At 38.5% G+C, this 288,358-nt stretch overlaps 1 protein-coding gene across 2 annotated transcripts; it reads left to right on the forward strand.

Annotated features, from left to right (window-relative positions):
- The first annotated feature begins 37,350 nt into the window (after positions 1-37,350).
- NECTIN3 (nectin cell adhesion molecule 3) lies at positions 37,351-176,064 on the forward strand. 2 transcript variants are annotated; one of them, XM_054504164.2, is made up of 10 exons: positions 37,351-37,847; positions 79,764-80,105; positions 87,207-87,503; positions 90,281-90,398; positions 96,981-97,132; positions 114,475-114,613; positions 116,829-116,910; positions 155,196-155,258; positions 156,020-156,215; positions 172,758-176,064. In XM_054504164.2, exons 1-9 carry the CDS (start codon positions 37,688-37,690, stop codon positions 156,197-156,199), a joined length of 1,533 nt encoding a protein of 510 aa, XP_054360139.1. In that variant the 5' UTR covers positions 37,351-37,687; the 3' UTR covers positions 156,200-156,215; positions 172,758-176,064. The 2 variants fall into 2 exon arrangements, with proteins under 2 accessions (XP_054360139.1, XP_054360138.1); XM_054504163.2 differs by lacking the exon at positions 172,758-176,064 and adding an exon at positions 160,629-163,661.
- The last annotated feature ends 112,294 nt before the right edge of the window (positions 176,065-288,358 follow it).

Below are 288,358 nucleotides of genomic sequence, written 5' to 3' on the forward strand. Positions count from 1 at the left end.
GGCATTTTAAACATCTGAAACCTGTCTTTTCATATGATTTTATCAATAACATATATATACATATACAGCTATAAACATAGATCAGATTTCTATGTGATTTTTACTTTTGATATTTCTTATGCAAGCTACTTGTGATTTTCTACAAGCAGATGTATAGTCGACCAAGCCTCATTTGAACCAGGTATGCGCTAAGATGTAGTACATCTTTATATGTAAAGTATACATAGTGCATGCTGTAAATGGTATTTTAAATCACTACAAATATGGTGAAAGAGAGATAAGAGGATTTTCATACCATATCTAGGAATATAAACACCTCTTCTCTGAATATAAAATATCAACTGTCAGTGAGAGCTGATGATTATTTATATAATAAAAAAGATGCATTTTGGCTTTTGTGATATACACAGCTATTTTTCTCAATTATTCTTGCCATGTCACCCATCATACCAAGAACTACCTCAGAGATAAGAAACAATGACCATTTTCTTCTAGGAACAAAGTGAGAATTACTTTGTTTCATGATGTGATTTTTCTTTCACAGTTCTGAAAGCCTTGTTGGTGTGGAGGAGTTATTTCTTAAAATCTTCTTCACACCAAAGATAGAGTAAAAAAAGAGAGAGAAAGAAGCACCAATATAGTGCTATTTTCATATTTTAAAGGAGCACTGAAGCGAAATTACAATCTAAATGTTCAGGACCAGTTTTAAGATTTTAATGATGGAGACCTAAATGGAAAGCTAAGTTTTGGGTTTAATTCACTTGGATAAGAAAAAGTGAACCCCATGAATTCAGTGAGTGACCATCAATGATTCAATATAAAGTGTTGCTCTTTAGAGCAAACTTACGACAATTAGAAACCCCAGTATATTAAGAACAGCTGCTTATGTGTTTTCCTGGATGATATACTGGTGAGCTTGTCATTGTGTAAAGTAAAATAGAACTATTTTTACAAAATCTATAATTAACCCAAGGGACTTTGCTCCACATTTATAGCTTAGCAAGGATTCTAAATGGATTTAAACAGTAGGAAAATGTCGCTGTTGCTTTTCCATGAATAACTCTCGAGGGCTATAATGGACATGAAATAAGGATATCCCTTCTCCTTTCTGAATACTAGCACTGCTTCCAAGATGTGGCAAGATTTTCAGTGAGATAAAAGGACACGCTTCCTTGAATGAAAGACACTTGAAACATGATCTCCATTATAGTAGGGAGCCTGTTGGTCTTGTTCATCACTATATCCTCAGCACCTATCACAGTGTCTGGCACATAATAGGAGCTCCATGAAGATATTCAATACATGATTGAACCTATTTGGGAAAACTGTACATGTTAGCATGGCTGCTAATGCAAGATGTATGACAATGTTAATCCCTAATATATGGGAGTGAGCTGAAAGGGAAGATTATCTGGAAGTGTTGCAGTAATTCTGTCCAGGGCCAATTAAAGAACTTCCTGGGATCTCATTAGAAAGGTAAAATTAATTACAGGAAAAGGAGTCTACAGTTTAAATCTTGATTTAAATCTTAAAAGCATTGGTTTACATCTTAAAAGCATCCCACCCCTGATCTCCCCTTGGGCTTTACCACTGTGATTCACTCTAGGCGACCAGCATCTTCATCTCTTTGCCAGAGGGCTCAACTGGCTGGCAAATCAGGGCTGGCTTCTTCAGTGTATGAGCACTGCAGTCTTACGGGTTCCTGTCCTCAAGGGAGTGCCATGCTTGGGGTTTCATTCTTCACAGTTGCTCTATTGCAATTCTTAGTAAGCATGTCTGAACTCTTGGGTTCTGTTAGTGAAGTCCTGTGGGACAATAGAACATCTACAGGAGGCTCAGAGCCTTCACTGAGTATGAGTGAGTCCCCTACCCTGACCCAGTGTTGCTCACTGTCTGCTCATGGCAGGGGCCTGGGCACAAGCTGAGGTGAGTTCTCCCCCAGGATTCAGCTCCTGTTTGCCTGAGGGAACTTGCTTGATAGGTTTCCTTCTCTGTCTCACTTCCTTACTTCCCCACTGGTGCATCCTAACGTCATCTTTCACATCAACCACTTGGATTTGAATTCTTGAGTCTGTTTTTGGAGAAATCCAAAGTAAGATAGATTCATAAGCCAACATTTGAGAGATGTCTAATATCCTTGACTAATTGAAAAATAAGTATCTCCAATAGAGTAGAGTCCTTTCTTCCACAGGCTTTTCTCAATTCAGAGGCTTTGGGGTTTGTGTTTCTGTTTACCCTTTACTATTTAGGATGCATAACCAAACTTAATCATTTCCCTGTTGTTAATTTCCTCCTTCGCTGATTTGTATGCAAAAGGTTTGAGCTCCCCAGGGGTCCCTCCCCACTCTATAATTCTAGGAATCTCTTGGCCTCTTTCGAAAGAAAAGAAAACCTTGTTCTATACCTATTACCACAAGGTACAATAATTTTCTGTGGATTTCTGAATTCTGCTGTGGAGGTATTTGTTTTTGTTAAATATGACCTTCAAATTACAAAGAAACTACACATGTCTCTCTGATCAGTTAGTCTGGAAAACAGATATTTTCAACTAAATCTGAAAATGTGACTTCAACATTCCTTTCTGAATTTGGGAAAGAAATTGGAAATACTGGAATGGTATATGAAGTATGAGATTTATTTTAAGAACAAATACGTTTTGGGGCACCTGGGTGGCTCAGTCAGTTAAGCATCTGCTTTCGGCTCAGGTCATGATCCCAGGGTCCTGGGATCAAGTCCCACGTTGGGCTCCCTGATTTGCAGGGAGTCTACTTCTCTCTCTGCCCCTCCTCTCACTCATTCTCTCGTTCTCTCAATATCTCTCTCCCTCTCTCTCTCTCTCTCTCAAAAAAATTTTTTTAAAAAAGAACAAAATATGTTTTATGCTTCACTATTTCTAAGTTTTAAATCTTTATTTTAGAATTTTATTTTTTGTACCATGAAACTTGATATTATTATTATTATTATTATTATATGTCCTCAGGCACTACTGCTTTATTCTGACATGAAAGCAAGAGAGTTTGGAGAAGGAGCTCTCAGGGTTTTGGTCAAATCTCCCATTTTGGGAATACCTTGGAGGAAAAAAAATATGATGCTAAAAATTAGTAGTTAATTTCCGCGTGCTCCTTGTTCCCTCCAGTGATTCTTGGAGTCTTGGATAAAAATAGTTGCAATCATTGACAGAAAAAGTTTCCCTCCCTTGCCATGTCTGAGACCTAGTAGATGCAACATAGATGAAACTAAATTAGGGCTGCTAAGGGAAATTCCAGATCATTCCCGAGATCATTCCCAGACGTAAGTACTTTATGCGGACCTTATCTTCTCTATGTATAACCTTGATTACTAAGCCTCTTGACTTGGAGCTATCTGCTTGACCTATCTCCCCTGATTCTTCACTTTTAACTATCTTTTGTATCTATATCTCAAAAATCCTCTATATCCATCCACTTCCCTGTCCCAACCCCTTGTCCTGGTGAAAAGTTCACTCATTCATTCATTTGTTCATTCTTTGAACAAGTATTAATTAGTAAGCTACAGTGCGATTCAGTGAACTATAATTCAAGTACATCTGTGGTCTGCAGAACAGCAATATCAACATCACCTAAGGATTCTGTTAGAAATGGAAATTCAGGGTGCCTGGGTGGCTCAGTCAGTTAATCCTCTGACTCTTGATCTCAGCTCAGGTCTTGATCTCAGGGTTGTGAGTTCAAGCCCCATGTTGGGCTCCACACTGGGTGTGGAGCCTACTTAAAAAAAAAAAAAATGCAAATTCTTGGTCCCCATCCCAGACCAACTGAATGAGAACGCCTGGTGGGAATCTGTTCAGGTGCATCTAAAAAGCTTAAGATGCACACTGGTCTTGGTCTAGATTGGAACCTATAAATTGCATTTCTAATAAGTTTTCAGGTAATATTGATGCTATTAATCCAGGGGCCACACTTTGAGAACCACTGATGTAGAAGTTCAAATTATTATTCCCGCTACCTAACAAAAGTCTAAATCTCCCCAAATTATTTTTCATCTTTAACCTCTTCTTTGATCACACCAAACCCAATTTTACTGTGAATGTTTCAGGCCCAACTTGCCAACTCACAGCTTTTCAAATTCGGTGGCAATTTGAGATGCCACCACTGTATCCTATTCATATGATCACTTTCATTGTCTTCATTTTTGTTTCATGTGCTTTAACTGAAAATTGCACAACATGTTGGACTGGGCACAAATTAGATTCCATGAGTTTAAACTATAAATTTGATCACATTACCTGTGTAATTTTCAACAAGTCACTTACCACTTCTGAAACTTATTTCCCTACCTGCACAATGGAGATGAGATGGATTGAAAGATATTATATATTTGAAAGAAGTTAGCAAAATGGTCTGGCACATAGCAGGTGCTCAATAAATGTTATTTAGGGGCGCCTGGGTGGCTCAGTCCTTAAGTGTCTGCCTTCGGCTCAGGTCATGATCCCAGGGTCCTGGGATCGAGCCCCGCATCAGGCTCTCTACTCGGAGGGAAGCCTGCTTCTCCCTCTCCCCCTCCCTCTGCTTATGTTCCCTCTCTCGCTGTGTCTCTCTCTGTCAAATAAATAAAATCTTTAAAAATAAAAATAAATAAATAAATGTTATTTAAATTGTATATCTTTTTTAAATGCCATCTAATGCCAGGTAATGACATGAGATATGTTAAAATAATCTTTTAATCTTGTATATGTCTTCAAAGTGCATTTAGTTTCATTTAAAAATTGATTTAACCTTATTATCTATACTTTCTTCCTTCTTCATTTTGGTGACCTCTAAGTAGTATAAAAATTCTATTTTCCTTTGATTTGTAAAAATACCTGGAGTTTTTAAAGCAAAGCACACTATTATAGAATGTTACAGTGGTAGTTCTAATGTTCAGTTTCCTATATTTCTTTGTCATTTGATGTCAAATAAAAGTCATAGCTAAATGTACCCTAAAATTTCTCATTAGAAAAAAATAGTTCCAGCATTGACTAAGCCTTTCATCTAAGCACATGAAACCCCTTTATAGGCATTAGCAAATTAAGTTTAAAACACCTCCATCGGGAAAGTCAGAATTAGAACACATGGACTAGAACGACATAGGCTAGCTTAAGAAATAGGAGCTCATACTAGATCTACCAGAGTGCCTGAAAAGATTACAACCCAGCCAGTCTGCTAATTCCCATCATTTTAATGACTGACACAGAACTCCAACTTTGAAATGGGTTTTTGTTTTAAATATCATATTTACATAAAAGTAATGCATGCGTATGCTTACAGAAATCAAATAGGACTGAAAGGGTTATAACAAATATCGGTAACATCTTTCTCCAACCTTCCCCAACCCCAGGTTCCCTAGAGACAACCTCTTCCTAACTACTAGCTTGTGTATTTATAAATAGTAAGCTTATATCGCTACCCTTGATTTGCCAATTTAGATAGATACTTTTTATACCCTTCTGTGATCAATGAGGAGTCAGCTATTAAGACACAACCACCACGGCACCTCCCCCATTCCTTTCTCTGTGACTATATTGTTGTAATTAAATCACGTAGCAATAGAGTATTTTGAGTATATATAAAATTTCCCTGCAGAGTCAAGTAGGTGTTCTATCAAACAGTTGCGCTATGGTTCCATTTCCTTTCATACACAGCCTTTTGGTTTTGCTCCTGGAATTCCTGATTATTTTACTTTGTTCTTGCAACTTCTTCTTACAGCCATCTTTTTTTTTTTTTCTGAAGTCCCATCATATCAGGTTCTTATCAAATGAGTCCCTCCTCTCTGTCCTGCCCCAACTACAGAAAGTTTCCACATCAACCTTCTGCTTCATTTGGGGTTGCGGCTCTCCAGCATTGCTATCTTGGGACCACCCTCGACTCCTGTCCTGGGTTTGCAACACCATTTCCTGAATTTTATGTCTTTCTATTTCTTAGTATTGCTGGAGGCCCATTCTCTGAGTCTTTGCTGGTTGAAAATGTTTTTCTTCTACTCTCTACCCCACACTTAAAAATATACATATATTTTATTTCTTTATTTGAGAAAGAGAAAGAGAGATCGCATGAGCGGGAGGAAGTACAGAGGGAGAGGGAGGAGCAGACTCCCCACGGAGCAGGAGTCCAAATTGGGGCTCCATCTCAGGACCCTATCTCAGGACCCCAGGGACCATGACCTGAGTCGAAGGCAGACACTTAACTGACAGCCACCCAGGCACCCCTCTACCCTACATTTGATAGGTAATTTACATAGGCATAGAATTCTAGGTAGAAAATCATTTCCCATCAGGATTTTGAAAGGATTTTTTGTTGTCTTCTAAAGACAGTAAATGAGTGATTATGAATAAACTGACAGATCATGGATTAAACATGCCATGGTCTAGTTTGGTGTTCCCAGGTACAAGCATCTTAAGAATTCTTAGAAAAAGGAAGAAGAGTCTCGATCACATGGTAAGATTTTGGTTTAATTCACTACATAATTTGAGGGACCCAGTACAAAATGAAAATGTGGGGCCCTTTGTTAACAAATTATTAAAAATTTCAAAGCAATGCCACCAGAGCACTAAACCAAGCACAAGGGCCTTTTAAGTTCAGGGTCCTCTGCACCTGCAACAGGTGACACACCTGTGAGGCTGGCCCTGGTCTCAGATCTGGCTCCGAAGACCATCTCCTAATCTTCAGTCTCTCATGGAACTTCCCTGAGCCATAGAGTCACATTTATAAAATAAGAATGACAATGGCTATCCTTCTAACCATCCAGGGTTGTGGTGAGTCATATAGAACATGGTAAAAATAATACGTGTGTGAGCACTATGTAAATCATAGAAGTGTAAAGAAGAGTAAGCCTTTATGGAATATTTTCCTTTATAATTCATCAATAAAAAGTATTAGGTTGGTGTGTGCGTCATTGCATCCTCTTTTATGGCTGGATAACTGATATATAGACATTTCATGGCTTCAAATATATATTTTAGAGCCACTCCAACTAGAGTTTTTACAAGAAAAGCTATAACTCATTGTTGACCAGCACATTGTAATCTAAAGCTCTAAGACTTTTTTACTAAAATTTCCTACTAATTTCACCTTACAAATAGCATTTTAGAGTCAGCACTTAAGTTGTGAAACACGGTGGTAACTGTGAGCATGATTTACTGTTATTCTGCCCCGAGTTTTAGCTGGTGACCCTAGGAGTGGGGGAGGGTGGGAGGGATGGGGTGGCTGGGTGATGGACACTGGGGAGGGCGTGTGCTATGGTGAGCGCTGTGAATTGTGTAAGACGGATGAATCACAGACCTGTACCTCTGAAACAAATAATACATTATATGTTAATAAAAAAATTAAAAAAATAATAATAGACCTTTACCCAATCTTAAGCTATATTCATCGGTATGTGTGCCGATGGCTCTGTTTTGCTGTTTGAATCTTGGATTAGTTACTAACCAGCTAAATTACGGAATTTTTTGAGCCTCATAGGTTTTCTGTGGGGATTAGCTAAAGTATGAAGATTTCAGACACATAGTAGGTGCTCAGCAAATGGTTACCATTATAGCTATCTATCTTATGAAGAAGAATAGGAATAATAATTCTACTTTTCAAATGACCAAGCATACCGATTTTTGTACAAGAACATTTTTTTAAAAATAGTCCAATTCAAATATACTAATTTTTCATTTCGTGAACAGAAATGAGTACTCAGCTTCTCACTAGATCAGCACTGAGCCTCTAGACCAAGGGCCCACAAACTACAGCCCACTGCCTGTTTTTTCTACAGCTTATGAGCCCAAAATTATTTCTACACGTTTATCTTTCTTTTCTTGAGATATATTTGACACACAACATGGTGTAAGTTTAGGGTTGATTTGATACACTTACATTGCAATATGACTGTCACTGGAGCATTAGCTAACTCCTCTCGCGTGTCACACTATCACACCCTGTAGAGTTGGGAACAGTTAAGATCTCGTCTCTCAGCAAGTGCAATGTGTATAATACAGACTTGCTGTCTATAATACACTCTCAAATGGTTGAAAAAATGAAATCACATTTTGTGACATGTGAAATCATATAAAATTTAAATTTCAGCGTCCCGAGTTTTGTTGTAACAAGCCACATTCATGCATTGACACAAGGTCTGTGGCAGCTTTCATGCTACAACAGCAGTTGAGTAATGGAGCAGTAGCTGCCCCATGGCCTGCAAAGCCTAAAATAGTTCCCGTCTAGATCTTAAAAGTTTGCTGACCCCCAGACCATGAGTCTCCCCACATAGACACAGCCTAGTGAGACCATCCTAGGACGCTTGCATTGCCACGTCTCCATCTGGAAATAGTCCCGCTGTAGCACCTAGTGTTCCACCAGTCAAACCATCCTGAGTCCTCCGCTCCTCCTCCCTCTCCCATGTCCTCATTGCTCCTGCTCTGGTGGCTCTCACCTCAGTTGCTTGTCTTAACCACAATTCACACCGACCTCTGACGTGATAGCCCCTCCTGCTAATCCGAGAGGAGACCAGCAGATCCCATTCAGATGCAGAAGTCCACCCCAGCAGCTAATCCAGCAAGAATCTTCAAGTGTTTTCTGGATGCAATTTTGGAAAATGTAGTGGATTTTTTTCGCAGTGCGTATTTTCACTCTTGGCCACTATGGATATGAAGTATCCGCTATATACCTAGCGCTCTACTATGGAAGAGGTGGGGGGCTAGAAGATGGAAAGAAAGCTGAGTTAGGGAAGAAGGAAGAGGCCAAGAAAGGTGGTAAGACAATCAAGAAAATGAACCAGTTTGGTGACAGACTATAAGGCACAGAATGACTGACTGACTGAATGAATGAATGAGTGAGGGATTAATGGGAGTGATTAAGAAAGACTTTGCTGAGAGGCTAGGATCTTAATTAGTTGGGCCTTAAAGGATGGGATGGATTTGAAGAATGCCTACTGGAGGGGAGTAGGAAAAATAAATAGGTCGGTGAAATGGGTTCTGCATCTGAACAGCCTCCGACAGGGGTCAGGGGTTGTAGAGGCGGCTCTCTTCTCCAATCTCCCACCCTCCATCACAGCAGTCCCGTCACCCAGTCCACACAGCAATAAATTGCAAAAAGGCACCTTCAAGGAATAGACTATAAAATGGTGACTCTCTCTGGCTGGACCAGTTAGGTAGAGGCGCTCTCTCCTCCAGGGAGACAGCCAGGCCTGCACCAGGGCAGGAATAGGTGGACAAGGTGGCTGTCAGTCTCCACTTGCACCCCTAGGGCCAGACACCCTCTTTCACAGCACAAACCGACTAATATACTGCAGATCTGGAATGGGTCGATCCCCAGCTGCATCTTATGTTTAGATATGTTCTGTTGGAATTTTCCAGCATATTAAAATGGTTTAAATGAACATTTGATAATATGCTCTGTTTGGTGAGGCTGTGGCTATGCAGGTGCTCTCGTTGTTGGCAGGAAAGCAAAAATCAGACAATCCCCACAGGGAGGAATTTGAAAAAATCCAGTGCAATCACATATGCATTTACTCCTTTGACACAGCAGTTCCAGTTGTAGGCATCTGTTATAAAGACATACTGGCAAAAATACAAAATGATTTATGTTCGAAGCTGCTTTTTAAGGCATCATTTAGAAGAGCAGTAAAGGGGTGCCTGGGTGGCTCAGTTGGTTAATCATCTGCCTTCTGCTCAGGTCATGATCCCAGGGTCCTGGGATCGAGCCCCGCATCAGGTTCCCTGCTCTGTGGGGAGACTGCTTCTCCTTCTCCCCCGCTTGTGCTCTCTAGCTCTCTCTCTCTCCAATAAATAAATAAAATCTTTTTTTAAAAAAATAGAATAGCAGTAAATTGGAAACAACCAAAACTATCTCTTACTAGAAGAATGACGAAACAAACCAGGCAAAAATTTTCCTATAAATGGCCAAATAGTAAATATTTTAGGCTTTGTGGTTATATGGCCTCTATTGCAATACTCAGCTCTATCATCTGACTATAAAAGCAGCCATAAAACATCAACAAATGTGTGTGGCTGTGTTTCAATAAAACTTCATTTGTGAACACTGAAGTTTGAGTTCTATATAACTTCCATGTCACAAAATATTCTTCTTCTTTTGATTTTGTTTTCAACCATTTAAAACCATAAAATTCATTCTTAGCTTGAAGTACATACAAAAACAGATCACAGACTGGATTTGGCTCTTGGGCTGTACTCTTGTTAATCTCTGGAATAAACTATGGTACATCCAGACAATGGAACCCTATATAATTGCATAAAGAAGCGAGGAAGATATCTATTTACTGGTATGGATCCAGAATTTAGTAAGTGAGAAAAAAAAAACAAGGGGCAGAACTATGTTTATAGCATGCTATCGTTTGCATAAGAAATTGAAGTAAATAATATATATGTAAAATATTTATGTTTTCAAAAAGAATGATGGAAGGATAAATCAACAACAACTTAAAGCAGTTACTTACAAGGGAAGAGCTAAAACAGGGTGTAATGGACAGGAGTGGAAACAAGATTTCTTTGACTGTAACTTATAATATTATTTTGACTTTGGAATATATTTTTGACATAATTAACACATAAAATGAAATCACAAGGAAAAATAATTGATTTAGTTGTCAACATTTAAAACTTGGGATATTTTGTAAAGAAATCTAAATTTCCTTTCTTTTGAAATATTGAAAGATCTGGCTGGCATCACTGAGTCTACTTGCCCATTTGGCAGCTGTCTGAGGAAGGCACATTTCAGCAATTTCCTTTTTAGTAAGACATGTGTTCTTGGATTTTGCTATAGGACCCACTCCAGTGGCTTCACTTTCCCTTGCCTGCCTGGCCTGTGTGGGCATTAAGTTTGTAACTTCTGCCCTAGGAGAGGCAAATGAATGAATACTGATGCTTCATAGGGCAGTAATAGGAAACTATGCAGTATTTTGAGCACAAGTATGCAATGATAAAAGTAGTATTTCAGGGAGGTTAACCTGCCAGTGTAAATGAGTAATGATCTAGAGTGGGGAAGAGCCTGGTCCCAGAGAGACTAATCTAGATTTGGTCATGCTAACATAGGCATGAGATAAATTGACCTGCATGGGTGATGGCTGCAGGATGGAGAGAAAGTAAAGAAAAAGTCATCGGGACCAGGAATCAAAAAGAATGAGGAATTACATCAGAGCTGGAAAGGACCTGAGAGATCATCTAATCTCATACCTCTCTTTTATAGGGAACTGAAGCCCAGGGTGGTAAAAGGCTATATTTGGAATTTCACATCTGGTTAACATCAAGGTTAAGATCACCATCTAGGTTTTTCAAGTCTTGATGTATGTAATGTAATTGCCATGAAATTTTACTATTTTGAGGTTGCCACTGACAGGGAAAGACAAAACTAGTTAAAGAACTTTATAACACTAGGGCACCTGGGTGGCTCAGTTGGTTAAGCGACTGCCTTCGGCTCAGGTCATGATCCTGGAATCCTGGAGTCCCAGGATCGAGTCCCGCATTGGGCTCCCTGCTTGACAGGGAGTCTGCTTCTCCCTCAGACCCTCCCCCCTCTCATGTGCTCTCTTTCTCATTCTCTCTCTCAAATAAATAAATAAAATCTTTAAAAAAAAAAAAAAAGAACTTTATAACACTTATAACCATATAAGTACTAATTGCACCGTGGTGTTCCCGGCTTATAAAGCAGCTGCTATTCTGGCTGATGGCACAGTTGTACCACTGACAGAAGTAAAGACACGCAGAGGATTTTCCTTGGGGAGAAGATAGCAAATTTGAGTTTTAAACATGGTGGATAAAGCGAAACATGTAATTGGTGATTCTAGTAGGCAAATGAAAATCTTTACAAATAGGCAATCTTATATAAGATATTTCTCTGGTTATTGCTACTATAAATTAATGTCAATTTACTTAGGGTACCGGATCTGTTATAACAGAAAAGAGAATTGTCACTATACATTTGTCAAAACACATAGATTATACAATGCAAAGTAAATAATAATGTATCAATATTCGCTCATCAACTGTAACAAATGTACCACACTAAAGCAGTATGTTAATAGTAGAGGAAAATTACCGGGGTTTTGAGGGGACACATGGGAATTCTCCATACTTTCTACTCAACTTTTCTGTAAGCTACTCAAAACAATAAAGTCTATTAATTTTTAAAATTACATTGATGGAAAGATCCACCAGTAACCTATTGTGAGGCCACAAAATCAAAATTGCAAATTTTTTCCCTCAGTAGCTCTCCATTGGCAGAAAAGACACAAATGACTAAATGCCAACCCAGATTTAAAGTGAATATTACTTTCTGCTTCTGAAAAAAAATTGTGAGGATGTTTTAAAGATCAATTTAAAAATCAGTAAATGAAATGGAAAAAAATAGTTTTAAAAAGGGAATTGTTTGAAACCCATACACAGTTTTTCTGGCATTTTTTTTTCTGCTGAAATTTGACTTGTTGGTCATTGAGATTATCAGTGAGATTGGTCTTTGTACCTGACAGAGGTTTTGTATTATAATGTAGATTGCAATACATACTCACTGATTCTATGGCAAATGGCTGGAAAATATACATACCAAACTGCCAAAATGGACCACAGCATCACTGACCTAAATGTGTCAACCCCCTAGGAAGTAACTACTGATCTCTAAAGCTATACTGATTATACAGTGGTCCACTTGGGTCATTATCATCAAAGTAATTAAATCAACCCAGGTTGTTCACATAATAATGTAATCATATTTTAATGACTTTAAAACAGGTAAAGAGTGACTTGTCATTCGTGTTTGCTCTCCAAGAACACAAGGAGATTCTAAAAGTTCACTTTTCCTTCTCTTTTTTTGTTATTATATTTTTGATATAAGTTACTGTATAACGTCAAGGAAATGAATGAGAACATATAGAGACACTGGCTTTGTTATGCCATTGATTAGAATATTGTAGTGTTATAGTTTCAAGGGATTGACTTATTTTATTCACATGGGTCTCAACTGGGAAGCTTATACCCACCTATGCCCCAAGAGCCATTACTGCAATTCAAACTCTTTATTTTAAACTTTCTGTTGTTTTGTTTTTTTTTTCAGATGTATTTATTTGAGAGAGAGAGCGCGCGCACACACTCAAGCAAGTGAGTGGGGGGAGGGGCAGAGGGAGAGAATCCCCAAGCAGACTCTCCACGGAGCAGGGAGCCCGACATGGGGCTCGATCTCAGGATCTTCAGATCATGACCTGAGCTGAACCCAAGAGTTAGACACTTAACCGACTGAGCCACCTAGGTGCCCCCAAACTCTTCATTTTAAGGAGAAGAAACTAAGGTTCCAAGACATTGGTTGATTTGTCCAAGCTCTTTAGTGATAGGTCCTGGACTTGAATCTATTTGTCCTTTCCTGTACAGCATCCTTCCTTTCACATCACATTACCGTAGGTCAGTTGATTCAGTTCTGTGTACCTCTCGTGTATATCAAGAAAAAACAAGTATGTTAAGATGGGATGATCTCTACAGTCCCTTACAGTTCTATGATTCTATCAGTTACCAAGCTGTGGGTACATAGGAGTGGGTGTGGGGAGGAGGTAATAGTATTTAGCTTTGATTCCTTTCCCCTCCTCTCCCTTAACTGTAAAGCAAAAAAGAAAAGTAAATATATTTAATCCAGCATACGTATGGAAGTTAGACTGTAGCTGGTCTGCAAAGTGACTTCTAGGGTCAACCTGTATATCACCGCAGACACCAGGAGGCTCTGACGAGGTCTTATCTTTTGCAGGTAGACTAACCTTCCACTTTTCACATTCCACCCAACTACTGCTCTCGAAGTAGGGTCTTATTGCACAAAATACACACACTGGCATAACCACTCGGTCTTAAATTTCTACATGTTTCCAGAGCATTCAAGCTATAAATAGCTGTTAAGCCATCATTCCTCTTTCACGTGAATTTAGTTATACATAATTACCTTCTTTATGGCTGCCTTACATTTCTCAATTGGAATAAGATCTCATCTTCCTTTCTGCTTAGGAGAGGTTTGAGAGAAGCTTTAAAACCTAGTAAATTACTCTTTCTTTTGTCCTTCTTCAATTCTATGGCTTAAATTCTCCTTCAAGCAAGGAAGACGTCTTTTCAATATACCCTTCAATTCTGAGAAAAACAAACTACCAGGAGCTGAATTGCTGTCCTGTGACCAACAGGCAGTTCCTGGCTTCTGGCTCTAACTTCTCTGTGTACCTCTCTGAATTGTGAAAATTAGTGACACAGTAGGTCACTGTGGGCTGTCTTGCCTTGTGAGAAGACCTTTGGATACATGCACCTTCCTATATATGCCCTGAGCCAAAGACTACATACAGGAGGAATTCTTAAGAACAAAGGTATGTTTCAAATACCAAGCATTATAATCTTTGTATAGTGTAACAGGAAATCCAGTCTCCTGGGGAAAGAATAAAATTAGAGGTACAACGCTTGAATCTCTAGAAGCCATTCTTTAAACAGGATCCCATCACAATTAACACATCTGAGATTGTCTCTTTCACAAACCTAAGGGAGAAGCTCAGAGTTGTGGTTCATGCAATTAGAAATCACATTTGCAAAAATATTGCTAATTCTTCTTACTCTACAATGTTCAATATACCCACACACACATGCACATTTTTAAGAGAAAAAAAATCCAGAAAATATTGCTTCAAATACACTTAATTTTTTTTATATTTGAAGATAATAATCACAGCTACCAAGACAGGCTGCATGGGAGCTTCAAGAGCATCAGTCAATCTCATAGTGAGCAGCATCGCCTTTCTTTGGGGAACACTTTGTATAAGGGAGAATGTGCCCCTGTTCTTGCGAGGGCAGACAAAGGGAGCTGAATCTAAAGGGTAAGAACAAGCCTGCCTGTTCCCCATGAAGGGCAGGGAAGGGGAGAATTACTCAGCAGCACTCACTCTTCCACCTGCTTCCCAGATGCCTCTTACTGTTTTTGCCTTGTCTTTTTCCTTTAAATTTGGACTGTTCTCAAAGATAGGTAAACCTTGCCACAAATACTGGACAATCAGACTGGGCTTTCAAGAACTGCCTGATATTACTTCCTCTAGCCCGGATTTTTGGGTTTGGGATCTGAAATGAAAATAAAAGAAAATCTCAGGGTGCCTGGGTGGCTCAGTTGGTTAGGCATCTGCCTTTAGGTCAGGTCATGATCACAGGGTCCTGGGATTGAGCCCCACATTGGGCTCCCTGCTCCGCGGGAAGCCTGCTTCTCCCTCTCCCATTCCCCCTACTTGTGTTCCCTCTCTCGCTGTGACTATTGCTGTCAAATAAATAAAATCTTAAAAAAAAAAAGGAAAATCTCAGTGCACGAATGCCTTTTAAATCATTCTTTCCCCTCACTTTTTGGTCTTTTCTCCCTACCTATTTTCTACCTCCCAATTTATGGAAGGAGTAAATATGTGAATAAATATGGAATATATTCATTAAAAAACATCTGTTATTTGTTTTTATTCATTTGTTCATTTAACAAATATTCTTTGAATGCACCTAAGTGTTAGCTAAGTGCTGGGTATGTATGTAGTAGTCAGTAAAATAGACAAGGTCTTAATGAAGCTTATACTCTTCTGAGTTAGACATTAAACCAAATAACTATTTGCTAAGTGAAGAAATAACCTGGGGTGGTCCCTAATTTAGACTGGGGGACCAGAGAAGGCTTCTCTGAGGGGGTAACACATATGAACATCTGAAAGATATTTGATTGTTCTCTTAAGTCTTCTGGTATAAAAATCTCTGAGCATATCTACATACGTGCAAAATAAATGTAACAGAAAGGTGTGAACATTTATCTGTAAGTGGAGGTCTCTTCATTTTTCCAGAAGTGAAACCGGTTTCATCCAGCAATCTTGCATCTTCTAGAACTATGAGAGAAAACGCCAGATAAAAATACTTCATTATTTGACGTCAATGGGGCTTACTAAATAAAGTGACAGAGTTAAGACAAAAGCGGTGGGGCGCCTGGGTGGCTCAGTTGGTTGAGCGACTGCCTTTGGCTCAGGTCATGATCCTGGAGTCCCGGGATCGAGTCCCACATCGGGTTCCCTGCTCGGCAGGGAGTCTGCTTCTCCCTCTGACCCTCCCCCCTCTCATGTGCTCTCTCTCTCTCTCTCTCAAATAAATAACTAAAATCTTAAAAAAAAAAAAAAAAGACAAAAGCGGTGGACCAGATACACTGTCCTTTAAATGTGTTAGGATTTAAAAGCTCAGTGAGAAGGAGGAAAGGAGTCTGCTTAATACTCTGAACACATTCAAACCCTTTTTTGATTACTCCTTTGTTGTTATTGCAAGAATGCAAAGAGGACAAAGAACACACAAACATGAAGGAAAAAGTTTTCTAGACCCGACCTTGTTTAGATTTTAGAACTTTGTTATAAATCCATGAGGTACTGTGTACCCCAATGAAATTACTGACTTAACAAGATGATACATTTGTGACTTGCTTTCTCATTTATAAAATGCTTAACATCCCACTTGATTCTCTGCTATATCACACTGCTAAGCCTTATTGTAAGTCAGATACCCTGAGCCTGTCCCAAGTGGAGTGACAGATTCCACAGAGCAAAATGTCAGTTGGACAATCATGCTTTCTGCTGTGTCACTTCATGGAGAACAAGGGGTCACAGCCTCATCTCATTCTAGTTTCCTTCAGAGACTCATTATAGGATCTCACATCCAAAAGCACTAGGGCAGATAAATCTTAACTTTTCGTGTGGTTTTGAAGCATCTTGTGACTAGCACCTGCGGAAGCAAACATGGCTTAGGTGAGACTCAGTCTCATAGCCCATTTCTGCCATGAGTGTCTTTCATAAAGAAAAATGAATAAGTAAGAGGTATGGAGGTTCCTGACTTAGGTGAGAATTTGTAAGCATGCTGAGACCATCTCCTCCTAGAAAAATATTCAGTGGAGAGGGTTCTTCACAAGCCTGATTTGCTCTTTAAAGGGGACATAAAATCCTTCTGAAAAGAGATGTGTGTGTCCCAATAATTCTGATGTTTAAAGAAAAGCAAGTTCCTGGCCTCAAGTAAGATGATGATAATAGTAGTAGTAACAATAATGATGATGATGATGATGATGATGATGGTAGTGTAGACAATGGGACACATTTACTAATTCTGTCTCCATTATTCTGAATAATTATACTTCAGGCAACTTAGGCATTCTGGAATTATTTTCCATCTCAGAGTATTTAGAATATGGCTGATTTCTAATTATAAGGAAAATCATTTTCTAAAATCACAATAGCTGTGCATGATTGACTTAGTCAGTTAGTCAATCCTGCAATCATTCCTAAAATGATTCTTGCAAAAGGCTAGAAAGGCCCATGCTAGGCATAGCCATGTGAACTAGTCCTAGCCAAAAAAAAACACGAGGGAGGTCTCTTAAAAGTTTCTGGGGCGGGGAGTGGGGGGTTACTATTGTTGAAAAGATGTTATTGACTTCCAATCCTCTCTTCTTTTTGCCTTTAACTTGGCCATAATGCCTGGAGCTGTTGCAGCCCTTTTGTGACCATGAGCATTGAAGATAATGAAGGCAGAGAGTCAAAAATCTATAGAGACCATGGCAGAAAGACTGAAATTGCCAAAATGTTATTAATCAGCTGAACTAACACAAGCATTTGGTTCCTTTTAGCCTTTCCATCATACAAGAAAGTAAATCTCTCTTTGTTTAAACTACTATTCCTGAGATTATTTGTAATGTACAGCTGAAGGAATTCAGTTGATAACACTGTGTAGTTTTGAGCTAGTTACTTAAAAGGCTTGAACCTAAGTTTCCTTGTGTATGAAATAAAAGAAGGTTGAACTCTTTTAAATCTAAGAATTCTCTGATTCAAAAAGGACATTGGCCCCATTGTAATCAGAAACAATTCTTTTAAAAGATACTGTACACACTTCTTTCAATTTTATAAGTAGCCTTACATTTTAGTACCATGGGAATATGAAATAGTACCTATTTTCAACATGTTTTGTTATTATTTGTTTACTATTGAAATGGGTATATCACTTATAACCCTTCAATCTCCTGTCACCAAATCGATGCTACTCTTCCCTCTTTCTTTCTGGCCCATAAAAATGGAGGAAATCATTATTCAATGCAAAGTATTTTGTGTATTCATAATTCTTCACAAGTGTGGGTTCTAATCAATGCAATGGGAATATTCCACTGGATTTATACAGAAAGCCAAATGTACAATTTATATTTTCCCATACAAATACAGAACTATTGGCCTAACACTGAAGAGTATCTATTTTAAGAGGACTAAGACTTAGTCACAAAAGGCCTGTCAATCCAGTCTTTACTCTGAGCCTAGCACAAGGAAAATACTTTTTCCAATGACAACTTCAAAGAAAACATCTTTTTATTGCTGCTATTTAAAGATCACTATGGGAGGTAATGTTTGATCATAGAAAAGGAACTATCTCCATAGGCAAAAGAATGAAAGTAAGGGATTTTTAAAGCACTCCCTAAGTAGATTTGCAACAACAGACTTACAGGGAATGAATATTACCTGCATTTTCAATAGGATACTATCCTATCATAACAAAAACTATTGTGTCTTCTCACATATAATTTTAAGAATCTTAAATGAGAGAATGGTCTTAGCTACATCTGAAGATTAAATTCCTGGGAAAATACATTTATTTTCAATCTGAAAAATTAGGATTTTAAAAAAGCAATTCTAGTGAGCAGACTCTTTCAGAGAATAATATTTGCAGTGAAAAGCCTGAGAAAATAACAATGTTATTACTTTTTTATGCCTCAATTTTTTTAAAAAAAGATTTTATTTATTTATTTGAGAGAGAGAATGAGATAGAGAGAGGGAGCATGAGATGGGGGAAGGTCAGAGGGAGAAGTAGACTCCCTGCTGAGCAGGGAGCCCCATGCGGGACTCCATCCTGGGACTCCAGGATCATGACCTGAGCCGAAGGCAGTCGCTTAACCAACTGAGCCACCCAGGCGTCCCTGTGCCTCAATTTTTTAATGGCTAGGTTAATATGTCAGAAATAGGTGATGCACATCAGTTTTCTGCTCTTCACATTTTAATAGTTATAGATCAGCACGATTCAGGATATAGTTCTACTTCTAAGTTTGGTTTAAATGGTGGAATATTTTAAAAATTCAGCTTAGTACACTTTTCTAAGTTCCTTTTAAAAACCTCTCAAAACAGATTCTTATTATCCTGGATTTAACATGAGTAATAAATCAGTAAAAAAAAAAAAAAGTTTACACTAAGCTGACAACTTGTTTATAGTTTTAGAGATGGAGCTTAAACTAGTTCAAATCTCACCAAATTTCTGAGAATTTAAGAAATTCAAATTGAATTCGTGTTGCTTCTGTGTAAACAAATCCTTGTAAATTTGTTCTTGTCGCTATGTGACAGATGATGGCCAAGAGTAAAAATTAGGCATTTTTCCTAATGGGGTGGCATTTCCAGGCAGCTTAATCACCCGTTCTTATGCTGTCCTCCAACTCAGAGACCATCTCTTCCTCAGTTTTCCTATTAGCAAGAACACAAAAGTGAAAAACATCTCACTTTCATTAACCTCTTCCTCCAACCAGCTAAGAGTTGCAGTCAAATTGGACAACTGAGCAGCAAGGAACCAGTTTGGCTCTCTAATAACCAACATGGAGCTGGCCTTCAATACAGCCTTGTGAATTGACCACATTCCCATGGTCAGCTCCTTCTCCTATTCTCCACAACAATTACTTCCAAGCTCTATCTTCTATGATCCCATTCCCTCTGTACTCCTAATATTCTCACGACATTGCATTCTCCTTTAAAAAAAATAAAAACTTAAAAAAAAAAAAAGCCTCAAACAGAAAATGTCTTCAACCCTTCAATCTGCTGTCACCAAATCAATGCTACTCTTCCCTCTCTTCTTTCTGGCCTGTAAAAATGGAGGAAATCATTATTCAAAGCCAATCTCTCCACACATTCTGTGGATTATGTTTCCTTCTGTATTTCCACAAAATTCATAGGCTTTTTGTGCTCCCAGTGTCACTGTTTTGATTGGGCAATATATATAAATGGTTCAAGGTTCAAAAATGATAAAAGGGAATATGATGAAAAGTCTCCTTTTCATTCCTAGTGCCAGGTACCTGTCTTCTCCTTGGGGCAAGTGTTCTGCCAGAGATATCCTATGTACACATGAGAAAATGTATGCAAACGTCAGGGAGGAAGAATTTCCTCTGCCCTTCAAGGGCTTCTACCTGGATGAGGAATCAAACTGACATGAGACAGATTAACAGGAGAAAATCAAATTTAATTTTGTACATTCAGGGAATCTACATAGATATGAAATTACCAAGACAGCCAGGCAACATGAAGCTCCTAGGAGCTAAGGAGAGCAGTGGGGTCTGGGGATACAAAGGGGAGGAAGAGCACTAGCAGAAAGATGAGAGGAGATGTTTGGAGAATGAAGATTGCCCTGTTATACGGAAAAGTGTCTTAGGAAGAGGAGTCTCTGTTAATGGCTCCCTCCCTGATACAGGCAAGCAGTTGAGGGGGAGGTAAAGAGCTTTTCCTGAATCGGCTGCACTCTGATTGCTTTTAACTCAAAATAATGTTCATGCCAAAGTGGCTCATCTTGGGGCAGTTCACCCTTGGCCCTCACACAAGCATATACTTTCTAAGGTCTTAAAAAAAAAAAAAAAAGGAATATTCTGTACACATTGTTACATATCTTGCTTTTTTCACTAAAGAAATGCATCTTGGAGACAATGTTAAATCACAAGGTAAAGTCAGTGTCCATCTCATCAATTCAGGTAGAAGAAAGAACACTAGAGGTCATGTCACCCCAGGCACAGCTGGACCGACAAAGAAGCACATGGGCCTAGGCTCAAGGGATAGGAATGCTTGTTTATCACTCACAGGAACCTGTAGGACAAGTAGTTAGCCTGCAGTAATCTAGAGATAGAACCACCAGATATGCCTAACGAATTTTCTAACATAAAAAATAAATATATTTGTTCAGATTCCAAGTCTCTTGAGAAGGAAAATGTCCCCAGGGGAACAGATGAAGTGACAGCAGAACATCTGCTAACATGACCTCATGGGCCTACACTCACCAGCATCCACCTTCTCAGGAGACCCCTGCCACTAATTTTGCCCTAAAAACCCCTCCCTTGCAAGCCATAGGGGAGTTTGGGACTTTTGAGCATTAATTCCTTGTTCTCCTGGGTGGTACCTCACCGATAAATTGCCTATCTTTCTTCACTGTGAAGTTTCAGTATCAGTTTTGGTTGACTTGCTGCACATCAGGTGAAGAAGTCTTATTTGGGTCAGTTACAAAAGTACTGGCTCATTCTTTTTTAACTACATAACATTAATTATGAAGGACCCTTACATTATTGAATCCGACCTCATTGGCAAACATTTAGCTTGTCTCCAAACTTTTATTATTATAAACAATGTGGCAACAGATAATTTTGTACATTGAAAATATACCTATAGGTTATATAAATTCCTATTAGGGGGATTGCAGGGTGAAAGGGAAAACACAATTGAAATTTTGACAGATGTTGCCAAATTATCTTCCACAGATGTCAAGTCAAACTACAGTTCCACCAAAAATGCATGAGACTGATAATTTTCACCCAACGAAAGGGCATCACAAAGTTGTTTTTTACTGATCTCATAATATAAATGAGCATTTTGCTTATTATGAGAAAGATTGACAATCTTTTCCAATAATTAGAAGCCATTTTTAATTCCTCTTCTTTTTTTTTTAAAGATTTTATTTATTTATTTGAGGGGGGGGAGAGAAAGAGAGAGAGAGAGAGAGAGATAGCACAAGCAGGGGGAGGGGCATAGGAAGAGGGAAAAACAGGCTCTCCGATGAGCAGGGAGCCCGATGCGGGGCTCAATTCTAGGACCCCTGGGATCGTGACCTGAGCTGAAGGCAGCCACTCAACTGACTGAGCCACCCAGGTGCCCCTTAATTCCTTAGAACTGCTTATATCCTTTATTTTTCCATGGCATTGTGTTTTTAAAATATTGATTTGTAGAAGTTATTTATATGTAAAGACAGCTTTTGTAATATGAGTTGCAATTTTTTTTTTGGGCCATCAAAATATTTTTATAGTCAGATTTATTAGTTTTACTTTTATGGCTTCTGGCTTTTGTGATATATTTAAAGAGCCCTTCCCTAATCTAGGTTTATGGGGAAAAAATTCTTATGGTTTCCTCTACAACTTTCATGATTTCTGTTTTAAACTTTTCTTCATTCAAATTTTACAGATTTGTTGTTAAAATCATTTCCAGATATTTTACCTTTTTATTGACATTGTAAATGGATCCTATCTTTTATTAGATCTCCTAACTCATTTTAATATATGAAGGGTACTAACTTCTGTATGTTAATTTTGTAATCAGTCACTTCATTGAATTCTTAAATTGTAATAGGTTTTCAGTTAATTGTCTTGGGATTTTCAGGTATACAATTATATTACCTGCAAACAGTGATAATTCAACTTTTCCCTTTCTAATGTTTAAATCTCAAATTTCTTTTTTGCATTTTCTCCATGTAGTACCCCCAGAATAATGTTAGACCATAGTGTCTAATAAGCGTAATATTCTTATCTCCTTACTTGGGTAATCCTTCACTGTAGATTATCTTCTAATGCCTAATATCATCAGCTTCTCCCCATCTCTTAGATGTATTCCAGTCTGGAAAAACTCTATGGATACCACATTGCACTCCTGTTCCTGCTCCCTTACTCCTCTTTCCCAGCCATATGACTTGGAAAAGTTCCCTATACTTGTTCTTCTCACGTCCTCCTCTTGCATTCCTTCCTGTTAGTTTCAGTCTAGCTTCTGCTTCTACAGCTGGGCAGATCGGGTTCATGGCCAATGAAGCACATGGTGCTCGAGAAACTCTCTTTGGTGGTCGTGATGGTGGCAGGAAGACTGTGTACCTCAGACGGTGGCAGCAGTGTAAGAGATGGTGTCTGACCGGGTTCAGAACACAGCTATCCCAAAACATGGCACCTGACATATTGAATATTTTAAGCTAGAGAAGTTTGAGATAATGGCAGAAGGCCACGCTGACCGTCCCCCTGCCCTTCTCCCTGAAAGCCGGTCGTAGGACCCTCTTGTGAGAAGGTGCCTTTCCTGTACCCGGAGGAGAGGAGCATCCTTATCTCTGAAGACAAGGGCCGCTGAGAAGAATCAAACAGGCCGAGTTGTTGCCCCCAGTTTGCTACACTTACGTTAACCTCTTGGCCCTTATCACATTTCTCTGTGACAGTCCACTCTTCACGGAGACTAGGACAAGAAGTACTCAGGTTTAACAGTTTCTTTGGGTTTTTATTTCCTTATGAAGGCTCCCGTGTCACATAAAACTTACATTAGGTAAATTGGTAGGTTTTTCTCTGTTAATCTGTCTTTGTCAGTTTAATTTTCAGACCCCACCGGGGATGCTAAGAGGATTAAGGAAAACTGTTTCCTCCTCTACATGTCTAATATTCAGTTCAAGCCTTCTTAGTGCCAGATGTAGCATCTAGTGCCCAGGGCCTGCAGCCACAGGAGCCTCTCCTGACCGGCCCTGCAGTGTGACTTGGGGCATTGTTTCTGGCTGCTGGTCTCCAGTCTTATTTATCAAACCTCCTGGAGATTTAATGAACTACCCAACATACTTTTAATAAATTCTGTTATTGTATTAATACATAAATGAGCACTGAGTAGGTGGAGATGCTGTTCACTAAGAAAAGACAATTTTAGGGGCAAACATTATAATCTTGAATTGGAGGCACACGTGAGACCTCCACGCAGATATAATTATACTGTTAGCCAGATATAGAACTCATAACGTTGGTCTATTCTGGGGAAGTAAATTTAGAGATAATCAGCAAATTAATCGTATTTCAAGCCATGTAAATATATGAGTTCACTTAGGACATGATATAGAATAAGCACATAAGCCCTAATCCTGAGAAGCAGGAATATTTAATGACATGTTGAAGAAAAGGCAGCTCTAGCAAAAGGGACTGAGGAATTGCCAGACAGGAAAAAGGGAAACTAAAAATGTGGTGTCATAAAAACTGAAGGATAAGAATGTTTCTAGAAAGAGGGAATAATCAATTAGGTTGAACATTATGATTAAAATGAGGACATTGGTAATCTCAGGTAAAGCAAGTAACAGAAACCAACTATGGCTAATTTAAGCAGAATTTATTATATTATTAATAATATTGATATAATTAGGGCCACCTAGGTGGTTCAGTCGGGTAAGCGTCTGCTTTCGGCTCAGGTCATGATCCTAGGGTCCTGGGATCCAGCCCCACATCGGGCTCCCTGCTCAGCGGGAGTCTGCTTCTCCCTCTCCCTCTGTCCCTCCTCCTCCCCCCAACTCATGCTCTCTCTCTCTGTCTCTGTCTCAAATAAATAAAATCTTTAAAAAATAATATTGACATCATTGATATAACTAATTATATAATTATTGTCTTTTCTCAGTGAACGGCATCAGTACCTACTCAGTGCTCAGGTCAGAAACTTCAGAATCATCCTTGACTTTGTTCTTCTTACCATCAAAATCCAACCAATCCTCAAGTCCTACCAATTCCTTTTTAACTCTGTCAATTTCTCTATTTTCATCATTTTGGCTCTATCATCACTTGTTGCTTGGTTTCCTATATATACTTAACTTGAATTTGCTTTTATTCTTACCAATCCATTCTCTCTGTGGTAGTCAGATTGCTTTTTAAAAATGGGAAGTTGATCATGTCACTTCTCTATTGAGAATCTTTCAATGGCTTGCCATTACTATTAGAAGAAGTCCAAAGTACTTAGCATGACCTATAACAATCTCCTTTACCTGGACCTTTCTACCTCTCTGGTCTCTTATGAGACAGAATACAGCCAGAAAAAACGAACTAGGGGCGCCTGGGTGGCTCAGTTGTTAAGCGTCTGCCTTCGGCTCAGGTCATGATCCTAGGGTCCTGGGACCCAGCCCCGCATCGGGCTCCCTGCTCCCCGGGGAAGCCTACTTCTCCCTCTCCCACTCCCGCTGCTTGTGTTCCCTCTCTCGCTGTCTCTCTCGCTGTCAAATAAATAAAATCTTTAAAAAAAAAAAAAAGAAAAAGAAAAAGAAAAAGAAAAAACGAACTAAAGGACCATTTCAATGAGTGGGATTTTACCTGAAGATCAGGACGCTGCTTCCCACCCTGGGCTAGAGTCCACTAGCCTTCGCTTCTCTTTCATATGCTGGAGACATAGTACACATTCTTACTGCTGTTGGAACCAGATAGGCACTTGTTCTGTGAATGCTGTTAAAAATCATTACTGACTTCTGGAGCCCAGAGTCTTCTACCCCTTCTGTGGCTCTACCAGAGGCTCCATCAAAAGCAGAAAAAAATGGCCTCTTCATTTCTCTTACTCTATCCCACCAGTGCTGCGTAGTGGCAGAAATGAACAGGAAACGTGCTGACAAAGGAGTCTGCAAAATGTAGTTTGTGAGCTCCCAGCCCTGTGATTTGGAGAACATGGAAGGTCGGGATGGAGTCAAGTCAAAAGCTACACACATGTGACTGGCACATGCTCCCACTCTAACTTTTCAAAACTGACCAACGGTGGCCTTTATACTGGACCCTTGTAAGACACACAGGCAGACACACATGCACCCACGCAGTTTTCATGGGGTTGATACCAATTTGTGTTCTAGGTCTTAGCTTAAATAACAGTTACTCAATGAAGTGACTTATTTTAATTCCAGTGTAGTTAACATAGTGTTATATTAGCTTCAGGTGTATCATATAGTGATTCAACAATTCCATGTATCACCCGGTGCTCATCACAACAAGTGCCCTCCTTAATCCCCATCACCTATTTAACCCACCCTCCCCCTGCACCACCTTCCCTCTGATAACCCTCAGTTTGTTCTCAGTTAAGAGTCTGTTTCTTGGCTTGTTTCTCCCTCTCTCATTGTTTTCCTTTGCTCGTTTGTTTTGTTTCCAAAATTCTACATATAAGTGAAATCGTATGGTGTTTGTCTCTCTCCACTTGACTTATGTCGCTTAGCATTATACTTTTAGCTCCATCCACATTGAGCAAATGGCAAGGTTTCATTCCTTTTAGTGGTTGAATAATATTCCATTATATATATATATATATATATATACACACACACACACACACACACACACACACACACACACACCACATGTTCTTTATCCATTCTTCTATCGATGGACACTTGGACTGCTTCCACAGTTTGACTATTGTTGATACTCCTGCTATAGACATCGAGATGCATATATCCCTTTGAATCAGTGTTTTTATATTTTGGGGGTAAATACCCAGGAGCACAATTACTGGATCATGAGGTAATTCTATCCTTAACTTTTTGGGGAACCTCCATACTGTTTTCCAGAGTGGCTGCACCAGCTTGCATTTCCACCAACAGTGGAGGAGGGTTCCCCTTTCTCTGCATCCTCGCCAACATCTGTCCTTTCCTGACTTGTTAATTTTAGTCATTCTGACAGGGGTGAGGAGATATCTCATTGTAGTTTTGATTTGCATTTCCCTGATGATCAGTCATGTTGAGCATCTTTTCATGTGTCTGTTGGCCATTTGGATGTCTTCTTTGCAGAAATGTCTGTTCATATTTTCTGCCCATTTTTTATTGGATTATTTTTGAGTGTTGAGTTGTATAGTTCTTTATTTTGGATACTTCAGTGGAGTTATTTTTTACTGCATGTATGAATTCAGAATGCTTAATATATACTCTCTGGCACCCTGTGCCTTTCCTCGCACCATTAATAAAATTATGACTAAAAAAAATGCACAATTATTCATTTAATATCTGCTTCCCCTGCTAAACTGAAAAGTCATCAAAGAGAAGGATCTCTGTCTTTTTATTGCTATATCTCCACTCCACGGAGCATGGACGATCTGGAATATTTATTGAATAAATGAAATGTGTCTTCTATCATAGCATTCAAAAGCATAGTTCATTTATTGTCAATAATCCCTACAAGGACAAAATATGTAATAGTTCTGAAAGGTTATTTTATCATTAGGCAAAAGGGTTAGTTCCCCAGGAATTTCTTTCATGCTGTTATAAACACAGAGATTGGCAGAAATGACATATTAGTTTCTCCAGGTGAGTTGTATTGGAAATATGAATGCCTAGATCTTTTTCAATAATATAGTGTATTTCATAGTAATCTAAGTAACCATAGAGATAGTTATGGAAATATATAGGAAAAGAAATTCAAGGAATTAAACAGATAGAATTCTTATGAAATGTGTAAAGGGCAGAGTAAAAAGGACAAGGAAAATTAGAAAGCAAAGATTCCCTCCAATCCTGAGGCTCTAGCCACCTAGTCATAGAATCACATATGAAAACAATAACAAAACCTGTTTATTTACCCAAATACTCACCAACATTTGTAGCAAAATGATATTTTCAAACAGTGAATGGCAACAGCTAAGCATTAAAATTTTTTATCATGAAAGGGACAGAACGGATTCCCTGGCAAACTGGCTTGTAGCTCCCTGATTTAGTTCTATGCATTAGGGCAACTCCTTTGTTTGGCTTTTCATTTCCATCAGAGAAAGTGTGTAGGGTACCAGAGGGCAGGAAAGCTATCAGCAGAGTGTTATCTTTAAAGCTGAGTTCCTGATTCCGAAGTTGGATTTTAAGAATTCTAATACTAAAAGTGTTTGATCTGTTTCTAAGAGGCAAGTATATCTATGCTCTTCCATCCTTAGCTGCTTAGAGTATAACAACCCACAGGTTCTGATTTGTGGGGGAGGGTGGAGATGAGGTTATGGTCAACAAGCTTTTAAATTAAAGGTAAGGGAGAGGAAAGGGCAATAAGGTAAGTTAAATGAGAAGGCAACGGATGTAATTTATCTAGGAGAGAGCTTTACTTTTTTTCAGGGAAATAAGAAACAATGTTACTCAATGAGAGCGCATGGACTGAGGAAAGGGATGGAGACCTGAAGAGAAAGAAAAAATTTGGGAGCAATCCCAGTAAAGGTTTCAGTAAGGATGATTTGAAGGGCTGTGGAGTAACTGAGAACCTGAGGGGAAACTTGATACCATGAAATTTCAGGAATTAGAACTGGTGTCTTTGTTGAGATTTCTATCTGGCAGCTCTCAATCTGTGGCCGGAATGCTGTTGTAAGTGAGGGTCAGCAAAGCAGTCAAGGGCCAATCAGTGCATTATTGAAATGGAGCCTGGTCTGGATATGAAGGCAGAAAAGCCAGGATGGGAATAATGGATTTGGAGATAAGTGTTAGGAGACAAAAACAGGAAGATGGGGCGCCTGGGTGGCTCAGTCGGTTAAGCGTCTGCCTTCGGCTCAGGTCATGATCCCAGGGTCCTGGGATCGAGTCCCGCATCGGGCTCCCTGCTCTGTGGGGAGCCCGCTTCTCCCTCTCCTCCCCATTTGTGCTCTCTACCTCACTATCTCTGTCTCTCTCTCTCAAATAAATAAAATCTAAAAAAAGAATTAAAAAACAGGAAGATGAAGAGTACATTCAACAGTGATGGTAAACTGGTAGGAAACAGGAGGCTAGGCTAGAAAAGCTTTTCAGTGAGAATTTCCCACTGAGACCGAAAATCTGCAGGAGGTTGGAAATAACATTGTCAAGGACTTCAAGTAGAAGTAGAATAAAAAAGTGTATGTGGCTGGGTTGTTGAACGAAGGCTGCAGAATAATGATCAGGAAGGAGATACCCCCAGTCCTGCTTTAGGCGGCATGGGTTGAAGTGGAAAAAAACAGAAGCTTTCTGTAGAAGATAATGCAAAAGATAATAAATGTTAAGAGAAAATCCATTTTTTTCCATTTAGTTTGAGAAGGCAGGAATGTTAAAAGCAAGGATATGGGGATGTTTGCTCATGGTGGAACAGAGGTCTTAAGGAATCTCATGAAGACAACAAAAAGAATGGTAAGTAATGGAGTTGGCCCACAGTGGTGCTAAGGGAAGGTAGATGGGGTGGATTAGAAATAGTGCTGAGTTTTATGTTAAGGTCCTTGAGTGTTGGTCAAAGAAAGTAGGGCGCTTGGGAGGTGTACTAGTAAAAGAAAACTCAGGTTTCCTCTCTACTCACACCAACTTCTGCACTGAATGTGGGGAGGGGTGTTCCCAACTCTATATCAACTGGGTATCCTACAGTTCAATTTTGACACTAACTACCTGGAGTTAGCACAGACCCAACAGGCTAAAGCACTTCAGACGTCAAGCACAAGTCCCAAATTGTCACCTGTAGTTCTGACCACTGGCAAAATATCGAGGGTTTCTGTGACTCTCCCTCAGGTTTAGTAATTTGCTAGAATGGTTCTCAGAACTGAGGGAAACACATTTACTGGTTTATTATGACACAGCTCAGGAACCGCCAAAGGAAAGAGATGCACAGAGCAATGTCTGTGGAAGGGGAGCAGAACTTTCATGCCTTCCCTGAGTGCACCCCCTTCCCAGCCTGTCCATGTATTCACCAGCCTGGAAGCTCTCCAAATCACTTTGGTTAGAATTTTTAATGGAGGCTTCATTAAGTAGGCATGATTGACTAAATCATTGACCACTGACGATTAAGTCTATCTTTAGCCCTCTCCACACTCTGGAGGTTGAGCGGGATAGTGAGGCTGCAAGTTCCAACCCTGGAATCACGCGGTTGGTTTCTCCAGCAACTAGGCCCCCATCCTCCAAGAGTCACCTTGTTAGCATAAATGCAGATCTGGTTGAAAGGGGCTTATTAAATAACAAAGCACACTCTTCTCACTCCTCTCCTTCAGGAAATTACAAGACTTCTGGGAGCTCTGTGCCAGGAACCTGAGACACAAAGATTCAGTATATATTTCTCACTACATCATAATTAGTTTTCTACTGTTGCTGTAACAAATTGCCACAGACTCAATGGCTTACAACAACACAAATTTATTACCTTACAGTTCTGTAGGTTAGGAGTCTCACAGGGGTCTCATCTGGCTAAAATCAAGGCAAGGGCAGAGCTGCATTCCTTTCGGGAGTCTACCTCCAGGAGAGAATTCAGGTCATGGCCTTTTCCATCTTCCAAACCTTGACATATTCCTTGGGTTATTGTCCCTTTTCTCTATCTTTGAAGCCAGTAATGTTGCATCCCTCGGCCATTTGCCATAGTCACATCTCCCTCTGACTCTTCTGCCTTCTCCCATTTTGACTTTTAATAAGGATCCTTGTGACTGATTTCATTGGGCCCACCTGAATAATCCAGGATACTCTCCCTACTTTCAAAGTCAGCTAATTAGCAACCACAACCATTTGCAAACCTAATTTGCCTTAGCCATGCAACCTAACACATGCACAGGTTTTGGGGATTAGAATGTGGGCATCTTTGGGAGACCGTTTTTCTGCCTGCCGCAGAAGGTGCAGGGCAGAATGTAAATGGTACATGGTGAAGAAGAATGCTGAATTAGCACAATCTGGTTAACGGTAGGCAGAGTTCATCGGAACTGGTTTCAAGATTTCAATTACACTTGGGGAAAGTAAACCTGCTCAAAATTCCACTCCCAGGTTGCTGATGATTGATAATGTGATTCCTGAATCTGTATTTAAACATACTAACACTACTACCAATAACAACAACAAAAACTAACACCTCTTGGGCTTTGTATATCAGACCTGTTCTAAAATCATCGTATGAGCTTATTTTATCCTTAAACAATACTGTGAAGAAGGCATCAATGTTTCCTCTGGACAGAATTAGTAACTTGCCCAAGCAGAGGATTGGAACTGAAACTTGGGCAGTAAAGCTTCAGGGCTTTTAACCTTACATTACAAAGCCTCCTCAGGGTCAGGAGCCATGGAGTGGCTGATCAGTATCTGTTGTGGGTTAGATACCAAAGGGTACAAGTTAGAACTACAGCTTCAGGCAACTAATTAGGGCAGGATTTGTTGAAACACCCATGACGGGGAAAGTGGCTCTTCGTTGTACTGAACCTACATGGACACCAGATTTCTTTTGTACGGACAATCGAAATATGAAGCCATCCACAAAACTCTTCTTTCTTTTCTCTCCTTTCCATCCAACAGTTATTTATTAACGATAATATAAAGGAAAATGTACAGGCCATTACATGAATCTGAGTTATGCCCATAAGAATTAAAGGAATAATATAAAGTGGAAGTAAATTATAAAATTTGCCCAGTAAGTTATTAACCATCAATTATATATATTATTTCAACCTCTGTCATTTGATCCCCTGACCTCATTTTCTTCTCCACATTCTTTCTTCTTTCAATGTCCCTCTGCCTCTACCTCCATGTTCATTACCTTCTTTTGAGTGCCTCTCCTTTCATCCTTTTTTGTCCTTTTGCTCATGTGCCTTTTGCCTCCAAAGTTGCCTCCATTACTACCTGTTAGCTAGCCACGTATACTCAGGCCACTGCAGGAATAGACAATTTTGTCTTAAAATAGTAAAATTCTCCTGAATTCATTTTCTCCTTTCCATCCACTTACTGCTGCTTGAGTTCAGACTTTAATTTGCTCTGCTCCTCACAACAACTTCCTTCTGGAATTTCTACTTATTTTTCCCAAGCCCCCTGAGAATCCATCCATCCGGCCTCACTTTCATACACCTGATTTTTCTAGAAAACCTAATGCTGTCATTGCCCTACTCAAAGTTCTTCGATTGTTCCTGTGATCTACCAGATACAATCTAAACTTCTTTATAAGACCTCAAAACTCCCTGCCTATCTAACTTCATTTTTTACTCTTCCAATTCCCCTTTTCAGGTTACCCTCTAGCAGCACAGTAATACTTGTGGTTTCTAAAACACATCATACCCTGTTATGCCTCCATATCCTTCCATCTCCTATTCCCTCTGCTGCTTTTATGCCATCTGTATGGAGAATTCCTAGTCATTCTTTAGGACTATTCAGATGAGATTGAGCACGTTCAGGGTGGTGTGGCCATAAACCTATAGGACTATTCAAATGTGATCTTTGCTTTTAGGGCTTTCCAGTCTCTTGCAGGCAGACCTGGGACTTCCCTGCTCTCTCTTATGGTGTATATCCCTCCATTGCTTGTAAGAACACTGTTACTGGTATTTGGGGTCAGGACTTGGTTTTCATCCCCAATACCTAACACATTGTAGTTCAATCATCTTTGCTAAATTAGCCTACCCTTTCACCTGACCTTCCATAATGCAATGGCATAGCTCTTCTTTTCTGCCTCAATACCAGTTCCTTGAACTGTATTCTTTGGAACTCTGGTGATTCTACAGAAGAGTTGTATATTATAGAAGTAGGCTTTAGATAGCTATGTGAAATGTATGTTTGCTTTTACTGTAGGTTTAGGAGAGAAGTCCATTTCTTCTTTTCCCAAATAATCCTCTTATCTTTTAGTTCCATAATGATTCTCAAGTGCAAGCAAGTTCTGTGAAAGAAATAAATCACCTAAACCACCTAAAATTGGAAATTTCTATTTGTTTTCACCATAATCTAAAGAACACCACCAACGACAAAAGCAAGTCATATGTATATATGACTAAAACTCCAACGTAATTACCACCAAATTTACTTTTACTCAAACCCACCCCACTTAACCTGGATTATTGCCAATGAAATAGAACAAATTTTGTCCATTACCTTATTGTTTTTATTTACATTAATTAACAGATTGACATTGGCTCTGTTATTTTAAACAGTTTGACTTAGAGAAAAGTAACTGTTACAAGGGAAGGTTTTGGGAAATAGTCACTGAAGAAACAGACCACCGATTAAGGCCCAATCAGGAACACAGGAAGCATACTATAGTACTGAGGGAATTTAATAATAGGGTATTGTTACACAGGGGTTTGGAGGGAGTCTCCACACCAAAAAGAGGAACACTGAGGTAATCCAGCAATGTAAACTAGAAGGAGCCATTATCATCTTTAGAGTGGGGTAAACAAAGAGAAAAGTTTGGGTTATTAGAGCTCAGAAGCTCAGAGGTTAGGGTCCCTGCTGAGCGAGGGCTCAAACCTCTGAGAAGTGGGCACAGCCTGGCCAGTGCTGGTACCTCTGCGGAGATAGGAGGAGTCTGGTTCTTAGAATGTAAAAGTGGGAGGCTGGAGCCAACTGCTGTTGACAATGGAAAGGGCTGTTACTGCTGATGGGATGCTGGTAGGAAGCAGGAAGCAAACAGAAAGGATCAAGTCTCTTTGCCGCTACTCCTGCCTTCCACCATCCCTCCAGGGACTTCTATTGATAGAACCCACCAGGAAGCCAGCTGGTAAAGGAAAGAGAGTTTGCAGAGCCCCAAACCCAGTATTACAAACATGGAGTGTGGAAATGTCAATACGGATTAGAGAGAGGAGAGCTTAATAAACAGCACTAGGAGTAATTAGAGTGTTTTTTTTTTAATTATTTGAGAGAGAGAGAGAGAGAAAAAGAGAGAACAAGCAGGGGGTGGAGGAGGGGAAGAGGGAGAAGTAGACTCCTTGCTGAGCAGGGAGCCCAACACAGGGCTCAATCCCAGGACCCTGGGATCATGACCTGAGCCGAAGGCAGACGTTTAACCAACTGAGCCACCCAGGTCCCCCTAAATAGAAAGTCTTAAGCAATGGTCAGCTAATCATCTTCCAGCTTAAATAACTCAATATGATCATATGCTCAAGGCCTTAAAAAATTAATAAATTAATATTCTTCTGTTGACTTCATGATTAGACACACACTTGAGTATGCTATGTCACTATAGTTATCATTTAGTCATCCGGTCTGGGACTTACATGGCAGATACTGTTCTGGGCGGTTGGGTTTCAACAGTGAAAAAATAGATAGGTCCCCGCCCACCCTCATGGAACTTTCATTCTAGTGAAGGGAAAACAGACAATAAGTAAAAACATAACGTGTCAGATGGTGAGTACAATTAATAAAGCCAAGTCAAGGGGGATAGGAATTGGGGGTAGGGGAGCTCTTTATATGGGGTGGTGATATAAGACCTCAATAATAGAGTGAAACTTGAGCAAAGATCCAAAGGAAAAATGAGGGAGAAATCAGTATGAATATATAGGGGGAATCTTTTTAGTAGAAAATGGTTGCATTTGATAAATGTGAGACTGGTGAAGATTTTGCAAGTGGGTGGACTTTTTTGTGGGTTTGCAGTTTGATTTTAACTATTTGCGTACTTCTGCTTTAGAAGACTGTGATTCTAGTAGAGTGACATCAACTTATTATCAAATATAGTACCAAGTTCAAACATTCCACAAAGCATTGCTCATCTCTTCCACTGAGGGAAAAGCTATACTTCTTCACGCAGCAGGTTATAAAAAATTCGCTGATGGTAAGGGGAATGAGCTGAGTACATAATGGCCCACCTTCACTATAAAGTACTTTCTTTGTTTCAGAGTCAGCTATGAAATTATTATAATAGTCTCAAACCTTTAATTTGGATTATTTGAGTAAATGTAAAATGCCCAGTAATGTACATAATTACTTCTTTGTTAAGATGTCAACCTTTGTTTTTTAGTTAAGAGTTAATGAACCTCGATAATTAGCCAACAGTCTTTGAGGCAGAAAGTGGGATGGACACCATCAGTACTCTTAACCCAAAACAATGAAATCATTGTTGGCAGTAGGATCTGTTGCCTTTTGTTCAGATAATTTTCTTCTTGGAAAATACACGCATATTTTGGATTTAATGGTGCCAGAAATATTAATAAGTTAGCTATAATTATTCCTGAACCCGTTTGTCACTCAAACAATAAAAGTGAACTTATCTATAAAGTTAGACAACTAAAATGGTATAAAACACAGTAATACTTTCATGATAAAGGTTTTTTTCTTAAGTCAACAGTAATTCTGGCCCTTGAAAGAAAATGAACTGTATCATATAAAATCTCATTCTGTAGCTAGTAATACTTTCCAACAGGAAGGCTTGGGGTGAGTATGTCTTCATTTGAGAACAATGTAATGTAAGACTGGACACTTAGAAAGTAGAAATTTGAGTTACCTCAGTAAATTTGTTTTTAACGTTAAAAGGAATCTTGGGAGGTCAGTGGTGCCCAGTGGAAGGCAAGAACTTGGATCAGGCAGGAAAACCACCCACATGTGGCTTGTAGTATTTTCAATTAACCTCTCTGCCTAGGTTCCTCTCCTTGTCAGGTGGGAATAATAGTAATTGCTACCTTCCATGGGAAGTAAGCCTGTGCTTTGACATCTCTGGCCAAAGATGCTATATCAACACAAATGATTAATATTAGGACATAATGCATGTATGCACATAAAACACCAGCATAGTGCTCTTTTAATGTTTATATAGTATCTATAAATACTGCTCTTCCATGCTCTCTCTTCACTTTAGGTCAGAGAAGAATAATCATAGCATGTCACTAATCCAATTTCTCAAAATATGGAGGAAATACATTTTTTAAAGCTCCATATCATCCTTTTGAGAAGCACTAAACCTGCTAATCCCTCCTGGTCTCTGTAGCAATTGCACAATGGCCCCCCATATTAAGCCTTTGGCACCTTTTCAAATGTTAGCTAAATTACTTTTTCTGGAAACTGGAACCATCAGGGGAAGGCCAGGGGAATGAAACTGGCTAGCGATATTAAAATTTTGGTTGTTTAATATTTAACTGGCTCTCAACAACGTGTTGAAGTGCTATCTAAACAGATAATTAGCTAGTCGCTGCACAGTGGGCTTTATCTAAATTTAGCAGTGAAATTAGGTTTAGAGAATGAGAAAATAGGAAAAGAAATTTTCTCAAGGGAAACGGTGGTGTCAGCACAGCTGAGGAATGTCACAATAGCTACATTTCGTCCATTATGATCATCATCAGGGGATCTCCGGGAGAGACGCAGGACAAGGTTTATTCATAAGTGCATCCTGAGGATAGGCGATGGAAAAGAGTGGCCGCAGGAGACAGGCTGGATGAGAGACAGAGATAGAAAGAGAGAAAAAGAAAAACAGAGGATGGAGGAAGAGAGGTACTAAGCCGATCGCTGGGAGACAGGATGGGAGGCGGAAGTTGAGAAAGAAAAAAGAGCGGTAGGCAGGGGTAGAATGGTGTGTAGCTTTGGAGGTGAGTAAAACACTGTAAACCAGGGCTGGCGGGGGGAGCCTAGTGATGGAAGGGGTGTGATCTTGGCGGCAGGCAAGCATTAGTTTAGCTGCGACAGGCGGCTAAATCCTTGTTCGACTTTCCTTCTTATTGGGAGCACATTTCTGGCTATCTGGTGGAGATGCCAGGACCTACATAAAATTGTGTCCGGACTGAGGACGTGTGTCCTCTGCCTCCAGTCCCTCTCGGGACAGTCCAAACTGTCCTCCGCCCCTGCAGAACCGCCAGTGGCTGTGGCTTCAAGGTCAGGCCACCAGGGCTGTGGGTGGCGGGCGGATGAAGAGGGCAGGGCGCGTAGCCACCTGGGGTGAGGGAGGGTCGTGGTGGATCCCAGACCTGTTACGGGCAAATGCTTAACACTTCCCGAGGTTGCTTTACCGCGATCAGTTCAGAGGAAAACAGGCAATGAAAATAAAATTACACGTGCGAACATGCAAATGAAACAAAACCAAAGAAAAACACCACCGCACTCGAGGCGCTCCGATGGGGGAAATCCATGGCCTCCTGTTACCAGTTGCCCGGCGAGGACAGCGGACAGCTCGGCGGCCGGAGAAGCAAGGGCGAACAAGCAAACCTTCTGGGGCCCCTCTTCTCGCCTGCCTCCGCTGACCCTTCCACCAAGCCGCCCTCCCAAGAGAAAGGAGCAAGAAAAATGCCTGTGCAAACAAGCCTCGGAGGGCTGGGGGAAGTGGAGCTGGAAAGAAGGGAGGGATTCGGAGAGCGCCGCTGTCCCGGGAAGCAGGAAGGAGAAAGTCTCTCCTTCAGCCCCCGGCGTCCCCGGCGAAGAGCGAGATGACTAGTTCTGCAGGCTATGTACAGCCTCCTAGACAGGGACCTTTAGCGTGGGCAACGGAAGGGCAGCCCCATCCTGCGTTCCCCTCCTAACTCCCCCCCTCCTGTCCCGGCTCCCCGCCAGAGGGAGAGCGCGGCCCGGGCGAGGCGAGCAGCCAGCACGATTGTCCCGCCGCCCTCCGCCTCCGTCTGCGCCCGGGCCGCGGTGGACCCGCGAGGGGCGGAGTGGGCGAGACCATTGGAAACGTTGGGAAGGGGGGAACGAGGCGGGGACGAGGCAGGAACGAGGGGCGGGGCCTACTAACCTATTCCAGATTTTCCTGTCTTTTTGAAAGCCCTGCTTTGGGAGAAACCCCTTATCAAAGTGGAGAGAAGAGATTTTTTTTTTTTTGAAGTGGGAGGAGCGTGTGTAGGAGGGCGGGGTGGGAGGAGACGCTGCGTGCAGTCCGCGATCAGACGGCAGCTGGAGTTGTGCGGGGAGGGCGGGCGAGTCCCAGCGCCGGCTCTGAGGGTCGGCTTCCTCTCCCCCTCCCGTGCGGGGCGGGGTGGTGCGTTCCGAGTTCCCAGGAGTTCGAGGCGGGCGGGTGCCTGGGGGAGGGGAGTGGCGGCGGCGGCGGGCGGCTCCCGCCTCAGCCTCGGCAGTGGCGTCGGCGACGGCGGAGTCGAGGCAGCCGTGAGCGCTCCGCTCAGTGTCAGCCGGCGGCGACGGCTCAAGAACTGGGAGTTGGGGACCCGTGCGCCGGACCTTCCGCCGTCGCCGCCGCGTCGCGGCCGCTGCTGCCGCCGCCCAGAGCCTAAGGCGCCGGGGCCGGGGGAGCCGGGGGGGGGCGGCGGGCGAGCCAGCGGGCCGGGGGGAGGGTGGGGGATGGCGCGGACCCCGGGGCCGGCCCCGCTGTGTCCCGGAGGCGGCAAAGCACAACTTTCCTCCGCTTCTCCCCCCGGGGCCGGACTCCTGCTGCCGCCCCCGACGCCACCACCGCTACTGCTGCTGCTCTTCCCGCTGCTGCTCTTCTCCCGGCTCTGTGGTAGGTGAACCTCGGCGTCCGGCGCGGGCTGAGGGAGGCGCGACCTAGGGTCCCGGCGCCGTGGCCGGCCGGCGCGGGCCGCTCTCCGAGGCGGCGAGGCAGTTGTGCTCGGCGGTTGGCTGCGCGAGCGGGTGCCGCCGACTTTGGCTGGAAACTTTTCGCCGCGCCCGGGGCGAGGCCGGGGAAGGGCCGGGGCCAGCGGGTGCAGCGCCGGCCGCCCGCTCCGCTCCCCTCCCCCGCTCACCGCGCCGTTGCCCGACGCCGAGTGCTGGGTGCGCTGGGAGCTCCTCCGTGTTTGCTCCGGGGACCGTTACCTCCTCTCTCTTTCGCGGAGGAAGCCGAGAGCGCGGACTTCTGGGCTGGGGCGAAGGTGCCCGGCTGCACGGTTGCTGCCTCCTTTCCCTCCCTCCCCCCCGCCGTGAAACTTGAGCTCTGAGCCCGGATACCTTTTGGGACCAGAGCCCGACGGATGAAACCTTTGGCTCCCAACCCCTCGTCGCCTTCCACCCTGGAGAAGGCACCATGTTAGCCCACCCTACAGCATCCCCTGCAGTCAGTTTTCTACGATCGTCCGGCCCGGTCCTGCCCTCGCAGCCTCTGGGTCGCGTTGCATTGAGCCCGTCGCTGCCTTCCAGTTTGTGGGACGTCTCTCACACTGTCTATGTTTATTTTAGAGAACCCTGTTTGTCTTCGGGACTTCGATTTATGTGTTAAATACCTGATTGCATCTACTGTGCCCTGGCTGTTGTGATCAAAACAAACCCCACGCCTCTTCCCGTCTCTTTCTTCCCTCGTTTTGTGTTACAGCTTTCCTGTCACATTTGGGAGTTAGTCTCTTTGTAGATTCTGTTCCTAGGTATCGGAGACTAGAAGTACACTTGTTAAGGATAGTGTAAAAAAAAAAAAAATCTGAAATCTCTTAAGGATCGTGTAAAAAAATCTGATCTCTCACGCAAGAGAGATGGACGTAAGTGATCATTAGTGGAAGGCGGTGATTTGGGAAAGTAAGGTCACCAGTCTTTGGGGATTAGCTCTGTGTGTCTTTTGATAATACTGAAATACTGCAGGAAGTTATTCATTTCTAAGACACTTACTTGGTGAGGAAGGTGGAGAAGCAAAAACTTAACGCTTGCTAAAGATTGGTTTACCCAAGACATTTTTATTGGTACATTAAGGCTGCTGTTGGATCTGTGTTTAATGAAATCGTAAATGAAACCAGAAGTTTTATCAGTATTTATTGAAAGGAGAGATGTGTGCAGATTTCTGGGATGGTGTGATTTAGAAGAAAGAGCGTCCTGTTCCGGGAGGTGTGTCAGGGTAGTTGGTTATGAGGGAGGCAGAGTTTTCAAGAGATTGAGTGCCCCTTATAGGCTGAGAATTTCCTCTACCAGTTCACCACCACGTTTCAAGCATTGTAATGAAAGTTTCTGATTTACAGAGTATAGTCTGATAAACTGCTTGTTATCTAATCTACATTGTTTCTGTAGCTCCACTCCCCAGCTGTTTGGTTCCACAACACAGTTCTTAATGCTGTTACCTCTTTGAATTGATTTAAGATTCTAGGTTGAATTTGTGTACTGTTCTTTTCCATTAGGGAGGATTGTGGATTACAGTTGGGTGGGAGAAAAGTTGGAGGGAGTGTTAACAGTTTACTAGCCTGATTTAGATTGTGTTAAGGACCCAGTGAATAGTACTTGTATCTCCAATAAAGGCTTATCTAGCTAGGCAAAGCCTTATAGAAGACTGAAACTAGGTGGTATGTGCGGATAATCAAGGATATAGAATTTGAGTAATAATTTCATAGTGCTTGTACAAGTGAGGTGTTGATTACTTTTGAAGGAATGCATTGGTTTTCATGTGGAAGAAGAAAGGAGCTTTTTTTTTTAACCTCTTCAGTAATGTCCTATCGGAGGGGCTTGATATTTTTACTTTAGGTCCTAAAAATTCACGTAAAATAGGCAAATGGATTGTGATTTAGAGCAGGTGTAAATTGAAGTTTTTAGAGTCAATTCTGCTTGTAGTTGTAGGGACAGGCACTAGCTTTGTGTTATTCTGTGCCCTGTTCTTTTAAAAAGCTTCCTTTTCTGGCTTATAGTGTTAATAACACCCTAATTTGTGAACCCTTATGACAAGTTTTTTTTTCCATCAACCTCTCTCTATTTTAGACAGTCTTTGAGTAGGGCACAGTTGTCCTGACTTAGGGATGTTTAATAAGTATGGAAGTAGAATTTTCTTCATGTAACCTGTTTGTTGATCTGACATTCATAGTACTACTGACAAGGTTTTATGTGTACTATTGTTTGAGTAGTCAGTTTTAGAGTTGAAAAGATTTTTAGGCTTTAAAGAGATGATTATCTGATTTGTTAATCAGAATCAGAATCCTTGTTCAACATTTACGGATATTTTTTCCTTTTTGCTCTTATTTTTGATACGCTGCTTATGTAAATTTAGCACGACCTTAGCTATGCTTAACATCTGCAATATCATCTATTAGTGCAAGGTAATTTTTATACCATGTTCATTTGCTTAAAAAAAAAAAAAGAAAACCCTTGCAAATGGTAGACTTGATACTCTGAAAGCTGTAAAAAATGACATCATTTATGTTGTTTTGCGGGTGTACACTGTCTTATATGAAGAACTGAACTTTTAAAATGTTTACAAACTGTCAAGTTTTTTGCTTTTTGTTTTTTAAGCCTAAGAAATTCCTAGGTATAAAGGTCAAGGGGGCTAGATTTGCAATACCATGTGACTTCGTAAATCTCATTTATTTAAAGCTCATTATTCGGGAATTCCGTATATATCTTTTTAACTGAAGTAGAGTTAACACACGATGTTATATTAGTTTCAGCCATATTTTTCTATGATGGCAATAATTAATTCATAGGTGGTTAGATTTATCTCACTTTCCTTCCACCATTTTTCTTGAAAGGTAGAGAATACTACCTGGGATATGGTATCAATGAAGGAAGGGGAAGGTAAAGGCTTCTTGACCTTTGTCAATTCCTATTTGAAACTAGGATTCTATTACTTTGCATTTTCATCAAGGTTTTATCTGAAGAAGAATGTTAGAAGGTGATAAAAAAGAAGATCTAATATTATATTGAACCTTGAATAGCACTTAATAGTACTTTCTGTATTCTGGCACTTGTTAGGCACGTGGGGACATAAAACTTGAGTATGGCAGAGTCCTGGCTTCAAGGAACTTACAGCATTGTGATGATAGACATGAAAGAAATAGTTGTTCATAGGACAGTGCAGTGTTTATGATAGAGATCTTTATGAGGTACTGTGGGGTTGCCCAGAAGAGGGATACCTAACTCATTAGGTAAAGATACATGAATGTGAACTGAGAAAAAAAGAATTACTTTTTAAAATATCAGTTGAGGGGCACCTGGGTGGTTCAGTTGGTTGAGCATCCGACTCTTGATTTCAGCTCAGGTCATGATCTCAGGGTCCTGGGTTCTAGCGGATTCTGCTTCTCTCCCTCTCCTTCTGCCCCTGCCTCTCAAATAAATAAATAAATAAATCTTTAAAAAAAGTAAAAAATCAATTGAGTCAGATCTTATTGAGATTAGGCATTGTGGTAGGTGGTACAAGTTTGCTTTCTCTGTCTCTGCTCTTTATGGTTTAGATACTAAATAGGCAGTTTGATTCTGAAAAAAGGCTGTCACTAGCCTTTTGAATCCTTGGCAAGCTGTTTAACCTCAGTAAACTTAAGGTTTTTCATCTTTAAAAAAAAAGATGTTATCACCTTGCCTATAGAGTTGTTGAGAGGATTAAATCAAAGAATAAAACAGGGTGCCTGGAATATAATGAACATTCCAATGTTAGCATTTATTAGATTGCACCTTATAAACTAACCTGCCTAGTGTTTGTCATTCTTAAATTCTACTCTGGTTGTCTTGAATAATTGGGTTTTCAAGGTAATTGACCTACTCTATTTGCACTTTACATCTTTATTTTGAGTGTATAATGCAGTCAGTGTTCTTCAAATATTTGTTAAATTTACTTCAGATAAATATTCAGAAGACCAATTTTGAGAATATTAGGATACAGTGAAATTAACTAACTTGTGTAATTGTATGGAACCAAGTTGAATCTTCCCTTGGTGATATAGAATGCCTTTTAAGATTTGGCAGTTCCATAAGGTTGCTTGGAATGTTAGTGTTCATACTGAAAATGTAGAGTTGGAGAAAAGTGTCACAATTAAGTTTATCAAGTTATCAGATTGGGGCCTATAATACACACTGCCTATATAAATCTTTCTGCATCCTAAACAGATATAATTGGAAAGTGAACCAAATTTAGAAGCAAGCTAAAAGACCCAAATCTTTCATTCTTGCATTTAGCTGTAGCATCAGAAATAGGAATTGGAAAAAGCTGGGCAATTATATATTTGTGTGTGCATGTATGTATTTACAGTCTTGCCCTGTTTATTTCACCTATGCTTCCATATATTTATATATGTTTAATTTAGTGATTCAGCAACTCTGATGTACATTTTGTATCAGTGTAGTAAGAAGTAAAACTTACGGCTTATTGCCTATTGTTTCAAAATTACTGAAAAGAAGCTGGATGGGATACCCGTTTTAAAAAATAGAGTATTTTGACATTTTGTAATTTGGCCCTTTAAAATTAGAGAGTAAATAACATTTTTATAGCATATTCTATACTCTGTTAAGGTGCTCATAACAATTCATAGTAAAGACAAACTAGTTTGTGAAAGATGTGACATTTAATTAATAATGGCTATTAATATATAAATTTAGGATAAAATCACATAATCCTTAAGCTAGTAATGGGATGACTACTAGATGATTTTATGTACCAGGCATTCAGATCCAAAAATCTAAGTACGATAAATGTCATACTTTTGATTACCTTTTGTATTTTTATCTAAAATTATTTAAAGTCTTGAATATCATTTCCTGAATATTATAAAACTTAAGATTTCTATTTTTATATAAGTTCTGACATATTTAATCATTTATTTAAATAAAATTTGTTGTGAATCTTTATCAAGGGTGAGCTTTAAGTTTTATCCTAAATGACTCACTTATTATACCATAGGTCATTAATTTAAAATTTTAGTGAGAGCTGCCCCTTATGAGTTTAGGTACAGCCATTTTGCAAGTACTGTAGTTATTTTAGAAAGGATATTGTATTGCAGATTTATTCTGAATTTTACATATTCTCTTTAATATAGCATCTAGGGAGATTGTTTTTCTTGCAATTCCCCAACAGTTGTCTGCTAATTAAGATGAGTAGGAAAAAACTACCTGTTGTATCGTGAAGAGATATTCATAAACTGGAGTTTTAGGCATGTGTGAAAATATGCCAGCTTATAACTGGATTAAGTGGCTAAGATTGGCAGTATGCTTTTCAGTACTTTTTTAGGTGTAAGATAGTAAATTATACATGTGGCTCTATAGATAGGAAAGTTTTAAAAACTTTGATTTTCTTTAACTTTAATGGTTAAAAAGAATCAAAGTTATTTTAAATAGGTTGGCTTTGCACTGAGTGGAGGCTTTTTAGGCTCTCGGGTTATTCAGGGTTATTCAGAAGAAATAAAGGTGGGGGGACTATAAATCACTGTTCTCAGCTGGCCAGGGTCAGCAGAAGTAGGGCGTGCAGGTGCATTCATATCTTAGTTACTAGGAAGTCTTCTTGAAATAACACAGCCCCACTGTGGACTTCCTGGATTGACAATTTTTGCAAGAGGGGTGGATATGGAGCCTGGGGATTGGGGCATTTGTATTTTGAGAGACATCTTCAGATGATTCTTTCTTTCCTTGATGAATGCTATTTATTATATTTTAATTTATGATTTGACCAGATGTCAGTATATTCCACTTGTTTTGTGCACTCATGTATCAGAAGTGCTTGGCATGTAGTAGGCACTCAGATTTCTTTATTTCAAGATTTTAACAGCAAAATCAAATTTAATCTAATCCAGCACTGTCCAACAGAAATATAATGAGCCATATACATAATTTTAAGTTATTCTGATACCACATTAAAAATAATAAAAGGAACAGGTGAAATTAACCTTAATAATATATTTTATTTAACACAACATAACCAAAATATCATTTCATCATGCAATTTGATATTAAAAAGTTGAGATGTTTTACATTTTCTTTCCTAGTAAGTCTTTGAAATTTGGTGTGTATTTTATACTTACCAATCGTTATTTAAACTAGCTATATTTCATGTGCTCAGTAGTCAGTTGTGGCTGGAGGCTACCATATTGGTCAGTGCAGGTCTAAACCATACATGTCTCTGAAGTAGGTTGTGCCCTTCTTTGGTCCTTACTTACAAGGCCTAAAATGACATTGCTCTTCCTGCCTGCCAACTCAAATTCTGAAGTACCTGGTTTAAGGTTAATTTTCTCTGTGAAGCCTTCTCTTACCACTTCTTGCCTAAAGTGAGCAAATTCTTTGTAAAGTAATTAGTCTTTGTAATTGTTATGTAGTATTTAATTATAAGTTGTTTTGTGATATGTGCTCTTTGCCTAAAGATCTTGCCTCAGGCTTCATTGTATGTATCATAACACATATCACAGAATAAACAAATTATTTTTCAAACTATATAGATTTTAACATTTGCTTTTTTTTTCCTGTTTAAGAAATTGACCAAATTTGCTATACTGTAAATGGCATCAAGAGAACACTTGGTGTATGATTTCATCTTTCATGTTGAAATGAAATAATAGAATAATAGCTATACTAAGTAACTATGAAACTTTTCTGAACTTGATTTTATTTCTTATCTGATCCTAGGTATCTTTTATTCCTTAGTCCTTGGATGCCTGCCCTCTTCGGTGTTTAATAATGTGACATGCAGTCATTAGAGGGAAAAACATGCACACTCTATTCACTTTTTTTTTTTTCCATGTTTTTAGGTTTAGAGCAATGTTTGCCAAAGTGTTTTTGTGGAACTTAAGTCTCAGAAGATATGTTTCTGGGAGAAAGTACCATGGTGAAGTAGACTTGGGAATGGGAAAAACTAACCATGTAACCCCCTCATGTAAAGTTAGTTTGTTAATAGTCTAAGAAATTCTTCCATAAGCTATCCTGTTTTACAAATTAAATTTTTTTGTGTAATATCTGTTATGTTGAAGAAACTATATTTTACAAAACACACTAGAAAATCTATCCTTAGAGAGATTTGTGTATTTGATATTATTCCTATTTTGACATTCCTATTCCTACCTTCCAAGATAGGGGGAATGTATGTATGTGTGTGTGTGTGTGTGTGTATATATGTGTATATGTATAATGTATATGTGTGTATATTTATTTATATTTATATAAATTTATTATATATTATTATATATAAAACTGGAAGAGGGTGTTAGGTTTTAAAGATGTTGCTTGATGAGGTAGTTCTTTATTGGTTTTTCTTTTTTCTAAAAATTCCTTTTGCTTTCTTCAGTTCTGTCTCTCTATTCACCATTGTCTTATCCATTTTAAATCTGAGATGTTTGCAAAATTGACCTAGGAGGAATGCAATTTTTTTTTCCTTTGGTATTGCAAAATCAGTTGTGTATTATTTATCCCAGGACATATGTAGTTTAAGCAGCTTCTGTGTGACATACCTCACTTTATATATAACATATCTCACTCTGGGTTTGAATTTTTGAAATAAGTTGGGTAAATTTAAGATAACCAATTGTTTTGTAATGGAAATATGTCAGTGCTGTTATTGGGAAGGACATGAAAAAACCAGGAGGCAATTACAAAAATAGGTGCATACAGTGAGGACTCTAACTCAGTTTTGAGAACATTGTATAAAATGAAGAGTGTATTCGACTTTTCTAATGGCTTCAATTTAGAGGAAAAACAAAAATATTAATGAAATGTTAGTATTGCTAAACTCTGGCAAGACCATTTTCATATAGTAATTATTTCTGTGTGTTATCCCCGATAAACATTATTGTCATTATTAAAATATTTTAGGCCATTGTTTTTGAAATTTATTAATATGATTTCTAGTTTAGTCATAGCTATTGCGGGCTAGATTAAGATTCATTTCACAAGTGTCCTGTCATTATGAACTCCAAATTCCCTTCTAATTTGATTTAGATTAGAGATAATCATTCATGGCTATAAGTTCAATTTAATATTGACTGAGTCACACCATTAAACTGTCTAGTTTTTAAATCTGCTTAGAGATACCCTGGCTCATTTATTTTAAATGCAAAATTTTAAAAAAGCTTCTCTGTTTACTTTTTACTGAAGAGATTCAAGTGGGAGAAGGTACTTAGCTACAGTTCTATCCTTCTCATTAAGGGCACAGGGCTAGAACATCATAGCATTTTTCACTAAACCATGAGTCTGCATATGTTAATGGCTCTAGCAGCTGCTCTAAATCTCTGATTTCTGCTTGTTAAAAGAGATTTAAAAAAATTACCACAAAGAAAAGCCTTGAGTAACATGTGCAAGTAATGCAGTTGTATCAACTTTTATATTAGTTTCACCATCCTTGTAAGCATTGTAACTATCTGATTATAAATATAATTATAAGCATATGATTGTTTTATGATACAGTTTTGGCTAATTCATATTAAAACCAGAATGAACTTTAATATTAAAGTATAATGGTAGGAACTCCTATTCTCTTTCAAGTTGTTACCTTCTGTTTGTTGTACACGAGTGCAATGTCAGAGATTTATTATTTTTTTCTTTGAAAACTGGTATAGCTCCTGTGGTTGCCTGACTGATTTTGAATAACAAAAAGAAGGTATATCAAGGCTAGAATGAATAACACTAATGATGACATCTATCCTTAGCAAGAAATAAGACTGTTTAGACTATTGACATTCTTTTCTGTATTTAAGATAGATTATTTTTACACTTTTTAATGAAAAAGTATTTCAACTTTTAGATTCATAAGAATTAGTAATTATGGTGGCTATTTTGAAGCCATGCATTATTGTTCATCAAACTTATTTTTCATATTGTATATAAAAGGATCTGGACATTGACACAGTTTTGTTATATTTATAACTGCTAGTGAAAATGTTTAAATACATAAGTAGTTGGTGAAATTTGTATAGAGGATGCAGAAATGTCTCTTGCCTTCTAAAAACTTTAATCCTAACAACATCTGTTAAAATATAAAAACAAATCTGAAATTGCCTAAGAAATATACGTAGCTTTCTTTGGGAATACTACTGTTGCTTTGCTGCCCTCTACAGTCATCTAAAATAGTCACTCTAGATTTTTCTTCCAGCAGATGATTAAAATACTTACTTGACATGTAAACTTTAAATTTCAGGAGTGGATTGAGTAATATTTACTGTTAAAATATAATGTTTAGTCACAACAGTTGATCCATACCTGTAATGCAAAAAATGAAGGACTTAGAAATTAGAGCAGGGGATAGAGAGGGGACTATTGAGCATCAATCAGGAAATAGGTAATATAGCACCAACCGACTGCTAGGTAGTTTAGAGGATACCTCAGTGAAATAAGATATGGTGGTTGGTGCCAAGTTTATAAACCCATTAGTAAGACTAACTGCATGCTAAAATATAAACAAAGATATTTGTAAAAAACATTGCAAGTAGTATGATACAACCTTAAAAAAAGATTAGTAGGGCCTGGAAGAGTCAAGGAAAGCTAATTAGAGGAGATGAAACTTTTGAGCTCTGTCTTCAAGAATGGATTAAGTTCGGACAAATAAAACAGGGTTATTTCAAACAGGGAAAAGAATATTAAAACACAAAGCATCTGTTACACAGAAAGGACTATGTATGCAAGGGGCTTTGGACTCTTTCTTAATAAATGTAAAACTTAATTGTTAGGAGATTTGGAATTAGAAGTGTGTGTGTGTGTGTGTGTGTGTGTGTGTGTGTTAAATCCAGTTACTTAGCCTCTCTGCCTGTTTCACTCCCTGTAAAGCTGGCTAAATCATTTACAGAGTTGCTGTGAAAATTAAATGAAATCCTTATTAAACTGCAATAAAGTGCTTTGTAAATACAACTAACAATAATGCAAGGGAAAATGAATTGTCTTATATTAGAAATATAAGAGTATTGTGGGATTATAGAAGAAGGAGCAGTTTTATTGGCAATGGAGGAAGACTTAATAGAAGATCTAATTCTGTAGCTGAACCTTGCAGGAAGAATTTAGATTTCCATTTGCGAGGAAAAGTCAAAGAAAAGGGGCATTCCAGGCTGAAAAAAAATCACTGGACTGAGAACTCTGTGGAAGGAATGTTTCCATGTGGTTCAAGCATGAGCTTTTTGTAGGGAAGTCATGGATTTTTAAATATTTTGCTGATGCTGAGGAGAGTAGACTTTGTATGGTAGGCAGTGAGGAGCTTTTGAAGCCAGGTAACTAACTACTGAATCTTTCTGTGATTTGAGGATATTGTATAGCTCTGACAGCAATGTATAAGATATATTGGAGATATGAGAGACAAAAGGGAAAACTGTTGCAATTGTCCATGGAAAACAAGGTTGTGGAGACAAATGACAATTTGGCAAAAGGCTTGAATGGAGAGATGGATCTGAGCAGAATACCTGGTGTTTGGATATCATAGTGGGTGAAAAAGGAAGAGTTGGATATGTACTTAATGCTTGTCTTTTGAATGGCTAGAAAAGGATAGTAAAAGGATTGATTTAGTCCCATAACTTATTCAGAGGCATTTAAATTGTGGTGCCTCAGGGATACATTTTAGAGCTGTAGTTGGAAATTTATTATGAGATGGTGGGGGTAGTATGTGGAATTGGGAATTATCGGGATTGAGGTATTTGGAATAGATGAATTGTTTGAGGCAGAGGGGGAGGAGGGGGGAGGAAAAAGGGAGGGAGAAGAGAAGGAAGAAGAGAGGAAAGGGAAGTGGGTAGGGGACTGGGAACGTTTTTCAAGATTGCGGTATTTTAATTATATAAGAAGGGGGAGGGAGGTTAATCTAGAAAAAAAATTACTTGATAAATAGACCAAAATATTTAGTAGTTAAGAGGAGTCCACCGATGACTCAGTAATTTAGTAAAAGTGGTTAGAAGTCAAATTCCAAGAAATCAACAAATGAGGGGATAGTTAAGAAGTAGTAGGGTAGGGCCTACTCTTGGGAAAGATGGAAAAGAGAATGAGTAATTTGAAGGGGAAGAATAATGTATCAGTTGTTATGGGCTGAATGTTTGTCATCCCAAAATTGATACGTTGAAGCCCTAACTCCCAGTGTGATGGTATTAGAAAGGGTTCTTTGGGAGGTAATTAGATTTAGATGAGGTTCTTGAGGTTAGACCCCCATAATGAGATTAGTGGCCTTATAAGCAGAGGAAGAGACATCAGAGTTTCCTGTCTACATTATGTTGTGGATACAGTAAGAAGTCAGCCATCTGTAAGCCAGGAAGAGAGTTCTCACCAGAACTAATCATGCTAGCACCCTGATCTTGGATTTCCTATCCTCTGAACTATGAGAAATGTTTGCTGTTTAAGTTACCTAGTCTATGGTATTTTGTTATAGCAGCCTGAGTTGACTAAGACATCAGTCAAGGTTCTGAATTACAAATATTAGAAATTTAACTTCATTAAAAGGAAGTCTTTTGAGGGATATCAGGTGGTTCAGGTATGGAAATTAAGACCCAAAGGAGGCTAGGCATCTAGAACCATATCCAGAACTACAGCCAAGATAATGTCAAGGGGCAGTCTGTCAAGGTCATTGCTTTTTGCTTCTTGAGACACTGGATGTTATAGCTTTGCCTCTTAGACTGGCATTGCTGTTCTTAGAAACCGGAAATTGTTATCATAGCACAGGGGAATATACTTTCTAATGGTGTCACTACAAAAAGTTGAAGAAAAGCTTTTTTTAAAAAAATGATGTATAGTTGACATATACAGTATTCTTTTTTTAATTTTATTTTATTATGTTATATTAATCACCATACATTATATCATTAGTTTTTGATGTAGTGTTCCATGATTCATTGTTTGCGTATAACACCCAGTTCTCCATGCAGAAGGTGCCCTCCTTAATACCCATCACCAGGCTAGCCCATCCCTCCACCCCCTCCCCTCTAGAACCCTCAGTTTGTTTCTCAGAGTCCATAGTCTCTCATGGTTCGTCTCCCCCTCCGATTTCATTTTTCCCTTCCTACTATTTTTTTTTTAACATATAATGTATTATTTGTTTCAGAGGTACAGGTCTGTGATTCAACAGTCTTACACAATTCACAGCATATACAGTATTCTATTAGTTTCAGATGTACAACATAGTGACTTGACAATTCTATACATTATTAGGCTATGTTTACCACAGTAGGTATAGTTACCATTTGTCACCCTGCAATGTTATTATAATAATACTGACTATTTTATTCCCTATGCTGTAGTTATCATCCCCATGACTTATTTTATAACTGGAAGTTTATACCTCTTATCTCCTTTACCTGTTTCACCCATCCCTCCCACCCCCTACTGTCTGGCAACCACCAGTTTGTTCTCTGTATTTGTGATTCTATTTGTTTGTTTCTTCATTTTTTTTTTTTTAGATTTTATATATAAGTGGAATCATATGGTATTTGTCTTCTTTGTCTGACATATTTTACTTAGCATAGTACTCTCTAGGTCCATCCATGTTGTCACAAATGGTGAGATCTCATTCTTTTTTATGGCTGAATAATATTCCATTGTTGTGTGTGTGTGTGTGTGTGTGTACATATGTGCCACACCTTCTTTATCCATTCATCTACTGATGGACACTCAGGTTGCTTCCTTAACAACTGCAGTAAATTTAGTGTTTTTGTTTTCTTTGGGTAAATACCCAGTAGTGGAATTACTGAATCATGGTATTTCTATTTTTAACTTTTAAAGGAACCTCTGTACTGTTTTCCACAAGAGGTTTCACCAGTTTACATTCCCACCAGCAGTGCTATATAGTTCCTTTTCTCCACGTCCTTGCCAACACTTGTTATATCTCCACTTTGTGATACTAGCCATTCTGACAGGTGTAAGGAGATATAGCTCATTGTGGTTTTGATTTGCATTTTCCTGATGATTAATGATGTTGAGTATCTTTTCATGTGTCTTTTGGCCCTCTGTATCTTCTTTGGAAAAAAGTGTGTTCAGGTTGTCTGCCCATTTTTAATTGGATTATTTGTTTTGGTCCTGAGTTGTGTAAGTTCTTTACATATTTTGAATATTAACCTCTTACAAGATACATGATTTGTAAATATCTGCTCCCACGCAGTAAGTAGTCTTTCTGTTTTGTTGATGGTTTTCTTAGCTGTGCAAAAGTTTTTTATTTGGGTGTTGTCCTAATAAGGTTTATTTTTGCTTTTTTGTTTCCTTTGTCTGAGGAGACATATCTAGAAAAATGTTGCTAAGGCCAATGTCCGATAGATTACTGCCTCTGTCTTATTTAAGGAGTTGTATGGTTTCAGGTCTAACATTTAGGTCGTTAAATCCATTTTATTTTTGTGTATGCTGTAAGAAAATGGTCCAGTTTCATTTTTTTTTTTTTTTTGCATGTAGGTGTTCTGTTTTTTCAACATCCTTTATTGAAGAGACTTTTTTTCCCCCTGTTATATACTCTTGTCTCCTTTGTCATAGATTAATGACCATGTAAGTGTGGGGCTATTTTGGGGCTCTCTGTCCTGTTCTGTTAATCTATATGTCTGTTTTTGTGCCAGTACTATACTTTTTTAATTAATACAGCTTTTGTAGTCTATCTTGAAATCTGAAATTTCAGTACCTCAAGCTTTGTTCTTTTTAAGATTGCTTTGGCTATTCAAGGTCTTTTATGGTTCTGTACAAGTTTTAGGATTTTTTATTCTAGTTCTATGAAAAATACTGTTTTTTTTAAATAGAGATTGCATTGAATCTGTAGATTGCTTTGGGTGGTATGGACATTTTAACAATACTAATTTTTCCAATTTATGAGCATGGTATAGCTTTTCATGTATTTTTGTGTTATCTTCACTTTCATCACTGTATTTTAGTTTTCAGAGTACAGGTCTTTTATCTCTTTGATTAAATTTATTCCTAGGTATTTTATTCTTTTTGAAGCAATTATAAATGGGATTGTTTCCTTAATTTCTCTTAAAATCTTTTTTAGTTTTTATGATGATATTTGTCTGTCTTTGATGAGGCGGGGGGTGGGGCACAGTGGGAGAAGCACACTGATAATGGTAAGGTCCAGGAACAGAAAGTAAGTAGAAAGATAAGATCACAGATGAGAGAGGGTAGCCTTAGAAATGATGAGCAGCTCTTCTTTCTACTAGATAGGGGATAATAAAATGGTGGGTGAAGATATAGAGACATGTCAAGGTCTAAGAAAGGGAGGTTGTGGCAAGGCTTGGATTTGGATCTTTATGATATAAGTGATATATTTTGAGAATAAATGAGTGTAGGGTAATACGGGACTTCATAGTAGAATTTTGGGGGCAAAAATGGAATAAGATATTAACTAAGAATGAATAAAATAATGGGTTATTTGAAAGCATGAGTTGGCATAACATGACCTTGTAAAATACGATGGTGTGGAGGTAGTGATAAGTTTATGTTGGTGGTTAGTATTTAATTGAGCAGTGTCTACCAGAATTATTCTAGGTACTGAGAAAAACTAGCTGGTAAAGAATAAAACGTGGGGGTGCCTGGGTGGCTCAGCTGGTTAAGCGTCTGCCTTCGGCTCAGGTCATGATCTCACGGTCCTGGGATCGAGCCCCACATTAGGCTCCCTGCTTAGCGGGGAGTCTGCTTCTCCCTCTCCCTCTGTCACTCCCCCTGCTTGTGCTCTCTTGCTCTCAAATAAAATCTTTAAAAAAATGTGTTTTTGAGGACCAATTGTGTTTATGTATTGAAAAAAGTAGAATAGAGCCAGACTGCCAAGCACCTTTTGAATATGATGTAATAGAGTGTTACTGAAAGTTTGGGAACAGAAAAAATGACACAGGAAAGTAGTATTTAAGCAATACTTATCATAAGTGGGATAGTCTAGTTGTGGAGTTATTAAGGCCTGAATTAGGATGGCAGTGGTAGAAATGAAAGGGAAAAGTTTAAAAACAATAGATAATTAAAAGGCAAAATATCTTTTGATGATCCCAGTATATGAGGAGTGCATTTGGAGTTTGTGTATTAGATAGATGGGAGAATAGTGTAAATATTGCTGAAAGGGAGGTTGAGGTAAGAATTAAGATATTACATGGAAGGGTGTATTCGTTTCCTAGGGCTGCCACAACAAAATATCACAAACTGGGTGGCTTACAACAACAGAAATTTATTCTCTCACAGTTCTGGAGCCTAGAAAGTCTGAAATCAAAATGTCAGGAAGACCACATTCCCTCTGAGACTCTGGGTAGAACTCTTTGTTGTCTCATCCTAGCTTCTGATGGTGGCCATCAGTCTGCAGCTTTCCTTGGGTTGCATTACTACAATCTCTTCCTCTAGTGTCATATGGCATTTCTGTCATGGTGTTTTCCTTTTTGTATAAAGATAGCAGTCACATTGGATTAAGCCTACCCTCCTCCAGTATGACCTTATCTTAACTTACATTTTGATTACATATGCAAAGACCATATTTCCAAGGTCTTTGGAATCTTGGTTCCTAAAGTCACATTCACAGGTACTTGGAATTAAGGGTCCCCTTGTATCTTAAGGGGAACACAACTCAACTCATAACAAAGGGGTAATGATTTTGGTTTTGATTGTGTTAACTGAGATTTTGAGGCTTGATTTGAATCAAAGTACCAAGTAAACACAGCATTAGAAGACGTGAGGTATGAGTTAGTTTGAACAAGGCTGGAGACATAGATTCATGAATTATTAAAACTTTTTATTGACATACATACAGAAAAGTATTCATGCTAAGTGTGCAGTTGGATGAACTGTTGCAAAGTGAGCATGTCCATGAAACCATTACCCTGGTCAAGAAATAAATCTTTACTGGCACTCCAGAAGCCCCCTCACACTCTTACACTCTTTCCAATCACAAATCTCTCTGTCTTCCTTAGTAATAACCACAATTCTGACTTCTAACGCCATAAATTAGTTTTATCTGTTTTTGAGCTTTATATATAATACTTTTTTGTTGATGTTGTGAAATTCATTCATCTTGTTAGATGTAGCATTTTTTTAACACCACTGTGCAGTATTCTGTCCATCACTGATCCATAATTTATCAGTTTTAATGTTGGGCAGACGTTTGGGTTGTGTTCACTTTGAGGCTTTTATGAACAGTACTGCTATGAACATCACCGTACTTCTCTTTTAGTGGTGGAATTTCTGGCTCATTTTGTGCATGTTTTTGTTGAATAAGTTCTCAAAGAATACCAATTTATACTTCCTATCAGTAGCTTATAAATTTCAGTTCCTTCACATCTTCACCAGCCCTTTGTAATGTCAGTATTTTTTTTGTAACCATTCTGAGCAGTATGCAATGGTATAACATTGTGATTGTAATTGGTATTTCCCTGATGGCTGGGATCTAAGGATTATGGGCCATTTGAATATCCTTTTGTGAAGTGTCTCTTAATTCTTTTCCCATTTTATTCAGTTGTATTGTCTTTGTCTTCTTATGGATTTGTTGGAATTGTTTATGTATGCTAGGTTTGAACCCTTATATGTATTGCAAATTTCTCCTATTCTGGCCTTTTCATTCTATTAATGGTGTCTGTAGATGAACAGAAGTTCCTTAATAATTATCCAGGTAGTCAAAACCAATCTTTGTCTTTATAATTAATTCTTTGCCTTATTTACAAAATCTTTCTCTAGTGCATCATCATGAAAACATTTTTCCCCAGGGATCTTTATCATTTTGCCTTTGCTATGATTCATCCAGAGTTTGTTTTTGTGATTATGAAGTAGGGCCCATATTTTTTCTTCATTTACTATCCAGTTGACCATCACCATTTATGGAAGAGAGCTTCTGCTCTGCCGTGCTGCCTTTATAATAAATCAAGTAACTGCCCGTGCCTGGGTTTATTTTTGGACTCTCTTTGTTCTGTTGGTCCACTTTGCTATCTTGGCATAAATGTCACAATATCTCATTATAGATTTATGATATATCCTGATATTGGGTAGAGGAAGTCCACCTACTTGTTCAAGTTTAATGTGGCTAGTCTTTGTCCTTTTCCTTTCTATATACATTTTAGTAGCAGTTTATCAATTGCCACAAAAAACCTGCAGGGATTTTTTTATTGTGAGTGCATTAAATCTATAGAATTAATGTGGGGCTAAATTGACATCTTTATAAAATACTGAATCTTTCAATCTGTGAATCTGGTTTTTCTTGCCATTGACTGAGGTTTTCTTTACTTTTTTTTTTCCCCATAAAACTTTCTAATTTTTTCTGTGTGTAGCGATCTTGCATAACTATAAATTTTTTATTAAATTTAATCTAAGTTATTCCTTTTTTTCAGATTTTATTTATTCAGAGAGAGAGAGAGCAAGTGAATGAACATGAGTGGGGGTGGAGCAGGGATGGGGGGAGAGAGAGAATCTTAAGCAGACTCTGCCCTGAGTGCAGAGCCCTTGAGGGACCTGAGATCATGACCTAAACTGAAATCCAGTCAGTCGCTTTACCAACTGAGCCACCCAGGTGCCCCTAATCCAAGTTATTCTAATTAAAGATTTCAAATTATTTGTTTTTTGATGTTATTATTATAAATCATTTTAAAATATTACTCATTATTTGCAGGCATATAAAAATCTGATGATTTAGATATCATGACCTTATATCCAGAGACCTGTTAACTTCATTTATTTCTAATACTTTGTCAAATCTTTTCGATTCTCCATCTACATAGTCATGCCATCTGTGAAAAAAGAAAGCCTTATTTCTCTCCAATCCCTATACTTTTGTTTTTCTTTTCCTTTGTTTATTGCTCTGGCTAGGACCTCCACTTTGATGTTGAATTAAAAGTGGTGATCACAGGCATCGTTGTCTCATTCCTAATCTCAGAGTTAAAAAAAAAAAAAGTGTTCAACATTTCATAATTAAGTATGATGTTCTCTGTAGTTTTTTTTTTTAATAGAATCCTTATCAGATTAGGAAATTTTCTATTCCTAATTTGCTAAGAAATTTTATCATGAATGGTGTTTAATTTTATCAAGTACTATATCTTAATTTTGAGGTGATTGGATGATTTTCCCCCCTTTTTAATAATGTGTTGAATTCCATTTTTTAAAAATGTTAAACCATCTTTGTGTTTCTGGAATAATCACAGTTTGGTTTTGATGAATATATCTCTTATTATATCACTGGATTCAGTTTACTGTTATTTTCTTGATTTTCCTTTCTTCATCTATATTTATCCATTGTCTTGGAATATTCCTTTCTTATGATCTTGCCAAGTTTTGGTATCAAGGTTATGCTGGGCTCAAAAAAACTGAGTAGTATTGCATCTTTTTCTATCCTGTGTATGAATTTAAGATTGGTACTATTTTTCTCTTTAACTGTTTGATGGAATTAATAGGTAAAGCCATCTGAGCCTGGAGTATTTTTTTATGGGAAGGGTTTTTAGTTATAGGTTCAATTTCTTAATAATTATGGTACTACTTAGATTTTCTTTATTCTGTGTCACTTAGGACCCATTCTGTTTTTGTAGGTATTTGTCAATTTCGTGCTTTTAAATCTAATGACATGAAGCTTTTTTTATAATGTCCTCTTACTACCTTTTTTTTTTTTTAATATCTGAAGGATCTGCAGTGATGCCCCCCTTTTCATTCCTTATATTTGTAATTTGTGTCAGCTTGGTTTTTGGATCAGTCTTGCAGGGAGTTTTATCAATTTTATTAGACCTACCAAAGAACTCACCTTTGATTCATGATTGATCCTCTCTGTTTTATGTTGTTGTTGTTGTTGTTGTTTTCTGTTTCACTATTTTCTGTTCCATATTTTCTTCTACTTTTTTTGGAGAGTTTATTTCCTGTTCCTTTTCTATTTCTTGAGATGAATGGATATTGATTTGCAGCCTTTCTCTTTTTCTTATATATACATTTGAGCCTATTTTTTTCCCTTTAGTCATGACTTTGTCTGCATTGGGTGCAGATAAATGTAAAAAAATTTCCATGTGATCTTTTTTGGAGTCTTGGATTATTTTGAAAATTATTATTGGGGTGCCTGGGTAGCTCATTGGTTGAGCATCCAACTCTTGGTTGCAGCTCAGGCCATGATCTCAAGGTTGTGAGATCGAGCCCCGTGCCAGGCCCCACGTCAGGCTCCACACTCAGCTTGGAGTCTGCTTGAGAAATTCTCTCCATCTCCCTTCCCCTCTGCCCCTCCCCCTGCTGTGTGGGCACTTGTGCTCTCTCTCTCTTTCTGAAATAAATAAAACCTTAAAAAAAAGAAAATTATTACTTAACTAAACATATGAAGATATTTTAGTGACCTTAGTTTTTGATTTTTAGCTTAATTACATTGTGTCAAAGAACTTGTGTCTGATTTCAGTCTTTGGGCGCAACATTAGGTCAATGTTGACAATTCCATGTATACTTGAAAAGACTGTACATTGCCCTTCTTCAGTTAATTGTTTTCTCTCTGTGTTATATATCAATGAGGTCAAGTTGGTTGCATTGTTCAATCTTTATCTCTTGATTTTTTCTCTACTTTTTCAGTTAATTACTGAGGGGTCTTAAAATGATATTCCATGATGTGGATTTGTCTTTTTTTTATTTTGATTCTCTGAAGTTTTGCTATGTATACTTTGAGGCTGAATTATCAAGTACAATTAAATTTGGAATTGTTTCATCTTTTGGCTCCTGGCCCTTTTATCATTAAATAGCCCACTATCTCTCGCAATACTTCTTTCCTTAAAGTCTACTTTGTCTGATTTTAGTATAGCTACGTTAGGTATATTTTGGTTAGTGTTTGCATTTTATCTTTTCCCCAACCTTTACTTTCAGCCTTTCTGTGCTCTTAAATTTAAGGCATGTCCCTTGTAAACAGCATGTAATTTTTAAATCGAAGCTGCTAAGCTTTGTCTTTTATTTGACATATTTATTTATAATTAATTATCACTTACATATTTGGGCTTAAATGTTATGTTACATTTTAATTTCTACTTGTGCATATGTTCTTTGCTTTATTCATTGCTTTTCTTTCTATTACTTTCCTTTCTGTTTTCCCCCTTATTAAATTGTTAGTGTTGTAGTTTTTTGCTGTTCATTCAGTGGTTACTTTAGAGATTATAAAAGACATTCTTGACTTTATTAAAGTTCGATATAAATTAGTATGTATATTATTCCTTTTTAGACAATACAGTAGACTGTCAAACCCTTCAACTCTAGCCTTATTCTGCTATTAGTGCTAGCATCTGTGTCTGTGTATGTATATCCTATAAGACATTAATGTTTTATACAGTAAATATTTAGTTTTTGCAGTATGTTTACCTTTTCTATAGTTCTTTCTCTCTGCATCTTGTTTCTGCCTGGAATCCTTTTCTTCTGCCTAAAGAACATCCTTTGTATTTTCTTTAGTGAGAATCTGCTGATTAATTTCTTTCTTTTTCTTTTTTGCCTGAAATTTCTCTACTTTCTTTTAAAATGTATAACAGCTTTATTGATATAGTTTGCATACCATATACTTCACTAATTTAAAGTGCATAATTCATGGTTTTTAGTATATTTAGAACTGTTCAACCATAATCAGTCAATTTTAGAATATTTTCATCACTGTCTGCTCCCCCCAAAGTAGTCATTCTCCCATTTCCCCTCTCCTCTCTCAGTACTAGGCAATCATTAATATACTTTGTTTTTATAGATTTACCTATTCTGTACATTTCATGTAGATGTTATATAATATGTAGTCTTATATGTCTGATTTATTTCATTTAGCATAACGATTTGAAGGTTCATCCATATACCTATATCGGTACTTCATTCTTTTTTATTGCCACATAATCCGTTGTGTGGATATATCACATTTATTCATCAGTTGATGGACATTTGCATTATTTATGCTTTTTGGCTCTTATAAATAGTGTTGCTGTATACATTCATGTATTAGTTTTTGTGTGGACGTATATTTTTATTTCACTTGGGTATTTACCTAGGAGTGGAACTGTGGTAACCGTAACCTTTGAGGAATTACCAGTTTGTTTTCCAGAGTGGCTGTACTGTTACACATTCCTACTAGCATTGTAGGGGGCTTTTCCAGGTCCTTAACAAACACTTATTATTATTATTATTTTTTTTTTTTTAGGATTTTATTTATTCACTTGAGAGAGAGCAAGTACAAGCAGGGGGAGGGGGAGAGGGAAAGGGACAAGCAGACTCCCTGCTGAGCACAGAGCCAAGAGTCAGGCTTGATCCCAGGACCCTGAGATTATGACCTGAGCCCAAGTCATTCGCTTAACCGACTGAGCCACCCATGCATTGTAGCCATCATAGTGGGTGTGAGGTGGTATGTCATTGTTGTTTTAATTTGCATTTTCCTGATGGCTAATGATGTTCACCTTTAAGATGTGCTTATTGGCCATTTGTGTATCTTCTTTCAAGACATGTCTACTTAGGTCCTTTGCTCATATTTCAATTGGATTATTTGTAATTTTACTATTGAGTTATAAGAGTTCTTTTTCTATTCTAGATACAAATATTTTTGATCTATGACCTGCAATTTTTTTCTTCCAATCTGTAGGCTGTATTTTTACACTCTTGATGTTGTTCACTTAAACACAGAAATTTTTGTTTTTAATTAAGTCCAGTTTATCTCCTTTTTTATCCTTTTGTTGCTTGTGCTTTCAGTGTCCTATCTAACTAAAAAGGTTTTGCCTAACATAAGTTCATGAAAATTTGCTACTATATTATAGGAGTTTTATAGTTTCACTCTTACATTTATGTCTATGATCTGTTTTGGATTAATTTTTATGTATGCTGTGACGTTTTTTATGTGGATATTCAGTTGTCCCAGGACTGTTTGTTGAAAGATTATTCTTTGCCCATTGAATTATACAGGCACCTTTGTTGAAAATCAATTGACCTTAACTGTAATAAACTTGTTACTGGACTCTCCATACTATTCCACTGATTTCTGTGTCTATCTTACACTAGTTTCACACAGTTTTGATTACTGTATACAGTTTTGCCACATGTTTTTCATTACTATATAGTTTTGCATAGTCTTGAAATTTAGAAGGTGTTAGTCTTCCAACTTTGTTCCTTTTTTTTTGGTTTGGCTATTCCTACTCACTTTAATTTCCATATGCATTTAAGGTAACCTTATCAGTTTCAGCAGTGATGCCAGAAACTACACAATAGGTTAATCAGGGAGAGTTTGACTTAAAGAATTATTAACTTTGATTTAAAAAAAAAAAAAATACAATATAAGGAGACTGTGTGGTATGGAAAGGCTGTGAGGGAGTGTACCCAAGGAAGGACAAACTTGGAAGGGGCTCAGACTTTGTTGAGAAAGTATAGTTCAGGCCACCTGATAGTAGAGAAAGCTGGAACTTGTCTGGAATTATTAGGCAAGGAATAAGCTATTTTCTGGGAGTAAAAGTGGTGGAGCGTGTAGTGCGATTTCTGGTGCTAATGGGGCAGTAGACTTCTGAGAACATTTGGCTGCATGGAGTCTGGTTTCTGTGTTATGAAGACTGAGGAATGGTTATTGCCTGGCTGAGGCTGCAATTTGTAGGGGGACTGAGTCTGGACACATGGCTGGGGCTGGCTTTTCCCAATATCCTCACATCCATGCTGCTCACTCCTAGTCTGCATTGGACATAGTAGGAGAGCCTCTTCCTGCAGAGTTCCTATAGCGCCATGTTCTGAGAAAGCTTAACACCATATTTACGTGAAAGGAGAAGTGCTTAAAGCAATTCCATTTATCAGAGAGCATATATGGATGGTGCATTTGGAGTTGACAGACAATAAATTGGATAACACATTCGTCTCCATAGTGTAAAGCACTTTAAAGGTATATGAGATTAGAAGCTAAATATTATGTGTTTTGTTGTCCTCTTAAGCCAATTGAAATGGAACATGTCTATATGAACTATCCATTCATGTAAATAAAACATTTTAATTTAAATATTTAGAATGTATATGGAATGTAGAAACAACATAAATATAATTTTTAAAATTTCTACTAGTCTGTTTTTTGAATGTTATAATTTGCATTAATTTCTGACTTATGTGAGATACTTATTCTGCAGATGCTGATTTACTGCTTTAACATATCAAATTTTGACAGTTATCATATTTCATCAAATGTAAGAGGTCATTGATTAAGAGATACACTGATTTTATAGACCATTAAGAAGAAAACAACCTATGACAGTACTTGCCTATCACCTGGAATTTTTATTTTATGGGTGTTGACTTATTTTTATTTATTGGACTTTTATTTCATACTTACCAGTATTCATAGATTTTTAGAAATCATCATAACTTATGTGCATCCATGAAAAGCAAAATGTAAGTGGAAAAATGGTTAAGGTATTTCTAGTCTTCAAATTCAGACTCCTTCTTTATATTGTTTTTGCCTCTGTGCTGTGAAGAGCTCTTTGATGCAGTCTTTCTTAAAAGATGTGTTTGTAGCATAGGGAATATAGTTAATGGTATTTTGATAACTTTATATGATGACAGCTGGTAACATTTACCATGGTGAGCATTTTGTAAGGTATGCAATTGTCAAATGATTATGTTGTATACCTGAAAGTAATATATTATTGTATGTCAATAATACTTCAAAAAAAAAAAAAAAGTGTTGTAGAGTTACAAGACCACCCTTAGATTCAGTAATTCTCTAAGATTTCTAGGACTCAGCATATATTTGTACTCAAGGTTATGATTTATTACAGTAAAAGCTCCCACACTAAACAAAAGGTCACAATGCAAAGTCTGGGGAAAATCAGGCACAAGCTTCCAGAGCCCTCTCCCAGTGGAGTTGAACAGCATATACTTAGTTCCCCCAGGAATGACTTGTAACAACATGTCTTGTTGCTAGCCATGGAAGTTCATTAGAGACTCCATGAACAGAATTTTATTGGAGATTGATCATGTAGGCCTAGCACATATCCAGATTCCAGATTCTTAGAAGGAAAGTAGGTGTTTGTCATAAACCTATTGTTTGTACAGAACAATTTAGGCACAGTGAGCCACTATTACCAATTAATGGTGAGAACTTTACTCAGATCTTTTAAGTTACCCACCATTAGCCAAAGGCCATCCTTGCATGAAGGCCTTTTTAAGGATACCAGTTTAGGCTCACTATGTTAACTCTTTATTGTATCTATAGAAGTACATTGTCTCAGATTTTTCTTACAAGCCTCTAATATCCATTCTGCAAGTTTTCATTCTAGTGCTATCCTGATCTTACTAAAAAGATACAGTGGAACATATAATTCTTGCTTTAAAGGTCATAGGTCATAGGGTTGCCTATCATCAGTCATGCCACCAGGAATAATAACCAAGTTTGCATATACATAGGCCACTTGTGACCCAATTTTAGAGGTGGAAAAGATCTGCATCTTGGAGACAGTGGAAAAAAAGTGACCTAAAAATGGCTTTTTTTTTTTTTTTTTGAGATTGCTTGCTATATTGAATGGTATATTAAAGAGCTTAACTAGATTCAAAGGATAGTGAATATTTTCATTGAGATGGTTTTTATGGAAATTAGGATGGAAGAGATTATGGTGGGTGGTAGGATTATAGTACAAATCGTGGGAGTCTAGTTTTCTCCATCTTTTGACAATGCAGAAGAAGGGCCAAATTGCCAAACAGTGCTGAAAATGACTCTAGACATACAGTCTGGTAATATTCAGCCCCCTTACTTTTTCCATTTTCTTTCCCCTTCCAACAGTTTTACATGTGTAAGATTGGAGCTGCTCTGATAGAAGTTCTAAGCACTGTCCTTTGTAATTTTCCCCCATAAGTCTTTTCTGTTTGCATCTGTATTCTCACTACTCTTGTTCTGGGCATTTATGTCTCATGCTTGGTTTAGTGCAGTGGCCTCCTATGATAGTTTCCTAGGGCTGCCATAACGAATTATCATAAACTTGGCTTAAAACAAAGATTTATTCTTTCATAGTTGTGGAGAATAGAAGACCATGCTACAAGTGTCTACAGGGCCACATTCCCTCCAGAAAGCTCTAGGGGAGATTCTGTTCCTTCCTTCTCCCAGCTTCTGGTGGTCACAGACATTCCTTGGCTGCATAACTCCAGTCTCTGCCTCAGTTTTAACATGGTCTTTGCCACTCTTTATATGATGTTTGTTACTTATAAGGACACTTGTCACTGGATTTAGGGCCTACTTGGGTAATCCAGGATGTTCTCATCCTGAGATTTTTAATTATTGGGTATTTGAATGTCCCCATTAATAGCCTAATAAGGTCATAATCAGAGTTTTATACTCCTAATTGCTCTTTCTGTATCTGTGCTTTTTTTCCCCCACTATAACAAGTGAACTTCTGCTAGATGAATTTCCTAGCTTATTTTTTGGCTTCCTAAATCTTCACTCTATGATGTTACTTCTTTTTTTCCTTCTGCTTGTTTACACTTTCTCTGATTTGGCTTTAAGCTTCTGAAGGGTAAGGAATGTTCCTCCTCCTTGTCCTTCCTCAGCATTAAGCCTGGTCAATACAGGTAGCTGTTAAATAAGTGTTAATGAACAAAATGGATGCACACATAAACTGAATTAAGAATTTGCCTTTCTGGCTTCATCTCTGTTATTTTTTAATTTTTTATTTTTATCAGTACCTGGATTTTTCTGGTTTCCCAGACTCTCCTTGCATTTTCTGTTTCTGTGAATCTCTTTATTTTTGTTTTTCTATAGTGCCTTTTCTCTGCTTGGAAAAACTCCTCTTGCCTAAGATGCAGCTTAAATTCCACTATTCTTCCACAAATCTACTGAAATAAAATTAGAATTACTAGTTTATACTTAGCTAAAAGAAAATTTCACTTTTTCGATGGAGCTTTTCTCACTGTACACATGTCTCTCATTCCTTCTCCCAAGTTATTATACATTGGCACCCTTGACTGGGGTGACTCTCATAAATGTGATATATCCCATTTTGTCTCGGAATGCCTAGGTAACTGTTATTCTGGCATAATTATCAATAATGCTCTTTCACTTCCCGTTCACTATAAAAAATTTATGTTTTGGCTAGGATAACAAATTATATGGTCACTCTACCCATAATATCCATTGCCTTAGAAGCATTATTTTCTCGTCTAAATTCTTAGCTCTTGGAAATCTCGGGGTATACTATTTTCTACCTGATAGTACCTAGTACTTAATATTCAGTGAATGAAACTCAGTAAATATTTTAACTCTTACTATGTGCCATACCTTCTGTATTTTGGTCCATATTAGCTCACTTCCTTTTTCAATCTAGATTTGTCTTATAATATCGAATCCTTTTCCGCAATATTTTTCACTTACACCAGCCTTGTAAAACCTTAACTCTAAATCAGTATAGCTGTACAGATGTTTTATGCTTACCTCTCAGCTACTAGAGGTGCTTGGGGGGCATACAGATTGGTGCCACTATAGAATTAGGCGTTAGCTTTAACTGGATCTAAAACAATTCTAGCGGAATTTCCTTTGGTGCTGTATGTTTTGAATTTTTTGAAAAAATTTAGCAAAATCTTGTTAATTAGGTGATAATAGTCCCATTTTATAGGTGATAAAACAGGCTGTCAAGTACCCAGGGTCACACTGATAAAAATTTAGACATCTGTGTGTTCTTGGATCTAGGTTAGTCTGGCTCCAAAGTTCTTGCTTTTTCGCTCCACCCTCTCATCGTTCACAATTTAAGTCTCATTCTCAGTTCTGAGAAGTACTGTACTACTGAACCCTAGGCTCCACATAATTGTTTAGAGATGTCTCTTAAAACAGTAAATTTGAGATTTCTGGATTTTTAATGCATGTTGTATAAATGTGTGTATACATTTTTACTTGGGTCTGGCTGTCCTTTATGAGAATTGATAATAGATCAGTGTCTTTGAAGCACCTGTTCTTTACAATGTCTACTTCATCTGAGAGTACATTTCATAGGTTTTCTGTTTTTATGTATCACTTATAAGGTTAAAGTAAATTAAAGGATCAGAAATAAATTCATTAGTAGGGTTAAAAAACAATTCTTTTGGTTGAAAAATTGCTTAATATTATAAATTTTACTGCTGGAATAGCAGTAAAGCTTAAGTTAATATAATTACTATAGTATTTGGGGAAATAAATGTTATTAGGATTAAAACTCATAATTTCATTGGTGTTTAAAACTTGCCACAATTTCACAGGTTGCAATGGGATTGAAAGAGCAAATTCTTAGTAATTGTTAGGAAAATCCATTCTCCCAAGAGCATTTCACCTCTAGTAGGAGTAGTACGGACTTAAGAACTTAGCCCCCCCCCCCTTTTATTTTGAAAATCACTGAGCTTTTGAATGTCCCCATTAATAGCCTTTCTAGATATTCTTTCTGTAAAACATTTAGAATTTATTTATAATGTGCTCAGCATGATGGAGTTGGAAAGATTACTTTTTGAAGCCAGAAGGCTTCTGGTCTCTCTTTTGCCACTAGCTATATGTTAAGGGCAAATCACCTCAAATGTCTCTCTAAAATGAGATTAGATTAGATGTTCTCTGAATTCTCTTCCAGATCTAAGATTTTGTGCTTCAGTTCTGAAAATATGAAGAAACTGTGCTTTTAAGCATAAAGTAAACTTAACTAAAGAGAACCTTTATGTTGGTTAAATTAAGATATTTTCTTTATTTGAAATTGAAAGGTGTGATTGAGAATAGATGGTGGAAACAACATTTTAGAGCATTTTGTAAAGGCTGAAATTACTACTTAAAGGTAAGATGATATGATACAATGGGATAAAATTTATAGTTAGTGTTAATATATGGAAATATTGTAGTAGAACGTTTGCCATCTCTTGCACCCGTTATTCCCTGTGTTTGGTTCCATGTAAATCATTATAACTCTTTTTGGCTGATTTTTTTGTTGAGTTTTATAGAAAACTCAGACCTGTAGTTAGAAGTTTTATTAAACTTCCATTCTAGAACTGTACCTCATGAAACAAATGTTATATAGCTGTACTCGAACTGTAGTCATTGGCCACATGTGGCAATTGAGCTATTCTAGGAATTGTTAAACACTGTGCCAAAGCATAATTAGAAGTTTTAATTTTAGTTTAGTTCTCTACTCTGTCATTTCTGATTACTGCCCTTTACTCATTTTGGATTCAGCCTTCCCTCTCATCTTATTTTCTGTATTTTGGCCTAATACTGGATCTTTGATTAACCTGCATTGGTATACCTAGCCTATGAAAATCTTAGTTTTCAAGGCACAGCTTAAATTCCACCTGTTGCAAAGCTTTCCCTGATTCTACTATGGCAGATGGCACTGTCTCTTATTATTTGTATGACCTCGGGTAAGTTTTTTTTTTTCTTGATGTGTCATATGGGGAAAAAAATTACCTCTCTACCTCACAATGTGCTTTTTTTGTGGGGAGGGATAGGGTGTGGGGATCAAATGAAATGGTTAAATGAAAATCTAATAAAATGGTATGTAAAAACTGACAATTTTCAGGAATGTACAACTGTAAGGTGATGAGACATCTTATAAATGTGAAAACTAAGTCTCAGAGAAATTGACTTCCCTACCATCTCACATTATCCACCTCACTTTGCTTAGAACTTTAATTCCTACAATCTTTAGCTACATTTGTTTCTATAACCCTTTGATCCTATTTCCTTTTCTTCTTTTCTTGACGAGCTGAAAGTCTATGTATGGCCTATCATTGAACTCACTTCTTTGTACCATCAGCCCCTTGTTCATCTTTTATCTGTGCCAGCCTGGTAAAACTCTCAACCTAGGTTAAATCTTACATACTATTTGCCTTTTCCATGCCTCCACTCAGGCAGCTGCATGCTGATGAATGTCACCATAATTCAAGAGTAGTAACTGCAGGTGATTCTTGGTACTACCCTGAAATACACGTTTTCCTAGTCAGTGGTTCTTTTTTCTACTCTTAAAAAAATTATTGAGGACTACAGTGAGCTTTTGTTAGTGTGGCTCTTATCTGCCAGTATTTACTTGATTAAAAATTAAAACTGAGTAATTTTTTTTTTTTAAAGATTTTATTTATTTATTCATGAGAGACAGAGAGAGAGAGGCAGAGGGAGAAGCAGGCTCCCAAGGAGCAGAGAGCCCGATGCGGGACTCAATCCCAGGACCCTGGGATCATGACCTGAGCCGAAGGCAGACGCTTAACCATCTGAGCCACCCAGGCGCCCAAAACTGAGTAATTTTTAAATGCTTTAATTCCTTCAAAAATAATCATTATATGTTAACAAATATTTTTATGAAAATAAGTATTTTCTATTAAAAATAGTGATGAGTGGTATACTTCTTTATTTTGCAAATGTTTTTAACATCTATCTTAGTAACAACTGCATTTTCATACCTGCTTCTGTATTTAACCTGCTGAATATCATATGTTCTGGAATATCCACTGTATACTTATGACAGAAGGGAATGAAAAAGATGGTTACCTAGAACAACTGTGACCTTAGTTTTGATTTTATTAACCACCTTAAAAGGTCTTGGGGACTCTCAAGAGTCACACTTTGAATACTACTATGTTCCGTCTACTCTTCCCCCACAGCTATTTTATACCTTATGTCTTTTTAAGCCTCTAGACGTCCTCTCTTATTCTCACATGAAATCCTTGCTTTCTATTTTAAAGAGCAAACACAAGTAGTCAGAAAAGAACTTTCACTACCATACGTACCCATCTGTAAAGGTAGACTGCAAGCTACAACTGAGGTACAATCAATGGCTAACAATATCCCTCAGAGTCCTGTCCCACACTGTGTTTTCTCAAAGATATCACTTTTAACAACTGTGCCTTTTCTTGTCTCATATATTTTCCTTTTCAATCATTTCAGTCAGCATGAAAATATGTTATAATATTTCTCATTAAGAAAAGACTTTCCGTGATGCATAATCTCTCTTGAGCTACTGTCTGATCTCTTTGTCTTTATAGTAAAAATCATCTCGAGTTATCTATATACAAAATGTTCTCCCATTCTTCTCCTAGTCTCATTTTTATATAAAACAGTTTTATTAGGTGTAAGTGACATATAATAAGCTGCACTACTTAAGGTTTACAATTTGATAAGTTTTAACAAAGATGTTGCCTGTTAAAACATCACTACAGTGAAGATATTGAATATTCTCTATCCCTCCCAAAAGTTTCCTTGTATTGTCTGTGAATCATCCATCCCATCCTTTCCTATCCACCTTCCCCTAAGCAAGCACCTACCTGCTTTTTGTCATCGTAGTTTGCATTTTCTGGAGTTTTATATAAATGGAATTATATTTTATGTACTCTTGCTTTCTTCTTTCAGCATAATTACTTTGAAATTTAACCATATTGTCGCATGTATCAGTTTATTTCCTTTTATTGTGAGTAGTATTTGGTTATATAAGTATTCCTTTTTAAAATTTTTAATAGACTTTACTTTTTAAGAGCAGTTTCAGCTCATAGCAAAATTGAATGGACAGAGAGTTCCCATATGCCCTCTAGTCACCCTTCCCCTCAGCAACCCCCATCAGCATCTTCTACCAGAGTGATACATTTGTTGAAATTGATGAACTACTTTGACACTTCATCATCATCACCCAAAGGCCATAGTTTACATTAGGGCTCATTCTTAGTATTGTGCATTCCATGGGTTTTGACAATTGCATGACATGGATTCACCATTACAGTATTATGCAGAGTAATTTTACTGCCCTAAAAATTCTTGATATTTTACAGCTGTTCATTTCCCCCTTACCTCCAACTCCTGGCAACCACTGATCTTTTTACGGTCTCCATAGTTTAGCCTTTTCCAACATATCACATAATTGGAATCATTAAGTATATGGCCTTTACAGATTGGCTTTTTTTTTAACTATATACTTTTTAAAGTTCCTCCATGTCTTTTTGTGGCTTGATACCTCATTTCTTTTTAGTGCTGGATAATATTCCATTGTCTGAATGTACCACAGTTTATTCATTCATCCCCTGAAGGACACCTTGGTTGCTTCCAAATTTTGGCAATTCTTAATAAAGCTGCCATAAACATCCATTTGTAGGTTTGTTTCTACGTAGAGGTAAGTTTTCTACTTGTTTGGGTAAATACAAAGGAACACAGTTGCTGGTTTGTAGCATAATAGTATATCTAGTTTTCTAAGAAACTGCCCAACTGTCTTCCATAGTGGCTGTACCATTTTTCATTTCCACCAGTAATGAACGGTAGTTCCTGTTGCTCCATATCTTTGTGAGCATTTGGTATTGGCAGTGTTTGGATTTTAGCCATTTTAATAGGTGTGTGGTGATATCTAATTGTTGTTTTAATTTGCAATTACTTAATAATATGATGTTGAGCATCTTTTCATATGTTTCTTTGCCATTGATACCGCTTTGGTAATGTGTCTGTTAAAGTCTTTGGCTCTTTTTTTTTTTTTTTAAGATTTTATTTATTTATTTGAGAGAGAGAATGAGAGAGAGCGTGAGAGGGAGGGGGGTCAGAGGGAGAAGCAGACTCCCTGCCGAGCAGGGAGCCCGATGTGGGACTCGATCCCGGGACTCCAGGATCATGACCCGAGCCGAAGGCAGTCGCTTAACCAACTGAGCCACCCAGGCACCCTTTTGGCTCATTTTTTAATTGGGTTGTTTCTTTTCTTACTGTTGAGTTTTAAAAGTTCTTTATGTATTTTGGGTATTAGCCCTTTATTAGGATATTTCTTTTGCAAACATATGTATTCTCCCAGTCTGTGGCCTGTCTTCTCATTCTCTTGATAGTGTTGTTTGCAGAGCAGAAATTTTTATTTTGATGATGTCCAGCTTGTCCATTATTTCTTGGATCATATCTTTGGTGTTGTGTCTAAAAAATGATCACCATCCCCAACATCATCTAGGTTTCTTCCTGTGTTATCTTCTAGGAATTTTATAGTTTTGCATTTTACATTTACATTTGTGATCCATTTTGAGTTAATTTTTGTGAAGGGTGTAAGGTTGGTCTAGATTCATATTTTTCCATGTGGATGTCCAGTTGTTCCAGCACCATTTCCTGAAAATATTCTCTTTGCTCTATTATATTGCCTTTGCTCCTTTGTTAGAATCTATTGATTATAGTCATCTACTTCTGGGCTCTCTATTCTGTTTTAATTGATCTGTTTGTTCTTTCATCAGTGCCACACTTTCTTGGTTACTATAGCTTTATACTAAGTCTTGAAGTCATGTGGTGATAGTCCTCTGATTTTGTTCTTTTTCAATGTTGTGTGGGCTATTCTGGGTCTTCCATTTCTCCAAGAATCAGTGTGTTGATGTCCACATAGTAACTTGCTGGGATTTTGCCTAGGACTATGTTGAATGTATAGATCAAGTGGGAAGAACTGACATCTTGACAATATTGAGTCTTCCTATCCATGAACATGGAATATGTTTACATTTATTTAGTTCTTTGATAACTTTGGTCAGTTTTGTAGTTTTCCTCACATAGATCTTGTACATATTTTGTTAAGATTTATATCCAGGGGTGCCTGGGTGGCTCATTCGTTAAGCATCTGCCGTCGGCTCAGGTCATGATCCCAGGGTCCTGGGATCTAGCCCCACATTGGGCTACCTGCTCCATGGGGAGCCTGCTTCTCCCTCCCCCACTCCCCCTGCTTGTGTTCCCTCTGTCGCTGTGTCTCACTCTGTCAAATAAATAAATAAAAATCTTAAAAAAAAGATAAATATCCAGATATTTCATTTTTGGGGTACTAATGTAAATGATACTGTGTTTTTAATTTGAAATTATACTTTTCATTGTTAGCATATAGGAAAATGATTGTATCCTACAGCTTTGCTATAACCGCTTATTAGTTTGAAGAGGGTTTTTTTTTTTTTTTTTTTTTTTGGTCATTTCTTTCTGATTTTCTATGTAGACAATCATGTCATCTGTGAACAAAGTTTTATTTCTTCTTCCCTAATCACTGTATGTTTCATTTCCCTTCTAACATTAGCTAGAATTTCTAGTATAATGCTGAAAAGCTACAATGGAGGGGGGCATCTTGCCTTGTTCCTGATCTTACTGGGAAAGCAGCTAGTTTCTCACCATTAGTATAACGTTAACTGTAGATTTTTAAAAAGTTAGTGTTCTTTTTCAAGTTGAAGATGATCCCCTCTGTTCCTATTTGGGTTTTCCCCTTTGTTGCTGAATAATATTTTATTGTATGGCTGTGCTACAATGTGTTTCTTCATTCACTTGTTAATGGACATTTGGGTTGGTTCCAGTTTTTGGCTGTTAAAAATAAAGTGGCTGTGGGAGCACCTGGGTAGCTCAATTGGTTAAGCATCTGCCTTCAACTTAGGTCATGATCCCAGGGTCCTGGGATTGAGCCCCACATCAGTCTCCCTGCCCAGCGGGGAGTCTGCTTCTCCATTCTCCCTCTACCCCGCTCATGCTCTCTCCCTCCTTCACTCTCTGTCTCAAATAAATAAATAAAATCTTAAAAAATAAATAAAGTTGCTGTGAACATTTGTGTACAGGTCTTTGTATAGACACATGTTTTCCTTTCTAATGAGTGAAGACACAAGAATGAAATGGGTGAATGATATGGTGCTTGTATATTTAACTTTTAAGAAACTGCTGGTGTGTTCCAGTGTGATTGTACCATTTTGCAATTCAACCAGCAATGAAGAGCTCCAGTTCCTCCACATTCTCTCTAACATTTGGTATTTCAGTCTTTTTGATTTTAGCCTCTCTAATGGATGAGTAGTGGTATCTTATTGTGGTCTTAATTTGCATTTCTCTAATGATGTTGAGCACCTATTCATGTACTATTGGGTGATGTGTCTGTTCAGATCTTTTGCTCATTTTTTTTATTGGCTTGTTTGTTTTCTTTTTATGAAGTTTTAAGAGGTCTTCATGTATTTTGCATTCGAGTTCTTTATCAGATATAAATCCTTTATCAGATATGTTCTGCAAAGTTTTTTCCCCCATTAAATGGCTTGTTAAGAGTGTGTTTTGAAGAGTAGAAAATTTTTTATGAAATCCACCAATTGAGGGCGCCTGGGTGGCTCAGTTGGTTAAGCGACTGCCTTCGGCTCAGGTCATGATCCTGGAGTCCCTGGATCGAGTCCCACATCGGGCTCCCTGCTCGGCAGGGAGCCTGCTTCTCCCTCTGACCCTCCCCCCTCTCGTGTGCTCTCTCTCTCTCATTCTCTCTGTCTCAAATAAATAAATAAAATCTTTAAAAAAAAAAAAAAAAAGAAATCCACCAGTTGTGCTTTTGGGTAACATACCTAAGAAATATTTGCCAACCTAAAGTCAGAAAAATTTACATTTGCATGTCCATGTGAATTTTAAGAAAAAAAAACTTGTGAATTTTTTTAAAAATCTGCTTGGATTCAGATTGGGATTGTGTTTAATCAGTAGCTCAATTTAGAAAAAATTAATATTTTAAGAATATTGAGTTCTAACCTATGAGAAAAGTTTATCTTTCCATTTATTTAGGTCTTTAATTTCTCTTAGCAAAATTTGTAGTTTTAACTGTAGGTTTTTCATACTTTTGTCAGATCTGTCCCCATTTCATCTTTTTTTTCTTTTGATGTTATTTTATAACAGCAGTGTTTTAAATTTCTTTCCCCAATTTTTCACTGTTAACACATGGAAATAAAATTGATATTGATCTTAGGTGCTATATAAGAACTACCATCCTTGCTAAATACCCTTGTTATAGTAGCTTTCTTGTAGAAAATCCATCAGATTTTTCACACAGATAATTGTTTTCTGCAAATACATTTTTTTTTCCCCTAATCTAGATGCCTTTTATTCTTTTTCTTCTTGATTGTACAGTGTTGGATAGAACTCAGGGAGATTTCTTGGCTGTTAGATTCTCTCTCCCTATGTTAAGGGCTTGGAATTCATGCCAGGTGGTAAGCTGAGGCCAATTACTGGGCTTACCTTGTATGTTTACTGTCCCTCAGGATCAATATTCTTTGTTGCCTGTTGATTGTTGTCTTGAAATGGTTGTTTCAAGAAGGAGAGGGGTAAATCCCTTTACTACTCCTTGTCTACAAGCAGAGGTCTCTGTACTATTATAAATCTATTCCAGCCAGGCATTTATCCTCACCACTCACTAAGACAGTTGCTAAATTCATTAGTTACTTCCTGGTTCTTCTTTTTTGGCCAGTTGGTAATATTTGGAATAACTGATCACTCTCTCTTTCAAGGTGCTTGCTTCACTAACAGTGCAGGATTCTTCTTTCTTCCCTGACTAGTCTTTGTCATCTTTTTTTGAATTCTACTCAACTTCCAAATGTTTGAATGCACCATGGATGCTTGGTCTGAATGCTGTTATAATACTTTGTAGGTGGTTTCATTCAGTCTCATGACTTTATATACCTTTTATGTGATGATTGGTCTAAATTTGTATCTTCAGTCTGTCACTTTCTCCAGAAAGTTATATTCTTATATCTTATAACAGCGTATTCTTATATAGCCAGCTGCTTATTCAACAGTACGCATTTGGTTGTGAAATAGGCAAGTCCAAAACTACTTCTGAATTCCTGTCTACCTCTAACCCTTAAAAATGTTCCGCTTGTTAGTTCTCATTTTGGTAAATGGCCAACTCTTTTCGTTTCACTTGCTCATGTCAAAAACTTTGGACTAATTTTGGCTTCTCTATTTCTCTCAGACCCAGTTTTTTTGTTCCACCAGCAATCCTGTTTTGTTTTGCTGTTTTTTTTGTTGTTGTTTTACAATACAGTATATCCAGAATCTGACTACTGCTTACCACTACCACTTTGATTATCCTGATTCAAATCCCATCTTCTCTCTCCTGCATCAAAAAAAAGCTATGCTAGTGCCCTTAAAAAAGCTACGGTGGTACCCTAAACCAATCACTGTTACCTCCATAGTTCTTACTATCTGATATCTTTTTATTTTAATTCTTTCTCTCCAATTAGAATGTAAACTGCATAAAGACAGGGGCAGCTGTTCAGTACTATACCCAGTACTTAGAACAGTACCTGGTACAAAAGTGTGTACCTAATTCATACTGATAAATGAATGGTCTTGGGTTTTCTCCATCATTTTTAGTATGTAATCCAGTTTCTTCTTTAGGCTGTAGGACCTCCTGTGATCTCAGAGTTAATTTTTCTAATTAAAACATGACAAGAAGTTAGAGATTCTCTCATATTCTAATAGTATTTGAGTTTGCCATTATAGTTAGTCCTTACATTATATTATTTAATTCACTTGGCTTGACTCTTTGCTTATTTCTGTTTTGAGTGTTGTTTGGGGATGTTGTTGAAAAGACTTTTTTATATTTTTAAAGCTCATGTGACTTAAACACTTAAAACAATTCAAATTAATTATTGAATGTGCTAGTGATAAATCTGGTTCATCTAAAATTTAAGTATGCCGAAATTGAGAATACCTAGACACTGTGATTTTGCTCGTTTCTTGAAAATGTATACTACTACAGTTGTTGCTTTAAAAATTAGTCTAAATTTGAGGAGTCTGAAAGGGTCCATACCTTAGAGATTTTTGGAGGTTTTATTTGTATTTGGACATAGAGTACAGTAAAGTTTGATTTGTAGAATATTTGCATATATCTATTTTGTAGATCGTAACATTTGAAAGATCCTGGGACCTAAAATGTCCAAGATGCCTGCCGTTTCCATAGTTTGAAAATGAGATATGGTTAAAAAATAATAACAAAGTACCAAAAAAGGTAGTATTAAAGATAGATTTGTGATAACTTCTATTACTTTTTGGTTCATTGTTGGTAGTGGGAGAGGTAGGAAAGTGAACTGTTGTCACTTTATACTTGCATTTCAGACACTTCAATGTGATCTCTAATATGAATGTCAATCATTTTGTTTTTGTTTTTAAATAACCCATAGAAGTTATCATACACGAATCATTACATTTTATTTTTCTGTCACAATTCCTTTTGAATATTTTCAAATGATTTGTGTTCTCTGTACGCTCTAAAACCTGACTGACTGTTCAAATATACATGAAAAATCCAGACAGTTTTATTTTCATGGTTCTAGTGTTTTCATGGGAGCTACAAGTAGGAAGAAAACACTCATTTCTCTCTCTCTCTCTCTGAAAGGATGATAAGGTCAATTAATTAGTTAATGGTACAAATGGAATGTTTTTCTTTGGCCTCTAGAGTGTATAGTAGCCAGGAACGCCTTCTGACAATGTCAGGTAGGGTCTTGCCAGATATGAAAAGTTCAAGTCTTTGCTGTTCCTTAGCCTCTTTATATTCTAGACTTATATCACTCTTAATGAAGTACTTACTTCAGGGGTGCATGGGTGGCTCAGTCGTTAAGCGTCTGCCTTCGGTTCAGGTCATGATCCCAGGGTCCTGGGATCAAGTCCCGCATCGGGCTCCCTGCTCCGCGGGAAGCCTGCTTCTCCCTCTCCCACTCCCCCTGCTTGTGTTCCTGCTCTCGCTATCTCTCTCTCTCTGTCAAATAAATAAATAAAATCTTAAAAAAAAAAAAACAACAAAACTTCAAATAATTTAGGTCTTTAGAAACTAACATTTATGTTTCTCCAGGATACACTTCTGCTCTCCTGTCAAACTCCACTTAATATGGGGAAGTGGGGGAAAGGGGTAGTCTCAGTGTTTGGGAGACCTTGAGGCATTCGAATAGTGACTTTGGTCTAAGAACCATGGTGGAGAATCTGTTTCTCCACAGTTTTAAGATTCCATGGGGGAAAATCTTACTTAGAAGTGGTTTTTAACTTTTGGGTTTTGTCTAGGATTGGAAATGTATTATACACTTGTTTACAGGCAACAGAAACTCACTTTGGCTGACTAAAACACAAAAAGGGAGATACATTATTAGAAGCTCATGGAATCTAAGGGAGAGCCAAATTATCAAAACTTGCTCAGAGCTTTAAGGATTGAAACAACAGAAAATTGTGCCAAAGTTTACTTTTGCAAAAACTACCCAGAATAATTTTGTAGAAAAATTGGAAAGTAAAAATTACTCATTATCTCCTAGATATTAAAACAAAAGATGAAAAAGTAAAACCTGATAGTTATGTTAATACTTATGAGTAAAATTAAACACTTACTAAAAAATAGCCATTTGTAGTTTTTTTAATCTACTCAAGCTCTTTACTAGGGGGTCAGTTTTCCTGGTCAAATCTATCAACCCTTTTCTAGGTGGTTTTTCTATCTTTTCTTTTATGCTGAGAGTGGCTTTCCCTATTTAAATATTGTAGAGTGTATTTAATTTTTTTTTTTAAGATTTTATTTATTTATTTGAGAGGGAGAATGAGAGACAGAGAGCATGAGAGGGAGGAGGGTCAGAGGGAGAAGCAGACTCCCTGCCGAGCAGAGAGCCCGATGCGGGACTCGATCCCGGGACTCCAGGATCATGACCCGAGCCGAAGGCAGTCGCTTAACCAACTGAGCCACCCAGGCGCCCTGTAGAGTGTATTTAAATAATGTAAATATGTTTTTGAGTCAGTGGATTCATTTTTTCTTTTTCCTTTCTCCCAATACTTCCCCCTTCAGTAATGGTGGCTCACTAGGCCATACTTCTTACCAGTTGTAAGGAGTTAGGATTTAGCACTATCCCTCCCAGGTTATTTTGATACTTAATGTCTTAGATCAGATTGCTGTAACAAAGCACTATGGACTGGGTGGCTTAAACAACAGATACTTATTTCGCACAGTTTTGGAGGCTGAGCAGTCCAAGATCAAGGTGTGAGCAGATTCAGTTCCTGGTGAGGACCCGCTTCTTGACTTGTAGATAGCCGCCTTCTTGCTTTGTCCTCACATGGTAGAAAGAGAGAGAGCTTGTCTTTCTTCCTTTTCTCATATGAACACTAATGTCACCATAGGGGCTCTACCCTCATGACCTCATAAACCTGATTACCACACAAGGGCCCCATCTATAGACATTATCACTTTAGAGATTAGGGCTGTAATATAAAAATTTGGGGAAGTGCAAATACTCAGTCCATAACACCTTATCCTATCTCTTTTCCATTTCTACCTGAGGTGGATTTAATTCTGTTTATTTTTATTTTTAATTTGCTTTTATTATGAACATTACTTATAAATGATTTTGACATCAAAGAGGAACACAAAGTAAAAACTGAAAGTTCTTTCCTTAATCCTCAGTATCGCACTCTCTAGGAGTAACTAACGTTATTTGCCAGAATATACAAAGTTATTGTCAGTATATGTGCAGGCATATGTGCCTGTTTTTTACATTTTGATCTTCAGTCCTTGTGTGTGTGTGTGCGTGTGTGCGCACACGCGCGCACGCTTAGTGTGAAGCGGGGATCTATTTCCAAGTATTTAGCTCTTGTCCTTTCAGCATCTTGACTAATTTGCTATTTCCCCACTCATACAAAATACTTTGTTGTATATCAATATTTGTGTGTGTGTGTGTGTGTGTGTATAGGTCAGTTTGTGTACTTTAAATTGTTTTCAGATACTAATAGTAAGCTTTTTATTATTTTTATTTTAGCATTTCCCCTCCCTCCTACTGGGCCATTGTTGTTTTTGAAATATTTCTTAGCTGTTGTCACTAGTCTAGTTTCAAGAATTTTTATCAGAGATTTCACTGCAGTTGCTTTGAAATTTGTGTGATATGGGGCGATATGATGTCTAAATAGTATTAAGTTTTCCTACAGGAACATGACATATCTTACATTTATTCAAGTCAGTTGCTCAGGTTTATAGTTCTTTACAACTTTATTCATGGGCATTTGAAATATTAATGTTTTACAAATATTGTCTTCTCTATAATAAATTTGTAAAGGTTATCACCTATCCTAACATGCTGATTATATATTTTGGATATATTTTGCATGTTTTATATGCACCCATATTATTTGTTCTAATAGCCCTTTACTTGGCCTTTTTAGATTTTTCAGGTAATAGGTTTTTCAAATAATAATTCTGTCTGTTCCTTTCTAATGCTTTACCTTCCCTGTTTCTTTCTTTCTTTTTTTTTTTTTTTTTTTACCTCATTGCACTGGAATTTCCATTGTCAGTTGAACAGTGATAATGATACTGCACCATTTTGTCTTGATCTTTTTTTAATAGCAATGCCCCCTTTTTCTATTTTAGTGTTGTGGTGATGGCCACTGATTTGAAAATAATCTACTTTATTATTAAGAATCCTTCTTTTCTCAGTTGTTAGAGTTTTCTAAAAAATCAGATAATGAATGCTAAACTTTATAAAATGCCTTTTCAGCATCAAATGAGAAAGTCAATGTGAGCTTTCAGTGTGATAAATAGTTTAAAAATATCCTTACAATCTTGGAATATCCTACTTTGTCATTGTGTCTTTTTCTTTAAACACAAAGCTGGGTATTATTTCATAATATGTGAAAATTTTAATATTCATAAATTGTCCTTTGTATATTTTTGGTTTAGTACTAGGCTTATGATAGCTTGCTAAAATACATTACAGTACTTATAAAATGTATATGTCTTGGATTAATTTTAAAAGCTTAGTAATTATCTACACTTGAAAGCATGATAGAACACAATGGTAAATTTTGAGGACTTGATACTTTTTTGGGACAATGGTTAAAAAAACCTTTTTCTTCCATAACTGTTAAGTATAGTCAGTGTGAATTGTCTATCCTTTTTTGTTTTGTTTTGTTTTGTTTTTATGGTAATTTATTTTTTTATTTTTATTTTTTTTTATTGTGTTATCCTTTTTTGTAATACATCTTCAGTCATTTCCTAGATGGTACAGTTTGCTCTCTTGTTTGTTTACTTACTATTTTTTAATTCATTTACAATTTGGATGGTATAGTTTGTCTATTTCTTTATATTTTACTTATACATTTATGGTTTTTTTCTCCCAAAAAGGGCTGGTGGAAATAATAATTTGTAAAGTTTTTGTTGTTGTTTAGATCTCCTTGAACATGTTTAAACACATTTTTCTTGGTTATTTTTAAAGTGATACCCTCTACATTTTTGTATTTAAGAATATTAATAAGACATAACTTTAAATTTCAAAGATGATATTTATACAATGTATTGTTTTTACAGTTTCCATGTTTGAGTGTTTATATTGATTTATTTCTGAATTTGAATATTTATTTTGTCAGGAGACATGTGAGTCATACACTCTCCAAGGGCTTATATATATGTTCCAATATACTTGTCACTGAGCAGCATCTTGCTTGACTTTAGTATTCATAAATATTAGTCTTATTTGTCCTAAAATAATTTAGATTTGACCCAAGGAAGTCAGTATTACAGGGGAGAAGTTTGATGTCATTTCAACTTTTGCTTGTGGGATTTTTTTCTTCATCCACGAAATAGGGTAAAAAAATTGATTTCACATTTACATAAATGTTTTTTAAATTAATGCTTTCTGGTAGTTGGTCTGTCTTAAATGAAGTTTTTTATAGAGCTTCTTGATAGAGGAACCCTCCAGAAGATACTTTAGTATTATATTTGGTTTGACAGATCCTTCATGTATTAGTGATCTACTGTGAAGTAATAAATTACCCTAAAGTTCAGTGGCTTTAAAACGACATGCATTTATTATCCCTCTTTGTGTCAGAAATTCATGCATGGCTCAGCTGGTTTCTTTGCCTAAGAGTCTTTCACAAGACTGCAGTCAAGGTGTCAGGGCTGGGATCTCATCTGGAGGCTTGACTGGGGAATAATCTCCTTCCAAGCTTATTCTTGGTCCAATCTAGTGCTTTTTCCACTGCGACACATATTGGCAGGTATTTGATTTATCTGAGAGTCACTCTTTGGGTCTAACATTCAGCCCTGGGAACATCTGCCTCTTTTGAGTCCTTCCTATTATTTAGTCATAAACGTATGTGTGTATGTGAATGTGCATGGACACGCAGGTGAGCACCTATAGAAGGGCTTGTGGGAGGGACAGAGGGAAAGAAGAAGGGAGGGAGAATGATATATGTTAGTATAACTTCTTTCTATTTTAACAACTATTTTTTCCCCCATAGGTGCCTTAGCTGGGCCAATTATTGTGGAGCCACATGTCACAGCAGTATGGGGAAAGAATGTTTCACTGAAGTGTTTAATTGAAGTAAATGAAACTATAACACAAATTTCATGGGAGAAGATCCATGGCAAAAGTTCACAGACTGTTGCAGTTCATCATCCTCAGTATGGATTCTCTGTTCAAGGAGAGTATCAGGGAAGAGTCTTATTTAAAAACTATTCACTTAATGATGCGACAATTACTCTACATAACATAGGATTCTCTGATTCTGGAAAATACATATGCAAAGCTGTTACATTCCCGCTTGGAAATGCTCAGTCCTCTACGACTGTAACTGTATTAGGTAGGTATGCTTGAATTGTATATTTTGGTGGTAGTGGCAAGGATTATAGGAAAAGTTTTTTCAAGATTTTAAAGTAATTGGATATATATAAATCTAGATTTGAAATAATTCAAATGTGATTTTTCAAGTTTTGTCTTAAAATTCTGTGATTCTCGGCTGTCTCAATTTAAACAAAATTTTGTATCTACCTACCTATCTATATAATGCTATGTGGTTCTTAGTTATTTTAGTTTCTTCATGAAATACTGTTTTTTATTTATAATACTAAGTGCTCAGTGTTTTTGACATTTTCAGTATTCTTTCTCAAAATTCCAAACCTTCCTTTTTAAATAACCTTTTCCATTTATTTAAATGAGTTGTTTTAGAGCCATTGATAAACTTCATGTTTGTTTCTGAAATGAAATTTTATTTCTGCTACTGTGCATTTCATAGCTGTTTAAATCTTGGGCCATTGCTCATAATGAGTAATCTTCTGCTTTTTCCTATCTGATAATAGTTAGAATTTATGGTGGAATTTAAAATGAGCTTATCAGCATTAAGATAGCCACTTGCAGTGAAAGGTATACCAATTTGGAAATACTGGCTTGTACTTTTAGAATAATAGAGTAAGGATTAATAGCAGCCTTAGCCATTTCCACTCACAGTAGGACTCCTTTAATGGGCACTCTGCTCTGCATCTACCTGTTTGTCTGTTGGGGACTTGGTTGGATCTGCTGATAGCTCCCCTCCCTAACCCTCCTTCACTCTCCTCCTGGGAGTTACACTCCAGTAAAAAGCCCTTTGTGCTCCTCACTTGGTCTTAGTTTCTGCTTCCCGAGCAGTGAACAAGTTCACAGCCCCTAAGATTTAAAGGCATCATTTCAGGGTCTCTGACATGCAGGAGAGCCGTTTCGTCCAGCTCTGTCAGATATTTTTTCATGTTGAAAGATACTATTTAGAAATAAAATTAAATATTTGAGGACTTCATATGTTTATGACACTGCCCGAACAGCTGTGGGAAAATATAACTCATGTTTATGAAATTGATACTTTTGAGAAACATTTTGATGAGAAGGCAAGGCATAAAATAAATATCTGAAAAATCAAGTGCAGGCCATCAGGGTAAAAAAGGTCACAAAAGAAGTTCATTGGCTAGAAAATAATAGTTTGTGTGTGGAAGAGGGAACCCATGGGAATAAAGGCTTTTTTTGCCATAAATTTTAGTAATTCCCCCTAAATTAATACAGTACTCAGTGGTTTAAAACTTAAGACTGTTTATAGTACAAGACTACTCATGATTTTACCCATGCCTACGTCTCTAGCTTCATGTATTTCATCTCTTGCTCCACTTTTCCTAATAACACAAATTTAATAATCATGATGAACTATTTGCAGTTCTGGTAATACCTGTTTATGTTTTACATGTGTTTTTCTTTCTTCTTGGATTGCTTTCTTTTTCTTCCTGTCTCTCTTCCTACATTCTTGTATTTAACTGCTATTTATCAAACCACAGCCTTTTAGAAGCCATTGTTGAAATATATACCCACTTGCAGTTTGATGTTTGTTTTTTTTTTTCTTTTTTCTTTTCTGGCTCTTTTGCCATTGTATCTTGAACTTAGCTATTGCTGCAGTTACCATACTGTTTGTTGTGTGTTTTCTCCATTATAAACACATGGTGGACTGCAACTCTGTACTTCAAAATTTAACTGTATCTCTCTCAGGCCTACAAGAGTTCCTAGTATTTAGCAGTCATACACCATTTAAGTGTTATTTAAGTAGGGTGTAGGAATGGATTGGTGAAACTTAGTAGTCTACAAAAGTCCTTGAATTTTGGGTAGGTTTGGGGTAAGCAAAAGGGAAGTAAGTATAGGGAGAATAAATGAGCCAGTGCAGGGAGGCAGAAAACAACATACATTAGGGCAGAGTTCTTTTTAGCGTCAGCATTGTTGACATTTTGGGCTGGAATTCTTTGTTGTAGTGAGCTGTCATGTCCATTGTAGACTGTTTGGTAGCATCCATGACCTCTACCCACCAGATGCTAGTAGCAGTTATGACAGCTTAGAATGTCTCCAGACATTGCCAAGTGTCCTCTGGAAGAGGAGGGGAGAGATCGCTCATTGTTGAGAACCCTCATTAATGGAACCACTGAATAATTTGTTGATTGTTCAGAGGATTTATATAAAGTACCAGAATTGAAGGCTAGAAAGGTTGAATAGGACTGCATTAAAGTAACTTGAATGTTATGATAGGGAATTTGAGCTTTGTATTACTAAGAAATGCCAAGTTGGTGTAAGGTAAGGTCTTTTACCCTCAGACTTTTGCTATGTGAAGTGTGGTTGCTGAACCAGCAGCATTGGCAGCACTTGGGAGTTTGTTAGAAATACAGAATTTCAGGCTCCTCCCAAACTTACTGAATGATAAGTCTACATTTTAGCAGGATTTCTAAGTGATTTGTATGCAGAATAAAGTTTGAGAAACACTGCTTTGATCACCTTCTCACCTTGCTTGGAGGGATATTTAAGTCGTAGTAGATGAGATTCAGGGAGTAATGTGATAAAAGTTGTGATTTATGAAGATTAGTCTGGTGTTTTTGATGGATTGAAATGAAGTCCTAAAATCATAATCCCTCAGTCATGTGGCCATGAAAGCTTGAAATTAATTTTCTGATTTCCGCCACTTAAGGGAAGAAGGGAGCTATTACAGAGGAATAGCTGTCAAGACTTCGTAACTGATTGGATACAAGAAACAAAGGAGGTTTGAACATAAACAGGTTTTGAACCTTGGTGATTGAGTAAATTGTGTTATTAATTCCAATGGACGTGTCTGAATGAAAACCAGGTGTTGGGACTGGGAGGCTAAGATTGGGAGGCATTTGCTTTATTGAGTTTGAGGATATATAGGTAGACAACACCAGGCAGGTGGTTAGAAACTGTGGAGTCAGGCCTTGTATCAAAATTGAAGAAAATTAGAGATCATGTAGATAGTAGTGTGTATCAGATAAAAATTTCTAAGGGAGATGCAAACGGTAATTGAAGGCCCAGAACCCAGTATTTATTAGTGCAAAGGTTAGAAGAAATAGAGATGAAGAGCTCAACGAGAGCTTTGAGAAAAACTCAGGCAAAATAATACGACTTGTAACAGGAGAAGATAAAAGTTTTAAGATTATTCTAGCCATTTTTTTTCCACAGTGAGTATTAAGCCTTATAGAACATGATTTGAATAACCATTTTTTCAGTTTTCCTAAGAATGGTGCACAGCTCGTATTCTAAATGTACAGCCCAGATGACAATTCATTACTTAGAACAGGTACCTTAAGGCATTAGTACTTAGTTCTTTTGGAACTGAATGTGAAGAACTGTGTCAAAGTTTGAATTTCTACCAAATTAGTCAAAGAGAATGGCAAACAAAAATATTAAGCCTGTAGATTACATGGTAACATTAGAGTTTCAGTGGAGTGGTATTAATAGAAACCAAATTAAGGGAATGTGATATAACAAAAAAGCTTTGGGAAAATTTAGCAACAAATGCCCCACAGTAGAACAGTTGTTTTGCAATTGCTTACTTCTCTTGATGGGATACTTTATAGTTGTTAAAATTATGGTTAAGAGAAGTGTTGCTGCCTGAGGAGAAGACCCCAAAAATTGTAGATATGCCAAGAAAATGATAATAACTGCATTAGGATATTGTCATTGTGGGTAATTTTTCCCCATTTTCCCAATTTTTAGAAATACTGCTTTTGCAGTAAAAATATAGACTTCCACTATATGTTGGCTAACTGAACATAATTTAAAAAAAATAGACTTCCCTTGCTGTGGATGATGGAATACAGGGACTGGATTTACCCTCTCTCTAAGAACAAGAAACCAGGCAAATAAGAAACAGTGTTTAGTCATGGGACAATAAGCAGTGTAGGATTATGATCCCTGAAAGAAGGAAAACAAACAAGGTGAGTCGCTATAATGTTCTAGCTTCCTCCTTAGGCAATTTCCAGGCTCAGTGACAAGGATTTGAAGCAGAGAATGATGGTGTCAGGGAGTAAAAGAGACATACTGGAATTCAGGGAGGACAGGTGATTAGAATTCGTGGAGCAGAAATACTGGAAAGCAGAGAGCATCAGAAGAGTGTGTGTTTTAGAGATCTACAGAAGGGCCCTCTGAAGTCTTTGGGTTAGTACTGATCTGTGTCCATGGGAGAGGAAACTTTTGAGGCTTGGGGAAAGAACCAGCAGAAAGCATTAGATCTAAGTAACAATCCTGGTGTTCACACAGGGCTGGGAAAACCATGTTCCCTCCATTCAAGTACACGGCACTGGTAGCATCTTAAGAGGAAGCAACAGCAAAACTGCTAGACAGGGAAGGTTATAGAGAAGTTAACTAAAATATTGAAATATATGAGAAAAGTAACTTTAGAAAGCAAATAAAGTCTACAACCAGATTGATTCCCTTCAGAAGAAACAAATAACGTAACTTAAAATTGACTTTAAAAGTTTCTATTAATGATGGCATAAGTTGTTCAGACCAACTCTCCCATGGGAGTGAAATATAAAATACCATCGAAAGCTTCAAGGAAGTAAGAACATAGTGAGAAATACAAATAGATCAAAATCTAGGAGTAGGTAAAAACAGAAATAAGCCTAGCACTGAAAGTTGCATTCAACCTGAGGACTTTTGATAATTGAGAAGAAACACCTGAGATGCTAAGCTGCGATTTTGAAAGCCTTGAGAAGACAGAGACAAATTTCTAAGTGTAGTTCTGCTCAAGATGGGGGATGTCTAATAACTCTTCTCTTATTCACCTGGTATCCAAAGGCTTACATTTTCGGAATAGTAGGAAACTAGAAATAAACCAGTCTTCTTATAGACTTACAGGTTTATAATGACCTAAGTGGTTTGATCTTAAATTCAGGAGATCCTGGACTGGTTAGTGATTTCAGGAGTTTGGCAGAAGAAAACTCAGATCTTTTCTAGAGGAAAAGTATCTTTATTCTAGACCTCACATTATTTCTACCTTAGTTATTCAAACACAGGCATATAGTCTCCTTGAATCGGCAGGTATACAAGTAAAGAAGACCTCACAAGGAGCAGCCAGCACAAATAAGACAACAGGAACAGACATGCAAAGATATAGGATGTTGGAATTATCAGATACAGACTATTAAACAGCATCATTTAACATTTGAAGAGATAAGTCAATCTATAGAATTTCTGCAGGAAACTATAAAAAAATCACATAGTAATTGGCCTTAAAGTAGCGAAGTAATTTTTAGTGTATAAAAGCAGTTAACAATAAAAGAAATTAAAAACTGATCAATTTTAGTACATTTGAATTAAAAACTTCTGCTCATCAAAACACACCATTGGGCAAAAAGATAAGCCCTAAACTGGTAGAGAGGATATTTTTACCACATGTCATTTAAAAAAGGGCTCTCCTTCCAAATCAATAAAAAAAAGCAGTTGGCTTTAATAGGCATTTTGCAGAAGAAATTCCAAATGGCCTAAACATGGAAAGACCTTTAACCTCATTCATAATATGAGAAATTAAAAAATACAGTCTCGACAATACGCCATTATATATAAGGTGGACAGACATTGAGAAGTCAGACAGTATCAACTGTGGTGAGTGTCTGAACTGATAGGATCTCTAAGATTGGGAGTAAATTGTTACTTTGGAAAGCTTTTTGGCATTATCTCGTAAAGTTGAAATTAAAGAGTAGTAGCAATTCCACTCCAAGGGACAAACTAGAGAAACACCTGTACAAATATACCACGATACACCAATGAGAACGTTTCTTGTAAAATTGTTTATACTCAACAGGAAATAGCACCAATGTCCAATGGTAAATAAACTGTATAGCAGTTGATAATTTATAGAATTGCGTGGAAATTTAAATGATTTAAAAATTAAAAGTAAAAAGAACCCCGAATTCCAAAATAATAAATTAAGTCTGATTATTCTCAAATAAATTAATCTCAGGAGCACAAAGTTGAGTCAAAGAAAAATGCATATAGTTCAATACCATTCATGTAAAGTTCAGAAACAGGTAAAATGCCATTGTTGTTTAGCTTCGTAGTTGTTGCTTGTAGACCTGTCATGGAAAGTAAGCAAAAATTTATTTCCAAAGTCAGTATAATGATTTCATACTAGGGCAGGTAGGTGTTAAGATCAAGAAGCATGTTGAGTGACCTGGAAGGTACTAATGTTTTTCATTAAGATGTGTGTTGTTTACAATATAAAGTACTCATTACATGTGTTGTATGTACTTTCCCCTTTGTTATTTTACAGTAATACATCTTATACAATACATAAGGAAATACATAAGGAAAATATTAGTATCTCGAGTAGATTATGAAACAAAAATAGTTAGACACAAATCAAGAACAGATGGCATTGAAAACCGTTTGGAAATTTTGGAAATAAATAAGTTATTGAGATAAAAACTTAATATACAGAATAAACTGTAGGCTTGAGACAATTTATGAGGTGAGACTGAGGAATTTATGTAGAAAGAAGCACATGAAATTTGCTGGAAAATATGAAGAGATAGGTAGGATATATGGAAAGTAGATTGAAAGGTCTAAACATTAAGGTTACTTTCACTTGCTAAGGACCTTTCTTATACTAGAATAAGATAATGGGATACACATTCTAATAAATGTAACTATTATTGACATTACATTTTAACAGTGTAGGTTCCATACTGGTAACTTAATTTATATTTTCTATAAGCATTTTTGCTGCAAAATGAAGCACTGTGTCTTAAAACTACATCTTTTCCCCTTTCAGAGTAATATTTAAAATCTCATAATGAAAATTATCCAATTTACAGGAATTTTTCATATACTAACTTTGGGGCAAACTCATTGGTCCCTATAAAGAAAAATCGTATCTCTCCTAGGGAGAACCTTCTTTAAGGGTTTCAAGTCTTGCTGAGCTTCTTGTTTGTCTTGGCTCATGATCTTCTCTTCCAAGAATCCAGCTGATGTTGGCATTACTTAAAAGCGTATGTGTAGATTTTATATGCATTTGCCTCTAAGTTTATGAAATATGGCTAGATACGGCTTGGAAAGATGTAAATATATTCTTCTTTGAAATGTGACTAATTATTTTTTAAAATTTGAACAGTTGAGCCCACTGTGAGCCTGATAAAAGGGCCAGATTCTTTAATTGATGGAGGAAATGAAACGGTAGCAGCCATCTGTATCGCAGCCACTGGAAAACCAGTTGCACATATTGACTGGGAAGGTGATCTTGGTGAAATGGAATCCACTACAACTTCTTTTCCAAATGAAACGGCAACAGTTGTCAGCCAGTACAAGCTGTTTCCAACCAGATTTGCTAGAGGAAGGCGGATTACCTGTGTTGTAAAACATCCAGCCTTGGAAAAGGACATCCGATATTCTTTCATATTAGATATACAGTGTAAGTAAACAATAACATTTGCTTTTTAAACATGTCATGCATTTTATTTTAACTTTCTCCCTGTGACTAATTCTATGTCAGACTTGTTAGTTTGAATATTTAATATTCAGATATTCTTACATCTTTTCCTTATTGACCTTTTTTTTCTTAATTTTTAAAAATACCTTCATGGAAATTTCGTTTAACCAGAACATTTTTATTAGTTTGTAAAGATGGACAGTGACTTTAAAGTCGCTCTCCAACCTAAAATTATTTAGCCTTCTCCTTTTTAGATCTTAAAAATAGGCTGGACTTAAGCAAATTGTGGAAATTTATACCTCAAAATGTGCAATACTTAGAGATAAACAACTACTTTGCCAGTTCGATTAATTTAACTATTACTCAGTTTTATTCATGCTACCCATGATGTTTTCAGCAAGAATCTTTTACTGCCTAGATGCATATTAATTAGTTTGAAAATCTTTTGTTTTTCCAGGACTATTTCTCATCTGATTTTACTGTTCATGTTGTAAGATTCTCATATAGTAAGACAGTATTTTAAAGACATCATTGGGATAATAACCATTGTAGATAAGGTTCAAAGCTTGGCCTGTCTCCTATTTTTATTTTTTTGTTAAGGGATGCTCCCTTGTGTGTAAAGTTTGTATGTGTATATACGTATGTGTATATACTTTTTCCTATACGTTAGCTCAGTTGTTGACACATTCTTTGTGTTGCATTTAAAAATTTTGAGCAGAAGAAAAAGTGATAATGCACGTAACTTAAAACAAGGATAATGAAAATTAATAGGTTTTTAAAAGGAGGCGTTACAGTTTTTGTTCTTAGTGTTTTATTTTTTGATATGACATACATGGAATTTTAAATTGCACATATTCGTTACACTTGATGTAATGGTTTCTAAAGCTAATTCTAAGACTCTTTTTCAACATTTATAGGGTTGAACTTGGGAAGTTATCTTGCATGAATGTTACTACCATTTTATTCTTGAGTGCAGATACCTTCTTTTCACTTCTCTGGAGAATCCAATTAAAATTTCTCTTTTTCCTTTTCCTACCTTACTTTCACAGACTCTTAACTTTTTCCTTTTTCTTGTAAAATTCAGATCCCAATTGTAAGTACTATTAATATTTTTCTTAAATATAATGTCCTTCCTTGTATCTAGTAATTGACTGAAATTTTCTTCATTTGTATTATGTACATTATGCTTTTTTGGTTGTTGTTTGCTTGAATGCAATCCTAAATATATAAAAATATTTCTTTTAATGTAAGACTTACATAATTATGGCTTAGATTTATTGCCTTGCTCCTAAAATATTCTTAGAGTACTCATGATTTTTTTCCTCTTTTTAATTGGGAGCTATAAAACATGTGAATAAAGTTTAAGGAGATAAAATCTTATATCCAAAGTTCAGATCTCAAAATTTAGAGGTTTTCTTTGGGGATACCTTACCTTAATACCTATTCCCTCCTCCTATTAAAAGAAATTAAACTCACAGATCTCTCTACTGTTCTTTCAGCAACATTTTTTAGTACCAATTGTAAGTTACAAAAATGTTAATTCTTGTCATTTATGAGGCAGGCATTTCTTTCTTAAAATTACTAAGGTAATTAATTGTACTTTAGTTTAATTTAGTTTAATTTTTTACTACTCTTTTTTGTAAACATTGCTTGATAATAGATCAAGCTTACCTGACAGAATTGAACTGACCTGGTCTCTAACTTCCCATCTGATCCTGTACTCTTTATCTAGTTTACTGTGTAACTCACAGGAGGGTCCCTGTACTATGCATAAGTGACGGTTCCTTAGGGAAGCTTTCATGACCTTCCTCAGCCTCATCCCCAGTCTAAATTAGGTTCTTCTTCTCTATATCATCCTGTTCTTTTCCTTCTTGCTCTCATAACAGGTTTTAGTTTAATACTTTTAAAATATTCTCTTCCTTATTAAAAACTATGGGAAAATAAATTTTACGAATACAGAGTCTGTATTTATACCAAATGCCTAAAACAGTGCCTGCCACTTATTAGGAGTTAAACAATATGATGTTAATGAATGATTCATATTGGATTGTATGGTTTAAATGCATAAATTTATATTGCTGGTAAATATGGATAATTGCTTATTTAACTAACTATATTGCACATATACCAAAAGACGTTTGGGTGCATTGAATGGTTAAAATTTAATGTTTTAGAACAGTTGAGGCCACAGATAACTTACTTTAGTTGTAATTATAGCCTTAGAAAGTTTGTGTCACATCTCTCCTTACCCATAGAATATTAATTAATTGTAATACAGGGAATCTAATCTCTGTAATTGACTTTGTATCTCTCAGGAGATACTTTCTTTCCGATTAAACATTTCTTTGAAGACAGTTTTATATGGTGACTTGGAACTTAAATGCCATGTCTCATCAAATTAAATAGTATAATGTATTTCCTTTGTTCATAAATCTACACTTCTCATAATAGGACTCTTATATGTTGTTCTTGGTGATTATATGTTTGTGAATATCCTTATATTCAGTGTCCATAATAACTAGAACTGTACTTGGTATAGTTACCTAGTGTTTGGGTACTCATTGTCCATTCATGCACTTATTCTTTCAGTCAACTAATATTTATTAACTACTGTCTTCCACAATAGTTATGTATATTGACAGAAGGAAAAATGATTTCTGTTCTTCTGAAGTTTAGTCATTATGTTAATGCTTTGTCATTACATGTTGCATTTATCATTAACAAAAGATAATTTGTACTGTTATGTATTTATTCTATAGATGCTCCAGAAGTTTCGGTAACAGGCTATGATGGGAATTGGTTTGTAGGAAGAAAAGGTGTTAATCTCAAGTGTAATGCTGATGCAAATCCACCACCCTTCAAATCTGTGTGGAGCAGGTAATAATATCACATACTTCTAAAGGGAAATTATTTAGTGAAAAGCATTCTTTTTTTTAAATTTAATTCAATTATGTTATGTTAATCACCATACAATACATCATTAGTTTTTGATGTAGTGATCCACGATTCATTGTTTGCGTATAACATCCAGTGCTCCATGTAGTACATGCCCTCCTTAATACCCATCACCAGGCTAGCCCATCCCTTAACCCCCTCCCCTCTAAAACCCTCAGTTTGTTTCTCAGAGTCCATAGTCTCTCATGGTTCGTCTCCCCCTCCAATTTCCTCCCCCCCTTCATTTTTCCCTTCCTTCTCCTAATGTCCTCCATGCTATTCCTTATTTCCACAAATAAGGGAAACCATATAATTGACTTTCTCTGCTTGACTTATTTCACTTAGCATAATCTCCTCCAGTCCCATCCATGTTGATGTAAAAGGTGGGGATTCATCCTTTCTGATGGCGGAGTAATTTTCCATTGTATATATGGACCACATCTTCTTTATCCATTCATCTCTTGAGGAGCATCTGGACTCTTTCCACTGTTTGGCTATTGCGGACATTGCTGCTATGAACATTGGGGTGCATATGGCCCTTCTTTTCACTACATCTGTGGCTTTGTGGTAAATACCCAGTAGTGGAATTGCTGGGTCATAGGGTAGCTCTATTTTTAATTTTTTGAGGAACCTCCACACTGTTTTCCGAAGTGTCTGTACCAACTTGCATTCCCACCAACAGTGTAAGAGGGTTCCCCTTTCTCCACAACCTCTCCAACATCTGTTGTTTCTTGCCTTGCCAGTTTTTGCCATTCTAATTGATGTGAGGTGGTATCTCAGTGTGGTTTTGATTTGAATTTCCCTGATGGCTAATGATGATGAACATTTTTTCATGTGTCTGTTAGCTATTTGTAGGTCTTTGGAGAAGTGTCTGTTCATGTCTTCTGCCCATTTTTTGACTTGATTATTTGTTTTTTGGGTGTTGAGTTTGAGAAGTTCTTTATAGATCTTGGAAATCAGCGCTTTGTCTGTAGTGTCATTTGCAAATATCTTCTCCCATTCTGTGGGTTGCCTCTTTGTTTTGTTGACTGTTTCCTTTGCTGTGCAGAAGCTTTTTATCTTGATGAAGTCCCAAAAGTTCATTTTTGCTTTTGTTTCACTAGCCTTTGGAGATGTATCTTGGAAGAAGTTGCTGTGGGCGATGTCAAAGAGGTTATTGCCTATGTTCTCCTCTAGGATTTTGATGGTTTCCTGTCTCATATTGAGGTCTTTCATCCATTTTGAGTTTATCTTTGTGTATGGTGTTAGAGAATGGTCGAGTTTCATTCTTCTGCATGTGGCTGTCCAATTTTCCCAGCACCATTTATTGAAGAGACTGTCTTTTTTCCATTGCATATTTTTTCCTGCTTTGTTGAAGATTATTTGACCATAGAGTTGAGGGTCCATATCTGGGTCTCTATTCTGTTCCATTGGTCTTTGTGTCTGTTTTTGTGCCAGTATCATGCTGTCTTGGTGATCACTGCTTTGTAATAATAGCTTGAAATCCGACATTGTGATGCCCCCAGCTTTGTTTTTGTTTTTCCACATTTCCTTGGCGATTTGGGGGCTTTTCTGATTCCATACAAATTTTAGGATTGTTTGTTCCAGCGCTTTGAAAAATGTCATTGGAATTTTGATTGGGATGGCGTTGAAGGTATAGACTGCTCTGGGCAGCATAGACATTTTAACAATGTTTATTCTTCCGATCCATGGGCATGGAATGTTTTTCCATCTTTTTGTGTCGTCTTCATTTTGTTTCATGAGTGTTCTGTAGTTCCTAGAGTATAGATCCTTTACCTCTTTGGTTAGGTTTATTCCGAGGTATCTTATGGTTTTTGGTGCTATTGTAAATGGAATCGTTTCTCTAATTTCTCTTTCTGCAGTTGCATTGTTAATGTATAAGAAAGCAACTGATTTCTGTGTATTGATTTTGAATCCTGCCACATTACTGAATTGCTGTATGAGTTCTAGTAATTTGGGGGTGGAGTCTTGGATTTTCCACATAAAGTATCATGTCATCTGCGAAGAGAGAGAGTTTGACTTCTTCTTTGCCAATTTGAATACCTTTTATTTCTTTTTGTTGTCTGATTGCTGTTGCTAGCTAGGACTTCTAGTACTATGTTGAACAGTAGTGGTGAGAATGGGCATCCTTGTCGTGTTCCTGATCTTAAGGGAAAGGCTCTCAGCTTTTCCCCATTGAGGAGGATACTTGCTGTGGGATTTTCATAGATGGATTTTATGAACTTGAGGAATGTTCCCTCTATCCCTATACTCTGAAGAGTTTTAATCAGGAAAGGATGATGTATTTTGTCAAATGCTTTTTCCGTATCAGTTGAGAGGACCATATGGTTCTTCTCTCTCCTCTTACTGTGTTCTATCACATTGATTTGCGAATGTTGAACCACCCTTGTATCCCAGAGATAAATCCCACTTGGTCATGGTGGATGATCCTTTTAATGTATTGTTGGATCCTATTAGCTAGGATTTTGTTGAGGATTTTGGAATCCATATTCATCAGGGATATCGGTCTGAAATTCTCCTTTTTGATGGGGTCTTTGCCTGGTTTGGGGATTAAGGTAATGCTGGCCTCATAGAATAAGTCTGGAGGCTTTCCTTCTGTTTCTGTTTTTTGAAACAGCTTCAGGAGGATAGGTATTATGTCTTCTTTGAATATTTGGTAGAATTCCCCAGGAAATCCATCAGGCCCCGGACTCTTGTTTTTTGGGAGGTTTTTGATCACTGCTTCAATCTCGTTACTGGTTATTGGCCTATTCAGGTTGTCAATTTCCTCCTTTTTTAGTCTTGGTAGTTTATAGGTTTCCAGTAAGGCATCCATTTCTTCCAGGTTGCTTAATTTATTGGCATATAGTTGTTGATAATAATTTCTAATAATTGTTTCTATTTTCTTGGTGTTAGTCATGATCTCTCCCCTTTCATTCATAATTTTATTAATTTGGGTCCTGTCTCTTTTCTTTTGGCTAAGTCTGGCCAGTGGTTTATCAGTCTTATTAATTCTTTCAAAGAACCAGCTTCTGGTTTCGTTGATCTGCCTCCCTATGACAGGTAAATATTATTTACTGCCAGTAGTATACTGGAATTCTGTTTTCTTTTGTCTAAGATCTTTGTTTTCCCTGAGCCTAATAATTCTTAGCCTCAAAGAATATCCTTAATTCTCTTTATCTGTAAAATTTCAAACTGTTATACTAAGGTTTTCATTTGTATTTCTTAGTATTTGGGGCCCGCCTTTAGTCTTGAGGCTTGTATCTATCAACTATGTATAATTTTGTCATTTTTTTAATCATTTCCCCTCTTTTTTTAATTTGCTTTTACTAGACCTCCTATTTATTGTGTACTAAACATGCTTTCTTATTTTTCAGTTTTTTGTTTTGTTTTGTTTTTTCTAGGAAATTTCCTTGACTTTTTTCCCCATTGACTTAATTGATTTAAAACATTTTTGGGGCATGCATATTTTTAATTTCTTTTTTTTTCTTTTTTTAAGATTTATTTATGGGGGAGGGGGAGGGGCCAAGGGGGAGGGAGAGAGAGAGAGAGAATCCTCAGGCAGACTCCCGCAGAGCCCAGTCCCAGGACACGAACATCATGGCCTGGGTCAAAATCAAGAGTTGGCAACTTAACTGATTGAGCCACCCAGGAGCCCCCATACTTTTAATTTCTAAGAGCATTTTCTTATTTCTCTTTCATTTCATTGCATTTTTTCTTATTTTATGGATGTAATGTTTTGTTTCTTCCTAGGAACACAATACTAAAGTTATGTCCTCTTCAGAGAGTTTTTACTGCTTCTTATTGTCTCTTCTTTTCTTCCTTTGTTTTTTTGTTTGGTTTTTCATTTTGTAGATATTCCTTAATTTTCTCAGTTGTCCAGTCATTTCACAGTGATGCATTAAAATATTAAAATGTATTAAAATTCTGAGTGGAAACTCTGTCTTTATAGTGGGGACTACTCATTAGTAGATACCATTTAGAATTATCAGGTAGAGAGTTATTTCCCTGGGGAAGCTTCAGATGTCACTCAGGAAGAGTGGAAGTCCTCTTTGGTGGCCATTCAGTTTATTTATTGAATTAACCTTCATTCTTTTTAAAACATAAATGCCTAGTATTTGTACAAAGTTGAGAGGAGTCTGTTTTTTCAACTTTCAGCTAATGTCCATAATTCTAGCCCTCTGCTTCACTCTGGTCTTCTGTAGTAGTACAGTGAGTCAGACTCCAAATCTTGGGTTCCTTGGACCAGATTGGCTGCTTTCCCATTCATACGCCTCTTGGAAGCACTTCTTCAGCCCAACGTGGAGCTTTTCATCCTTGGCACTGTTGACATGTTGAGCTGGATAAACCTTTGTTTGGGGGAGGCAATCCTATGAATTGCAGGATGTTTAGCAGCATCCCTGGCCTCATACCCCATTGTGAAAACCAAAAATGTCTCCAGACTTGCAAGTTGTCTCCTGGAGACAAAATCACTCTTGACTGAGAAACAGTGGCTCATAGCATATATTGTTTCCTCAGTCTGTTTTCTGTCTTCTAAAAGTTTGTTGAAACATCTTATCTGATGAATTCTGCCTCCTGTTCTCTTTCTCCTAGTGGGTTTTTAATAGCTTTTAATTCCTTTACTCTTGTTTTAGGTGGGATTTTGTGGGAGTAAGGAAACAGTGTATTTGGTCAATCTGTTGTCTTTAAGCAAAAATGCAGTTTTTAAAGTAGAGAAGGTTTTTTTCATTTACATTTTCTTAAAAGTGGGAAGCAGTCATTGGTTAAGATGTGTGATATGTTATTTCTAAAAGTCATACAATTTCAAGTTCCCTTCCTAGTATCTGTACTTGGAAATGTCTTTTTGAATAAGACATCTAACCTCTCTAATCCTTTGTTTCCTCACTGATAATAGTAAATTATAGAGTTGTAAGGGTAGAGACAATGAATATAAACCAGGTAACATAGGTAAAAGAGTATAGAAGGTGCTTAGCATGTCATTTGCTGTGAGTTTAATGTGATATTTAGATTTTTTTTTTTTAACTGTGGCTTGTTTGAATAAGCAACTTTAAAGGATTATAAGCCATTTTTATATTTCTCAGAATTAAAGGGATTAGAATTTGGGCCTCAAAATGTAGAGAGATAATTGGTATTTATATACTCCATATTCATTCTCATCCTCCTAGAAGTTCATCTTTTGAAAGTCGGTGCTTATACAAATGTTCTTATCAAAGTTTTTTAGAAGGTTGGGTGTTTTTGTTTTTTAAACCATGTAAGAATATTACCTTTTTCTTCAATGTAAAATGAAGTTCCTGCACTGTAAAAGATTTTATTGACTGTTCTTCCACCTATGACCTTTGGATTTGCAGAATAAAATCATTCCTCTTATTGTCCAGTGTTGGTTTTGTTTCTTTCTACCTTTTTATTATTTTTTGTTCTTATTCTCTTCATAATTAGTTGTCAGTCTTCTGTGTACTTAGATCATTGAAAGCAAATACAGTATCTTAGTTACTTCTGTATCTCAGCAACACCAGCAGAGCAGAGTATGGTTAATATTAAGCTCCTGGCAATTAAATAATGGATGGCTGAGTGAATGAATAAATGAACCATTTGAAAATCTGCTTAGCTCAAACTGTAATAGTTGAGTGCCTGGTTTACTTGACTTTTTGTTCCCCTAAAAAATAATGGGCTTTAAAAATAATTTCAAAATAAATGCCTCTTGGTGTGTTTTTTGGTACCCTAAGGTTGGCAGTATGATGCATAACAGTATACTTAGTTCCATTGCAATGAATGGCTTTAGAGTTGTCATAGTGGGATTTTATTCCTATTGTGGTTTATAGTAATGCATACACTAGACCTCTTAGCCAAATTAGTATAGACACCATTTTTAAAAATTGTTAATTGGTGCAGAATGGCACGTTGGTTTTTACCGTCACAGATGCCCACTTTACAAATGAGATTATTTTATAAGAAGACCCTTTTTGATGCTTTAGAAACTGTCTTTGAATGGGGCACAGTATAGATTTGCTCAGTATGAATTGAATATGTTAAATATTTAATATGTTACATAAAAATATTTAAATATGTTATGGAAGGTGCTAAAACATTATCATGTACTTAAGTGGCTTTTATCTTAAATTTCTTAAGAAATTTGTAGATATATCATGAATAGATCTAGTCACTGAGAGTTATTTTTTTAATTCTTTTGATACTGTAGGTCTTCAAATAATATATTTTTCTAGTTTTCCAGTTTTCTGAATATAATTCTTTAAAATCACCTAATTGTTTTTCTTTCCTTCCCTCCCATTCTAATATGCTGGCCTTCTTGCCCTTATGTCAATTGCTATTTTGAAAAAATGGGTATTCTTAATGGATTTTATCAATTACTTCATTCTTACTGAAATAAAAATTCATATCTTACATATTTCCATTTCATAGTGAATTCTACCTAAGGAATGCCAGTTCTTGAATCACTAACATCTCAAAAGTATAATATTTTATTTAAATAGCTATCAATGAATAAAGTCTGAAGCTGCTTAAAATAATTTCATGCTTTTTAAAATCTAGGTTGGATGGACAGTGGCCTGATGGTTTATTGGCTTCAGACAATACTCTTCATTTTGTCCATCCCTTGACTTTCAATTATTCTGGTGTTTATGTCTGTAAAGTGACCAATTCCCTTGGTCAAAGAAGTGATCAAAAGGTCATCTACATTTCAGGTAAGTTACTATCTACTCGCAAAATGAGTTACTTAAATTATTCCTATAACAACAGTCATAATAACACTGTGTTCTAGTTGGTAATTTATATTTGCTAATATACAGATTCCTCACTGTGAGGTTTTCCAAATAATCAAAATGAAATATAATAAAGTAACCCTACCTGAACCACATATGTAAAGTGGTGTTACTTTACTTGAAGAAATGTCAAAATGTCTATGCAGCAAGCTTATATACATTTTATTTAAGATCTTTGCTTATAGTTAATTTTTCAGTTACATAGTATTAAGTATTCCTTTTATAGGTAGTGTGTACTTTTCTAGGTTCTCTCATTTTTACACCCGAGAGCAAACACTGGGTTTGTTTGTGTGTTTTTTTGGTGGCTACTCGTGACACAGGTGTCTCATAAATAAAATGGGATATTGACTTTGATGACCTGGGTTATTAAATAACATAGTTTGTCACTCGATATGGAACTATATCATATTGAGTTACTGAGAGTGAAGTAGGAATGCTACTGAAAATGTTCTAATGAAATAAAATTTAAGATGTTTCTTATTGTCAGTCCTTAAGCCACTAAGAACTTACCATTAGTTTTGCTATGAGTGTTTTATTAATTTGAGTATATAAATTCGGTACTCACAAAATACATTTAGAGCTAAAAATATATTTTTCGTGGGTGTGGCTATAAATAACAAATTATCAATGTAATGCTCATTTATAAAAACTATATAAAATATTTTGAGCATCTACTTACTACAAGAATATAGCAATCTTCATGTCTAAACAATGGAAAATTAAAGGAAAAAGGAAGAGAACCTTGAGAAAAGCAGGTTTGTATGGCAATTATGTAATTATGTAAAACTGAATAGTTAGATTTTTAGAGAAATTTTAAGCTTGCTTTCATGTTATATTCTTTGTATGATCACTCAATCTAAGAACAGTCCCCCATATTATGTTCTCATGGCATTTCCCACAATTTGTAGTTGTATACTTACTTGTGTACTTTTTATCCATCCTCATATTTAAGCAATTTATGTTTGCTTCATTTACCGTTGAATACTCAGTACTTACTTAGTGCCTGGCACATGATAGGGATGATGCAAATATATTTTTGCATGAATCTCACAAGAAGCTTAGAGCTGTGTACATCCCTAGCCAGCCCTTTCTCCAGTAGCAGTGCTTTGGTGGAAATCAGAATGAGATTAAATATTAGTCTATTAGTCTCCCTTTCTTCCCTTAAATGTCTCTCCCTTTCCTTTTCCTTTTCCTTTTCCCTTACTTCTTGGATCTTAAAGCCACAGGGAATGTATATTTAGAATGTAGTTACCTAAGGATGCTTACTTTTTGTTTCTGTTGTACAAAATTTGGTGTGGGATATTACTTGTAAATCTCAGGCTCAATGTATTATTATGTAATCATTTAAATATCAAGGCTCAATTTGGGCATTCTTATATATACTGATTCTGTTGATGATATCCTAAATTTATTATATCTTTTGGCATTCTGGATCCTTTTCCGAGTACTTTCGACTTATGTGTCCAACTGCCTATTAAAATCACTAACTCTGTGTAGAGGTATAATAAGCATTTATGGGTTAACATTCAAAACCGAGGTCCTGATTTTTCTTCTGCCCCTTGCCACCATACCTCTTCCTCCAACAGTTTCCCTCCTTTCCGTCATTGGTAACTCCATCCTTATATTTGCTCAGGGTTTAATCCCTGATGCTTATTCTTGATTTCAGTTGTTCTCTCATAACCCATCCAATCCATCAATAAATCCATGGCAGCTCTTCCATTACTTTATATGTAGAACCTTACTATTTTTCCACTTCTGCTGTGAGTATTCTGACCCAAGCCATCAGCAACCCTTACTTCATTATTAAAAGAGCCATTTAATCTTCCTACTTTTAATTTATCCTCAAAAGAGCAGCCAGAATGATCCTTGTAAAGGGCATGTCAGATCAGGTCACTTCTTTCCTGCAGACCTTTCACGAACTTCTCATTTGACCCACAATGAAAACCAATTCTTGCAACGACTTACAAGGGTCTATACATGCTCTGGTCCTAGATGACCTCATCTCTTATTATATCCCTTGCTCACTTGGCCTTGTTGCTGGCTTCCTTGCTGTTCTTTGAACATAACAGGAACATTGCTACCTCAGAGTCCTTGACTTGCTGTTTCTCCAGCTGGAAAGCTCTTCAGGTATCCTTATAGCTCTTTCCCTCACTTCCTTTAGGTCTTTGCTCAAGTTTCACTTTCATGACTATAATTAAAATTGAAAATTGAGACTTCTCTTTTCTAATCCCTTTACTCCTGTCTCCTTTTCTGCCTTATTTTTCTTTACAGTATTTATTGCCACACACCATCTACATGTTTTATTTATATGCTTTTCTGTTTATACTTCTACTAGAACATAAGTCCTTTCATCTGCTTTAATCACTACTGTATTTCCACCATCTGCAGTAATGTTTGGCATGTGATAGGTGTTCAGTAAACTTTTCTTGCATGAATGAAAAAATTTGAGAAGAAAACAATCAGGAAAGAATTAAAAATCTAGAATGTGCTTTTTATATAGCTTTATTTTCTTTGACAAGGGAAATAACGTAACACTGGTGATAAACTTCACGCATTGTTTGATCAACCTCTACTAAGTCCTAAAAGAGGAAATAAAATTTTGAGTAAATATGAAAAAATCAGTTAATTACCACTAAGTGATTCAGAAAGATAGCATTATATAAGATGATTTTCTTTAAGTAATCATTAGAATTAGACTTTACCTTTCTATCCAGTGTCTTTAATATTTAATACAGTACACTACATTGAGTTTAGTTATCACCCCTGAGAGCTTCTTGGAGGACATGAAATATCCTAGATATAATAACTGCCTTTCCAAAATGACTAGTAAATCCTAGTAGGCTTTTATCAGAACGAAAGGCTATAATTCACCCAGAGTAAACAATCAAGCTGTTGATCTTTTTTATTGTAAATTATATGTACCCTTTTTCCTGTAGAAAATTTTTTTTACCTCAGTATTAAAATTGATAAAAAAAATTTAGGAAATGATTTTTAAAAATATTTCTAAAGTGAATGCATCTTATGACTGGAGACTAAAAGATCTACTCAGAACAGAGTTAGCAACTCTGTTTGAGGAAAACTATAATTTTATTCTACATTTTTTCCACATTGGTAAGTGTAAGATTTGGACAAAAGGTGATTGATCCAAGATTACAATATTCAACTTCAATTACTAGTCATGGAGGTACAGTGAATCTTTGTCCATTACTAAATGACTGCTGCAAATTGTGATTTTTCTAGTTGTTCTTGGTGTGTTTTCCCTGATATTTTGTACTTTTCTTTGAGAGTATAGGAACAAATTTTTATATATCATGTAAGTTCTCCCATGCCTAAAACTCAAAGTATATTCCTGTGCAAATCTTGAATTTTGAATCCTATTGATTTTAGGAATTAGGTGTAATATTTGGCATAAGAATCCACACTTAATTAGGAAACTATAAAATTCATAGGTTTTGGTTATGTAAATAATTCATATGAAGTCTAAAAGAAAAAATCAATTCATTTATTTTTTTAATATATTAGGCTAAAATACACTTTATAGCTACAAAAGCCTTACTGGACTATTTGTTTTCCTGTTTGGCAGAACTCATTAATTTGAAAAAAAACAAAAAAAAAACAAAAAAAAAACATTTGGTTGTAGAGAACTCACAGTGTCTACTAGTTCATTACATTCGTTATATACTGATTTATTACACATTCTGCAAATAATATCAAAAAACAGTGAAGAAATAAGGAATGCTGTGGGAAAGGATTTTAAATTATGATAAGTAACTATTAGTGATTACAAAATAGTCCATTTGATTCCTTATGCAAATTCTAACTCTCAGTGTAATTATTTTGGAGTGGGGCAAGAATTCGGAAATGTGAATAAATATCTTGTGTGCATTGTCCTATATATGTGCATTCTTAAAATACAAAATAATTATTAACAATAGTCCCTCTTCCATGGAATCATATTAATAGTGAGGCTATGCTATCTTTATTTGGTTGAGGAGGAGATGGCAGGTTAAAAAATTTCTAAACCACTGACAAAATTATATAAGATTTTAAAATAGGGACTTTTTTTTGTTTGGTTTGTTTTTGTTTTTGTTTTGTTGGTTACTCTTTTTTTTAGTTAGATTTTCTGAAAGTTAAATCTGAGTTAATTAGTGGCCATCCCTCTGTGTTTACATAAAGAACATTGCAAGTAGAAATAAAAAATACCAATGTGGTTTTTTTTTTAAGGGATACTTGATAAAAATAATGAGTTCTGTATCTTATACTGGGTGAACGTTCAGGGGCATACACTGTTTTAAGAAAAATAGCATTCGATTAAGAGCTGTCAAAAAGTTTTAAAATCTTATGTGCACAAAAATGTGTGAATTACAAATAATTATTTAGGTGATTTGTACTTAACGTTTAAACATGCCGATGCAAGTTTATTGTAATTTTTTTCCTTTGGAAATCATTGTAAAGATAACATTTAATATTTAAAACTTTTCCATTAGTCCTACCACCTCAGAAAATACATGGGTTGTCTTACAGATGATATATTTTTATTTCTTTAGTATCCTGGTTCTCTGAAGTTGCATTCTATGATAGGCTTTATTACTTTTATACTAGAAATCCTACAATTCCACAATTTTTTTTAAGATGGAATTTGTTCAGCTAGTGAATAATATGTTCTTACAAATTAAAACCCTTCCCTGATTCTACATATAATATGATAACTAATATTCACTTCAAAGTACTTGGCAGGATTGCCTGTTATATTGGTTTAAATTCATAGGAAATTAGTTATACTGTACTTGTTAAATTTTATATTGTACTTGCTAAATTTTTACCACATTCTGTACATATGGCATTCCGTGATGAAACCTGTTTCAGTAAGTATTTTTCTTTAGCTTGTAATTTTAGAATAACTTACCCCATGTAGATTTAGCATTTTTCTAACAATCATTTTTTAAAAGCTCTATCAGTACCACTCATTTAAAAATTAATTATAGGAAATTACCATTCGGGTCATTTATTTTTATCAAAGAAGAAATTCAAGATTTTTTAACTCATCCTTTCTTCAACTCTAGAGTTTTGTGTAACATGACCTACAAATACCACTTAATTGATAATTAACCAATCTTTAATTTTTACTATTTATGTTTAGTTGCTTTTTAATATTAATGGCTATTTACTCTGTAATCTAATGGCAATACACAGGATCATCTGCATCTAATATTTAAGTATTATTAGAATGTTCTCTCTAAAATATTAGCTACTCTTTGAGACTCCATACTAAAGCAATGTGACACTAAATTTTGCAGATACAGTTGAAATTCTTCAACTTCCTAAATGTTCAGATATCTTACCCATGGGATATAGACATGGTGATGACATTTTTATAACACTTGGTAACATGTTTTTACTTTGTCTTTGTCTGTTAGTCTCATTTGATAATATAGCCCATTTGGCTAACACAGTTTAAACATACGCTTTTTATTTTAAATTACTAAATAATGGTATGTACTACATATGTCCTTTCTAAAAATTGAAGAGTTCTCTTTACTTAAGGAAAATATTTTTGAGAGAATTATTAAACCAACAGCTTATACTATGGCCACTTAACAAGAATCTATAGTTTTTCATTCTTTTAAAGATAAGTTCAGATCTTATAAAAATAAATGAAATTAGGTAAAGATGTATATTAAGAAAACATTAATTTTTTTTTTATTCTTTCATTTTATCTCTTTGTTCTTCTGGCTAAGAAAATATATATTTGGATTACTTAATCTTTTTGTCTGATAATTCTTAAGCCAGCTGTGTATAGGACACTTAAGTAATGCTCTTCATTAAAAAAAAGAAAAAAAAAAGTATTCCTTGAAGTACACAATACCATGCTTAAACTTGGAATAGAATAATTTAGGATTTACACCATAGGTAATTTTTCATTCCTTTTACTTCATTGGTAACTGGCTAAATGTCAGTTTTGTTATTTTTTAAAAATACATAATACCACTACATTCTGATCTTAAGAATGAAAAACTATTGTTACTATGAATATATATTCATTAACTGTGCTGTCTTTTCAACTTGCTGCTGAATCAGCCTGCATTGACATTCTTTGCCTTTCTGTGTCTTGTCTATCTTTACTGTTTCCATTAGATCCTCCTACTACTACCACCCTTCAGCCTACAGTTCAGTGGCAACCCTCAACAGCTGACATCGAGGATCTAGCAACAGAACCAAAAAAGTTGCCCTTCCCATTGTCAACTTTGGCAACAATTAAGGATGACACAATTGGCACAATCATTGCTAGTGTAGTGGGTGGGGCTCTCTTCATAGTACTTGTAAGTGTTTTGGCTGGAATATTCTGCTATAGGAGAAGACGGACGTTTCGTGGAGACTACTTTGCCAAGAACTACATTCCACCATCAGATATGCAAAAAGAATCACAAATAGATGTTCTTCAACAAGATGAGCTTGATTCCTACCCAGACAGTGTGAAAAAAGAAAATAAAAATCCAGTGAACAATCTAATACGGAAAGACTATTTAGAAGAGCCTGAAAAAATGCAGTGGAACAATGTAGAAAATCTCAGTAGGTTTGAAAGACCAATGGATTATTATGAAGATCTAAAAATGGGAATGAAGTTCGTCAGCGATGAACATTACGACGACAATGAAGATGACTTAGTTTCACACGTAGATGGTTCGGTAATTTCCAGGAGGGAGTGGTATGTTTAGCAACCACTAAATGTGACTTACCTATGTACAATGTTTCATTCATACTAGTTGATCATTTTCAGATTGTTCATACTTTTTCTTGAGGAAGAATAAGCTTTTTCAACTTGATTTTCAAGCTTACTTTTTATATTCTAATTTGACAAATGAAAATGTAAAATCTGGGTTCAATGTATCTGAGCTGCTTTACAATTTTTTTTTTCAATGCTGTACTACTGTCTCAAGATTTAAATTTTAATGCAGAGTACTTTATTGGTCTGAGGCACACAGGTAAGAAGAAATGTCAACATTAAATGTATGACTTTTTTGGTACAAAAATTAAAAAGAAAAAAAAAAGGAAACTACCTTGGCATTGTGTATTAAATGTTTACCTAAGACTATAATCTCAAGTATAATGTTTGTTAAACATATACCTCTCAAAATTTATCACCACTAAATGATACTGCATCAAAATTGACTATAAAACTAATTCAAGAAATGTTTATATATATTTTTAGTATACAAAAAAATATTCAGCCTGATGAAACACCCTTCCTTTTCAAACATTATTTTCTAAGTTTCTATACAAATGGAATCTTTACCTCTGCATTTTAATGAGCCTTGCCATAATTACTGTAGAGTGGCTTTTCAAAGATATTTTGTTGCACTAAAACTGTGGTAGTAAACTCAGTGAACATGATGTGTGGAAGAGCATAATTAGCTGGTCAGTATTTTTGTCCAAAATACATACAAGAGTTATAATAAAAACATGCCTTTTAAACATAATTATTACAATTTTTTTCATCTCTGGAGGACAGTTCTTAAATGTTGTATAAACATGGATTTTGGTATGTTAAGTGGCATAGTTTTGTTTGAATGCTTTATGTCCTAAATATAAGAATAATAATGAAAAGATGGTATGCAGTTAAATAAAGTTCAGAGAGGGCATTTCAGTATATGGAACAACGTGGGTAAACTAGCATTGGAGTACTGGTTTTCAGAAATGAGACATGTCAGCCAAGAAACTATACAAAAAATTTTTTAGCCCATCTTGTTTTAGTCATCTAATAGTGATGTTGTTCAAACGGGTAATATATAGAAAAATTAGAACAAACTTGTAAATTTGAGGTTTAATGAGAAAAGTCTGAATTATAGAACCAGTCGCTAACACTTGCTAATGGATATTGGCAAACCATCCTCCTTTTCCTCCTAAATGTATGTATTTGTTTCAAGGTTTTTGTTTTTCCAATTAAAACTGGAAACATCATAAGGTTTTATGTTTTGTTTTTGTTTTTTGCATAATTCATTAAGTATATTCTTTCCAGAAATCATGTATCTTTTGAAAAAGAAATGTTATCTAAATCTTCAAATGTGGATCTTCTTTGTGAGGTAATTAAATTGCTTCTACAGTAGAGTCCTATAAAATTGTAATAATGACAACTATTTTGAAGCCCGAAGAATATGTTTATTCTGTTGATGATTCATTTGAAAAAGGACTGTGTAGAATTGCCTTAGGTGTTTTGCCAGGGAATTGAAGTGGAAGTTAGTAGGAAAATCATAAATTATTTTGTTAATAAAAAGGCAAAGTAGGTACTTTTTTTTTTACCCCCCAACCACCCAAATCCTGATGATTCTCATCAAATCTAAAGGAATGTTTTATAAGGCAAAGTTCTAACATGTTCATAGAATTTTGCAAGTAGTCAAGGCCTTATTCTAAACGATTATAACATAATTTCCTTTCTTTGAACTAGCAGTATTTTGTGGAAATTAGGAATCTATTTTATTTCTCTTCCCAAACATTCACACACTTAGTCTAAAACTATAATATATCAGCTAAGGATACAGGTAAGCTAACTGATACATTGTTAAGACTATCTGGCTTTAATATACTTAACCACTGATATACAAATATTAAGACTGTTTGATCCAAGTCATTGGAAGCAAAACTTTATTGGTAATACCCTGTGACTGAAGTAGACTTTATGTTTTAATTTAAATACCAGCACTGATATGGCCACAAGAAAGATGGATCTAAAATTCTTGCCATGGAAGATGTGAATTTGTGGCTTTTTGTTCACAATTTCATCTTTAGAGCAATGGTTTGAAATGCTACATGAATCTGAGCAGGATAATCACTGTATAAATCTCAACTTGAGTATTATTTGAAGGAAGTTAGCAATGTATTTTAAGAACTGCATTTCAAAAATATAAATACTTAGTGATTAAGACCTTCCTTTATATTGTGGCCATTATGTGTTTAGGGTGGGCTTTTTTGTTTTTGTTTGTTTTGTTTTGTTTTTTGATGGCAGAGGGGAGAGGTTGACATGGAAAACTACAAGTGAGTGAGACATTCTGTATCCTTAAACTAAATCATTTGGCAAACTAAAAGATTTCAAAATTGTAAGAATCTGATACTAGTTAAGACTTTTTGAAGCATTGCACTGCTGTTTATTAGAACTTTGTTTACTGTACATATAAACTTATTTGTGAACATGAATAGTCATTAAGCATTTTTGTTAAATTAATTTTTTAATATCCGTGATATACACAGCTAATTGATAGGTACATATGAAAATCCTTTTCTTTTTCTGGAAAAGATGGCAGAATGTTTTATTTTGACCATGTTCATTTTTGTTTCTTTATTCTTTGAACTGACTTTTCATTTTTGTATTCACTTTAGGGTTTTCTTTCACACTGGTTAAAATATTTCAGTAATGCAGGGATGATGAATGCAACTTTTTTTTTCCTGCCATTTTTATAAAAATATATTAAAACTTTAATAGGCTAGGGGTTAACTTTAAAAGTGACATTTGAGTAATACATTATAGTTGAAATATTTAGTATTTTACCATGTGCCTAAAAGGTTTCTATTTGATAAGTCTAACATTTAAAGAAACCATTAAGGTTTTTTTCAGTAGTAAGTATTGCTTCTGATAGCCATATATAGGAACGTTTATTAAAGATAACCCTAGCTAAATGTGTAGCAGAAGGGCTTGTAGGAAGTACAATGTATGAGTGCAAAAATTGAGATAAATATAACAATTTTATATGTGAAAACATCTGATTTGAGTTTAATTTTGTTTTTGATAAATACTAAAGGTATATGAATAAGAAGTTATGAATGTGTGGAGGTATGATCAGTGTAAAATATAAGAAAGGAAGAAATGGTACACATATTGAATTTTTAATTCTAATAGAGGAATGATATACAGATTTAATTGTTCTTTCTGTTTACTTGTTAATTGGAAATGTATCATCCCTAAGAATCTCCTTTTTCAAATTTTTGGTGTATTGGGTTTGGATTTAACTTTAATTTGTACTAGTGGTATTTTTTACCAAGTTATTTATCAGGTGGTAGCCCTAATAGCCATGCAACAAATCTTTAAATAAAAGTTTTTAAAAAATTCTTTAGAGGCATATTTCTATAACAAACGTATGTCTCTGTATTACCTTCTTTGTCCTCGTTATGTTATTTGATGGAGTGTGTGTGTGTGTGTGTTTTGTATGTATAACCTAGTTCTTATATTTTAATTAAGTTTTTATGGGAATTTGAAATCTATTTTATTTCTCTTACCAAATAAGACTCTATCAGGTTATGGATACAGTTAAATAAAGTTTGAGAGCATCTAAGTTTGTAGGTTAGCCATTATAGAATTTGCTTTTAATTGACCATTTAATTCCTATTTCCTATCTACACATTATGAATAACATTCTCCACAATCATGAATTATCTGTTTCTCTAGTCTTAGCAGTTAAAACAAATTTTGAATGTTTTTGCTGTTGTGAGTTTGACAAAAGTTAAATTATATATATTGGCTTTCATTTGGATGAACATATTTCACGAAATATTTTGTAAGTTGGCATTTAGTGTTTTTCACTTATAAACGTTATAATGGCTTTCTTTATAAATGCCATTGTTTCTAATTGTAATTACCTCCATGTTTTCTATCTCTGATGTTTAAAATTATACTTGTTTTCCTAAACTTTAAATTATCTTAAAGCAAGCAGCAGTTTTTTTGTTTGTTTTTGTTTTTAAATAGCATACAGTTTGACTAGATTAAGCTCGGTTTCCCTCTTGTTATACCAATGGAAATTCATGCATGAAAGAATATCTGGAATCGTGTACATGGCATATCACCTTTTCTATGTTCTAAAAAATGCTTTCTGTTTAATATTTGTTTTCTCCTATCCCAGTAAGCTGCAAGTTTTTTTGTTTTTGTTTGGTTTGGTTTGGAACCTATGTACTTTGAGTTGAGTAGTGATAGGTTTGCTTACAAAAGCTTTCACTGTATATATCCTTAGGGGTCATTTTCTTGAACCTTGATGATAGTTATTTTATCATGTTCATTTCAATTTATGAGGCTAAAACTTGATTCAATTTTGGGTTGTCCTAGTTCACTTACCTTTTCTGCTGTTCTGGCTGGATGCCATGGGTGAAGCAGAGTGAAAGTGAGTTTAGTAGGATAAGTTTATAATCTTAAAAACTTGAAAGAATAATTCAAGGCCCCATTTCCCTACATGTATAATATTTCTATAGAGATATGATATCTAATTTCACAGTTTCATTTATGAGAAATATCTCAGGAAGCACCTAGTCTTAAAGGGGCAGCGTGATCTAAAAGCCAGAGGTAACTAAATCTAGAAGGCTGGCCTCCCTTTAAAAAAAAAAAAAAAAAAACACTGTATTATGGGAAATTATGCAAAAGTAGGATAGAATAATGAAATGAGCCTTCATGTACCTCCTTCAATTATTATCAATTCATGGTCAATCTTGTTCCATTTAAACTCTTACCCACATAATCCCTCCTGCCATTAATTCATCTATAAATGTATCAACACACAGCTCTGAAAGAGAAGGAACACTTAGGAAAAGTAACCACAAATTTATTATTACACAAAAAATTAATCTGCGGTTTTATTTAGTATCTGAATGTAATCCATATATTATATCTTTCAATCTATATGTTCTCTGTGAGGCACTCCCCTCCTCCCTTGATTTTTGCCTTGTAATTTATTTGTTGAGGAAATGGCTTCATGTGTGTCCTGCAGTTTCCTGGTTTGGATTGTGCCAGTTGTACCTCTCTATTTTCTGTAAATTGTCAGGTCTAGAAACTTTATAAGGTTAAGGTTTAATTTGGGGTGGGGGCAGTTACTTAAGTGGTGGTATCTTCTGTCGGAGGGCACATCATACCTGCTTTTCTTTTGATATTAAGCAGTCAGTCATTAGATGCTCAAAGCCTAGATCTAAGCGGGAACCTACTTAATGTCTAGATTTATTAACTCTGTTTTTCTTACCATACCATGTGCTTTGATGTCTGAATAATTACGTCCATGCTGCTTTTACCTGAGCTTTCCTTTCCACCCTTTTCCATATTCAAGGTCCAGCTCAAACCATATGATTGTTCATTTTGTTTTGTTTTTTTTTTTATCTTGGCTTTAGACTTTTGATTCAGTGATTCAGGGATTTGATTCCATATTCAGTATATTTTGATATATGGTTTTTATTTTGATACTTAGTAGCTAAAATGCTACCTCTCAACAAGTAGATTTAAATGGAAGAAGTACACTGTTGGGGACCTTAACAGTTTTAATCCCAACTACTGTTTTTAGAGCTAGTCTCCTGTTTAAAATGTTTGTTTTTTCAATGTTTTGCTAATCAAATAACCTCATCCCTCGTATTACCTACTACTTTAGCACAGTATGGGTCTAGTGTGAGGTTTATCATTAATAAGAGTGAATGTAAACCTTTATCTTATTTTATTTGGTCTTCTAATGTGTTTCAGTTTTTTTGGTTGACCCATCACATCTGATTATATGGCTATGGTTTTACTTCATAATGTAACTGATCAAGTTTATGCATTAAGAGTTAGATATTTGCATTGCTGTTTTGGGGGTTTTGTCACTGTCTGCATCTTCATTATTGGTGTTCTCTTCATTCTGCCAGTTCCTTGCAGGAATGACATCTACTGGGAATAAATGTTTACTAATATATAACATGGATTAGCACCATACCCTCATTTGGTCTATGTGTCAGATGTACACCCATCACCCAGGGCACCCATGTCGTGCCTCCTTTACATTCTTGACCTCTCGTTAAATCGAGGGTGGTTACTAGTTCACTCATGAGCTCTCATATATCACAGTGGGTCACAGTATGCTGACTGTGCTGAGAGGGAACAACCACATGTCTATTGGATTTCGTTCTGGAACTATCCCACCCCACACTTCCCACAGGATTTTGTGGGTGCTTTGTGTAGCACGTGAACTCCTGACATTTGGACAAAGTGGGGCTACAAGTGCTAGTCCACATATTAATGTGCTAGTACACATGTATTTTGTAATTATCACTTATCCTAAAAAAAAAAAAAAGGACAGGATAAATGATGATAATCCCTATGTTGGAAAATATACATGTATGGATTCTGTGACCCCACTTTGGGGATTTTGCTCTCTACGGTGAAGATAGGGACTATGTAAAATTCATCCTTGCCTTCTTGGCACTTAGCACGTGCCTGACACATATTAGGTTACTATTGAGAATTTGTTGAATGAGATGCTGACAACATTGTTCTGACCCAGAGAGAGGACTTTTATTAAAAAGTAGTGAGATAAATATTTGGATGGATATAAAGAACTAGATATATTGAAAAGGTAAGCATTAAAGAGGCTATTGAAAAATAAAAATAAGATATATTCATGGGGAAAATCTGTAATACAGTGATAGATATTATGGGAGCAAATAGAAGTTTGTAGATAATTCACATTAATGTGTGAATCATGTGATGACATCACTGAAGTTTTGGTGAAGGGAATGAAAAAATGAAACAATGTTTCAATTAATTGTTAGGACCTAGTGTTTGAATATAAGTGTGAAAAGTGCCTGTAGATTTCTATACCCACCCATTTTAAGTGGTTTTAGCAAATAGCTCTATTTTACTGTATAGAGTAGAATTTTTTTTTCAAATCTTGTGAGATGTGAATTAGGTGAACACATGTTCGAAAGCTTTCACATATTTTTTATTCATATGTATCAGTAATAAAGACAAACTTAAATTCAGTTTAGTAGTTATATGTATATTTTTTCAAAAAGTAATGAAATTTCTTCTATCTATATTGTTTCTTTTGGTATGATGTGTTAACAGATTTTTGAACGTTTTTGCCTTGAGGCATAGGCATGATACTTCTGGTTATGGGCTGTAAGTTTTTTGTTGTATTGGGGAGTGCTATTTCTTTTGTTTTTGTGGATGAGTTTCCAATATATGTGGGTTGATATGGATGCCATGATAATAGGAAGCTATTCTTTTGAGATACACATACACCAATCCTTTAATGTCAAATATTTTAACGCTTTTGTCTTATTTTCTACTGATTGTAAGCCTATCGTTAAGATTTAGTAGGCCATTTCCTTGGGTGATAGTAATGTTGCTTCATGTCAGTCACTCAGTAAATTAGCTGAATGTTTGAGAATGCCAAATTTTTATACATTTGCTTTTTTTCTATTTTGTTACAGAGTCTATGTAGATTATGTGGGCAGATGTGGAGGAGACAGTGTTAGAACTAAATTCTCAATTTTCATTAAAATTCTTTTTGAATGCAAGAAATTTCAGCCCTTCCTTTGCATTTCATTTCATACTAGTGTTCATCACCTGTTAATACCCTTAAATATATTCTTTAGTTTTTTTGTCAATTAGTAGAAAAATCAGAAAGGGAAATATGAAATATATCCCATATATGTATTTAACAGTCAGTTTACCTATATAGAATATCCAATTGGTAAATGGATTCATACCCAGCTTTTCTTTCAATTGCTCTTTTCAGCACTTGCTAGACTGTTCTGATACTAAGAAGAGGTATACAAAAAAGAAAAATATGAATAAAGAATGAATGGAACCCGGTGAAATAAGTATGCCCAATTGAGATCGAAATAAGAGTTATGGTCAACATGCAGTCAACTCTGTTACAGAGTCCTAGAGCTAGGAATTATAAGGCTAATGGGACAGAAGTAGATAAGTAGACCGTAACTTAAATGTTTAAAAATAGTGCCTATTTGGACTTGAGAATTACTTAAGAATATGAAAAATAGTGTATAGAGTTGGGAATTACTTTAGGGTATGAAAAGTATGTGATTATGTTTTATTACAAGCACTATCAAATTTAATATCTTTGTTAAGATTAACTGAAAGGTTTTCTTGGAGGTGTGCAGTTTGATGAAGAATGTATAATGACCTGTACATTGAAAATCTTACATTCAAAGAGTAACCTGAGTTTTTCAAAAATAATTTTGGAAGTATTACTATACATATGGTATTAACTTTGTCCTTACCATCAAGATAACCCTCAAATTTGAATTCAGTACTCTTGGGCAAAAATGATAGGGCTGCTTTTTATCCTTTAGCAAAATCAAGATTTCCTTTAAAGGAAAACCTTTAGAATAATTAGTGTGGCATAAGTAGCACATTTGACATGTTGGGATTTTTTATTTGTGCCACTGACAATGTATATGGCCTTCGTCACGTAACCTCAGGCACGTAACCTTAATAGGTTTCAAATGACCTATTGTTAAAGACTGAATACAAAGCTATAATTTATACAGTGGGAAAAGTGATAGTGTAGAGTAGAAATTATTCCTAGGTCATTCCAAATCTTTAAACATTTACAAGGGCAGAATAATATTTGACTGGCTTGGATTTCAGAGCTTTCCTCGTATAGCACATATTCAAATGGAGATAGTGGGGATTAGAGAAATGAGCAGTAATAGGAAGATAAACTAGGCATGTATTAGCAAATAAGGGTAAGATCCCGAATGAGTAAGCTGGTTATATTGCTTAAAATAATTGTATTATCTAAGGACATCCGGGTGGCTCAGTCGGTTAAGTGTCCTACTCTGATCTCAACTCAGGTCTTGGTCTCAGGGTCATGAGTTCAAGCCCCGCATTGGGCTCCACTCCATGGAGCCTATTTAAAAAAAAAAAAAAAAAATGTGTATCTTACTATTTTTAGATTCTAACCAGTGTTTGAAAGGTTACTGAAATGGGTTACTTATACTGGCGTAAGGTTCTTAGTGTAGAATGAGACTAATAAAATGACTCATTAATAAACAGGATTGATAGTTTGCTAAGGAAATTTTTATAATTGAGAAAAAAGTAAAACATTTTTTAAGCAATCTAAAACACCATGCAACTCACATTTTAATAGAAACAGAGTTGGAAAATACTTCTAAATATATATTTATATAGAAATATGATGGTAAGTTGGTGAAACATATTTCAAAACTGATAGTGCTTTAATTTCCTTTAAATTTGCCATGTCTGGTTCCAGCGGTCATTGCAGTTATTTAGAAGTTTATGTGAATGTCCATTTAAGTGAAAGCTAAGAGTTCTTCGTTTCCAAGTGGGGGCCCAAAAGGAGAGTCTACATTAGGTATTGCAAAAACCATTTTCTCCCAACAAGGGCATAATGGTGAGGGCTTCTAGCCTACCCCAGCTAGCTTTCTTTTACTCTTTGTTCTGTACTAGTTGTTGATTGAATGAGCTTGGGCAGAATATTTAACTTTAGAACTGCAGTATTTTCATTTTTACAATATTATCTTAAACATCTTATTGGTTAGAAAATAAAACAAAATTGTGTATATTGATGGTACTTGGTTGTTACTCAAAAAGTTTAATGTCGCTGAAATTATCAAAATACTTACACATAAGGATTGATTGTACTGTCATATCCAAATATTTATACTTGAAAATACATAGATACAATAGTTTTAGGTAAATTCCCTTATTTGAATGTTCATAAAGTAGAGTGACTTAATTTTTCAGGATCGTATGAAGTGATAATTGCTAAATATGTTTTTAAAATCCTTAACAAAATTTATGGTGCAGGCTGGGAAAGAGAAATTGGTATTAAGAAATTATGTAGTGTGTTTACAGCCAAGGGATAGGGATGATTTTCCATTTAATTTTGTAGTAAAGACACTATCTTCAGTGTACTTTGTATTAAATGTTCATGAATTAAGGGAAATTATCTGCAACAAGTGCTGTTTTTATAATACCTCTATTTAAAAACATATACAGTGTCATTTTCGACTGTATTTATTAGATCTGGGGTATTTTTTATGTCTTTGGTTTGCCCCTTCTTGAAACCCTTTGGTTTCCTTAATAGAATTTCTTTTATATCTTACTAGTATAAAAATGGTAAATGTATTTATTGTTGGTTAACTCAAAGAATAATGAAAAAATTGTTTTATCTTTTAGAGTAAGAATTTAAAATAGTTTTCATCCTTTTCTCCTCCAGACATTCTTTGCCCATAGAAAATAGATTCACTTGTTGCTATCTGACTGGGAATATTATTTCCATAACTTGAAAAAAAGCAAAGCTGAAGTGCTAAGGTGACATCTTGGCAAGGAAGAAGGGTCTTAGCATAATCCTACAAAAAGTAATGAATCCAATTAGGGGTTCTCTAAGCTTGCTGTTGGGTAACATGCTTCAATCAGTCTTTGAACATTTTAGAAATTAGGATATGCAAATTTAAGAACTTTTTAAAATTGTTTGAAAGGCCTAATTTTTGTTGCTTTACAGATGTCCCATTTAAGCAGACCTCTTCCGTAGCCGTAGCTGGAGCTGTAATCGGAGCTGTTCTTGCTCTCTTCATCATTGCTGTCTTTGTGATTGTCCTGCTGACTCCTCGAAAAAAGAGACCATCCTATCTTGACAAAGTGTAAGTAACTTTTTTGCTCATGTTCAACATTCAGTATGAGTCAGTCTTTATCTTTACAGCTACTTGTGTAAAATGTCTGAGGGATGGGAGTAAAGACACAGATCTTTGTGAGATGACCATGGTTGCATCAGAATGTACTGTTTTGGTAAATAGTGTCAAGGAGCCATTGGAGACAAATAAATTAGACACCTTTTTCACCTACAAATACACTGGACATCTTTCCAGATGATAACGTAATGACACTTTATTTTGTCCTGCCTTGTGAATAAAAATGCAGGCCTTTGACGGAGTGTGGTTGAAAGAGAGATTCAAAATAGCTTAGAAGTTTAATTGCTTCTCCAGATTGTATATGCCAGTCTTATGTCTAGATAGATCTTATTAATGTTCAACTGCCAAGAATTATCAAATAGAGTTTTAAAGCTTTTTTCCTTAAACAATTTTGGTTTTGGTGAGTTACAAAATGTGCAACTTTTTTATTTAAAGAGAAAGCAGTATTTTGGGCCTAGTCATTGAGCCAGAATGTTAAAGTATAAATTGCACTTCGCTGTAGAATCAAAAGACCAATGTCCCAATTCACTGAATTCCATCAACAGCTTTGTTGCTTCATCTGTGAAATGTGAATAATATTTTTCCTATTTACCTTCCATGGTTGTGATGAGTAGAATAAGATATTGCTTATGAACTGTGGCGTTTTATACAAATGGCATTATTTCTTATGTAGTTACTAATATTTTTATATTAGGACATGAGGCTGTCTCTCAAAGAATGTATTTCTTCTGTCTTCATAAATGCCTTGTATATGTCTCTGCCTCTCTAATCTGGCACAGGTATAGCATAGATCTTCTTAGATTAAAGACAACTGAGTGTTAGTCTCAGCTCTATCATGATCAAAGTAGTGGTGTGATCCTGAACAAGTCACATCACCTCCATGGGCCTCACTTTTCTCACCCAAATGACTGATGGCACCTTGGAGCTATAAATTTGCTGTGATTTTCATTAGATGAAAGGAAATAATTACCTTTAAATAAGAACTGCAAAGTACCTTTTCAATGCAACACCTGGAACACTGATTCTTTAATATTTATAGTTAAAATATTTATATGTAGCAATAATCTGTATAGTTCTTTACTATTTCAGGAGTAGCATGCGGTTAACTTCATTTTAGTTTCCAAGTTATCTCAGGCTTTTCTATAATTTCAAAAACATAATTTACTAGTAGGCTAAATAATTACATCCATGTAACCATTTTATTTGTTATTTGAATTCTATTCATTTAAAATTATTATTTCATGCCCACATTGAAAAGTTATTAGGCCACAGAGAATTTGTAATTACTTTGGCCTTTATAGATTTCATTCTTTTTATTTTTTAATATAGGTAACATTTTTGTTTGATTTAGTCATCACATGTATTGAAAATTAGTTATCTTTGAACTTCAAAAGTATGAGAATATATAAAAAAAATTGTTCTCTAAAATTCAGAGCCACCAGATATACTTAATTTTATTTTTATTATAACAACAATACTTAAATACATGAAAATATAAGTTTTTTTAAAAGTTTATTTGGTTATTTTGGCAAAAATAAATGTATTCCCTGAGGATGTAATGGCCTCTTTATTTCATGTGACAAGGATTTATAATGGTCTTTAGATTGAAAAATCTTAATTTGCATGATGGATATTCTAAGAGTAACCATGGGTTTTGAAAATTAGTTTGGAAGTATTTCCAAAAAGCAGTATAATTTTTTTTCATTATCATTTTAAGATACAGTTTTTTAAATTACTTTTATGACACGTTGCCTTCCATTGCACACGTTTGACTATCTTTAAAATGATGGTAGGCATAGTCAGATGGAAAAATGTGCAATACTGAAGTAAATTGGTTATGTACTAGGTTACTTAATAATTTTCAGAAAAATGCTTCCATTTGAGTTACTTCTTTAAATGAATCAATTAGATTGGTTTTAAACATTGGAAGTTTAAAACCAGGGTTTTTAACATTGGAAGTTTAAAACCAGGGTTTTTTTTTTTTCCCCATCTGTGATAGGTTAATGGAAATATAAGAACTGAATTAAGTGTGTACACTAATATAAATATTAGTGTGAGGTTCTCAAAACTTAAGGGAACCTTGTTTTCCCCCTTTTTCTTTCTTTTCTTTCTTTCTTTTTTTTCTTGCTAAATGTTGCGATCACATTTATTAACATTTTTAATGCAGGATCGACCTTCCACCCACACATAAACCACCTCCCATGTATGAAGAACGATCCCCACCCTTGCCTCAAAAAGATCTATATCAGGTATGTGTTCATGGTTATACTTAAAATAAAATGAAATAAAAAATAGTAAGCAGTGTATTTTATTTGAGTATTATCTAGTCATTATACATTAAATGTTGCATAATAACACATAATCATTTCTCTGAAACACTTAAAGGATCAAACTTTGTCGACAAATTGGTAAGAAAAGATGTGATAGCCAGTGTGGATGGAACAAAGTAACACTGTATTAAGAGTAGAGATTTTTACTAAAAGTTTATGGCCAAAGACTTACTGTTAATATAGTTTTATTGACATATAGACTCATTGTAAAATATGCATTTTTATATAAAATAAAAGAAAAATTGAATGCCTTTGGTAGGGTGTGTTTCTTTTCAGTATACTCAAGGTCTAAATTTTAGCATTCTTTCTTTAGCAGCAAAAGGTTTATATTCCAGTTTAAAATTCTGGGTACGAATATTGGTCCTCATATTACATTTATGATAACTTTTAAATTTTCTTTTGGAATTAGTTTGTAATAATTCATGTGAAGGTATCGATTAAATGCTTCTATCTCATGTTCTGTACCTAGATTAATATGCTCTCTAGAGGAAAGTTGAAACCATCAGAATATTTGAATACTTTTACTCTTAGCATTAGTAGTTTCGTTTTTTTTCCCTCTCATATCCATGTAACCTTTTGGGGCTCTGACCCTATATTGGGTTTTTTTGTTTGTTTGTTTTTACCTGTGGGAATATTCTATAGTATTTTCCTCCAAAGATATGTTTCGTATCTTCAGCTCAAATAAGGCAAATTATTTGCCCACCAATTAATTTAATTTGGTGGGAAAACTCCAAGGGAATATATGTGTTAAGATGTTGTTAGCTTCTGTATCTTAGTTGACCAGATAGTCTCCTGCCTGAGAATGGGGCGGGGAGGAACATTCGTTCCCTGGCTTTCGCAGTCATTGCCAGGGGTCACCTGCTCTGTTGTCTTAACCAAAGCTGGTGTCTGAGGGGTGAGACATGCCATCTTTTCAGACCCCTTGTTTTCACAGAAAGAGTGTAGCCTCACATCTCTCTTGGCAAATAAATGAACTTGACAAGTAGTGTGGAATGTCAACAAAATATTTAGCTAGAGCTGTTGTTAACTGCTGCAGAAAGAAAGCTGTCTTCCTCCCTCCACAAAGCTAGTAATTAATCAGAGGATTTCTAGGTTTAGTTTTGGGCATTCTCTTAGAATGTTGTTGGTAATTTTCTAGGACAACCCTAACTGTGTGTAATTTCATTCCTGTCTGTAAAACCAACTGACTATATAACTTACTATTTAATATCTTCAAATTAAATATTTATAAAAGCTTATGAATCAGGGGAAAATTATTTGGTTTTGATCATCATCTGTCCTTGGTTTTAGTTTAAAAAATATGATTGCTATATATGTATTTAGCTACCAAATAAACACAAAAGGAAGATTTTTCTTGGATGATTTGAGTTGACAGTGTTAGAAACTACAATTTTTAGAATCCTTAGAGTTAGGGAAGGCTTCCTGGCTTTTGGAGGTAGGAGTTATGACGCATGTGATGCAATTACTCAGTTGTTGATTAGAGTAATTTGATTTATAGTAAATTGCATACTCAAAAGCATAAACCTGGGTAGAAATAAGAGCCATATGGAAAAGTAATGAAAAGTTTAGAAAGAAAATTGGTGGGAGAGCACCTGCAATGAGTAACAAACATTAGACTTGGAAATCAGAGACCATTTAGTAACATTGTGACTTTTTCCTCATCTTGAAATTAGGCAGGTGAAAAATGTGATTGTTTTTCTCTTCTAGCTATAAAACTGGTTTTATAAAATATTGCTGAGGGTTAGCTATTTGCTGTCATTTTGCTTAAGAGAGTCAGAACTTGAGTTGGAGATGAAATAATTCCTAATTTTATAAAGCTTTTAAGAATAAGTTAGGCTAGGGGTGCCTAGGTGGCTCAGTCATTTAAATGCCTGACTCTTGATTTAGGCTCAGGTTATGATCTTAGGGTCATGATCTCAGGATCGTGAGATCAAACCCTGCTTCAGGCTCTGCCCTGGGCTTGGAGCCTGCTTAAAAATCTCTCTCTCCCTCCCCTGTGCCCCCAACGGCTCACATGGGCGCACTTGCGCATGGGCGCACTTGCGCATGAGCGCACTTGCGCACGCAATCTCCCTCAAAAAAAAAAAAAAAAAGAATAGGCTAAAATCATTATCCATCAGTGAGATAATTTGTTATGATTCATGCATTATAAGGTCATGTGTTAATTATGTGGCTGTTTGTGTTTTAATTAATCTTGTGATCTCAAAATGTAAAATACACAGAACTGTGTCTCGGTAACCAAGAAATATGTAAGTGTGTCATTACTATCTGATTAGGTTTGTGCAGTGATAGCATGTTGTAATACTAAATGCCTTTGTAATGTTCCACTTCACTAGGTAACTTGTCACCTTTAAAGTGATGTGTTAATTCCTGCTTGAAGTCATTAGCCCTCAGCCTTCCTAGATAACTAGGTCACAAGGCCATGCTCCCAAATGCCTACATGGCTTTAAGGAACAGAGTCCCACTTGTTCTACCCATCAGTGTTCTACCCTTGGGAAGCCACAGAAGGAAGCACTTCCTCACTACCCACATTTGTCCACCTTGTATGATTATTGCTTTTTGTGGTAATGGTGCCAACACTCATCCCTGAGAAGTTTTCTTCTCAGTGTAAATTAGGAGAATGAGGCCTGGCACTGTGAGGAGGCAGTTTGCTTGAATGGGAGCTATTACCATACTGCAGAGAAGATGCATGGAGGCATGCATGTAAGTGTGAGGGAAATAAAAAGGAATGTCTTGCCTGAAGGCAAAGGTTAATTAAGAAATACCACCAGCTTGTCATGTATTAGGTAATCTATGAAAGTTGAGTCTTCATTTAGGAAACAAATATTAACTTAATGACATTAAAGTATATTTTACCTTTTTGTTACGTTGATTAACATTATATAGGTAATCCGTAAGTATATTTTTGGAACAACAAAAAAAAATCAGAAACTACAGAAATTTATAGTCAACTGTGAAAGCCCTTTTTCATTGCTCCATCACCAAATACATAATTTCCTTCTCCAGCAATCACCACTGTTATGAATTTAAATATTCTCCCACACTTTTTTCCATGAATTTATGTTCATGTGTATATCATCCATATTTACATCTGCAAATATTTTTTTAACACAAATGTGATCATAGAATACATATTGTTCTAGAAATTGCTTTCCCACTCTTATAGACCAGTATTTTTCAGACTGGCCAATGTTGCTTACAGTTTAGTGGGTTTCTTTATCTCATTCAGCTTCAAATCCAGTACAAAATACTGAACACTGATATAAAATTTCTTTGTATTACAATTTTGGGCAACAATTTCCATTTTATGAATAATGCTGTATTTTAGCCTTGTATTGGGAGAGTTGTATACTCTGATGTGAAAAAAATATTTCCCAAATCAACAATCATTTTCAGGAAAAATATACATAACAAATAGAGTTTGATGTCTGATATGGAAAAAATCTGGATGTAAATGTAGATCTTTTAGAATACTCTGGTTCAGTCTAAAATAGCATTTATTTAACTTGGAAAGTCAGGGCTAGTAGATTCCATGAAGTAGATACCGTTACTTGACTTTACTGAGGATCATAGCAGGAATTTCAGTCAAGCAGTAATACTGTAGGGAGTGTGGCTCTTGAAGTTATTTGCACAATGCTGACATATTATTAAAAGCTTTCTAATCTCTTGAAATATCATGAGATTTTTTTCCTCTTTGGTAATCACATACGCAGAAGTAACCATATGTCAGTGGATTTTTGGTAACTTAAAAAGTTTTTAGCAACCTGGAAAATGTTTTATGAACAGTATTTCAGGTGTTGGAATACACAGATCAGTTTTCAAGATTTCAAACACTTGGTTTGTATTTGTAAATATATGTGTGTGTATTAATATTCTGTGTGATTAGATGGGATATATGCATAAAGTGCTTGTGTGCTTGAATTCCAAGCTGAAATTAGGTGCCTTTTTGTGGAACACCATTTTTACTTAAAAGAATGACTAACAAACTGTGCCATTCAGGCTTGAATAATTTGCAGACATTTTCTCACAGATCAATGAACTGAACCTGTCACTCAAGGCAAATAACTGACAGTGTTTGTTGCCAATGAAAAAAACTTGAGGTTCCACGTAAAAATTATAATTTCTATAAAACCTGTATCTACAATCATGGGATTGACATTGGTGGGGAAATTAGTAAATATTTTTTTTATATTGAATAACGAAAAGTACCAATGTTTGGAATAATCAAGCTTGCTTCTTTTGACTTGGATATTAAAAGGATTTGCAGGGTGCCTGGGTGGCTCAGTCATTAAGCGTCTGCCTTCGGCTCCGGTCATGATCGCAGGGTCCTGGGATCGAGTCCCACATCGGGCTCCCTGCTCGGCAGGAAGCCTGCTTCTCCCTTTCCCACTCCCACTCCCCCTGCTTGTGTTCCTGCTCTCGCTGTCTCTCTCTCTCTGTCAAATAAATAAATAAAATCTTTAAAAAATAAATAAATAAAAGGATTTGCAAAAATGTAAAAAAATAATAAAATGCCACTCTTCTCGCTAATCCTTATTTTGAAAAACATGGTTATTTTTTCATGTAAAAGATGATTTTTGTATCATATTATCCTGTTTATATGAATTAAATATTTTAAAAGTCTCTTAGTTTTAATGTTTAATATGATAAATATAGATAGCTAAGGTAGCTACTACCCATGTAAATGAAAGTACTTTGGGTTCTCAAAATTTTAAAGTATAAAGGGATCCTGATACCCCATTTCTGAGAACCTCTGCTGTAGACCTTAAATGCTATGAAGGCAAGGATCATGTCTCCCTTGCTTAGTACTGTAGTCTCAGTGCACAACACTTTGCTTGGCACATTGTAGTTACCTTACAAAAAATTTTTGAATGCAAAAGTGAAAAAAAGAGTCAAACCCCTCTTTTTATTCTTTTCAGTATGTGATCATGTTTACATTGTGTATTCTAGAATATCCCTGTCCCAGATACACAACTATGCGTCAGTATATTTAATGTCCCTATATCTAATATCAATGTCAGGTATCAAGAATGAAAAAAAAAAACAAAGGGAACCAAGAGACTATAGCAATATTCTAAAAGATTAACAATGATTATATATTAGACTTCTCTGTGAATATTGTTTTATTTTATATTTTTCTGTAGTTTCTAATTTCTCTACAGTGCTTTTACTCCCCTGTCAGTGACTTTTTTTAAATTTTATTTTATTATGTTAATCACCATACATTACATCATTAGTTTTTGATGTAGTGTTCCATGACCTTTTAGCATAAGAAAATAGAGAGCAGTTGAAAACCTGAATTACTGGACTGGAATATTGTTATCAGTCATATTGATTATGGCAATACTTCAGCAGAATTTACTATCTGGGAAAATTAAGATTTTCCCCCAAATAATTCATTGTGGTTTATCACATTCTTTAGTAAATTTTTGTAAATGCTAATGGCAGAGTGTTGTAAAGGAAGAGTGTTTCTACATACTTTTTTGAGTAGATAATACATACAAAACAATATAAAAAATGGGTATTTTCTAAAGTCTCCTTCCATTTCCATTCCTCTTTACCCTATGCCCAGCACCTCCTACAGAAAATCACTTTAATAAATTTCTTGTTTGTCTTAATATGGTTTATTTAAGCATAGGAAGGAAACATCATACACCCATTTTATTTTTTCTCGTATAAAATGTAACTGTATGTACTGTTAAATATTTTTTTGCTGTTCCTCCTAAGATATACTGGAGATCTTTTTTTATTGCAGAGCATTCTCATTCATATGTCTACAGAAAATTCTAATGTGCATATATTACATAGTTTATAATGTCAAAATATTTTAATAAACCAATAATGCTGCAGTGAATAATTTTATATATATATATTGCTTCTATGCAAGTATAATCTTCAGTATAAATTTTTAGATTTGCTCTTGCTATATCAAATAGTAAATGTGTTTATACTTTTGATAGGTCCTGTCAAATTGTCCTCTATGAATATTGTACTATTTTGCACTCCTATGAGTCACGCTTAAAAGTGCCTATTTCTCCACATCCTTACTAACAGTATATATATTCCACTTGATTATTGGTAATCTGATAGGTAAAAAATTATGTGTGTGTGTATAAAATTATAATTTTGCAATCTAATAGGCCATTTTTTCCTGCAAGCTCTCATTCTTGTCTGTGCTTATTTATTGGACAAAATTATGACCATTTAAACACTTATTGAGTAGATAATGAAACTTTTTTCTTTTAATTCCAGTGTGAGTAGTATATACATTGCTTCTTGATATCCAAATTTGTGGTACAGAATGTTTAGTAAGATGAATTTTATATTTCCATTGACATATTATAAAATAAGATAAAAAATGAAGTGCTGTTTTGATTGGGCTCAAATCTTATCGAATTATGTGGCTTTAGAAACATGAGGGTCCTACTCATTAGCAAGTTCTAGAGTTGGAGATATGTCCTCCAGGTATCTTAATTGTTACCAATCATGCCATATTTCATTCTTGAACCTGTCCACCGACTACTGTATAGTTTTGTACATTTGCATTATTTCCTTTCAAAATTCATCTTTCGGACACATCACTGCCATTTTCCAATAACATTTTTTTAGATAAGCTGCTTTTGTTAATTATCATCAGTGGTCTGGTTTTCTCCCGGATCTGAATATTTTAACATCTATCCAGATACTACCAGTAGTTATAGGCTTTGGGGTCAGGGAGAAGGGAGGGAGAAAGATGACAGAAGAATTAATATTTTTCATCCAAATTAGAGAAAACTATGCGACTGAGTGGATTATTTTCAAGTAAATGAATACTGAGTATTTCTAGCATGGTTTTGCCCTCGAGTGGCAAAAAAAGTTTACATCTTGCATATTGCCTCCAATTAATAGGTAGTGGCAGTTATTGAGACAGGATGTTAAAGACTTATTAGGGCCTTGTTCTGGTCTGTGGGGGGTGGGGGAAGTTTTGTGATCAATAAAGCTTGGATGAAATGATGATTTAGAAACAATATTGAAATAATATATTCAAAGGAAATATAGATGCAACATTTGAAGTATAAAGGATCGATATCTTTACTAAAAATTGGTATACAACAGATGGCATATATTTAAAGTGTGAGTTTGATACATTTTACATATAATACACAAACACAATACACAGATATATACATGAACATATATACACACTGGGAAACCATCGCCACAATCAAGAAAATGCATATATCCATCATCTTCCAAAAGTTTCTTGATGCCCCTTTGTAATCTTCCCCTCTCCTCATTTCCCTGCTCCCTTTCCACATCCCCAGGGACCCAACCACTGGATTTACTTTCAGTCTCTATATTAACTTACATGTTCTTGAATTTTATATAATAGAATCATATAATATGTTCTTTTTTTTTTTTGGTGTCACTTCTTTCAGTCCATATAATTGTTTTGATTTTTGATTCCTTCATGTGGGTTGGTCAGTGGTTTATTCCTTTTAGATAGGTATACCATGTAGATATACTACATTTTATTTACATTTACCTATTGATGGACATTTGCACTGTTTCCATTTTTCGACTATTTTAAGCAATGCTGCTGTGAACATTTGTGTATAAGTTTTTGTGTAAATATGTGTTTTCATTTCTCGGGTAAACATCTAGGTTTGGATAGATGGATCATATGATAAATGCAACTTAAAAGGTGTAACTTTTTAAGAAAATGCCAAATTGTCATCCTAAGCAGTTTTACCATGTATGTTCCCACCAGCAATGTACACGTTGCTCTGTACCCTTACCACCATTTGTTACGATCAGACTTTTAAAATTTCAGATGTTCTAATAGGTGTGTGGTTGGTACTTCATTGTGATTTTAATTTGTATTTTTTCCCTAGTTACTCATATGTGGAACATTTTTTTTACTTGCTGATCTGTCATCCATTTAACTTCTTTGGTGAAGTGTCTATTCAAGTATTTGCTCATTTTTTATTGGATTGTTTTCTTATTGGTGAATATTGAAAGTTCTTTGTTATGGATTGCATATTTGTGTCCCCCCAAAATTCATATGTTGAAATCACACTTAACCCCCAGTGTGATGATATTTGGAGGTGGGGCCTTTGGGAGGGTTTAGGTAATGAGGGTGGAGCCCTCAGGATAGGATTAGTGCCCTCATAAGAAGAAACAGGGGAGAACTTATTTCTTTCTCTGCTTTTTGCTATGTGAGGATCAAAGAAAGTAGCCATCCGCAAACCAGGAAGAGGGCCTCCACCAAGAACCAAAATCTTAGACAGCCTCTGGCACTGTGTGAAACAAATCTTCTTTAAACCACTTAGTACATGGTAATTTGTTATAGCAGCCCAAGTGGAAGAAGACATTTTGGATACCAGTCTTTTGTCAGATAGGTGATTTGAAAATATTTTCTACCATTCTCTGGCTTGTCATTCTCTTAACTGATTTTTGAAGAGCAGAAGTTCTTAATTTTGATGCGTCAGTATAAAATGACAGTGTGATACCATGCTTTCTCTCTGCAGTGGGTTAGGGAGGTAATACCTATTTTTGCTAATTGCTATTAAGACAGTTAAAACATTTTTATGATACATTATTTTCTTTATTTTTCCTGTATAAACTTCATTATCAGCTAGGAAATTTATTTAATTTAAAAGCAATAGTTTTCCTTGGTCACTAGTGTTCCTTCAGCATCTAGTATCTTCAGGATCCATACATAGTATGAGTAATTCTCGCCTCATCTGAGAAAATGGAAATTAGGAAAACTTGGCTCCTCTAATAGTGTTTCATGGCCCGTAGCACCTAAGTGGCCACTATCTTTATATGTGTTCTGTTCATCTCTGTATTAAACAGTAATGATCACAGAGGAGATGTTTGATAAAAATTTTAAAATAGGACATAAGTAAGTGGTCCATGAAGGAAATATGTTTTAGAGTCATGTTGTTAACTTATTTTTAGTAGAATCAAATGGAATCTAACAATATTATTATAATTAAGAAGGTTGAAGTTGAGTAATTTTGACTTGCTGTAAATTGTAAAAATACTCTAAGAAAATTTATTTTAGAGTTACTGTATACATATAAACCATCACTGATCTGGGAAACCTGGAGTGATGATTTCTAAGTGATAAAGATTGAGTTTAATTGCATTTCAGTATTTTTAATGGTATTACCAGCATCAGCGCATTGATTACGTGATTTTTTTCAAAGAAGTTGAAAACTTCTGACCTCCATTCCCATTGCAATCTGTTTCTGATTTGTAGCCGAACTGCCTTGAGTGAGTTAGGACTGTATTAAAAAAAGGAAAAACAAAAACAAAACCCCAAAAACTGAAGTATGCAGTAGTACCCTTAGAACTATTTCTCCTACTGATTGAATTATTTAATGCAGTTTAAATGACCAAAAAGAATTGGCTTCCTTCTAGTCACCAATACTGAATACCAAAAAAATAAATAAATAAAAAGATGATTAAAATAAAAGAATTAAAATGTTGGCCTTTTAAGATATTCTGAGCAATCCAGAGAGGAGAACGTCTAATTCACACCCTTTCATAAAACTTTATAGTATAATTCCACTTAGCTCTTTGTTATAAACGTATCTTCTTTCTTTCAAATCCTTAGCACTGAGTTTTAAGAACGAATTCATTATAAAATTGCATACTCACTATTCTTAAATATGTATATTTTGTGGTTCTCCCATTTTTCTACTTTCTGCTCTTTGGAATCTAAAACCATGACTACTTGCCTTTGTAACCTTTCTTGAGATTAATAAAATGCTCTGTACAGAGGCTACTCAATAATTGTTGAGTTGCAGTGATAATAAAATTATTTATGGGGCGCCTGGGTGGCTCAGTCGTTAAGCGTCTGCCTTCGGCTCAGGTCATGATCCCAGGGTCCTGGGATCGAGTCCCACATCGGGCTCCCTGCTCGGCGGGAAGCCTGCTTCTCCCTCTCCCACTCCCCCTGCTTGTGTTCCTGCTCTCGCTATCTCTCTGTCAAATAAATAAATACAAAATCTTTAAAAAAAAAATTGTTTATGAAATCAGAATTTCCCAAGCTAGCTGAGGATAGTTCCAGGAATTTGAGGGAACAGGGAAGATATCAGAATTTATATACAGTGTTATACCTCATCCTTCTGCCTGTGTAATACCTAGAAAATTTATTTTAAACAGTTAGGAATTTTATAGTCAGTCTATCATTGTTTTTGAGCAAGATATGTAACAAGATCTCAGTCTGTAATATCATTTCCAAAGAATTATCACTATTAATTCATAATAACTGGAAATGAATCTCGACTTTTTAATGTTATCACCAAAATATTTTTAAAGTACCTCATAAACCATGTTAAAGTCTGAAGCATTAACTCAGATGTAATGCTAAACTTTGGGGAAACAAACTTTTAATGGCTCAATGCTACTTGCAACCCAGGTAGAAAGGTATTATCCTAACCATTAATTTACTTAAATTGTGTTTTTTTCCTTGGTTTATGAAGAATTAAATTTAGGCTATTCATACTTGAGATACAATCAGAACATGAAATCTTGAGTGGTTTATTTGAGACCTGTGTTAAATTCATACTGCCATCAGAGAACTATAAGTCTTAATTAGGGGTGACTCTTGATTGACTCATGGGTAAGTAAAAGTAAAAGAACTATTGAAATTAAATGCGTTAAGCTGAGTACAGTGAAATTTCCTCCCAAATTTTAGAGGACCTAATAGTTGTCTTTATATAAAAGGTCATGATTTCCTTTATTGGAAGTGATTCCTTTTTTTTTTTTTAAGATTTTATTTATTTATGAGAGAGAGAGCACACGAGTAGGGGGAGAGGGGCAGAGGGAGAGGGAAACAGACTCCCCACTGAGCAGGGAGCTCCAGGTGGGACTCGATCCCAAGACCCTGGGATCATGACCTGAGCCAAAGGCAGATGCTTGACCAACTGAGCCACCCAGGCACCCTGGAAGTAGAGAAGTTTGGACAGAGAACTGAATTATTTTAAATGTTCAGAACAAAGCAACTAAATTGTTTTCAGAGAATAGACTTTTTCATTATTTGTGAATTAAATTTTACATGGACATTATCAATCTAATTTTACTTTGAATTTGGCTACTTAGTTTTGATTTTAGTCCTGGCCAATTGTTGTTTGTTTGGTTTTGGTTTTTTTGTTTGTTTGTTTTTTTCCTTGAAGTTTTATTGACAAGTTACAAGAAATGGGTAAAGGCTCCGTATGGACTTTTGAGAGAATAATGTAAATAATATATTACCTAAGTTAAATGTTATCCCTATGTCTGAACTTACAGTGTTCATTCATTCATTCAGTGAATTATAGTAAGCATTGCTGAGTGACTTTTTCCCCCTTTTTTTTAAGACTCTTCCTTTAGAGTAGATTCAATTACGGAGTCCATGGTTAAATCAAGCTGACTTAAATGGAGAGTCGTTTTAGGCAGCTACCTTCATATTGTGAAGTGTGCAATGCCAGTGGGGTCTTGATGCCCACCCCAGTGCTTGATTTCCCAGCAGAGAATAGTAATAGAGATTAATAATAGAAAATAGAGATTAATAATAGAAAATTAATAGTAATAATAGAAAATTGACATGAAAATACTATGAGGAGACTCTCTCAGGCTATTGATTATTATCAGAACTCTCCTAGGCATAGCAATCTTTTATCCCAGCATTTCCAGGAAGGTCTTTATTTCACATATTTGTGCCCTAATGTTAGTTATATATATAAGTGCACCTACCCCAATTTTGAGACTTCTGTTTGAGAGATCTCCCTAGTACATCTGACTTCTGTTATTCCCATGCCTTTACCCCAGTTCTTTAATAGCCTCCTTCTCCATTTTTGATTGTTAAACTTCAAAGTGCTTTCTTCCCATAGTCAAAATGGCTCTTACATCTCAGCCTCCTCTAAAAAATCTTCCTAAGCTGATAAGAAGAATATTTAATTTAGAATAAAATGTACCAGTGTGAACTATGGTAAAAGTACTTGTATTGTGATAGTCACTTTCCAAAGTGTAATTGGAGACAGTAATCTTATTTGGAGAACTCTAAGAAATGGAGTGTAACCTAAGGTTCTAATTTTGTGATTTGCTATAAATTATATCATTTATTTAATATTTTTATTGTTTCATAAAATGATGGAGTAACTACGGAGCAAGAATTCCTGTCCCCTCAAAGGTCCTAGTAGCTGACTAAGAATCAAATTGACATGAAACAGATTAACAGGAGAAAATAAAATTTAATAGTGTATGTACAGGGATTCCCCACAAACATGGAAGTTCCAAAGATAGACAAAACGAGGTTTATGTCACTCTAGACTAAGGAGAAAGGGAGTAGGGGTCTGCGACTTAAAGGGAAGCAGTGCAATTTACAGGAAGATGAAAAAGAGTTAATGTTTGTAAAAAAAATATTTGTCCTGACATAAAAATGGATTACTCAGATAAAATTTATCTCTGGGAATAACCCTTATTCTATAAAGACTGTACAATTTATATTCTTCTATATAATTAAGGGAGGGTCAGACTTTTCTCTTGAGGCCCCAGGGTGTTGATAGCCTTCACTTCAAAATAATCCACATGCCAAAATGGCCCATCTCAGGGCAGTCTACCCTCAGCCCCTACACTAGAAAACAGCATGATATTTTTAGGAAAAACCAGAACCTGGGTAATTAGTCACTTCATTTAAAACCAGTTCATTTCATGACAGATTTACTGAATACATACTTTTTTTTTTTTTAAGATTCATTTATTTTAGAGGAAGAACACACACGGGGTGGGGGAGGGGCAAAGGGAGAGGGAGAGAGAGAGAATCTTGAGCAGACTCCCCACTGAGTGTGGAGCCTGATGCAGGGCTTGATGTGGGGCTAAATCTCACGATCCTGAGATCATGGCCTGAGCTGAAATCAAGTCAGACGTTCAACCAACTGAGCCACCTAAGTACCCCCCTGAACACTAATGTACTTTTGATTGTTTTTGAATCTATTCAGATATCTTAGATAAAATTAGAATGAACATTCGCATTAGAATAAAAATTTGTTTGAAACCTCTTGAATTTGAAGAAAGCATGTTTGAATGAACTAATTTAAATGTTTCTGAAATTTATTTGGTTTAAAAAAAAGCTTACTAATAAAACACAGGCCCTGATTTTTTTAAAAAATGCTCCAGGTTAGAATATCAGTTTAGAAATACTAAATTAAATTCGAGATGCTTGTTGTTTTAGTAGTCTTTAAAATGCCAAAAATTAAGACATTTAAAAAAATCCAATAGATGGAAAAACATCCAGAAGGGTTTGTTTTGGGTAGTCAAGACCACAATTTATCCTTGGGTGAGTTACCCTTAGTCATTTGACCTAGAGCCACTAAATTATTCTGTTTTCTTATATGAGTATGGGAATCTTCCACCCAGTCTGTCTTGGCAACTTGTCAGATAACTTTCCATAGTTACAAGCTACCATAGTACAAATTTTCTGTTCCTGGGCCTCATAGTAAATAGGATTACCACTTTCTTTCCCCAGAGCCATGTTTTCACCACTGGTTTGGTTAAGTTTGGTTGTGGCATGATTCCAAATTCCAAATTTATTTTGTTGATTCTTTGGCACATATTTTCAACCAAGATGTTTGTTCCCTCAGTTTTATGTACAGTAATCTCCCTTTGCTTGCTTTACTAATATTTGCTTAATTAGAAATAAGTGCAGGGCAAGCAATTAGCCTGTTGTTGACTCCATGTTTTTGTTTTTGTTTTTTAAATATATTGCTTGCTATTTGAGAATCAGATTCTAAGAAGAAATAAGCCTCATAGTAGTATGTGTTTCCTTGGACATGTGAATTAAATGTTTAATCTTGTATTTCAGAGTAAACAGCATTTTATTATTGGGGAATTAATAAGACGTTGTTGGGAGGGATGGGGAACGTATCTGGAGTGGCACTTTAGTTTGAATCTTTGATACCTTACAAGTATTTTTTTAAAAATCATTGAGGCCTATTAAAATCATTTCCGTATTTACAGACACCTCCCATTCCATATCTTTGTGTGCGGATTACTAGCAAATGCATGTGTAACACAGGATCACTCCTTATGATGAATTCTTTAGGTCTATTTCTTGTTTTTTGAGACCCAGCTTGAGTTTGTTCAGGAGGAAAAATTTTCTTTACCCTTCAAGGTTCTTGTAACTGGACTAAGAATTAAATTGACTTGAGATCGATTAACAGGAGAAAATCAAATTTAATTTTGTATGTACCAGGAATCCATGCAAATATGAAATTACAAGGACAGGTAACATGAGGTATACATGTCATTTTCAGCTAAGGAGAAGTGGGAGAGGTCTGGGACTTCAAAGGGAAGGAAAGCAATTCACAGGAAGATGAAAAAGAGTAAATGCTTGGTAAACAAATATTTGTTGGGCCACTTAGAAACAATGGGACATAGAGGACTTTGATCAAAGAGGCCTTGCTAAGTTCCTCCCTATCTGCCATATCTATGGTGATAGCTATCTTCCTATCTAAATTCTTTTAGGCGCCTGGGTGGCTCAGATGGTTAAGCATCTGCCTTTGGCTCCGAGGTCCTGAGATCAGCCCCACTTCTGGCTCCTGGCTCAGCGGGGAGCCTGCTTCTCCCTCTGCTTCTCCCTCTACCTTTCCCCCTGCTCGTGCTCTCTCTCTCTGTATTTCTGTGTCTCAAATGAATAAATAAAATCTTTAAAAAAATAAATAAATAAATTCTTTTAGGCAGTTGGAGGGGACTGGGAAGGCAAAGTTTTCTTCCTGAGTCTTCTGGGCCTTGATTGTTTTCACTTCAAAATAATCTGCATGCCAAAGTGGCACGTTTTGGGGCAGCCTGTCCTTGGCCCCAAGTTCATTTAGCATTTCTATGATTAATTACATAGTTGCTTTTCTGTTTTTTTTTTTTTTTTTTTTTCCCCACAGAGTTAAACTCCATGATTATTTCCTGTTCAATTGATTTTGAGAGTGTAATTTTTCTTTGTAGTTTTAGACAACAGAACTAGGATCAGAAGGTGATAGGAAGATAGATTTGAATACTTACTCTAAAGAAGACCTTTCCAATAATTAGGTCTATCTGATGATGGGGCTGATACACAAGAAGTCCTATATATTTCCTAATTGGCCTTGTTAAAGGACTCAGCTGTTGTCTTTTGTTGTATGTTATAGGAGGCATTTCTGCATTGGGTTTCAAGTTTAATTTTAAGCCCCTCCTAGTCCTTTTCTCTTGATTCTTTTTTCCCCTAAGAAAATAATATAGGTGGTAGATTAAAAAGTAACATTGGAGTTACTTGGGACCTATCTTCTATATAGATATCTTAATGTGATTCTGAGTGTATATATAAAATATATATGTATAGTTAACATTTTATATATATTTATATATACATATATAGTTAATGAGTTACTAAAAGTACATACGTTAGAGGTAACCAACTCTATTCTGTACATGTTTTCATTGAGTTTAATTTCAAGGTCTTTTGGCATTTCCAGATATTACTGAGTCTTTATGAAAAGCAGTTTGATGTAAGCAAAAATTACTTTGAAATATTTTTTTGCCCCTTTTTAAAGAAGAAAAAGGTTTTTTTCTGTAAATGCAAATTATACATTGTTTTATGGTTGGTTTACAATTATAACTGACCGCTCACATAGATACTAAAGCTTTGAATATCTTTATAGCAGCTTTAACTACAATGAAAATTAGATGAGATATAAAACTTGCTAACTGCAGAATATTTCATACACATAAGTAACTTTAGAAGAATGAGAATTGTTAAAGGTCTTTAAAAGGAAATACTTAGCTTTATAATGATTCCTACTTTAAATTCATTGGCACTTACAAAAGGTAATAATCTCAATTTCAGCTTTTTGGCGGGCACTAATTATTTAGGCTAGCAATCCTGTTTATTAAAAGAGATGCCATGTAAATGTATTTGTTTGAAACATTTTAAATGCCTCATTACTGATGTATATGTTCCCATGGAAACCACAAATATCCCTTTAGAAAAATGATGTAAAATAGCAGCTTTACTTTTTAAGTAGAACCTGAGAAATTGCAGGCTCTATTCAAGGAAAGGTAGCTGCAAAGTTGAAAATGTTACTGTGATTCTATACCGCTGAGCTAGGAGCTGCAGGTAAAATGGTGTAACCATACATCAGGTGCACACACATACACCAAACAGGTTAATTGTACGAGAACAGAAAAACGTGGCATGTAAAAGAATAATAAGTGATAAATTAGACCTCATTAAAGTTAAAAAATGTTTGCTCTTCTAAAGATACTATTAAGAAGACAAAGAGAAACCACAGGTTGGGGAAAAAATACTTGTAACACATAGATCAGACAAAGGAATTGTATCCAGAATAAATAAATAAGTTTTACAATTCAGTAATAGGAAGACAACAACTCAATTTAAAAAAAATGGACAGAAGAGTTATACAGACTTTTCATCAAAGAAGATATGCTGATGGCCAATTAACACAGGAAAAGAAGCTTGACATCATTAGTACTCAGAGAACTACAGATTAAACCACAGTGAAATGTCACTACCCTCCCATTAGATTGGCTAAAGTTAAAAAGACTGTACTAAATGTTGACATAATTAGTAATAATTCCTACTTATAAGTCTACTTTTGTATTTAATTATATAAAAGCAATTTATACTTAAATTATTTTCCATTTTTGCTCTTCTAGTTAATTTTCATTATTTTCTGTTCTTACAGTACTATTTAACTATATTAGGAGTCCAAACACCAAAAACTGTCTCAGAGAATATTCCCTCATCCACATCCCCATTAAAATTCTTATAAAAAGGATTTATAATGAATATGTGGTATGGTTCTTGGCTCTACAAGAAGTGACTCGTTTATATTTTTATTTTAAAGTCCTCTGTAACTGAGTAATCCTGTGCTTGATGGTAGTTTTTTTTTTCCCCCCATAATGAACTGCCTATGATCTACATGGTACTTACTTTAAAAAACAACAACAACAACAACAAAAATGGGGAATGTGACATTATGGGTCAGCTAAGTTGCCAAGGAAGAGAGTTGTCCGGGCGGCATAAGGCAAATGTGAGTTGTTGCCCTGGAGCTGAAAATGTCATTTGAGGTTTTGTAGCCTGGACTCCCACCCAAGACAAAATTTCCTTTAATAATACCTAAGAATACCAGCCTCAACTTAAAACGTTAGCAATTTCACTACCTCACAAGGTACTAGATTTCATTTTTGATAGCTAAAATTGCTAGAAAATTAGAAATCTAGGCTCTTTTCAGCTTAATTAATCCTGATTCTGATTTCTTTAATTCTTAAAATTCCTTTCAGCATTTAAAGCTGCATCGATTAAGAACATATTTCTTTTAATCCAGATGCTTTTCGTACATAACCTCAAATGTTTACAACAACCCTTCCAGGAATTGTTTTATAGCTTTTCCAATATTTCAAGCTCTCTGACTTGCTTCCACTATTTTCTACAACCAACTGGAGTGTGTCCCAGTATCTTTCACTATTTCTTTTAGGATATAGTTTATCTTCCCTCACTGGTTTCTCTCCTCTGAGAAAATTCTAGTTTAATATTTCTCATGAAATATATTCTCTGGAACAAAATGCAGTATTCAAGGATGGCAAGTATCAAGTGAATTTAGATTATAATCTCTGTCTTACCCCCTACATCAGTTAAAATGGTTTGCTTCCATTCGTGTGTGTATGAGTGTGTTTTATTAATCCAGACATCTTTCTTGCAGTTATATTGATTTTCTTAACCCAATTATTTTTCTGTTAAGTTTAACCTTTATTTTATTTATTTTTTTAAAGATTTTGTTTATTTATTTGACCCAGAGAGAGAGAACACAAGCAGGCAGAGCGGCAGGCAGAGGGAGAGGGAGAAGTAGGCTCCCTGCTGAGCAGAGAGCCTGATGTGGGGCTCGAACCCAGGACCCCGGGATCATGACCTGAGCCAAAGGCAGACGCTTAACTGACTGAACCACCCAGGCATCCCTAACCTTTATTTTAGATCAAAATTCTGAACTACCGCAAATATTTTACCTAATACAGTCAAAATTCAGAAATTTTGATTCTTTAATATCCTGAACTGGTGTGCGAAGTAGGTAGCCAAAGTGATATGACTCAAAACAAATAGAAGGAGATGACCTTGTTGGATTATCAAAATCCGTTATTGTAACATTCATGCCTCCATATCTGAAGACAGTCTCCTGCTCTTTTCCTTATGGGTCACATCAATCTTTTTTATGTGATTTTTTTTTTTTACTTTAAATAGTTTATACTGTGTAGATTTTTCAGATAGTGGGCACGTATTTTCTGATTTAAATTTTTTTTCTAAGACATTGGAACTCATAGAAAAACATTAGATTGGGACATAGGGAGGAGCAACTGTTGAGAACAGAGCTGGAGAAAGAATGAACGTATATCTCTTGTAATCTTGAAAGTAAGAATGCCTGAGGGTGTGGAGTAAAAATGGGGTGGGGAGAACTGTAAAATGTGTATGGATTCTGTATTGGCATCAGTATCCACTGTCACTCTTGGCTTACAGAGAAGAGCCACCACAGGACTCTTCAAGGATGCCAGAGCTCCCCTCATGAATGCATTTCATGCAGACGTTGGTTAAGAAATGTTCTCAGGATGCTCCTGGAGGGTACAGTTGAGGGGTGGTTAAAACAGGCCTTAGGTGATAAATCAACTTTAGTATCTGGTCTCCTTAAGCCCGTAGATACTTTCCTCTTCTGTATCCCAAGGAAATTTAGAATTTCACCTTCATTTAGTGTAGTCCACCCTTGGGCCTAGATTTCAGTCATCTAACTGAACTCTTAGAGCTACCGGTAGCCACTCAAATTAATATATTGAATCAAGAATCTTGACATAGTACATCTGTATGAACAAGTTTTGTTTGATTCATTATATTCCATCCACCTGATCTAAAACCCTTAAGATCTATTTCCATGTAGGTTTCTCAGGATTTTGTCTCTAAAATCTTGCAATTTGGGGGAGGGGGCACACTTTGCAGTTTACCCTAGGGTAAATTGATGTAGAATATTAAATAATTACTTTAATAAAAAGTAATATCTCTCTGCCATATGCAGCTTAAAGAAAACTTAGTAGGCACTTAGAGTAGTCTGCCTAGAAATCTCCTTACGTAAATATACCACTTCATTATATAATTTTTGCCGTATCATCACAGGCAACAATGCTGCTGAACTTTATCCCACTATATGGTAGGATCCCCTTTCCTTCAGCTTCGATAGGGTTTTCCTAACCTTCCTTTAAATGTGTACCAAAGCCACCTTGAAGGCTGTCAAGCTTTGTCATTAGCTCTCTCTTCAGAGCCCTTCCAATGGTTGCATGGAGCTTGGGCCTAAAGCCACTGCCATGTTTTAGGGTGTGTTAAAGTAGCACCCTACTTCCAAGTACTAAAATCTGTTGGTTTCCTATTGCTGCATAACAAATCTTCCAAACTTAACAGCTTACATGAACAGCAACCATTTATTACTAGCATGTTCTATGATCTGATTCTAGTGGTGGTTCTTGCTCAGGGTTTCTCACAAAATTTCACTCAGATGGTGGCTGGAACTGCAGACATCTGAATGCTCATTCACTTGTCTGGTTCATGGGTTGGAAAGACTCAAACAGCTGGGGGCTGGAACTGTTTGCAGTCCTGTCTCAGGAAGATCTCTCTCTCTCTCTCCCTCTTTATTTTCCCTGCACGGGCCCTCCAGCATGGCAAATTCAGGGCAGCAAGTTTTCTTACGTAGCAGCTCAAGATTCAAAGATACAAGGCAAGACGGTGACACAGACTCCACCTCTTATTGGGGTGTCGCTATATCTGGAAAAGCATATGTGGTTGGAAATAATGTTGCAGCTCTTTTTGGAAAATAAAATTTGCTTTCTCTATGTGTTTTCTTGTATCCAGAGCCTTTTGAAACATGTAAGTATAAAACTAAGAGTGAAGTAGATATCCGTATAGGAAAGTAAATCTTTGTAAGACTTATCACTTTATAATCTATTTGACATTATATTTGCATTGTATTTGCCATACATTATTGGGTGGTCACAACATTTCATGACCAATGCAAGACTAAAGGCAAAGATTTTAATGCTGGATGAAATGGGATTAAGTAGGGAAAGATGTTTGAGTGCAAATTCATTTTATAGGTGGTTATTTGATTAATGAATACTTTCATGTCACAGTGACTTTTTCAAATCCTTTGTGCAGTCATGATCAGTTACTTGGATAAATAATATTTTGAAAAAGAGTGTTGCTTCTTTTTCACAAATGGGTAGAAGGGATCTATAAAGTAAATGGATAATTCAAAATCAGGAAAAGATTGCCCAATGGAAGAGAGAGAACAAGTAAGAGCTAGGGATACTATCAAAGTAATCTTAAAAAAAAAAAAAAGTACAATAAGAATAAAGAATTACTATCTGTAAAACAAAAAGGAAAGTTAATTACAAAAGTATAAAATGTGAAAAGTAGTTGTATTTCAGAAGTGATTGCGCCTGACATCAAAGATTAGTCAAACTTCTTGACTGGAATGAGTATTAGAGATAACTAAGATACCATTGTTCCAAGAAAGGCATCTGAAACTCTGTTAAACCTGTTGTTCCTTGTAGCTATTTTTAAAAATCTGAAACTTGTGTTCATTTATAATTTTTTAAATCATTTTACTTTTTTAAGTGTACTCTTTAATCCTCATCACCTATTTAACCCATCACCCCACCCCCTCCTTTCTGGTAACCGTCAGTTCTCTGTAGTTAAGAGTTGTTTTCATGTTTGTCTTTTTCCCTCTCTCTTTTTTTCCTTTGCTTGTTTTCTTTCTTAACTTCCACATGAGTGAGATCATATGAGATTTGTTTTTCTCTGACTGACTTATTTCACTCAGCATTATATTCTCCAGATGGCCATCGTGTTGTAAATGGCAAGATTTCTTTCTTTTTTATGGCTGGATAATTGTCCATTGTGTATATATAACACATTTTCTCTATCCATTCATTAATCAATGGACACGGGCTGCTTCCATAGTTTGGCGATTGTAAATGATGCTGCAGTAAACATTGGTGTGCATGTATCCCTTTGAATTAGTGTTTTTGTATTCTTTGGGTAAATACCTAATAGTGTAGTTCCTGGATCATAGGGTAGTTCTATTTTTAATTTTTTGAGGAACCTCCATATTGTTTTTCACAGTGGCTGTCCCAGTTTGCATTTCCAACAGTGTACGAAAATTCCTTTTTCTCCACATCCTCACCAACACTTTTGTTGTTTCTTGCCTTTTTGATTTTAGCCATTCTGATAGGTATGAGATGATATCTCATTGTGGTTTTGATTTTCATTTCCCTGATAATCAGTGATATTGAGTGTGTGTTGGCCATCTGGATGTCTTCTTTGGAGAAATGTCTGTTCATTTCTTCTGCCCATTTGTAATCGGATTATATGTTTTTTGGGTGTTAAGAATGAAACTTGACTACTTTCTTACACTATAAACAAAAATAAACTCAAAATGGATTAAGGACCTAAATACGAGACCTGAAACCATAAAAATCCCAGAAGAGAGCACAGGCAGTAATGTCTCTGACATCAGCCATAGCAGCTTTTTTCTAGATATGTCTCCTAAGGCAAGGGAAACAAAAGCAAAAATAAACTATTGGGACTACATCAAAATGAAAAGCTTCTGCACAGCAAAGGAAGCAGTCAAAAAAACTAAAAGACAACCTATCGAATGGGAGATATTTCCAAATGACAAATCTCATAAAGGGTTAGTATCCAAAATATATAAAGAAATTATACAACTCAACACCCAAAAAAGAAATAGGCCATGGTTTTTTTCAGCCACAAAGCTGTTGGGGTCCTCTTCAGTGCTGGTCACTGAGAACCTTGGTTGCTCCCGCTGTGTGGCTGATATTAACCCCTTCTCTTCCTTGTTCCTAGCCGGCTCTGCCTCTCAGTTTTGCCTGTCTCTGGGTGGGGTGAAACTCAGACAGATCCTTCCTGTGGTACTCCAAAACCCTGGGGGAGCTGGTTGTTCATCCCACCCTCCTTTCCCAGCAAGGAGAATTCTTTGTAGCTGGGACATTCCTTCCAGGGACTCAGTGAGCAGAGCCAGCCTAGGGGATGGGATGATGCAGGCAAAATGAAGCTGTTCTTCCTTCTGTTTGTGTGTGGTTATTCTCAGGTTTTTTGTTCCACTGTTACTGAAATGTGTTAAATGGACTCCTGAGCTCTCCTAGAGCTGTTTTGAGAGAACATATGTTAACACTAATTAGAGCTTACATTTATTTAGCATTTGTTAAATGAAAGGCATTGCCCTAAGTGCTTTATATATATTAACTCATGTAGTCCTCGTAACAACCTGGTGAGGCACATGCTAGGATTATCCTCATCTTTCACATGAACGGACTGAAGCTCACAACATTAACTAACTTCACCAGCATCACCCAGCTCTGAGAGCCAGGATTAGAACCCAGGCAGTCTAGCTTGAGAGTTCACACTGGATTGCAGGTAAATAATGTAAAGATCACCAGCCTGGGCATCAAGAAGTATGGATCTAGATTTTTGTTCCAGCTCTGCCATGAGTGAATCCTTGCAGAAATACCTTTACTTCTCTGGAACTCTGTTCGCTCCTATGTGAAAGGAGGGCATTTGTTTCTGGATAATTCCTGAGGCCCTTCTTGCACTAATATTTTAGAATTCCTCAGATGGAAAGGGCCAAGCAAGTCTGCTGTTTCTGATTCGCCAGTTATTAAGGACAATCAGACTTTAGCAGCTAGGTTGTCCCATAGCCTCTGGGATCATACCCAGAAGATGCTCAGATGCTGGAATTTAATACATCATCCTTTCCCTACACATCAGGTGACTTTGCATCTGTATAGAACAGAGCTCTATACTCCAGTGCCTATTGCCATTTGAAAGCTATTTATAAGGAGATATCATAAGACCCCACTGCACATATGGGTGGAACCTCATAAGGAAGAAACCGTCTTAAATTAAAAGCAGTTGAAATACATATATATATGTCATCTGTTAAGTTAGAAAAACAGTTTAGCTACACTGAAGTGCATGTATTTTCCTAGAACACCTCACTTCGTCATCCATCTTACTCTCTTAAATTTCTGTTGCACAGATTTGTAGCCAAGTACTTGAGTAGATGCTTTTTGTCAACATTTCACAAAATAGGGAAACATTCAGGCATCTTGCTGGCATTATTCATCTAAATATTCTGAGCCTTTTCTTGTTTTGAACTGAGTGCAGAGTGAACTAAAATGATATTCTAAAATAAACAAATTGAGGGCTTTGTACTATTACACGCCTTTTTTCTTTTTGGGTCCTTGCCATACGTTATGACTTTTCTCCATGAGTTCTACATGTAGATTTTAAGCCCTCTGCTCTTGATGCTTTTCTCTTTGCCTGTGTGTGTGTGGCAGCTGCTTTCCATGCTTCCCTCCCTCCCTCCCTTCCTCCCTCTCTTCCTTCCTTCCTTCCTTCCTTCCTTCCTTCCTTCCTTCCTTCTCGCCATCATTCCGCACCCAGACACACATACACTCAGCGTGTACACACATCATGGGTCCTTCTGGGCCCTTTAGCTTGGTGCAGAAACTGAAACGATGCTAAGCTAAAATATATATTCATTCGTAAAGGAACATGAACTATCACAGACATGTTTAAGTCTAAATGAGGAAGGATGGAAATAAAAACATGATCCTTTCTATTTAATTTTATACATTTAAAGGATCTAAAGTTAGTCTGGATTCTATTTCACAGAAAATAAATTTGAACTATCTAGCTGCTTCACGTACATATTTTTTAAAAATTTATATTTCCCCAAACCATACTAAATATAAGATGATATGGTATTCAAACTTGATTTGAATTAGAAGGAGAAAAATAAAATGGGTCCTTAGGTTCAATTGTTGAACATACTAAGTGAATCTTTCGTCCTTAACGGTGCCATGATACCTGTTAGAGAATTCTCCACACACAAACTGTCATCAGGAGGATATCTTTCCTCTGATCTGTCTTGTACCATGCACATGGGCTGGAGGCCTCATTTGTTCTGTGAACACAGTAGAGCACCCAGACTTACAGTGAGATCTTGCACAAGTCTTTCTAAGAAACTTTGTCTTACCTATATTGCTGAGTTTCACCAAATCCTTTTGAACTAAAAATGAGATTCTAGCAAAGACTGTGAGCTTCTTTGGAGGAAAAATGATAAAAGATTTTTGCAGCTTTTGAAGCTACTTGCATTGAGTATGTTCTTTCCCTCCTCTCCTCCAAGCAACTTACATAGAAATGCAATTTAAAAAAAGGGGGGGAGGCCTACAATCAAAAGCAAACATTGTCTTTTCCTTTAATACACAGATGTGCTTTTACTCTCTTTGATATGTTACCTATTCTGGGGCTGTTAGGAGAACACGACTTCTCTTCCAAGTGCATGCCACCCTTCCTTAATACAACATGCTTCATCTCTATGAACAAGGGAGGTCTATTTTTGAGCTTGCAGCAGCTGCTCATCTTCACGTGAGCAGCGGTGTTTTCCTCCATGTGAGAACATTTAACCCCTCCCATTTTGTTGCATCTTGTCATTTTCAGGCCTCAAGGGGCTTTCACCCTTCTGGATCTTTCACCGGCAATCATGTGTGATCCTTTCAATCAGAATCCCTTGATTCAACTCTGATTCACCTCAGTCTTTTGTTGGGGCCTAGAAAGTCTTACCTACCGCTTCGGTGCATAGCCGCCCCATCCCTTCTACTCCTCCTCCCCAGCCTCACAATCGGTTCATTGTAACAGGAGCTGCTCACTCCCTGGGGATTTTATAGTCTTTGTCTTGTTATCAAGTGCTGTCATTGCGCCCCTAACCCAGCCCCTCTAATACACTCTCTCCTACCACTGAGTGGGTATTTTTCTCCTTTCACTGTGCTTTTAAAAAATGTATGTTCTGTTTTCTTGGACAAAATGCGATCATTCTCACAATTTCACTCAATCTGTGGTGGTAATCTCTGCTGTTATCCACACTGTTATCCTTTTCACAGACAAATACAGCTTTTGTCCTATAAGCCTTAATGAAGTATATGGCCTATCCTTATTCTCTTTTTCTCCTGTTTTCGGTCTTTATACAAATTTCTAGGATCCGCAGACTTGACTTAGGTCTGTAGATCTGTTGGCATTTTCTGCCTTCTCTTTCCCCCTTCTCTGCTCTCTACTATTGGTATCCAAATCCTGGATCCTCCTGTGCTCTAGAAATACCTAGAGCTCTAGAAGCTCTTCTGTGCTCGGGAAGAAGAATCTAAATAATGTAGCCACACTCACCACCATCATCGTTACGATCAGTATCATTGGCTAGTTAGTATTTCTCACACCCTGCTTTCACCATGTTGCTTCATAACCTAGGATCTGTGTGGCTCCAGAGGCTTAGGACTCCCAGTCTGGTGCTCTGTGATTGGACCCACCATACCTAACCCAGGGCCTTCAGAGTGGTCACGTGAGTCCTCCCATCCCACCAGTAAAGTCTGGGTCCTCCCTAACACTGTTTAACCTCCACCTCTCCATAGCTTATCTTGACTTCTAGCCTCTGAATTCCTGTATTGCAGGTGTATACTGTTATCTACATTTCCAAAAATCTCTAAACATCTAAAATTTTTCCTAACTCATTGTACACCAAAATTTGACCTGAATTGCTGACTCTCATGTGGTTAAATATAGTCATTTCTTTCTTCACTTAATGTGAATACTCATCTTTTCCCCTGAACAGCTTGATTATGGGGTTCTGTATCAGATCCTGCTGGAGATGTTTTACAAATATGTGGAATTAGTAACTATCATTTTTCTAAAAATCTGAAAAATTCAGAATTCCAAAATGTACCTGTTCCTGAAAGTTTCAGATAAGAAATTGTGGACCCATAGCTATTGGAGGTTAAAATCAGATCAGATCAGCAGGTGGTTATATGGTTCTACACCCACGTGCACTGAGTACTGTGGTAGAAAAGAAAAAGTAAAAGCGTAAGATAGGTTTCCCACTTTTAAGGTGCTTGCATTCAAACTACCTTGCTTTGTTGTTTAAACTGGAAGACAAGCCACATGAAACAAGACTGTAAATTCCTGGAGGGCAGTGGCCCATAAATTCTTTTGCATCCCTATTAGTAGAGCATTGCTAATGATGAGGTTATTTCAGAGGACAGACTGTTTCCAGGCCATTTAGGAGAAGACTTAACTTCACCTTTGTAAAGCTCAGTTGTCATTGACAACAGACCCCAAATTCCCATCCCATTGCTGGGCAGACATTTCCAAACACGATGGCACGCCTTGTAAACACCGTGTCTGAACTAACTGCATGGGACTGGGGAAAGAGCTCTTGCCGCCTGGGACACCCTCTGATGGCTCTCGAGGAGGCAGTTCCAGCCAGGGTCACCCACAGCCTGGGGCCATCCCAGCTTGGGCAGGAGTTACATAACTTTTGTCACCGTAAATACTGTTGATAGTTAATTTCTATATTCTTTTAGAATTATGTGTGCATGAACACAAAAGGTTATTTTAACCGCTGTTAACCTCTAGTAAGCAGTGTTTCTTGCCTCAACGAAGAGTAGCAGCTAATAAGAGCATATCACTATGTAAACATCCAGTACTGACAGTGTAGAGTGAATTGAAAACATAAAAAGATCCTTGACTCATTTTATTAGCTAAGCCACATATCTCCCCTGGACGGATTTCCCTCCTTTTGTAGCTAACTTACTTCCGTTGCCTCCTCAGACCACTGGTGCTGTGAACTTTCATGCCAGTCGCTGATGTGTTCTGGTTGTGCTTAATTCATGAGTGGGATTCTCCCTCAGGTGCCTTCACACAGTTGGCTGAAGACTTTAGTACCCGTGTGCAGGGAAGTGCCAAGCTGGGATTACAGTTACTTTTCTAATTCAAACAAAACTGCCTACTCTGGGTTTTATATTCACAAAACTGCTGTCCCCGAAGGTTAATATTAGTTTTCCATAGCAGATGATTTCTCTTTCTGTCTAACCTTCTTTATTGCTATTGGATTATCTTCCTTCAGAGGAAGAAATAGGGCATGCTATCTATATTTTCTATTTTCCTTCCAGGAAAATGGTGCAAAATACTATTCAATTAAATTTAAGACCCCAAAAGAAAATACATGTGATTATTAACTAAATATGTTCAAGGGATCCCTTCGATGGTTTATGGGATAAGTAACCAATAAGCAAACAGATAAGACCTTTCCGTGTTTTATTTTCAACTTTTTAATGACACCCTCAATGGAAAAAGGAGATGATTGGTAAGGGAAATGACTCCTATATTATCTCACCTTTCAATAGGAAAGAATAAGATGATAGTGTTGTTCTACATTTAGTATGTTTCCTTTTGTCTCACAATCTAAAATATGTTCAGTATTGAAGATTTTAGGAGGCTCTTTTTAGTTTTTTTTTAATCTTTTTTGCTAAGAATAGCATAATTATCAACCACAAAGAAAGTCTTGCGAGATATCTTTTTTTCAGGGCTACAAGTTAAGGAACTTAGATGCTGGATTAAATAGGAGATTGGGGAGGCCCATATTAATAGTTTCTAGAGAGGAATTAGAGTTTGGTTCTTATTTTAGCATGTAGAATTTTGACCATTACAACAACTAAACCAGAGATGGGACCATTTTTGTCATGTTTTCTCTGAGAACGCATCTTTTCACAAGGTATATATGACAGTATGATGGATAATATTTCTGCAGAGTGGCTTGGGATACAGTACTGTGCCTGACATAAAAAAACAATATCTTCTTTGAGGGTGTTTGGAATGTGGATGAAATTACACTAACAGCCCTAAATTGAAGGATTACCTTGTGGGCAAATTTGGAGATGACGTGGTGTGAGTGGGTAATAATGGTACAGCATTAGGGCAAGGGGTTGAAGATCAAAGATGCCCATTGTGACAAGGACAGCATAGCATTCTGGTGTTAAAATGTTTAGTTAGGGAAAATAGTACATATGAATGCATAATCATTTGATTTGTGTCCTGGAAATGGGTAGGATTTATGATCAGGGACATCTTAGCATTATATGTGGGTGTCTAGTTTGCTCACAAATAATTTTCCATCACCTTTATCATCTGTCTGCTTTAATTAGATGCTTGGCTGTGCATACACGTTATAATTTAGGTGAAGTATCACTGTCTTGGTATTTTAATGTAAGGATTAAGTGAGACCAAAAACAAGATAAGAATTTTCATTAAAATGTGTCATATCAAATTTCACTTTGAAAAATTAAAATCTAGAATGTATACTCAGTAGAAGTAATGAAATTTATTTACCACTGATAAGGAGGAACACTGTCTCCCTTTTGGATCATACAACATTTTCAACAACAACCTGGCTGTTCTAATTCTCTGGTGACTTGAGAAAAATTCAGTGCTACCTTGTGAGATAAATAATCTAATATTCTTCTATTGTATAAATAAACCTCATGATTTAAGCACACATTTGAAGAGTTTGCCATAAGGACATTCTGTAGGCATTTCTTCCTGTACCTGCCTCACTGAAATCTTTGATATAAGGTATTAGAGGAGTGGACATTGCATTTTAAGGTACTAACTATATTACTGAAGAATATAAACAAACAATAAAACTGGAGGGAAGATGCCCTCTGAATTAATTTTAAAGGGTATTATCCCATAGTGGATGACCATTCTGTGTTCAGCGCTGGGCTGCAGCCGATTAAAAACTCTGAGAGTCTCAAGGAAAGCCTTGTCTTTGTTTTCCTTTAATCGAGGCTGGAGCCCAAGCAGGAAGTGAAGTAACACAGGCTGTAGCTTTTATTTGACCAGTTCAGATGCAGATAACCCAGAGCAGGTGGCAAAGCCGGCAAGTACTGAGAATCGTGACTCTTTTCTCTGGTTTCTGTCCTCTCCCCTAACAGATGCTCAGTGTCCTCCTGCTTTTCATTCCCCCTCTGCAGTCACATTAGGAAGAGACCAGATATACTATCTTAGGCAACTTTGTGTGACAGTGTAAGACACAGACTTTGGAATTACGTAAACGTAGATTTGAATCTTAGCTCTACAAACATGGAAACATTGCTGCTTCTCTCCAAGCCTAGCTTCCTCATCTCTCTTATGGGAACAGTGATTGAATTACTTCAGTGAGATAGAATAGGAACATGAGCACATCTAAAGCATCTTGTACAATACCTACCTTAAGCAGCAGGGAGTAGGGGAAGAGTCTTTGGTCAGTCCTTACAAGTTACAGTTCTTTTGCCTACACTGAATTGAACAATGTCTTTTCACCATGTTGACAGTATTGAGCCAACTTCTTTCTAGACCTTCTCCTTCGGTCTTTCTTTACAAGATTGCTGAGTACTAAGGATCTAGCACCTATTTGCATGGTGCTCACTCCCTTCTCATGAACCAATTCAGATATAAATTTGCCCAGTTCCTTGAAGTTAGGAAGTCAGACCCCGGGGTTTCCAGTCCAGCTGGCCCAGGTTTCCCAACATGGGCTAGCACCCAAGACCTCTGTGGGGACCACCTACTAAGAGTAAGATTCCAAGGAGATCCTGTGCATGGCATGGATCATACATCAGCCAGTGTTTATTGAGCATCTGCTGTGTGATAGCGCCATATGAGGTTTGGAGAAAACCTCCCTGTCTCTTAGGGGGTTAACAGGAAAGGAATTATAGGACGATGTACAGACAGAACATAGAAATGAACCTTACTTCCCAGGCACTGGGAAAGAGGAGTTGTAAGTATGTCTTAGGGAATAAGATCCAGACCGACTTCATATATTTAACCTGTATAATGTATAGTGGCAGTCTGCATTGATCATGATTGATTATAGATGCTGCAGAAATAAGAATTAACTAAAAAAATAAGGAACCATTTCTAAATTTCAAAGGAAAAGGTTGATTAATAATACACTACTCCTCATTGACATTCATAGAGGATACTTCACAAGCTTTTGAGAAACCCTACATTCTTAAATACCCCTATCTTTTATAAAACTCATAAGAGTTGAGAATAACAAAGACACATTGAAAAGTGGATATTGAAGCAGTTGCTAAGCTCATTAACTAGCTAAATGATTATCCCATCACAGAAGCCTCCCCAATCTTGATTCAAATTTGTGTCTCAACAAAATTACAAATTACAGCCTTACAACCTGTTATAACCTTTTTAAATTCACTCATGAATGGTTAAAACCAGCAATGTTAAATCTGTGAATGCCAAGGGTCTACTGTAATAATAAGAGACATTCATGTGAATAGCTTACCCTTATGGTTAATTATCATGGAGAACAGTAACAATTATTTATCTCATTAAACAAGTACCTAATTAATGTTGTAAATTTCGCTTGATTAGAACATACTCTTTACAGTTGTTGCTCACGCAACATGTCAACACTCTCACAGTTATTACAAATGAAGTAAAAGGGAAAATTGACTTTTGGTTCATGGTTTTAGTAATACAAGTTCTTTCAGAGAGGTACTTAATAGGAATGTAATATCCTTGATGCCTTAGGAACCCATATTTTGTGAATTATGTATAGTAGCTATTTCTTCATGCGTTCCTCCTTTAGTGTGGTGAAATCATCCCTAATAGAATGGGACTCAGTCACTAGAACAAAGTAAGCAGTTGGATACTGCCATGAAACTCCTGCATCAAGGACAATCTGTGATGAAGTATTTATTGAGAATTTACTAGGTTCGTGTATCACAGATTCCAGACTGCATCAGTGACTTCTCATTCTACTTTGCCTCCCCACACATGTTCCCTCAAAATAGAATAACTAGGATAAAATGGAAAGTATAGGTTTTTTTTTAATATTCAGCTTTATTGAGATTTAACTTACATAATACTGTGCTCCATTTTAAGTGTACTGTTTGATAAGCTTTGCCAAATGTATACATTCGTGTGAACACTACCCCAATTAACATTTCTGTGACCTGAAAAATTTGTCATACATACCCTCTACCACCATCCCTCCCAACACCTCCTGCCTCAGGCAACCATTAATATGATTTCTATCCCAGTATGTTAGTTATGCTTTTAAAAAAGAACTTCACATAAAGAGAATCACAGCATGCTCTTTTGCGTCTAATTTCTTTTGCTCAGCATAATGTTCTTGAGATCCATGTTGTTGCATGAATAAATTTCCTTTCATGGTTGTGTAGTATACCATTTTATGAACATACCATGATTTGTTTATTCATTCCACTGTTGAGGGCTGTTTTTATTTCAGGTTTGGGGATTTATGAATAAAAATCTTTAGTTTTTTTTTTGTAATATTTTTGGTTGTGGTACTAGGGTGATGCTAATTTCATAAAAGGAGTTACAACGTATTCTCACCCCCCCCCCATTTGCAGAAAGAATTTAAGGCTTTTAATTGTTTGATAGAATTTACTAGTGATTCCATCTGGGCCTGGAGTTTTTCTGTGGAAAGGATTTTAATTGTGTCTTTCAAGACATTTGTCCATTTCATCTAGGTTTTTGAGATTGTCATCAAATGGTTCATAGCACATCTATCTTATTCTTTTAATTTATATGAGATCAGGTATAGTGTCACCTTTTTCATTTTGATATTGGTTTGTGTTTTCTCTTTTTTCTTACGACAGGTTTTGCAATTTTATTGAAATTTTAAGAACCAGCTTTTCGGGTTTTGTAGAATGTTTGCCCATTGTTTATTTATTGATTTTTCACTCTTTCTTTCAACTTCCATTGGATGTAATTTGCACTTCTTGTTTCAGCTTTTTTTTTTTTTTTTTTGATTTTTTATTTATTTGACAGAGACACAGCGAGAGAGGGAACACAAGCAGGGGGAGGGGGAGAGGGAGAAGCAGGCTTCCCGCAAAGCAGGGAGCCCGATGCGGGGCTTGATCCCAGGACCCTGGGATCATGACCTGAGCGGAAGGCAGATGCTTAACATCTGAGCCACCCAGGCGCCCCTTGTTTCAGCTTCTTGAAGAATTTTAAACTCGATCATTAGTTTGGGACTTTCTTGTTTTCTAATATGAGCATTTAAAGCTATAAACTTTTCTTTAAGGAGTTCTTTTTTCAAAATCTGAGAAGTTTGGTATGTTATAATTTCATTTTCATTCAATTCAAAACACTTTCTGGTTTCCCTTATTATTTCTCCTTTGGCCATGGAGTTATTTAAAAGTATGTTCTTTAGTTTCTAAACACTTTTGAGTTTTCCAAGTATGTTTTTGTTATTGACTACTCACTAAATTCTGTTATGATTTAAAAATATATCTATAGGATTTCAAGCCTTTTAAATATTTTCAGACCTCTTTTATTGCCCAGCATATGGTCCATCTTACTGAATGTTCCATGTGCACTAAACAAATATATATTCTGTTGTTGAGTGTAGTAATCTATAAATGTCAATTAGGTCATGTTGGCTGGTCATGTCATTCAAGTATTCTTTATACATAAATGATTTTCAGTTTACATTTTTATCAGTTACTGAGAGAATAGTGGTATTTCCAGCTGTATTTGTGAATGTTGCTGTTTCTTCTTTCAGTTCTGTCAGTTAGTTACTCATGTGTTTTTATTGGGTGTATACACATTTAAGATTGTTATGCTATGTTGTCCTTTGATCCTGTGATCATTATGGAAGATTCTTTTTTTTTTTTTTTAAGACTTTTTATTATTTGAGAGAGACAGAGCAGAGCATTTGAGAATATGAGTGGGGAGAAGGGGGGAGCAGAAGGAGAGGGAGAAGCAGGCTCCCTGCTGAGCGGGGAGCATGACATGGGTCTTGATACCAGAACCCCAAGATCATGACCTGAGCCGAAGGCAGATGCTTTATCGACTGAGCCACCCAGGCACCCCTAAAAGATTCTTGTCTCTGGTAATTTTCCTTGTCCTGTAGTCACTTTGATATTATAGCCACCCTGGTTTAAATTTCTTCTTAATGAATCATGCTTTCCTCGTACGTGTTTTTCCATTCCCTTAGTTTTAACCTACCTATATCTTTATATTTAAAATGCATTTCACATAGCTAACATTGAGTTGAGTTGCTTCTTTACCCAGTCTGAAAATCCCTGACTTTATTTTTTTTTTAAGATTTTGTTTATTTATTTGACAGAGAGAAAGAGAGCGAGTGCACGAGCAGGGGAAGCGGCAGGGAGAGGGAGAAGCAAGCTCCCCACTGAGTGGGGAGCCACACACGGGACTCGATCCCAGGACCCCAGGATCATGACCTGAGCTGAATGCAGACACTTAATCGACTGAGCCACCCAGGCGCCCTGTTTAGTCTATTCTTATTAAATATATTTATTGTCATGGTTGGGCTTGAGTTCATTTTTTTTCTGGTGAATGGCCAGTGTAATTCTTATCTTTATTTCTCTGTACATACTGTATCTTACTTTTTCCTCTGGCCACATCTTAGATTTTCTTTATTATTGTTTTCAGCAGTTCAAGTTTGACATGTATCGAAGTAGTTTCCTTTATGTTTACCCTTAGTGGAGTTCATTGAGCTTCTTAGAGTTATTGATGTATTTTTCATCTAATTTGGAAAATTTTAGCAATTCTTCAAATATTTTTTCCTGACTTGCCTTCCTTCTGTGATTCCAGTTATCGACAAATGGTAGATCTCTTTATATTATTCCACAGATCACTAAAGCTATATTTAATTTTTCTTTTTAAGCTTTTTTCCCATCTGTTCTTTGTATGGATAGTTTCTGTCTTCAAATGCATTGGGCTTTTCTTTTGTGGTGTCTATTAAGACCCTGCAGTGACTTTTTCAATTCAGATATTGTATTTTTTCAGTCCTAGAAATTCTTTTCAGTTCTTTCATAGTTTTTGATTCTCCTATTCTGTTCATAATTTTTACATCCTTACCCGTATTTATAGTAAGTGTTATAAAGTTCTTGTCTATTAATTCCCTATTTGTCACTTTTGGGTTCGGTTCTACTGACTTATTTTTTCCCTGTTTTTTGTTTGTTTGTTTTTTTCCATGTTCAGTACATTTTAATTGGATGCTGGACATTGTGAATGTTATCCTGTCAATTATTTGAATTTTGCTGTCATTCCTTAATGAGGATCGAGTTGTTTTTTGTCACTCCGTTAATTTAAGATCAACTTGTTCTTCTGGAAGCTTGTTTTTAAGCTTTGTTAGGGTTGTTCTAGAATACTCTCTGCCTTAGAGCTATTTTAACCTTACTCTTAAAGCATGACCTTGGGGTCTCCACTGAATGTCTCACATGTCCAGTGAGGATTTTCCGTCTTTTCAATACCCTGTCCCACAGATTACAGTCACCTCAGCTTACCTGAGTGCTGAACTCTGTCCCCTCAGCTCAGCAAGGTTCTGTGCTCTTCTTGGGTTTTCTCTTCCCAGATCAGCAGAAAAATCAGATAGTTGCCAGGGCTATTATAGGATCACCATATGTTTTTCTGTCTCTTGAGATCCCAGTCCTGTGCAGCACAGTTATCCACTGTCTGAAAGCTGTTGTTCATGTATTTTGTCCAGTTTTCTGGTGTATCTTTGATGACAGGAGGGGCTAGTCTGGTATTAGTTCTCCATCATGACTGGAAGCAGAAGTAAAAAATGTATCACTTGTCATTATAAGGAAGAAGCATTAGAGCAAGAAAGTCTAATGACTTAAGAAATGAGGAAAGTGCTTATGGATAGAAGTTGTTACAAGATAGTACACGCCAGTAAGGAAATCAAAGTATGTATTGAGATTCAGAGTAGCCTAAGGCTTTCTAGGGAAAAAAATGTAAGAATAATAGAATAATATATGCTGTGTATCCATTAGTTAAAATATTGTAAGTTAATTTAGTACATATATATTAAGCACCAAACATAAGTAAGGTATTATGCAAGACACTTTGCAATATACTGATGATTAACCTAAAGTCAGATATTCAACATTTCAGGTAGTTTAGGGAGTGCAGAAATAGAACACGTATACCACCCACCATTAGATTAAATGAAATTCCTTATGTATCTTGTCAGAAATTGGATGGCTGCACAGTGCAGAAGCCAGGGCGGCATGCTTTTCCATAACCCCTGATCCCTAATGCAGGGCCATCTCTAGGATGTGTGGTACTTCTTTTCATAGAATTTGGTTCAATATTATATTACAAAATTCATGGGCGCCCATGAGGGATAGTGATTTGTTTGTGATAGTTTACAATATTGGGTAGAGAAAAGGACCTTACACAGTATGCTTGTCATCCATTCAGTGCAAGTGAAGATTATTCATAGTGTCCTGCTCAGTTCTAGAAACTCTCTCTTCTTGTCCTTTATTTTCACATGTACCACTTCTGGCTAATTATATATCTTCTACTATGAGACAAATGTAGCAATGCTATTATTACTCATAAAGCCACGGCTCTTTGAAATCTCTTAATTGAAATGAAATAGACAGATTTTCTTGCCTCTGTAATGCTCGAACACTATTAATTTATTACTGGCTATATTGTTACTCAGGGTGCTGAATGGTTCATCCTGCCCACAATGAACACTGGCTTCCAAAGGCTTTTGGTTGTTGCTGTGTTTCACTGACAATGACCAAATATAAGTATTATCCTGAGTGTTCAGGAAAATCTGGATGGTAATTTATTTTCCAGTCATATTAAATTTGCCATTTGGAATTTTATAGCGTAAACATAGAACAGCACATATTCCAACCAAATGTTTTCTTGAACTCTTGAGGCTGTAATCACTGTATTTCTAGAACATGGTCTCTTTTCAGTGTTGACTGCACCCTTGGTTTCTGCACTCTGCCACTAGTGGGAAGAAGGGCACTGAATAATTTCTCAGTTACCTGTATTGATAGAAGGGGAGAACAGCAACCAGGATCATCTAAAACAGCAAACAAAATGGCAATTTAGTTTTAGGTATTTTTTTCCCTAAATCTATTTTCCTTGGACCAGGACCAGCCACATAATTTGTGAGGCTCAGCATAAAATGAAAATGCAGGGCCTCTTGTTGAAAATTAACAATGTCAGGACGGTGATGTCAGGTCCTAGATCAGGGTGAAAGACTTGTCCTCACTGAAACGTGTCCTCTAATCACCTGCCAGAAATACCATGATGTGGGGGGCATGCAGTCCTGACCCCAGCCTTCCCTGTACCAGCACTCGGGCCCCTACCAGGGCAGAGGACAGCACAGTCACTGGACAGGGACAGGGAGGGGAAAGCGAGGGGGATCTGGGACACCAGGGTAAGGGGGTGCGGGCCAAGAACCAAATCAAACACAAGCAGCAGGAGAGGACATCCTTGAGTGGAGGCTACAGGTCACTGAGGCATGCTCCACTGTTTCATAAGACCACTTACAAAACACAGAATCTAAGATGGCAACAACCACTGAGCATTAAGCCCCAGAGTGGGACCTTCTAAACACAAGGCCCTGTGTGACTGGTCACACTCCATGAGGCTGGCCCTGCCTTGGACTTTTACCAGTGTGTACTGTCCATCTCATGTGGTCATGTGGGAAGCACCCTAGAATCATGCAGAACGTGACAAGAGGAACAAATTTGTCAGACATAATTTATAATTTGGATAACCTTAATATGGGATACCAAGAATTAATAGTTTAGAGTTCAGTAAATTCATTAGTTAACTGTTGACTTCCTACTGTTGCAGAACCACAGGCTAGGGTTTGGAGCTGGAAGAGGAGGGCCAGGAAAGCTCTCACTCTTCACTAGGGTCGAAAGGTACAGATGTTGTCAGATAGATCAATGGTGTGTGCTATGGTAAAGATATAAACAAGAACAGTAAGAAAACTTACTAGGAGTAAAGAAATGAACTTTGATGGGCCTTGTAGGAGGAAAAAAAAAAAATGACTTCAGCCAGGCCAAGATGGATGGGGTAGTATTTCAACTGTCAGAGACTAAGGGGCAGACCTTCCAGGCCAAAAGGACAGCATGAGGAAAGGAAGTGAAAAGGAGAACATGTTGATAGATATGCCTATATGCTGGGACTTTCGGGCCTTCTTCTGTTATAGTTATTAAACATCTATTTTCCAGACACTGAGCTAGAGGCAGGGGATATAGGAATATAGGATTAGGATTCAGACAAAGCCACGTGTGAATCACAATCCACTACTCCCCAGCTGTGTGACTGGAGACACCTTACGGAACCACTCTAAGGTTCGGTTTTAGTCATCCATAAAGTAAAAACATCAGTTTTATAGAATTTTTAGAGAGATTATGAAGGAAGTAATGTTTTTTTTTTTAAAGATTTTATTTATTTATTTGAGAGAGAGAATGAGAGAGAGAGCACATGAGAGGGGGGAGGGTCAGAGGGAGAAGCAGACTCCCCGCCGAGCAGGGAGCCCGATGCGGGACTCGATCCAGGGACTCCAGGATCATGACCTGAGCCAAAGGCAGTCGCTGACCCAACTGAGCCACCCAGGCGCCCAAAGGAGGTAATGTTTGTAAAATACTCCAACTAGCACCCTCAATCCTAGTGAAGGAGACAAACAAATATAAACAAATAATTGCAATAATAATATATGCTTTATGCAAGGCTTCTTGGAAGAGCTAATATTTGACCAGGGGGCTGAAGGGTAAGAATGCATTTATAAGCCAAGGGGAAGCTGAGAAGGATTCTTCCTAGGGTGAGGTTTGAAAATGAGGAATCCCCTTGGGCGCCTGGGTGGCTCAGTTGGTTAAGCGACTGCCTTCGGCTCAGGTCATGATCCTGGAGTCCCGGGATCGAATCCCGCATCGGGCTCCCTGCTCGGCAGGGAGTCTGCTTCTCCCTCTGACCCTCCTCCCTCTCATGCTCTCTGTCTCTCATTCTCTCTCTCTCAAATAAATAAATAAAATCTTTAAAAAAAAAAAATGAGGAATCCCCTTTATGATCTGTGAGGGGGTGGGAGGCAGGGAGTAGGTATCAGGAAGAAAAGGGTGACCATAGATAAGGACAAAAATAACTTTTCATTACCACCCCCAAATCACTTTTAGCTGATTCAAAGTATCAGATTCTTCTGCAGAAAAGATAAGTCCTCCCTCAGGTAAGATGTAAATAAGTTTGCATGAGAGGTTCTGCAGCAGATGCTCTGTATGTTTTCTTCCTTCCAGAAGTCTGGAGTTAGGAGAGAGAGAGACAAACTCAAGAAATGTATTTATTTATCCCCTCCTCAAATGGAACATTGCTTAGTTGGCATACATTTGACAAGACATGAAAGGCTCTTTTAAAAATAGCCATCTTCATGGTCTTGATTGATATATTTCACCATGTGTTTGGTGCTTTAAAGTGCATGTCTTGTTCCTTCTTCTTCCTCCAGACCGAACACTTGCCTTTGCAGACTCAGTTCAAAGAAAGAGAGGTTGGCGGTCTCCAGCACTCTGTAAGTAACGTGGTCCTGCTGCGGGGGTCTGCCCAGGGGGAGCTGGTGGCTACCATACTTATTAGAATATCACTTGATTTCCATGAAAATTATTTTTTTCACCTCTCTGCTATCTGAGCATGCATAGTATGATTTTGTAAAGTCCTTGAGCTTGCTTGCCCATCTTAGAAGTAATTGAGTTTTATGAAACCAGTAACCGGGTAGAGGGGTCAGTACCAGAGACACCACAGAGCATCATGGGGGTTCATTTGATGGTGTCAGCTCTGACAGCGTTTCTGATTCTCAGTTACGTTGGGCATATGGTCAAATACAAGTTCATTTCACTGTCTTTTCCCTAATTCCCCAGCACTGAATCCTGAGGTTTCTTTTGGTTTTGTTTTGGCTGTTGGACGTAATTCTCTGTATATTTCATGCACACATTCCAAGCTTGAGGCTTGCCGAGGGATTCCGGAAGTTCACAGCCTTGTTCTTCCCTAGTTTAACCGATACCAGTTCCAAATTTTGAAACCTGAAATTGACTATAGTTCCCGTTAGTCATAACTTTCTATTTAGGAGCTGCTGCGACTCTTATTCAGGTATTGTAAGCAATGCAGGACTGGAAAATGGTAAGTTGTTGGACTTTACCTTGCCTTTCAGTAGCTTGTGGGATAATGAATCAGAGACACAGACTGTAATGAATTCAATTCTTGCCTGTTTTTACCAAAGTGCTAGAAAAATGCAAACAGCTGCTCTGTTAATGTAAGCAATATTTGAATTTTTAGAATGGACTAAATAGCAGGAGATTGGACTATGAAGATGAGAATTCCACGGGGGAAGATGGGATTCAGCAGCTGTACCCCCTTTACAGTCAGATATGCTACCAAGACCGGAGTCCTGGCAAACATCATGAAAGCAACGAGCCCGAGAGCGTCTACATCAACCCACGAGAACACTACGTGTGATTTCCCTCTTTCCAGTGTATGTCCTCCTGACAAATGTTTAATCTTAGACTGGGGAAAGAAACTGAGGCCAATGGTTATGATTTTATTCTCTCGTATAAAATAATCCCAGTTTACCTGTATCAGAAGTCGTGATGAATGGCTTGGAGCCAATAGCAAATTTCTTTCCTTCCTCAAGTTTCTTAGCCACCAGGTGTGTCTGGGAACTTGACAATAGCTTTGTCTGTCTCTGTGACGGTAGCGTTTAACTACTAACATTTGGCCCACAACGGCCCGTTCATTTAAATGTAGAGCATCTGCCTGTGATAGCAGCAGTGATTCTCCAGAAAGAAAGGCCCCGGCTGGGAATGTTAACCTTGCTGGGGCTTAGGAAGGCCAGCCTGTTCAGCTGTAACTCAAATGAGCAGAAAAAGGAGTTCAGAATCCATCCCACTAATTATTTCATCGGGATTTGGCTTTCCCTGACATGCTTAATGCAATTACAGTACCTGTGCAAACGGGAGGCCTGAGGAAAGAGGCAAAATTTGCTCTTTATCCAAAACAACAACAACAAGAACAAAAAGCAGCTGAAGCCCTCAAGCCTGTTGGTTGCTTTTAAAGTCTTGTGATAACTGTAATCGGTGTTCTTTCGTGATCACTAAGGTCGGAGGGATACATGTTTTGTGCCGTTCTCTGCCTAGGCTCGATTAGCTGCGTGCTCACCAAGGTTCTGCTCTCACTCTGTTGTTCCCACAGTTCTGTTCTTTCCTAGCCAGATTAGCCTATTTCCCACCTATGAAATTCTAAAAGCCTTGGCTAAGTGGTGGATAGCCTTGAGCCCTGTCCCTCTTTTCTGTAGTATTGCATATGACAAGCTCAGCTTTCACTTCTGAAATTCCTTTCAAACTAATCCTAACCACACAGGCTTTGGCCACCCTCTGCTTCTTCAGACTACTTCTCCTCCCTGTTTTATCTACCTCAGAAAAGCCTGCTGGAAAATCACCATGAAATAACTCCTGCTCTTAAAAGCCAGGTAGAAAATGTGAATTTTTTTTTTTAAGTGCCACTTCAGTATGGCATATATGCTAAACCCTCATGTTGTCCTTTATCCCCCCACCCTCTTTTACCTAGTCAAGAACAAGAGTCAAGGGATGCTAAAAAGCAAATAATATAGTGACTGACTTACCAGTGCAACATTTTGGTGCCTGCAAATATCTGTCTTGAGTTTTCTCCGTCCCCTTTGCCAACGTAGCCTCACTGAGATTGAAGGTAGTAATTATAGGGGGGTGAGCAGGGGAGGGGGCCCAGGTACCCGCGCAAATGTTGATCACTCTCCTCACATCTTAAGGAAGGCATTGTTTTACCGTGTGTTCTGGAAGATGAGAGGTATGAAAAACACTGCAGACTTGTCGTATATTAGGAAAGAATGACATAAGTACTAATAAAAGAGTACACGTTTCCACCCTAAGTTTCAGCGGGGACAGGAGAATATGGACCTAGATTTCTAATGAGATACCAAAGATACCTTGTGATTCATGTTGTGCCGGCTCCGGTTCCGGCTCGTGTGTGTGTTCCCTTGTTTTAGTGCCACACTCTTTCAGGCAAGTTTTCCAGGTGGTTCCACAGTAGTCAGGCAGTCTGCCCCTATTGCCTGGGGGACTGACAGTTCTAGGAGAAAAGATGCTTAAACTCTAACTCAGCACTTTAGCAATTGAAAAGGCTCTAGGGTTATATGGAATTCAAGGGTAAATCCCAAGGACCCTCCTTGCTGTATCACTGCGCTACCTCAGAGTTTACTGCCCTTTGTTGCAAGATGGCATGGAAAGAACATATTTGATTATTACCTGGAATCCCATCAGTGAATTTTAGTGTAGCTGAAGGTGGAGGAATCCTTGCAATTGTTTCCCAGCAGAAAGATGGCTGTGGTTGGAGTTCTCCTTGAGAATAAAGTGTTTTTATAAATACTAGATGTTACAAAGGAAGAGATGGTGGTATGTCACCTCCTTTAGAAAGCTTTAAAAATGCCTTACACACTAGGGATGGTTTCTAGGGTCCTGCTGGGAAGTGGGTTGATGAATTAGAATCACAAAAACTTATCTTGGACCTTGGAGGGGGTAGTAAAGAGGTCTTCATTTGCACTAGATTTGGAAGGGCTGGGTTTTCAGTGCCTTTTGGCCTGTCTTCAGAGCCCTCCCTACCAAGAAGAACCCACTATAAAATTTTTAACATTTTGATGTAGTTATGGAAAAGAAATTTCGTGGTGTAGACACCTCTCTTATAACCAGCTAGTTCACTATCCTCTTTGCTTCTCTGTCAGCTACAATAGTTCTCAAACAGACTGGTAGATTTTATAGCTGTTGGCCCCTTTCATGGGTCGGATAAGCTATATAATTGTTTATCCTGGTGTCTCCCTTCTGTTCTCTCTGAACACTGAGTGGAACAGAAAGGAGCTTTAAAAGGGTTTGATCAGCCAGCCCCCTCAAACAAAAAATGCCATCCAAAATTAGCCCATTGATTTCTAAATTTGGAGCTTAGACAACTTGATGATGGCTGTTTAAATTTGGAAGTTATACTCTTAAAGGTCAGTGAGTGATATAATCCACAGCTGATACTAGATACTCTTCCCATAACTGGTTTACTAGAACACACGGAAACAGAAAGAAATCCCCAGAGTGCTTATCCGCTTAAGGTCGAAGCTTAACGTTTCGGGGGGGTTGGAGTGTGCATGCTCCCTCTCAGAATTGCAGCCATGGTGGCCCGTTGCATGGGCAGCCCAGGCTCCAGGGTCACCAACCTTTGCACACCAAGCCAAAGTACAGCCTCTGGGCCGTCCAGGATTGGCCTGGCATAATGGGATATGAATTGACATTAATTCTTAAATGGCAGTGATTTGTTGCCTCTTCTGTGAGGGTTCTCCTATCCTTGGCCTTCTTATATTTTCTAAGTTTGAAGAAGTCCATGCTTTCTGATAAAATTCTTACCTGTGATAGACCTCCCTGTAACACACACAGGGTAGATACTAAAGAAATAAATGCCCTCTAAACTAAATGAGCTGGTTCCTCATAAATCTGTTAGGGCCTCATTTACTCACAAGGGTAGCACAATTTCTTCGTCCATCTTTTGGGGATGATTTCCTAAATGCTCTTCCATAGTAGTCTAAAATTGACTTTTGCTTTTCGTTGTACACTCTTTGCCTGCACTAGGCTGGCCTTGTGGTACTATTCTTTACATACAATAGAGCCTTCCTTCAAGCCTCTTATTCCCTGGGGTGTCGAGGACAGACCATCTACCAAGAACCAAAAGAACAGATTCTACTCCCAACCTCCCCCATTCTGGCTGCGAAAACCTGAACAAGTCACCTAACCTGGCTAGGGCATCGGCTGCCCATTATCCATAAAGTGGAGATTTTACCTTTCCTGTCAGCCTCTCAGAAATGTGAGAGTTAAACAAGATAATAATACATGGGAAATTATAAGTTCTCTTCAAACTAAAAAAGCCTATGACTCTATTATTATTAAATGTTGAACCTAAACTCCCAGCGCCCTCACCAGCACTGGGGAGAACCAAGTGGTAACATGAAAACTTCCATTTGATCCAATTTGAGTATAGCCAAGTGCAAGAGGGACTTATACTTTCTTTTGCTGTAACACCTATTTTGTCTTATGGAAAGCTTGATATCTGGAGCTTAGCCTCTTAAGCTTTGTCTAAAATTGCAAATGCATGTTGTCATAACCAGGGGTGCTCTTGGTTTTCAGATTACTACTAATAACAGCTACATTATTGAGTTTGTGATATGGACAGGATTCCTGGACAAGTCCCCTACATGAATCCCTTCACAGACTAGGACCAAACTCCTGTGTCATCCCCTTTCCAGGAGCCCCTGTGGGGATGGAAAGGCTCACACTCCTATGCTGCACACCCACAGACCATGCTAGTCACCAACCAGCTGTTACTTCTTTAAAATCTGCTTCTGGGGAGAGGAGTTAAGAGAATACATTTTCCTGATTGTTTTTGAATGGAGGTCTAAGAAAATACATAAGAAAAAAACCCATAAAAAACATTTATTAAAATGAAAGGAAGCACAAATGCTCATTTTTACTTGGTTTTTGAACTTCTCAAAATGCTCAGAAAGACTTATATCTGTTAGATAACCATAGCTGCAAAAACAATCAAATAATTAAAGCCACTCCATCCCAGTTGGTTCAAAATAATTTGGGCACAAACTTCTCTCTAACACCTTCACCTTAGTTCTTTGATACACCGATCACTCTGTTTGGTCTGTCCCACCTTTATTGAACTCCCAGGGAGAGGCGGATAGATGGAAAACTAGCTAGCTTTGGTAGAAAACCAGAAGAAGAATAGGAAGAGTGTGAAGTAGAAATGCCAGGGCCCCCACCACTGGTTCAGCCGTGTGCTTAACTGACAAGGTTCTTCATCCTTGGACTCTTTGCAGATCTTCCTTCTAGGAGGACCAGGGACTTCAGTTCTTCTGATAAGCCAGAAACTGCTATCAGCAAGCCTATTCAACTATAGATGCTGCCTGGATTAATTTTATTATATCTATAAGGAATTTCTATTTCTTCCATTAAAGAAAATTGTTGTGAACTGGACTTGGCCAATTTGGTCCCTTGCAGGGATTTGGTGGTTCTGGTAGCCTTCAGGAGGTAGAGGTGGGTGAGGGCTGTAGCTCTTCTCCCACCCCCATCCCCAACCTCACCAGGTGATTCTTTACACTGAAATCAGCCTTTGACCCATTTCTGCATCATTCATGTTGATAAGCAAGCAGGCACCCTGTAACAGTCAAATGTCCTGTAAGCTTGAAAATGTTCTAGTTCTGTTCTTTAGGGAATTCAACAATATCTTATGCAAAAGGTTTATTAAAAGCAAATCCAATAATATTCCAGTATATTTAGTGTCAGGCGACCCAATTCTGTTTAACTGCTAGACACAGAAGAGGTTAGTAATCTAGGGATCCAGGGCTAGCGGGCTTGCTAGAGTCTCATACCCTATTGATGGAAGGGCTGGAGTGCCCTGCAGTATTTGGCCAGTCCCAGTCCACGTACCTGTAACACTACTAATATGGCCGTTGAAAATAATCATTTATTAACAGAGTCTCTGGTGTTAAACTATAGATAAAGCTCTTGTGGTAGAAGCCTCTGAAGAGACTAGAGTTTTTCAAATGCTAACAACCTTTGGAGGATGTTATTCCCCCAACAGGATTCTTCAAATGTTTACTCACCACTCCCAGAGTGTTTATTAAGACTAATTAAAGATTGCCAAAATAATTTAAATTACATAGAATGTAACAGAATTTGTTAAGGATTCCTCAGGATATCACACCTTCTGACATTTCTCCTTAGTGACGACCTTTCCTTTCTTGGCGGGGAGGGGGCAGGGTCGGTATGTGAGAGAGACAGAGGGGAGAAGGGTCCACTTAAAATTCGCAGTTAAAAGAAATTTTTTTCCATTCACACACACAAAAGAACCCTCACATCTGCAAACATTTCACTCTTTCAGACCCATTTTATCATATTTGCTTTAACATTATCTCTGCAAAAAAGGTTGGGGGGAACAGAAAGGTCATATTTACCTTGATGGTCAAAATACATAAAACATTAGGTTTATTTCTACTGTATTTTCATTACTAGGTTAGTTATTCTCAAGTTTCAGTTTGATTGTGGTGCCGAGTAAACTAGAATGAGAGAATGTCAAAACCTCAGATGCCACTACATTACTGTTTTATCATACGGTATCAACTGAGAAGAGCATGATGTGGGAGTTCCTTCTACATACCAGGGAGAAGGGAAACTGCCATGGATGAATAAAAGGATTCTTCATGTCATCACTTGGGAATAGCTCCCTTCTATTGGTCCATTCCCAAGAATGTTCTAATCAGTGTTTGGGGTCTAAGGACATGATATGTATCAAGTTACATACCTCCCTGCACCAAAAAGAAGTAACTATATTCTGTATTCTTTACCAAACAGTTGCCCTCTTGAAGTTTTTTTCCAGCAGGATCCTTGGTATCATAGCCTACACTGGTTGTATTTATCATCATGACATGGGGTTGAGCTGTGACAGTCAGTTAGAGGACACCTAGAGGGAAGACCTCCCTGGGAATCCAGAACATCAGATTTGCCACACTGGCTTAGAACTGTGACCCATCCTGCTACAACTGTGTCTGGCAACCATGAAGGGATGCTTTATAAGTCTCCTCCAGAGGTTAGGAATAACCTCAAACATCCCTAATGTCCCAATAACTCACAATAGATCTAGGAAGTGCAGGGTCACACAGGATTTTCCAAGTAACAGGGTGTCACTGCTTTTGATTTTTAATAATGTTTCCAGTAACAGCCAGTATTTTTCCTTAAATTAGCACATTGATCAGGCTAAATTAAATTCTTCTCTCAAGTCATGTTGATAGCTCAGTGTTCCCCATATTTTGACTACAGCCAGCAGTATTTTTTCCTACATGTGGTAGTTTGCACTTACCCGCACTGTGGTGTTATGCCTCTGCTTTTTCACGCAGTCTTATGAGAACTTACTGCATATTTCAATACCCGGAAGAGCATTTGTCATCTTAGGTTTCGTTGTGTACTTGAAATTCCAAGTCCTTTGTAAAAAAAAAAAAAAAAAAAAGTTAAGTAGCTGGTGTGGCTACTGGATCCCTGGATTATTCCATTTGTCCATGCAGAAAAGTTCCTGTTTATCCTCTACCTTCTGTTTCTATTTCTAAGCCAATGCTTTAAGACATAACATCTGCTCCAGCCTATTCCCTCTCTAGTCTTAACGTCTTAACTTCTGTACTCCTTAGTCTCACCCTGTAAGTTCATACTCTGTACCTCACAGGGCTTTATGGAGGGAAAAATAAGATACTTAAGGGTTGTCTTCAAGAGAGGTCCTACTTTTAAAGTGATTTTATAAAAGCCCCTAGGCTTAGAAATGAGAAACTCTATAGCTCTAATTCTTTTCCTATTCTTGTTTTGCTATTTTTATTTCTGGAAAGTGATCTCTGTCTGAATAGGCTTACTCTGGTTTTAACTTTCTTCCCATTAACCCTTTTCACACTGAAATTGTCCTTTATCTTATCCATGCTCAGAACTTTTTACTTACAGAGCCAAAACTAATTCTCCCACAGCAAATCCCACCTGCGTTTACTCCCATCATTAAATGAATGAATGTATTCCACAAACAAGCATTCAGCTCTGCACATAAGTCAGAAGCTAGTGAGACTTCACTCTGGCCCTGAGAAGATCTGACCACGTGCCTTGGTTTCCTTGCATAAACTGAGGTTAATTCTGCTATTTCACAGCACCTGGGGTCGTGAGTCTTGACTAATAAATGGTGAAAAGCATCTTGCAAATGTCCCGTACTGTATAAACGTGTAACGAATAATCTGGAGAGTCTTCAAGTAGAAATGTATTCTTGTGCAGCTCAGTTCAGAATACTAATCTACCCATTGTTTTCAAATAAGATGTTTTACTAACCTGTTTTCTCCTTTTTTCTTTTAAAAATATTTTTAGTAAAAATTAGTTTCTAGGAATTTGAACTATGTATAGGGACATAGGTCCCTGATAGAAGAAACCAATAGTATATATTCTTGCTTGTCAGAAAATGCTCAAGTTGTATTTTAAGTGTTAAAACTAAAAGGGTTGCATAACAATATAGTGGGGTAAGGAGGAGGATTTTTAGCTCAAATGTGGCAAAATATAGAAGTACAAAAATTAGCTTTGATTTTGAGATTGTATTATAAATAGTAGAGTTAATGTGGTTGTTATAGATACTCTTTATTTTTAAGTTACCAGAAATTATCTTTTATTTTTGAACTGTATGGTTCTTGACATGTTTTGAATAAAGTTTTTATTACCTAAAATTTTTCATTTACCTTATTATCAATAAATCAGTTATGTTTAAAATACATATAAAAAGTGATAACCTAATTACATGACTGCAAAATTCAAGATTTGAAGAACATCTTTTATAGAAATGGTAAATTTCTATACTGGAATCCATTTTAAAAAAAGATTTTAAAAATAGCAACAGAAGTACTTTCATACTTAAGGCAGTATTGGAAATGTTTTTGAAACGTGATCAGTTACACATTATTATAACTGCTTGTGAAAATTACTTTAATACCTTTTTTTTAGTGAAGCTAAATTTATTCCACTTAAAGAATTCTTCATTCCTTATTAATCCTTAGGTGTTAAAATATGCCTTCTTTTATGAAATGATATTAGTAGTAGAGAGTAACTTTAAAAAACTTTTTTTGAAGATTTTATTTATTTATTTGAAAGAGAGTGAGAGAGAGCATGGCGGGGGGAGGAGGGTCAGAGGGAGAAACAGACTCCCCTCTGAGCAAGGAGCCTCATGATGCAGGCCTTGGGATGGTGGGACTCTGGGATGGTGACCTGAGCTGAAGGCAGTTGCTTAACTGAGTGAGCCACCCAGGTGCCCCAGTAACTTTAAAAATATTATTACTGGGCGCCTGGGTGGCTCAGTTGGTTAATCGACTGCCTTTGGCTCAGGTCATGATCCTGGAGTCCCTGGATCGAGTCCCGCATCAGGCTCCCTGCTCGGCAGGGAGCCTGCTTCTGCCTCTGACCCTCCCCCCCTCTCATGTGCTCTCTCTCTCTCATTCTCTCTGTCTCAAATAAATAAAAAAAAAATCTTTAAAAAAAAAAAAAAAAAAAAAAAAAAAAAAAAAAAAAATATTATTACTTACCCCCAAAAAAGTTGGCATCTATCATAGGTCCCTGAATTTTGTTTTGGGAATGAATGCTTACTGGTCTGTGAAATGTCCAAGTCTGGGAACCACTTAGGAGATACCATAAAATTCATCCTTTTAAAGTATATTAACTCAGTGATTGATCAATTGATTGATTGACTTAAAAGATTTATTTATTTGAGAGAGAGAGCACGAGCAGGGGGAAGAGCAGAGGAAGGGGGAGAGAAACTCTCAAGCAGACTCCGCTGAGCACAGAGCCTGACATGGGTCTCCATCCCAGGATGCCGAGATCATGACCTGAGCGGAAATCAAGAGCTGGCCACTTAACCAACTGAGCCACCCAGGCGCCCCTCAGTGTTTGTTTTAGTATATTCCCAGAGTTATATAATCTTCACCACAATTTTAGAATATTTTCATCAACCCCAAAAGAAACCCACTCCCATCCACTCTCCCCACCCCACCACTCCCCTTGCCCCTGGCAACTACTAGACTACTTTCTGTCTCTGTGGATTTGCCTGTTCTGTACATTTCCTATAAATAGAATCATATATCGTGTGGTCCTTTGTGTCTGGCTTCTTTCACTTGACATGCTTTTAAGGTTCATCCATGCGGGCACCTGGGTGGCTCAGTTGGTTAAGCGACTGCCTTTGGCTCAGGTCATGATCCCCGAGTCGTGGGATCCAGTCCCCTCATAGGGCTCCCCTTGCTCTGTGGGGAGCCTACTTCTCCCTCTCCCTCTGCCTGCCACTCCCCCTGCTTGTGCTCTCTCTCTGTCTGTCAAATAAATAAATAAAATCTTATTAAAAATTTTTAAAAAACAAACAAAAAAAGGTTCATCCATGCTTTAGCATTTATCATTCACTTCTTTTTATTGCTGAATAATATTCCACGAACGTTCCATTGTATGGAGAGACCACATTTTATCCATTCATTGGTTGATGGGCATTTTAGTTGTTTACAACTTGGGGAAGTAATTATGAATTATGAATAATGCTATGAACTGTCATGTACCAGTCTTTGAACATACGTGTTTATTTTTCTTACATATATATCTAAGAGTGCATTTGCTGGATTATATGGCAACTGGATGGCTTAACCTTTTGAGGAGCTGCCGAACTGTTTTCCAAAGCTGCTGCATTTTTTTACACTCCCATCAACAGTGTGTGCGGGCTCCACTTTTTCCACAACCTCATTAATGCTTGTTATCTGTCTTTTTTGCTTATAGTTGTCCTGGTAAGGGTGAAATGCTATCTCACTGTGTTTTTTATTTGAATTTTCCTGTTGGCTAATGTTTGTTTGTTGTCTACGACCCTCTAAATATGTAAAACCTTTCTTAGCTCATGGGCCATATAAAACCAGGGTTTGGGCTGGATTTGACCCATAGTTGGCCAAACTTTCTGATCTAGAAGATAGAATTAGTAGATAGACACATTAGAATCGGTATTATAAATACATTCTCTGTGTTCAGAATGCAGAGGAAAGCATGAGCCTCTTCAAAGGAGATGTGGAGTGTTAAAAAGAATACAAGTGGTAATGGTGCTGATAAATCTGCATGCTGGATTTGGGGGAAAAAAAACCCCAAAAACTTGGTCTGTAACATTTTCTGATTCCCACGGTGTGAATATCCACCCCACTGTGGTCAATTCTAAGCTACGGACACAACAGCACTGAAGTTGGGAAGGGACGTGCATAATTGGCGGCTGCAAACATGTCGCTGACCTAAGCCATCTCCAACTGGTATGACATGGGGTGATCAGCAACCGTGGCTACCACCCTCAAGGCTATCCTTGGTTTTCTCTTCCACTCCTATAAGCAGCCAATGGGAGGGAGAATATCTGCCCGTCCCATTGTAGTATTAGACCCCCAAACAGCCTTTGTCTCTGCCTTCATTACTCTGGGAGCATAGCTACATTTCCACAAGGCAGATGCATACACACGCACACTCCTTGGAATGTCAAAAAAATGTGTTGGAATAAAACGATAACGTAACAAAGGGAAACATATTCCGATCCATCCAAAAGACTTCCTGGAAATATATTTTAGCTTGGTGTTGAATAGGTAGGAAATGGCCTGGTAAACAAAAGAGCAGACATATTCCACACATATAGATGGTTTGTGCCAGAGTACAAATGTGGGGAAGATTTATCTTGGTGGTTAGATATGCAATTGCGAACCCCTGTGATCAGGGATTTTCCTGCAAGTTTCTTCTTCCCAGAGGTTCTGGGAAAAGCCTCAACTTTAGATTTAGGCTTTTACCAAAAAGCACAATATAAGGGGGAGAAAGTCCTTTTATACCTTCTGAAATTGCTATAAGAGAGAAATTAGGTGGCGAATCATCCAGACAATAATTAGTTCATATCTCAGACTTTAAATGGCCCTTTGAATTTCTCGTCTCCTACATTTCCACATTGCTATCAGTTCGTGAACTGTTTTTAAGAAGAGCTCTGCCTTCTTGTCCACACTCTCCTGGGGCTCCTTCTCCCTTTTCTACACACTTCCCTTCCTAGGGTTGGTAAAACCCAAAGTGACAGTGTGGGGTTGGTGCTTTTGGCCTCTACTCGTCTGCTCAAATCAAAGAAAAGAAGCAGCTTTGCTGGGCAGAAGTGGGCATGCTGTTACCTTGCTCAGTAGAACAAGGGCTGGAGCTATTCATTGCTCAGAACTCACAATTGTTGATTACCCAAATACGACATTTCCTAAGTGGAAATGTGGGCGTAAAGGGACTTGAAGAATCTGTGACTTTTTGTAAACTCCTGTGCTTCTGTTGGCTAAAGAGAAAGCAAAGCGTTTTCTAAAATGCAGAGGACGTCCTAGCACAGATATCCCCCGGCAGAATTCATTCCAACTTCCTGGGTTTCCTGGCACGGCCCTGCTTTCCAAAGTCGGTCCTGTTAAACCTGTGTTCTCTCCTGAGGTTCTCAGACTTCAGCTTGCATTGGAATCACCTGCACAGCTTGATGAAGTTCCGATTTTATCCCAGAGTTTCTGATTCAGTAGGTGTGGATGGAGTGGTGAGAAGTTGCATTTCTAAGACGTTCCTAGGTGCTGCCGCTGCTGACCCAGGGATCCCGTAAGCTTCTCCACAGCGCTGCAGGTTGGGCCCTGTGGCCGCCACTGTCGCCCAGCTCCTCACTGAGACCATTGCATCCACCTGGCTTGCTGCAGGCCGTTTCCCACTTGGCCTCTGTTATTTGGGGGTCTTGCCATTTGGGGTCCTCTCCTATTACCATTTGTGGTCCTGTCGTCACTGCTGAACATTTTAGTGATGCTGGAGCCCTTCCCACTAGCGTGTTCCTGATGACCTTGGTAGATGGTATGTCCTCCAGGCCTTTCTGTGGAACATAATCCCTCGGTTGGTTGCTGGGCCTCACATAATCTATATTATAATATATATGGAGACACTCTAAGCATGTCTACATCCCTGAGCCTTTGAATCCTTTCTTCCTCAATCGGCCAAGGAAGTTCTGGCATTTGGGCTTTGCTTAGTGTAGGCCATTGCTCTCTTCAGGCTCCTAGGAACCATCCTAGTAGCAAGGTGACGCCATCTCCCCGGGGAGGGGCGGTGTCTTGCCAAGGTCTGAATCCTGTATCTCTGGAGAATGCTCCCTACAGTCGTATGTCCCAACAGCTGGCTCGGGCAGCCTCAGAGTCCAGTGCCAAGGGTGCTACCTTGGCCTTGGCCAGTATATGTTGGTTAGGCCTTGCAGCTCCTTTGGACCAGAGCCCCTCTTCTCCTGTGTTGTGCCCAGCCTGACCCCGGGGGAATCATGCTGTGACCTAATCCTCCCATCAGCCTTGTAGCCAGCAGAGGTGGGGGTAGCTCTTGAGTGGGGCACATAGCTCCTAAAGTCTACCTTGGTGGGATATTTAACGGTCTCTGGAGGTCAGCACTAGATTTAATTCTGGGCTTGGGCCTCAGCTGCAGGAGCTGAGAGTCTCTTTGTAACTACCAAGGAGACTTTCTGGCTCTCATATTTGGCTTTTATTTGCCTATTCATTGCCTGCAGCTTTTCATTACCTTTTGTGTATTAATGGCTTTTAGCAACACTCATCCAATTCCATTGTCTTTGTAATTACTCTTTCTCCCTTCTCAACACCTGATAAACCTCACCTGCTAATTTGTTCCTTTCCGGGGATATACCTTTTCACTTAACCACCTATTGGACCATCACCTTGGGCCAGGGGATGCTATGTTCTGTTTATCACCAACTGGGTCCTCATTGCCTGCCAGGTGGCTAGTGATTTGGCTCCAAAATCCCATCTTATTGACCACTTTCTAGGAGCACTCCTAGAAGAACTGTGGCAGGTTGGGGTCTTTAGAAGCAGATGCTGAGATGGATTTTGGTGTGCAGGGACTTCTTTAGAGAAGAATGCCTGTGGCCGGGGGTGGAGGCGGGGCAGGGGAAGAGATGGAAAAACTGGGATGCAGGTCTGGGAAGCCTTGACCCACCCCACAGGGCGTGCTGGACTCTGTACGGCCGGGACCCCAGAGGCCCCCCACGCTGGGTGAAATAGCTGCGTTTCCATGCCCCTGACTCCCTCAGCCACTGGATGTGCCCCCGCCCCAGGCTCTTCGGTGAGGAGACGCCCGGCAGCAGGGTCAGCCTCGGAGGCTGAGGGCTAGGGCAGCGAGTTCTTCCTCCGTTTTCCCCTGCTCACACCAGGAGAGACATTGAAGGAAGCTAGTTACTTTCATTAGACCAGTTGCTCTTTATTTGTAGGCTAGGAAGGGGCTGCAGATGGTAAGGTGATGTTTAAGTTATGTTCTCTGCCTGTATGTTGCCTCTCTCTTTTTCCCCATTCAAGGGGGTGGTTTCCTCATGTCAGGGGAGGTTTATTCTGTTCTTTCCTGAAATTTCCCCTAAAAGCCTAAAACCATCATTCTGAGAGTAGAGTTTGAAGAGAAGGCAATTTCTCTCAAACTGAAAAAGATGCTCTAGGATGGTAGGTCCAGTGAGAAATCTAGATGTCCATGTTGTTTCTGATATTTCTGCATTTGGAGTAGAGCCTCAGAGGGAATGCCATCAGTAATTAGGGACTTTGGACTGCCCTGTGTCCTAGTCCTGGCAAAGAAGAGCACGGTGGCGGGCCTGGAGTGACATGCTGCCACCACCACCATCACGTTGGCACTGTGTAGGACCCCAGGACTTTGAAACAACCTTGAAATAGAAAAGGTAAGCAGAAGAGTGTTGCCAGAATAGCTTTGAATTTCCACCTCACCTGTTGGGATGGAAGCCTGGCTTTAGAAAAGTTGACTAGGAGAAAAGAGAGAGATGTGATATTTCTTGCACACCTGAGTGTGCGGACTGATTCAGACCTGCTGCACATCAGTAAGGGACCTGGTCATGTCGGTCTTCCTCCACACTCATAACTGCTGTGGTCCTCTCAGACCCTCAGCTCTTCCACATGTACTTTCTGTGTGCTTAGGCACACGGCCAGACGGATGCTGAGAGGATGGGGAGCACTTCATGCAAAGCCCTGCTCTGGCTCCTCTCTTTCCCCACCCCACCCACTTGCTGGTTCTTGCATTGATCTGACCTTGACTCTAGTCCCACAAATATTTATTTATAGCAGCACTTTTGGAAAAATCTTAGTCTGTCTCTTGTTTTTATCCTCAGTTTTTTTCACCCTCTCATTCATGTTCCTTTCCTTCGTATCACTCATCTCATAATCTTTTTTCTTCCTTATTTTCAATTTCCACATATGTGAGGGTCTTTGAAGGTTCTAATTATAAAACAATGGATTATAGTGTTTGTCATAAGACACCTCAAAATGCTATTTTAAAAATGAACTCTTGAAGTGTGTAGAACATGCTAATACTGAATTTAGAATTCTGAACAGTATTAAAATAGATTTTTTTTGTAGTACTATCCAGCAGAATTAAAAATAGAGGGTGCCTGGGTGGCTCAGTTGGTTAAGCGACTGCCTTCGGCTCAGGTCATGATCCTGGAGTCCCGGGATCGAGTCCCACGTCGGGCTCCCTGCTCATCAGGGAGTCTGCCTCTCTCTCTGACCCTCCCCGCTCTCATGCTCTCTCTCTCTATCTCATTCTCTCTCTCAAATAAATAAATAAAATCTTAAAAAAAAAAAGATACCCAGAGTTGTAAATGTACAAAAAGATCACTATCTTTAAAAAAAAAAAAAAAAAGAATTAAAAATAGAAGGAGAAAAAGTCCATGTTTCAAAACCTCATTAGGAATTTCCTGGAAAGATCGAGATTTATTCATGTAGCAGGTCACTTAATGGGTCTCATTTGGATGTTTATCATGCTTCAAAGATGATTCCCCTTTATAATCTAATCAGCCCAGGTTTTGGACACGGCAAGGAACAGGGGGGCTTCTGCTGAGAGGACATGTGTTTCCTTAACTCTTCGGGAATCCAGATGCTGTCAGCTTCATACAGTCGCTCATACAGTGATCCCCTTTTTCTCCACTCTTACAGCTCTCATCCACTGTGCACCCTCAGCCCCTCTCAGCTTTCTGTGATATTCATTCACTCATTCATTCATTCATTCATTCATTCAGTTCGTATGGTCGAGCCAAGTTCTGCTCTAGGTACTAAGACTATGACAATGAACAGAACAAATAAAAGCTCTGTCTCATGGGGATAGAGGGGGAGAGAGACAATAAACGATTTAATTAAAAAATTGTATGTTAGAAGTATGGATGAAAAACAAAGTAGGGAAGGGAGTCAGTGTTCGGGGCATAGGGTTTACAGTTTAGATTGAGTGGCCAGGGAAGGCCTCACTGACAAGGTGATATTTAAGTAAAAGTGTGAAGGGGTGGAGGGCCATGCACCTGGAAGAAGAAACCATGCAGGCAGAGAGGGAGGAGCAGCAAGTGCAAAGGTCCTGTGGCAGGACTCTGGCCACCACATTTGAGGAATAGCAATGAGTGAGTGAGGGGAGAAGAGGTAGATGAGGTCTGAGAAGAAATGGGAGGTGAGCACTGGATCAGGTACTACTTTGTGGGGGCATTGTAAGGACTTGGGCTTCTCCTTGCATGAGATAGGAGCCATTGGAGGGATCTATGACAGGGGAGAGGTATAATCCGCTTATGCTTTTAACAGGATCACTCTGGCTGCCATCTTGAAACTGACCAAAGAGGGGCAAGGACAGCATTGGGAGTCTAGTTTAGAGAGCATTTAATGGAGAGGTCTGGTGGCTTAGATCAGGGTGGTAGCAGGAAAAGTGGCTTTCTATTGAGGGCATACCCTTCTACTCATCTGTCCATGCTCTGATCCTGCCTGGATCCTCCAGGACTGAACATCTTTCTTGGAGTCCACTCCTCATGTCACTGTCTTGCTCAAGAATGCCACAAGAACTCCTTGCTGACCAAATCATGTTCTATTCTGTTTTCTAGTACTCTAACCTTTTGCAACTTGGCATTCTTCCTCTCTACTTTATCCCTTCCCACTTCCCAGCATGTGCTCTCTATTCCCACCAGCTAATGTACTATTCCCCCAGCGTACACTACCCGCTGTTCTAACCTTTTCGGGGAGAGTCCACACTCTCTTCTTGCCTGGAATCTTTCTTATCCTTAAAGCCCCTTTCAAGTGCCCCCTCTGGACGTCTCCCCTAGTTGAAAGTCCATATGAGTGTGTTTTCTGGCATGGCCCTTAGGGCCTGCCCCACCCGTGCTGACAGTTTAGCTTATGCCATTTTGCGCTATTTCCTCATTTGGTCTGTGGTGCCTCCATGAGCTCATAAGCTCCAAAAAGTCATAACCTATTTTTGCCTCCTCCATCGCTCCCCCAGAACAGATGAGGCATGTAATATGAATTTGTCAAATATTTGTGGGTTGAACAAAATGCAACATCTGCTCTTCAAAACTAAAATCGCTCTTTCCACTTCCACAGTGACCTGGCAACTGTCCTAAAGGTGTTAAAGACGCCCGAGAAAACATGAGGACGTTGACTCCCACCTGCAATTCCTTGCTCAAGCTCCAAACTACGTTTCCCTACGGTATTTCCTAGAGTGGTAGCACACTACCATGCCTGCCTCGCAAGGCCGTGACGAGATCTCTCCTGTGTCTCTTGCATAACACCTACCCCCGCGGCGTGCTGCATGGTGCTCTTCAAGGGGTTCAGGAGCTGGCTGCCTTCCCCTGCCTTCCCCACTGCTCCCACCCGCTCCCCACTCTGTCTAACCCTTTCCCCAAGTTGTGTGGATTATTTACAGGCATTACTTCAAGGATGAATTTCATCAAGACCTGCTGAGCTGCATATTTACACAGTCTCCAGGTTTTTCTTACCAGCTGTGGACATTTTTTGCAAATTCTACATTATCACCTAATTGAAACGACTGCTTGGTTCCATTTTTCTTATTAAAGACAGATTAAGAAAATCAATTCAATACCTTAGCCATTTTAAAGTCATCATTAATCTCATGCCCTTGATTTATAATCTGGCTTTAAAAAAAAATATGTCCCTACAAATCCTTTTCTTGCTTTTCAGTCCCCCCGCCCCACCTTGCTGGTATCAAAACCTACTCCATCTGACTGCTCATTCCACTCGGGTTAGCCTGCTTTACTGGTTAGTTTTTGCTCCTTCCCAATTGGGCCTCTTCTAGTACATGCTCTTTTTTTTCCTCACCCATAAATCTCTTGCAATTTATCATTTGAAGTTTCCAGTTGTTCAAGAGCTTGTATGGTGAGAATGAAATGCAGTATTTTGAGTTTCATTTGGGGTGTCTTCAAGAGCTCTCTCCGTGTTTTCTCTGATGACATTCTTGGCCCCTCGCCACTTCCATCTGCCAGTCCCCACAGCTGAGACCTCTCAAGCCCCAACTGGAGGCGGCATCTGGACTTGGTCCCAGGCCTTGCCAGGAGAATGTTCAGAGTTGGTACCTAGGTTTTGAGGATATTCCTGTCCAGCCAGGCCCAACCCTGCTTGTCAACTCTAATAACTGGCCTCCTATTTGGATGTCGGGGCCCAAGGATCTGACCTAACTTGTCCAGATCCTCAGATCATCGAGAGTCCCCTTAGCCTTGCTGGTCTATCCCCTGAGCCACAGCTAAGGGCCCATGATCCACCTTTGCATGTTGCAACACCTTGATCTAGCCTCACATTTGGGCAGACAATATATTTAGCTCTCCATGCCCTATCAAGGTCAAGGACACCCACCAATGACCACTCAAAGAACTTGCTCAATGCCAAGTGCTGTCTACCTGAGCGACTGCCATCACCTTACACTCTGGATGCATCCTCTGCCTTCCTAGATGAACGTCTTTCCACCAGATGGGTAGGTCTGACCTCCATTTCTAGCCTGCATCTCGGTCTGACACGCACTACTGGAGGGCTTAATGATTCCTGCCCATCCCAGCATCCACTTGAGGCTTGCCTCCCAAAAGAAATGTCCTTAGGAAGAAAAACTATTACACAGTGTTTGTCTCCACACCTTCACGTCCTCGAAGACTCTTTTCTGTCCTCCAGCACCTCCCTCCTGTGTCCAGAGTCCTCTCGCTGGGCAGCTCTGACCCAGCCTCCTCACTGTGGCTCTGCTCCAGGCTAGAGAGCTGCCCCCTTCCCCCAAACGGCCCCCTTCGCCCTCCCCCTTTTTGCAGGGGTTGCTCAGATGATTCCATAAGGCATAGCCTCACAGACCAGTTGAGTGTCTCTTGAAACTCTACCCTGAGAATACTATAGTTATCACTACATGGTTCCATTTATGATAGTTAAGGAAGGCTCTTTGGGTAGACCTACTATAGATGTTTTGAAGAAAATATGCCATATATGCAATCATGCTTTTTTTCCCTAGAAAAATGAAACCTCTTAGAAACTGTGAAACTTGAAACAACAATGATATGGCCATTTTTCACTCCTTATAGAGAATTTTTTAAATGATAATATTTAGTATTGAAAACAGGATATTAAAGTAATACTTTCATACACCACTTCTAGGAATATAAACTAACGCATCTTTCTAAAAAGAAACCCACGCTTTCTGACCTAATAATGTCCCATTCAGCACTCTACCCTGTGGATAGAGTAAAACAATTAGACAAAGATTCATGTGTTAAGATTTGTATTAAATTATTATTTAAAACAAATATTTGGAAGAAAATACAAAAATTCATTCATGGAGAAAAGTTAATATGTAATTATACACTTATACTATGGAACGTTATGTATTCATTGAAATGTCTTCAAAGAATATTTTAAACCAAAGAAAATACTAACGATCTGTTATTAAGTGAAATGATAAGATTCAAAATTCCATGTTCTGCGACCTCAGTTATGTCGCAGCCGCTGTGTGCCGTGGGATACACACATACCACCAACTGTGTACGTGTGTATTGTATAAATAAGGCTGGGTAAATTCATGTTAACAATGTAAATAAATGTTAACAGCCGTTCCTTCATGGGATTAGAATTGATTTTTATTTTATATCTATGTTTGCTTGTTTTCTCAGGTTTTCTATAATAAACACGTATTACTTTAATGGTCTCAAAAACAGCATTAAACACACAAAGGCGGTTATACTTGAGTTCAAGGTAAACATTTTTAGTGGCTGGAGGGTGGAGGCCTGGAGCACCTCTCTTGTTGACAGGGGGGAGGTCGGCAGAAAATAGGGCTTCTCTCAGTGAGTCTTCCCGCTTCCCCACTTGAGAAATCACACCCTTGCAGCTTCTTACCTTATGTGTGTAACATATTTTCTCATGTTCAAGAGGAACACGAGAGCAGAACAGTCATAATGCCTGGGTGGCTCAGTCGGTTAAGCGACTGCCTTCGGCTCAGGTCATGATCCCAGGGTCCTGGGATCGAGTCCCACATCGGGCTCCCTGCTCTGCGGGGAGCCTGCTTCTCCCTCTCCCACTCCCCCTGCTTGTGTTCCTGCTCTCGCTAGCTCTCTCTCTGTCAAATAAATATATAAAATCTTTAAACAAATCATAACGGTGTAAAATTGTATTTGTTGAGATAAACTCCATGCAGGAAAAAGCCTCGAACTGCAACTGATCCTCTGCCCTTGACCACTGTATCCCCATGATGGGGCCCGCGGATGGGGCCCACGCCCCTGGAACCCCGCACCCCAGCCCCCTCCCAGATACAAAATTGTGTGGACCGCGGAGCCTTTCGCAAACTCAGGACACATACAGGAAGGCTGGAAGGAATTCTGAACTCCTAGAACGACGGGTGTCTTCTGAGTACGGAGAAATAAATAAATAAAAATGGTTGTCCCTGAAACGAACTTTCTTTCTTTGAGTGACTTCCTAGCGCAACCGCCCTGGAGTGTTCTGTTTGCAGGGGACGGGAACGCACCGCGGAGCGGCCGAGCCCAGGCAGCAAACCTCAGACGCCTTCCTGGGCTGGGCCCGCTGTGGTTTTGGTTTTCGGAGGCGCAGCGCAGCTGTGGAGTAAACCGCGCCTTCGGGATGCCCCTGTTCTCCCTGTTCGGCCGACCTGCCCCAGGTGGAAGGCCTCGCTGGGGGGCTTCTTGAACTCATTGCCGCCCCCCCCCCCCCCCGCCCCAGGCTCTGGTCAGGTGAGGCGTGGCTCTGCCCCCACTCCGGCATCCGTCCGGGCTCCGGAGCTGTCCGCAGCTTCTCTTCCCTTGGCGGGACACAACGTTTCCCAGCTCTGACTTAGGCATTCCTTACTCGAAAGGCTGTATTTTCCTAACCTCAAACCAGAACATGTGGGACAGGACACTTTTTCCCAATTTGTCTTGGAAAAGTCTTTTCAATATTAAAAATTGGATCATATTTAGTTATATTTAGCAAAATGCTGCTTTTGAGGGGAAAAAAATGCATGACCTCGAACGGCCCCAGCACAGCTGGTTCCTGTGATCACTGTGTGTCTGGCTGGAGCATCAGTGGGGTCTGCCCTGCGACACCCCTCCCAGCCCAGGTCAGGTTACCCCAACCTCAGTGGGCAGCCTGGCTGCCTCTCTCTCATGTTGCTGCTCCCAGGAGAGCGTGGTGCAGAATTACTCAGTCACCTCTGAACTAACAGGCTAGCAGTAGTTAGCCACCTGCAAGCTCATTCCTAAAGGAACCCGAGTGTTTTCACTGCTAAGCTTTTGAAACAGTCTCTATATTTGAAAAGCAGTAAAAACAAAACAAAACAAAAATTAGATCTGTCCTCTCCTATTTTTCAATGGTAGCCTTCAGTTTTTCAAAGGTCAGCTAAACACAGAAACAACTGATCTCAAAATTCAAGTTATTTGCAGTGCGGATCCGAGCAATCAGCTCCGAGGGGGGCGGAGCTGGGGAAGGAGGAACTTGGGGTGGGGGAGGGCTTCTCACAGTCTGGAGAGCCAAGCCAGTGGGCAGACACCCCCTCTGTAGGTTAGCTTTATCACTGAGATCCCTTTCTTTAAACTGGGTTTCCACGAGTTCCACAAGGGTTCAAGTGCCTCATAAATGTGTTGTGACTCAGCCTAGAAAATAGCATGAGAGCATAGAAATTTTTCTTAGGGAAGAAAGAGAAAATTCTCAGGATGTCTTTTATTTTATTTTATTTTATTTTATTTTTTAAAGATTTTGTTTATTTATTTGACAGAGAGAGACATAGCGAGAGCAGGAACACAAGCAGGGAGAGTGGGAGAGGGAGAAGCAGGCTTCCCGCTGAGCAGGGAGCCCGATGCGGGGCTCGATCCCAGGACCCTGGGACCATGACCTGAGCTGAAGGCAGATGTTTAACGACTGAGCCACCCAGGCGCCCCAGGATGTCTTTTAAAGGTGGTTCCTTGTCTTGGTCCCCTTACTTTAGAGGATCGCCGAGCTGAATGAGATGAGCGCCCACCCCTGCCCGCTTCGGTGGCTTACACTGCCTTTGATTCAGTGGCTGGTCAGTAGAGCACAGATCTGTCCCCAGCACCTCAGGAACTTGACGGTGGGGACCAACGGCTGTGCTATGTGCCATGGCTACAGGGAAACCCATGTGTCTAGCCTGAGGCAGCCATCTCCAGAACATACTACCTTGGTCAGGGGCGCCTAGGTGGCTTAGTTGTTAAGCATCTGCCTTTCGCTCAGGTCATGATCCCAGGACGCTGGGATGGAGCTCCACGTCTGGCTCCCTGCTCCGCGGGAAGCCTGCTTCTCCCTCTCTCGCTGTCTCTCTGTCAAATAAATAAATGAAATCTTTAAAAAAAAAATTACCTTGGTCAAAGAGAAGCAGAGCATAAGAGTATTCAGGAAGAGTGCAAATCCACTACCCCAACGCCAATTCACTCAAAATACATGTCCCAACGGTGCCATCCTTCTCTCTGCAAAGGAGACCACTGCTACTAATCTGGGTTGTAGATGCTTTTATTTAATACACTTAAATATGCTGTTTCCTAAAAGTGGAAAGCAAGAAGGAAGCTTTGTAAAAGTTATCATGCTAGAATGGCCTTGAAATATATTACTGGACTCATCATTGAAGAAGAGAAGGGAGTAAGGGTGTCTTAGTTCATTTTTATTATTCATTTCTTTCCCATGGAGATTTAGATAAACTTGTTTCTTTCTCCCTAATCATCTCCAAGAGTGGAAAAGGATTTCCTCACAGAATTTTAATGCAGGAAGGAACCCTAGAGAATGTCAAGCCCGAGGGTAGATTTACCAGAAAAATCCCCCTTTTTTTCAGATATTCAAAAGAACCTTAGAGCCAGCTTCCCCTCCTGAGAGAGACTCATAAAGGTCATCGATTCCCTCATTTGAAGCCTAATTTCATGCAGGAAGACTTGATGAGGTGGGGAAATAAGAGAGCCAGATTTACTCAGGTATTTTTAATATAAAACAATGGGAAAAGAAATAAATCTATTAAATGACTGATTAAAAAAAAAGCAGTCATTGCGAATAATAGACATGAGCCATGAAGTGTAGGTTTCTAAACAACACATGGTAATAGTACCACCTTATCCAGCACTTGTGCAAGCCACATGTGCTCTGAGTGCTTTACATTTATATTAACTCATTTAAACCTTTTGAGGTAGGGGTGCTATCATCATCCATACTTCACAGATGAGAATCCTGCTGAAAAAGATGAAATATCTTGCCCCAAGTTATATATACGTAGAAAGTGCTAGAGCCTGGTATTCATAGCTTGGCAGTTTGGCTTCAGGATCTGCGCTCTGAACCACTATGCATACAGTGCCTTGAAGTAACAGTTATTCCTGTTCAGTGGTTCCACTCTGTTACTCGAGAACATCTCAGTAAGGGACTAGAGCATTTATTGAGCACCTACTGTATGCCAACTCTTGGACCAGTTCTCACAACAACCCAAGGAGATCTGTTACTTAAGAAAAGCTCAATGAAAGATTTGAGTGAGCATTTATCCTGCAATTGTGGCTTGTTGTTGGGTCAACTCTCACGCAACTTGGAGGGGTAGTTTTCCTGTTTACAGATGAGGGAATAGACTCAGAGAGTGCGGTTCAGAGAGGTGTAGTAACTTGCCCGAATTACAGTGGGTCAAGAAAGACAGTAGATATTTGAACATGTGTCTGTCTGACTTTACATTGCATTTATTCCCCTATCCTACACGAAGAAGTACAGGCAAATAATCTGCTATCTGAATTTGTTTTGCTCTCCAGAGGTTTAGTTTTAAATATATATATATTTATTAAATCTTCCACATGAGATCTTTATAGAACAGAACAATGGCCAGTTAATAACAACGACTCTGTTTTGACCTCATATCTTTGGTGTATGACCTCATATCATACACCTTTGCTTTGAAAGCCAGGGCCTGTGAAATTGCCGAAAAGGTTAACCAGTGTCATTCGCCTTTTCGAGACACTACCTGGTTGAGTCATACAAGCATCAGAGATGTACATACAGTTGTATGTCCAATCTAACTTGAAGGACCTTCTAGAAAGCTTGCAGAAAGAGAGACCAGAGCCTGCAGCTTGAAATCAGCCATTTGTCACTCTCCTCTGATTAGGGCTTCTCGCTTGACCAGTGATGAGCAGAAACTGAATTACAGACTTTGGCCTTTTCTGCAGGCCCTGTGATGCCAAAAAGCAGCTGATTTATCCGTCAGATCTGTGGACGAAATGAAATCGCCCAGATAAACAGATGGCCTGGCCCCAGTGGTATTTCACAGCAACATGTGTTTTTTTGAATAACATGGTCATGAACCTTTCACTCTGGGTCTAAAATTAAATCGTGGCTTTTGGATCTTACCTGGGGCTACTCAAGAGAGAGTGGATTCAAATGTCAAATTTATGGCTTGGTTTCATCAGTAAGTTCTATGTAATTTTCAATATTCATTTATAAGAAGAACTTAAAACATGTGTCTCTTTTGAGTGTGTGTGTGTGTGTGTGTGTGTGTGTGTGTGTGTGTTGGGAGTGGGTATTGTATATGAAGATCCAAACCCTCCAATTCTGATTTTCAACTAAACAGATTACTGCCTTGGGTTTTTTTTGTTTTTTTTTTTTGCCTTATCAAATGAAAAATAGGCCTCACTGCCATTCTGAGCCTAAAGTTTTATATTCTAACACAATAGCAGGCCAAGGCTCTTGGATCCACTCTGCTACAAAGTTCCTGATTGTCTCCTATCTTAAAAAATTAAGAGAAGGGGGCACCTGGGTAGTTCAGTAGGTTAAGCATCTGCTTTCAGCTCAGGTCATGATCCCGGGGTCCTGGGATGGAGTCCCTCATTGGGCTCCCTGCTCGGCGGGGAGCCTGCTTCTCCCTCTCCCTCTGCTGTTTCCCCTGCTTGTGCTCCCTCTCTCTCTCTCAAATAAATAAAATCTTTAAAAAAAATTAAGAGAAGGTAGGGAAAGAAGCACTCTGTTTGTATAGCATTCTGCCCAGATTGCTTAAATGGTAATCTGCTATTGTAGCTACGACTCTTCACATTAGTCCTCTCCAGAGAGCCACGGAGGATGGAGGTGGCATGATACTTACACTCATCAGTGGTGGAGTAGCATGAATAAGAGAGGAAACAGCAATGCAGCTCAGTACTATTTTCTTCCCATAGCTCATATTTACAGAGAAAAAATAAGACTGAAATTTTTGCCTTGTTAAAATCATACATTATTATCTGAGATAGTCTAATAAACCCCATCCTATTCTTTGTATTTATCCAGCTACTACACATGAGAATAAAATAAATGGCCATTATTGTTATCACAGTGAGTTGGTATTATGGAGATTATGTTCTCTTTTCTACTCACTATTATAATTTTTAATAACATTTTATTTTGAGATAATTATAGATTCACATGCAGTTGGAAGAAACAATAGAGGGTTTCCCATGTACCCTACACCTTGTTTCTCCTCACAGTAAAATCTTGAAAAAACTGTAGTACAATGTCACAAACAAGACACTGACATTGATATAATTCACAGGTCTTATTCAGATATGCACTCACTTTTGTGCACATACACACGTGTGTGTGTGTATCACTTAATTCTATGCGGTTTTATCACGTGTAGATTCATACAACCAACACCACAGCGAGATACAAAATAATTCCATCTTAAGGATCCCTTGTACTATCCTTTTGTACCATAGGCGCCTCCCTCCCTCTGCCCCTTGCTAACCCCTAAAAACCACTAATCTGTTCTCCATCCCTCTACTTAGGTCATTTTAAGAATGCTATATAAATGGAATCATACCGTATGTAACCTCTTGAGATTGGCTTTTTAACTCAGAATAATCCCCCTGAGATCTATCCATGCTGTATTTCCTGGTATAGATGTACCATGGTTTGTTTAGTCATTCATTCCATTCAAGGCTAAATGGTCAAAGAAACTGGAATTCCCACCCCCTCACAATTTTGGGCTATTCTGAATAAAGCCATTATGAACATCTGTGTACAGGTTTTGGGGGGAACATAAGTTTTCATTTCTCTGGGATGAATGCCCAGGAGTGCAATTGTTGGATTTTATGGTAAACCCATATTTAGTTGTGTAAGAAACTTCCATACTCTTTTCCAGATCGGCCGCACCATTTTATATTCCCAGCAATAACACATTAGATTGTTTTGTAACAATAAAATCACATTCCGCACATCTCTGATAGCCCGGGCCCATTTAAGCTGACAGCTTCTTTCCCTCATCATTTCTGCCTATGCTTCCCCCCTCTATCTTACATCTCATAGTATCTGAACCATTCATTAATATCGGTAGCCTTTCAATATTTAAATATTTCTTATTTTAAAGCCTCCCCATTCCAACTACACTGAAAACTCACTGAGCCCTAGGATCGTTATTCTCCTTTGGTATTTCTCATGCTGAGCCTGGCATAATAATTAGTAATCAGACAATGGGTTTTGAATGATTAAAGTTGAATAAATAAGGAGTAATTTGAGTCAATAAAGTGTGTTGGAGTTTTCAAAAAATTGCCAACTTTCTCTTTAGAAGTGGTGTTATCAGATTTAGGTAAATTCTAGAACCATGGTTATTAAGCAAATTGCTACAGATGCAGCAAACTTAAATGTGTGATTATTATATTTTGTTCCACAAATAACCTTGATACCTTCTCCATGAAGATGTTAAACCATTAGTGAAATAGCAAAATATTATATCAAATTTTTACTTAAAATGGTTTAATTAAATTACTGCTTTTCTCCAGGTGTTTCTTGCCTCACCATCCTAGCATTCATTGACTTACATAAGAGCAATGATGTGTTGGTAAATGTTTAACAACCAGCTCTCTGGAAGGAAAAAAATGCCCTCAGGTGTAGCCTTTGTCAGTTCCCATGATGTAAAGCCTCTGACCAAGGCCAATTTCAAGCTACCATTTGATATCACTGAACACAGATTCAGGAAGAGATGCTTACAGTGGGATCTAGTGAGCCAGTACGAGCTAGCTCCAGCACACCAGCGCTCAGGGATATATTAAATTAAACTCATGGAAAATGTTCTACATTATATATCAACATTCAAATGAGTCATCTGCACACAGACACTGGGAATTTTTGAATGACTTCAGTCTCCACAATCTCTTTTCTCACCAGTAACCGCCAGTGTTTAATGCTTTCCCAGAAGTAGCCCACTCTACCCCCCAGCTGATGTCTATTCATCCTTTTTGTCGTTCCCGCTGACGGCTCCCTCCCCTCACGTGCCCAGTCTAACCCAAGACCACATGTCATCATTTCTCCTCACCGGTTTGCTTTGCCTTCAGGGTACTGCGTAGGATTTATGGCTATATATTAACTTTTGTTCCCATAGCGTCCCTCAACTAGACACCACAGGAGGGCACGGACTGTGTCTCTTGTCTACCTGTGGCCCCAGCAGCACCACGAATGAATGGGTGGATACATCGCCTTGACTGGGAATTCCCGCTCAGCTCTACCTCGCCAGGGGCCACCTCCTGCCACACTGGGTTGGCCCCTCCTCTGCTCGCCTGGTCCCTGAGCTTTTCAGTCTGTTAAGATACCACAGGGCAGGGGTGCCTGGGTGGCTCGGTTGAGCGGCTGCCTTCGGCTCAGGTCATGATTCCCAGGGTCCTGGGATCGAGACCCGCATCGGGCTCCCTGCTCGGCGGAGAGCCTGCTTCTCCCTCTCCCTCTGTCTGCCGCTCTACCTACTTATGCTATCTCTGTAAAATAAATAAATTTAAAAAAATCTTAAAAAAAAAAAGATATCACAGGGCAAAAGAAGCTATGGTGTTTCCAGCCTTTCTCAGCTCTTGAGAAGAGGCCATCGAATGGACGTGACCGCCGGCTGAGCCCTGAGGCAGAAGCTGGACGTCGGCTGTCAGAGGCTCCTCCCCCCTCCTTGGAATGCACGTTCGGCACGTTCGGCACGTTCGGCACGTTCGGCCCGCCGTTTCGACGCATGTTCAAGGACACGGCGGTGAACGAGCAATGCGGAGCTGGACCCCCTTGGCGGTGCACTTGACTTAACCCAGGTAAGGCCTCTATGTCAACTGTTGAGTTTCTGGCGGGCAGGTGTGGAAATCTCCGCACCTTGCGGCTTCTGCAGACGAGACTCCTATGTCAGTTCCCCTGCTTATTAAACCCGCCCCCTGCCCATCTGGAGGGGCTGCCTCTTCCGTCTGTCTGTCCTTGCCCGCCGTGTGCGGGGCCAGTTTCAGATTTCTCCCTGGGAAGCTCCGGGGTCAGCTGAACACTCTGCACTGTCACCATTGGTTGGGGTGGGGCAGGTGCTCTCGTGAGCATTTCATTATGAAATGTAATGAAATGTTCTCTGATGAACATTTGCCAACTTTTCCCTTTTCCTCTATTGTTTTTCCTGCCCTTAACCAAATAGTCACTTCCTGTTCAGCCGGTCCATTCAGCTCGGCAAATGTTGCCCCTACCCCCTCGTTATTTCGCAATCAGGTTATGCTTGTTTTATCATTATAGAAGTAAAGGGACATTAACTGGTGTTTGTTTCTTTTTGCATCACTCACAGAAATTGCAAAACTAGAAAGATTTTCTTTGTTCTTTGTTTTCTCCCTTCCTCCAGTAGAATATAAACTCTCTGAAAGCATTTTAAAAAAATATTGTATGCTCAATTATCTGGGACCTGGAACAGTGCCTGCTACACAGTAGGTACTCAATAGACGTATGTTGAATGAATGAATTTATTTCTGAATCGTTTTGATAAATAAGGAGAGTATGCAGTGCATTCTAGAAAGAAACCCAAGGACAAATGTTTTATACAAGAATGGTATTTAAGTATTTTTAGAAGAAAAACAATCTGTTAGTAGAAATAACTGGTAAAAATTAGCAACCAAATAAATCTGAAATTGGAAGAACTGTTAACAGAAAATAAGCCAGTATATAATGGGATTGATCTTGTTTCTGTCTTAAAACATCTTTCAGACCATGAATGTTGCAAGTGCCAATTTCCTGAATTAACAGCTAGTGGATTTTTACTTCAATGATAATATTTTACATTTATGTGTCACTTTATCTATTACAAAGCTGTGTCTTATGTTGTCATACTTGATTACTATTCAAACTAACTTCCAATGCTTGAAGTCAGGCTATATGCTAGTTAATACAAAAGGAATAAAGATACTATGTCAGAGTGTGCTAGTTAACTTCCAAGATCCATTTCTCCTCCTTCCTTAGAAATAAGGGCACTAATTTTTTTTAAGGGCCCTAATTTTGATCTGGGCACAGACCATGCTGCTAAGAATCTGTTTTCTTTAGCAAACTTGCAGCTCGGTGTAAATACGAGACTAGTTTTTGTAATGAGATTTAAGAGATAATGTGGACAGTTCCTCCCTTAAAGAGGGAAGATACGCTCTTCTTTATCCCTCCCTACATCCTAATAACTGAAATGCATTTGGTGATGGCTGGAGATTTAGCAGTCATTTTAGACTATGAGGAAAAAGGCCACAACCATGTCCATCTTATCCCTCATTGTATTTTCAACACTTAGCACAAGACATAATATATAGTAGATATACAATAAATATATATTGAATAAATGAATAAACATCATTTCTTCGATCCTATTCTCTTCTCCCTATATTTTCTTCTTGGAGAAGTTTTGGACCACTATGTTCTAAGGAAGTAGTTATAATAATAAAGGTATTAAAGTTCCACGTTTGCACAGTCCTATGCCAAGCTAAACCATCTCTAGCCATTTACACAATTAACAAATTTTATAAAGCTGTAAAATTACTTTGAAGTTCCCATTGTGATTCTTGGGATAGTCACTGAAGGTATGGCTTCATCATAGCATAAGGAATTCGTGTAAGAGAATTTATATTACCAGGTTGATACTAGATAAAAGATATAAAGGACTGGGTTCTTACAAATCTCTAACAGTTTCAATAAGCGAAGTTGGGGAAAGGAAGCAGGGGACTTAAGGAGACACTGAGTATAACTGGAGCCAGAAGGTAAAGCAAGATTAATCTCGAGAGGACTGAGGTCTGCACTGAGATGTGATTTAGGATGGGGTTCTGGGTCTGGGGTTGTTGCATATGCAGCTTTTCCTCCTGGAGTTCTTACAGGTGCCATTCAGTCACTGGAATTCCTACGATTTCATGACTAACTTAAAAATTCATTTTGGGGGCACCTGGGTGGCTCAGTCGGTTAAGCGACTGCCTTCGGCTCAGGTCATGATCCTGGAGTCCCGGGATCGAGTCCTGCATCGGGCTCCCTGCTCCGCAGGGAGTCTGCTTCTCCCTCTGACCCTCCTCCCTCTCATGCTCTCTCTATCTCATTCTCATTCTCTCTGTCTCAAATAAATAAAATCTTTAAAAAAAAAAAAATTCATTTTGGTAGTAGCCGTCTCCAGTCATCAATACATTACTGCTTTAAGGTGTAAACTATATTAAAGCTTTTGAGAACACATATCAAAACATTATTTAGTATATTTAGTATATTTCCAAATGATCATGTAGAGCATCCTAAACTCACACACTTCCAACATTCACTAATAAATGGCTCAGGCACAATAACATTAGTGTCAAAAAGATTTCAAGGCAATCTTCAGACAAAGTAATAGCATATTGTTCCTACCTTACTGGTTTGAGAGAGAATGCTCGGCAGTATCCAGTAAAATATCTTGAAATATTATGCATACCCAGTCTTACTGCACCCCAGATGGATTCATTGCCTAATATTTATAAAAGATGGATATTTTGGTATTGTTTAATGGTGGCATTTTTTGTAGTAGTTAATGCCAAAATTTCAGGAGAGAAATTTGGTGCTGGAAATATTTACTATAGTGTTGGCACATGAACCAAGAGCTATTAGACTTTAATGCTTTTTTTCCCTAAACTTTTTATAGCCTTTCATTTTTAATCGCTGCCAATCTGCTGATTTTATTTTAAATAGATACTTCAGAACTGTGCTTTGTCAAAACAGACAGATGTATCATTAAATTCCCTCCCAAATTACACATTAGGCAATGTCTTTGTTTCATGTGCTACTGAGGTATTTGGATTTGTTATAATCTGGAGTAAAAAGGAGGCCAGAAAGCTGATTTGCAGAGCAAAAAGGTCTATAATTTAGAATTGATTGTTCTGATTGCGTGTGGCTTTGTGAAATGCCAATTAGCCCAAGTGGGGGTGGTCATGGTTCTGTGTGCTCCATTTTGCAGGTCATTCTGGCACAGGTTTGTTGGGAGAGGCTGGTGGAAGAGTCCACACTAGGAGTCTTTGGGGTTGCTTTTTCTATCAATCTTCTCTTTAAAGAAAGGGGTGAAGGATAATTTGGGTACTTCTCAAATGTTCCTTTTCAGCTGGCTTATGTGGTAGCTTCCTATTACTGCTGCTTAGATGGATGATCACAACTTAGTGGCTTAAAACAACACAGATTTAATATCTTACAGTTCTGGAGGTCAGAGTTTGAAATGGGTTTTACTGGGTTACAATCAGGGTGTCAGCAGGGCTGCATTCCCTCTGGAGGCTTTAGGGAAGAATCTGTTTCCTTGCCTTTTTGAGTTTCTAAAGGCCGCCTGCATTCCTTGGCTTGTACCTTTCCTCCATGTTCAAAGGCAGCCATGCACTGCAGCACTTTTGCATTTTCCTTTACTCTGACATCCTTGCCTCCATCTTTCACTTATAAGAACCCATGTGATTACCTTGAGCCCACCAAGGAAATACAGAAAAATCTCCTCATTGCAAGATCCTTAATTTAATCACACCTGCAGTCTCTTTTGCCATGTTAGGTGACCTTTTCACAGGTTTCAGGAATGAGGATGTGAATGTCTTTGGGAAGAGGCATTATTCTGCCTTCTATAGAGTACTTAATGAATGCATATTAAGCCACTTCTGTGTTTAAGACCCTTTCCTAAAGATGAAAGCCCTTGATAGATTTCCTTTCAGCCTGGACAGCTCTGTCGGAAGAGCCATCTTTTTACCAAATAAGTCTAGGTACTGATGTTAGTAAATGAGAGAAATAGAGATTATCTTGAGAAGCCTGTCCTCCAGTAAGGGAAGCATCTAAGAAAATTGGAGCTCTACGAGAACTAGACGCATACACTCCCCCGCCATGACACATAGAACAGCAATGCCACAATATCGTCTTCAGAGACCTTTTGTTTTCTTACCCTATAAAGAAAATTCAAACCCTCCATTTTAAAATCAGGAGAGAAGGGGCACCTGGGTGGCTCAGTCATTAGGCGTCTGCCTTCAGCTCAGGTCATGATCCCAGGGTCCTGGGATCGAGCCCCGCATTAGTCTCCCTGCTCACAGCGGGGAGTCTGCTTCTCCCTCCTCCCACTCCCCCTGCTTGTGTTCCCTCTCTCGCTGTCTCTCTCTCTCTCTGTCAAATAAATAAATAAATAAAATCTTAAAAAAATAAAATCAGGAGAGAAAACATTTAGAGAAAGGACATCTGGTATACCGTGCTTATTATGTTTGCATTGTGTTTCAACTGGGTCAAAGGTTGAGGTTAAAAAGCAACTTGGCATCTTCAGAAAAGGCATCTCTGGATGGGAAAATATGAAAACTAGCATTGGAGGCCCCCGTAATGGGGATGGTAGAGAAATTTCTGTCAACTCTGGTAGCTGCCGTGTCCGTGAGTGGTGTGGTTTCCCGAGTCCTTTGAAATGACTGTGCCACAGGGTAAGCCCAGCTACTGAGGAGAATCTAGTTGGTTTGATTGAAGGAGGACAGAAGAAAAGCAAGCCCTGCACTTTATGTACGTCCTGTCTTTGGAGAAGCCTGTGTGTTGTCATTAGTAAGCCTTACTAAATCCTGAAAATGTTCTCTTTGCTTCTAAAACCTTTCCTACTTTGGAGACTAAATGTTCTTTCTGTTCCTTTTACTGCCTCTGGGGTACATTTAAACCTTCTTTTACTACCTGAAGTTTGTCATGTGTTGACCACTTTGGTTTTTGCTGAGCTGAGTGATGTCCCACTGGGTTCTGAAGGCTCTCCATCAATTGCTTACTGGAGCTCCCTTGTGGCCACTGAATTAGGTTTTCTCTACCCACTAGGAAGAGAGAGAGACATTTTTACATTTCATCTAAGTTCTTTGGACCCCTGAAGAAGGATCTGTGCAGACCTCCCTGTGCGTTTCCATCATCAGAGTCATTTGGCTTCCTCTCTGGGGACAGGTCCCAGTACCTGATGGCCAACCTGTGTCACAGATAGGGGTAGATATTCTACTTTTAAGGTAGTTTTGTCTTTGCTTTTTCTTTCCTCCTATCAGGTTAAGAAAAAGGAATTGATGTTTATTTCTAGAGCTTCTTTTTCCCTATGCAAAGCATTAATCATTCATGTTCAGAACTTTTTTTGGTTAATTTTTCTATTCTTTCAACCTTCATTTATTGAGAATTTACTACATATAAGGCACTGTGCTTGGAATTCATAGGATTCTGTATCTGAGGCCAAAGAATAAGCAACATGAACACACAGAAAAAGGAAAACATAGGTTTTCTCTAAGATTCTAGACTTGCCTTTGTTATGATGTCACCAACACAGTGTGACCTTGAACAAATCCCATCCTGTCTCAGGAACTCTGTTCCTCCACTGGGGAAGAGGGTGGCACTGGCTGATCTCCAAGGTCACCCCAGCCCTGGATTCAAATAAGTCTAAGTCCAGGCATGTAGCTCTCCATGCCTGCCTTGTTTCAATGAGTGATGGGAAAATCTTAGGAAAGGTAGGATCGCAAGATTGCTTCTAAAAGATGTACACTTTACGGGGAACATGCCCTTTACTTCTGCAAGGTAAAAACTTTCCCCCTCTCAGTATATGCCAGGAATCAGAGATGAAACCTGTTTAAAATAAACTTAAGGGAAATAAATAAAATGCTTAGTTTTTATAAAAATAGGATGGTAGCAATTTTTAGAAAATTAACCAACTTTTTTTAAATTGAAAAGGTAGTACATACTGTCAGAAACTTAGAAAATAATACAAACCCAAGAGGGAAGGGATAACATTTAGCAATGATCCCAGTGTTGAGATTGTTAACATTTTAGTGTGCTTCCTTAGAGTCATGTCATTCCTTATTTGTCCTCCCCCACACACAATGTATATGTTGAAGCCTAACCCCCAAAGTGACAGTATGAAGATGGGGGGCTTTTGGGAGGTGATGAGGTCATGAGGGTGGAGCTCTCACTAATGGGATCAGTGCCCTTAGAAAGGAGACCCCAGAGAGCTCCCCGACCCCTTCCATGTGGGGCCACCGTGAGAAGACAGTTGTTTATGAACCAGGAAGTGTATTCTCACCAGACACCGAATCTATTGGTGCCTCCCAGCCTCCAGAACTGTGGGAAATGCATTTCTATTGCTTATAAGCCACGCAGTCTGTGGTCTTCTGTTACAGCAGCCCTGATGGACTAAGATAAGTTCCAACTAAGATTGGAAATACTTCCCATATGTCTTTTCTCCCCTTAACACTGTAGTGTCAGTAATTATAAAATGATATGTACCTATTGTTATGATTTTGGAAACTACTTAGTAATAAAAAGAAGGAAAACAATCCCCCTAATCTTCACTTTAATTCTTAGATACTGGAGAGTGTTTGGTCTCTTTGCTACATTGTGCTTCCTGCTTTATTTTTCTCAAAGATCTCATTTGAGACTCAGCACTGTTTTCAGGCAGCATTGTTTCTTCTGAGAGGCCTGACATTCTCCTCTTTAAGCACAGGTAAGACAGCCTGTGGTGCCTGCCCTGTGGACACTTCCCGTGGCTGGCACAGTGATTAACCTGGCATCAATTACACTAAGTGCTATTTAAGGAGAGAGGACGTGCAACCTGGAAATTAATCCATTAGCACTAAATTAAGGCCATCGTGGAACAGTCAAAGCACCTTTTAGCCACAGATGTGCTTTCTTCTCTTTGTACTTGACACACAGATTTGGTGAATTCATCTAAATTAAGCTGAGTTGGTCAGATATTTGAACAGGTGCATTCACCAGGACCCTTTCCTGTCAACAGAAGTTGCTACTACTTTGTGCTCAGGCTGTGGGCTGCCATGCTGTGCAGGGTTTATAGAGAATTCCCTCCCCTCACAAGTCCCCACATTTATGATGCTCACTATTTGTTATTAAGCTGTGTGTGCATATGCACATGCATAAATGTGTGTATACAAGTTTGTGCCTGGGTACACATGTGAAAGTTCATAGACACCCAGGCATTTTTAAGTACATCTGCCTATTATTACAAGTTATAAGTAGTATAGAAAGAGGTTATAAAGGGATTTGAAGTCAGATGCATTTTCTTTTTGGAGCAGATGTGTGCAGCCATCTGGCTAACTGTAGTTGTCTTCTTGTATAGAAGGCCTTCCTGTGTCACACAATTTACAATAACTCCCTATCTACTAATATTTACTGAGGGCCCACCATGTATCTCTGCGAGGCATTGGGGCTATAGCAGGGAAGAGACAAACTGTGCTGTTCCAGAAATTATGCTCTAGTGGAGGAGAGAGGCCAAAAAAAAAAAAAAAAAGACATTAGTAACTGCTGGGGAGAGACAAAGCAGGGGGCCAGGGCACGCATTTGAATGTTGGTGGGAGAAATGGGTATTGGTGGGGAAGGGTTTGAGGGTGGGTATATTATTTATTTATTTTTATTTTTTAAAAGATTTTATTTATTTACTTGAGAGAGAGATAAAGAGAGGGAACAAGTGAGGGAGAGGAGCAGAGGAGAAGCAGACTCCCCACTGAGCAGGGAGCCCGATGTGGGGCTCGATCCCAGGACCCTGGGATCATGACCTGAGCTGAAGGCAGACACTGAACCGACTGAACCACCCAGGTGTCCCTGAGGGTGGGTATTTTAAATAGTTGACCCACATGTGTGACAAATCAAGTTCACCGTAAATGTGAGTGATAAGGAGGCTTGTGAATGGAGACCTACAGCCTGTAAAGAACAGTCAGTGCAGACACCTGGAGGAAGATTGATGGAAGCAGAGGGCTCAGCATGTGCAAAGGCCCTCAGGGAGGTGCATCCAAGATGTACCTGAGGAAGAGTAAGGAGGCTAGCTAGTATGGCTAGTAGAGGGGAAGTGAGGGGAAAATGGTAAGAGGTGAGATCAGAGAAGCATCAGGGGATGTTGTTTTGTACCATGGTCCACCACTTCTATAACATCCTTCTAGTGCTCTGTGTGTATCATACTTATCACTCATACTTTGACCCAGTGTACTTTGATTCCTGGAAAAAATTATACAAGAGAAATTCTAGCCAAATGGACTGGTGATCATTTGTTCTCCTATTTTGGTAATCTAGGTAGGTATATTAATGCCTTAATCTTCCATTGCTGCATAACAAATTATCATACATTTGGTGGCTTAAAACATTGCCTTTTTATCATCTATAGTTTCTGTGGGCCAGAAGTCCAGGCATGGATTAATTGGATCCTCTGCTCAGAGTCTCAGAAACCAAAATCAAAGTATTAACTGCTCTGTATTCTTATCTGGAAGCTCTGGAGAAAAATCTGCTTCCAAGTTGGTTGGCCATATTTAGTTCTTTACAGTCGGAGGACTGAGATCTTTGTTTCCTTGCTGTCACCCAGGGCCTACTCTCAGTTTCTAGAATTCCCTGCAGTTCCCTGCTACATGGCACCCTCCATTTTCAAAGCCTGCGAAGGAGAATCTCCCTCTCACAGTTCCAATTTCTTATGCCAAGAAAGGCCCTGTCCCATTTAAGGGCTCATCTGATTAGGCCAGGCCCACCAAGGGTGATCTTTCTACCTTAGAGTCAACTGATTAGGGAAATTCATTACGTCTGCAAAATCTCGTCATAGTAGCACCTAGACTGGTGTTTGACTGCATTCCTGGCAGAAGGTGCATGTACACTGGTGGCCAGGAATCCTGGGGGTCAGCTTAGATTTCTGTCTACCATGGGGGGGAAGCCTAAAACTAGGGCACAGTAATGTACAAGGGGAATGTTTGAAGGCCTAAATCCAAATTTACATTGGAAATGGGTGAAGTGGGTAAGTTGAAAAGAGGGAGAGCTTTAACAGTGGTAACTTGGAATCACCACTGGTAGAGGTGTGAGAAGTGGGAAGAGGAAACTTGCATTTGTTGACGATGACTGTGGACTACTAGAAAGTGTGAGCACTGGTATGAATAGGGAAGGTAAAAGACAGTAGGGGACCGGGGCTGCCTAGGATGATGGAAGATTAGGGGGTTAAGAACAATGGGTTTCATTCTCAGGGCCAGCAGAGGTAGAATGAATGAGGAAAACGCAGTTCACAGAATCCCATCTGGGAAGAGGTGTGGCCAGGAGGCCAGCCAGGCCTTTCCAGAGCCCCATGCAAGTCTGCCAACCCCGTGTTACTCAGAGCATGGCCCGTGAATCCCAGCATCAGTACTACCTGGGGCTTGATAGACAAGAAGAATCTTGGGTCCCACCTCAGACCTCCTGAATCAGAATCTGCATTTTATCAAGATTCCCAGGTGACCCATACATGCATTGAAGTTGGAGAATCCCTGCTTTACCCGACTGCTCCTTAGGATGAAACATATCGTAGGCTTCTCAGTAATCTGGCAAAAGTTCTGCATTCAAGGGAATCCCCTGAGTCTCGAACAACCAGGACAGTTGGTCACTCAGCCTTCTGTCATCCAAGGCACAGTGTTACAATTAGAAACGCCTGCTAGATGGCACCTCTCTGGCCCTGTGCCATTCCCTGCAGAGCATCGCTGTCACTCCGGGCTTCTCTCATTCCTCCAGAGGCTTCTCCCACCAGGTGGGCTGAAAAAACTTCTTATAGATATCCACCCAGAATGATACCATTGCCGTCACCAACTCATAGAGTACATTCAGATGGGAGAACCCAGGAGGAGGGACTAGATCTGCCCAAGATGATCAAGTGGAAAGGTTCTCCGTGAGAGACCAGACACTGTGAGGGAGGCCCCATGGGAGCTGGCCAGGCTGGAGGGAGCCATCCATCTTGTGAGCTGCTTTTCTAGCTCTTCAGAAATAATGAGTCTGTCCAGCAGGATGTGACTAAGTGTCTTGAAGTTATAAAGCAGAGTGCAACCGATAGCCCGTCCCCGCTAAACACAGCTGCCAACAGCCTCCACACAAAACGGCCCAACAAGATGAATGGCCAGGCCACTTGAGAACCTCACCATGGCTTGTCCCTCTCCCAGATGACATGACAGACATCTGCTATGTGGAGATAATATAAAAACGGTTACAAAGTAATGAGGGTGGACCCTGGGCTGGGTACAGTGGTCCGTGTTGTACAGGATTTTCTCTTGTGAGGCCCACCCCCGTTCTAGGCAGGAGCGTTTTTCACAGATGGGGACATGAGGGCTCAGAAAGGAAAGCCACTTGGAAGGCGAGTCATGGGACCAAAATTCTTACCTGGCGCTTTCTGACTCCAAATCCACGTCTGGACACACCTCTGGCCTGAATTTATCTTGGCCATCCTCTGCCTGCTGCAGAAACAGTCTGCACAGGACACATTCTCCAAGCCAGAGGGGGCATCTGTAGGCATCACGTCCGACAGCATAGCCCAGCACGCCCAGCCTTAACACCTTAAAAGTAGCTCTCCGCTAGAGGAAGCTGTGAATAGGAAATGTATTAAAACATCTGAAAGACCTCTAATAATCTATGTTTTGAATTATGTGAGGGCATGCTGGGTTTAATAAATACAAGGAAGATGATAAGCAGTAATTCATAATCTGTAATAGTTTACTTACACTTATTATACTCATTTATCTTTGCAACAACTTTGTGGAGTTCATGGAAGAGAGATAATTTTCCTTTAGAGAACAAAGGAAACCGAAGCTGAACAGTGAAACTGGACTTGGGCAAAGTCCTACCGCGAGGATGTGGTCAAAAACAAAAACCGCCTGCATCCTGACAGCACGCTTTATGCTCTTTCCACGAGACCACAACCGTGGCACCAAATATGGCTGCGTGTGGCTGTGTGTGCGGTTCACGGCTCATCCTCAGGGAGCAAAGTAAATTGGGGGCCACAATAGTTGACAAAACTCATGACAGACTCAAGTGATCTTTAAATATATGAGTTCTCTACAGATGGGCAGCATTCAGTGCTCAGAAGGTCTGTCCACATAAATTCTCTGATACACAACAATCTTGTGAGATACACAGGGCAGTACTGAAGCCACGAGCCACGCGTGGCTACTGAGCACTTGACGTGTGGTGAGCCCAAGCTGAGCTGTGTTTGCATATAAAATACTGAGTTTCAGGGACACAGTATAAGAGAAGATGTAAAATATCTTTTTAATACATTTTTATATTAAGTACATGTTGAAATAATTATACTTCGTATATGTTGGGTTAAAATATATTGTTAAAATTCTTTTCATCTGTTTCTTTTTACTTTTTACGGTGGCTCCTAGAAAAGGCACAAGCACATATGCAGCTCGCCTTTGTGTCTCTTGGACATGCCGAAGGTCCAGAGTTGGTATCAGAGTGAGGATGTTAAAGAAGGTCCCCAGGACTCTTTCCGATTAGAACTTAAGTAAACAGTCCCTTTGTCCGATGCCTGACTCTGCATGGCTTCCAAGCGGGGCTTTGTGGCATGGGACTTCTCAGAGTTCCCCTGTGCACAGAACACTTGCAGCTCTTGTTCAAATGCAGGCTCTGGGCGCCTGGGTGGCTCAGTTGGTTAAGCGACTGCCTTCGGCTCAGGTCATGATCCTGGAGTCCCTGGATCGAGTCCCACATCGGGCTCCCTGATCAGCAGGGAGCCTGCTTCTCCCTCTGACCCTCCCCCCTCTCATGTGCTCTCTCTCTCTCATTCTCTCTGTCTCAAATAAATAAATAAAATCTTAAAAAAAAAAAAAAAACGCAGGCTCTGATTCAGCAGGTCTGGGGGTGGGGCTGAGGTTCTTTATTTGTAACAAGTTCCCAGGTGATAGGGGTGCTGCAGGCCCGTGTACCTACTCTGAATAGCAAGAATCTCTAGCAGATGAACAGAAACCATGTACTTTGGGGCAGGGGGCGTTTAGTGCTTCTCTGGCCGTGCCATGAACACAGTAACCGAGGCAGAAGACTGCCCCGGATGTTGACACCCCCATTCAACATGTGTCACGCATGGAAGTCGATGAGGGGAACAAGCTGGTGTGCGTGGATGGGCTGGTGTGGGACACGCGGAGCCCATGGGAGGAGCCACAGGAGTGTGGTGCTCACTGTGTGTGTGGCGGGGTGGGGGGGCAGGGCGCGGAGGGCAGGAGGGTCTCGACAAGGTGAGCTATTAGTGCCAGGAGTGCCTCTTTAAAAACTGGGTTATTTGTGTGTGAACAGCCCCCTGACTTCCGGCTGTACAATTGACGTTTTAAACTATTTTCATGTCTACATAGAACTGGAAGATTTTTTTTTAATGACTAGATGTTATTTTCCCAAATGGGGCTTTAGGTGAGAAGCTTACTGGGGAAAGGGTTTGATTGAACCAAGCAACAAGTACAAGCTCTAATAACCTCTCTCATCTTTTCAGTTGAGAAAGTTTCTAAAGTCAGCCTGGCGTCCTTCTTTGTGTTAGTTCTGGCTAAGATCAGTTAATGAAACTCAGATATTTTTCTCTCCTTTGTTTTGTTGAGGACTTTTTTTTTTCCCTCATACAGTCCTTTATCTGAGTGTTACCTGGGATAGTCTAAATCCTTTTCTTTTTTTCCTTTTTCCTTTCCTCCCCCCCACCTCTTCCCTCCCCTCTTCTCTTTAGCACTTTCTTGCAGTCTTCTTTGGTTTTCAGCTGGAACAAAGGGCTTGGGTCTTGGGCTGGAGTCCCCTCCAGTGAGACATTTTCTAATGTTAAGTGGACATTCTTCCCAGGGAAATTGTCTCAGCCAAATCGCAGGCATCTTCTCGCTTAGCATGAACTTCTTATTACTCTTTAGCCTCTTGCCTCTCCTTAAATCCAACATTATCTTGTAGCCCATCCAGGGACTAAGCCTTTATTCTGCAGTTTGCAGAAAATTCTGGTAAGAACCTGATGTTAGAATTCACAATCACTTCATAAGCCAGCTTGTTAAGATGGCAAAAACTGATGTTTTCAAATAAAACTCAAGAAGCCAATAGATTACATTGGAGGAGTAGTGGGCCGGTGGGAAGTAGCATGCGGTGTGGCTTTTGAGGATAAAATGCTGTGTCTGTGTTTTCTCATGCTCTGTTTTTTGAAATAGGCTTTATTTTTTAGAGCAGTTTTAGGTTCACAGCAATACTGAGCAGAAGGTTCTGAGATTTCCTTTTATCCCTTTCCCCACACCTGCCTCGCCTCCCCCAGTATCAGCAGCCCCCACGAGAGTGGTACATTGTTGCAACTGATGAACGTGCATTGACACACCATTGTCACCTGGAGTCCATAATTGATGTTAGGCCTCACTCTCGGCTGCTGTATATTCTATGGGACAAAATGTATAATGACATGGATCCACCATTATAGTATCTTAAAGAGTATTTTCACTGCCCTAAAAATCTCTTCTTCATCTCTCCCTCCCCCAACCCCTGGCAACCCACTGATCTTTTTACTGTCTCTATTGTTTTGCCTTTTCCAGAATGTCATATAGTTGGAGTCATATAGTATGTAGCTTTCCTAGTTAGCTTCTTTCACTCAGAAATAGGCACTTAAAGGTTCCTCCATGTCTTTTAGTGGTTTGGTAGTTCATTACTTTTTAGTGCTGAATAACATTCCATTGTCTGGATATGTTATAGTTTATCCATTCACCTACCAAAGGGCATATTGGTTGCTCCCAAGTTTTGGTAATTATAAATAAAGCTGCATACATCTGTACAAAGGGTTTTATGTGAACATACGTTTTCAACTCCTTTGAGTAAATGCTGGATTGTATGGTAGAGTATGTTTAGTTTCATAAAAAAAAAAAAAACAACAACAAACCACCAAACCGTCTTCCAAAGTGGCTGTACCATTTTGCATTCCCACCAGCAATGAATGAGAGTTCCTGTTGCTCCACATCCTTGCCAGTACTTGGTGTTCTAAGTATTCTGGATTTTGGCCATTCTGATAGAAGTACAGTGGAATCACTGTGTTGTTTTAATTTGTGTTTGTTTCCCTGATGACCTATGATGTGGGAGCAACTTTTCATATTCTTATTTGCCATCTGTGTATCATCTTTGGTGAGGTGTCCAATAAGGTTCTATTTTTTTAAAAAAAATAAAGTTTTCTCCTTAGTACAAGAGCAAAATTACAGGTATTATTCAAAACGATCTAGCAGTTTGCCATCTCACTCAGAGTAAAAGCCAGAAACCTTCCTATGATCTATAAGACCCTCCATAATAGGGGCCCCTGTCACTTTTTGGGTCGAACCTATCTCTTCTTCCCCATCACTCACTCTACCTCAGGCACAGCGTGTTCAGGCCTCTAAGATTGTGGCAGGAAGAAGCTCTTCTTCCACACAGCTCCATGACTCACTATCTCATTTCTTTCACATCCCTGCTCCAAGATCCCCTTATCCAGGAAGCCTTTCCTGACTACCATTTATTAAAGAACTCCCTCCCCCCAGGTACACTGTTGTCTTTACCCTGCTGTATGTATGTAAATCTCAAATGCTTCTCAGCGGCCACATCTAACTGGGTTCTCTGGTAAGGAGGTCTGGGAACTGTGGTTTTGAGCTTCTCATCCCTGCAGGACAGAGGAGAGCTTAGAAAGGTAGGACAGTTCTGATTTCCAACAAACAATATCCAGCACACATTGTTCATTCATTGGTTAGGGAGCTGCTCTTAGGTTTTTGGCGGGTAGAGTCGGCCTGCCAATCATAAGCCACCTGACCTACTACAACGGCTGATTTTCGAATCTGAACCTAGGGTGGCTAGGGGTATCCTAGCTAACACGGCTGGGTCTACCTTACACGCTTCTTCCCTGCCCCAAGCAGCATTTGTGGTGTGCCACTGGAAATGACAGTCCGGAGCAGGCTGGACTGCTGAATTCTCATCTCCGCACGATGCAGTATCTGCTTTTCCTTCACTGGGAAACCCCAAACCTGCGTCCCTTCCCCCTCTTGCACTAACCCATTCCATGACAAGTTCGCTCTGCGCACCTGATGGGTGCTCTGGGGATAACTTTGGCGAGAATCCCTTACAAGTATGGCTGCAGCCGATGGGCCAGGGGCACCAAGCATCCGGGTCTCAGTTTTTCACTGAGGCCCGACACAGCCTGGGGCCGAGGGCAGGAAAGAGTGCTGCGCCACAGAGGAGCCTTCATAATACTCCAGTGGTGTCAGAGCAGGCAAAGTAAGTATTGTCCTCCCCATGAGAGCAGAAATGAGGCACAACAACTTGGTGGTGACAGCCCCGGCGCTGCGGGGCGGACTCTCTCTCCTGGTGAGTCAGCAGCAGTCCTGCCTGGAAGAGAACTTTGCAAGATGGCTCCTACTCCGTTTTCCTCAGGTGGCTCTGACCCGTTGGCCTCAGCTGGTGTGCGAACCAGTGTTCAAAAGTAGAACCAGCCTCATCTATGAATTGCTCATAGGCATTTTCCATAGTCCTTTTATGTCATTTTAAAAGGCCTTCAGGGGCGCCTGGGTGGCTCAGTGGGTTAAGCGTCTACCTTCGGCTCAGGTCCTGGGATCGAGCCCCGCATCAGGCTCCCTGCTCGGCGGGAAGCCTGCTTCTCCCTCTCCCACTCCCCCTGCTTGTGTTCCCTCTCTCGCTTTCTCTCTCTGTCAAGTAAATAAAATATTTAAAAATAAATAAATGGCCTTCAGACAGATACATTCATAGAGTTGGCTGGGGATTGTGAAGTCAGGCCAACGAAAGGAAACCTCACGAAGTTCCAGGTGCTAGAAAACCTGAGACAGGCCACGCTTGTTAGCTTAGTGGGGGTTAGTGGCAGCTCACAGCCACGGTGTACCATGCTTCTCCGCCAACACCCCAAAACCACGGGCTCCTCTCCTCTCATTGAGAGGGCCCCCTAACTCACATCCCCATCTGATATCATGATTGGTCACTTAGAAACACTTTTTTTTTTTAAGATTATATTTATTTATTCATGAGAGACAGAGAGAGAGAGAGAGAGAGAGGCAGAGGCAGAGGGAGAATAAGGCTCTTCACAGAGCAGGGAGCCCGATGAGGGACTCCATCCCAGGATCCCGGGATCACGACCTGAGCCGAAGGCAGACGCTTAACGATTGAGCCACCCAGGTGCTCCTCTTAAAAACACTTTGAAATACTCAAAGCCATGGACTTGAATTTTCTGTAGAATGTCAAATTCCTTCTCTCTCCATGAAAACTGTATTATTAACTCTTTGGATACATCTCGATTAGATATTTCACTCTTCAGAGTCCTATTCAGTGTAAGGGAAATAAATTTTGGAGACCACTGTGTGATACTCGTTCATATTCCCAGATTGCTATCTACACATTCTTGGGATTTCACTGGAAAAAAATACTTCCTCCATGAAGTGTAGCCTATTGACTCAGAAATTTTTTTTTAAAATTTTATTTTATTATGTTATGTTAATCACCATACATGACATCATTAGTTTTAGATGTAGTGTTCCACAATTCATTGTTTGTGCATAACACCCAGTGCTCCATGCAGAACGTGCCCTCTTTAATACCCATCACCAGGCTAACCCATCCCCCCACCCCCCGCCCCTCTAGAACCCTCAGTTTGTTTCTCAGAGTCCATAGTCTCTCATGGTTCATCTCCCCCTCCGATTCCCCCCCTTCATTTTTCCCTTCCTACTATCTTCTTCTTCTTCTCCTTTTTAACATATAATGTATTATTTGTTTCAGAGGTACAGGTCTGTGATTCATCAGTCTTACATAATTCACAGTGCTTACCATAGCACATACCCTCCCCAATGTCTATCACCCAGCCACCCCATCCCTCCCACCCCCCTACCACTCCAGCAACCTTCAGTTTGTTTCCTGAGATTAAGAGTTCCTCATATCAGTGAGGTCATATGATACATGTCTTTCTCTGATTGATTTATTACCCTTAGCATAATACCCTCTAGTTCCATCCGTCATTGCAAATGGCAAGATTTCGGAGGTTTTGATGGCTGCATAATATTCCATTGTATATATATACCACATCTTCCTTATCCATTCATCTATTGATGGAATCTTGGCTCTTTCCATAGTTTGGCTATTGTGGGCATTGCTGCTATAAACATTGGGTTGCATGTATCCCTTTGAATCACTATGTTTGTATCCTTTAGATAAATACCTAGTAGTGCAATTGCTGGGTCGTAGGGTAGCTCTATTTTCAACTTTTTGAGGAACCTCCATACTGTTTTCCAGAGTGGCTGCACCAGCTTGCATTCCCACCAACAGTGTAGGAGGGCTCCCCTTTCTCCGCATCCCTGCCAACATCTGTCGTTTCCTGACTTGTTAATTTTAGCCATTCTGACTGGTGTAAGGTGATATCTCATTGTGGTTTTGATTTGTATTTCCCTGATGCCGAGCGATGCTGAGCACTTTCACATGTGTCTGTTGGCCATTTGGATGTCTTCTTTGGAAAAATGTCTGTTCATGTCTTCTGCCCATTTCTTGTTTGGGTTATTTGTTCTTTGGGTGTTGAGTTTGAGAAATTCTTTATAGATTCTGGATACTAGCCCTTTATCTGATATGTCATTTGCAAATATCTCCTTCCATTCTTTCGGTTGTCTTTTGATTTTGTTGACTGTTTCCTTTGCTGTGCAAAAGCTTTTTATCTTGATGAAGTCCCAGTGGTTCATTTTTGCCCTTGTTTCCCTTGCCTTTGGTGATGTTTCTAGGAAGAAGTTGCTGCGGCTGAGGTCGAAGAGGTTGCTGCCTGTGCTCTCCTCTAGGATTTTGATGGACTCCTGTCTCACATTTAGGTCTTTCATCCATTTTGAGTCTATTTTTGTGTGTGGTGTAAGGAAATGGTCCAGTTTCATTCTTCTGCAGGTGGCTGTCCAATTTTCCTAACACCATTTGTTGAAGAGACTGTCTTTTTTCCATTGGACATTCTTTCCTGCTTTGTCGAAGATGAGTTGACCATAGAGTTGAGGGTCCATTTCTGGGCTCTCTCTTCTGTTCCATTGATCTGTGTGTCTTTTTTTGTGCCAGTACCACACTATCTTGATGATGACAGCCTTGTAATAGAGCTTGAAGTCTGGAATTGTGATGCCACCGGCTTTGCTTTTCTTTTTCAACATTCCTCTGGCTATTCGGGGTCTTTTCTGGTTCCATACAAATTTTAGGATTATTTGTTCCATTTCTTTGAAAAAAGTTGATGGTATCTTGATAGGGATTGCATTAAATGTGTAGATTGCTCTAGGTAGCATTGACATCTTCACAATATTTGTTCTTCCAATCCATGAGCATGGAACGTTTTTCCATTTCTTTGTCTCTTCCTCAGTTTCTTTCATGAGTATTTTATGGTTTTCTGAGTACAGATTCTTTGCCTCTTTGGTTAGATTTATTCCTAGGTATCTTATGGTTTTGGGTGCAATTGTAAGTGGGATCGACTCCTTAATTTCTCTTTCTTCTGTCTGGTTGTTGGTGTATATAAATGCCACTGATTTCTGTGCATTGATTTTATGTCCTGCCACTTTACTGAATTCCTATATGAGTTCTAGCAGTTTTGGGGTGGAGTCTTTTGGGTTTTCCACATAAAGTATCGTATCATCTGCAGAGAGTGAGAGTTTGACTTCTTCTTTGCCGATTCGGATGCCTTTTATTTCTTTTTGTTGTCTGACTGCTATGGCTAGGACTTCCAATACTATGTTGAGCAGCAGTGGTGATAGTGGACATCCCTGCCGTGTTCCTGACCTTAGGGGGAAAGCTCTCAGTTTTTCCCCATTGAGAATGATATTCGTTGTGGGTTTTTCATAGATGGCTTTTATGATATTGAGGTATGTACCCTCTATCCCTACACTCTGAAGAGTTTTGATCAAGAAAGGATGCTGTACTTTGCCAAATGCTTTTTCTGCATCTATTGAGAGGATTAAATGGTTCTTGTTCTTTCTTTTATTAATGTATTGTATGACATTGATTGATTTGTGGATGTTGAACCAACCTTGCAGCCCGGGAATAAATCCCACTTGGTCGTGATGACTAATTCTTTTAATGTACTATTGGATCCTATTGGCTAGTATTTTGGTTGAGAATTTTTGCATCCACGTTCATCAGGGATATTGGTCTGTAATTCTCCTTTTTGATGGGGTCTTTGTGTGATTTTGGGATCAAGGTAATTCTGGTCTCATAAAACAAGTTTGGAAGTTTTCCTTCCATTTCTATTTTTTGGAACAGTTTCAGAAGAATAGGTATTAATTCTTCTTTAAATGTTTTATTGACTCGGAAATTGACTTTAGTTCTTTCATTATGTCTCCTTGGTGATTGCAGAATCACTAATTTCATGTTCTGTGCTGTACCCCACTTCTGTCTGTTTTCTGAGGACACTTCCCCCCACACTTAGGCTCTCATGCTCTACAATCACGAGCCTCCCTGTGCCCCCTATCCCTACCCCACGGATTCCTTTCCTGTCCTTCCAAATATGCAAAGACCCTTCTATTGGGATATGGTGTTTGATTATCCTGCTAACAATTATCCTGTTCATTTTAACCTCAAGGCTTCTCAACTAAGTCTTCTCTACTTACGACTGCATTTCCTAGCCTCTTCTGCTGTTCTTAATACCTTGAAATCTAATTTTTGAGCTTGCAATTTTCCTGAAACATCATCATTTATTCTTACAGATCTGTGGTGACTACCTGCTTCCAAGTTCAATGATCTTTTCTCCATATTATGTCTGACATATTTGCCAAAGTCAGCTCACCTGATGTTTAGCTGCAACTGCATAACAAACCAACCAAAAACTCAGTGATGTAAAACAGTATTTAGGCATTACTGCTCACACATTTTGCATTGTTGTTGGGGGTTCATCTGGTATAGGACGGACTTGGCTGGTGGCTCTCTTCAGGCTCTGGCTGCCGGAGTGGCTCTGCTGTACTCAGTTCAGCCAGGGAGGCTCTTCTATTGATTGTTCTCCTCCTATGATGAGTGAGAAAGCTGAGCCATGTTTTTCTTGTGGTAATGGCAGAGACACAGGACCCTAAGCAGAAACATGTAAAGCTTCTCAAAGGCTAGGCTTGGGGCTGGCACACTGCCACTTCTTCCCACGTACCATTGGTCAAAACAAGGCACAATGATAAACCTGAAGTCTCAGGCAGAGAAGTACGTTCACCACTGGTGAGACCCTGGCAGAGGTGTGGGTGTAGGAAGTGATGGAGAACCGAAGCCACTCATGGAGTGTACCACACCTGAGACCCTCTCCTGCTTTGGTTTTTGTTGCCTCTGCCCCATTCTGAGGTTGGATAAGGTTTCTGGTGATCTTTCACGGGACCCTCTAGTTACATAATTGTGGATTTTCAGCAGTTCTCTGTCTCTTACGTTCTGCTCTTCGTCAATAAGAGCCTTAAGTTCAGCGACTACCTCAATGTCGAAGTACCCCTCAGAACTCTAAGCTCTCTTTTCTTAGCAGCTTTGGTTTGTTTCCTCTACAAAGAATTTAGGTTGTGTAAATCACTCTCATACTAGATTCAGCAAATTCCAAAAATAATTGATTATCTTTCATCTAAAAGCATCTTTTCCTCTTACTTTGACCCTCAGCAGTGGTGTCACCATTACACTTTAGAGGTGTCATTTTTTTCTTCTCTATCCTTCACACTCCACATCATGTGCCATCCTAGGGCTTAACAGATTTTCTTGAGAAATGACTCTCTGGCAGAATTTGTTTTGTCCTATTTGTATATATCCACTCTCCCCAAATGGACTGTAACCCAAGGAGGCAGTGTGTTGCATTGAGGGAGTGTAGGATTTAGAGGCAGATAAACCTAGTTTGAGTCATGTTTGGCTTCTTACCTGTGAGCCTTGAGAAAATTACTTAAACTCATTGAGCATCAGTTTTTTCATCTATAAAAATGGGTTATTTATACTAAAGAATCTTGGCAAGCAGTAAAAGAGAACATGTATGGAAATCGCTTGGCACACAGTCGGTAGGCTTTCAATAATATTTTGCTTTCCTCCCCACTTCCCCTTTTTTTTGTCTCCCTTGGGTTCTTCATACTATTCAATATGACTATGTTCTATTATGTGTTTTCATTCTCTCTCCTTAATTCTAAAGCAAATCCCTCAAGGAAATGAATCTGTCTTTTATATCTCTTAGTTATCTGCATATATGGAAGGTGTAAATCATGTAGCCTGAGAGTCTATATCTGTTATGAGACACAGCAGTCTTTTCCCTCCAACACTTCTAGAAAAGAAGTCCTGCTTGTATTAGCAGAGCCCAGTGAATTATGAACTAACTGCAGTTTCTATGGGATGTTTCCAGTTATCCTGTTTTGCATCACTTTTTTCTACCTTGTTCAGGAATCCAATGACTTTTCTCTAATAAAACATCTCTGAGAGTATCTGATATTGGTCATTTCTCAGTGTCTATTTTAGCCTGGGTATGTTGTCTTTCAGGCATCTCCCCATTGCTTTATTGACTGATTAATGGATAAATTAATTTTGCTGTTGATGAGTGGCTTTTCTTGGCTTGCAGAGATTACTCCAGGCCACCCTGTCCTTGGTCAGCTGGATCCAAAAGGTGCCTTACCCCCTGCTTCTGTCGCACACACTGAGGTGGAGCACTGTTCCTCTCTTACTGTCAGCAGTTTAAGAAAATACCCTTTTCTTCATGATTTGGATGAAGCTTCGTACCTGGTTTGTAGCTTTGTTTATAGCTGACACACAAGTGGGAAAAATAGAATTCAAAGTGTTATTAGCAGGACAGAACAGATGGAACACTGGAATCAACTAATAAGGTAAAACCCAAGAGATAAAGGCCTATATGTAGCACCAAATAAGCTTGCTCTTACAATATTACATACAACAAAACAAAACCTAACCCAGTGGGATTCTGCTGGTAAAAGTGCAGAGTCACTCTTCACTAGTGGAAACCCTCGTCCCAGTTTACTCGACCACATCCGGAGTACTTGGTTAATGCTGCATGATGCACTCTAGAAAGGTCACTAACAAACTGGGAGCAGTTAGAGGAGGGCAGCCAGGGAATGGCAGTGGGAGGCTAGAAATCCTTCACGACAGAAGCCACGGGAGAGAGAGAGCATCAGGGGTCCCACCTCGCTGGATAAAGAACACCCTCCCTTTCATCTGTACTAGAGGGCAGGACCAGCGCTATCGAACAGTGGAAGATGTGAGTGTCCTGAGTTTTCCTGAAAATTCACGCTAGAGCTCAGTGGCCACTTGAAAATGATGGTGTCTACTCACATGTACTCATTACCAGGCAGTGGTATAAATAAGCACTTTACATATATATTTTTTCTTTTCTAAAAAAAATTCTCACAACAACCCTATGAATTATGTATTATAATTATTCCCATTTTAGAAATGAGAAGACTGAGGCTTAGAGAGTTTGTTGCCCAGTGTCCCATAACTAAATGAGGGGCAGGGCTGGGATTTGAATCCAGGCATTCTAGTATTGTTCTGTATCTAAAAGGTGTTCTAGATGGGCTTTCCTCTGAGATGTACATCTAGCCTGGAGGTGCTCTAAGTTCCCTTTTATCACTAGATCTTCCATAGAGATAGTCCTTGTTACATACGTAACTGTTAAAAATCCATCTATGCTTCATCTGTGGTTTGAATAATTTTGTAGATTTATTTGAATCCTGTGTATTTTAAATATATCTGGAGGTACATCACAAATAACATAAAAATTTGGGTGTACAAATGATTTCCTCTCTCTTATCAAGTGATTGCACATCCGAAAGGATTATAATATACCTCTCCTCCTTTTTGGATCATAAATAAGCCCTGGAGTTTCTTCTAAATCTCCATGAGTTGTTGGAGTTGTGCTGTGTGATTCAGATGGGGGGAACAGAAAGAAAGGTTATTAATATTTGGTGAGGATTTTCTAGATGACAGGAACCGTGTTTGGAGATTTATGTGTATTACCTCACTTGATGCTTGTAATGGGTTAGATATTATTCCCATTTTACAGATGAGTAAAGCAGGTCTGAGAGGAACTACCCTCCTAACATTGCTCGTAAGCAAGCTGCAGAGACTACATTAGAACCCCGGGCATCTGGTGCCCAAACATGCTCTTCCAACTCTACTGTGTTGCTTCTCAGTCACAAACGCATGGAATCTACTGTGGGTTTGACTAAGTTCAGGAACACCACGGGGAGTAGATATACTTGCTACCTTGTTAGCCTCTCTCCATACTAACATGCTCACATCTTCTCTTCTGTCCAGAGTTCCTAAGAAACTTGGGGAAGGAGGAGAGTCCTGAAAGTCTCAGTATTCAGGGAGAATTCTTTCATAGAGCTTGGTATCCAAGGCATATAACTTAATATAACCTTGATAAAGCTTTTTGCTTTTACTATTACTACTTACTCTACTATGGCCACCAGTCACAGCCACATTTTATGGAACTCTCTACTAAATTTGAGGCAGTCTGTATTCATATATGCTATGCCATATCTCATTCAGACAACAAGCTGTGAAGTAAATATTAATAACCTCATTTTACAGGTGAGAAACAAAGGTTCAGGGAGAGAAAATAGCTTTCTCAGAGTCAGAAAATATGGAGTGGTGGGAAGAAAACTTGAACTCAGGTCTGACTGACTCCAAAGTTCATGCTATTTCCACTGCACAATGCTTTATTTAAAATACCTGCATACCACTCTCCCCTCAAAAAAGAAAAAGAAAACACCTGTACCCAAAACCAATTGCAAAGTACCATAGGTGGGCAGGTAGCCCTTCTTTATCTGAGGTTCAGTCCAAGGACCTCTTCCACTAATCAAAGTAGCCCCCTACCACCAATCTATCATAAAGGACAGTCACAGAAATGCAACTGATCTTCATGTGTTAATTTCATATCCTAAAATTTTACTGAATTTATTAGTTCTAATATTTGTGTGTGTGTGTGTGTGTGTGTGTAGTCTTTAGAGTTTTTCATATTAAATCATGTCATCTGCAAACAGAGATAATTTTACTTCCTCTTTCCTGATTTGAAACCCTTTGTTTCTTTTTCTTGACTGATTACTCTGGCTAGGACTTCCTATATGATGTTAAATAGAAATAGCAAGAGTGGACGTCCTTTTTCTTATCTTATTCCTGATGTTAGTGGAAAAGCTTTCAGTTTCAGTATGACATTAGCTGTGGCCTTTTCATTTGTGTCGAGGTGAGTTCCTTCTATACCTAGTTTGTTGAGAGTTTTTAATCGTGACACGGTGTTGAATTTTATCCATTGCATTTTCTGTATCTATTGAGATGGTCATGTGATTTTTATCCTTCTTTCTGTTTATGCGCTGTATCACATTAATTGATTTGCATATGTTGAACCATCATTGCATCTCGGGGATAAATCCCACTTGGTCATGGTATATGATCCTAAACTGGTAGAAGTAATAATGAATTCAGTGAATTCAGCAAGGTTTCGAGATACAGAATCAACATTAAAAAAATCAGTTGTGTTCCCATACACTAATAATGAGTTCATTCTTTTCAAAAAGGAAATTAAAGAAACAATCCCATTTACAGGAGCATCAAAGGGAATAACATACTTAGGAATAAACTTAACCAAGGAGGTGAAAGACTCTGGTGGAAGTGAGAGAACAGAAGAGGTGAAAGCAAAGGTAGATGGGACAGCCCTGGTGATATTCTAGAACATAAGTTAGTAATGGGTTCACAGACATTCATTTTATTGTTATATTCTATAACTCATATAGATGTTACATTCTTTAGTAAATATCAGATATTCCAGGGCGCCTGGGTGGCTCAGTCGTTAAGCATCTGCCTTCGGCTCAGGTCATGATCCCGGGGTCCTGGGATCGAGTCCCGCATCGGGCTCCCTGCTCGTCGGGAAGCCTGCTTCTCCCTCTCCCACTCCCCCTGCTTGTGTTCCTGCTCTTGCTATCTCTCTGTCAAATAAATAAATAAAATCTTTAAAATATATATATATATATATATAAATATCAGATATTCCATAATAAAAAAGAGTGACTGTATCAAAATGGAAGTCACATGGTTGGGCCTAAGGCTGGATCAGGCAGTTGTTGATCAGCCTGGCTGCACCACAGAGCCACGGAAGGAGAAGTCAAATCTCCTGAATAAAAATTTCTGATATGAGCTTCATTCAGGCAAGGATGTTTGATTCATTTACTTCTGTATCCTTGCACCTGTACCAATGCCTGAAACCTTTGGGCAACTATATGTGAAATGAGTGAAGGCATGAATGGGACTGAGCAATCCACATTCTAGCAAAGCTTCCAGTGTGATTCTGTTAGCTCCCCAAACAGGACTCACATCTTCCTCTTACATGTGCCATAGATCCTTCCTCCTAACTAACCATTTGGGAATCATTACACAAAAGCTCACTTCTTGCATAAGGAGCACAGATGTGTATCATCACCTCAAAGGAAACGTTAAGAGAAAGAGAGGAGATACATACCTTGAAAGAGATAATGTGAGATAGGTGTCTGACGGAACAAAATGTAGCCGGTCTATAGCCTCACGGTAGCTGAGGTGTGAGGAGGAGAGAAAGCGGGGGGAACGGAGGAGGCTTCAAAGCCTTACCTGACAAGGGAAGACTCCAGTCTCCTGAGCAGTTACCTCTTTCCTTCTTCTGGGCAGCTGATTCTGCCCAGCAACACTCTCCTGTTGGTCCCCTCCCCGACATGACACTTTTCCTCAAGTGTCTGCTCTCCTTGTCCTTTTTTCCTAGAAACCCCCAGAAAGGGGTGCTCAGCTCACTCTACAGCAAGTCGCCTCTGTGTGCTGCTAAATGTTTCATCATGTGGGAAAGACCCAACATTCTGTATTAGCTATCTACTGCTGCATAACAAATGACCCCCAAACTTAGTAGTTTAAGACAACAAAATGTTTCTCTCACAGTTTCTGTAGGTTATGAATCTGGGAGCAACTTAGCTGGGTGGTACTAGGTCAGGGTCTCATGAAGTTGCAGCCAAGCAATCCAGCAAATCTGTAGTCTCTGAAGGTTTAACAGCGGCTGCAGGAACCACCTCCAAGCTCACTCATGTCATTCTCCAGGCCACAAGACTAGAAAGGCCTCTCCTAAGATGGAATTTTTTTTTATAACCTAATCTCAGAAATGACATACCATCACTTCTGTTACGTGCTATTGACCACCCAGACCAACCCTGGTAAAATATGTGGAGCAGATTATACAAAGTGAGATACCAGGAGATGGGGATCACTGGGGGCTGTCTTTGAGGCTGGCTACCACTTTCTACTGATGGGCTTTCAAGTCATATAGGCCCTTCAGTTAAAATGCAGGTATTTACAGAGAGGGTTAGCATCTCAACAGGCCACTGGCTAAGTAGCCAAGTAGCTGCCATTGTGAAAAACAGAAAATAAATGGGAAGTAGTATATGGAGGGGGAGCAGGAGCTGGGGCTTTGGAGGAGGGGCAATGGGGAAGGATCTATTATTTGTGGGAGAAAGTCTTAGGATGGCATGATAATAAAGACACCAAAAAGCAGGATCCTTCTCTAAGGGGAGGGGAGAGAGCGGGAGGGTGAATGGAGAGATGTTCCCCTCACTGTCTTCATGCGCATCACCTACTGAGACCTTGGCACTCTGCTTCCATGGTGTCTGTGCAGAAATGGGAAAAAAAGCATTGGCTGAACCTCACTGCTGGTTAATTAAATGTTGCTTCGAAGGCAGCTGGTGGAGTATGTGCACTATATACTATCCTCAGCTTTTCTTAAATCACATATTTTAATTAACCTTCAAGCCCTTGCTGGGGCTTTGAAAGAACTTAATTGGCCTGCAGGGATTGGAACACACAACAGCCAGAAAAGGCTACGTCTCAGTTGTTTTCACTCTGAGGACTTATAAAATTGAAATTATTGTTTTATTTCATTCTTTGAAGCCCAGAGCTACATGTGGATTCCTATTTGGAACTGGCAGAAGCATCTCTGAATGCCTAAGTACAAAACAGTGTTTCAGCAGCAGTTACATGTGAGTGTGTCTAATACTTGGCTTTCTCATTTATCTTGTGTCCTTGGGTTTACCATAAGAGTTGAACTCGTACTGGCTTTTTTATTTGTTTGTTTGGGGCTTCTTCATTAAGGATGGGAAATATTTTGCCCTGAATTTACTATGCAAAACTTCAGTCAGGTGGGAAAAAGAACTTCTCTTGAAAGCAGGACCCCTAAAGAGACTTCCAGATGTTTTCAGTTTTGTCAGACATGAATTCTGAGAATCATAGTCAATGTGCAGACAGACATACCTTGGAGATATTGCAGGTTTGGTTTTCGACCACCACGATAAAGTGACTGTCACAATAGAGTGAGTCAAATGAAGTTTTTGGTTTTCCGGTGCATATACAAGTTATGCTTACACTATGCTGTAGTCTACTAAGTGTGAAATAGCATTATGTCTAAAAAAACCCAATGTACATACTTTAATTTAAAAATACTTGATTGCTAAAAAAGGCTAACCATCATCCAAGCTTTCAGTGAGTCTTAGTCTTTTTGTTGATGGAGGGTCTTGCCTCAGGATTGATGGCTGCTGACTGATTAGGGTGGTGGCTCCTGAAGGCTGGGGTGGCTGTGGCCATTTCTTAAGACAACAGTGAAGTTTGTTCCATGGATTGGCTCTTTCTTTCACAAACAATTTCTCTGTAGCATGCAATGCTGTTAGATAGCATTTTACCCTATAGTAGAGCTTCCTTCAAAATTGGAGACAGTCCTCTCAAACCCTGCTGCTGCTTTATCAGCTAAGTTTATGTCATATTCTGAATCCCTTGTTGTCCTTTCAACAGTCTTCACAGCATCTTCTCCAGGAGTAGATCCCATCTCAAGAAACCACTTTTTCTGCTCATCCATGAGAAGCAACTTCTTATCCGGTCAAGTTTTATCATGAGATTGAGACAGTTCAGTCACATCTTCAGGCTGCACCTCTAATTCCAGTTCTCTTGCTCTTTCCACCCATAACTGCAGTTATATCCTCTACTCAAGTCTTAAATCCCTCAAAGTCATCCATTAGAGTTAGAGTCAGCTTCTTCCAAACTCCTGTGAATGTTGATATTTTGACCTTTTCCCATGAATCATGAATGTCCTTAATGACATCTAGAATGGTGAATCCTTTCCAGAAGGTCTTCAATTGACTTTGCCCAGATCCATCAGAGGAATCATATCTATGACAGCCACTGTCTTAAGAAATGTATTTCTTAAATAATAAGACTTGAAAGTTGAAATTACTCCTTGATCTGTGGGTTGCAGAATGGATGTTGTGTTAGCCATCACGATAACAACATTAATCTCATTGTCATGTTGTCAACAGATGTGCTGTCATCTAGGCTTTGTTGTACCATTTCTAGAGCACAGGCAGAATAGATTTAGCAGACTTCTTAAGGGCCTTAGGATTGTCAGAATGGTAAATGAGCATTGGCTTCAACTCCAGGGTACCAGCTTCCTTAGCTCATAACAAGAGAGTCCACCTGTTTTTTTGAAGCTTTGAAGCCAGGTTTTGACTTCTCTGTCTATGAAAGTCCTAGATGACATCTTTTCCCAATAGAAGGCTGTTTGTCTGCATTGAAAATCTGTTGCTCAGTATAGCCATCTTCATGAATTATCTTGGCTGGATCTTCTGGATAACTTGCTGCAGCTTCTACATCAGCATCTGCTGCTTCACCTAGCATTTCTATGTTACAAAGATGGCTTCTTTCCTTTAACCTCAGGAACCTACCTCTGCTAGCTTCCCACTTTTCTTCTGCAGCTTCCTCAATCTCAGCCTTCATAGAATTGAGGAGAGTTACGGATTAGTCTTTGGTTTAAGGGAATGTTGCTGCTGGTTTGATCTTCAATCCAGATTATTAAGATTTTTTCCATATCAGCAATAAGACTGTTCACTGGAGTCGCACTTTCCATTTCCTTCAAGAACTTTTCCTTTTCATTCACAACTTGGCAAATCATTTGGTGCAGGAAGCCTAGCTTTTTGGCCTGTCTTGGCTTTTGGCATACTTTCTTCATTAAGCTTAGTCATCTCTATCTTGTGATTAAAGTGAGAGATGTGTGACTTTTATTTGAACACTTAGAGGCCACCGTAGGGTTATCAGCTGGCTTAATGTCAATGTTTATGTGTTTCAGGGAATAGAGAGGCCCCAGGACAGGGAGAGATGGGGAACAGCTGGTGGGTAGAGTACTCAGAACACACACAGCATTTACCAATTATTTGCTGTCTTATATGGGCACTCCAAAACAATTATAATAGTAACATCAAAGATCGCTGATCACAGATCACCATAGCAAATATAATAAAAATAAAAAAGTTTGAGATATTATGAAAATTACCAAAATGTGACACAGAGACAAAAAGTGAGAACATGCTGCTGTTAGAAAAATTGCCACAAACCTTCAATTCGTAAAAAATGCAGTCTTGCAAAACACAACAAAACAAAGTGCAGTAAAACAAGGTATGCCTGTATTTTGTTTTCTGTATGAAAAGCAACTCCCAGATGATTACTGAAAACAATGATAGACAGAGATCAGGTTATAGTAAAACTTACATGTCTTCAGGATAGAGAGGATAATTCTCAGGATAAAGCCATCAGGGTGAGTTCACCAAAGGAGTGAGACAGAAAGAGAAGAGCAGAGGGTCAAGAAGTAGTGGTGTGCTGAAAATCTGGAGGAAGAGAGACCAGCAAAAGTGACTGGAAAGAGGAGACTTGGTGAGATTGGGGATGCCAGGAAAGAGCAGCGAAGAAAATCAAAGGAGGCATTTCAAAAAGAGGGTGGTCAATCATTTCAAAATTTGCAGAAATATCACGGAAAAAAAAAAAAAGAGAGAGCAAAGGTAATTAGATATAAGGAAAATAGGAGGTGGGAGTAACAGATTTCCTGTGTCTGACTTTTATTTTGTATCAAAAGCATACCAAGGTCCTTTTACCCAATGTGTTAGTTATCTACCACTAGGTAAGAAACCAAGCCAGAAATTAGTGGCTTAAAACTATAATTGTGTATTTGGTTATAATTCTGTTCATTGGCAACTTGGATTTATGATTCTGTACCCAGTTAGAACATGTTACCCCGCCACCCCGCCCCCGACACCACCAAGCAATTTTCTGACACCAGGAGGAGGTCCAACTATTCAAAACTCAATTCTCTTACCATCTCCCTAGAGACAGTGTCAGATCCCACAGGTTAAGGGCTCAGTCTTTCAAGACTGCCCCTCTCCCCGACTTAAGATGTTAATCGCAAGTTCAGGTTGTCACCTGTGCTTCTGACAGACTGGCTATAGATTGGAGGTTCCAAGTACCCTCTTCTTGGGCCTGATTAATGTGCTAGAGTGGCTCACAGAACTCAGAGAAACCTTTTATTTGCCAGATTACCAGTTTACTATAAAAGGATATAACTCAGGAAGAGCCAGATGGAAGAGATTCGTGGAGCACGGTATGGGGAAAGGGGTACAGAGCTTCCATATCCTGTCTGAGAGCATGACACTCCCCCATGACCTCCACTATGTTCATCAAGCTGGGAGGTTTTGAACCCCATCATTTGGGGTTTTTTGGAGGCTTTATTAAGAGGCACTGTTGATTAAATCATTAGCCATTGGTGACTGATTCAGCTTCCAGCCTCTCTCCCTTCCCTGTAGGTTGGGGTGGTACTGAGAGTTTCAACTCTTCTTATCACATGGTTCATTCTCACGGCAATTGGACCCGGTTCTTAGCTGCATCCAAAAATCACCTCATTAAATAACAAAAGGCCCCTTTATTTCTCTCATCACTTAGGAAATGCCAAGGGTTTTGGGAGGTACCAGAAATGGGGACAAGACCAAATAAATAGTTCTTGTTATATATAACAACATCACAGGGCTGGACTCACCTAGGAAATTCTTCTACTTTTTTAGTGTTGGCTGGGCTCATTCATATTCTCAGATAGTTGGTTGATCAGCCTGGGGCAGGCTGGCCCTAGATGCCTTCATTCCCACGATGAATGGTTGGTGTTGACTGGGTGTCTCACTTTCTGGTACAGCACAACCAGAAATTTATGAAAGAATCAGTTTTCTGACTGCCATTTCATGCACATGATTATTAACATTTGTTCACATGCCTGACTGTGTCCTGCCATGATATGTTGTTTCTATTCTTTTAAGAAAAAGTTAATACATAAGTGAAGTGAAGACATAACGGAGAAGTAATCAAAGGAGCCTCTGACCTTGGCTTAAACCCAGATTCCTACTTTTTGACCCATAGGTACCATCTTTCTTCTCTCGTTCAAGGAGACTACCACTTTACCACTAGTAATTGTCTGAATTTTTGGTGGCTGAAACTGGGTTATAAGCAGACGTTTGCACTTCTCTGCATCAGTCAGAGACCTTCACTTAACGTTATAGGGGAGGCCATGCACTTTGCAAGATCAATGGGAATGAAACCATTGATCTGTGAAGGGCCTCCTGTCACTGGATTTGAACTCTCTAACCTCCATTCCCTTTACCCATCTCCCTCTCCTTAATATTCCAAAGAATGAGTGTTATGTGAATTTTGGTATGTGTGGGTTGCAATTGATTCATAAGGACTTGTCAATAATACCGTAGAAATGGAATATTTAGATTTGACAGGCATCACGTCTTCCTTCAGCATGTGCATGAAAAGTCAGGGTTCAGTCCTTGAGGAACAATTTCATAATCAAAATCTGGGAGTAACTTGGCCCAATAATAAACCATGATGACAAGAGAACCAAAAGGTACAAGGGCAAAGAAAGAAAAGATCAAACATTGTCCTGAGCTCCTGTTTTGAGCTAGGCACTGAGGTAGAGCACACAAGTGCTCTCATTTGGTTCCAGACCTACCAAAAAGATAGCTGCTTTAATCCCAGTTTTACAGTTTTGCAGCTCAATGTGTCTCAAGTCATACAGCAAGTAATCCACCACTATTCTTGAGAAGAGATGATCCAAATTCTCTGAGTACTTATAGCCTGTCCTGATTTTGGGGGGAAAAAAATCCCCATAAAGGAAGGCCATGAAGAACCCTGGGGAATTTATTTCGTATGAGTGCAAATATCTCAGAAATCTCTTTCCAAGGAGCAAGAAAGGTCATCTTAGGAAAACTTTAATTGATTCTGCTTATTATTGCTAGCATTTTGGGAAACTATGAAGGAATTATCTTCATCACTTTTGTGCCTCTATTTAATACTTATTCAGGCTTCTACTCAGGCTATTTAATTGGTTCTCTGTTTCATTAAAAAAAAAGAGATGTGAAAACCTGGGCAGTGATTTTGTTTCCAGTTCATAAAATTGTTTAGTTTAATTATAAATGCATTTGTGTCTCATTATAATTTATGCATCTGAGATATTCACACTAAGTCTTTGCCTCGCTTCAATGTGAAAAGCAAGTCTTCCTATTTTTCTATCTTGTTATTTCTCCTCTGTCCCTAAAATGATGCTCATCAACCATAGACTGTATTGAGAGAGGGGAGGTGTGCAATAATCAGTAAGCATGGTGTTCTTTGAACTACTTACTATGTGCCTGACTTTGGACATAGGCTTCCTCTACATTCACTGAATCCTTTCCACATCTCTGTGGGATTGGTGCTGTTAACCCCATTGGACAGAAAAGGGACTTGAGGTTCAGAGAGGTTAAGACCGTGGCCAAAGTCAAACAACTATTAATGATGAAATCGGGAGTGGAAACTTGTACTGTCTGACAACAAACTCTGAACTCTCAACTGCTATAATTACCTCTCTAAGGATTTTTTAAATTAAACTTTTAACTTTGAAATAATGATAGATTTACATGCAATTGTAAAAACCAATACAGAGTGTAGATCCTTTTACCTCATTTCTCCAATTATATCTTACAAACTATAGTACAGTATCACAACCAGGATATTAGCATAGCTACAGTCAATCTGTAAAACAGTCCCATTGCAGGGATCCCTCCTGCCACCTTTTATAGCCGCACTCACTTCCCTCCCAACCCTAACTCCTGGCAACTACTAACCTGTTCTCCATTTGTGTAGTTTTGTCATTTCAAGAATGCTGTATAAATGAAATCATGCACTATGTCACTTGGGGGGACTGGCTTTTTAAACTTATTAATAGTTATGCCAAGTATTTTTTTACCATAATAGAATGAAACACGAATTCAGTAGCAGAAGGAAAACTGGAAAATTCACAATTATGTGGAAATACAGTCTTAGACATAAGAGTAACATACTCTTAGACAACCAATCAATCAAAGAAAAAAATCACAAGGAAAATCAGAAAATATCTTGAGACAAATGAAAATGAAAACAATATATCAAAAGATACAGGATGCAGTGAAAGCAGTACAAAGGTAATTTTATAATGGCAAATAAATCCATTAAAAAAGAAGGATTTATTTGTTTATTTGTCAGAGAGAGAGAGATCGCAAGCACAAGCAGGGGGAGCAACAGACAGAGGAAGAAGCGGGTTCCCCGCTGAGAGGGGAGCCCCGATGCAGGGCTCGATCCCAGGACCCTGGGATCATGACCTGAGCCAAAGGCAGAAGCTTGATGACTGAGCCACCCAGGCACCCCTAGCTTTCATTTTTAAAAATCAATTATTTAATTTCTGTCTTCATTGCCATATAATTTTTAATATGTTTGGATTCAGGTCTACCATTTTATTCTTTATATTCTGCTTAACCCCTCTATTTTGTGTTTCTATGTTCCTCATTCCTTGTCTTCTTTTGGATTAGTTAAACCTTTTTTGTTGTTGTTGCTGTTTTTATAATTAAATTTTGAATTATCTGTTAGCATTTAGCTATATGTCTTTGCACTACTATTTGAGTGACTGATTTAGGGATTATAATAAACATTCTAAATTTCTCATTGAAAAAAAAAGAAGGATTTCAAATGAACAACACAATTTTACACCTCGAGGAACTAGAAAAAAAATGAACTACACCCAAAGTTAGCAGAAGGAAGGAAATAATAAAGATTGGAGTATAAACAGGTAAGAGAGAGTAGAAAAACAATAGGAAAAAATAAGAAATTTTTTTTTAACATTTATTTATTTATTTTAGCACATGTGCGTGAGCCAGGGGAGAAGGGGGGTGTGGTGGAAGGTAGAGGGAGAGGAGAGAGAGAATCCTCAAGTGGATTCCCTGCTGAGTGTGGAGCCCAATGCAGGGCTTGATGCCAGGACCCTGAGATCATGAGCTGAGCCAAAATCGAGAGTCAGACACTCAACCAACTGAGCCACCCAGGCACCCCAAGAGTTGGTTTTTTGAAAAATCCCTAGAATTGACAGCTAGATTTACTATGAAAAAAAGGGAGAAGACTCAAATAACTAAAATCAGAAATGGAAGAGGAGACATTACAACTGATGTCACAGGGAAAAAAGGATGATGAGACTACTAAACACAAAGATAAGCCAACAAATTAGATAACCTAGAAAAAATGGATAAATTCCCAGAAATATACAACATACCAAGACTGAATCATGAAAAAATAAAAAATCTGAACAGATCTATCACCAATATGGATTCCGAGTAAGTAATCAAAAACCTCCCAACAAAGAAAAGCACACATCAGATGGCTTCACTGGAGAATTCTACCAAACATTTTAAGAAGAATTAATGCCAATTTTCCTCAAACTCTTCCAAAAAATTAGAAGGGAGGGAACACTTCCAAACTCATTTTATAAGACCAGTATTACCCTGACCCTGAAACCAAAACCAAAGATACTGTAAGAAATCTTCAGACTGATATTGTTGATGAATATTAATATAAAAATCCTCAACAAAATAATAGCAAACTGAATTCAATCACATAATAAAAATAAATAAAAATAAAAGTCCCACCATGACCAAGTGGGATTTATTCTTGGAATGCCAGAATGCTGTAACAGATAAAAATCAATGTAACATACCACATTAACAGAATGAAGGACAAAACCGCATGATCATTTCAGTTGACACAGGAAAAGCACTTGACAAAATTCAATACCCTTTCATGATAAAAACACTCAACAAGGGCATCTGGGTGACTCAGTCAGTTGGGCGTCTGCCTTCGGCTCAGGTCATGATCCTGGGGTTCTGGGATTGAGTCCCATGTCGGGCTCCCTGCTCAGCAGGAGCCGCCTTCTCCCTCTCCCTCTGCTGTTCTCCCTGCTTGTGCTCTCTCTCTCTCTCTCTGTCAAATCAATCAATCAATCAAATCTTTTTAAAAAAAAAACAAAAAACACTCAAACTAAAATAGAAGGAAGTAACTCAATCTAATAAAGGCAATATAAGACAAGTCCACAGCTAACATCATATTCACTGGGGAAAGACTGAAAGCTTTTCCTTTATGATCAGGAACAAGGCAAGGATGCTCACTCTTGCCACTTCTGTTCAACATTGTACTGGAAGTCCTACCCAGAGCAAAGAGGCAAGAAAAGGAAATAAAAGCCATCCAAATTGGAAAAGAAAGTAAAATTTTTGTTTGTGGATGACATGACTTTATATGTAGAAAATCTTAAAGATTCCATAGGCACACATACACAAAAGTGTTAGAATTAATAAATTCAGCAAACTTACAGTATACAAAATCAACACACAAAAATCAGATGCATTTCTTTAACAATGAACAACCTAAAAAGGAAATTAAGAAAACAGTCCCATTTACAGCAGCCTCAAAATGAATAAAATACTTACAAATAAATTTAACCAAGGTAAAAGACCTATACTACAAAATATTCCTGAAAGAAGTTGAAGAAGGCACAAATAAATAAAAATGTATTTCATGCGCATGGATTGGAAGACGTAATACTGTTAAACTGTTCATACTACCCAAAGCAGTCGACAGATTCAATGCAATCTCTACCAAAGCTGCAATGGTATTTTTTTACAGAAATAGAAAAAAAGTTCTTAAAGTGACCCCTAATAGCCAAGACAATCTTTAAAATGAAGAACGAAGTAGAAGATCTTACATATCCTGATTTTAAAACGTATCACAAAGCTACAGTAATCAGCCAGTTGTGGTACCAGCATAAAGACATACATATAGACCAATGGAACAGAATAGAGATCCCAGAAATAAACCTCTTGAATATGCTCAAATTATCTTCAACAAGAGCTCTGGACGCCTGGGTGGCTCAGTTGGTTAAGTGACTGCCTTCGGCTCAGGTCATGATCCTGGAGTCCCAGGATTGAGTTCCACATTGGGCTCCCTGCTCAACAGGGAGTCTGCTTCTCCCTCTGACCCTCCCCCCTCTCATGCTCTCTCTCTCTCTCTCTGAAATATATAAGTAAAATCTTTAAAAAAAAATAGTTCTAAGACCACACAATGGAGAAAGGATGGTCTCTTCAACACATGGTGTCAGGGAAACTGTACATCCACATAAAAAATAAGGAAGTTGTACCCTTACTTTATACTATATATAAAAATTAACTTGAGATAAATTAAAAACCTAAATGTAAGATCTGAAACTGTGAAACATCTAGAAGAAAACATAAAGAAAAATCTTCATGACATTGGCTTTAGCAATGATTTCTTTCTTTTTTCGGCTGAATTGAGGTGCAGTTAACAAAACTGTCAATTCTAATATACTGATAGAATAGTTAATTTGAGCTCTAAAGTTCAAAAAGGCTTTCTTAAAGTTAATATTCTTTATCTCATCTTGATGACCTTTGAATATGGAATATTGCAGTGTTTTAGAGACTGATTTTTGTGTTGTTTTTTTTTTTTTAGCTTCATTGAAGTATAATTGACAAAGTTGTAAGATCTTGTGAAAGGACTCCCACTATTGAGTTAATTAACAGATTAATTACTTCACTGATTACCTTTCTGGGGGGAGGAGAACATTTAAATTTTACTCTCTTAGCCAATTTCAGTTATACAATACAGTGTTATTAACTGTAGTTACACAGTATATTCTCAGACCTTATTCATCTTACAACTGAAAGTTTGTACCCTTCTACCAACCTCTCCCTATTCTCATCCCCCACCCCCGCCAACCCCTGGCAACCACTTTTCTACTCTGTTTCTATAAGTTTGACTTTTTTCTTTTTTCTTTTTTAGATTTCATAATGATGTGATGATGTGATCCATCTTTCTGCATCTGTTGATATCCTTAGAAATTTCACATAGTTCTGTGCAAGATCAGGATATTTGGATGTTTATATAGAAATGGAAATTTGATCGTGACTTTTTCTGTTGGTAACTTTTTAACTCATTTACCCAAGTCCCCTCCCCCCAACTTGAATCATATTGTCCTGTTTCCTTGACTGTTAGCTTCATTGCCTCCCATCATCATCTCCCCCAAGAGCTTTCTGACAGTACTCCAAATGAGGATAGACAAATCTCTGTGAGTGTGCAAATAAGAAGTAGTTTTAAGGTGGCCTGCTAGAGATCACATGTGCACCACCAGCGTTTTCTGCTGTATCTCTCCACAGGTGTCCTTGGAGGCCCTGGGGCAGCCTGTGCATTCTCTGCAGGAGCTTCGCTTTCCTCCCCTGCTGAGGCAGCCTCGCCTTCATCTCCGTGAAGCAGGTGCAGATCTGTTTGAAGGGAGAAGCTAGATTTAACTTCTTAGCCTCCATTCCAGATCTATAAATCTATGATATTTTTACTCATCAAATAGAAACATACTGTGGTTTTTAAAAACTATTTTCCTGCAGTGACACTTAGTATGTCTTAGCAGCTTAGCAGTTGCAACATTTACCAGGCAGTGATCCTTAACTTGCTCCTTCATAAATAGAGGTACTATATTCTGTGTCATTTGCTTTAAGAAGTAAAGTGAATGTCAGGGTGCTTGGGTGACTCAGTCCGTTAAGTGTCTGCCTTTGGCTGAGGTCATGATCTCAGGCTCCTGGGATTGAGCCCCATGTTGGGCTCCCTGCTCAGTGGGGAGTCTGTTTCTCCCTCTCCCTCTGCCCCTTCCCCCAATTCACTTGCACTCACTCTCAAATAAATAAATAAATAAAATCTTAAAAAAAAAAGTGCATATCAATCATCCTTCCCTCCCTGCTTCCTTCTTTCCTCCGGAAAGATAGATATCTTCAACTAACATCAAGAAAGTGCTAGACGCTGGAATGAAGGAGGGGCAGACTTGAGCAGTAAAATGGGTACAATACTTATTTATTTCTTTAAGGATTAAAGAATGGGAATTTTATTTTTATTTATTTATATTTGAAGTTTCAGACTCTTTTTTTTTATTTTTTAGAGAGAGCAAGAGAGCAGGGTGGGGAAGGGCAGAAGGAGAGGGAGAGAGAGAATCCCAAGCAGACTCCTCGCTGAATGTGGAGCCCCATGTGGGGCTCCCTCTCAGAACCCCCAGATCATGACCTGAGCTGAAATCAAGTTGGACACTTAACTGACTGAGCCACCCAGGTGCTCCAGAGAAGTAGTTTCTTTCTTTTTTTTTTTCCAGACTCTATTAATTTATCTGTGGCCACAATAAAGACACAGTTGGCCAAAAGATATGTAAGAGACTTTTGAACCTTTGAGTGGTTGGAGGAGAAAATCGAGACTGCTTGGAACCAGAGGAAGTGAACCAACAAAAGAGTTACATTATAGATTACCATTCATAGTTTCCTCAAAAACATTCACTTCAATTGCTATTGGTAAGGTTTTATACACACATGCATTTTAAAACATTACTAATAATCCTCTTTCAGCATTTTGGCTAAGCTAAACCTTAATATTTCTAAAAATTCAATTTTTAGCTAAATCTGTGATGATTATAAATGAAATAAAATGCTTACTATTACATTTAAACCACTCTCTATTAGTTTGATCCCTCAATTATTTGGAATGTCTTCCCTGATTGTATTGTAATTAGTATTTATTATGTTAATAAGTATTTGAACAGTTAAAAATATCTTCTAAGTTAAGCAAACAGTGTCTACAGAAGTGGTTTGGAAATTTGGGGGTAGGAGTTAATTAAAAAAAAATTTGAAGATTTATTTATCCTGGCGGGGGGAAGGGTGGAGGGAGAGGCAAGAGAAACTCAAGCAGACTCCTCACTGTGCACGGAGCCCCCGACTTGGGGCTCGATCTCACAACCCTGAGATCATGACCTGAGCTGAAACCAAGAGTCGGAAGCTGAACGACCATGCTACTGATGTGCCCCAAATTGTTTTAATTAAAACAAATATTTTTAAAATTTATTTTTATTAAATTTTTTATTTTAATCCAGTACAGTTAACATACAGTGTTATATTAGTTTCAGGTATATAATATAGTGATTCAACACTTCTATAAGATCGTTGCTCATGCTCATCATGATGAGTGTACTCTTAATCCCTTTCACCTATTTCACCCACTGCCCCCCACCTCACCTCTGATATGCTTTATTTTAAATGCATACCCTCAGTTAAACATTTTTTTTTCAACAAAAACATTTTTTACTTGAAGCATACTTCAGAGTACATGGTTAGAAAAGATACATAAAAAACATGGAATGAGAGTTTTAATATATTGTTACATTTATAGCCCAAAGTGAATCATGACTTCTGGAATTTCATGCCTTGATGTGGTTTCTCTCTCACATTGACTCTGGGTTTGGCTATGTGATTTGCTGTGTGACTTTGGCCAGTGGAACATCAACAAAAATAACGCATGCAGAGGTTTAATATGCACTTGAGAATTGGGGTTTGCCCTCTTGGAAGGCTGCTGCCTCCATGTAAGAAACATGGCAAAGTCACATGGGAGAGAATGAGGCACCTCGGATCTAGTTGAATAAGGGCATCTTGGACCATCCACCCCTCGTCAGGCTGCCATGAGTGAGGTCAGGCCAGATCAGCAGAAAAACTGCCCAAGGGAGCCCAGCCCAAACTGCAGACTCATGAGCCAGGAAGTTGTTTTTAAGCCCCTAAGCTTGAGAATACTTTGTTAACCAGCAGTGAATAACCTGTTCACAGATGTGAAAACTCACTGGGGATAGGGCTTATATCCCGTGTGTCCCCATGAGTAATCCCGTGGCTGAGTCAGTCATTCTGCACAATGAGGGCAGAGCTACAGTTACCTGGAGAAAGTCAGAACACTTACATGGAGTCAGGGATGGTCCATGAGAAAGACATACAGAAGTCTCCTAATAAGCCCTTGTGTTAGAACGATGGATCACTTAAAGAAAAACTCACTTTGCCCAAACAGATTATTGGCTAATTCAAAATCCCTCCCAGTTCTGTGATCACTCAGAAGTTGAGATTTCATCTTGCATATTATATCTTAATTTAAAAATACATTTTTAGGGCGCCTGGGTGGCTCAGTTGGTTAAGCGACTGCCTTCGGCTCAGGTCATGATCCTGGAGTCCCGGGATCGAGTCCCGCATTGGGCTCCCTGCTCGGCAGGGAGTCTGCTTCTCTCTCTGATCCTCCTCCCTCTCATGCTCTCTGTCTCTCATTCTCTCTCTCAAAATAAATAAATAAACAAAATCTTTAAAAAAATAAATAAAATAAAAAAAATAAAAATACATTTTTATTGAGAGAATGTGTCATTAAAATGAGCAACGTTATGATCCATTTCATTTCACTCCTTACAGCCTGGTTAACAATCCATTTCAATAAGCAAATCGTTGGGAAACTCCTGTCTGCTCATGTAAAGGAGAAGGTGCGCTTATCTTTATTCTTCACTGTGATTACCTTTTCTTTATTTTTGAAAGCTTCCCGGATTTCAGCTCATTGTTCAATTGGGAATCATATCTGTTCTATTCAGAGCAGTATTTTAATTTTCAGATTCTGAGCAGACATTATTTCTGTGATTCATTTTGCTCTTTTTGCTCTGATTTTACTGAATGTAATTTCTGCCTTTATTTTTTTCCCCCCTGTGCCTGCTAGCAATCACTTTAACTGAAGTCCTGGTCTTTGCTCTCTCCCTCTTGCTTCCCGCTCTAATTCCCAATAGAAAACTCCCTTGGACATGGGGAAAATGGAAACTTTGTGGGGTAAATTTTGCCTCCTAATATTTTTATTTTCATTCATGATTACCTTGAGGCTTCAGTGATGGGTACATTTTATGAACAACAACAAAAAAAAATAGAAAAAGGAAAGAAAAGAAAGAAAGAGAAATATTACAAACCAGATGAAATTACCAATAGCTCCTAGGAATATAAAGTGATGAGAGAGCATTTTATTCCATACTGTTTTTCAAAATAATTGGTGTCCGAAATAATACAACACGTGTGAAGAATGACTCATTGAAACTCTGTAACAGGCTGGACAAGGAGCTTGAAAATGAATGCATACTGCATGGTATAAAATTGTGTGCTCTGAGGTACTAACTCCCTTTTGGAAAATACTATGAATCACGTTCCAAACCAGTGGCTCTCAAATGTCATCCATATCTTTTCCTCACAGCGATCATGACCTGCTCTGTCCCTCATTTGCCCTCACTGTCCCTCCGTCAGATGTAATCCTGTCCTGCTGGAATTATGGCATATCCAAAGATGAGAGGTGTGTGAGAAGGAGTCCCCAAGTAGCTTTCTATAAATTCTGTCATATGCACTGTTCACGGGAAGTGGGGCCAGCATCTTACCATTAAACAGAGTTAAGTTCCTGGTGATGATCTAAATGCACTTGATGCTTTATGTGTGTATACTTGCACTCTGAGCCACATAAGCTGACTGGAGTCATGGTTCATCTATTTTAATCAGCAGTCTGCCTTTTTATTGTGCATAAACGTGCATAAAACAATCTGTGTTATTGAAATTAGCCTGTATAAAATGGAATTTTGGATGGGAGGATTTCAACGACCAGGGCTGCATGTGGATATCAGTGTTCTTGTTGCCTCTGATCTCATTCTGTAGCTTAGGTTCTCCATCTGTACCCTCGGGATGTTTCTATCTCATTCCTCTTCAGTCAGGGCTATCTCATTTGTAAGGAAGGGAGACCCAGGGAGATCAGATCAAGTAAAGGTGGGAGAGCACTGTCAGGATGCAGAGCTCACATAGGGATCGGAGGATCAGAGCCGCTGTAACTAGGAAACAAGAGTCACCAGGAGTCAAAATTGCTTCCTCCATTATTCAGGGCCTGAGGAACTGCCGGCTCGATCCTTCTGTGCACATATTCTCTACTCTTTCTTGAAATACTTATTTTCTCCTATCCGTTAGTTTCCCAGTGACACTTCAGACTGCTAAGACAGCCTCCAATCTTCATGATCTTTGTACTCCAACATTCACCACTGACTAACAACATAGTTTGTATGTTAGTTGAAGTATTGAGAGAATGTTATGGGATGAGTTCCTGTATGTAAGCCAGAGCACTCAGGCTGTGGATTGGCAGCTTTTGGTTGGGATAGTTGTCCATATTCCACCCCGTCCTAGCTTAGCTTGGGGTGGAAGTGTGTAGTGCATGGCACTGACCCTTTAGGAACTATAGGAAGGGCAGGTCCACGAAACATACAGATTAAGCCCCCAGCACAGGGGGAAGTAGAGAAGCATTAAGTAGATAGAGAAAAATACTGTAATTATGCCATTAGCACTACAGACAGCAGTTGTGCTGTGAGCTTTCTGTGTTGAAATGATATAGGAGCACTACACCTCTCTGTGGGCAAAGATAAACTTTGTACTCATGGCATAATTAAAAATTTCAGTATAGCTCTGGTTTGAAATGGATGTTTTCTGTTTATCATCCATATCCTGCATGCATCAGAGGGCAAAAGAAAGGACCGTAGCTAGAAGTTAAGCAGAAGTAAGTTGTATAGGGGGGCATTATATTAAAAAAAACATTCTCACATTTAGAGTGTTTTAAAAGCTACACAAACTAGGGGCATCTGGGTGGCTCAGTCGGTTAAGCCTCTGACTTCGGCTGGGGTCATGAACTTGGGGTCCCGGGATCGACCTGCATTGGTCTCCCTGCTCAGTAAGGAGTCTGTTTCTCCCTCTGCCTCTCTCCTTGCTCATGCTCTTTCTCTCTCTCTCAAACAAGTAAAATCTTTTTTTTTTTTTTTTTTTTTTTTAAGCTCCCCAAGCTGTTACATTTAGTGGTAAGTTACCTGTTGTTTGTTGCTGTTCACATTCCAACATTGAAGGAGTACCTTCCAATTTTAAGATTCCAGTTCTCGGACTGTAACTTTGAGTTGGTGGGTCTTTTAAAAGACAAATGAATTATTGACAAAGACTTGATGCTTAACACATAGGCTGTTCAAACTGAAATTGTTATCTTTTTTCCTGATGGTTTTCAGCATAGTGGGTCAGCAAAATCACTCCCTCGGCTAGGGCAGCTCGTCCGGGTTGGGGTATTAGAGGAGCGGGTGGTGTCAAGCTTAGTATCCTGTAATCAATATTAGGGAATCTCACCGACACTTGCTTAGCAAAAATCCATCTCATGTCCACAGCAAAAACTCAAGACTGTCATTAATTGACAGCACAGAAAAATCAGCACTTTAGGCACGTGTAAAAGATCGCAGATTTGCAGTGGCCCCTATAAAGCACCCTCTCAAGTACAGCTGACAAATTGTGATTAAAAGAGGCAGGCTATCTAGTCATTTCTTTTTTTTTTTTTTAAAGATTGAATTTATTTATTTGACAGAGAAAGAGAGAGCACAAGTGGGCAGAGAGGCAGGCAGAGGGAGAGGGAGAAGCAGGCTCTCCACTGAGCAGGGAGCCCAACGTGGGGCTCGATCCCAAGACCCTGGGATCCTGACCTCAGCTGAAGGCAGCAGCTTAACCGACTGAGCCGCCCAGGCGCCCCTATCTAGTCATTTCTTTAGGTTCTTCAAACTCTCCTTGTGTAGAATAAGATCCTCAGGATGATATATACCAGGACTGTTCTCTGAACTTCCCACAGAGCTACCTTCATGCAAACTTTTCTTTATGTTGTTGGATTTTTATTAAATGTTGGCCTAGGGAATGGCTATTTGAGGAATATCTCATGATCACCTCCAGAATTTTATTATTTTTTTTAATTGTGCCTTCTTTATTGCTTACTGTTTCTTATACAATGTAGAATGGAAAACCATTGTCAGGAATTTAGTGCCATGAAAATGTCTTCCCAGATAAAATTGTGGGCTTCTTTTAACATAGCTATATAATAATTATGTTTAATGTTAGCCTTGACTACTAGGAAGCTGGGAGATAAAATAAGTGTTTACTTGCAGTAATGATCTCATCCTGATAATGGATAAAATTATTCTTTCTCCCCTAAATTGTTTCTTTAATCTTCATTTTAAGTATATATATTTAAATCATGTAACATTCTTTTTAGAAGCAGACACAATTTAAATGGATAAAAGTGGGAGAATAAAGGAGACAGCTCCTGAACCACGTAGACTATCAAGTCAGTTAATATAATAAGAAGTTCCAGAGAATTCTTGATGTTTGAAATATGAGTGTTTTTGTGAGTCTGACCTAACTCCATCTTCCCTTGCTCTGCTAAATGTGCTGCAATAAATTACCAGCAATAAACTTCAAAGGTAATATAACTTGGAAGAAAATGTTCTAATAATCTCTAAGGTTATTTTTGATAACAGATCAATGTATTTATTTATCATCTAGAAAAAATATCCTACTGACAGAATGAAAACTTTAAAATGCAATCTGTGGTGCATTGCCAAGAACGCTGAAGTTGCCAAATGAAGTAAATACCTACTTTATTACCTATTCTATTGGTCTGAGATTTTATTCCACATCATCTGTTATATTTATGTACTTATAATTAGGGTTTCTACATCTCTGGTCTTGCCAGGTTTTGCACTTTAATCTAAGTATTGACTCCTCTTCTTGGGGGATGAGGGGTAGGAAGTGTTGATGGTGGTACCTTGGACAGAGTCACCATAGCCACTCCTGTTGATGCTGGAGCATAGCCATCCACACGTGGATAAAACAAACAAATCCCATACAACTTTCAATAATACTAGTGACTTTATATAATACAGGTACATTTTCCTCCACACTCATAGTAGGAATGATTACTTTTGATGTCTTGATCACTATTCTACCCTTGGTGCCTAAGATGATATACTCTCAATAAATACTGTAATAGGTGTGCTAGCTGATGTACAAACAAAAAGGCATATTTCCGTTTGCAACAGCAGAATCACAATAATGTGAAACAGTGGTTTCAGATGGATGGGAGAAAGTTAAGGAATGGTGAGGGGGTTTGCTTAGAACAATAGGAAGAAGTGCCAACTAGAGGTAGGCACTTTCTTGTAGAAAGCTATTAATGATCTAATTTTCATATACCATAGGAACAGTGGCATAAAAAGCTATACTTGATTTCTTCTCCATTTATCAAGCATAATCTCATAGTCCTATCTTTACATAATTATGGTGGATATAACTTAAACACTATTGTCCATAGCTTTAAGGAAATTTCAGCCACTCATGTGTACCTGCTAACTTCATCTGTGAGACTAGGAGATCTGTGATGACTCCTTCTTTTACTCCCTCCATCAATTTAAAAACAAGGACATGAATTTTTTTTAAACCAACAGAGCTTCTGCTGCTAATCATTTTCAGCCTCCCAATTCTTGGTTTGGGCTTATTACCCATGGCCAGGGGACTTCACTACATTTCCTACTTATCTTTCCTAGGTGATAACACTATTATTATTATTAGCCTATTGTCCAGTCCAAAATGCTGTTTTCTGAGCAGCTAAGTGGGTCTAGTTCTTCTATAATGTGAAGAAACCTAGTTTTCTGGCCCCTTCTTACTAGACATGCAGTCTTGGGCAAATCACTTAGTATCTCTGAGACTTTCTTCACCTCATCAGAGCAAAATGGTTAGAAGACCAAGCAAGCTAATCTATGTGAATCCACTTTGAGAACCAGAAGAAGATATTAGAGAGAGTTGTAGCTACTGAGGGGGTGCAAGCCATGTACCCAGACACTGTGGAGATTCAGAGGATACAAAGGGGAGATCTTGTCCCCCCAAGGCTTTGTGAAGGTGCAGTGTGGCTTTACCCCAGGATAAAGAGGCAGAATGTAATTCTGAGTTGGGTGCACCGTTGCTTGAGTTGCTCACCTGCCAGTGAGAAAGGCAGTTGTATTATTTCTTCTTCCCCAGTCCTGTGAATGTGAGAAAATCCTTTATTACTGCAGACTCACCCGTATCGATCACCTGATTTTTCCTGCCTTTCATTGTGGACTAACAGCCTGGGGCAAGAATAAATTAAGGGGAAGGTGGATCAATGTTTCTCAAAGGAAGAAGAGGACCGCAACCTATCAGAAGGTCTGAGTTTCTAGGAAGGATAGGCCTGTTTTGCTTCTATTAGGGATTTTCATGGTTTAGAAATACTTCTCAGAAGACATGAATTCTACAGAATGACTTAGTGGAGTTGTGATTACACACCGACGCATTATTCTTTCATGTACCCTGCCTCCACTGAATTTGAATTGTACCTCCTTCCCACACTACAATGTTTTCTGTGCACTAAACTTTGCAACTGAAAATAATGAATGATGCATGATTTAAGATGACAGTTCTTTGAGTGCAAATCTTAAGAATAAAGGTGATAATTCTCCAAAAGGACAGGCATAGCAAAACATACCACGAGAGTGATAATCTTTTCATGCCATCGTCCCTCTCACTGCTTTTTTTAATTTTATATTTTGTCTGCATTGCAATTTATGATTTTTGAAAACCACTAAAAACGATGGAACCTCTAAAGATCCATGAGAATCTTGATGATCTAGATGGGTTTTTCTATGTGGATACAGGAGAAAAGTGGGTTCAGAGATTCAGCTTTAAGATGAGTTTCAAGAAAAAAAACCCCTCAAACTATTGAATATAGTTCATTTCAAGATTAGGCCTTACTTTAATGATCTTAAAACTAGTTTTTATTTGAATCTAGTTGACACCCAATGTTACATAAGGTTCAGGTGTACACCATAGCAAAGTGACATCTCTATATGTCATGTTATGCTCACCACAAGTATGGCCACCATCCGTCCCCATACAACACTATTACAGTATCATTGGCTGTATTCCCTGTGCTATAACATTATTTTAGTGATTTCTAGAAATTAAATCATATATTCTTATTGCATAAAGAACAGATTTTCTTTATTTAAACTCAGCTCATTCAGCTCATTCAACAACTGTTTGTTGAACACTGCCAGGTGTCCAGATCTGCTCCATGCAGGACCCTTCTTTCAGCCACACATTTCTGAAGAACCCAGGTCAGGCAGGCTATTGCATACTCCTACCCCCCGACATTCACCAGGGCCAGCACTAGAGCCAGAATGCCATGATTTCTCATGGAGCTTCATTTGTAACAAGATGGAGTCGCTTTCCAAGTTGGGGGTACTGGAACACAAGCTGCTTTTCCTCAGGCAGACAAATACAGACATGCTGTTCTTGCAAACAATGTCACCATCTTGCAGACCACCTTCTGGCCCAGCCTCCTCTCCTGGTGGTTTTCAATCCTTTTGGTCCCCTCCTTCTTCACCTCCCCTCTTGCCGTTCTTCTCTCTGCCTCCCACCTCCTGCTCTCTCCCTCCTTTATGCAGCACAATATACTAAATTTTATCAATATAGAGTATCCTGAAAGCTAAGGTGAATCCAAAATCTGGCTTGGAGCCCAGACATCACTTTCTGAAGTGACAGCCCCTGGGTTTGCAATTATACAGATCATTGCTTCGACCTGGTGCAAAGTGAACCAGGCTACAATACAAGAACAAGAGGCATAATTTCTGCAGCTTCCAGAAAGGCTCTGAGCAGTGCCTGAGTGTTCACTGAGCTGCATGCTGTGTTAGCCAGCCTGTTTTGCTCTTCCTCAGTTGGAGCCCCACCATCAACAGCCCAGTTCCTTTGCTGTCCCCTGTGATCTTCTGCCTTGTAAAGTAGACCTTAATGTCCCTATTATATATGTTCCTTTTCTCCATAATCCACTCAAAATGGTTTGCACAAATAAAAAAAAAATACCCTCTTAATGGTGTAAGGCCCTGTATTCTAAATAACTGATTCGCTGTACATATTAGCATTAGTTTGAGAGCATTAGAAAAGGCAGTTTTTTTATCTTCAAAATAAAATTTCTCCTTTTAGGCTAGTTTGCACGTGATCTATGTAGATAGAATATGGTGGGCAAGATGCTTTCTTTGAAATATATGGAGGCCTTCGAATCACTTTCAAAGTAAAATGAGGGCAGGAAGTCAAATTGTATGAGTGTGCTTGTCACCCAGAGAAGGAGAATGCATGGTCTGTAATTGAACCCCTTATTATTATTCACTTTGAGTTTCTCAGTTTGGCTTGTCTTGGGGCATCTCTCTCTCTCTCTCTCTCTTCTAAGCTTTGGGGAATTAGAAATTTAAATGAGATGTGGGAGAGGGAGGGGGAGCTCTCCTGTGAGAAAGCTTTGGTTTCTGGACCCAGCTGTCCTGGGGGTGGGGAGAGAGCTGCATCTCAGAGTGGAGAGAAAGGAATGAAAGCATCCCTCAAGCTGCGAAGGAGCAGCCAGCCTTTGGCTGCTTGCAAAGTCTTCAGCAGTCAAAATGTGCTGCTGAATAATTCTCAGTTTTATGGTTTACTTGTAGACTCTTTATGACCTGATGAAATTTAGTTTATTTCTTGTTTTTCCTTTTTCCAAGACATTGTCTTATCAGGCTGAATCTGTTCTTATTTCCATGTCTTGAGAATACATTCCCATCTTCCCTTCTGAAGGGAAGGCTCCCCAAGAGCCTGCATCAGAGCACATCTGCATCTTTCAAACAGTAAGACTCATCAGCGCCAGCCTCACGTTTTGCTCATGCTCAGGGGAACTGACGACAAAACAGTTATGAGGTGACTTGGGTGCACTAAGGCTTTAGATGATGAGCACATTCCCCCAGTGTCTCTGTTCTTTACTTTTTCGCTCCTGTGCTCACGAAGGAACTCATCACTGTGGAGCAGGTCAGGAGCAGGGAGTCAGGAAGAGCTTTCTGCCTTTGGTACTTGAGTCTTGCTTTGGGAAAGGAAGAGATGGAGCAGGTAATTGTGTTTGTTTCCTAGGGCTGTCATAATAACTTACCACAAACCTGGTGGCTTACAACAAGGCAAATTTATTCTCAGTTTTGGAGGCTAGAGCTCTTGAGATCAAGGTAGCAGCAGGGCCATGCTCCCTCTGGAGGCTCTAAGGGAGAAATCCTTCCTTGCTTCTTTCAGTTTCTGGTGGCTCCAGGGGTTTCTTGGCTTGCCGTAACACCACCAATCTCTGTCTCTGTCTTCACATGACCTGTGTTCCTCTGTGTTCTCTCCTCTTCTTATGAGGACATCTGCCATTATAGTTAGGAACCATTTTACACCTAGCATGATTTGATCTTGAGGTCCTTAATTAAATACAAAGACACTATTTCCAAATAAGGTCATGCCCTGAGGTTCCAGGCAGACAAGAATTTTTGGATGTCGTTATTCAACACACTATGATAGTGGAAGCATGGAATGTAAAAGCTGGAAGGAAGGAACCTAAGATCATCAAGTCTAACACCTTTATTATGCAGATGAGTTATCCAGCCTTACCCAGGTTGTAGGTGATAGGAATTTTTTTTAAAACTTAGTGCTAGGGCGCCTGGGTGGCTCAGTTGGTTAAGCGACTGCCTTCGGCTCAGGTCATGATCCTGGAGTCCCGGGATAGAGTCCCGCATGGGGCTCCCTGCTCAGCAGGGGGTCTGCTTCTCCCTCTGCCCTCTTCCCTCTCGTGCTCTCTGTCTCTCATTCTCTCTCTCTCAAATAAATAAATAAAATCTTTAAAAAAAAAAAAAAAACACTTAGTGCTAGATACACTCGGCTATGTTGAGAGAGGGGCGAATTTTAGAGGTAAAGAGAGTGTGGCAGTTTATAAAATTGGCTGCAAATTCTTTGACACTCCTGAGAGCTGAGGTCTGTCCTTCCCCTGAGTGTGGAGGGACTTGACTGTTTTGATTATTAGAGATGGTGGGGGTGATGCTGTGTGACTCCTGAGTTGGGTTATAGATGGTGAGGCAGCTCTGCCTTGTTCACTGTAACACTCTAATTTGGAGCCCTGAACCCCCATGGAAGCAGTCTGATAACCCTGAGGCCACCATGCTGTGAAGGAGTCAAGTTAGAGACAGACCTCATGTCAGTGCTCTGGTTGGCAGTCCAAGCACCAGATATGGAGAACCTCCAGATGATTTCAGCCTAGCCACCAAGTCCTCCCCAGTCTTTGAGTCTTCTCAGATGAGGTGCTAGGCATCATGGGGTAGAGATGTGCTGACTGCTATTGTACTTACTAATCCATACATATAATAAAATGGCTGTTGTGTTAAGTCATACATTTGGGGATAGCTTGTTGCAAAGCAACAGTAACTGGAAAAAGTCACCTTTGTGATAATCAGATAATGCATACTCATCCCTATTCTGCTAGGCAGACAAATTAGCATCAAGATTTAGACCATCTTAATTACAACAAGGATAGAATCTCCAGGGGTGCATTCTGGTGAGAAAGGAGCTCACCACACTGTTCGTGGGGGAGGCATGGTGGTTTGTTCATTGACATTTGTAAACTTTTTTTTTTTTTTAAGATTTTATTTATTTATTTGACAGAGAGAGACACAGTGAGAGCAGGATCACAAGCAGGGGGAGAGGGAGAGGGAGAAACAGGCTTCCTGCGGAGCAGGGAGGCCGATGCGGGGCTCAATCCCAGGACCCTGGGATCATGACCTGAGCCAAAGGCAGACGCTTAATGACTGAGCCACCCAGGCACCCTGACATTTGTAAACTTAACTGGGGATGTTTCATGGTCCCGGGAATGGCCAGATATTTGTTGTTTTTCCTATCATCTGATGGGAGAGAGTGCATACTGGAAGGACCGAGTTCAGTATTCAAGAGCAATTAAACCTGAAAACTTATAAACTCTTCTCTCTAGGTTTTCAATGCTGAAAACAAATGAGATCTGGAGTCTGGTGTGTCACAACCATCCTGAATTCTTAGAGATGAAATAAAACCAGAGGTCACTGGCTTTTATGGAGAGACAAAAAAAAAAAAAAAAAAAATCTATAACTTCTAACTTGTCTCAAAGGCTAAATGTGTCCACATTCATCTTTTCAGGCAGGATGCCATTAATTAGTCAAATGTTAAGAGTACCTGTGGGTCAGGAACTTTTCTAGGTCCTAGGAATAAAAGTAGTTTATATACAGGACTAATATATATGTGTGACAAAGATAGCATTCCTTTATTATGCAGCCTACATTTTGGGGGTGGGGGAGAGATGGACAGTGAATATATGAATAAATAATATTTGGATACTTTGAAGTGTCTTGAAGGCAACTAAATAGGATAATGTGAAAGACAATGTGTGTATGTTGGGGTTCTTTAAAAAGTACTTGGGAAGTCCTCTCTTACAAAGTGACATTTGAGTTGAGTCCTCAGTGATCTAAGGGAATAGCATGACCCACAGCATCGGCTAGCATAACTTGGTGTCTGTATGTGGCTGACCTACTTGAAGGTCAGGTAGATCTAAGATTTTCCAATTTCATGAGTACTTGTAGAATACAAGTTATGAACTTGTCCTGGTTAGGAATCAAGGCTGTTTGTAATACTTCTTAGTGGTAAGTACACCAGTAGACTAGAATTTTCTAATTCCATTGTGGACAGTTAAATTCTGAGTAGATGAAATGCCAGTTTGGGATGTGCCTAGGAACTAAACTTTTAAACAAAGTTTAAAATTAATCCCTAAAATATCATGCTCTATACAAGGGATGACATTTATAATGCATGTAGGGAAAAACAAACAGAAAAACCCCAAACAAACTACCATCAATTTCTCTGTATAAAAGAAGCAGACAGCAAGTGAAAAATAGATGAGCGAGCAAACAAATATATGCATAAATATGACTGGATGGAGATTCCCAGCTGGACTTCGGTAAATGTGATAAAACATATTTTATATTCTGTGTCTGATATTTTAGCTATCTACATTCTTTGCAGGTCTGATTCTCTGATTAGTTATTTCTGTTGTCACCTGTGCTGTCTTATTCCTGGAGTATTAGTGCCCTTTCTTTTTCCTCCCTCATTCCCTTGTCTCCTTCCCTCTCTCTCTCTCTCTTTCTTTCTAGTTTTATTGTATGCCTATATTCCTTAGAACCTTACCTGTGGAATTCCTTGAGGTTTGTGTTTAAAGTTTGCTTACCAGAGACCATTAGTGTTTGCTTTTGCCAACTAGAGATCACTTTAAACGAGGGGTCAGCAAATGTTTTCTGTCACAGGCCAGGGAGTAAATATTTTAGGCACTGTGGTCTATATAGTCTGTGTCACAACTACTCAACTCCACCATTGTAATGTGAAATGATCTGTAGACAATGTGTAAATAAATGAGCATAACTATGTTCTGATCAAACTTTCATATAATTTACATGTGTCATGAAATATTTTCCTCTTCTGATTGTCTTTCAACCATTTAAACACATAAAAACCATTTTAGCTCATGGACTGTACTAAAGCAGATGGCAGACAGGAGTTGGCCATGAACCATAGTTTGCCACCTTCTGATTTAAACTCAGTCGTGTGTGTGTGTGTGTGTGTGTTTAAATATGTCTTACAATCAATGTGGATTCTAGCCTCAAATTTGTATGAGGGCAGAATTGTGGTTAAAATTTCAGAGGAATCATTTTCCTTTTGCCCCCTTTTCTCAGAGCCAAGGCCAAGACAGATAATTATCTCTACCACCTCTCTTTGAGGCATTTTTTTCCCAGGTTTACCCACAGAGGCTTCCAGGAGCCTGGCTTGCTATAGAGATCCCTGATCTGAGGGATGTCTACACCCCCAGTTGTCTCCTCATGGTTTGCTGAAGTGAAGTTCAAGGTCATCAGTGTTGGAAGAGGACAGGTGCTGACTTTTCATTTCTCTCTGACAAATTCTGATAGCCAATTTCTAGATTTGAGATTTATTTTTTATTCTGACCTCTAAAGACATCATCTCTCACTTTCCAGCCAGTTTAACCATGCATTTTTAAAAAAAGGCTTCTATATATCTTCCAGAATTTTTAGGCATTTTGTATACCTAAAAGTATTGCTGAAAACAGTGGTCACATTGGAATCTCTGTCCCTTGCTTTTTTGAGTATTTCACTCAGGTGTGTGTTTCATGCAAATCCAGGAGATTGGTTATGCGTAGGAACAAATTTGTGGGGGAAAAGGGAACTTTTGGGGAACCTGTGTATTCAGAGGATAGGGAGGGATGGAGTCAACAAGAGGTAGAGTGGTAAAGAAGTGAGAAATGTTCAGAGAAGAAAAAATTCCTGAGAAGCAGATGAGCTCAAAGATGAAGTGATGAGTACTGAAGTGGCTCAAGTTACTCCCAGTGAAGGAGCCTTCAGAAGTAAAGAGAGCATCATATTTGGATGGAAGAAGAGGAAAGGTAACTTTGCATTTGAAAACAAAGTAATAAATAGCCTGGAGGTAAGAAGGAAGAAGGCAAATTCAAGACATGATAAGATTAACTGTGCGGTGGAAATGGAGCTACGTATATTCAAAGATGGGGGGATAGGAGTACCTGCGTGAAATCAGAACCATTGTGTCCTTGTAAACAGGCAAGAGAGAAGATGGTAATTATGATTTAGGGAAGTTTAATCTTGTCACACAATATACGTTGGTTTGGGCCATAAAGAAATTGATTTCAAAGAAGACCAACCAAGTGAGTGTTGCAGTAATTGAGATGGGAATGTTGAAGAATTTTGCCTGGGGTGGTCGTGGTGGAAGTGAGAGGGACAGGCAGCTCTGAGAAACACGGAAGGGGAAGAAGGTCAGCAGAATGTGATCACCAACCAGACAAGGGAGAAGAGGTGAGCCAAGTCCAAAGTGGGAGAGAGCTCACAGATTCTAGTGTGGCTTCCAAAGTTTCTTTTCGTTCTGATTCAACCTCTAAAGGTATAATTTTTAAAACTCACTCAGTGGAGAGCCAGGTAGATTCCAAGATACGAGGGTCTCACAGTTTCAGTTTGGGTTTTCTGTTATTTTTTTCCCTTCCAGTTGACAGAGCTTGGAGTATGGTTTTCTCAGAACCTTTCCGTCTTTATATGTGAGCCTCACAATGGTGTATGCAGGCTCCCTTGACGTTTTCCACAGGAACCCAATCACCAAGCTTCCCTGAAAACGTTTTTGACAGCTGAGCCGGCTGCTGGGCTGGGCGCTGCCTTCCCACCAGTGCTCTGATCGGCGCGTCAGAGGTGGCATCTCTCACAGTGACAAGATCAGATGAGGAAAACTCATCTTGTATGAACTGGGGTCGAAAACTGAAAATGTTCAACCTTAGCTGCTTTTCATGCTTGACACGCTTCAAAAGCTATTCTTTTTGACAACATAATCAAGGTTAGTGGTGGGCTTAGTGTTTTGTTTTGCCTTCTTTATTAGGAAGATGCTGTTGCAGTTTCTAAGTGAGCGATCCTGAGAATAACCTCTTGGAATGGCAATGCCATTTTTCAGAAGGAGGTAGAATGGGCTTCCCACTTGGTGTTGTGGAACCTTTCTGCACCCTATGTGTCAGTTGCCTTTTAAAAGAGCATAATTAATTTGTAAATTAGATGTTCTTGGAGCTGAGGGACAAACTTGACTAACGGTGTCATTAGGAGGAAAACAGACAAGAAATCAGAGGTGGAATGTTATGCCCAACATGGCCTGACCACAGAGCAGCTAGAAATAACACGAGCAGTTCTCTCTTCTCCAGGAAAGTGACCCCACACTTCATTTTGCTTCTGCTGAGACATTTTGGAAGGGCCACCATTGAAGGGACAATCATTTTTTAACTCACTTTTTTATGGGAGTTTGTATCCTTCTTCAAATACAGAGGAAAGGAAACATCTTTCTTTCTGGAGCAATTTTCATGGTAGAGTCCTAACAACTAAAAAGGTTGTTCAACATGACAAAAGGGAATAAATCTTGTACTGAAAGTCAGACTCTTTGGTTCTAGCCTGGGTTCTGTCTCTAATGATAACAGCCACCACTTTCAAGTGCTCACTGTGTCAGACACTGGGCTAAGTGCTTTTCATGAAGGCTCTCATTTGATCCTTTTCACATTTCCTACAGGAGAGTACTCTTCTTATTCCTGTTTTAACAGATGCTAAAGTTGAGGCTCAGAGAGGTTAAGTAGCTCGCCCAAGGTCCCCAAACCAAATTGTGTTGGTGCTGGTGTCGAAACCAGTGTGGAGGGCTTTGGACTAGGGCTCTCAGTCATTGCTTGCCCAAAGAGTTTTGGGCCTTGGAAGACCATCCAACCACTTTGAATGTCAGTAGTATTTAAAGTAAGGAAGTTGGCCTCAATGATTCATAAGGTTGCTTCCAGCTTCAAGATCCTATCCAACTCTTCTTAAGGATGGAGTGTAAAAAAGGTGACATGACATAAAAGATTAATTATGTCCCTGGCCTTGGTAAAAGCCAGCATTAGAGACCAAGCAAATTCCTTTGGGTGGGGGAGAAGCCAACAACAACAATAACTGAGTAGTTAAGTCCTAGAAGAATCCTGGAAAGATTTCTGAAATATTGGATGTTGGTATGTCTTGGACACAGAGGGGTGAATCTTAGTTTTGGAGAAATGACTCATGGGAGATTCAAACACATTATGTGGTTTCTTTTCCCTCTTTAATAATCAGATGCTCAGAAGACAGAGCCTGAGTTTCTACAGAAATACAAGATTCCATTTCCAGGGATTGCCAGGTAATCTGCCTTAGTTCTTGTGATCTTCAGCTTTCTGGAATCCTTTCATCTGATTTCGATGGTGGATTAAACATTCCCTTCTCCATACTGAACCTGAGTTGAAAACAAACCAAGAACCATTAAGGCTTGAGGGCAGGAAAACTCAGAATTAAACGAAAATTCAACTGTACCTCCGTAAACATGGGGAGAGGTCTTGGCATGTTCTCAGTTAATCTTTATAGCATTTAAAGTCATTTTAGTCCTGATGAAGTGCTGTGGGTAGATATGCCATTTAAGTTTCCTTTCTCCCCACTTCCCTCTATCTCCCACACATTGCTTTTGATCATAAGCAATGTTATTACCCTTTAAGCACAAAGATAGATAAGGTAATATTAACAGCCAATCTAATTCCAGGAGGCCTCCACTTCTCTTTCTTCTTCTGATAGTGATATAAAGCTGGCTTCTCCACTCTGAAACAGTTCCATTCAAATTTTCACTCATTATTTGCATGATTTTAAAAAACATTCCAGGCAATAAAGTCATTCTAGTGAGCTGATGGCTAATTGCGTACAGGGTAATTACAATTTAGCCAATATGAAAGATTATTTAGATAGAGATGACCTCTGTGCTCTTGGTAACTGCAGTTTAGGACCCAGCCAGCTGCTGTGATGCATGAAAAAAATCTTACTTCATTACGATCAAAGGAGTTAGTCACTTATTCACACTGCTGATTTCTGCAGCTGAAAAAGTATTTACACCAATTAACAACTTTCTGAGGCCCTCTGCTTGAATTGTTAACCTTCACATAAGCTATCTCTGCGGAAATCACTGATGATACACCCACTTGTCTCAGAATTCATCTGCCTGATCTTTATTGAACTTGATGTGCAAACATTTAAATGATAATTGGAACACTAATTAAATACTGTGTCTGGGCGCTAGAGTTGGGAATTCAAAGAAAAAGGCTGACTTACTGTCGACAGTATCAAGAATCAGAAGCCCAAGGTGCTTCCAGTTTTCAGCAGGAGCAGTTTGGAACATGTTTGGGTTGCCCTGATGTCTACTGATGTGTGCAAGGCACGTCTACTGTGCCATCAAACACAACACAGGGGGTACCTACAGCACGTAATCCCAAATGATCAGCAAAGGACTTTACTTACGATCCATCCCAGAGATGTGGTATCAGTGACATGCTCTGATTGTGAGTGTTGATTCAGACTGGGGTACAGAGAACCAAGTGGAATCATATTTTTGGACCAGGCAATTCTTTGATTTTGTCTCTGTATCCAGAGTGTATGTTTTTCAGTTGGAATTTGTAACCTGTTTGTAACCTGAATTTGTAACCTGTTTACTTTCTTTCAATGGCGTAAAGCAGTGGTTCTCAACCTTGACTACATGTTAACATGAATTAGAAAATGCTGAGGCCAGGGCTGCATTTGACACCAGTTGTATCAGAATCTCTGGTGATGAGGCCAGGCATTGGCCATGTTAAAGTAGCTCTGCAGGTGGTCCTAATGTGAAGTCAGGGTTAAGAACCCCCACACTGGACACAAGCTCCGTTGCAGCAAGGACTGTGTCTGTTTCATTCACCCCTGCCTTTGTAGATTGTAGCACAGGGCCTGACACATAACAGATCTTCAAGAACTATTTTTGAGTGACATGTGCTTTTAAGACTCCTGGATAGAGGCTCACTGCCTCGGGCCTCTGTGTTAGAGTAAATTAGGGAGGTAAATTAGAAAGTCTGGCAGTGTATTCCTACCCTGATTTTTACCATTGCTTCCTAACTCCAGAAAACAGTTGTGGAACAAGCTCTGGGTACTTGAGTGCCTTCCAAGCTGCAGTGTTTCCCTCGATCCCCATCAGATGTGATCCCTTCCTGTGATTCCTGCGACTGGCTCCCTCTTCATTTTCTCCCTGCACTACAGTTTCCTGCTGGCACTGGCACCTTGTCCTGGATCTCACCTTGCTTAGGACGTGCTCCCCACGGCTAGGTGTGCTGCCTGGAGACCCTGTTTAGCTATCACCCACCTATCAATAGGACAATTGCCTCATTCACAGTCAAGCCCCCTACTGGGGGCAGGCCCTATCTAATGACTGGTGTGAGGGTATAAAGGCTCATACTCTGCCCCATCTCAGGGGACTGTCTCAGCTCCAGAACTCCTGTGGGTAAGCTGACGCTGTGGTTGGGAGTGTATCGAATTCTTCCTGTGCCAGCCCTTTCTTCCTTCACCTTTCTCTGCAGGTGTTGCTAAGAATACCTCCTAATGAATTCCTTCCCTCTAATCTCCATGTCAGAGTCAGTCTGCCGAGCACACAAAGACAATGGCATGAACTACTTGAACTCCACTACCCATGCCCCCTCAGACCGAGCCCAGGCTCCTCACACCCCTGTTCATCATGTACCAGACATCATGGCAGCAATGATCAAGACAGACAAAATTCCCCCCCTCACTGAGCTTCCATTATGCTGGGAGAGACAAGCAATAAACATATATATATATAAATCTGAATGATGAAAGCCATTTACAAAAATAAGGCAGGGTAAGAGGACAGAGTGATGGGGTGAAGTGGGGGCGGTGGTGAGCTGGAGCTGTCTCATGCTAGCCTGGGAGAACCTATGGGATTTGGCAAGCCAGTTGTCCAAGAGAGCTGTTGTTAAGAATTATATGAACTTAAAAGTCAAATCATATTGGAAACTGATGTAATACATACACAAAACTCATCACTTTTCTCATTTGACTACATTTTGCCATTATATATGTTCTTGATGTTATTTACATTATTATATCTGTATGGTGGAAATACTATATAATGGTGCAGTACTGCATGTCCCTTCCTAATTACATATTCAGTGACATCAATGAGTCTGAACTGTATTTGTTTAATTGCAATCATGGATTGGCTATGGATACAAGAGTATGTAAAAAAATCAACAAAAGCATTCTGTGAGAATCAATTGTGCAGAATTTATGATAAACAATAATGTTTATGTTATTTTTATTACCAAATTGGTTGATCTACATCTTTTATATCAGCAAAATTACAGTAAACATAGATGCATTTATACATGCATGCATTTCCCCCCACCCCAGAGATCTGCTCGTGAACATTTTCAGCACATCACTGGGTAGGGGGCTTCATTTCAAGAATATTATGGAAGAAATGTGTAACATTTGAGCTCATACCTGGTCAAATCCAGGGAACCTGTGTTTAGTACTGTTTGTGAGAAAATATGCTGCCCTACATCCTTTGTGTTCTCATTTTTTATTCTTGGATGATGGTCTCTAGACAGTTTTGTTAGTACTTCACCCATATGGAGGATTTATCTCCCTCAACCTCTATTGATTTCTTTTAGGATTTTGAGAACTTCTGTTAGGTTACAGCTCCAGGTCTTATTTTTCCTAGTGGGGCTAAGCTCAACGTGCATACTTCATTATCATTTATGTTCTGATAGCACTTTTTGTTTGTAATTGCCTAGCTGTACATAGTCATCCTTAGCTGTTCATATGGTAATTACAGGCATTTTTGTAAAGAATAACTCTCTTAGTTGTACGTTTTGTCTCTTCTGGGAATTTAGATACTTGAGTATTAAACTAATTTTTTGTTAGCCACAGCTAAATGGTATCACAGGTATCAAAAATACAGGTATTATAGAAAAGGCGTAGAATAGAAAAGAAGTTGAGCCACTTGTTGCTTTATGACCATGAACAAACCACATGACAACCCCAAACCTGAGTTTCCTAATCTGCACAATGGGAGTTTAATTTGGCAGATTTGTTGGTCATTAAGACAAATAAGGCAGGGTCCATGCCCTCAAGGTATTAACGATTAGCCCTAAAACTATTTCATTGTGATGAACACTAATAGTTGCTGTAAGATGAATACAGAAGTGTGTGAAAAATGAAATGGGTAATGTAAATGAGCATATTTTGTGAACATAGGAAATACTCTCCCATAAATATGTAAGATACAGTTGCTCATAGAGCTTCTGATGCTGGGTGCTTTCTGACACCTGACAAATGCCTACTGAAGGAATGAATTGAGTAGTAGGCCAACAGGTTATTCAATTAAAGACTGTCATGTCTTTTTAAGTCTTGCTCTGCTCTGTGTGGTTATGTTTATAAGCTTCTTAACCAACAGATGGTCGCACTGGTCTAAAATAAATATATGGTTACAGAATTTAGTCTAATTAAAGCACAAGATATTCAAGTAAACAAAATATTTACTTAGAATCAATCCTACTGTTTGATTATCCTATGACTTTTCTAGGTGTTTAATCTTAGCATTTGTTATTGCTGCATATTGGTCTTTACCAAAGTTTTCAGAGCAATGGTAACTTCCCAACCACTTCATGTTATAAGTGAGGAACTATGCTGGGAAGTGATCATAGTTGGAGGCCAATATAAGCAAGTCTTTTATTAGTTATGAGAAAATGCTCCCATATAATTGAGATTTTTAAAGAAAGAGAATAAAGCTTTTCTCATTATACAGGTTATACCTGTTCACTAGAAAAAACAAAATACCGAAAAGTAGAAAGATAGTCACCAGCTGTTCCACTACCCAAAACCCTCACTTTTACTTTTTGGTATCTCTATTCCTCCAGTCTTTATCTATGTGTATTTTTCTGTGGTTGCAATAATACTTGATCTATAATTTTATGCCCTGCTTTTTTTATTTACCATTTTAGCAAAAGCATTTTCTAAGCTATTAAACATCCTTTCAAGCATCCATTGAAAGGACAGCATGCATTTCATTATAGCTGGTCTTTGAATCACAATACCAAAACTTATTTGAATTAATGAATGTTGACTCTGCTTTAATTACCTAGGAAGATATATCCTTATTCCAATGACTGACATTCCTTAGATTATTTTTGAAATGACACTTTTGGAAACACATTAAAAACAACTCAGAAAATTGGTGTCATTATCAATATACAATTTTTTAAAACAAAAATATAATTTTACCTATCTTGGTCCTTCTAGTTAGCTAAGAGTGACTTTTGTGTATTTCTTATTTAATTTTATTTATTTATTTATTTATTTATTTATTTATTTATTTATTTATTTATTTATTTATTTATTTATTTGACAGAGAGAGACACAGGAAGAGAGGGAACACAAGCAGGGGGAGTGGGAGAGGGAGAAGCAGGTTTCCCGCCGAGCAGGGAGCTCAATGCAGGGCTCCATCCCAAGACCCTGAGATCATGACCTGAGCCAAAGGCAGACGCTTAACGACCGAGCCACCCAGGTGCTCCTACTTTTGTCTGTTTCTAATAACCAAATCCACCTTGAAGAAAAATATCTACCAACACCAAAGATATTAAAAAGTATTCTGCACAGGCTTTGATAGCAATTTCCAAAGAGAAGTTTGGAAATACTTTGTAATGTATATATTAGGGTAAATGATACTTTCTTGCAGAGTGACTACTTGAGGTGGAAAAAACACAAATTTCAATGAGCAAGTTTCATCATGTTTGCTAGAAATCAGGTATTGTATGTTATAGTCATCCCTGCATCTCTGAAGACCCTCACGAGTTGATTATTGATCATGCCCTGGGAATTTAAAGTCTCTCTAGCTGCTCTGTCCCTCAGGTGTGTCCTTGAGTTTCAAGGTTCCAGATTCAAACACTGCTGTTATACCGCCACTCTTAAAGATGTCTCTGCTGTGATGTTTGAAGTAGAGAATCCTGCAAGTCTTGGTTTCTACTGGCTTCGAAAGAAGGGAGGCTGATTGGCCTTTGTGAAATGGATTTCTCATGCTGTCAAAAAATACCAGAGGCCAGTTTGACCGCCCACTTTGGCCCTTGGAGCAGTGACAGTCATCATGTTAACTCCTTTAGCAGTGGGATGGACAGCACCACCCAGGAGCCTGTAATGGTGCCAAACAATGAGGCATGGCAGCCTGCAGAGTTTGGTGAAGCTAGCATTTGGGATAAGGATTGAAACCCGGTTTATCAGCCTGACTTTTGGGGGATGTGGAGATGGAAGTGGGTGGATGAAGGGACATTGAAGGAATAAAAGAGTTGGCCTCCTTTCACCCTTTTCTACTGAATATCTCAAAATGGGGCAGACCCCTTTCCTGTCTATGCCTCACAGAGAGTCAGTGTCTGTGGATGCATGTTGGAAGCCTCAGGGTTTTTGCATTAATAAGCCCCTTTAAAAATGTCAGTTGAGAAGCACTAAAGACCTTTTCCACCAGCCACTTTTCAATCTTGTTATTTTAGTAGTTGACCATAGAGTTGAGGGTCCATTTCTGGCCTCTCTATTCTGTTCCATTGATCTATGTGTCTGTTTTTGTGCCAGTACCACACTATCTTGATGATGACAGCCTTGTAATAGAGCTTAAAGTCTGGAATTGTGATGCCGCCAGCTTTGCTTTTCTTTTTCAACATTCCTCTGGCTATTTGGGGTCTTTTCTTGTTCCATACAAATTTTAGGATTATTTGTTCCATTTCTTTGAAAAGAGTGGATGGTATCTTGATAGGGATTGCATTAAATGTGTAGATTGCTCTAGGTAGCATTGACATCTTCACAATATTTGTTCTTCCAATCCATGAGCATGGAACGTTTTTCCATTTGTGTCTTCCTCAGTTTCTTTCATGAGTATTTTATAGTTTTCAGAGTACAGATTCTTTGCCTCTTTGGTTAGATTTATTCCTAGGTATCTTATGGTTTTGGATGCAATTGTAAATGGTATCAACTCCTTAATTTCTCTTTCTTCTGTCTCGTTGGTGTATAGAAATGCAATTTCTGTGCATTGGTTTTGTATCCTGCCACTTTACTGAATTCCTTTATGAATTCTAGCAATTTTGGGGTGGAGTCTTTTGGATTTTCCACATAAAGTATCATATCATCCGCAAAGAGTGAGAGTTTGACTTCTTCTTTACCGATTTGGATGCCTTTTATTTCTTTTTGTTGTCTGATTGCTGTGGCTAGGACTTCTAATACTATGTTGAATAGCAGTGGTGTGTTCCTGACCTTAGGGGAAGAGCTCTCAGTTTTTCCCTATTGAGAATGATATTCATTGTGGGTTTTTCATAGATGGCTTTTATGATATTGAGGTATGTACCCTCTATCCCTACACTCTGAAGAGTTTTGATCAAGAAAGGATGCTGTACTTTGTCAAATGCTTTTTCTGCATCTATTGAGAGGATCATATGGTTCTTGTTCTTTCTTTTATTAATGTATTGTATCACATTGATTGATTTGTGGACATTGAAGCAACCTTGCAGCCCAGGGATAAATCCCACTTGGTTGTGGTGAATAATCCTTTTAATGTACTGTTGGATACTATTGGCTAGTATTTTGGTGAGAATTTTTGCATCCATGTTCATCAGGAATATTGGTCTGTAATTCTCCTTTTTGATGGGGTCTTTGGTTTTGGGATCAAGGTAATGGTGGCCTCATAAAACGAGTTTGGAAGTTTTCCTTCCATTTCTATTTTTTGGAACAGTTTCAGAAGAATAGGTATTAATTCTTCTTTAAATGTTTGGTAGAATTCCCCTGGGAAGCCATCTGGCCCTGGGCTTTTGTTTGTTGGGAAATTTTTGATGACTGCTTCAATTTCCTTAGTGGTTATAGGTCTGTTCAGGTTTTCTATTTCTTCCTGGTTCAGTTTTGGTAGATTATACATCTCTAGGAATGCATCCATTTCTTCCAGATTATCTAATTTGCTGGCATATAGTTGCTCATAATATGTTCTTATTATTGTTTGTATTTCTTTGGTGTTGGTTGTGATCTCTCCTCTTTCATTCATGATTTTATTGATTTGGGTCATTTTTCTTTTTGATAAGTCTGGCCAGGGGTTTATCAGTCTTGTTAATTCTTTCAAAGAACAAGCTCCAGTTTCGCTGATCTGTTCTACTATTCTTTTGGTTTCTATTTCTTTGATTTCTGCCCAGATCTTTATTATTTCTCTTCTCCTGCTGGGTTTAGGCTTTATTTGCTGTTCTTTCTCCAGCTCCTTTAGGTATAGGGTTAGGTTGTGTATTTGAGACCTTTCTTGTTTCTTGAGAAAGGCTTGTATTGCTATATACTTTCCTCTTAGGACCGCCTTTGCTGCATCTCAAAGATTTTGAACAGTTGTGTTTTATTTTTCATTTGTTTCCATGAATTTTTTTAATTCTTTTTTAATTTCCTGGTTGACCCATTCATTCTTTAGTAGGATGCTCTTTAGCCTCCATGTATTTGAGTTCTTTCTGACTTTCCTCTTGTGTTTGAGTTCTAGTTTCAAAGCATTGTGGTCTAAAAATATGCAGGGAATGATCCCAATCTTTTGGTATTGGTTGAGACCTGATTTGTGACCTAGGATGTGATCTATTCTGGAGAATGTTCCATGGGCACTAGAGAAGAGTGTATATTCTGTTGATTTGGGATGGAATGTTCTGAATATATCTGTGAAGTCCATTTGGTCCAGTGTGTCATATAAAGTCTTTATTTCCTTGTTCATCTTTTGCTTAAATGATCTGTCTGTTTCAGTGATGGGCGGTGTTAAAGTCCCCTACTATTATTGTATTATTGTTGATGTGTTTCTTGCTTTTGTTATTAATTAGCTTATATAATTGGCTGCTCCTATGTTAGGGGCATAGATATTTACAATTGTTAGATCTTCTTGTTGGATAGACCCTTTAAGTAGGATATAGTGTCCTTCCTCATCTCTTATTACAGTCTTTGGTTTAAAATCTAATTTGTCTGACATAAGGATTGCCACCCCAGCTTTCTTTTGGTGTCCATTAGCATGGTAAATATTTTTCCACCCCCTCACTTTCAATCTGGAGGTGTCTTTGGGTCTAAAATGAGTCTCTTGCAGACAGCATATTGATGGGTCTTGTTTTTTAATCCAATCCGATAGCCTGTGTCCTTTGATTGGGGCATTTAGCCCATTTACATTCAGGGTAACTATTGAAAGATAGAAATTTAGTGCCATTGTATTGCCTCTAAGGTGACTATTACTGTACATTGTCTGTGTTCCTTTCTGGTCTATGTTGCTTTTAGGCTCTCTCTTGCTTAGAGGACCCCTTTCAATATTTCTTGTAGGGCTGGTTTTGTGTTTGCAAATTCTTTTAGTTTTTGTTTGTCCTGGAAGCTTTTTATCTCTCCTTCTATTTTCAATGACAGCCTAGCTGGATATAGTATTCTTGGCTGCATATTTTTCTCGTTTAGTGCTCTGAATATATCATGCCTGTCCTTTCTGGCCTGCCAGGTCTCTGTGCATAGGTCTGTTGCCAATCTAATGTTTCTACCATTGTAGGTTACAGATCTCTTGTCCCGAGCTGCTTTCAGGATTTTCTCTTTGTTTCTGAGACTTGTAAGTTTTCCTATTAGATGTCGGGGTGTTGACCTATTTTTACTGATTTTGAGGGGGGTTTTCTCTGTGTCTCCTGGTTTTTGATGCCTATTTCCTTCCCCAAATTAGGGAAGTTCTCCACTATAATTTGCTCCAATATACCTTCTACTCCTCTCTCTTTCTTCTTCTGGGATCCCAATTATTCTGATATCGTTTCATCTTATGGTGTCACTTATCTCTCGAATTCTGCCCTCGTGATCCAGTAGTTGTTCATCTCTCTTTTTCTCAGCTTCTTTATTTTCCATCATTTGGTCTTCTATATCACCAGTTCTCTCTTCTGCCTCATTTATCCTAGCAGTTAGAGCCTCCATTTTTTATTGCAACTCATTAATAGCCTTTTTGATTTCGACTTGGTTAGATTTTAGTTCTTTTATTTCTCCAGGAAGGGTTTCTCTAATATCTTCCATGCTTTTTTTCAAGCCCAGCTAGTATCTTTACAATCGTCATTCTGAACTCTAGTTCCAACATCTTACTAATGTCCATATTGATTAGGTCCCTGGCAGTCGGTACTGCCTCTTGTTCTTTTTTTGAGGTGATTTTTTCCGTCTTGTCTTTTTGTCCAGAGGAGAATAGATGAATGAGAGAACAAAATGCTAACAGGGTAACAATGACCCCAGAAAAATATACACTAAACATATCAGAAGAGACCTGAAACCAGGGGAAAAGAAAGGGAAAGAAAAAGGAAAAGAAAAAGATAAGGAAAAAAAAAAAGAATATGATCAAATATGATCAGGCTGGTGCATAGATCAGTGCCACACACTAGATTTTGGGTGTATTTTGGTTTGTTAGAAGAACGTGCCTCCCAAAATTTTAAAGAAGAAAAAACTTATATACATACTAAAATAAGGGTAAATACGATGAAGGGATGGAATATGACTGTAAAGATGAAAAGTATAAAAGATTTTATAAAAGGAATTGATAAGATAAGAAGTTGGTTGAAAAAAGAAAGGAGTTAAAACAAAAAAAGGCAGAGAATGTGATTAGTCAGGAGACTAGAACAAAACCATACACCAGAGATTTAGGGTATATTTTGGTCTGTTAGAAGAAACTGTATCCCAAAATTTTAAAGGGAGAACAACTTATATATATACCAAAAATAAGGTTAACTACTATGAAGGGATAGAATATGACTCTAAAAATGAATAATAAAAAAGATTTTTTAAAAAGGGATTGATAAGATGTTGGTTGAAAAAGGGAAAAAGAAAAAGACAATAAAAATAAAAAATTAACTTTGAAAGACTAAAGAGTCATGGTAAAAAAGCCATGGATTCTATGTGCAGTATTCCCCTAGCGCTGGAGTTCTGCCATTCTCATTGATCAGTAAACTTGGTCTTGGCTGGCGATTCTTGCTGATCTTCTGGGGAGGGGCCTGTTGCCGTGGTTCCCACATGTCTTTGCGGGAGGCGTAATTGCCCCGCCCTTGCCCAGTCGGGCTAAGTAATCTGCTTGGGTTTGCTCTCGGGAGCTTTTGTTCCCTGCAAGCTTTCAACCGAAAGCTTTGGAGGAGAGAGTGAAAATGGCGGCTTCCCAATCTCCGCCCGGGAAGAGCCGAGAACTCGGGGCCCCGCTCCTCCGTGCACCTCCAGAGAAAAGCAGTCAGTCACTCCTGTCTCCCCAGTCTCCGGCCACCTTCCGTGCTCCTGGCCTGTGACCGAGCGTTTCTATCTCCGGCACCCAACTCGGTGTGGAGTCTCCAAATCCAGCAGATCCTTGCGGTGCGCTCCCGCGCCGCTCCTCCCGGGGGACGAACGGGAGTCTCCCCGGATCTGCCACTTGTTGGGTCCCTGCTGGAGGAGCAGTGGCCCGACTGTGCCGTGGATCACAGTTTATGGTAACCCCGAGCTGAGCGCCTACTCCTTGGCTCCGTCTCTGCAGCTGGCTTCCCCGCTCCGATACCTGGGAGCTCTGCTGCACTCAGGCACCCCCGGTCTTGCTGTGACCCCAAGGGTCCTGAGACCACACTGTCCCAGTGAGGGTTCCATCCCCTGCTTAGCCACTGGAGCGACGTCCCTCAGTGGAGCCGACTTCTAAAAGTTCCGATTTTGTGCTCCGCGGCTCTATCACTTGCCAGAAGCAGCAGTCGGAAGTCCTCTACCTCGCCGTCTATCCTTCCGAATATCACCTTGGATTCACTTCTCCGCATGTCCTACCTTCCAGAAAGTGGTCGCTTTTCTGTTCAGAGAGTAGCTGCTATTCTTTTCTTCGATCTCCTGTTGAGTTCGTAAGTATTCAGAATGCTTTGATCCCTATCCAGCTGAATTCCAGGGACCAGATGAAATTTAGGTCTCCTACTCCTCTGCCATCTTGCTCCTCTCCTGTGGTATTCTGGATAGATACAAGTCTTCCTCTTAGGAAGACATTCCAAGGAGCTAGAAAAGAATGATCCGGTGGAAACCTCTTCTCAGAGTCACGGGGACCACCTCTTTCGATTGTTGCTGGAATGGGAACTGGCGTCTCTAAGATGGGTCCCGAGGACTCTGACCGCAGCAGAGAGGCAACTGCCCCCGGACCCCACAGAGTCCCAGTCAGTGTCGGGCTGTGGCCCCAAGCCCCTGGTCCTGTGCATAGCTCCCCCAGGGGCAGAAAGAGTGTGGATGGCCAGGAGGAGGTCCATACCGCCAGCCAGCTGGTAAAAGACCTCAGGCAGCGGCTCAATAGTTGTTCCAGTCTTACTCTGCAGAAATAGATAGGATTGGTTTGGCTTTCCAGAGAACTGACTCTGCCATAGTACTCCCTGCTAAAGTTTTTTTCTAGAAAATACCCTTTGCACATACAAATTCCTCCCTGTTTTTTTCCATGTCAGAATGTTTTACATAAAAGTCAACATTCTAAGTAAAGTAAAATCAGCAAGATTATAGCTTATCATCTCTAGATGATTTCTAGCTAACTACATAAGAATCAAGTTACGTACTTTGATAAAATACACATGCTGGGATCCACTTCTGGAAATGAAACGTGAGAAAACATCCAGGATGAACTTGATGATTGGTCTGGTTTGGGGATCTTTGTTCAGGAAGACCAGGTTGCCCTCCTCTGTCTAAATTTTAAGTTAGTACCTTTGGGTTGACTATCACATGAGACTTTCAGGCTTCTCATTCTGTGGGAGTTTAGAATTTTGTATCTGGCATTTCTTCCAAGAACCAGGCTGGAGGACCCTCTTCCTCCTTTTATCTGGTTGAATTGCTGAATGATTCCTTGTTCTCTTATCTATTACATAAGCCTGTGAGCTCTCTGATAGCTAAATGATTAAAGGCAACTTTCCAGTTTCCTAAAAAAGAATATAAAAGGCTTTTTGTGGTGCTGTTTTTGAAAAACAAAACAGACTTCTAAGGTTTGGAGTTCTTTTTATAGGAGAGTACAAAGTAAAGAAGTGCAAGCAACTAACACACTGGAGACAAGCTACAAACTTGGGGGGTCTTTCTAGTGGCACACACTGGGCAAGAAAGATGGGAATGGCAGAGTTTGCAAGCAATCTGCTCCATTCTCATCCAGTGTTATAGAAGGGACCACCCTGAGTCAAAAGGAGGTTGATGTTTGGTTATCGGTAATCCAGAAACGGTGGAGCAGGGAAGCACATGACCATTACCCCTAGTTCTAGGTGAAGAGGAAGTAGATCAGAGATGCCTTCCCATTCTTCATTTCTCATGGAAATGATGTACAAGAAATAACGGTTGTGGAGATTTCTTGTGTGGTTAGGGACATTGCCCCCTCTTCCTTTCTTTTGTCTCATCTCTCTTCTAAGAAGGGCATTGGATTCTGAGTCAAAAGATCTGAATTCTTGTTCTGGCTCTGTGTTTACCTAGCTTTGTAACCTTTGGGAGCTTACTCAGCATCTCTGGGAATTTTCTCACCTGTAAAATGAAGAAGGAGGAATCTGGGAATTTCTGGAATCCCTTGCAACTCTACTGTTGTTGTAAAGGCTGGTGGTGACCTCCCTGCCAGGAAGGGGGACCTCCAGGAAGTTCTGATTGGTTCTGGAACCATGGAATATCTTGTGAGGAACCATTGCTTGGGTGATATTTTAGGACATGTATAAAGATGATAGTTTGGAGGAAATAGTTCTAGGCTCATCTTGAGTATTTTGTGGAAGCAAAGGCATGAGTGTCTTGACTTCCTTAACCAAAACCTTAAAGAATTATGCAAACAATAAATCTATATCAGAGATAATTGAGAATTTTCCTGATGACCTATTGAATAATACATCTCCTTAGTCATCGTGTTCCAGGGGGCCTGGGGAAGGCAGTTGGGGGCAATTCCTGTGTTGCACAGTGGCAAGATTGCTTTCAGAGCAACAGATACAGCTGTGTGATCATGAATCCTCCTGCCCTTGGAAAGTGTTAAAACCTGAGGCTATCTTTTTTCCCACCAAGTAAGTAATTTTCCAGGAGAACTGAGGAAATGTCTAGTAGCCTTCAGGTTTCTGATGCTGACTTAAAGGTGAAATGCACCCAGAACCCAAAGGTGGAGTGGTACAGAATGGGTTCCGACAGAAACCTGAGGCGGCACCTAGCTGTGTGTTTACAAACAGCCCATTCAAGGCTGCCTGGGATCTCACCCAGAAGACCAAATTCCTGTGAATCATTTCAGTATTTAAAAATGATATTTTATTAATTTTTAATTTTTATTTATTTACTTATTTTTTTGAGTAAAGCGATAGAAGTTTATTAAGGATACCGAAAAAGCTCTCAGGAATGAGAGGGGTCCCAACAGGGTTGCCACTGAGGGCTTTAAGGGATGGTCTCTTATAGAAAGCTAACCAGGGAACTTAAATCTTCTTAACATCTCTATTGATAACACCATTGAGCAAGGACTAGTGATAATACCTTCAATGGCTTACTTCCTTTTTAGGGTCCAGTAATTCTTGTTATTAATAGCTACTTGTGACCAACCAAGACCCCACCTCTGACACCTAGGGCAGGATGATCTGGTTTGTTCCCTTATCTCTGGTTTCCTTTCATCTCCCACATTTTGAATTTTGTGAGCTTGATCCTATGGCCCCCTACTTGTCTCTCCCTACCCAGCCCCACCTGTCCCTTATTCATTATCCCCCCCTGGAATAGTAACCCCAACTGCCCTTAGGGAGTGGGACGATGACCGCTCTGGCTGCTGCCTGCTGAAATGGGGCTGCGGGCTGTAGGGCAGTTAGAATCTCTCCAGAGGTCAGCCCAGGGGCCCTTGGTATGGCTCCAGGGGGTCATGATAGACAGCAAGCAGTACATGCATCAGCACATGAAAAAGGATGAACATAAAACAAGTATTAGGCCCAAAATTATGATCCCATCTATCAGATAAGATCCCCAGTTACCAATTTTGTCAAATAGACCAGTGGATATTTTGAACTTATTTAATTGATAATGAAAGTTGGGTTTTAAGCTGTTAAATAGAGGCTAAGTTGATAAAGTTACTCAGCCAACTGTTTGCAGATGGCTGTGAATGCAGTGGGTCTGGATTTCAGGCCACGTTTGATAACATCTTCTGTGTGGCCTGTGAGGCAAAATGCAGGGCTGTGGGCCAATGAGAGTATAGGTGGGTGGTTTGGTAACTGGTTGAATGAGTCCAAAAGGATTAATGAATGGATCAGCATTGATCTAGTCCCCTTGTCACAGGATTTCTTCTTGACCCTGTCCTGTCTGTAATTTTTATTACTGACTTGAGTGAGGATATTGAATGGCAAACTGAAAATGTGGGTCAATTTCCGTGAGATGAAATTTAGCACAAGTAAATGCAAAGTCCTACACTTGGGATCAGGATATTAGCTGCCTGAGAATAAAAGAGACATCATTTAACAGCAGGATGTAAACACGTTTACATCCTGTTATAGTTGGCTGGAAGCTCAGTCTGAATCAATAGTGTGATAGGTCTGCCCGAAAGACGAATGAGGTTCTGGACGGCACTAACAGAACCCAGCTCTGTGCTGGGAGGAGTGGCCCTGGGGGGGCATGGGCTCTTTAGGGCCCTGGGCTCCAGAGCAGAAGCTGACAAACTGAGAATGCATGTGGGCATACTGACGGAAGGGAGGAGAGTCACACTGGATGGGGGAGAGGACACGAAGCTGGATAGTTCTCTCATTGATCTGTAGCACTCTTTAGTGCTTCTTCTTCTGGGTGCCTCGGGAGTGCAGGACTAAAGCTAATAAGGACAAAATATACTGCAGCAGATTTCAACCGAACACATGGAATTGCCTCATCTACCTAAAAGTTAAATGCTCTAGCCTAGGAGACAGTGATTTTCACATCCCTGGGGTGTCCAAGCAGAAACGGATGAACGTATAGAAGGGAATTAAAGCAACATATGGATGGATGATGTCTAATATCTAACCTTGGCATTTAGTGTTCAATGGATAGTGTATAAAAGTTGAAGAGAAGCGTATAGTTTTGGACAAAATCTACCTTCACTTGGTTTCAGTTTACTGGTTAATCCTTGAATGGTATTATATTGGTTCATGAGCTGAGGCTGATATAATTTTTAGAAGGGAGATTAAGTTTTTTAGGAAACCATTGTAAAGATAGGAAGGGTTCTGAAATGAAAATTAGGAAGCAGGAGTATGATTTTTGGTGCCAGAATTGGTCTTCAGGAGTCACCAGGCAGGTTGCTATGACTCAGTGTCCTTAACTATAGAACAAGATTCAACTTTTATTTATTCTTAGAAGCTCTGAATTACATGTTGTGCTTCGAACAGCTCCAGGGCAGAGATACTTTAAGTTATGAAAACACTTTGCAGGACTGTGGTGTGTATTACCAAGGAGGAGTTCCTTCTGAGCTTGAATTCCTTTGTTGAACAGATCTCTGTATGAATACAAATAATCGTTAGAGAGACAGCTGGCTGCCACTGTGCATCCCCGATAAAACACTCTTCACACATCCCTGTCTTTTCTTCCTGGGAATTTTGCCAGAAGGGCTGGGAGCAAGTGTTTGAGTAAGCAAGTGGGGTCTGCTATCTGCTTTGTAAGGCCCCGTGGGATGTATTGATTCTCCTACATCTGTAACATCAGGGATGAACATGAGTCTCACAGACTGGGATAAATCGACTATGCAGGGCCAGCACTCCTAAGCTGTCTTTGTTGATAGGGAGGCCAATGAGATTAAAGAAGCAAGGCCATTTGCACTGTCAAGAGGAGAAGGTTTCTGGGACTCCTGCCTGTTGAGGCTGTTGGGAGGAGTGGACATCAGAGAGAGGAAGATCTGGGAGGCCAAAATCTGTCCTTTTCTGTTCTTATGCTATTACACCTACGCAAGCATTACAGCCATTCCCATGGTTGCAAATGCTACCTATGAGCCAGTGACCTCCACGTCTCTAGGCCCTGATCTACACTGCAGAACTATGAAACCACATTCCTACTTGACATCTTCATCTGAATATCACACAGGAACATCACACTCGACATGTTCAAAGATATATTCACCATTCCTCTGAAATGACTTCTGCCTTTGCACTTTCTTTACAAGTGAATGACATTGCAATCCACCCAGTCATCCCAGAAAGAATCTTTTATTCATTCACTTATTGATCTGAAAAAATCTTTATTTTACTCCATACCAGACAATGTTTGCTTGTTGTCAATATAGTAGTTAAAAAACAAAATCCCTGCCTTTAAGACAATGCATTTTAGTGGGAAGAGATTGACTTTGTGATAAGAATAACAATAAATGTGAAACAAAATAGGCACAAATATGAGAGAATTTCAGGTAATAAGATCTAAAAAGAACGGGCGCCTGGGTGGCTCAGTTGGTTAAGCGACTGCCTTTGGCTCAGGTCATGATCCTGGAGTCCCTGGATCGAGTCCCGCATCGGGCTCCCTGCTCGGCAGGGAGTCTGCTTCTCCCTCTGACCCTCCCCCTTCTCATGTGCTCTCTCTCATTCTCTCTCTCTCAAATAAATAAATAAAATCTTTAAAAAATGAAATAAAAAAAATAATAAAAAAAAGATCTAAAAAGAACACTGAATATAGTGGGAGGGTGAGGGGTTGGGGGATGGTCAAGATGCTTCTCTAACCTGGGTGGTCAGGGAAGGAAGTTGAGGAGCTGCCATTTTAGTGAATGATGAAAATCTGCTGCCATAGGAAGATCTGGAGAAATTTAAATGTAAAGACCCCATATACATGTGTGTTCGTGTATGCATATACAATGTAGGGGTGTGTGTGTATATGTACATATGTATGTGTATATATAAATACATACTGCATATGTACATTTTATACATGTATACATATATTACATATATACACATGTATGTGTATACATAAAGAACTAAATAAAATAACAAAAGCCTTATACAGGGTTGAGTAAACAAATTATCAAAATAAATGGGAAAAGATTAACTATCAGTGATTTATATTTAAAAGTAAGAATAGCAAAAGTAAAAATAGAAAAACTTTAAAACCATGACCAACTCAAGACTACATTGGTGATACACTTAACAATAAAAAAGTCCTTTCTGAAAAGTTCTACAAGTCCAGCCTGTGCACCTAAAGAGGAAGAGCTTTTCAGTTTTGTCAAGCGCTGTATAGCTACCATGTTTCTCAATAAATCACTGAATCGAGGGACCTCAGGAAAGTCAAGGATCATGCTAATTTTAAGCTAGCATGTTTAAAAATATAATTCTTATTGATACAGTTAATGTGTTACAAGTAGATCTTAGTATTACCCCAAAATTAAAGTCTATAAACTATGAACTACACATTTTTTTTCATTCAGTCAACATTTATGGGGAGCCTAATGTACTGGGTACTGGACTTAGCCCTGTGAAGTATATGATCACTAATCGGATACAGAGCTTTCCCTTACAAAGGTCAGTATCCTGTGGAAGGGAGGAAGATTGTACATAAATGACTGTAATTCAAGATAGGAAGACATGAGTGTCCTATGTTAAGATTTTAAGGTGGCTCAGAGGAGAGTGAGAATAATGCCCTCAGGAAGAGATGAGAAAAAACTTCAGGAGTGATATGGGCTTTGAGATGGCCTTTGAGGGGTTGGTGGAATTTGCATGTATGGAGGAGCAGAAGGAGGTTTCCAGGAGGTGGAACAGTGAGAAATGGTGAGAATGTACAGGAGGGCAGACATTTAGGAATCTTCACACATATTCTGGTTCTCACTTCCTGCTAGGCATGTGGTATGACTATACATCCCTGCCAATTTGAAACTCCGTATTTATTGATAAATCAGAGATAGTGTGTCAAGCAAGGGTATTTATTGAGAGGATACTGAGTCAATCTGGGGGACACTAGGAATGTTCAAAAGCCAAGCTTTGGGAAGAACAAGATACCAGAACAGCTTTGGGGATCTCATCAGCCAGAGATAATGGTCCTTCCTTCTAGAATGCTGCCAATCATGTGGCTTGGCTAGGAATAACACTCAAATCTTTGTCTCTCAGGTTAAAATTCCAAATTCCAAAAATAAATAAATCAGTTTGGGTCTTGTATACAACATTGCACCAATTAGTTATGGTCAGAAAGGCAGGATTCTACAGCTTAAATATAAATATAGGGGACACATGTGGGTGGAGCAGATGGTTCCCAGAGACGAGATGAATTTTAAGGGAGTAATCAGGGGAACAAAGATTTGTAAGATGCTTACCCTAGGATTATTTATAGCAGCAGAGAAGAAGAAACCTCAATGTACAGTAGGAAAGGAAAGTTTCTGTAATTTATGTTGAACTATTATTAAGCCAGTTAAAATTATGTTCATAAAGATTTCAATGATGTGAGAAAAGTGCAAACGATATAATAATCAAGTGAAACAATTTCTGTGAACGTTTTAAAAATATCACAAAACCATCAAAATACAAATTGAGGTTTAATGTGAGTAGTAGTAAAGATTGTAGAAAGTTAATGCTTTGATTTTAATATTTTCTTGATTTGTGTGAATTCCCTACAGTGGTTACATGTGACTTTTATAATCAACAAATGAAACCATTTTAAAGAAGATGTACTTAATAGAGGCAGTGTTTTGTAGTGTGGAAACCCCAGAGTTAAACATTCTGTGTTTGTATTTTGGCTCTGCCACTTACCAGCTGAGCAATCTTGATCACATGGATTGACCTCTTTTAGCCTGAGTTTTGTTCTTAAAATTGGAGAAAGAATAATTCTTACTGCCTAAGCATTAAGCATATGTAACACTCTCAGCCTGCTGCTGTGTCTAACATCTGATGAAAGGTAACTATTTTAATACCTGAAGAGCACAGATAAGAGACAACTAATCCTGACTGGGAGAGCAAGACGATGTGACATTTAAACTGGGTCTTCTTTCATTCATATTTCTTGAAATAGGTTGCTACTGTGAATTGGATTTTTTTGAAAGAAAGTTGGAGACAAGCCAAACCCATGAATATAAACATTCCCATAATGTATGGATCTTCTTCACCTTAAAATGAAATAGGTGGCTTCTGAGCTGTGCTCACATGGGAGGATCCATGGGTCTAAGCATGCAACTAAAAGGTCTAATTCTCCCTGTGTCCTCTGGGCCTTGGGCCTCTGCAGTGGGCTAAGCTAGACAAGCATCCATAAAAAGTCGAAACAGTGTGACCTCCAACCTCCAAGGTAGGCAAACTATTCATTAGTCTTTCTTACTCTTGGCACAGGGTTGGCCTAGAGGCTGTAAAGTCAGGACTTTCTAGTGACTGCTCTCTTTACATAAGCAGTGGGATAATGAAGCTGTGCGGTGGTGATGTCCCATCCTCAGTACTGTTTCTGCTTTCATGCTTCCCTCTGCTCCCTCCATATCTGTACCTAGAAATGAGAATAGGGTTCAGAATTGGAAGCTCTCTTATAAGACTCTTTTTTTTAAATAGGCAAATAGTTCTCATATATTTTCCACATAAGCCTTACTATTTCATTCTAAGTTTTTCTGAGCCTCAAGATACTTCAGATTATTTGTGGATAATGGGAAAAGCGGAGCCATATTAATAATTTAGAGGCCATAAGCATGGAAAAGAGTAATAGTGCCCAGCTGCTGGTATTTATTTTTTAAAACACCCTAAGCCTTGAAAAATTATATTTCAAAGTAACACAAAACTCACGTACACTGAAATTAAAGGAGCTTTTTCTTTCACACTTTTTGTATTTTCTTTAAATAAAAAAACAACACTTTATTTAAATTCAATTAACCAACATACAATGCATTCTTAGTTTCAGGTGTAGAGTTGAGTAATTCATCAGTTGTGTACAACACCCAGTGCTCATCCCAAGTGCCCTCCTTACTGCCCATCACCCAGTTACCCCATCCCTCCACCCACCGACCTCCAGCAACCTTTTTGTTTCCTATAGTGAAGAGTCTCTCATGGTTTGTCTCCCTCTCTGATTTCTTCCCATTCAGTTTTCCCTCCCTTCCCCTTTGATCCTCTGCACTGTTTCTTATATTCCACATACGAGTAGGAAAAAAAAAAAGGGACTTAGAGGTATAACCTTTTCAATTTTAAAGACTTTTTATTTGGCAAAAATGGAAACGGTCACTCTACTTTTCCTTCTGAGAAATTAGCACAAAGATAGCATTTTTAAAACTTTTAAAGTAAAATGCTTAAAGGCTAAACTGTGGATTTAAGGATGAACACTGGGTGATAAACCGCAAAGAAACACAGGGATTTGATATCTGTGAAAGTCAACATAATGGTTATTGTTGGAAGGGGAATAAGGTCCATGATTGAGATCAGGAGCCAAGAGGGGCTTCTGGGATGGCTGGCAAGGGCCTCTTTCTTGACCTGGTTGATGGCTACAAGAAACAACTCATTGAAGTATACATTTGTTTTGTGTTTGATTTGACAATAAGCATTTAAAATATTTAAAAACCCACTTTATTGAGATATGACTGTCATACAAAAAGCTGTACATATTTAATGTATACAACTTGCTGGATTTGGAGATAAGTATACACTTGTGAACCCATTACCTAATCTATGCCATCAACATCCATCACCTCCAAAATATTCTCCACCCTCTTTATTTATTATTATTTTCATGTATGATAAAAACACTTAACATTATTTACACTTTTAGCAAATTTTTAAGTATATAACAGAGTATTGTGAACTGTAGGCACTGTGCAGGACAGTGGATCTCTTGGATGTACTCATCTCACATAACTAAAACTTTGTACCCTTTAACTTACACCTCCCTGTGTCCACCTCCCTCCAGGTCCTGGCAGCCACCATTCTGTTCTCTGCTTCTATGAGTTTGACTATTTTAGATTCTGTATATAAGTGGTATTATTTGTCCTTCTGTGTCTGGTTTATTTCACTTAGCATGACGTCCTCTAGGTTCATCTTTGTCACAAATGGCAGGATTTCTTCTTTTTAAGGCTGAATAATATTCCATTGTATGTATATGCCACATTCTTGATCCATTCATCATCCATCAGTGGACATTTAGATTGCTTCCATGTTTAGTTATTGTGAATAATGCTGTAAAGAACATGGGAGTGCCAATATTTCTTCAAGAAACTATTTCAGTTCTTTGGGAATATACCCAGAAGTGGGATTACTGGGTCATATGGTATTCCTACTTCTAATTTTTAGAGGAAACTCCATACTGTTTTTTGTAATGGCTGTACCAATTTACATTCCCACCAACAGTGTACCAGGGTTCCTGTTCCTCCATATCCTTGCTAACACTTACCTTTTTTTCTTTTAATAATTCTAGGGGCGCCTGGCTGGCTCAGTTGGTGGAGTGTGTGACTCATGATCTTGAGGTTGTGAGTTTGAGCCTCATGCTGGGTATAGAGATTAATAAAAAATAAATAAACTTTAAAAACAATAATAGCCATTCTAATGGATATGAGGTGATATCTTATTGTAGTTATGATTTGCATGTCTCTGATGATTAGTGATGTTCAGCATCTTTTCATATACCTGTAGGTAATTTGTATATTTTTTGGAGCAATGTCTATTCAAGTTCTTTGCACATTTTTAAATGACATTATTTATGTTTTTTGCTATTGAATTATAGGAATTCATTATATCAGGGTGTTAACCCTTTATCTGGTATGGTTTGCAAATATTTTCTCCCATTCCATAGGTTACCATTTCACTTTGCTGATTGTTCCTTTTTCTATACAGAAGCTTTTTAGTTTGATGTAGTCTCACATATTTATTTTTCCTTTTGTTCCCTGTGCTTTCAGGGTCCTATCCCAGAAATCACTGCCAAGACCAACGTCAAGAAGATTTTTCTTTAAATTTTCTTGTAGGAGTTTTATAGTTTCAGGTCTTACATGTAAGTCTTTAATAATTTTGAATTGATTTTCATGTATGGTGTAAAATAAGGGTCCAGTTTCTTTTGCATGTGGATATCCAGTTTACCAACACCATTTATTAAAGAAACTATTCTTTTTCCATTATATGTTTTGGGTAACTTTGTCAGCGATTAGTTGACCAAATGCATATGGTTTGTTTCTCTGTTCTGTTCCATTGGTCTGTGTGCTCATTTTTATGCCAATACCATACTACTTTGATTACTTTGTAATATAATTTGAAATCAAGAAGTTGCCTCCAGCTTTGTTCTTTTTCAAGATTGCTTTGACTATTTGGGGTCTTTTGTGGATCCACAAAAATTTTAGGACTGTTTTTCTGTTTCTGTGAAAAAAATATATTGGAACTTTGATAGGGATTGCATTGAATCTGTGGATCACTTTTGGTAGTGTGGAATCTTAAAATTAATTCTTACAATCCAAGAACATGAGATAGCTTTTCATTTATTTGTGTCTTCTTCAATTTCTTTCATCAATGTCTTATGGATTTCACAAGTCTTTTACCTCCTTGATAAATTTGTTCCTTAGTATTCTATTGTTTTTGATGCTTTTGTATATGAGATTGCTTTAACTTTTCTTTCTGATAGTGTGTAAAAATGCTACTCATTCATTCATATTGATATTGTATCCTACAACTTTACTGACTGTATTAGTTCTAAGAGTTTTTTTTGGTAGAGTATTAAGGATTTTTTTAAACATATGAGATCATGTTTTCTGCCAACAGAGACAGTTATTTTATTTTTTCCTTTCTGACTTGGATGCCTTTTATTTCTTTTTCTTACCTAATGGCTAGGACTTCAGTACTATGTTGAATGGAAGAGGTGAGAATGGGCACTCTTATTCCTGATCTTAGAAAAGCTTCCACCTTTCACCCTTGAGCATAATGTTAGCTGTGGCTTTGTCATATATGGCCTTTATTATGCTGAGATATATTTCTTCTGTGCATAATTTGTTGACAGTTTTTGTCACAAATGGATATTAATTTATCAAATACTTTTCTGCATCTATTGAGGTGATCATGTGGTTTTTAATCCTTAATTCTGTGAATGTGGTGTATAACATTGATTGATTTATGTATGTTCAGCCATCCTTGCATTTCAGGGACAAATCCCACTAGGTCATGTGTATAATCCCTTTAATGTGCTTTTGAATTTGGTTTGCTAATATTTTTTGAGGATTTTTGTATCCATGCTCATCAGGGATATTGGCCTGTAGTTTTGCTTTTTGTGGTGTCTTTGGCTGGCTTGGATGCCTTTGATACTTCTGTTTTTTCAAATGGCTAAAGAGGGATTGGTGTGAATTATTTAAATGGTAGATTTTGCCTGTGAAGCCATCTGCTCTTGGGATTTTATTTTTGGGGAGGATTTTGAAGACTTTCTTTCTTTTTTTTTTTTTTTTAAAGGATTTTTTTTTTTTTTAAGATTTTTAAAATTTATTTATTTGAGACAGAGAGCACACGAGAGGGGGTAGGGTCAGAGGGAGAAGCAGGCTCCCCGCCGAGCAGGGAGCCCGATGCGGGACTTGATCCCGGGACTCCAGGATCATGACCTGAGCCGAAGGCAGTCGCTTAACCAACTGAGCCACCCAGGCGCCCTGAAGACTTTCTTTTAGCACTCCTTTTAAGGCAGTTCTAGAGGTAACAAATTCCTTTGGTTTTTGTTTGGGAAAGTCTGTCTCCTTCATTTTTACAGGACAGTTTTGCTGGATATAGTATTTTGGCTATCAGTTTTTTTCTTTGACACTTTGAATATGTCATCCCACTCTTTCCTTGCCTGCAAAGTTTCTGCTGAGCAATCTGCTGATGGTCTTCTGGGTTCTCATCTATGTCACGGGTTGCTTTTCCCTTGCTGCTTTCAAAATTTTCTCTTTTATCTTTGACTTTGATAATTTAATTGTAATAATTCTAAGTATAGACCTCTTTAAGTTCAACCTATTTGAGGTCTTATGAGCTTCATGAATCTGGCTGTCTTTTTCCCTCCCTAGATTTTGGAAGTCTGCAGCCATTATTTCCTTAAATAAGCTTTTTACTTCTTTCTCTTTCTCTTCTCCTTCTGAGACTCCCGTAATGCACAGTGTCCCATAAATCCTATAGTTTTCTTTACATTTTTCATTCTTTTTCCCTTTTTCTTTTCTTTCTGTATACTATCAAATGACCTGTCTTCCAGTTCACTGATTCTTCTGCTTGATTGAGTTCAGTTTCGAAGCTCTCTGATGAATTTTTCAGTTCAGTCACTGTATTATTTAGCCCCAGGATTTCTGTTTGATTCATTCTTATGGTTTTTCTTTGTTGAACTTCTCATTTTGTTCATGTAGTTCTCCTGATAATCGTTTGTCATTCTGTGTTCTCATGTAGTTCACTGAGCTTATTTAAGATGATTATTCTGTGTGTGTGTGTGCATATGTGTGTGTGTGTGTGTGTGTATATATTTGAGAGAAAGAGAGCAGGGGAGAGGGAGAGGGAGAGAGAAAATCTTAATCTCTACGCTCAGTGTGGAGCTCGATGCAGTGCTCAGTCTCATGACCCTGAGATCATAACCTGAGCCAAAATCAAGAGTCAGACACTCAACTGACTGAGCCACCCAAGTGCTCCAAGATGATTATTTTGAATTATTTGTCAGGCAGTTTGTAGATCTCCATTTCTTTAGGGTCAATTTCTAGAACTCTGTTTTGATCCTTTGGTGGTGTCATGTTTTCCTGATTCTTTGTGATCCTTCTAGCCTTGTGTTGGTGTCTGCACATTTGAAGAAGCAGTCACCTCTTCCCCACCCAGGCCTGGTCTGTGGGGTACACTAGGGAGCCTGATACTGGGATTCACAGGTGGATAGACCTGGTGTCAGGATCCACAAGGAAGCTTGTTCTTCCTTTCCCCCAAAGGAGAACTAGTGGGTCAATGGGATCTCTTTCAGCTCTGGGCTGTGCAGTGATGTGAGTAAATGAAATTGTTCTTAACTTTTCAATGTGTCTTTTCTTGTTTCTGAACTCCATCAGGGTACTGTTACCTCACTTGAATTCCAAACTCAAATAAGTTATTTTTGTCTGTGGATGGTTCAGTGTTTGTGTTGGGGTTGACAGCTGGGACCTCCTGTTTTGCTATCATATTTTTCTGACTTTCTCTTTCCACCCCACTCCTTCTTGTTTTTTATTTTATTTTTTAAAAATATATATGTTAAATATGCCCAATGAACCATTCAATACAGGTGTGGAAGAGAGATGATTTTGACTGGACTCCATACCCTCTCCCCTTCGAATACTCTTCAAATCATAGTTGTGGTAATAGCCTTAGAAATCATCTTGCCTAAACCTTTTCATTTTGCAAATAAAGAAACAGACCCAGAGATGCTAAGTGGTTTGCCCAGGGCCTTACAGTTAGTATTAAAATCACGTCTTTAGGCATTTCATTGCCTAAAAAGTAAAAAGCAGCTAAGCTATATTTGGTTAGTTAGCTAATTTACATCTTAAAGATTTCTTGAAGTCTACAGCCAAAGTAGATCATGAGATTGGACAAAAGTAATTTACCTCATTATAGCTTCCTCTTTATTTTTCCTCTCTACCTCTAAGACAGTAGTTCTTAGTCCAAAATGTACATTGAAATCAACTGGGAGGGTTTTTTTTTTTTTTAATAACAATACAAGGTCCCATTCTAGCCTATTAATTCAGAATCTCTGGGGATGGGCCCAGGCATAAGTTTTCTTTTTTTCTTTTTTTTTTAATTCCCCAGGTAATTCTAATTTGTAGCTAGCTTTGAGAACAGTTAGGCTAAGGGATTGTTACCTTGTTTTTGTTTTTATCCCCACATTTTTTCATGTTTGCCTCTCTTTTCCCCTTCTCTCTTTCTTATTCCCATTCTGTTTTCTGGTTACCTCTCCGATGGCTGTAATATAGAATTACAGTTTATTGTTAAATATTTGTTGCACATTTCTCACATATATTGATTTTTTTCCCTGCTTAGGCTTAATTTTTAAATCAGTGATTTGAATCATTTTTCTTCCCTTCAAACTATCTCTTTTCACCCTCCACTAAGCTTAATAAGATTGTTGTTACATGTAGCCTTCAATTAATTTATTTTCCTAGGTGAAATAGACCTCTGTAGAAGAAAAAAATTACATAACTATTGGGAATTTTGAAAGAGGTATTGTTTAATAATTACAAAAACATCCTTGACATTCTTGACCACCTTTTCTTTTCAGTACTCTTGGTATTGCCTTGTTCTGGTCTCTGACCATGTCCTGACTGATCTTCCCTGGCTTCTGTTTCTCTTCCTGATCTAATAGCCACTTCTCTTCTCATTGTACACATTCCGCCTTGGTGATCTCACCTACTCACAGCTTCACTCTCTTGTCTCTCTCTCTTAATCTCACTGTCACTCTAACTTTTTATAAGTATTGGTTGAATAATCTCCATCTTTACCTCCTTTAGTTCTTCAAAATTAGTATAAATTCATCTTCTTTCTTTTACTTTCTTTCCCATCTCCACAAAAGTTTCTTTCTCCATTTATTAATGCATGTAGTTGTCAACTTATGAGTTCATTTGTTTAAGTTCTACATAAGTATCAATTAACTATCTACAATATACCATGCATAGTGATAGGCCTGGGAAAGCAATTGTGGGAATTATATTATTATCAATAATAATTCATCCCTTCTCTCTCCTTGAGAAGTTTATGCAGACTGTTCATTGCTATGATTTACAGTGTGTTCTGTGCAAAAATAATACTTCCCTGCTGCATTAACTTTTGGCTTGATTGGCCATGTGACATATCCTAGCCAAAGGAATATGAGATGTGATGTATACCATAAGTGAGCAAATTTTTCAGAAAGTGTCACAAATTTGCCAGCACTCTAGCTCCTGACTTCTTCCCTGAGAGCAATATTCCCAGAGAGGGTCTACCTCTTCAGCCTAGGTTCTTAAATGAGGGACCTATGCAACAGAGCTGCTGCCTGGAGCAGAGCTGCAGCTGACTCACAATATACCTAGAATGTGAGCAAGAAATCAATGATTAGAGAAAGCAGGTGGTGCTTTGGAGTTATTACAGTAGCTAAGTTGACTAACAGAGTGATGATGAATGAAATACTCTTCTTGTCATCAAGCGCTCAGTATTCAGTAGAGGATCTCCAGGATTTAGCTCTTCAGGCATTCTCATTTTTTTTTTTTCCTTTTTCACTGCATCCCACTTTTAACAAAATTCAGTTCATCCTCTAGATTTAACATCCATGTTGTCAACTTCTTTTCACTATTTTCCATCCTCTCAATGATTGCAATAGCCCCTATTTGGTTTTCTGGCCTTTAACTGCTTCCTTCACTCAATTTTTTCTGATGAACCCCTGCCACTCTGTGTGTTGGTTATGAATCCATATTGCAAGTGATCAGAATTTCAACCCAAAAAGACTTAAACAAGGGGGAGATCTATTTATGTAGTTCATGTAACAAAGTGTTGAGATAGGAATGACTCAGGCGTAGCATGTTCTAGTGGCTTAAACAATGCCAAGGACTTGGTTTCCCTACATCTTTTCTTCCTCGCTTTTTCTTAAAAAGAATCTTCATTGAGATGTTATTCACATACCATAAAATTCACTGTTGAAAATATACAATTAAGTGGTTTTTAGTATAGTCACAGAATCTAGCAGCCATCTCCACCATCACTTTTTAGAACATTTTTCATCACCTCAAAAAAAATCTCTATACTCTTTAGCTGTTACCCCCTAGTTCTCCACACCCTCTCCCTCGCATCCCTAAGCAACCACTAATTACTTTCGGTATCTCTAAATTTGCCTATTCTGATCATTTCCTATAACTAGAATCATATGTGATTTTTTTTCTCATGGCTGGTTTCTTTCACTTAGAATATTTTTAAGGTTCATCCATATTATAGCATATATCAGTACTTCATTGTTTTTCTTTTTTAAGTACTTCATTGTTTTTTATGACTGAATAATATTCCCTTGTGTGGATATACCACATTTTGTTCTTCTCTTTGTTACTTGATAGACATTTGTGTTGTTTCTATCTTTTGGCTATTATAAATACTATGAAATGAACAATTATGTATGTTTTTATATGAACATATGTTTTCAGTTTTCTTGGATATATACTAGGAGTGGAATTACTGGGTCATACAGTAACTATATGTATAACTATCTGAGGAAATGCCAGATTGTTTCTGAAGTAGCTGCATCATTTTACATTCCTACTAGTAGAGTATAAGGGTTCCAATTTCTCCACATTTTCACTAACAGTTTTTGTCTATCTTTATTACAGCCATCCTAGTGGGTAGGAAGTGGTGTAGTATTTTATCATGGTTTTGATTTGGACTTCCCTCATGGTTAATGATGTGAGCATTTTTCATGGCTTGTTCACCATTTGTATAATCTTCTTTGAAGATAGATCTATTCAGATCATTTGTACATTTCTAAACTGAGTTTTCATTTTATTCATGAGTCATAATAGTTCTTTATATATCCTGGAAACAAGTTCCCTCTCAGATATATGATTTGCAAATATTTTCTCCCTCTGCATGGATTGTTTTTAATTCTCATGATAGTGTCTTTTGAAGCATAATGGTTTTTAATTTTGATTAAGTCCAATTTATCTATTTTTTGTTTTGTCATTTGTGCTTTTGATGTCATATCTAAAAATCTGTTGTCAAATCTAAGATCACACAGATTTACCCCTGTTTTCTTCTAAAAGTTTTACAGTTTCAGCTCTTACATTTAGGTCTTTGATCTATTTTGAGTTAATTTTTGTACTGTATGAAGTGGGAGTCATTCCTCCACATGTGGCTATCAGCTGTTTCAACACCATTTGTTGAAAAGACTATTCTTTCCCCATTAAATAGTGTTGGCAGTGCATTGAAACTGGATCAATTTGAGAGTCTAAATATTAATTCTTTGAATCCTTAAACATGGAGATATCTTTCCATTTATTCTGACCTTTTAAAATTTCTTTCAATGATGTTTATACCTTTCAGTGTGCCAATCTTGTATGTAAGCAGTTTATTCCTAAGTATTTTACTCTTTTGATGCCAATGCAAATGGGATTGTTTTCTTAATTTCGATTTCTGGTTGGTTGGTGTTGGCACATAAAAATATAATTGATTTTTGTATATTGACCTATATCCTGCAATACTGTCAAACTCATTAATTAGTTCTAATAGTTTTTGTTCTTTTTTTGATAGATCCCTTAGAATTTTCTAAATAGAAGATAATGTCATCAAGAAATAGTGATAGTTCTACTTTTCTTTTTCTAGATTTTCTTTCTTTATTTTTCTCTTTATTTTTCCCTTTCTTTCTTTCTTTCTTTCGTTCTTTCTTCTCTCTTTCTTTCGTTCTTTCTTTCTTTCTTTCTTCCTTTCTTTTGTTCTTTCTTTCTTTCTTCTTTTCTTTTCTTTTCTTTCTTCTTTCCTTTCTTTTTTCCTTATTTCCTTTATTCTAGCCCAAAATGACCTGGTTATAACCCCTAGCACTGTGTTGAATAAAAGTGGTGATAGTAGACCTCCTTGTCTTCTTCCTAAAATTAGGGGGTAAACCTTCAATCTTTTTCCATTAAGCATGATATTAGCCATGGGTTTTTGCACATGCCCTTTGTCAGGTTTAGGAAGTTTCCTTCTATTTCCAGTTTTCTTGTTGTTTTGTTGTCTTTAATCATGAAATGGTGTGGGATTTTGCCAACGCTCGTGTGTTACCAGAGGGAATATTAAGTGGTGAAGCCACTTTGGAAAGCAGCCTGACAGTTCCTTAAAAAGTTAAACACAGAATTACCATGTAGGACTCAGAAATTACATTCTTGGGTATAAATTCAAGGCAAATAAAAACATGTCCACACAAAAACTTCAATATTCATAGCAACGTTATTCATTATAGTCAAAAGTGAAAATAATCATAGTGGCCATCAACTGATGAATGGATTAACAAAATCTGGTATACCCATCCAGTGGAATATTATTCAGTCATAAAAAGCAGTGGAGTACTGGTATATGCTACAACATGGGTGAATCTTGAAAGCATGATGCTAGACACCAAAGACCACATACTGCATAATTCTTTTTATATGAAATATCCAGAGTAGGCATATAAAGAGAGGGAGAAAAATGGATTACTGGTTGCCAGGGTCTGGGGGGGAAGAGGAATGGGGAGTGACTCTTATTGGGTATGGTGTTTCCTTTAGGGGTCGTGAAAATGTTCTGGAATTAAATAGTGGTGATGGTTGCACAACTTTGTGATATAATAAAAAATCATGGAATTGTATACTTTAAAAAGGGTGGATTTTATATATGTGAATTACATTTCAACAAGAAAATTCTATACATACTCTAAGCTATATTAATCTTCTTCAGCATCCACCCCAATCTAATGTGTTCAGTTCTTCCTTTGAACTTTTAGGCAGAACTCTTTAATGGCGACCGCTGTGGCCTTGTCATACAATTATTTGTGTGGCTTTCAGAGGTTTAAAGGGGGTATGTGGTGAAATGGGTATCACCTGTAGAGGCTGGCAACTTATCCACACAGGGATTGTCCAGGTAGCAAACTTGATGACTGCAGACAATTTGATGTGGCCCAATCAGTGATTCCAGTGTCACTATCAAGAAATTCTATCTTGTCAGTGTTCCAGAGTTGGTCAAGCTTGCACAGTTTATAAACTCACAAGTGTACGAACATGAGACCAGAATGCTATTACGTTACTTTTGATTGAGATCAACTGTCTGGTGGACTGGTCATACCAGTGCATGTTCTTCTTCTGGGTTTATACCAACTGGAGTAGCAAAAGCCAGAAATTTGCGTGGTTGGCATGTAATCAGAGCAATGCAGTGATTCAAAAGTGTGGTACAAAAGGCCCTCTAGTCAAACGCAGCTTCCCAGCAGGGCTAAACTAGACAAGAGAATTGAATAGTGTTTATCTCTGTGGCTCTCCTTTATCCAAGAATCACCTGATTCTTACCCATCTTGCTATCTTAAATCCAGGAAACATTTCATCTCTAAGCTGCCTTTTTGCAGACTTCTGATCATCCCTTATGTACTGATTTTATAGTTTAAATCCTAGAGAGCAGTTTTTCAGCAGCCCTAGCTAATGCTCATTTTTTTTCTCCATGAAACTAAGTTCCATAAGGCAAAGATTGACTAAGTTGTCTTTGTATCTACTATAGCATCTAACCTAGACTTGCTATATGTATGATTGGAATGAACTATAACTTGAGATAATTTACTATCTTCAAAACACATTGGTAGGACATCTGGGTGGCTCAGTCGGTTAAGCATCTGCCTTCGGCTCAGGTCATGATCCCAGGTCCTGGGATCAAGTCCCGCATCCAGCTCCTTGCTCAGCAGGGAGCCTGCTTCTCCCTCTGTCTGCGGCTCCCCCTGCTTGTGCTCTCTCTCTCCTTCTCTCCCTGACAAATAAATAAATAAAATCTTCAAAAAAAAACAAACAACAACAACAAAAAACACATTGGTAATTTTCTTTTCTTTCACAGTGTTGTGTATGACAATAGCAGAAGTTTAAAATTCTGTCAGTGTGGCTAATGTCAGTTTCTGAAATTATATAGCAACTCTGTGTATTGAGTAGATTTCTTCTAAGTATTATTGGCATTGTTTTATGTGAAGTTGCTCAAATAATGATGCTTCAAAAATAGTTATTGCGGGGTGCCTGAGTGGCTCAGTTGGTTGGGCATCTGCCTTCAGCTCAGGTCATAACCTCAGGGTCCCAGGATGGAGCCCCGAGTTGGGCTCCTTGCTCAGTGAGGAGTCTGCTTCTCCTTCTGTCCCTCCTCCCACTCATGTTCTCCCTCTCTTTCAAATAATAAATACATTAAAAATCTTAAAAAAAATAGTTATTGCAAGTGTACTATGTTCTATTTCAGTAGTCCTCAAACTTAGGTGTGGATCGGAATCACCAGAAAAGCTTGCTAATGCACAGATTGCAAGGCCCCAACCTCAGGGCTTCTGTAGGCGTTGGGGCATAGCAATCTGTGTGTTAGACCTTCTTCAGTTGGTCTGGATGGGGACCCAGAATTTGCATTTCTAATAGGCTTGTTCTCAGGTGATGCCTATGCTACTGGTATGGACTAAGTACCCTTTGAGAACCACTGCTCTATTCATACTTCTTGGTCTTCATTGTTTGAATTGGTGGCCTGAAGTGTGGTCTGTGGACCACAGCACTGGCAGTATCTGCCAGAGCTTTTTAGAATTCAGGGATCTTAGGCACCACCCATGACTTCTGAGTCAGAATCTTCATTGTAGCATGATCCCTCAGGTGATTAGTATGCAATCATTAAAATTAGAGAAACATTGATTTAGAGCACTGAGAGAGGTGACAGAACAGACCAGACCAGAGAGAGGTTAAGTGAAAGATGTTCTAATGAAAAGTATCAGAAAACTACAGTGTGCTTGATTGTGCTTCTTTGAACTAAGCCAAGGGAGCAGAGAAACAAGGTGATTAAATCAGTTATGGTCCCAGCAGGACATGGATGGGACTACTCAAAAAGGAAATTAAAGAAACTTTAATGAAGACACTATTTGCAAAGATGTGGGCAGGTTCAAGCTAACCTATAATGGATGGTGAAGCATTTAGATATTAATAAAAGCAAAGAGCTGTTACCACCCTTAGCCCTGAAGGAGCAAGTAGAGGGACTGCTGGGGATAGAGGGCAGACAAATATCCAGACCTCTTTTTCTTTTCATTCTTTTTTTTTTTTTTTAACAGAATGAGAGCTCGCATGAGTGGGGGGAGGGGCAAAGGGAGAGGGAGAGAAAATCTTAAGCAGGCTCCACGCTCAGCAGGGAGCCCAACATAGGGCTCAGTCTCAGGACCCTGAGATCATGACCTGAGCCAAAATCAAGAGTCGGACACTTAACAGACTGAGCCACCCAGGTGCCCCTTTTTCTTTTCATTCTTTAGTATCCTCCACGTGCCTTTCATTGGCCAAATCCACTTAGAAACTAGAAGGCAAGGATGCATAGCGCATATAGTCCCTAGAAGTCAACCTCCTAATGAAACAGAGGAGAGTCCAGAAGGGTGGAGGGTTCCGCCTTAAAACAATCATATATTGTTCATGTACTAGTCAGACAAATCAGGTTGGTAGTTATACACCTCATTTTTTTTCCAAGAAAGTATATGGGGAAAGAGTCAATCATCTTGACATTGAAAATTGAAATATTTCCCTTATACCTTGCAACCCAAGAAAATGGCTAATGAACTCCACCAAAGAAAAAGTATATAAGGCAACATGTAATGATAAATTAGTGACCAGGGGGTCAACTTGTTGCCCATGTTCATCTGCAGAGCTCGTGGTAAGTTGAGGTCCTGCAATGGAGAAATAAATAGGCACCTGATTGTATCAGTGACCCCAGGAACTGTGCAAAGGCTGGTTGGGGGTGGGAAGGGCTTTGTTGGGACAAGCACAAATGATCGAGGGTTCAAACCAGAACTCATATGGAAATGAGAGTAAATGGGGAAATTATTCTGTTGAATGATTAAAAAGTGTCTTAGTATAGGTTATCTTTTTATTTAGCAGTTTTATTGAGGTATATAATTGATATAAAAAGAACTACACATATTTAATGTGTGCACTTTGATGAGTTTAGACACATGCAAGCACCCGTGATACCATCAGCACAATCAAGGCAATGGAAATATCTAACACCTCCCTAAATTTCCTTGTGTCCTTTTGTGTTTGTGTGTGTGTGTGTGTTAAGAACATTTAATGTGAGACTTACCCTCTTAACAAATTTTAAAGTGCACAATACCATATTGGTAACTGTAAGCAGTATGTTGTACAACAGATATCTAGAACTTACTCATCCAGCATAACTGAAGCTTTATACCTATTGAACAACAATTCCCCATTTGCCCTACTCTCCAACCCCACTCCCCAGCCTCTGGCAACCACTGTTGTGTTCTCTGCTTCTATGAGTCTGACTAGTTTAGATATCTCATATAAGTGGAATCATGTGACTAGCTTATTCTGTGACTAGCTTATTTCATAGCTTATAAAACTTATATATGAAGTTTTCCAGGTTCATCCATGTTGTCATATATGTCCGGATTTCCTCCTTTTGTTCAGGATGAATAATTTCCAGTGTATGTATGTATCACATTTTATTTATGTATTCATCTGAACATGGACACTTGGATTATTTCTATATGCGGTCATAAATTAGCATGGATTCTCTTGAAAGCTGATACTCTATGTGCTGCTTATCCTAGGTCAGAGCTTCTCAGATCTTAATAAGTGCATATAAATTGCCTGGGGATCTTGTTAAAATACATCTTCTCATTCAGTAGATCTGGAGTAGGACCTGAGATTTTACATTTTTAGCAAGTTCCCTGGTGATATTGATGCTACAGGCTATAGCAACACATGCTTAAGTAGCAAGGTCCTAAAGTACAGAAAATTAAGAGCAATCCTAATTCCACTGAAATTGGAATGTTGCTGTCTTTGGTTTTGCAGAATGGGTAGTAAATTAAAGAATATCCATGAAAGGAAGAGAGGATGGCTTATGGAGGCAATAAAATATCATGAGTTTCTTGTAGTTCCTAACTCATTCTCCTTCTTTAACCCCCAGGACAAAGCTATAGAGTTCTCTTTATTTTAGCTATTTTATTCTCAACTTTTTATATTCAACAATTATACTGTTTTAGTTCTTAACATTAGCTTCATAGCCCTTTGACATATTTACCGTATCAACAGCCCCTTCAATCTTGAAATGAATTTCGTTTCACCCTATTACAGATGTTGAAACAGGAATCACAGTTCTAACTGGGTTTGTGTTTCTTACTTCCTTGAAATTGGCTTCTCATGTACATAAGTCTAATATGAGACAGGGAAAGAAGTAAATTTGATTCCACTGATTTTTAAATTTACTTCTATCCCTTTAAGCAGAAGGCATAATGGCAATCTATAAAATGGCATCACCGAACATCCCCATAGACATAGAATCCTTGGAAGTCAGTCATCACCATGGTCTGGTGGCATAGACAAAAAGTAAAAACTGTGGGTAAAGGATTTAAACGAGTTGTAGACCCACTGGCAGTGAATCAATCAACCAAAACTCACTGAGCATCCAGTATATGCCTTTCACTGTGGCAGATGTTATGAGAATATAGAAAAAACAAGGATTCTGCATCTAGAAGATAACAACATCAGAGGAAAAGTCAACATGGGAAACAATAATAAACTGTGACTGGTCAGGGAGGACTTTGTCATCTCAAGTTGGTGCTATACTATACACCACCTACAAAACAAAATAAAATACAACAAAAAGGACATCCCAGCACTGATTCACAATTTCAGACATGAAGTACTTACCCCTCAAAACTCATTCCTTCTGCTCTCAGTTATCAGTTTTACAAATTCATTCTGTTCTTCCTTTGCTACTCTCCTGGTTGTGAATTATCTCCCCAATCCCAACTTTAGATTAATCTGGGCTCCTTTCAACCCTTTTGGTTCTCCACCCCCCTGTAATGCTTCAGGCTACCCTGACTAACCCCTTGTCCCTGGAGACCATCCCATCTCATGGTCAGGGCTCCTACAGGGTAGACCCAAGGCAATAAGTGCACTACATAGAAGTGATATTGGAGTTGTTCCTTGAAGAAAAGAGTTGGTAAAGTAAAATGTTGGAGAGAGAGTTGATGGTAGAGGTAAGTGTGGTTTTTAAGCAGTGACAATGGTAAGGAATATGTTGCAAAGACAGGTAATAATATCAGATATATGCCAGTGTAGAATGGGAAATAACATTGACAAGCCATTCAGAAAGTTCCATGGTGTGATCTTTCTGCTATGGAACTTTACCAGTTGCTTTTCTCTGTTTTGAGGCCACTGAGTACAGTCCAGCTTGCAGTGAAGTTCTGTGCAGAATAAACCCCTAATCTGACTGGCATCAGATTCTGCTTTGAAGCAGATGTGACCCTGACTTTATGTCCTGAGGATTCTCAAGAATGGGAAAGCCCTAGTTATTTCCAAGCCTAAAAATTTCCTTAGACTGTCTATAAGACCCGTAGGTCTTAAGGTGATATTAATACTATTTGGGACATCAAGCAGGCATTGACATAGAATTAGATTAAACAGACTGCAAATGTTTTACTAAAATATTATAATTTGGGTCACAAATCCTTATGTCCTTTTGGACCTTTGTTTCCTCAGAATACCACTCAGATAACTGTCAGGGAAAGAGACTAATAATCTAGCAATAAGATTCAAATTTAAAATGGAATACTACTAAAATGTCATATTGTCCAATACACTAGGGCAAAATAAGCCCAGAACATTTGGTTCATATGGAAACCAAAAAAAAAAAAAAAAAACAGAGACAAATCCATGCAGTGACCCATGGAGAGTTGACACATGCTGATGCTCTGCATCCATCATTTTGGGGAGAACTCCCAGGTTGATTCTATACATAGTTCAGCAGAAGCCACATCTGTTCTCTTTCACCAAGATGTAACTGTGCTCTGGCTTGATCAGCTGTCTCAAGACTTTAAGGCCCTTTTGTCCTTTCCCAATATAAATAGCAAGGCAAGGCCTTTCGACTTCACTTCGGAACACTATCAAATCCCAACAGGTGTCGGCCTTTGCTGACCTCTGGGGCCTTCCCCTTTCAGGGAAGGGACTGTCTACTCTTCCCAAAAGGAATAGCCCCACAACCTGACACCATAGGATGACAGCTGGTCTCCTCTCACCACACATGCCAACAAGGAGGAAAGCTCAGGAGAGACAGCCAAGAATACATGGCGCAAGCCGCTCCTCCTCATAAACCACCCTAATGGGTGGGAAGAAAAAAAAAAAAGAAAACAGAACTGCGAGAATCTTGTTTTCTGTGAATGCAATTACTGTATGTGTAAAAGATTTGGAAAGCCAGAGCTTGTCATCAGAAAAGAAATTACGTAGAGTTAAAAGTAATGTCTTTAGAACATGGTAAATAAAAATGTGAATCAAAGTTGTTCAAATCAAAGCTATTTTCATAGGGAAGGACTGAACATGGTGATGCTCGATGTCTTATTATTATTATTATTTTGGCCATGAGGCATTGGCTCTCAAATTAAGATTGCCAAATTATACAAATAAAGAAGAGGATGCTAGTTAAATTTTAACTTCAGGAGAACAATGAAAAATTTTTGTATAAATATGTTTCCGGCAATATTTGAGACATACTTATACCAAGGAGTTTGTTGTGAACCTGAAATGTGAATTTAACTGGGTGTTTTGTATTTTTCCTGATCATTTGACTCCAAAGCCAGCAATCTGTTTCCTTTCCCAATTCTCAGTTATTCTCCTCCTAAGACCAACAGAGGCACCCCCAAGCCGAATGCAACTGCTTTCCAAGTTTTTGAGAGAAATGGGAAACCTCAGGCCTCAATTGCATAACTGGGTTGGACTATCTAATGCTGCTCCCATCTTTCTGCTCACTTCAATTTTAATACAAGTTTAAGGAATCATTTGTTTTAGAATACCTTAGAAATAACTGCTTTGTCTGAAGAACTGACAGGTATATTAAATAAAGTTTAATTTAATTTGACTAATATTTGTCTCACGCTGGGTCAAGCATGATCTGGAAGGAGAGGGGCTGGTGAGGTCGTCTGTCAGGAATGTTCTGCTTATTCTTCTGCTGGACTATGGAATTACACTCAATACAAAAAAGAATAGATCCGTGTGGCCTGCCATTCAGCTCTGTTAAATAGACACTCAGTGCTTACTGTGTACCATCTGTTGGACTAGATGCTGAAGATGTAGAAATGGACAAGCAAGCCATTGCCCCCAAGTGCTGACTCTCTTGTAGGAGGTACATAATGAGGGAAAGATGACTTTATTTGTTAGCATCAGGGAAGGTTTCACAGAAGACATGATGGAAACAGCAAATCTCTTTCTTAGGGAGAGTGTATCAGGGACCAGAAATTCTTGGAACACATAAGAGGTAGCCTATTTTTATGGGATTTCTCTAGCCTTGCTAGTCCTCCTCTATGCACTTGTGAGGTTATTTGCTTCATTCTGTGAGAAACACTTGTATTTCCTGCATGATAGTAGTATTTATTGCCAAATTTTAGAAAGGTAACATAAAGTTGTTACTATGGGGCAGGAATCCATAGCGTTAGGAGTTTGTGAACTTTTAGAAATTATATATAAACATTTATAGGTAATATAAATTTTTCTAGGGAAGTGGGATTTATAGTTTTTTTAAATTCTTTAAGTGTCCTATGACCTCCCAAAAGTTAAAAACATCTGTCACAAAGAAATCAATAGGATGTTCTTCCAAAAAAACACAACTCATTATAATCATAAATTTACTTTGAGAATCAACTTCCTGCAGAACTGTTATTACAAGCTTTGAAGAAAAATAAGAAGAGGCACTATGCTTGTGTAAATGTAATCTCAAGGTATGGAGAAAAAAAAAATGAGGACATGCGATACTTGGACCAAGTATTTATTATAGAATCATACTGCAGAAGGGATATGAGAGGTTTTCTCTTCCATTGAAACTGAACTTTGGGGCTCCTGGGTGGCTCAGTTGGTTAAGTAACTGCCTTCGGCTCAGGTCATGATCCTGGAGTCCTGGGATCGAGTTCCGCATGGGGTTCCCTGCTCAGCAGGGAGTCTCCTTCTCCCTCTGACCCTCTCCCATCTTGTGCTCTCTCTCTCTCAAATAAATAAATAAAATCTTTAAAAAAAAAAAAAAAGAAGAAGAAACTGAACTTTGGCTCACCAGTGAGGATCTCCCTGGCTCCGTGAATTTCCAGGTAGAAGAATGTCTCAACATTTTCTACATTTAAAATACTCATATAAGTAGACTCTTCAGACCAAGGCTTAATAAAATTTGGAGCAGGCCCCTTATATATACTCAGATCCACCTTTTCTTTTCCTTTTATTCTTTCACATTTTCTTCATAATCTGTTTGTAAGAGAATATTTATTGACTATTTTGTCATTACAACAACTCTGTGAAGCATTAGAATTTTTTTTTTTAAAGATTATTTATTTATTTGACAGAGAGAGGCCCAGCAAGAGAGGGAACACAAGCAGGGGGAGTGGGAGAGGGAGAAGCAGGCGTCCCACCAAGCAGGGAGCCTGATCCAGGGGCTCAATCCCAGGACCCTGGGATCATGACCTGAGCCGAAGGCAGATGCTTAATGACTGGGCCACCCAGGTGCCCCAGCATTACATTTTTTAATTCCCATTTATACAGGGAGATACTGAGACCCAACAAAGTTACTTACCTATATCAGGACAGCTAGAAAGGATTTCTGAGTGTAGATTGCCAGAAGAGAATGGCAGTGGGTGGGTATGCAGTCAAGTGGACAGGTCCACGCTGAACAGAGGAGCTGAAGGGAATTGTGTTCCATTTGGTGAGGCCACTTACCTGGATGATCTTTGAATTTGTAGGTCTCCTAACCAGGCCACAATTATCCCATGATACACTGACTCGAAATTACTGTTTTTAGTGCTTTTCATTTTATATGTGCTTTTTTAGCACTGTTTTTAGTGCTTTTCCTTTTATATGTTATGAATGTAAATGTTATAATTAAAAACAGTATAATTTTGTGTACAATGCAATAATGGAACATATTATCATGGTGTTTCCTGGACTTCACGTATTTGACAAGATAATCACTCTGTGGAGCCAAGTGAATCAAAGAGGTAGTGATTTTATTCTGGTTGAATGATGTAGTTTAGATGAAAACAAAACTAGCAAATAAAGATGAGATCAAGCATTTATCCAGTAGATATTGCAGTCTGCTAGTTTATTCTGGTCCAACATTAGATGCTGGTGCAAAGGCCACTAATATCAATTCCCATGTGCTTGTCTACATTTCCCAGCCTCCCTTGCAGTTAAATGGGGCCATATGCCCGGCATATGTCATGTGTTTCTTCCAGATTGAAGCATTTAAAAGCCATGGTGCTACCACCATCCTTTTAATATCCTACTCTCGTAACTTTGGAGGCAAAAAGCTCAAAATGACATAGCTATGAGAGAGAGAAAGGCCGCCCAGTCCACACTGGGCTTTCGAAGAGTGAGAAGTAAACATTTGATGTGTCTAGTCTCTGAAATTTGGGGAGTTGGTCTATCACAGTTGCCTTTAGAGTATAGTTACAGATCAGCAGTATCAGGCTACACTGGAAGCTTATTAGAATTTTAGTATCTCTTTCTCTACCCCCGTGATACTAACCAGGATCTATATATTAACAAGATCTTGGGGTGATTAATATACATATTAATTTGAGAAGCCCTGTTGTAAACTTTACCAGAAATTCTGGTAATGTGGACTAGTGCGATTCAGGTCTGGGAATTCCAGACTTGCTTTAACACCAAAGTCGATAGCATAGATTGTTAAAAGCACAGAGATAGGAGACCTACTGGATATGAATCTCTAGAGGTGAGCCCAGAAGTCCTCATTTACTGGTGAATTCTATAAATCTTCGGAGTTTAGTAGACATTCTATGAAGAGGCCCTAGAACTTATCTGTAGGGTTGATGGAATTAATCATTTTTGTCATTTGCTTCTGATCTTGAGATGCAAAGTGACTCTCCTCTTTTCTTAGCCCCAGAAACTGGGAAGCAGAGTAGTTAAGCAGTGGGGAGGGTGCAGTATGCGTGGCCTCAATTGGCACTACCTTTTCCAATTAACGGCTTTCCTCAGCCCTTTCTGGGCTAAACATGTCTTTGAATTTTAAAAGACCCTGCAGCTGTCTCCACGAGCAGCTTCCTTATCAGAATGAGACAGCTCCATTTCCATTTGTGTGCAGACATCAAAATCCTGGCTTTTCCCTTCTTTATTTCCGCCTCTCTTCCTCGAAGGCTGAAACCGCAGTAAAAAGGAAGCATTGTAATCCAGTAAACTCACCAAAGAACCTGCGAGAGCCACTTCATGAAACAGCAAGAGTCCCTCTTTCTAAGCTTCTCACTGGGATGACTTATTTTGCAAATCATCTCAAAAAAATCCTGTCTCCTTGAACTAGATCGGCAGCCTTCAGATCCCCATGTACCTCCTCATGGCTCACAGCCTTCTGTCTGTACATGCTCTGTAAGCACGTAACACAACAGGAAAATCTTTAAATAAGGTTTTGCATAGACATTTTCTCATGACAATAACAATTTTAAATGACCAAAAAACCCTCATTTCTTAATAGCATGGTACATCAAAGACTCATCCAAGATGGGGGCACAGCTGAGCGGGCATTGCCTGATTTCATGGAGGCTCCGAGCCATGTTTAGAACAGAGTATTTCCAACAAGAACATAAGCTATGAAAACTGATGAAGATGTGTCATTTACTTCAAGGACCTTCGGACATGGAACGTGGCTGGGGACGAGGAGGAAGCGGAAGTCAACACAGTTCTGGCCTTGAGGGGAGAGGGAGGAGGAAGAAAAGAGGTGGGATGTAGGAAGTGGAAGGATGGGATCCTGAGGGGAGAGAGAAAGGGAGCAATGTTGAAAACCGGTATCATCTTACATGGATTAAGAAGCAAATCCTTCTTGTGGAGACAAACAAACTATAAAACAACAACAAAAACAATCCATGATTTGTTTTTTAGTACCCATAGGGTAGATACACACCAAGCAAATTGGGTGGAAGATAAATAAAAATGTGTTTCAATTCAAACAACTGGTCAATAATTGGTTAGTATTGGTGTGGGGCAGTGGTGGTGTTAACAGGTTTCTATGTAGATCTCACCTTAAATGATCGTTTATTCCTCTTACTCGGGATAATTGAACATGTAAACTATTTAATGAAGGCAAAGTTATGAACTATGCCTCCACAAAGTATAGTTCTCCGTAAGGATTCTATTTCTGTCTCTTCCTCTCTCTCCACCCTCTCTGGTGACTTTTGGGTTTTGTAGCTCAGCTCATTTCAGCTCAGATTCTTCTCTGACCTGGAGTCCCTCTAAACTGAGGTCGTCTTTGGCTCTGTTTTTCTTCTCTTTCTTTAAATTGCTTTTGCGTGTTCTACCTTGCCCTCCTGGCTGTGTTTTCCCTTCTTACCATCTGTTCCTCCCTGGAGGCAACATTCTTGCCTTCCTTGAAAGTGTTTTAAACAGCTGATCCAGAGCTGCCACCTAGTGCTTCTATATAGGGCCCGAGAGGGGCCTAATCGTTTTGCAGGAGAAAATGTGAATCTGGACTCCCTCCATGAGCAGTGCTGAATTTCTCGGAACTCACTGTGGAATGAACAGGGAGTCCTGTGAGCAATCAAAGGCAGATACAAAATAGTTATTCTCTCACAGAGAAATTCCTGGGTTAGAAGCTCAAAGACAGGGTTCATCAAAACCTGGCAGCTACCAGTATAAGAGAAACCATGAGGTTGAAACCGCAGAGAACTTGATTTTCAGAATGAAGGATAGCCAGACCTGCGTAAGAAAGGCAGCAAGTTAATCAGGAGATGCAAGATGGAAATGCATTACTGATCACCCGTAGGAAGATAGCTAAAATGAGTCACTAGAGTCTTGATTTCCAGTTCTGTGATGAGAAGGACGGAAGAAAGAAAGGGAGGGAGGAAGGGAGGAAGGAGAGAAAGTAAATAAAATGAAAAGATATGATAAACCCACTTGGGCAGAAAAGAGTTAGTATTAGCAGGCCTGAGACTGCTATCCTATCAAAGGCCTGCTTAAGAGGTTGGCCCTTGGCAGGAGTCTGGGAATTTGGAATTTTGGAAGCTTCTCATAATCTCCTGATAGGAAAGCCTCACTATGCCTAAACTGTTTGTGAAAATGATGCGGCTTATGTTGAATGCCTGTGTGCTTTGTGGAAGTCTGGATTTTGGTCCATGCTCAGTAGAGGGAGCCTATGTGACCTTGGGCTCTGAGTCTCTAATGGACTTTCCTGAGAGAGCATTTCAGTGTGTTGTCACAGTTCCTTGGGGGAGAAACTGTGTAACACCACACTGGGAGAGAATTTTTAGAAGCTTGAGCCTTATTTTTCTCTGGTCTTGATCCCATGCACCTTTTTCCTTTCCTGATTTCGTTTTTTATCCTCTTATTATAATAAATCATAGCTCCAAGTACAACTATATGCTGAGTCCTGTGAGTCCTCCTAGCAAATCATTGAACCTGGCACTTGTCTTTGGGGATCCATGACACATTGCCCTTCTGCCATCATTTAATTCCTTCAATTTTAAAAACTATGTATTGACTTTATAAACGACCCACGAGAAATTTTGATTCATCTTTTCTGTACCCACTAATTTCAAGTTTGTTTGAAAAATGAGGTCAAAATAAATAGTCTTTTGAAATGTTTAGAAGGTGAGACTGGTGGGGAATGTTAATGTTCTTTAGATTATATACAACTAATTAATTCACAATCAAAATGTTATAGAAATCCAAACAAGAAGCAGGTCAGAGCAGAGTCAGAAATTTGAGTGTGAGGTTTGGCTCCACTATCTGATTACTCTGTGACTTTATAAAAGTTAACTTTTCTGAGCTTAAGTTTTTTCTTCTTCTCCTTCTTCTTCTTCTTCTTCTTCTTCTTCTTCTTCTTCTTCTTCTTCTTCTTCTTCTTCTTCTTCTTCTTTTTTTTTAATCTGTGAAAAGGGAATGGTACTACCCACTTGTTTGGGGAATTAACTTGAAACAATTTACGTAATATATTTTACACAGTCTGCCTGGTGCATCCTAAGTACTTGATGAGTGGTGTAAGTATCTGTTGTCAATGAACAATGCAGCAGGAACAACTCAAAAGATGCCAAGCTCACTTCTGGGATGATCTGAGAAGCAGACACCAACAGCTTACTGGACATTGGAGGCTCTCGTCACATCTAGAGCAGCCCCAAGAGGTATTATTTTATTTATTTATTTATTTATTTATTTATTTATTTATTTATTTATTTATTTATTTACATTATGTTCAATTAGCCAGCATATAGTACATCATTAGTGTTTGAAGTAGTGTTCAACAACTCATTAGTTGCGTATAACACCCAGTGCTCATCACCACACGTGCCCTCCATAATACCCATCACCCAGTTACCCCATCCCCCACCCCCCTCCCTTCTGTAACCCTCAGTTTGGTTCCCGGAGTCCAGAATCTCTCATAGTTTGTCTCCCTTTCTGATTTCTTCCCATTCAGTTTTCCTTCCCTTCCCCTGTGGTCCTCCATGCTATTCCTTATGTTCCACATATGAGTGAAACCATATGATAATTGACTTTCTCTGCTTGACTCATTTCACTTAGCATAATCCCCTCCAGTTCCATCCATGTCGATGCAAATGGTGGGTATTCATCCTTTCTGATGGCTGAGTAATATTCCATCGTATATATGTACCACATCTTCTTTATCCATTCGTCTGTTGAAGGGCATCTCGGCTACTTCCACAGTTTGGCTATGGTGGACACTGCTGCTGTGAACATTGGGGCGCATGTGCCCCTTCTTTTCACTATGTCTGTATCTTTGGGGTAAATACCTAGTAGTGCAATTGCTGGGTCAAAGGGTAGCTCTGTTTTTAATGTCTTGAGGAACCTCCATACTGTTTTCCGGAGTGGCTGTACCAGCTCGCATTCCCACCAATAGCATAAGAGGGTTTCCCTTTCTCCACATCCTTGCCAACACTTGTTGTTTCCTGTCTTGTTAATTTTTGCCATTCTAACTGATATAAGGTGGTATCTCATTGTAGTTTTGATTTGTATTTCCCTGATGGCTAATGATGTTAAACATTTTTTCATATGTCTGTTAACCATTTGTATGTCTTCTTTGGAGAAGTGTCTGTTCATGTCTTCTGCCCATTTATTGACTGGATTATTTGTTTTTTAGGTGTTGAGTTTGAGAAGTTCTTTATAGATCTTGGATATCAGGCCTTTGTCTGTAGTGTCATTTGCAAATATCTTCTCCCATTCTGTGGGTTGCTTCTTAGTTTTGTTGACTGTTTCCTTTGCTGTGCAAAAGCTTTTTATCTTAAGTCCCAAAAGTCCATTTTTGCTTTTGTTTCCCCTGCCTTTGCAGATGTGTCTTGAAAGAAGTCACTGTGGCCAATGTTGAAGAGGTTGCTGCCTATGTTCTCCTCTAGGATTTTGATGGATTCCTGTCTCACATTTAGGTTTTTCATCCATTTTGAGTGTATCTTTGTATATGGTGTGAGAGAATGGTCTAGTTTTATTCTTTTGAAGTGTCATTTTAAAACCATTCTTACCTACCTGGGGGTGAGCTCCCACCTCACAGACCTCCAACCAAGTGCTCCTTGTGCCCACTCCCAGTCTCTCCTGCATGATCTCTGTCTCTTGCGACTACTTGCAGGGACAAGGGGGACTTTTGAGGTTTCCTTAAATCCTTTCCCTGAGCTTCAGTAGTGCCATGACCCAGGAAGTATAAAGTGATCAAGGTAGAAAGACACATGGTCCTCTCTCTGTTTGTTTCACCCCACCTGCCCTGGAAAAGGCACTTCTCTGAACTTCAGTATACCTCACTATAAAATAGATTAATTAAAAATATCAACTCTCTGTCACCTCGCTTGACACTTGTTGAGAAAGAAGACTTCAGAAAATGTTGGTAAAAGTGCTTTGGAAATTGTAAAGTACTATACAGAGGATCACTTGGGGCCTGCTCTGGGATTTTTCTAGGGTGGCCGTAAAAACCATTATCCATGGTTGTTTGAGTATTTGGCAGAGGAAAGTGACAGGAGCCTGGGACTTATTGCCAAAGGAGATATCATGCTATGATGTTAGTCTTAAAATATAAAAATATAGGGCGCCTGGGTGGCTCAGATGATTAAGCGTCTGCCTTCGGCTCAGGTCATGATCCCAGGGTCCTGGGATCAAGTCCCACATCAGGTTCCCTGCTTCTTGGGAGCCTGCTTCTCCCTCTGCCTCTCTCTCTCTGTCTCTCATGAATAAATAAATAAAATCTTAAAAAATAAAATAAAAATAAATAAATAAATAAATATATAAAATAAAATAAAAAAATATAAATTGAGTCCTGGGTATTTACTTAGATGCCAGAGTCTGACAAAAGTTAGATCCCCCTCTAGCTTGAGCTGGAGTAATGGATAAGGAAACCATTGCTTTGGTATTTAATTGCAATAACTGGTATCAGTCCTTTTTTTTTTTTTTTTTTTTTGTACAATGAAGCGGCGCAATTATTTGGGATTGATTTATTGCTTTGTTGTGAAAACTTGTTTTTCATTGATTTTTTTTCCCTTCAGTGTTCTTCTTCACTAATTGATTGATTTGATTGTTAGAGCTTTGACTGCATCTCAGAAAATGGATTGGAATAATTATTGCAGCCTGCTGGTTAATCATTCTGCCACACAATTACTGCTGCTATTGTGCTCTGCACCAGTGCTTTATTAGCTGTAGTAATTGTAGTCAAGTTTAATAATTTAATAACACACTAGGAGATGACAACTTGGTCATTATGCAGGGGCACTTCTGTGGAACCTGCAGGCTCCTGGACAAGTGAAAGGACCAGTCGTGTTTCTCCTGTTTGGTGACCTTTTAAGAGGTGCTTGAACTTTCCTTCTTCTGGACAGTTATGACCCAAACTGCCCAATCTGGAGAGGTGGAATGGGCCTTCCATAACTCAGGGGACACCCAATTGTTTAGGAGCCTGGGCCTACATAACTGTTATACCTTCCTGAAGTGCTGCCCCCAAGCCTTGGAATTACGTGGATGCTACACAGGAAGAACAGAATACTGTTCCTTGTTCATTGTAGCTCACGATACTTTTTGATAAGCCTGAAAAGCTCCTTCCCCCAGGTTCTTTTTTCTCTGAAATCAGAAGCAGCAAAGCAAGATAATCTGCAGAAGTAAATGTAACAGTTTCACATGGTGAGGTGAAGCATCCTTTTTCCTCCCCTCCCCTGGCTACACCAAATTGGGCGAATTCTCCCTCCCACCCCTGTAAGCGTGCACAGAACTCGCCCTCTCCACCTCCCTGGGAGGAGAGACCGTAACAAATGCCAGATGCTGCTCTGGATTGATCTGTTTCAAAACCCAACATGGGCTCCCCATCCTACTTCAGCTGCACATGAACCATGTGCTAAATTATTCACTCAGTGTTATCCTTCCCATATAATGAAGACAGCCACACTTGTTTGTGAAGATATTTGAGATTCTCATAAAAGAGCATTGTTTGGTGTTAAGTTGTATTAATAGTCAGCTCTGTCAGTGTTGCCTAGATTGGAAGCAAAACACTTTGGAAGCTAATTCTGATTTCCTACTTTGTTTTCTACTTTAATTACAATTTCGGCATCTACTAAATCAGGTGGGGAAAAACAGGTTTTAAAAAGCATTTGCTATAATTCTTTCCCTTCTATCTCCCTTTTCTTGTCTCTCTGTTTCTCCCCACCACCCCCGCCCCCTGCCACACACACCACTGACTTCACTACTTATTCCTATTATCTTTCATGTTAATATCCTGGATTTTGGAGCTTATAATTTGGACAAGTGATAATCTACACACCATGAGGAGATAAGCTGTCCAGATTTGATTTGACATTCATAACTATACAGTTTCTGTCCTTATTTTGTTTATTTGATTTTTTGACATTGAGGTATAAGAAAATATTGGAATATAAGAACCTTTATGTAAAATCCTCTCTAATGACTTATGCTTAGAAGAAATTAATTTTGCAGAATTTTTGCAATTACAATTTCTTTTATTATTTTTGTTAAGCTTAAGAATTCTTTGCCAGTCCAGCTATACCTGTATCAAGGAAACATGTTGGCTGATGAACAAGTTGTTAAATTTGCAAACAAATGCCATACAGAGACCTGGCAGCAATCCCTAATATGACAGCGAGACTTCTCTGTTTCAGTAGAGCACGTTGACAGGTTAAGGAGAGACACCTATGTCTGAAGAAACCTAATCTTTACTATCTTTTCTTCAATGGCGACTTCAGGCACAGATAGATCTTGCTGTGATTTTGCGAGGAGGGAAAGAGGATGCAACCCTGTTTGACTATTAGAAAATCAATAACAGCTAACTTCTGTGAAGTGAGCTACCATCTCCTGACCTTCTTGCACTTCTACCGATCTTCAGAAAATATGTCTGATTCAAGTTGTTTCCAGGAAAGCATAACAGATTCTTTGTCTTACGAGTTGAGTGAGAAGAAGCTAGGACCCTATAGTCCTTTTTTCATCAAATGTGTAACTTTAGTAGAAACTTAAGACATAAGGATTTTTTGATCTTCAATAGAACTTAAGTACTATCCATTTTGTACAGATACCATATACTTTGGTATATGGTTTAGTTTGTGTAGAATCATCCATAGCACTCCATCAATTTTATCAATTCCAATAATAATAGCAGTGCTATGGTAGGCTGAATAATGGCTCCCCAAATTATCCAAGTCCCCATCTCTGGAATTATGAATGTTACCTAATATGGCAAAAGAGACTTTGCAGATGGGATTAAATTAGGGGCCTCGAGATTGGGAGATTATTTTGGGTACACCAGGTGGACCCTAAATGTACTCACCGGTGTCCTTATAAGGAGCAGGCAGAGGGAGACTTGACACAGTAGAGGAGGCCATGTGAAGGAAGCAGAGAAGCAGAAGCAGAGAGGGATGCCACACCTCTGGCTTTGAAGATGGAGGATGGAGCAATGAACTTAGAAACACAGCCAGTCAATGGAAGGTAGAAAAGATAAGGAAATAGATTCTCCACTAGAGCATGCAGAGACTGTGTGGCCCTATCAACACCCTGAGTTCAGCCCAGTGAAACTGCTGGCCTCCAGAACTATATGAGAATAAGTCCATGTTGTTTTTAGGCACCAAGTTTATGGTAATTTGTTATGGCAGCCATAGGAAACTAACACAGGTG

Source organism: Mirounga angustirostris, unplaced genomic scaffold, assembly GCF_029215605.1.
Source record: "Mirounga angustirostris isolate CCGP_5_RB_7025 unplaced genomic scaffold, mMirAng1.0.hap1 SCAF_1, whole genome shotgun sequence".
Taxonomy (NCBI): domain Eukaryota; kingdom Metazoa; phylum Chordata; class Mammalia; order Carnivora; family Phocidae; genus Mirounga; species Mirounga angustirostris.

Bases quoted from the DNA above. Each gene is read 5' to 3' on its own strand.
- NECTIN3 (XM_054504164.2), top strand. From the start codon at position 37,688: ATGGCGCGGACCCCGGGGCCGGCCCCGCTGTGTCCCGGAGGCGGCAAA. The intron at 87,504-90,280 runs GTAAGTAAACAA...TTTATTCTATAG, and splicing joins TTTCATATTAGATATACAGT to ATGCTCCAGAAGTTTCGGTA. The intron at 97,133-114,474 runs GTAAGTTACTAT...GTTGCTTTACAG, and splicing joins AAAGGTCATCTACATTTCAG to ATGTCCCATTTAAGCAGACC.